This window comes from Motacilla alba, chromosome 4A, assembly GCF_015832195.1.
Source record: "Motacilla alba alba isolate MOTALB_02 chromosome 4A, Motacilla_alba_V1.0_pri, whole genome shotgun sequence".
Taxonomy (NCBI): Eukaryota; Metazoa; Chordata; class Aves; order Passeriformes; family Motacillidae; genus Motacilla; species Motacilla alba.
Genome location: NC_052045.1, coordinates 12,354,995 through 12,602,152, shown reverse-complemented (window position 1 = coordinate 12,602,152; position 247,158 = coordinate 12,354,995). Strand labels below are relative to the sequence as shown.

Here is a 247,158-nt window from a genome sequence, read left to right as displayed (position 1 = left end):
GGTAGGAAAGAACAGGAAAACTTTAGCAATGTTCAATAAATGCACAAATAGAATCTGGAGCTAAAATTGCCTCCATTTAACTGAGCCAGACACGGCCCCAGCTTCCTGGCGGAGATGTGTTGTTGCTGCTCTTTGTCCGAGGCACACCGTGGGCACTGAAAGCCTGAGGAAATCTCCTGGGGGGATTCCTTGATGGAGGGAGGGGTTTGGCAAGGACGTTCCTGTCCTGGAGTGGGTCCTTCTAGGAGCCTGTTCTCCAGAGCCAAGGGGCAGAAAACAGCTCCTGAAGTCAAAAATGAGAGGGGGCGGTCAGGGTTTAAAGCAGCCGGGCACATGCTCTGCTGCTCCTGCACAGGTGGGCAGGAGACCTCGCTGGCTACAGCCACTCCAGGCTTGTCAGAGATCCTTGTGGCTTCGAGGGGATGGACCCCTAACCAGCTTCATCTTGAGTTTGACATGTACTTGTATGAAACCAGGGTGAGGAAGAAAAAAAGCCAGTTTTTCCAGCAAAGGAAACCAAATAATTGCCAAAAATATGCTGTAGAAGTCAGCAAGTGTCTGGGTAAGGCAGAAATGCTGACTTGCCTCTGGACAGCAGAGAGGGAGAGAAATGCCCGTGAGTGAGTCTGTGGTGAGGACAAAGGTGAGTTTTTTTGGCTGTGAAAACTGGCACCATTTCAGCAGCTTTTCTGTCATGAGCTGTATCCTGCCAGGGCACAGGGAGCTTCAGGGAGTGGCAGGTCTGACATCGGTCTGGGATCCAGAGGCACTCAAGCCCTCCAGGCCAGCAGCACAGCAGCCACTGATGGCAGAGAAGGCTACTGCCTGCCTGCTCCTCTTTGGGATATTATTAAAAACAGCAAAAATGTCCCCTTTTCACTCTTCATTTTGTTTGTGTCAATACACACTTCATCTCTTCAGTTCTGCATGATTTGTCCAGGGCTGCAAACACTGTGGGGAGGATGTCTTCAAAAGCCAACTGTTTCCAAAAGAACTTTTGTAAAACAGTTTATCTTGTAGCTCTGTTATGTACGCACTTGTTTTCACTCCAGTTTTTTTGTCTGCCTTTTCAGCTGCTAGAGCTTTTCATCCCTCCATATCCCATCCCTCATGCCTCAAGAGGGAATGATGATCCTTCCTGGCCACAGAGGTGTTGTTGGAAGAAGAACCGGACTAAGTATAATTATTACTGTCTTGCTGGTTGTATTTGTAACTACTCTTTAGTAAACATGTCTTCTGGGGAGTTGGCACATAACCACAATGACCAATGCCCTGCTTGGGTTGCAGCCCGAGCACAGGGCTGCTGCCTCTCCCTGGGTCAGCTTGGGCTGGAGCACAGGCACAGGGAAGTGCAGGGCAAAGGCATGATGACCACAGACAAACATTCCAGCAGCTGGAGTACCAGCACTGCAGTCCTGGTTGGTGTCAGGCTGTAACAGTTTATGAAAATTAACTGCCTGTTTTTTTTCTTTAAAAACCCCTACCTTTGTCTGTACTTTGCCTTGCCTTTTCTCCCCTCTGTTTAAAGTGTGAAAATGCTCACAGTGTAATCCTGCCTTCCCTCTGACAGTCTGTGTCATGAAGGCAAATAGTTGCAGCTAGTAAGGGCTAGTGAATTGTAGGACTGAACATATCTGCACAGTTCTCCTGCTGCATTTGCTGGACCAGCAGATCACCCCACAAAATGTACATGGACTTACACTGTGAGCCAAATTCTGCCACCATGCAGTGTAAACACACAATAGATCTCCTGAAGGCAGTGGTACAGTACAGCATTTATGCAAACACAAATAAGAGCAGCATGTGGTGCTCTGGCAGTGCAAAGTGAAATTTGGATTTCTAAAACAGTTACAAGGAACGAAGTGTCTGACAGCATTCACTGTTGAATGCCATCATTTATTTTCCGTACAAGTTACGTCACCAGACTGGCCTCATAATTATGGCCATGAAAAAACAGAGGCAAGGCAGTAAGCTTTTCCTCTTGGATTCTAAAATAACATCAAATGCCTATAAAGTCCAGAATTTCCAAAGACCTCAGCTCACTGAAAGCCTCTCTCACTGAAAGATTAGTAGTATAGGTAAGTCAGACTTACTATGGAAAAATTCTCTTTGTGGATTGTAATAATCTAAAGCAGCCCATTTATAACAAAGGAAAAACAGAAAACCACACTCTTTCCTATTAGAGCAGTAGGCAGGGAGTGCCTAGGAATAGATGTCATGGGAGCCTGGATCAGACAATTTCCCTGGGAAGCATAGCCCTGACTTATGCAGAACCTGAGCCCTGCTGCTCAGTGGCTCTCCAGGATTGATTACATGTCTGTCTTAAGAAGCTTTCAACAAAGGAAGCTGCACTGATGTTGAAGTGTAAGGTCAAGCTCTCCTCTTGTGTAGGATGTTGTAAATCAGGAGCTATTCCACTGCCTGCTGCAGGGTAACCCCTGATTTACACCTCAGCAGAGTAAGCACCTGGCAAGAAGCTGGCACTTGTCTCATGGTCCTGACTGGATGGGAGAGGCACCATAGATGTGCAGAGTGGCCCCAAGGGAGGACTTGCTCCCTGCTGGTGCTGCAGGGCAGCAAGGACACAGGGAGGAATGGGGCAAGTGGCCACTGCACCAGCTCTGCCTCTCTTCTACTGCCATCTGCACTGACAGGCAGGTGGCACATGCTCCTGGGGGAACACTGGCCCTGGCACATCTGCCCTGACAGTTATTCAGGCTGAGCTCAGGTTTTGGTGCTAAACTCCAAATTAATGCCTGTTTCCTTCTATTCCCTGGTATAGATAGAGATATAGATAAATAGAGATACATAGATACAGGTATAGAGATAGATAGATGATAGAGATAGATGATAGATAGATAGATAGATAGATAGATAGATAGATAGATAGATAGATATAGCAAATTAAAAAAAAAAAAAAACTAGAAAAAAAGTGAGATGTTTTAAATACCAATAAGGTTCTCTCCTGGACAAGCTAAAACAGAAGTACTGGTTGGCAGATGCAGGAGTTCCTGAGAACTTAAGACTCTGCCTGGGCAAGAGGCCTCCTGTGTGCAATCCTGCATGAAACCAGGGACAGGCAGGTTATTAAAGCAGTCAGGCTGAGCCCACTGGAGCTGTAGTTAATCACAGCCATGGTTGTGTTATAGATGAGTAATGCGATGGTCAACTCTCACAATTAAAGGGAAAATATTATGTATATGTTAAGGGAAGTTTTGTGTGTGTATAGTTATGTTTCTCCCCCCTTGCACTGTTACCACTGGTGGCCGGGCTGCTCGGGGCACTTGGGAGGGTCGGCTTCTTACTGTGGCAGCACCTGGCCCCCAGTCAAGATGTAAGAAAGTGATCTCCACCACTGGCCAGCGAAGAAGGAGTTGATTGACAAGACTTTGGGAGGGGTTAAAGGTTTAAAGGGCAGGACATCCAGTGTGTGGATGAGCACATGGTGGTAGAATCTTTTGCTGCTGAGGCTGTCCTATCTTCTCTATTCAGTCTTCTGTTGTATTTTTTGAAAAGGCTATAATAAACCTTCTAAATTTTTTGAAAGTGAGTATCATTTCTCACAATGGCTTATGTGCTGATCAAAACAACCCCCTGCCACAGCAGTGATTTGTCCCCACAGCCCAAAGGGTCCATGGCTGAACCCTGCTGCCACTCTCAACGTGTGTCAAAGCCAAAAACCACTGAAAAGCTCCTGAGGTTTGTGCATCACATTGTTTTTGTCCTTATCAAGGTTTTTGATGCTGCAATTTAATGTCTTTAATCAACTTGGCTGGAGAAGAAAAAAGACATGCCCTTTTAAGCTTAAAGTTGGATTTGTATTAGAAAAGGACATTTTAATTGTTCTGATGTTGCCTTAATCCCTTTTCAAGGAGTGAAAAGACACGTGTGCTGACCCTGCTGGGTTCCCTGTCCTGGAGCTGTGCTGTGTTTGATGGATGACTGGGACAGACAAGACCTGGGGCAGTAGCAGGGGTGGTGAGACTGGCCTATTTTCACTCCCTGAGGGGAAACCAGCCCAAAGCTATAAAGTTGTGAAATCTCTTTTTTATTTTGCTGTTATAAAGCTGTGCTTGACTATCGAGCTGCAGAAACATGCTTTGTTTCAAGTTTACAGACTGCTTCTTGTCAACCCTGCTGGATTTGTATGGCAGCCAGAGAAAGAGAATTACCTGGCAGCCCCTTGTTCCTTTCCTCCTCTCAGCCCATAAATTACTATTCTCTTTCACCTATTAGCTGACTGCACTATTTGCCTAAGCAGTTCCCATTAACCCCCTGTTTGAGCCTTACAATCCTTAATAAATATATATGTTTTCCTGTGCTCTTTCAGGATAGTTGATGGTGTCCATTAGCAGTGGGGGACCATGAGGCACAAAAGGCTCAAGACTCAAATCCCAAAGATATTTAGGTGCCTAATGAGGCAGGCAGACACCAGTAGGATTTTTCAAGTGTAGTTAAGCAGGACTAGCAGCCACATCTCATGGGCAGTGGGTTGTGTGTTACCGCCAGTAGCTGTGCAGATCCAGGAGGATAAGCTGGTTGTTTCTGTGTGGCTTGTTGTGGGTAAAAAGGGGCTGTGAGTCAGGCCCCTTGGTGTCTTAATTTTCCAACCATAAGAGTCAGTTGGCTAATTCTGGTAGGGATAGCATGCAGCCTGGCAGGTAGGCAGTGGAGGATGAGCCATGGATTCCACCTCTCCTCTGTGCAAGTTCTTTGCTTTACTCAATACCTTGTTCCCACCTCTGTGATGTGGCACACCTGGCCCTGCCGTAGGGCTTGGGCTCACACAGAAAACATGAGCAGGTCACTCTTCTTGGCCAATATTCCGGCCAACAAACTCTTCAAAAGTGCCACCTGTGCATCTTGAAGGCAGATGGAGTCCTACTCCTGCTTCAAACCTGCAACTCAAACCTGACACCACTTGAGCTTCTAATGGATCATTAATGTACCCAGATACAGTGAGACACCATCTGCATCCATGCTTGTCCTGGCATGAAATCAGGCAGGGAGACTCTTTTCATCTTCTTGCACCTAGAAGTCTGGTCCCAGATTAATGTTTCCATTTTAACTGTCTGTCGGTAACAGTTGGTAATTTTATTCCTCTTGTCAGCATCCACAATAAGCATGAGAAGTTTTGCCTCTGGCTGTGGCAGTATTTATAGCTGTAATACCTCTTGTCCACATCCTGAAATCATCCTCAAACTTAAACTCTGAGCTATCCTAGAGAGCAAATATATTCTTTTATGTATTTTTGTGTATTTTATGCAGTGTCCAAACAATGAGGCCCTAGTCTCTAGATGCTACCATAAGTCTACTAATAAATAATAGCTCAACACCGAGATTAACACTGCTACACAGAGACCTTCTGATTTGGTACATTAACTTCTTATTTTTTTCATGCTGTGAATGTAAGCTGTAGCTGGAGATAAAAAGTGCTGTGAAGATTACTGTAAGTGCTCTGATCTTCTGAACCCTGAATGAGGGTCACTGTTGTATAATAAATTGCATTAAAATATAAATGAAAAGAAATCGTGTACAATTTTTCCAGCAAGAATTATTCACAAGAAGCTTCATGGAAGAAATGCCTGCATTAGCTCCAATAAAAGCCATTATTTCTTTCAGGTGGCTGCTTGAAGATTTGCTAATTGTCTGAAGAACCTATATCAGCACCTGATGGGATATTCAGGGCTGCTGAGACCCCACTTGTCTCAGTGATTTTGCGGAGCTGACAGAGGGTTTGTTCCACTCATTAGAGCAACCAAAGAAATTCTGCTTCATAACAAAATTATTTTCTCCTATTCACCAGAGTGTAAAGATGTGCCAGGCCAAATGATCCACAGCAGTATGGCTTTTTCAGTCCCACAGGAATGATCCTTGGTCCCACGGGACTTACGAGAAAGGTTTTCATTGATTGCTGCAGGGAAGGTTCCTGCTAACACCATGAATGCCAGCTGGTTTTAATCCTGCCTGTAAATGGCAATTTTCTCTAACAATGGGAAAGAAAACTGCATTTGAAACCCAGTTTCTCTTCTTCCCACTATGACATATTTAAGCAAACTGACTATGGTTGTGTGTTTTCTTTTTCATTATAAAGATTAACAGCCCACAGTAACAAGATTAGATCCATTTTGCCTACAAAACATGGTAAAGGAAAATTTGAATTAAACCAGAATCAATAAAGCATGAACTTTGGACAACTCAAAGCTCCTTTCAGTTCCTTGAGCTATGCACTGGCAGCCTCTGCTGACAGAGGCTTGAATCCAACAAGAAGGTCACCACTTACACCTGATAGTGAAGAATTTCTTCCAAATGATTAGATCACTAGGGTTCTAGAGAAACAGAAATCAGTAAAGCTCTGGTGAGCAGCACTGCCTGAAACAGCTTGCCCACTCACTGGTTGCCTATGGTGCACAAGCACTCACTGCTGTTGACAATATGACAGCAAATACTATCATGGAAATCAAACAAAAACACTATCTGATCTAAATAGATGCACTGTTCAAAAGAGAAAAGCCTTTCAAAATACTGGTCTTTCTGCAGGCTCTCTGGCTGGTCCATGACCTTGGGACTCTTTGCCATTCAGCAACTGCAATCTGCTGTCTGGAGCTTGTCTGAATTTTGAAGCTACCTCCTCTTTGTTGTGGGATGACAGGTGAAAGGAGCTGTGCTGTGTTTTCAAAATTCACAAATATTCCACTGCGAGTAGGAAATGCTGGCTTCCTGTCCTGCCCTATCAGCTGCTGTGACTCTTGAGCTCTAAAACAAAGAGTATTTCTGAATGGAGCATGTATTAACTCTGCTGTGACAGCCTGTCTCTGTCACACTCACTCACATACTAAAAATGATGTTTAAAATAATTCTTACATGCTGAATTGTGAGTGATTCAGACACTACTGTAAAAGTTTCACATGTTAAACCTTCACCTGTGTGGACCTTGACAATAGGAGGGGGGTGTTTGGGGGTCCATCTTGCACCGTTTTCTTTTCTCTGATAAACTGTTTGATGCCAAGATGCTTTGGCTTTTACAAGGTGTTTTGACTTCAGCCACTTCACTCCTGCAGTCTCAGCTGCCTGAGTTGTGTCACCCTTCACAGAACTACAGAGCACAGAGCAAAAGCAAAGCACTTATCAGGTATTAGTCTAAAGGGTCCTTCTCTTTTACAAGCTATATTTATACATTTAACACATAATTTTATATTGCAGTTTGCAATAGAAAGTGTACTGGAAGCCCTGGAAGCCTATGCTTTTGTCTGCTATTTGCTTTAAGAAGATTTTCTTCTATTTCTCTTAAGTTGTAGCATTGTTCTACTAGAATTAATGCCACTAACAGATCAGGTAATTCAGTGGATATTACTGACATCCGTTTGTTTGGTTCTTCTAATCCAAATACTCCAGTTCTCTTAAAACCTTTCTGTACTATGCAAAATAGGTATGATACATGTGAGAATGAGTTTGCCTTTCTGTGAAATGCAGCTATTTCTCAAATAAAACATACTAACTGCTTCTAATATTTGCATAGAGAATATAAGGGGGGGGTTCCTACATAAATATAGGATCAACACATACCTGATACTAATTTTCCTTGTCTTTGAAGACAAGGAATCGGTGTGTGTCTAGTATGTGCAGATGTGTGTATTTATGTACATTCACATAGACAGGTATATATTGTACGCATCAGTTGCCAAGTGCCAGGTTTTGGTGACAGCAGTGCTGTGTATGCAAACCCAGGTATCCAAAAGCGAGCTATCATCTGCCTGAAATCACGACAACAAGAATTCAGTCAGTGTTCCTGAAAGTGCTTCCCAAAATACAATTGCTATTTCCAGCCCTTGGGAGTCGCAGGATCCAGAAATACAAGAAATCTCTTATATAACTCACCTTATTGCTATTGTGAGTCAAGCAGAAAGGGGCAGGGTTTTTTTTAGGGTGCTATATGTGTTTTATTTGGTGACATGTTACTTGATAAAGAAACAATTAGGCTAATTGAGGGGAAAGCTAGGCAGAAATAGGTTAAAGAGGTCTTAAAGTACAGCTTAAAAGAATTAAATCTGGAGGTCTTTATTTAGCAGAGACAAAAATAAACAGCAGGTTAGCAAACAAAGAACAATGACAGGAAACAAAGGGTGTAAGTAGCACTGTGCTAGAAAAGCAAAAGAATCACTGATATACCATATCTTTTCTAATATCTAACTTGTAAAAGGAAAAAAAATGTACACATGTGAACATACAGACACGTCTATGGACTTGTGATGTTTAACACTGCATTGTCCTTTCCATTTTATCTGTCACGACAGCAACTGAAAACAGCAAGAGAAAATTATTGTGTTGTAAATGGACATAAATCATCTTTAACTTGACCTATGGGCTTGATTTAAAGATGCAGACTCCTCACCTCCACTTATTTTTTTTCTCCAGAATAGGAGGAAAATGAGTTAATGTTATTATCAGGTATTGTTGTGTTCTCAAACTGCACTTTGATGTCATCAGTCTCATAATACCTTAGTTCCCCCTGGCTTAGTTCCCTCAGTTCTACACGTGTATTTACTATCTGCATTACCATGGTGCTACAAGAGCCTGGTGTGTATCAAGGTCAATAGTTTTTATACTTTACAAAGTATGAAATTAGAGAACTGAGGAATACAGGCAGAAGAGGCAGCATAATGAACTGTGATTCTCTACTGCAGACACTACAGGAAAGAACAGTTTTAAGGAGAGGTGTTAAGAAAAACTGCCAGTAACTTGGGCCGTTTATCGGATCCTTGGAAATAAAAGGCAGCAAATGAGAATGCACAAAGGAATATGTTTAAATGTATTACCAGTGGGCTGTGAAAGCTGGCATCGTGAGCTGATTGGAGCGGCAGTTAGATGTCAGCAGGGAATGGAAATGGCTAGTAGGCAGGCTGCCAAGGCCTTCCAAAGCAAAGACAGGTAGGTAAGGATCCACATGATGGAGTAGGCTGAGCCAGCACAGGGATGAAAAGAGTGGAATGGCACGGTGAGAATGACAGACTCAGAAAAATGGTCACTGTAGTAGTGTTCTCAATAAATATGAGTAAGACAAGGTCATATTTTTCAAGGCCAAGGGAAAGGATGTTGCAGTAATTGAGATTTGAGACGATGGGAGTTTTAGCTATATGGACAGATTTAGACATAGTCTGACCATAAAGGGCTAGGGAAAGGTCTGAGTCAAAGATGATTACATACAGGCAGATAACAGCGCAATAGATAAAGTAGAGAGTACTTGTGGGAGAAGGCTTGACACTATTTTAACTGTACTGAGCTGAAAATGAAATTAGCATTGTCAATTAACCAGTTTTTCTCCAGATGGTCCAGGGATTGGAGGGTGGAGTATTTGTGTGCCGTCTGGGCTGATTACAGCAGAGGCACCGTATCCTGCAGCACAACAGCGTACCACAACAAGGACCAGGCTCAGAAACACAGAGAGAGCCTAAATATCCCCACACCCCACTCATGTCCCATGTTATTAACAAAATGTTAATAATGTTAATAATTTATGCTCTTGCAGATCCAAGGAGCTATTGGGTCAATCATCAGTCAGGGGACTAGGCACATTTCTTCCTGTTCACATCAGGGTGCCTGACCATGGATGTGTGGGAGTCACAGGACGATTGTGACTGAGTGCAGTGGAAGATGAAGTCACACAGAAGAGTCTAGGAAGGTACAAGCAATACAAGCTGAAGTTTTTTAGGAAAGCAAATCAATCTGCATTGAGGAGGCATAGCTGGGAAAAAAAAAGAGTGGAAAAGGTCATTTGAGCTGTGGTCATAGTACAAATTATCTGAGGGTAAAGCATGGAGTGGCTAGAGCAGGGACCCAAGGAGAAAGGCCTGGTTAATACTGACTGGAAGCCAGAAAGCATGTAAAAACAGTCCCTCAAAAATGTGCCAGTGGGTGTCTTAGAAATGTAGGAGGAAAAAAAGGGACAGGTCAGTCATCGAACAAGGGTGAGTATTTCACTTGACAGATTCAGGTGGAATAATAGCTGTGATCATAAAAGGTCATATGAGCAAGAGGCTGTTTGAGAATTTGTCTGAAAGAAGTGCAAAGGGCATAAGCCAGGTTGGAAGAAATCTAGGACAAAACTGATGGAAATAAATTTATGAGAACATTTGGGGAGAGTACTTTTAGTGATCTGAGTCATGATGTGTCAGAAATGAGTTCTAGTTCTCATGATGACAGAGAAAAACCTTAAAAACGTGATTTGAATGAAACCTTGAAAGAATGATCAAGTAAAGGATCCTCTGTGTGTACACACACATATGTACGTAGACCTGTGCATACATATATACACCACACTGGAACGCATCAAAGCAAGACTTCAAAATTGCATCAGTGGATTTTTTAGCTAATCTTTGCTGAGAGGATGTCAGAGGCAAAGGTATATCATACGGGCAGACAAGACTGCTTGTGTGAGGGAGGTGAACATTTAATCTCCTTCTTTTGCTCACTGCTTACTCCTGCTACTTATTAATATAAAACACAGAGTTCCATGCTTATTGAAGGAAAATATTTTTCCCTCCAGAAACATTTTTTTTTCTGTCATAAGAGGCAGCAGCCCAGTTCCCTTGTGTTTTTCTGGTTTTGATTTTCTAAAGTTTTTGGAATTCCAGATGTAAATTGTTGATAATAAAGGTGACATCTAAAAGTAATGCATAAAATTATTGTTAAAATTACTGTCTTGTGGCTTTTTCTGAAAGTACTTTTTGCCTTGTACAAATGCATGGTTCATCTCAAAGGGCCTTTAGGTCAGAGTCAGCTCTTCAGATGGTGTAACTGTTTGTTCATAGAGAAGAAATAATTAAATTGGATGTAGACTTTTCCAAGAAGACATGGAAAAGCAGAGGTGATATGGTATCTTTGATATAGTTGTTGGTGTGATGCTCATGAACTGGGAGGGGATGATCTTCCCCCAGAGGAGCCAGAGCCAGTGCCGGACCTGCACAGGTGTGAGGGGAGCACTGCTGGGTCTGTGAGAGCTGCTTAAACTGAGTATGGAACTCCTAATTGTTCACAAAGGAACCCAAGTTACTTTTTGTATTATGGTTTTTAATTTTTTTTTTCTTTGATCAGCTCTTCTGTGGTATCCAGTCCTGCAGGCAGGGAGGAATTGTCCTTCCACTGACAGGGGATCAAGTTAGGGTCAGTCACACCACTGGAGAAGCTGAACACTGCTGCTTTGTAGCTCAAAAATGTGCTTTATGACATCAAAGAGGCTTGACACTATCACAAACCTCCTTCCCCTGAGAGCAGAGACCATCAGACCACAGAGAGTGCCCCGATCTCCCCCCTGTCCTGCAGACACACACAGCTGCTCCCTGGACAGGGCCAACAGGCCATTTTATGGACAATCTTCATTTCATTTAAATTTTACATTAATGATACCCCTGCCATTTGCATTACCAATTCTTTTACTTCCTTTAGCATAGTGTTTATTCTTATAGTTTACTCCTTTTATTATAGTGTTCATTGGGGTCCAGAGGGCATCCAGAAGCCTTGCGGTGTCTCATCACTCCATCAGCTTGATCCGCTTCACACCGGCCGCACATCCCTTTACTTCCCTTCCCTTTTTTCCCCGGTGATTCTTTGGGGACCGCTCTGCGGGGCGGGATCGGCGGCGGCCGCGGCCCCAATCGCCTCAGGGCGCCATTGAGCCCCGCCCGCCTCACGGCCTGAGGGGCCGCTCCCGCCCCGCCCCTCGGCAAGCCCCGCCCCAGGGGGTGGCCCGGGCCCGCCCCTCCAGGGTGCCCCGCCCCGTCCCCGCAGCCCCGCCCCTCGGCCGCAGCTCCCGGCAGCCCCCGCGGTGTGGGAGGGGCGCGGGCCCGTCACGTGAGCGCCGTGTTCGGGCCCGCGGCGGCGGCACGGGAGGTGTCGGTGAGTGCCGGTGCGGGGCTGCTGGGTGTCACCGGGGCCCGGGAGCGCCGGTGCGGGGCTGCTGGGTGTCACCGGGGCCCGGGAGCGCCGGTGCGGGGCTGCTGGGTGTCACCGGGGCCCGGGAGCGCCGGTGCGGGGCTGCTGGGTGTCACCGGGGCCCGGGAGCGCCGGTGCGGGGCTGCTGGGTGTCACCGGGGCCCGGGAGCGCCGGTGCGGGGCTGCTGGGTGTCACCGGGGCCCGGGAGCGCCGGTGCGGGGCTGCTGGGTGTCACCGGGGCCCGGGAGCGCCGGTGCGGGGCTGCTGGGTGTCACCGGGGCCCGGCAGTGCCGGTGCGGGGCTGCTGGGTGTCACTGGGGCCCGGCAGTGCCGGTGCGGGGCCGGTGCGGGTTGCTGTGCGTCGTTGGGGCCCGGCAGTGCCGGTTCGGGGTCCCGGCGTTGCCGGTGTGTGCGGGGCCCGCAGTGTCCGTGGCTCTGGGGGGTGCCGCTGGGGCCAGCGGCTGGCGGGGCTCGGTTGCCCAGGCTGTTCGTGGCCGCTCGGCTCCGGCTTCTCCCGATTCCCACCCCGATGTGCCGCATGCATCTGGGAGCGAGACGTTGCCGAAGTGTGGCTCAGCAGAGACGCGTCTGAAGTATAATTTTTACCTTTCCTGTTCAGTCCTCTCCGTGATGGGAAAGTATCCCCAGTGCTCTTGATTCGCTTTCAGGCCTTTAAGCCGCTGTAGTGTTCATTTCTGACTGGCTTAAATTTTGTTCTGAGGCATGTGACTTCTTTCAGTGTTCAAACTAAAAAGATGAAATCTTGCATTTCAGAGGAAACTTTTTAGTTGATTTAAAGCAAGAAATTATTTTTGAAGATAACGTCTTCTTGCTGGTTTTTGTGTTGTGGCAGTCAAAAGGCATGTTTTCTGCTTTGTGTGGTTGGTGGATTTTGTTTTGTTGGTGTGGGCTTTTTTCAGATAAGAAGGGTATCTTCTTATCTTAGCTTTTTTCACAGAAAACCCCATTTTTCTTAGTGCTATAAAAGCAGCATAGGCAAGCTCAAGTGTTTTAACAAGTGTTAGAACACTTTAACAAGTGTTAAAACTGTGAGAATGTTTTGTCGTGGGTCTGTAGGTTGGCTTGCCACAATAGGCACTTACAAAAACTGGATATTTAAAAAGTAGCTTGGCTCTATGGCACAGCTCCTTTTCTGGGGCAGGAATTGTGCTCATTGCTTGCTAGTGGCCATACATCTGTTTATCATTAGCCATATTCAAAGGACCAGGTATCTGATAGTACAGGAACAGTATGATGTAAAACCAGAACCTCCTCCTTGCTACAGTTTTCTTTTTAAAGTTAATTTGTATTTAGGTAGTTAAAAAGGTTAGGCTGTAAAGTTATTAACAGAGTCTTAACACAAGGAATTTCTGGCGCTGTTTGTGACTTCATTGTGTGGCAAGTGTCCCAGGAGATGAGCTATAGAGCTGATTTCAATAAAATGTATAATTCTCCCTTTTTGCACTGTTTATAATTCTATGCTTGGTCAGAAGGAAACTTGCAGAAAACACTCTCACTGAAGACATGGGCATGTGGCATCCTCAAGGCTGATCAAACCCTGTGCTGTTGTATTCCTGTATGTGCAGTTACAGAGCTAGTTACCAATAGTTAGTTTAGACTGCGTAACTGATTTAATGAGAAGTAACTGTAAAACTGTAGGTATTGTGTGAGTTGTTTCAAAGGACACAAAATACTAATTTCTTTAACAACTTGAATCAGGTGGAAATAAGTTTTTTGTTTCATGGTCTATTGCTTCTGACTTTTCATAGCTTTTCATGTGAAAGTCATTCCTAAATATGTTTGGGAAAAGAAACCAATTAACAACATTTTAAAACCAGTTCTTAAGAATTTTAGAAGATAAAGTTCTCAATTCCACCCACTTGATGCCAAACCTCCTGCCATAAGGTAGAACATAAAAAGAACTAGTGCTGTTTGTTTCCTTTCTCCAGATTGTTTTTGGTAGCTAGGATAGGTGTTTTTGATATTCTGGGATTTTGCTTCCTTTCTGAAGTTTTCAAAAGTAACATCCATTGAAATTTTCTGGCACTGCTAACAATGTCTTCCTACCTGTTCCATTCCTGTTAGGGGCCAGCTGCAGCACAAAAATCAAATGTTTTTGTAAAGCTGAAGGAATGAACACAAGTTTCCTCACATCTGACACTGAAGTGGGCAACTGAAATGACTGGTTGAATCTGGAGCCTTCTGAGCAAGACAGAACAAAAGTAAGTGCCTTTTAGTAGACTCTAGTACAGTTTTGTGTAAGGTAGAATGTGTTTTTCCCAACCTTATCTAAGTAACTCATGTGCAACGTTACTGCATCTAGTGAGTGGAAGGGCTGTACAGCAGAGACTAGGATGTCACTGGACCCATCAGTGTGGAAAGTATCCAAGTTTCTATGTCCAGCAAAGACCCTGCCTGTTGCTTGAAAGAGAGCACCTCCAGAAGTGTGGTGCTGCCCTGTGAATGACTGAGGCAGGGTAGTCCCAGTGTCTTCTTTCTTAGGGATGGAATCCAGCAGTGATTTGTAAATGACTTTGTCATAGTCCATGAAATCATAGTCCACTTAGTCTACTTTTTAAAGTAGAGACCAGCTCAGAATGGTACTTTCTGCTTGGCATTATGTGTATTCATGTGGTGGAAGATGGAACTGAGCAGCAGATGGCAGAGGATGAGTCTGTTGGGTTGTACATGTTCTTAAAGGAAGGTTGGGAGGAAAGTCCGAGTAGGGGGATGTAGTTAACACTACGTGTTTAACTGTTACAGTGCCATTTTTTAATACAGTGTATCATTGCATAACAGATACAATTTCCATTTCTCTTGTGGAATCATCACTTAAATCTTTAGCAACAGACCTACAGTGGCCTAAGGGGATGTCTTTCAAGAAGAATGAGCAGAGAGCAGCTGAAGGCTTTCTTAATAGGAAACTGGGAAGCTGTGTTTGCTGTCCCATAGGCTTTCCTGTCAACTGCATCAGCTTCTGACAATGTGGGAGGTATGCATTCCCTGCAGGGGATGGGAAGCAGTGAAAATAGACTGGGTGGGTTTAGAAAGCCACGGATCAGCCTTCAGGCATAGTTTTCTTACAGATGTAATGTTGATTCTAGAGGTAATCTGACAAATGCTTCCTTAAAAAACCCACTCACTTCTGTCATGCCACCTAATCTAGGTAGATTTAGCTGTTAGAGAGAAAACTGCTTCCTTTGATCCACTCACAGGACTGAACTTCCACTTTAGAACTCAGCTGCCAGGATGAATATTAAGAAGCAGTCCAGGAAAAAAGATAATGATGGCAAGGGAAAGGTAGTACACCTAGGACAAATACAAGATTAGTAGTAAGTGAGTACAAGTGGACAGAAATGATTGTTAGCATAGATTGCAAGGAATAGAACAAGTGCTGGTATACAGGCCTTAGAAAATAATTATATGCATTACTATTAAAGAAGGTGCTGCTTTTATTTGTAATGGTGATACAAAGCACAAAAATTATGTAACCATCAGATCCATGATGGCATATGTTCTATCACCTCTCTTTGTGAGAGGACTTGTAATTCTCTTGAAAGAAAGCTTGCCAGGATAAAAGCTAGGATATCACCCTAAGCTGTATTTTGAATATAATATGAAAGGAGTAAGCAATTGGGTTGATAATTAGAAAAAGTACCATTATAGGCATTTATGTTAGGTCTTGTTGAAAGTTGTGATTTACTTTGAAAATAGGGTGGGAGTTAAATTCCACATTAAGACAGTAAAACAAAAAACTTCAAATGCAGACAAGAGAAATATCAATCAAGACCGAATTGGGATTTTTTTTTACTTCCTCCAGCTATTCTTTATTCAATACCTGCCTTCCATGTACAGGCTACAAGAGGTTTTTCTTTTTAAGAACTTATTCATAGAAGTTCGTAGGATCTGGTGGCGCTGAGAAATTTTCTGCTGAACGTTCTGCCAAGCTTTTTCTTTTGCTGCCATTTGTAGATTTCCGTTGTCAGGATACCAGTTATTGTTAGTATGAGGTCTTCCTTCTGATATCTTGAAAACTCCCTACTATAGTGAGCTTGTAAAATCTGAGTGGGCAGGCAGCTGACACAGTTGTAATTGGTTTGGTGAATTAGCAGTCACTTGACTGTTGTGAATTTTGTTTGTTTGTATTTGTTTGTGTTGAGTCCTTTGGGGACAATGACTTGACCTGTCAAATGCAGGGCTCATTAGGGAACAAGAGAATGCTTTTTCTGGGAGAGGGAGCGTTTCTGGCTCTTCACAAACAAATTCAGCAGTCTGTGTTGAGTTGTGCAGCTGCTGTACAGTCTAGCAGAGAATTGGCAACAATTCTGGAGTGCATTGTTCTTAGGGATGGGAAGCCTGGTGTAGAATTGGTGCTGAGCAAACAGCTTCAGATTGAGAGAGTTTTTGTGATACTGGTTTTGTAGGATACATATTTTTTAATACAGTGATTATTGATGAATTTGATTTAACTGACTTGGAAACCTCAGTGCAGAAGGGCAGATAGATTCTGCATGGACAGTATTCCATTGAGGCTTGCACTGCTGGCTTGCTTTGTGTGTTCTGGTTATATCTTGATTTGATAAGGCTTTCAGAGAGACTTGAAAGCTTATATGGCTTCCCTGGAAAATGTAGATTTAGTAAGTACATGTGAATAGCGAGTGTTATTTAGACATGAAGGGAGAGGACCCACTAGTGGCATAATCCAGTCTCAGATCAGTGGAATCACGAGGATCCATTTGAAGAAAGTGAGGGCTATGACCTGCATTACTAAGAGGTTATGCTTTGAAGGATTTTAGACCCTGTAGAGGTGATGGTAAAGCAGAAATAGGAGATTCTGTGATCTACCAATTGAGATAAGAGAGCACAAACAACATCATTATGGTTAATGATCTTGGACTGGAATATCTCTCCTGTGAAGACAGGCTGAGAGTTGGGGATGTTCAGCCTGGAGAAGAGAAGGCTCCAGGAAGACCTTATAACACTTTCCAGTACCTAAAGGGAGTCTGAATGAAAGATGGGCACAAGATATTTATCGAGGCCTATTTTAATAGGACAAGGGTGATGATTTAATGTAAAAGAGGGTCAATTTAGGCTAGTTAAAGGAAAAAGCTTTTCAGGAGGATGGTGAAACACTGTCACAGGTTGCTCAGAGAGGATGCTTCATCCCTGGAAACATTTGAGGTGAGGCTGGACAGGGCTCTGAGCAACGTGATCTACCTAAAGCCCCTGCTCATTGCAGGGGGATTGGACCAGATGACTTAGAGAGGTCCCTTCCAGCCCAAGTAGTTTTGCGTCTTAATCTCCCCTGCATTGGTATCTTTCACTATTGCAGGAAATTGTTGTTGGGTTTATATCCTTTGGAAATATATATCAGCAAGTATTTCTCTGGTGTGGGTTTCCTGTGGGGTTTTAGTTGTTTGCGTATTTTAACTTCTTTGAAATTGAAATGCTCTGCTTTATGCTACTTCTCTTTTTTGTAGCATTGTAACTTTGGAGACTTCTGCTACCTCATCTTTGTTTCTGAGTATAGTTCCTTTGTACTAAAATACAGCTGGTTTAATGAGCTTGAAAGAGATGCATTTGTTTCTGTGGACTTGTTTAGTTGGTTGTGGCACTGTTGTCTTACTGTGTTTCGTTTTGTTAGATTGGTGCTGTTTGGTTGGGGATAGCTGATGTCTGGAATTCATTGCCTTAGATCTTTCTTGTGTCTTGTTTTGTACCCCTGTATGTCTTTATATCTTATCCTAAAATTTTATTAAGCTTTAGTAAGATGAATGACTGCTCTTGACCTCATTGGATTAAATACCTATTTACTAGTGTTAAGATGCTGGTGCTTACTTTGGTGACTCTGATAACTTAGATGCTGCTGTTGGCTTGACACTTCAGGACTGCTGCTTTTCCATATATATTTTGTAAAGGATTTATGTTCTTTTCTGCTTAGTACTTAGAGTGAAATACTTTTTTTTTGCCTTTTTCCTTCGTGGTTATCCTAGCTTAACTTTGATATTGTCTTAGAAATTCCTGGAGTTCTGCGCTATTCTGTATGTTATTTCTGAAATCCTACTTATGGATTACCTCATCTGTGCAGTTATGTCTCTGACAGACATGCCTTTGGTTTTAGGACTTTGTATTTTATGCTTTTAATTTTGTATGGGAAACACAAGGCAGTATATTCATACTGGCTCTATATGTTGTTACCATAGCAAGGAAAACTCTACCAGCATACCTTTGAAACATTGCTGTGTGTCTCCATTCCCATGAATCCTAGGAAGCACAAGTATAAATATCATGTTTAATGAAAACACAGATTCCAAGTAGTTTGTTATTGTAGGATCATTGGAGCCTCCATTTCTTGGCAGTGTTACTATATTAAGTTCTGATAACTTTAACAAAGCTTTGTTTATCAGCTCAAGTTAAATCCAGTAAAATTGCTTTGTCACCTTGCTCTTCTAGATTGAGGAATGAATGCAGAATATTGCTAACTGCAGAATATCACAAAGTTGTCTGATTTGCTTTAAATTTGCAGAGTCATTCTCTTTCTGTTCAGCTGCTGACAAGTGTGAGTTTTGTATGGTTATCAATTTTTGTGCAAGTCTAGAGGTACACATGAGTGTTACTGGGAAACAAAATGTGCTTGCAGTGGAAAACTACTTGAAAGGTGTCTCCCTGTGCGGAAGGACTACTGCTGCTCCATGATAATGAGAAAGTTGTAGCTATTTTAAGACTGTGGTGGAGTATGTTTTTTTGAATTGTTCGTGGCAATATTACTTTGGGTGGCTGCCAGAAGCTGAATCTACAATTAGACAGATTAAGAAATAATATAAAAAAAAAGGAAATGTTTCATGTTGGATTTAAATGGTTTTGAAAACTTGTTTTTTCTTGTTATAGAGAAGTCCACTTCCTTAAGGGTATGTCCTTGTTTGATGGATACTTTTAATGAGAACTTAATCTTGTCTATTGTCTGAAGATCATAGAGGTGTAATCCAGGTTGGTAGGGACTTCAGGAGGCCTTCACTTCAACCCCTTGCTCAAAGCAGGATCAGAACAGCTCTATCCTGCTGGGTCTTAGAAACCTCTGGGGATGAAGACTGCAACTTCTTTGGGGCCTGTTTTCACAGCCTGACTGCCTCACAGCACAAAAGAAGGGCTTTGTTGTTTGTTTTTTTTTTTTTTTACGGAAATCAAGCTGGAATCTAGTTTGTTTTGATTTCTGTTGTATCTTGTCACTCACCACTTTGAAGCCCCTGGCTCTGCCTTCTCAGCAACAGTCTCAAAGGCAGCAGTGAGCGGCTGTGAGGTCCCACTGAAGCTGTCTCTTCTTCAGGCTGGACAATTCCCAGCTCCTTCAGCCTCTCACTGGAGGAGGGCAGGTGCTCGGTGTTCTGCTCCTCTTGGGGAACCTCAGCTGAACTCGTTGCAATTTATCAGTGCCTGTCTTGTACTGGGGTCCAAAACACTGTTATAAATGCTGTCTAATGAGTGCTCTGTAACTAATTACTAGGATTTAGTTTACTTATGGAAATGTGGGTGGTTATAAATATGCTTATTAGTTTTTGGGATTTTGAGGTATGACTAGATTTCAAAGCAAAATTTTTTAGCATTAGAAGTATTCTTCCACTTGCATACTGATGAAATTCCCTCACGTTAGTTTTAGTGAAAATGTTTGATGGATGTAAAAAATACTGTCACAGATAACACCTTCATTACATATTTATTCAACTTGATTAGCTCTGAATAAGTCTAATTTGCATCATTGAAGTGTTGGAAATGAAATGGAGTAGTTGGTTGTAATTCTAGAGAGAAGTTTTCTATAGAAATTGAAATCAGATAATGAATTTATTTTCACTGTAAAGCATGTTCAAAGAAATGGGTCTCGGGGAGAGTTGGGGGAATCTCACATAAAGTAAACTTGCATACACAGAAACATAAACATCTGCAGCAAGACCACACACATCTTGTTTGCTTGAAATGGCCTGGTGGGGTGGCAGCGTGGGGGGAAGGGAAGCTCTGTCCTGCTGTATTGTCAGGTTCCTCAAAGAGAATTTTTTCCTGAGAACCTGACAGGATCTCTGCCTATTTATTTTAACTTTTCCACATCTCACTGTGAATTATAGTCAGTGTTCTGGATAGTTTCAGAATCTTAACTCACCTCATGTAATGCTGCAGTTCAGCCCAAACTTAGTGAATGTCCAGTGAGGGAAGGAAATAACACAGAAAGCAAAGGAGCAAACAGAAGGCTTTTGAAACACTTGGTGCTGTTCCCCGTGTGAGCAGCAGGAGTACACTGTGATTGGAAGGCGTACGGAGTGTCCAAACAAGCTTTTGTTTTCCTGAGCTCTGGCAGTGGGCTGCCTCTGAGTGAGTGTCCAGGCTGGGCTCCTGTGGGCTCTGCTGAGCTCTCCCTGTGCCTTCGCTGCTGGAGTAGCTGTGGTTGCGAGATCAACAGCCAGCTTGGGTGTGCCGGTACCTGCTGCAGTCACAATTTCCATTTTGCAGTGCAGATCTACTCAGGGCTGTCACATCCTTTAAAAGTCACTTTTCTAGGGCTTGTTTGTGCTCGCTTGTCTCTTGTGGTTGGTGCAGCCTTAATTTAAATTTACGTGAGCTCCAGTTAAAAGCTGCAGTTACTTGGTCTCTGCTGACATGGGAAAACTGGGGCTGCTGTGACTTTGTCTCACCTGGCATTTCTCATTTAAAATATGAAAAAAGGGGCACTTCATACGGAAAATTTTTTTAAACAACCCTCTGAGTAAATATGCCTTTTACATTTATAAAATCTTAAACTTCTATAAATTGAAGAATCTTATTTGAGCAAGTATTGGATGTTGACAAGTTGGCATGGCAATATAGCAAAAGTTGAATCTACTTTAAGTTTATAGTATGTAAGATATTGCAAGGAAGGAAAAGCTGTGAAAATAATCTTCTCTTAATACCTATGTTCAAAATATTCGACTCTGGTGTTGCAACAGTATTTCTGTGTAGAGTAGTTTGAAAGGATAATGATTTAATTTTGATTGCTAATAGCTTTTCATTGAAATTTTTGGCATTGCACTAAAAGGAGTTCAGGGCCCCTGTTTCAGTGTTTGGAGGAAGCTAAGATAGCTGGACACCCACAAGGGAGGCAGTAACCTCTGTGTGCAGGGTCACACAGGCTCTGTGGCATTCAAAGCTTTTTTGTCTTCATTTCTTCAGCTAAATGTGTGTTCCTTTTAAATTTTTTTTTTTTTTTTGTGGAGGGATGTGATTTTTTTTTACTGATAAACTGTATCACTGAAAATTGCAGTTTTAAACAGAGTGTCATTTCCTGTGTTCTTAATGAGATAAGAAGGATTTGGGTAACAAGCCTGTAGAACTTCAGGATGTGGTGTTCCACTTTATTCCTGCACAGACACGTTTGTGTACTGTTAAAGTAATGTCAAAGCATTTTTCCTCTTGCAATTTAATGTGTCTCTGTCACAGGACTGTTGCAGTGTCGCTGTCAGCCCTCCTGTGACACAGGGGCATGGGCTGCTTTTTATGGTGCAGAGATCTGGCCAAACTTTCCAGTGTTGAGAGGGGAGAGACAGTGCTTTTTAAAGACTACAAATTTGTGCAGTAGAAACAAAGACTGTGTAGTCTGTAATCGTCTTCCCCCCCCAAAGAAACAAACAAACAGAATCTCTTCAAGGCTGCTGTGTGATGTCAGATCATCAGTTGATGAAGGGTGTGTGAGTAGCGAAAGGGAAGTGTTTTCCCAGTGTTGGTTCTAAAATTCCCTTGTGCAGTGTTGGGAAATTAAGATGATGAATCCTCTGTCACACAAGATTCTGTCTTTAATTAATACAATTTAAAAAATAAAGAACATCCTTTTCCTTTGAATACGTGAAGGTTGTTCAGACCAAGACTGGACCCTCATTTGTTTGGTGCACCAGCTGAAGCTTCAGTTAGGAAATGGGGGATTGTTTTTAAACTGTGGAAGTCCTTCTTGTGTTTCCTAAACTTGAACCACATGAATGTGTTGACATGCTTGTGACTTCAAGAGCTGTGCAATAGTACTCCAAGTAGGTAGCATTTCATAATATGTGTATACAGTGACTTAAAACAAGCACTCTAATGTCTGTTTACTGAACCAGTACTCGTCCTCCAACATCGGAATTCCATTAGAGAGCTTGAGTCAGAATATTCCTTATTATAAGACCCAATTGCAAAGTAGTAATGAATTTCTTGTTAGATTTGGATGTTTTTGCATAGTAACCGTCAATTACGAAGGATTGTGTAATTTTTTGAATTACTAGTAGCTTGCAAAACATTCTTTTAAGTTCTTCATTTCTACCTGTGGACCTCAAAAGTCTAAAATCTCTCCTGGAACTAGTCTTGTAGCTCAAAAGGTAGTTTAAGTCTTCAATTTGTGTTTACTTGTCAGATACCCGGCATGGCCTCATCATCAACACCGAAATATAATTCAAACTCCTTGGAGAACTCCTCAAGTAAACAGGTAAGTGTAACTTTTTTCAGTTTTGGTTTTCTACATTAGAGTTCCCAGACGGCATTGTCTTGCATATTTGTTTAGAAACATAAGTATTTAAATGGCTTCTTGAATGTATATACTTACTTTTATTGCTAAAATTCTAATGCAACTGAGATGATTTAAATATCTTTTGGAGTGGATGGGCAAAGTATTCACTATCATAGCTAACAAGAGGCTCCTTAAAATCAGTTTTAATGTACTTAGTCTTATCCTTGCTTTCTACCTTAAAATATTCTGTGGCATTCTTGAAAATTTTTGGCATTTTGTTGCCTTTAATTCTGTGTTTCAATTGCTAAGTTATACCTTGCTGTGTTTGTCTGGCTCATTTTTAAGATGTTCATCTATAGTGAAAAATACATTGAAACAATCCAAGTTTCATGTCCCTCTGCTTTCTGATGCTGTGCAGCTGAAGAAAATGTAACCAGGGTGCAAGAAAACAGTAGATTGTGATAGTTGTGAGTACATTGCTTAAGTAATTGCAGTTGATTTGTTCTTCCAAGCCAAACATACTTAGAAAAATAGATGCACAACTTCCAGAAAACTTAGAGTATAGAGGTTTAATTCCAATTGAATTCAAATGACTAACTGTTCTTTCAGGAGAAAAAATAAAACCTGCTTATATTTCAGATCTGTTCAACCTTTAAACATTTCATAGTTGGATTGTAAGATAGTGGTGTTCCTGATTTGGTTCAGTCTGTGAATTCCTACTTTGGCAAGACCTGTTCTTTCCCATGCAGGAATTACCTTTAAGTTTGGTTGCTTTTATTTTTAATATGGAACTTGAAATTGTAAATAAACTGTGATGTGCTGTTGTGCTTCTCTCTTTAGACTCTAAAAGATGGAACTAATTGGGAACAAAATGAAGAAATACCTCGTCTGCCAGGGGAGACCAGGGTTACAGGTATGAAACTCAATGGGTGCCTGGTGCAGTGGTGTTCAGCAGTCTGGCAAACACTTGCATCTAACTGAATTGTTTTGTAATTTGGGGGCTGGGGGCAGAGGTCAGTTGTGCTGAAGTGTCATGAGTTTTTCAAAGAAATTATGAAAGATTCTTTTTAAGTGTTTAAAATCTTGGTTTCTACACATGCCAGATGTTCCCATGGAAAGAAATTGCAAGTTGTGCCCTAATTGTATTTACAGATTAAACAGCACATGTGATGAAAGCTCCTCCAAGCTTTCTGAAGTTAAGGGAATTCTATGTTCCACCCACTATGCATTGATACCTTGTAGAGTGGTGTGGAATTTAAGCCTAAATATGAATTCTCAAAGTACCATCTTATGCTTCCTTGACAAAAGAGGGCATGAACAGAGCTTCTCTGCTCTTGTTGGCCTTTACATACACAAATGCTGTAGCATGAGGGAGATTAATGTACTGTGTAGTTTTCTTTTCTTGATGGAAGCTCTTCCTGAAGTGGAAGTCTCTGTTGGAGTCTGTCTTGTGCAGCTTCTCCTCCCCTATGCCCAGATTTGTTGGGCGCATTTGTAAACAAGATTGGCTTAGTTGAAAACAAAGTGGTGATTTCGGAGGAAGTAGTTTTGTTTTTAATGAAGAAGGTGTGAGGGAGAGGGTGTGGGACTAAGGTGGATGTATGATGTGATCCTTATGGAAATTGTCTGTGCTTTGGGGCTCTGTGTTGGAATAGGGCACTTTTTGTGGAAGGCAGATAAATAGATTGGGCTAAAGAAATAAGTGGACAGGAAGAAATAGATGGAAGTCTTTAATGTCATGATTTGACTCCATGATCTTGAGATATCTTTTCCAGCCTTAACAATTCTATGATTCTGCTTGCATTGCTTCACTTAAATCTTTTTGTGTGGTATGTGTTAGTATTTGTTCTGTTACTGTCCTTGCTGAAACACTACTGATGGCCCCACTCTGTTTGATTGCCTCAAATTGAAATGTAGTTTCTCTGCAGCGTGGTGAGTTCCCTAAACACTCTTCAACTTGAGCCACTGCTTCAGTAGAGAATTGTTTACAGAATGGTGTAATAGTATCAACAATGTATTTGTTCTGGGATGGTGAATAGACTTTGGTACAGTAATAACAGTACTCCCTGTTCTGTATCCTCCTGTGTAGTGCTGAGAAAGAAAACACAAACATAACTAGGGAAGGCTACTGAAATCTGTGCACTTAATTTGGACAAGTTTAGTATATGAGTCTTTCAGATTTTCTTAATAATTCAAGTAGATAAAACTGAGATGTATTACTTTCTAAATTAATTCATCTCTGAGTACAGCTCTTGTTTTATTTTACTGCTACTTAAGTAATACTGTCCTGAGCTCTCATTTTATCTTTTCACAATCTTTTAAGAAATACTACATTTCTTACAGACAAGGATGTTATTTATATGTGTCCATTTAATGGCCCTGTTAAAGGAAGAGTGTACATCACGAACTACAGGCTGTACCTAAGAAGTGTGGAAAATGTGAGTAACATGCCACAATTACTTCATGGGATGAGTTGGCTTTAAACTCCCTTTCGTTCACCCCCACTGCCTTTGATTTATTTTATGGCCAGTTCATTTGTTTTAGTTTTGGCACACGTGTGCTTGTGGGATTGCATGGGAGGCTTTTTGCTTGAAATGGTCTGTAATGTTTGTAATAACCATATCTTAATTCTCTAATGACTAAATAGTAATTGCTGTTCTGCCACTGAGATATCTGTATAAAAATATAAGTTCTTTAAAATTAATTGTGTTGTAAAAGTGTGATTTTTGCCTGGTAAAATTACAGTTTAATCACTTAGACTGAACTGATACCTTCATCTTTTGTCTGTCAGAGCTTTTTTGACAGCTGTTCCCTTTACACTTTAATCTGTGATAGATCAAGGGCAGTAACTAATGATGTGCAATATTTCTTAAAATGGCTGTCAGTAAACCAAGACTTTGATTGTCCTTGCTGTTAGAAAAGAAAAATACTTTGATCAGTAGACCCTTATATGGGTGGGGGAAGTGGTAATGTGTTTGATAAGCAGTGACATGGAAGAGAGTAAAATGTGCCTTATGATCTCTTTCATAATGTTTGGGGTTTTTTCTTAAATAAGGATTTGGGACTATTGAACTGAGGTCTTTCTGACTGTAGCTAACTGTCCTAGTGATGTCTTTTTTAATTTAGTTCTGCTTTATGCTGTATATCAATAAAGCAGTATTAACAAGCAGGGGCAATCAGTGTGTAGCAGAAGGCATCTCTTAGGGTGTTGCCACTGTTTTCTCTGCATACTGAACAAGGCGTGAAATGTTTTTGTAGCCTGTTAAACTGGATGATGCTCAAGGCTGTAGAGTGACTGTACAGACTTCGTAACATGCTGGGAGAGGAGACTCAAAGGCAGAAACATACTTTTGTTTCCTGTATGTATTTCATGTCTGCTTTCTATTCCGGACTGCATAAGAACATTTTGCTTCAGTCTTCTTTTCACATTAATCTTTTCCTTACTCAAACTTTTCTTGCAGGATCCAGTTGTGATATTGAATGTTCCACTGGGTGTAATTTCAAGGATTGAGAAAATGGGAGGAGCTTCAAGCAGAGGAGAGAACTCTTATGGATTAGATATAACCTGTAAAGTAAGACTTCCAATAATTCAGTAGGAAATGAAATCTAGAGATTTTTTTTTCTCACTGATTACCTATTTATAGGAAGGGAAAAGTACATGATTATGGATGAATTTAAAAAGAGCTTTTTGAAACTGGACAGGGAAATAACCTTTTGTGAGAAGGGCTGTTTAACTGTCCTACCTGCATGCAAGGAGAAAGATAGGGATTGGTCTTGCTTTCCAACTCACTAATTGACAAGGTTTTGCACATCAGTTGTATTTTAGGGCATTACTATTGCACTGCTTTGTTATTTCATTTGTTCTAAAATGAATATTTTATAATTATTCTGGTATTTTTGAAGAACATCTCAAACAAGGTCTTCGTAAACCATAAAGCCAGTGAAAAGTTTACATAAAAATATCTATAGTATTACAAAAAATTGTCATCATGGAAAGCTATGGTCATTGGGGAATTCCCAGTGGATAACTCGGGGTCCTTTACTGGATTGAGTGTGTGCATATTTGATTCTTAGCAGCTAATGCACAGATTGCTTATTTTTGACACCAGTGATGAGAACATAGGAACAATGTATTCTACACAGATTATTGGCAAATCTTTCTTTCAAAAATAGAATCATTCCCATCCTGCAAACTTTGAATAGCTCGTGAGAGTCTTTAGAGAATCAAATAGAGCCATTTCTGATGTCTTCATGCCAAAGTGCTGTTTGCAGCACGCAGAGTGTGGTGCTGCTTTATTTGTACAATTCTTACACTATTTTATGGGATAAGAAATAAAACTGAACATCCACAAGGGTTTGAGGTGTGTTACAAGCAGATTCTAAATCATGTGTAGTGTATAACATAGCACTTCTACAGAGAGAAGAATCTTACAGCTTTGCTTCACCTAACAGATAATGGCTTTGTTTCAGGATATGAGGAATTTACGGTTTGCATTAAAACAAGAAGGGCACAGTAGAAGAGATATATTTGAAGTCCTCACAAGATATGCTTTTCCCCAGTCACATAACTTGGTAAGTTACATCATTTCTGTTGCCGAGTTGTATTAATGCAGAGTTCTTGCCAATTAACTGCCTGTTTGACCAGGTAATCGCTACGTCATGGCTGCTTAAAAAGTATAACAACAGAATCTGGTGTTAGCATAAACCAAACAGCAGCTTTTATTTTGTATATTTACAACACTTAAATCTATATATTTTGTAAATTTATGGGTGTACTCCAGATACACTACAGAGAACCTCTGCTCCATCCATACAGATTTCATTGCTTAGAAACTGCAAGTTACCCTCCCTAATTTGGGAATATAGGGAATACATACCTTACTTGATTTCTTGAAAACATTAATTAATCAAGCAGTCTCCAAGGCAATGATAAGTATAAATCACCAAGAGTTTTACTTTAGAAGATATGGTAAGATAACACTTGGTTTATTGACGAAAAATATATCAGGAATGTATTTATGAATTTGCACAGATTTATTTCAGGTTAAAAAGCACCTTATGGAAGAAATTGAGCAACAACGATGCAAGCTAATCACTATCTTCCATTTTTTTTGAAATCTGTGCACTGTCCTTATTGTGAGTCATTTGACATCTCTTCAGTAAATGCTTTATTTTGTCCATTGTAATATTCAATTTACCCTTTATAGGTGTGCTTTAATTTGGGGTAATTGTATAAGAGCACTGTTCACAAAGTATTGGGAGCTTCTGCTCTGAATTTTAAGAACTTTATTCAAAGAATTGTTGAGTATACAAGGCTGCAGCAAGAATCTTACTTTTTTCCAGGAAAAGTTTGTGTCAGTCAATGGAGTGGGCTTTATAAACTTTTAATTCTTTAAAACTTTTCTGTAGATATTTTCATTCTATATGCAAACTGTGGAGTGAAAGCATAAGAGAAAATAAATGCTTTTACTTAGAATATTTGGTATTGTCAACAAATAGGCCTTCAGAAATGAAACAGATTTTTACATTTGGGTAGGTGTGAGGAGTTGTAATCACAAATAAGATAGTTGGTAAAGAAGTGAATATATTCTTCTGTTGCCATTTTATCCATTTTAAAATAGAGAATGATTGAAAGGATGACAGGATATGTGAACCATGAAAGTATGATGGAAAAGAAGAAGCTGTATGTGGAAATACCAAGTTATGGAGAGGTTCAGGTCAAAAGTGTCTTCTAGACATCACAGGGTTCTGGCTTCTGTTGCAAGAGGGTTGTGAATTGTGTTATCCAGGGCACAGTCAAGTGTATTGTTGAATATTTCCTGTATTGTAGATTCCATCATGCCCATGCAATCTCACCCACAATATCATGATGAAGTTTTTTTCTTTTGAGGCTTGTATGTAGTGAATATGGGCAAATCAAGTTGTAACTGATTTATAGAGTGTCTTGTGGGATAATCCAGCAGTGGGGCGTGAATACCTTGGTGATGAGATGTGGACTTGTATTAGGTACATCATCCAGAAAGACCCGGAGATCCTGTCTGGTGATGGCACTGAGGGATGTGTGGAGTTGGCCACTTCCTGCTTGATTTGCTGGACCTGTTGAACCTAATAAAGCTCATCATTGTATGGCCCGTGTGAAGGCCACTTGCCTACAGCAGTTAAGCTTAATAACAAAAGTCTTGGTTGAGGCAGTAGTAATTTGGACCTTGGATTCAGGAAAGCACAAAAGTTGGGGAGACAGTGACAATGTGGAGGGAGAGTGGCTGTGCTTTGTCTCATAACAATGTCTGAAGCAGGGTATGCCTGCTAGAAATCAGGATTACTTTGGAGGGAAATAAAGTGAGCCTGTGTTCCATCTGAAGTTGCAGCTGTCCTTATTTTCTAATGTCACAGTGTTGATGAGCCCTTAACTTTAACATGAGCTAAGCAAGTGTGTGATTTTTTTGGTGTGCTTTCATTGTATTTTGCAAGCAGTTTAAACTGATCCTGCCAAAGGTGAATGTTTCTGCCTGGTTTTCCATTCCTGTCTTGCTTTTTGCTGCATGAGCTTGAGGCTGCATGATGAACTAGATAGGGAACTGAAAGGAACTAAAGTTAACAAGGAGATAAAAATAAAAGCTTCACTCTGGGTTACTTCCTGTCTTGTTAGTCCAAAGTGAGAGTGGTGTCAAAGCATCTCTGGGTGTATGTGAATGAGGAGGGATGATGGCACTGCTCCTTTCAGTGGCTGGTTCAGATCAAGGTTTCGCTGTGTGAATGTGGCAGGGTGTTGGGTCTGTGCATGCCTGCCTTCCCCTTGGAGTGCTCTCTAACCCTCTGGCCGTGGAGCCAGCTCACTCAGGGGGGTGTTCTGCAAAGAATATGCTGTACTTCCCCATGACAGCTGAGTGGAGATGGAAACCCTCTGATTCTCAAATGCTGAGCTCTTGTTCTCTGATCTACCTTTCAGTTGTGTGGTTGATTATTCTTCTAATACCAGACTGATATTTGTATAATCACTAAGCCAGTATAACTCACTTATTCAGCACAATAAATATTCTGGTTATTCCTGTGCTGCTTTGAATAATTTGGGGAGACCATCAGAACCAGTGCAAGAGTGGACAAGTGAGTGGAGCAGGTAAAAGGCAGGAGAGAAAAGAGGAGGATGTCCTGTTTTTATCAATGATTAAATGTTAATTTAGCTTAGACCATCTTGTGGAGCTGCATCCTGGATTTAGCTGGTTTAGCACTGATGCTTGCACAGCTTTGCACTGGAAAGAAGATACCATCAGGACAATAAAGTTCTAATGCTTTACTGTCCTGATTTTTCTCTGTATTTTTATATTTTATATCAGATTTTTATGTGATTGATTTTCAGCTGTAGTGGAACTATATCCTAAGAGCTGATTCTGAACAGGAAGTGGTAGAGATGCCTTGCTTCTGTTTTCTTCATGCTGTTCCATTCTCATACAAATGGATGGTAAATAAAACCCAAAAGATGATTTCTGAGTGGAGTGTACTTATTGTTTTCAAGATTTGTCTCCAACTCAACTGCAATGTTTGTCACCATCTCAACAGCAGTGTTTGAGAGCCTGCAGTAAATCACAGGCCTGTTCACAGCTGTTCCTCTGTGCCTCAGCATTGTCCTTGGTGCCTACTTGCAGAAGCTAATTATTTCTTTGTCTCCAGTTTGAGCATAGGTTGGATTCAGATATCCTTGAATCAGTAACATAAAGTAAAATTTGAAAGCTCATCTGACTGACAGCATAGTTGATGGGGAAGCAAGCAGCTGCTGTTGCTGATCCTCTGCTGCATTTGCAAACTTGTGCTAATTGGAAGAAAATTGTTGTTGAAAGTGCTTCTTTTTTAACCTTTGAAAAAATAAAACCAAAATAGCCAACCTCCCCCCCAAATGAGATGTTTTAGTACACCACAAAAGACGAGATATATTTGGTCTCTGTAGTTTAGTTTCTACATAGCAGCTGCTTCACTTCCTGGTCTTACCATGAAAGTACACATCATCATTTTTATAAGATTGTTCAGCACCATGGTATCTGCACAGTCTGTGTTTATTCCTGACCCCAGTAGGTCTGTGGCAATGCCCATTTTGATGTGACTCTGGTGGCTGTGCTGGCTGACTGGAACTGCTCCTGATGTCACTGCTTCTCCTGGCCATGTAAAATGTCTGAGGGTTGGCTCACGCCAGTTTAGCTGCTGGATCTGCAAAGATGACTTCAGCTGGAGCAAGGCTGGCAAAGGGGCCTGCCTCACAGAGCACCTGAATTTGCAAAGAACCCCTTGGCTTGAGGCTTCATTCCCCATGACACATCGGAGGCAGGGCAGCAGTGTTGTGAGGTGACAGTGTTCACAAAGTTATACCAGCACTACAATGTCTGACCTTAGTTTTTAGATCAACAGGTAAGATGTAACTGGCTGCGTTGTAGTAATGGCATACTAAACACCATTAATAATGGCAAGGATAATTATATATATATTTTTTAAAATACACTGAGAAACTGTCAGTCTTTACAGTGAGTAAAAACATAGTAATTTATTATATGTAAAAAGCATACATCAGTGAGTTAGAAATAGAAAATGCAGCTGATTTTCTTCACAGGTGTGTGGCACGTTCTTATTCTAGTTTTGCTACTTTCTTCTTTTGCAATGCTTAAAGATTGGTCAAATATTTCCTAGATTGTGTCTACATTATATATTCATGTACAAGTGTAACATGTATTTATGTGCTGCGATTCCATAAAGAGTAAATATGTAGCTATTGTATTTATATTGATATTTATATATTTACATTAGATTTATACTGCTAAATACACTGCTTGCCACACTGTAATTGTCAGATTGCAGATGCTTTCTCCTTTACCTCACAGAACTATGTTGTGTTTTGAGCAACCAGTGTATTACATATTATTTTTGTGCGCTAAATGGGAAGGAGAAATTGAATGTTAAAGACAAGCACTCTGCCTATAGGAGGCTTAAAAATAGAGACTGTATTGAAATTGTGGGTTAACACCTGCAAGGAAGTAAACTATTATTTGCACAGTGAAGCATAAAAAGTAGCTTACCAAAAATGTGAAAAGATTTGAAAGATTTTTTTTTTAAGTGTAGTAGCCTTCTGGTTCAAGTGAAGCAGTAGTCATCTGTTTTTAGACTGTGGATCTGCAATGAAATCCCTACTTCCATTTTGTGCAGGGGCTTTAATTTGGTTTTGGAAAAAATCTTAGCTGATGCATGGTGAGTCTTGCCTGGTTTTGCCAACTATAGGTATTGAAAAGTCACAAACTTTGCACCCAAAAAGTGTTCTGAGTGTTCTTTCTTACTGATTTCTTACTTGCTTAATGTTTTCTTTGATTTCTTCTTTCTGTTTCCCATGGTAATTGAAAAGAATTTGAAATTTATTTTTAATTAGTTGATAGACTAATCAGAATTGATGGGCTTCCATCAGACATGTAGTATTAATCTCCATCAAACTTAGACATAATCAGTGCATTGGAAGTGACTGCAGATTATCCTACCTTGAACTCAAGTTGTGAGATAAATAATCTGTATAACTTGAGGGAAATCTGTGTTTATTTAAGTAGCTTTCAGCAAGCCAGTCTCAGTGCTGAAAGGAGGGATGCCAGCTCAGGCTTGCTGCCTGGAACATTGATGTGTTGAGTAGGTCGTCTGCCTGAAACTTGTGCTGCTGTTGTCCTTAGTACCCAACCAGCCTACTGCAGAGTTGTCTCAGGTGCACCTGTGCAAAACCATAGTTCTGCTTTTTGATTATATGTTCTTGATTTTGAAAAACCTCTTCATGGTCTCAGAAAATCCACAGTGAAACACATTTCCATTTTACTGCAATATTCTTCTAATCCTGAGTATCTCTTGTATGTAGATTTTACATTTTTTTCTGATTTCCACTCCAATCTGGATGCATCTGATGAAGCTGCAGTTGATTTAATTCCTGGAAAAATAGACTGTGTGCAGCAGGAGGTGTGGAGAAGAGCTGTTTGTTGGAGAGGCAGGATTAACAATGAGAGGAAGGGAATGGAATTTCCTGTGTGTGGAGGGAAGAAAAAATGAGGGGAGGTCAGGGTGGAGACTGAGTACCTCAAGTATTGTTTGAGGATCTAGGAGGGATGCACCATAGATTTGAAGGGCAGATGTGTGAAGAAGGCATAGAACTGACCAGCCTTTAATTACTGTGGTATTTGAAAGGCTTTCCTGTGTGGATGATGGTGCACTGAGAGGGGCTGGCAGGGTTTCTGCCTTGCAGGGCCAGGCGATCCCAAGCGCTGCTCACGTTGCTCTTCCCCGACCTTGCTCTGCCCTCTGCATCTGAAGGCTATAAATACCCACCCAGCTGGTCTGTCCTCAGTGCTGGGACCTCCCTGCTTCCCTCCCCACATGCAAGTGTGTGTGTGAGGGGCTCTAATGTGAAGGAGCCTGTATCCACAAAAAGCTAAGCTGTGTAATTTTACTAAGGTAGCACCTCTCAAATCTTACATCAGTTGATAAAGAGAATCTATGCACGTTATGTTGTGAATGGCATAATTTCTCATTCCTGTTTATTTCTGTTCCATTTGCCTGCTGCACTGTAGAACTGCACTCAGATTTCATGCACCGTGAGGTGAAAGCTTCAGCAATGTTGAGTTAATCAAGACATAAATATACAAACATACTGCATTTAATCTGTAATCTTGGATTATTCAGGACAAAAGTAGAAATGTGTGGGTCATCAGTGCAGAGGTGAAGCTAACCTGAACTGTAGCAAACTCTTCTGGGATCTGAATATGTATTTATCACCTTTACTTATTCACTTTAATTTGGTTAATCAGTTTGGTTGCATTAGAATAATAAAATACCCAGTTCAACAAAAAATGTTATTCAGTAGAAATTACTTCATATTGCTCATTATCACATTTTGTTTCAAACAAAAAGAAATAATGTCCAAACATGTGCTAAATAAGGTTTGTACTGACACAGGTCAGAAAATGCAACTGTATCCAAGCATTTATCTTATGTTAAGTTTATGATTCTTGTAATAAAATGGTTATAAATGTGGCTTGCTTGTTACGGTCAAGTAAGGTAAACTGTAGTTAGAAATCAAATAGATCTATAAGAATTCAGTAAAACTGTATGTGGAGTATTGCATCTCTGTATCTGCTACTCTGTTTTAATGACTACACAACACAGCAATAATTGTGTATTTTATTGGGAGAAGTGGGCCTAAGGTAGGGTGGGGACGTTACTGTATTTCAGACTCCAGCAGTTAGGCTGGACTAAAGCTCAGGCCATCTTCACAGAGTGTTTCATGTCTTATCTTAGAAGCTGTTGGTGTGGTGGGAATGGAATTCAGATCTTTGATCTTTTGTGAGTGAATAAGAATTTCAGTAGTCACCAGATTAACTGTGCAGTCTGTACACATTGATACACATTCAAAAGTGTGTGTGTGTGTGTCAACCTTTTGCTAAAATTTAGTCAGTGCTTGCAGAAGAAAAATAATTTTTAGTCGTCAGGATTTTAGAGATTGGTAATTTTTAAATACTATTCTTGTGTGGTGTAGTGGAGGAGTTTTCTCTGAATTGTTCACATAAAAATTTGAGTCCAAATTTTTCTTCATACACCTTTGCATTCATTGTAGTGTTCTATGATTTGTTAAGACTTCAGGGTTTTGCTGGTTGATCTATTCTACTAATGAATTTTTTTTTTAATTGAGCAACATAGGAAGAATTTGTACTACCTGAAATATCAACAAAACTGATGAAGAATACTTGTCCACCTGAATAGTTAAGGGCTGTATGACTGTAAGCTTTGGTAGCAGATGTGCTAAAGCTGCTGTAGTCAAGCATTTTAAATGAATCATGCTGTACATAGTAGGACACTGTTCTTTCAGAAAGGATTCAATCCATCCCCTCATGCATAATAAATTTAACCCTGGTTTTTAAAAGATGAAAACAAAATGCACTTTTCCCTCTGATATCTTGTGGATTTTTTTTGTGGGTGACATGAGCAGCATAGCTGCCATTTATTTTTAGTTCAGAACAACACCTTTTTTATTTTTATCAGTAAAACATGTTCTATGTACCAGCTATCACAGTGCACTGTAATAAACTCATTAGTTTTACTTACCAGGGCTTCAGATGGGTAATTTTTACTTTCTCATGAGGAAACTTGCAGTAAGTAGGAACTTAAATAAAAGATTTATTCCTGCCTTCAAGACATCTTAGGTGACCTGTTAGGATTCCAGTGTCTCTGTTTCATACTGTTCTAAGATCCTCCTTTGTCTCTGGGTCCTTTGTGAATTCTTAGCATAGTTGCTCTTTGGTGTATAGCAAATTCCTTTGGGAGGAGGGGATGGTTCTTGTGTATAGCTGTGAATTAAAAGTTCAGCAAATCAGTTGCATCTACTGCTTCAGATAGTGATATTCCCATTTTGCTGTATTCCTTGTTTGCAATTAAACAACCTTTTCCAGGTTTTTAAATAAATTTTGATACTTGCATCTACTTTTAATGAAATGGGTTTTTTTTCTGATAGAGTACATGTCCACCTCTTCATGTCTTCCCTCTGTACCACTTGACCACTTGAGGGCAGTTTACTTAGTAAAAATAATTTGTAATGTTTACTTGCACTGAAGGTCTGCCTCTTTAAAAATTGCAAAGACATTCAGAAAATAAAACTAGGCAATGCAGTGTTTACTTCTGCAAACTTGCCAATGAGTGCACTTGCTCTAAAGTAATGACTTAATTTAAAATTCTAGTGTGTAAAATTAGTGACATAAAGCATCTTGAGTAAGCAGTAACATCCTTTTAAAAGATTTGTTTACTTGAACTACATGAGGAAAAATCTTCTCCTTTTGAGGGGGATTCAGTTTTGTGTTTTGATATGAGCTGTTCAGTGTTTAAAGCAGTGTAACTTATTGGGCTGAGCAGAATTGCCCAGAGCCTTCCTAAGGTTCAAAGCCTCCTCCTGGGGGGGGCGAGGGGTGGTGCAGGTTTTAAGAATTGCCTTTTCTCTGGCCCTTAGTAGGTGGAATCACAACACCTTAGACCACAAGGTTTTTTCTTGCTTACTGGATTTTCTGCATGTGTGGGATCTTCAGTTTAGCAGTTTCCCCTTTTAAGGTTTTTGAATAGCTCAGGGACTTTCAGCTGTTTTGTGACAGATGAGCTGTGATGGGCTCTGGACTGTTTCTGCTCTGGATGCTATTGCTCAGCTCAGGACAACACATTCTCTTTTGTGGTTTTTTAGCTTTTTTTTTGTTTGTTTGTTTGTTTGTTTGAAACAACTTTGTTTCATGCTTCTTTTGGTATCTGAAGAGTTTGTAGGCCACCAAAATCAATTTTCTCAATATAAACATTACTTTTGCTTTCATCCTAAACTATAGAAACAAACCAAGTGAGGAGAAGGGGGTTAGTTAGGTAATACAGCCCACTTGGAATTTGTTGGAAGGAGAAGGAAGATAAAAGGTATGAGGAACTTGATGGTATGCTCAGTGGGGCTGCTCTGCTGTATAAATGAATTGTGAGAGCAAGCAATAAAGCAAGTAAAAAGTAAGTAATGTTAAGCAGCTAACAATTCCATTTTCAATGGCAACTTTTTCACTTTCATGGAGTTTTACAGTAATTGGGATTTCTCTTAGTAAGTATCAGTTGGGGAGGGGATGCAGAAAGGCAGCTGCTTCCTAATGGCAATGAATAGCAATTAAAACCTTTTTCCACTTTGAATTTAGCATCTAATGTTGTATGTTATTGAGGCTGTGCCTCTTGGAGAAATTTGGTGAGAAGGCAGTAGTTTATTTAGTGATAATGTCAAATATGGGAAATAAACCGTTCTAAAATTTTTCAGTCTCCTGACAGTAAAAAAGAAAAAATCCAACCAGCTAACCTTTATAATTTCTATTCTTTTTGTTACCTGGTAACTGTTGTCATGTTTTTATTATTTTCATTATCAGATCTGTATTTTTTGTTACTTGTTCTTTGCTTCATAGTCTCTCACATACCAGCTATAAATGGATAGAGTGGGGCTGCCATGGAGCAGTCAGCCCTATTTTGTAGTGAGCATTAGGGTATAACCAACGATGAGCCCTCATATTTGCCATTTGCAGTCAGAACTTGGTGTAATAAGCTTCTTTTATATCTTACAGCCTTTTTTTGCCTTTGTAAATGAAGAAAAGTTTCCTGAAAATGGGTGGATGGTGTACAACCCGATGTCTGAATACAGGAGACAGGTGAGTTATTACAGTTGCCACTGCCTGGTGCTTTCACACCTCCCAGCTTGCGTAGAAGAATTTCTGTTTGTACATTTCTCTTATCAGCTGTTGGGAGAGGATGGAATTGCAACTTGAAGAAAAGTAAAGGAAAGAAATAAAACACTTGAGCCTTTAAAAAAACCTAGAATGTCACAGGAAGGTAATCTTTGCTCTTTGAAGGAAGTTATTGATGCCTCTTAAAATGTGCCACTGCTAAGTGAGCACAGGTGGGCAGAATGTGCCAAATATGTAACTGTAGTGTCCTAAACATAGATTGGATTTGTTCTTCCCAAAATGAAGTGGGGGAAAAAAACCCCAGCTTGTTTTAGAAACAGCATTGCTTTACAGAAATTACAGGTGTCTGTCAGTATTCTTCCCAGCTATTTATGTGATCTTAGAAAAATATCAATGAAAGAGGATAATACTTCATATTTGTCTGTTAGATAATTAAAGTATGACATTAAAAAAATTGCATAGTAAACAGTAAGAGCTTCCTTAATTTTTTTTTACCCTCCATAATTTTTTGGTTCATGTTTTAAAAGCCTAAGGCCCAAAAAAGGTAAAATACAAACACCCACACAAACCCCACTGTGCGTGTGTGGAGGACTTAGCAGTATTTCTCCTGGAAATGCCTTACTGGTCAGAATGCAACTAGGAGCTGTTCTTTCCCTCCCTATAAGAAAGTTACCCTGAATCTTACTTTTAACATGATGGCAATACCAGGCTGCAGGGAAGAAAGGTTATAGTGAGACTTTCTCCTCCACAGTCTCTCTTCACCAGGGAAGGTGGAAAAGCAGAGCTTTAGGCAAGGAGAGAAGGTAATTTTCTTTCCTCAATACTGCAGTTAAAGAAATATATCTCCTAGTTTCAGTCATTGTTTGGAAGGTTACTGTAAGGCTAGAATTGTGTGCATAAGGGTATGAGAAGGCTCTGCAGCTGTTTAAGGCTGTGAATCCATCTGCAGTGAGCTGGTTTGTGTGCTCTTGTGATCTTTTTTGCTTCTATTGCTTTGAAATGGTACTTAGTTAAATTGTTGCCATGTGGCCATAATGTCATGTAAAATTCAGAAGCAGAATTATTACTTGTTCAGCCAAAAATACATAGAATAACTTGCTGTTGTGTTCTAGGGGCTGCCTAACGAGCGGTGGCGAGTGACTTTCATTAACGAGCATTACGGGCTGTGTGACACGTACCCATCGCTCTTGGTCGTGCCGTACAATGCCACAGATGATGATCTCAAGAAAGTTGCTGCCTTTAGGTCCCGAAATAGAATCCCGGTGAGTGTTGGCTGTTGGAACTTGCCTGGAAGTGTAGCTAGTTTTAAGTTACATCCAGACAACTTCTTGCTGAGCATGACGCAGAGGATGCTTTTCTTTGGAAATGGTTATGGCAAAATAGCTTTGACTGGCTGGTGGTTTTCACTGCTTGAAACTGTTGTCTTGGTCAAACCACATTTCTGTTTTTCCCCCATCACCCATGACAGCTTCATTGGTTTTAACTTGACTTGCCCCATAACAGTGGCCAGCAGTGCAGTTTCCCTTGATGAGGAATGAGCCTTACTGCCATATGCACTGTTACTGTTGCTGAATGCCCATAAAAAGTAATCGCAAATGTTGCTCTGCAAACAAACCACGTGGCATTTAAACATAGTTCCACTGGTCAGTCCTAAAACAAGACCTCATGCATAGTCTCTTTAATGAATTCTTAGGCTTTTTAATCTGTAGAATAAGAGAAACCTATTTGACTTCTTGAGTTTCTGTAATGAAAATTCTATGACGTAAGAGAATTTTTATGTATCAGCTCTTTACAGCACTCTAGGAAATACTAATTTCTATCCTAATACTTGTTTTAACTGGTATTTCCTTTTGGCAAACTTGGAAGATGTGCTGGATTCTTAGGATCAGAAAGCTGCTTCAAATCTGTTTCAAACAGATGCACAGCTCAATATGTCAGATATTTATTAGATATGGTATTTACTGACAGTATATGTCTATAATTATAAATTTACTATATATACACACACATATATTTGTATCGTATATAATGTGTATAGAATACATATGTGTAATGTATAGCCTGTGCATATAGTTCTAATAACCTAATGGTGTCATCCCTGTCACCTCAAAATTCATGACAGGCCTTTTGGGATGCCTGTACAGTGAGTAATTACCTTGGTAATAGTAATTTTATTAAAATACTAATTTTAAGTAGTAATTTCATTTTTGTCAATAAATAGTCACTTATCCTCACCCCTCCTCCCCCCTGGCAGATCTTTGTTCTGATCTACACTTCAGAAATGAACAGTTTCTGAGAACTGGATTTTGGGGAGTTTTTTGTTTGAACTCTGATCTTTTTTTACTCTGTAACCCACAGCCTATGGAGTGGGTGAGAATACTGTTTCTTAATATTTTTCAACAATGAAATTGCATTTTTTGCCTGCTTCTTGGGTTTCTTGCTTATCTTTAATCTCTGGCCCTGCATCTGTTCCCTGGGCAGCTCACTGTCTTTTGTGGCAAGTCCTGTCTGGCTCAGAACAACAAAGACAGTATATGCTTAGCTCCAGTGCCTTCTCTTTGTAAAGAGGGCTGGGGAACAAAATGTGCTTTAAACAGAAGAGAAAACATTCAAGATTCTGCAGGAAGGTTCAACTTCTCTTCCTTAAAAAAAAAAAAAAAAAAGGAAAAGTTGTTCTTGTAATATTGGAGCATCTTAGTCACCATTTCTACAATCAGTTCATTCTCCTGAGTTGATTTTAGTTTCAGCAGATTGCTGTGTTTGTTACTAGTTTACCTTTCAGGATATTTGTGGAACCTAAGACTTGTAGGAAAATATTAAAATACATTGGATTATATAGGTAAGTATGATTTCAGTAAGCATTAAATATGTAGGAGAACTCTTTTGAAGATTATTATTAAATCTTATGAGACTAGAAGCAGCCGAAATATCAAGGGATTTTATTTTGAAGAAATAAAAAGAAAGGTGTTAATTTTCATGTTGTGTATTTTAAAGAACATAGCTTTAAGTTATGATTTTTGTACTAAAATGAGTTTCCTCTGCTGCGTGTTTGCCATGTGGCCAGGTTCTCTCGTGGATTCACCCAGAGACCCAAGCTGTAATCATGCGCTGCAGTCAGCCCCTGGTTGGAATGAGCGGCAAGCGGAACAAAGATGATGAAAGATACCTTGATATCATCAGGGAGGCCAACGGGCAGATCTCCAAACTGACCATCTATGATGCAAGGCCCAGTGTCAATGCAGTTGCAAACAAGGTAAACAGATGCTTCTAAGTGTTTTAGTTTTGAAGAGAATCAGGAGGAGACTTACTTCAAAGTTTTTTGTGAGGAGGTTTTGGGGCATAGTAGTAACCTTAATATAGATAAATTTACATAATCAACTACTGAACCTGGAGGCCATGAAAGGACATGAGTGTCTAACATAGTTCCCTAAGCAGAGTTTTAGGACCATATGTGGATTTCTAGACACACTTTACTGTGTCTGTTCTCAGCCAAGCACAGATCTTAGCATGGGCCTGAAGTTGGGCATGACTCCACTCTGCACTGGGAGGTAGCTGTAGACTGGTCTGTAGAGCATGTGCCCTGTTGGAATGACAGGCCTCCTGCAGATGATCTGGGAAAATTCCTTCCTAGAAAGGATGTGTGCATTAAACTAAGCCCACTGACAGACATCCTTTGTTTGGGTCTTCCTAACTGTCACACGGTCTACTTCAGACCTATCCTGGCATCCATCAAATAAAGAGAAAGTGATAAATAAGTTAATTTGGGTGTTTGCAGTGTAAACAGCAGTATGGGTATGATCTTGGATACTTTGGTACCTGTTGTTCTTCCCCAGGTGCTTTCAGTTGGTAAGTACAGAAACAGTGTTTTCATTGAGTAAGGCAACTGTTTCTTTGTGATCAAAACCTAAATGGGATCAGAATCATACCAGCCCAGGCTGGAACAGATCTTGAAAAATCATCTCTAAACTGTCAGAAAGAAAAGGTATGCCTGTGATTGCTTTCTCCTCTGCTTCCCCTTCAGCTCTGTTGAGGATTAGATTATTTAGGCAAGGTCAGGTAATACCAGTACACTGTCAGTGTTGTTTTTGGCATGGTGCACAGTAGACATGGATGTGCTCCATCTTTATATGCAAAAACCATGCTAGGAAGTGGTGGTGAAGGAGACAAGTTTAATGCTTTTGTCATAAGAGAATGTGCCACGCTTGGGGATAGTCCCTTAGTCGTGGAGCTTCAAACACAAATGAAGGGGATGTGCTCTTCAGGACTTACTAGTGAAGGTGTGTGTCTGCAGAGCAAAGAGCATGAGAGCTGAGCTCAAGAGGGTTTGAGACCTGAGGGAAATGACAAGTGTGCTTATCTGGAGAGAAGGAATTCTAGCTTCCGAATAGTTTTGTGGAACAAAGCAAACACCAGTTGAGTGAGATGAGTCCTCTTCAGTGTTTGTGCTGAAAGGAATATGAAATGGTAAAACTTGTTTGCATCTAAGAGGCTTATGTGTAACAAATGCTGAGTTGCTTTCAAGAATAACAATAATAATTCAAGGGGGACAATAATACTGGCAGTTTGCTCTGTGCAAGTTAGGTGCACCTATTTGTACCTGTTCAGCCTTCTCTATAATATAGAATGTAGTTTGTTAAACTTTGTTATTATGTTTGTGTGTATAGCACGCATTCTTTCAGAGACTATCCTAGGGGCTGTTCTAACCTGATGGTTTGTATTTTGAGAGTCTGCCTCAATTTTTTCATTTGACTGTACAAATCTCATTATCCTCTGCACACTGAATTTTTATGGGTGAACAAAACATGTCATCTTTCCGTTCGCCTTGTGGAAAGATTGTCAGTTACATCTTTGAAACGAATGGGATAAAAAATTGAGTTTGTCCAAGAACTGCAGGAAAATTTAAGGTAATGTCTAATAGACAAACTTGATATATACATGTTTTAATCAATTCTTCCTATATCTAAATATGAAATGCTCAATCAGAGCAGTAGACACAGAAGAGTACATTTCTGGGTCTGAGGGAGAATGACATAACAAGTGCCAATCAATGTTGATCAGCTCTGAAAATATTTTATGAACAGCTATGAAGATTTGTCTAAGCAAAATTTTGGGCCATGCTATTCATGGACTGCTATGTTCCGTGTACCTAGGTCAAGACAGTCAAGAGCTGCAGCAGCCCTGATGCTGAAATTACAATCATTCCTCACAACGACTTCATAACATTCAAAGGAAAGAGAAAAATACACTCATTGCTTCTTTCAGTGCAGAGCCTGGTAGCTCTGATAATAACCCCACATCTGAGAAAAGAGATAGAATAGAATAGAGATCCTGTGCTGCTGTACAGCAGTATAGGTGGCACTCATGGGGAAAGGCTACACTGTGCTTTAGCTCTTGTCTGATGTATAGCTGGTGTCTGCAATGGCATATAAAGGCACAATTTATTTATCCAAATGTATGGCATGTTCTTGCTGTCTGCAGGAAATGCTGCAATTTTGCAGCACTCTGAGCTTGAGGGAGCTGGTGGTGTTTAGTCTGGAGAAAAGGAGGCTCAGGGGGGACCTTATCACTTTATACAACTGCCTGAAAGGAGGTTGCAGCCAGGAGGGAGTCAGGCTGTTCTGCTGAGTACCAAGTGATGGGGCAAGAGGAAATGGCCTCAAGTTGCACCAGGAGAGTTTAAATTGGGTATCAGGAAAATTTTATTTGTAGAAAGGCTGTGCAGGGAAGTGGTTGAATCACTGTCCCTGGAAGTATTTCAAAGATGTGGCACTTGGGCTGTGATTTAGTGGTGGGCTTGGCACTGCTGCATTAATGGTTGGACTCAGTGATCATAAAGGTCTTTTCCAGCCCAAACGATTTCATGTTTATCTTTGGAAAGTCTCATTGGTGGCTTTGTGCCCTAAAATATGTGTGGGTTTTCTGCTTCCTTTTGTGACCAGGCACATCCTCTGTGGTGGTGATGGTGAAATGTTTTGAAAGAGCAGCAGCAGAACAGACTTTTTACTTATGTGGCTCTTTAATATCTTAACAGTCTAAATATGTGTTTAGTCTTCAGCACTAAAATTTTGTTTTAGAAAAGTTAGTTTAAAGTAAGGTTTAATGTTGTTGCTAATTAACTTCTTAAAGACAGAATCTAAGATTCTTGAACATAATCTTTAAATTAAAGGTATCTTATTCTTAACTGAGCTCTTAAATTTAAATTTATTTGGCCAAACATTTTATCACTTTTGTCTATTTCCATGTCAAATGGCACTCATTCCTTTCTTGCTCTGTTGAAAAGAGTGTATATATGGCTAAAGGTCATTTCAGATCTCTTGTTTGTAGGCAACTGGGGGAGGATATGAAGGTGAAGATGCATATCCCAATGCAGAACTTTCCTTCTTGGACATTCATAATATTCATGTCATGCGAGAATCTTTGAAGAAGCTGAAGGACATTGTTTATCCTAATGTGGAAGAATCACACTGGTTGTCGAGTCTGGAATCAACCCATTGGTTAGAACATATAAAGGTAATTTTTTCTTGATTGTTTGAAAGAGGTTTGTCCAAATCTGTCATGTCATACTTGCTTTCTTTGCTAAGCTTTGAAATAGTCCTAGAACACATCAGGCTACTTGGACTACAAAAACAACATTCCTGAGTGTTGGCTTTATTTGCCAACTAATCTTAGAGTATGTTATGAGAGTCATAACTAAGCAACAGTAGGTGAAATTGCATGTTTGTTTCATGCCTCAAGAATCTTCAGTAGAAGAATGCATTCTTAGTCTGATAGGCTTTACTTGCATGAGAACTGATTTATTTTTGGTTTCTTGCAACACAGGCCTGCAGATGACTGTCATTGTGAGATGTCAGTAAATACTTTAGCTGTCAGTGTGTATGTGACTTTATTTTGTGAATTATGGTTTTGTAAATCAATCTTGTAAATTTATTTGTAAATTTTGTAATTTTCCTCTGGTAGTACAAATAAAATACTTAAGCTGGTAATTCACCAGTGTTCTTACTAGTTGACCTTTGGATCTTTTGCCTCAAGTACAGCTGTGCAAAAGTAATTAGAGTATTATATAATGAATCCTAGTTTAAAAAAATTTTCATCTTAATTTAATATTTGGAAAATAATTGTATTAGAGGGGTGCTAGCAGCTTTTTCCAACAAGTGAGATAATTCAGTCATTTAGTTCAAAGAAAGGAGTCAAATGATATAACACTGAATTTTTAGAGAGTATATCCTATGGTAAATCCCCTATTTCTTTGAAAAAGAAGCTTATGTTCTTTGGTTTATCAAGGTTATTGTTTTCTGCCCCATTTTTTAAGAGTTTGCTGTGAGAGGGATTTGATCTTACTAAGGGATTAGGAAACCAATCTGTTTCCCTATTTTTATGCAAGAAATTCACTTGATCTCCTAGAAAACTCTTTTCCAAGTAACTACACTGCTCTTTTCAGGTCTTTTAATGGGAACAGCATTATTTCAGATACAAAGAAATCAACGTAGTGTTATCATTTGAGCAGAAATAAGCTGTGTTGTTTGTTTGGTGTGTGTTGCTCCTGGCCAGCTCGTCCTGACAGGAGCCATTCAGGTGGCAGACAAGGTGTCGTCGGGCCGGAGCTCGGTGCTGGTTCACTGCAGCGACGGCTGGGACCGCACGGCTCAGCTCACCTCCCTGGCCATGCTCATGCTGGACAGCTACTACAGAACCATCGAAGGCTTTGAAGTGCTGGTGCAAAAAGAGTGGATAAGCTTTGGACACAAGTTTGCATCGGTAAGAATTAGAAGATAATTGCAAAGACTGTGCAGTATTAACTTTTTGAAAAGCTTCCAATGTTAAACTGCTCACTTTGCATCAGGGTTTGATAATTCCTTCCATTATTTTTCAGTTTAGATTTAAAGCATTTCCAGGTAAACTGAGCAGAACTTTTAGGTTTGGACGTGTTTGTTCAATATTTTTCTTGCTGTTCTTTCTCTGAGAACTCATATGTTGTCCTTGGCATCCTTTTAAAAGCATGGAATTGCTAGGGTCACTGTGGTTATTGAGAAAATACAGAGGCAGAAAGAAAATAAGGAGGTAGAAAAACCGTGTCCCCTCAAATTCTTCAGCTGAAGATCAGATAAAGCTGGGACATGAGGTTCTCCATCACCCTTTCTTTGGACTGGTTTGACTGTCACAAGGAGCGGATGAATGAGTCTGGCCAGTGTCTTCTAAGAGAGATTTTGCATGCTGATTCCTAAATATTCTAAACTTGTCGTAATAGCTCCCAAGAGGCTGTCATTGGTAATGCTGGCTCAGCTGCTGTTCAGTTATATTCTGGGCAGAAGGTTAGAAACTCAGAAGGTTCAAGTACTTGCTTCCATAGGAAGTCCTTAATATTTCACAGGTATGTGAATAATTTTCACTGAAAATTCACAGAATATTCTGAGTTGGAAGGGACCCTGTTCATTCTTTTTGGGTTAGAAAACTTTTCAAAGTCTTAGTGGAATTTTTTCTAAATGTGGCAGCTAACCATTTAACCAGGAAATCTGTATGAGGAACCTGGAGGAGCAGATTATGTTGCCAAGAAGACTGTGCTGTTACTTACTATAAACATTACAACAGTGTTGCTTGTTGGAGCTGAACCCTGTAATTCACCCTAAGAAGTTTCTACACCTTCAGTAGAAGTTACTTGCATGGATATTTTGTCCCTAGTGGAATATTCTAAAGATATTAATATTGCTAAAATTCAGAAAATAGGCAATCTGGAAAAAATCAAGAAATGGAAAACTATACCTACCTGTGTGTTTCATGCCCATTTTACAATTGCAAACATGAAAGAGTGTTGCAGTCATTTGGAAATCCATGTATAGCTACTCAGCATAAATCACCTCACTATTTGCATGTGCTTGTAGGCTGTGACAGTTTCTGATCTGCCATTCAAAAGGCACTTTGAGGCTTAGGAGGTTTGTGTTTTGGGCGTTGGGAGTGATAGCTGATGTAGTCTAGTTTTTTGTGTACTTACTTGTGGTCTTTTAGCAGTGATATGTTTTATAAACCTTTAAGTATTCTGTCTTGGTACAGGCACAGGAAAATGTGAAGCCAGTGGCTTGACTTTTTATTCTCATGTTTTATTTTGTACTTCAAAAAGTTAAGTCAAGATGCAGATAAAATTAGATGGTATAACTAGGGCACTTGTAGTCAAACACATGTGTTATGGTTTACCACAGAGCTTAATAAGAGATCTGTGTGTTCTTCATCATTATTAATAAATTCAAATAATCTATGTTTCTTTTTGTTAAACCATTCATTTTAGTTGGATAATCAAAGGATTTTGTTCTCCCTCAACAGATGTTTTTTTCCAAATAGTGAGGCAGGAGTTGGCATCCCTTCCAGATGATTTACTCAGTCCATTGGCTCATGTCTGACAATGTAGCAGCAATAAGAGTGATTTAAGTAGTTGCTTTTGCTTAAACTGCTATTTTCCCAACTTGCTCAGTCAAGTAGCAATCTTTGGAAACGGTCGAAGCCAATCTTTAGCCATCTGCTGTAATCTGAGAGTACTGTAAATTTTTATTTGATGGGTTATTTAGCTTATAGTGAAGGTCAGTCTTTTCTGGAGTGCTCTGTAGAAGTGATGGAGTCACTATCCCTGGAGAGATTTAAGACATGTGATGTGTTGCTTGGGGACATGGCTTGGTGGTTGACTTGTCAGTTCTGGGTTAACATTTGGACCCCATGATCTCAAAGATCTTTTCCAACCTTAAGTATTCTATGATAAAAAAATTACAATGCAAGAAGAAAATATTATGATAATTCATACTCCTTTTTAACTTGGTAATTATGTGATAGAATTGTGACTTTGAATAGTGAGAACTAGACACTTAGTGTAGTTAGAGCAGTTCCTGAACCTCATCCCTGAAACCATTGTTGTTTCATTTTCCCTTTAGTAGGGAGTTGAAGAGTAGAGCATTACTTACATTGTCTGGGTTGGTGCAAGCTTCATGTTTTTATGATATCAGGGTTGCAATTTCGATTATTTAATATCAAATAACCAAATAGTAGACTACTTAATAGTTCCTCACCATATTTTATAGCAAATGAGGTAAGCAATAGGTTTTTTTGTTGAAAAGGAATTCCCTACCCCAACTTTTGTATGTGTGCTGAATTTAGTGCACTCTCCAGATGATAAATTTGCTTATGTGGAATTTAATTCTAATTATGCATTCAAATATGAGACATAATTATAGATGGAAAATAGTCAGACATCCTGAAACTGCTAACTACAGTGGAAGTGGACAGACTTTCACTCCTTACTAAACACATATATGACTCTTAATGGATAATGAGTATGTCAAACCATGAAAACTGAGGAGCAAGGAAGCCAATTTGGTTTTCTTCTTTATAGCCCTTTTCTAGTCATTTGTTACTGTTGACTGAGTTCGGCTGCAATTCCTCATCTCCCTCTATTTCCTCCTATTCAATTCTATTATTTTAAACTGTCTTCCAAGCCATTGTACAGAGTAGTGTACTGCTCTTATGATTTTTCATGCCCTTGAGGCATTAAGCTTGCTATATTACAGGCAGATAGACAACATCTTAGGTCAACATACCTGCTTTTCTTTTCTCTCCTCCAGCAAGGACATTCAAACAGAATTATGGAATGAAAAGAAACTCTTTTTCCCTGAATCTCTTACCTATTCTCAGCTGTCAAATGCAAAAAGGAAGTAAAACAGCTTTTACCAAATCTACTTTTTGTCTGTGGGGCAAATTCCTTTGATTGTTACCTTGGGCACCTCCAAATAAGGGGCTCACCCAAACTTCAATGATCTGTTAATTTTGTGTCAAGAACATGAACGTTTTTTTGATCTTGTTCATGTTTACTTGCTATCTCAGGGTGAATGTTAAGGTTCAAGTATGGAGGAGAAAGAGAAGGTTATGTGAGGATAATTTGATGATCTAGGTCCTGCAGTGGTTTAAAATAAAAAGGAAGACAAAGTATGCAACTTGGCTTTTGACAGACTTACCATGTAAATATAGTTCAGAATGTGTCTTGATTAACTTTAATAATGCATGCTTCAGCAGTTCTGCTTGTCTAAAAATCAACAGGTTTTTATAACAGGACCAGTTATCAGTTTGGAATTTATTTCAGATATCTTTGGAACAGCTTTGCAATGTTTCTGTATCTGAATCTCTCCTCCTTGGTGCAGTAACTAATCCTGAAATTATAACAGTGGGTTGCTTTATTGCCAAAGAATTAATGCTCTCGTACAAAATAAGAAACCATGTCTGCTGCCATAAAATAGCACGTTTCAGTTAACAGGAGGCTGCTTTGCTTCATTTCAGAGAATAGGCCACGGTGATAAAAATCATGCTGATACAGACAGATCGCCCATCTTTCTCCAGTTTATTGATTGTGTGTGGCAGATGTCTAAACAGGTACGTGGTGTTGTTCTTCAGAAGGTAACACTGTGAAGAGATTACTGAACTAAAACCCTACATCTTTTTTTCCTTTTTTTGGAAAAAAGTATTTTAAGAAGACAGCATACCCCTCTTCTCTGACCTGTAGTAAAAAAAAGAGTGTATTTTGTGAAAGTGATATACAGGCTGTGGTTATGTTGCTGGACGTGGCACTGGCTGTGCAGGCCTGGCTGGTGCTCCTGGAAACGGGATTCTCAGGCACATTCTGAGGGATGTTTCATACCTGGCAGAAAGCTTTTACAGGAATTGCACCCAGCTGTCTTAATGGGGTCTGTTTTGTTTGACCATTTTGTGAAGCTGTCCCTTGAACTGCAAGGACACGTGTTGTTTTATCTATGCTTAAAAAAGAACCTAGGGAGCTTTTGAGTGCTGTCATTTAAACATTGTAATGTCAGTAAGTAATGAAACAAAGCAGTGAACTTAGTCCACTTAGGGCTAAGAATCAGGACCTTTATTTTCCTGTATGGTGCTGGACTGCAATCATGCACTGAAGAAATCTTATTCTGTCTTGCTAGTAAAAGTGTACGTGTAACCATTCTGTACTTTATTCTTTTTATAAATTAAAAGTAGGTAGAACATTTTGAGAAGAGATTTTTCAGTGGCTAGTTTGAGAAAGTTGAACACCTTGTGTCTTTGGAACTCTTGGTCTCCTATAAAGTACATGAAAGTATCACCTTAAAAATTACTTGTAGATGTATCCACACTTCTAAACTCTGCCTTCAGTCTTTCAGCCAGGGCACGTGCACATCCCCCTGCATTTTCCTTGTAAACAATGAGTTTGTCTTTCCTGGTTTTAGTTTCCTACGGCCTTTGAATTCAATGAGCAGTTCCTGATTACAATCCTGGATCACTTGTACAGCTGCCGGTTTGGCACTTTCTTGTACAACAGCGAGTTCCTCAGAGAAAAAGAGGTTAGTCAAAGCACTGACTGTGTCATTGCACTGCTGTCTTTACTCTAGGTCATTGCAAAACTTTTTGGTTTTATTGTGTTTGGTTATAGTCCTTGCAGACAGTGATTTTGAACTGGCTTTTTTTCTTATAGAATAGTGCCATGCAGTCACTAAAATACTGGTCAAGCACTGGGTTTGGAATCTTTATAATGCAGTAATGTATTATACTTCTAAGTAAACCAGAAGTGTACTAATTTTAGAATTTAACAATGGCTTCTATGATGGATTTCTTGATTTTATGCATATATTTACTGTTCTTATTTTGATTTCATTTTAGAAAGTGACTGAGAGAACGTTATCCTTATGGTCTTTGATAAACAGTGAAAAATCTAAATACACCAATGCTTTTTATAGTAAAGAGCTAAATCGAGCACTCTATCCAGTAGCCAGCATGCGGCATTTAGAGCTCTGGGTAAATTACTACATCAGGTGGAACCCCAGGATTCGGCAACAAGTAAGTAGATTCTCTCTAACATACAAAAAATGCTCTTAGACAATGGAAATAAGGATTTTGTGTCATAACTGACTTGTAGAGCAGTACCTGTAATCTGTTCAGGTTTTTAATGTTATATTTGTAAAGATGGAGAGAAATAGTGTAAGTAATTATGTAGCTGTCTCTTAGCTCATTGAACTTATTTCCCTGTTTAGTAGCAAGCCATCCTTGAGCTCTTTCTAGCCCTTTTTCTTGGACACATGTCTAAGGGCATTTGATGCTACTAAATCCTGAATACAGTGCTTAGAAATGGGGCTTGCTGATCCCTGAAGAGTTGGGGCATTAGCAACACAAACACAGTTGCATTTGCTTGATCTTTCTCCTTTTGCTGAGAGACGGTATGAAACAATTTACAATTGAAATGACCTGTTGAGTCCTTGCTCTTTCAAAGCTATATGTATTGATGGTGAGATTTAATTTTTTTTATGTAATATTGATGACCCAGCATTGTTTACACTGTGGATGAAAGCTGTTATTGTAAATTGTACAAGTAGATCAGATTGGAAGTCCAGAAGAGCTTTTGTCAAATGACACATAGTTCAGTTCTGTGGTTTTAATCCATATGGACACCCAGTGTTTGTTACAGTCTTGCTGGAAATCTCCACCGTGTGGCACATTAAGATTTTGTATCGAGATTTTTTTGTCCTTTTTAACAGCTTGTGGAGATTTGAGTAGAAGATAGAGGAGCAATTTGCTTGACAGAAGCAGTCTTCACAGTCCAGCCCTTGAGATGAGTCAGTAGTTTTCAAGCAATACACTTCCTTTTGCACAGCTGATCTCCTGTATTATTTACAGCACTTCAGAGGCTTCAGGAAAGCCTGGCAGTTTGCTATGGCTTTTTACACGTACATTACCTATTAGAATTGGAAGTCCTGATTTTAAAGCTTTTGTTGCTTGTTGTGAAAGATGAGGGTGTTTTGCAAAAGGTGAATATAAAGATTTATTTTAGAAAATAAAGGATTATAAGACATGCAAATTAGCCGTAGATCTACTGCCAAAAAGCTCTCCCATTAACATTTTTAAGGAGTTTCTCCTTGGAAATGCAAACCCAAGTGACAGTATTCCATGCTGCTACTACTGGTCCCTAATTTTCACCATTTTTGTATACAAAAGGCAGCTCTTTTTTCTGCACCTGAAATTTATGCTTCATCTTCAGTTAAGATACTGAATAATGAACATGTGGCCTGAACCTTATTTTTGATAACCTTTCTTAGTCCATTCCTTAGAATTATGTTCTGCTAGCACAACTATTATCCTACATCACCAGTCATCTTAGCACCTACAGTCAGCATTGATCCAGCTTCCACAGTTGCCTCAGCATTCATCACAATCCTCAGATGTGTGCATAGTGAGTGGTGCATCTCAGAGTGCTGGTTGAACTGGTTTTGAACTGGTGAGGTGTTCAGCCATTTGCTGCTGAAACTCCACTGCTGATAGCTTTGGGTTACAGGCAGTTAACTGTGAAACAGCAACAACTTCTAAACAGGTATATTCAGATGAAGGTAACTTTAGGCTCTCTCTGGCTTTGGACATTTGTAATAGTTCTTTTCCATTTGTTTCATTAGTCTGCAAAGGAAGTTAAGCTCAAAGTGGAAACAGTTAAAAGGCTCCTTCTGAGTAATCTCCTGAAAGCCAGAGCAGTTGATTTTGAACACGTGCAAGTTTACTTAGAGAATTCACTAATAAAGTTTTTTATTTCACTTGTTTATTTACACTAAGTTGCAAATTAACTGTTAAAAACTCAAGTAAATTTAATCTGTGAGAGAAGTTGTTTAAGCTGAAGACATGGATCTTAATCTGATCAGTGTAGCTAAAGTAATCCAGCTAAACACTGTGCTTTAGGGAAGATGTTGAGACATTTGGCTTCTGGACTCTAATACCTTTTAGTAAGTCAAGAAAAAAGCTTTGGTCAAGGTATATGAGTAACTATCTGTCACACAATATTAGATAACAAGAAAATAAAATCTGTTCCAGGAAGCAGTGGCTGATTTTACTGAGTTAGGACAAACGATTTTGTGCAAAGATGGACTTTGGGGGAGACAGCTGGAAGGCAGAGGGCTCTCAGGTTACAGCAGTGAGTGTTTCTGTTTAGCTCTGACTTGCTGCACCTGAGGAAGGCCCAGATACTCGAGCAGCCTGTGTGCAAGGAGTTGGAGTGAAGTGCTAAGACTAACATGGATCTCTTCCTAGCAGCCAAACCCCGTGGAGCAGCGTTACCTGGAGCTCCTTGCGTTGCGTGATGATTATATCAGGAGACTTGAAGAGCTTCAGATCACAAATAATTCTAAGATATCCAATTCATCAGCCTCATCAACATCTCCCTCACAAATGGTGTCCCACGTACAAACACATTTTTGAAGAAAATGTTGGCTTCTTTCTATACTGTAATAGCAAGTGGTGCTTAACATAGATCTATCGAGAGGAATATTCTAATGCCTTACACTAGACTGTCCTAACACAAATTACTTTAGACTGTCTTCATTTGAGGAGGACTTCAAAACGAACAAACCCAACTCTTCGATTACGTGCCTTTCAGAACCTGTGGACTGGGAACATTATTAATAAACTCATAGCTATGGAGGGCTTTAAGAGTTATTTTGGTAGGTCTGGTACAATTGAAATTAAAGTGATTTATTGTTTTCATAAGAATGCTTTAATTTATTACATTTTAGGTCATGTTTCTGTAAGGAAATTCATGCTCAGTCTTACCTGTCGTGAATAAACACAATAATGGCAATAGGAATATTGACATTGTATATAAGTAGCTATGTCTGTATTCCTGTTAGGAATACATTCATGGAGTTCATGAGAGAAAAATAAATTATATTGCAGGATGTCAGAGAGAAGTGTTGAAACTTTCTGATTACCCAAAAATTCCAAATTTTCCTTTTTTTAAATAAACAGAAATATGGAAGGCATTTCACTGATATGCTTCTAAATAAAAAATTCAAATAGTTCAGTAAGATATCAAAATAAAAGCAACTTTTTTATTGTAAATTTATTTTTTTTAAAAAACAAATGAAAGTTGTACTGGTTTTTGAGAAGTTCTGTTTGGGCTAGCTGTTCAGCACTGAAGTACAGTACAAATTATCACTGTGGGCAGTATTGGTTCTTTGAATTAATACAGAATTAAATGTTTCCAAAAGAAGGTTTATAAAATGAAAAACAGAACCACAGAGACACTGCTTAAATATCCAGCAATAGCCATAGTATTAAAGCTTCTGTTTGTCTTTTAAAAATAAATGTGCCTGTTTAAAGGAGCTTTTATACCAAAGTAGACACAAATTCTCAGTTATAAATAATTTTTAAAACTTGTACATTTATACTTTACGGTTTAATTTAACTCGTGTTCAGCAAATTTATTCTAAAGTATTTAAGGGGCTTCAGTATCCAAGATTTGCATATAGTGTGTGCACTTACACTGAACATTCAAGTGAGCTCTAGTTTCAAGCCTACCTTTCAGAGGCTTTTTGTAACTCTTTAATTTGTTCCTTTCAGGTAATTTTTAAATAGTTGCAAGCATTTCTTATGACAGTATAAACTTTGCTCTTGATATTTAATTAAAATTTTGCATATTCTCATCAGTTGAATGATATTCAAGCAATCCAGGAAATACTGCAAATCAGAATCTGTAAAGGACTCTAATATTGTTATTTTAAAGGAGATATTTTGATGCTTGAGGCTTCTGTCATTGTAAATTATTGTACATGTGGTGAGTTTTGATCTGCAAGATATAATAGGATTATATATAAATTAAGTTTTGTGTAAGTGTATATAATATAGTTTATTAGAAATTCTGCAAGTTTATAAAGTGTAAATATTTTGCATATGAAAACTAAATTTAAAGGTATAGTTCCATAAAATAAGTCAAAGTTTAGAGGACGTTGAATATTTAAAACAGTATTTTTTCAAAGGAATAAAAATATACCGCCTCTGGATTTAATTCAATATATGCACTGAGTTGCACTATGTTTTCAGGGAAGTTCGGAGCATGCAGCATGTGTGCTCTAAATATGCAGAATTATATGACTTTTGTCCTCTAAATTTCATTCTCCCATCCATGCTCTCCAGTATGTGTATCCAAAATACCAATGTTGTCCCCCCATCTTGACTTGTTAAGATTCATTACATCAGATAAATGAAGAAGGATACTCAGTTGTTCATGTAATGTATTTTACATTTTGAAAGCTATGCATACTCTGGTATATTTGCCTTCTACTTACTTGTGGTTTATTTAAAGAAAAAAGTGCTATTTTTATTAGAATATTTAAAATTTCTGTATTTGAGTTTAACATTGTTTATTGGTGACATCTCTGAGCGGTGTGAAAAAGTTCTGAAAATCTAATACTTTTTACTGTGTAAACACTACATGATAACCTGTTACATTTGGAAAAGTGTAATGTAATGGAAAGGATCTTTTTGCACTTAGTTCATTACATATTACTTTGTATTACTCTTCAGCTGAATTTGTCCTTGAAGCTCTCTAACATGACTGTGTGGGCTTGGAATTTTTCAAGTCAGCAGATAGGATATGTGTTTTAATTGTTTTTACATATGAGACCAACGTAAAGGTGATTCTAATCCAGTATGTTCTGGAAAATACTACTTGTGAATGTAGGCATACAGATTTATCAGTGCTAGCAGAACATCTCTCTCCTTCCCCCATAACTGGGTGCTCTGGGCTGTTGTTGTGCACAGACCTCCTGTCCTCTGTGCACACTGTTCCCTGCCAGGAGCACACCTGGGGAAGCTTCTGAGGTCGTGAAGATGAGACTGGCAGGTGCTGAGTGCCTTTTCTAGGAGGGGGGAAAAAGCAGAGCTGGGGTGTCAGTATCACCAGCAATGAACGCCCAGTATCCCATAAGAAATGTCAGTCTTGGAATGCTAGTTTAGGTTTTTTGTATTCTTCCTTCCATGGCCATGAGAATAAGCTAGGTTTTGCGCTGGGCTTCTGTTACTTATTTAGAAAGATTATTTGTTGAATGCCTTCTTTATTTGCTCATGCCTTATCCTTCCCCCAGCATCAGTTATGGCTGTACCTAAGACATGACTTGTGTGCTACCTCCTTTTGATGTATTGTTAACCTCTGCCTTGAGTTCAAGTGTTGTGTCGCAGCGAGCATTCTGTCATGCATGAGAAAACATGATCAGTAACAGCGCAGGATCTCCTCAGTACTGCCGCTTCCTCACTAACCATGTCGGCCGCTCTCCTTGGATGCCGCGGGACTGCGCTGGAGCCGGGCCCTACGTGTCAGGCCTTGGGTCCGAGGAGAGCAGTGAACATCATCCGTCTGCCGTGTATGTGCGGGGAGGGGAAAATAAAGATGTCAGTGCTGACCTCTCTGTCTCCAGCGGCCCTTTTCCTGCCGCGTCTCCGCGCTGGGGCCGGAACGGGCGGCGGGCGGGAGTTGCCGTCCTTCGGCCCGGCCCGCCCTCAGCCCGGCCTGGCCCCGCCGCCCGCCCACCCTCGCGGCGCGGGGGCCTCTGGGAAGGCGCCGCCGCCAGGTGACAGCCCTCGGCGCTGCCGGGGCCCCAGCGGGCTGGGCAGTGGCGGCCGGGCCGGGCGCCGCGGAGAGGCGGGAGTCCGCCCGCCATCCCGGCGGCGCGGCCGGAACCATGGAGCGAGCGGCGGCGGCCGCGGGGCCGGCGGTAGAGGGCGGCGGCGTGAGCCGACGAGCCGTGCGGGCGGGGGGCGCCGCGGCGGCGGGCGCGGGGTCGCGGCAGCCCAGCACCGAGACCCTGGACAGGTGAGCGGGGCCGGCGGCCGGAGACGGCCCCGGGAGAAGCGGGTGGCGGGAGAAGGGGCGCCGCGGCCTGCGGGGCCGGGCGGGGGAGGCGGCGGGCGCCCCTCGGCCCGAGCCGCGGCCGAGCGCGGTCCCCCGGCCTCGGGGCGGCCTCCCCGGACCCCTCCGGCCCGAGAAGGTGCAGGCTGAGGGCGGCTGCTGTGCTGCGGCGGATGGTCCGCGGCGGGAACCGGCTGTTGTCAAAGTTCCCTGCTGCGCTTGCCGTGTGCCGGCTGTGCCGCTGCCTGCTTGGCCGAGGCTGAGGCGGCCCGGGGCTTGGGGCAGCGTCCTGCAAACCTGAGCTGAGGCTATTCGCGGGCTTTGAGACTCTCCCCGATTGGTTTGGGTTTTTTTCTGTGCGTGTGTTTAATCTGCAGAGGTGGGACTGTCCCCAGGCCGCGCTGGGGTGTGCGGTGTGTCCCTGGTGTGTGTCTGTAAGGGTGTGCGGTGGGTCCGCAGGCTCTCACCGCAGCGGTGCCAGGTGGGACCGCATCTCCTCTGGCAGCCGCTGGCAGAGACATTGCTTCACTCAGAAGTTTCCACCTGAAGGTGGACTTCAGAACTGAACTTAAAAATCCTTAAGCAAGGAGTAGAAATGAACGGAAATTTCACCCTGATGAAAACGAAATAAAAAAGAATATTTAAAATCAGTGCTAGGTTCCAGTCTCTGTATTCTTTTTTCTCTTAGTAGAAACCTGGGGGTTTCCATCATTCTAGTGAAGATGGAAATCACATGTCCATTTTCTGTCATCAAAATGCACACCTTTGTGTTCCTTATTAGCTTTCCTTTTTCCTTTTCCTATTATCACTTTCTTCTCCTAATTTTCATCTTCCCTTCTTCTGATCTTGCTGTTTCCTGGGCCAGTTCTGTGTCCATTTGTCATACAGTTCACTTGTTTGCCAGTAGGGTTGTACCAGGCCGGGCTAATGTGTGTGACTGCAGCTGAGATAGAATGCAAAGGCAGGCAGTTCTGCTGTGTGCCCCACCGGTGCACGGGGAGAAGGCACATCGGTGTGATCAGTGTTCTCTGGAACACTGTCACATCCCCTACACTGCTCTCAGGGGATGGTCCTGCATTCATACTCGTTTTCCTGCTGTTATTAGCTGGCTCTGTTGATGTAGCGATTCCTCATGAAGATAAGCCTTAGAAAAATAAATCCTTTTCTTATTTAACAAGTGAGTGCTTATTTGAAAACAAACTTAGGCAAGCCCTGAAGAGCTATACTGGAAATTAAAGAGATGTGAGAGAAGGAGAAAGAAATGAGGTAAGAAAAGGATTTCTGTAGGATTTAGGTGTTGGGCTCTTTTGCAGAACTTAAGTGGGGAGTTCTCTAAGTAAATCTGGGTTTAAGTTCAGCACTAACCTGAGAGTTGTCTTTGTTCTTCAGGCAGGACTATCATAGATGTGTTTTAGTTGCAGAACAAGGTTGTGAGATCTAGTCTTGTGTAGAATGTGCAGGTGGGGAGAAAGCTATTAAAATTTATCGGAAAATTTTTGAAAGATCTTCCATTTCGGGTATGATGTGTCTGTGCATTGTACTTAGCTATAGTGGCAGAGTTAATTTAAAGAAAGACCTCTTTTTCAGTGGGAATTGGTCATCTAAGGCTGTTACCTCACCCTCTTTAGATCTGAGGTGTGGTGCACCTGTTGGGTGCTGGGTATATGTTAGTATATTCACCTCAATGTCACAGAGCATTCATAGAATCCAAAGCTAGTTAATGAATTAACTAAAAAAAAAAAATATGTTTTCTTTCTGTATTTGACTTCTGAATAAGCATTCAATCTGCAGACAAGCACAGCTGAATGGGTTGAAGAAAAGTGGCAGTTATCTAAGATAGCATCTGAGGCTGCGGTAACAGGGAGCAGTTCCCTCTGGCATTCCCAGTTTTTCCTTGGATACCCGTGTGTGTTGAGCAGACCTAGTGCACTTAAGACTGTCATTGCTTCTCCCTGTCAGTAGTGCATTACTTGTGAGCAGCACTAGTTCAGGGGACTGTCCTGAAATTGCATCACTTGGGCTTTAGTGCAGTTCAGATGCTTTAGGGTTCTTGTAAGCACCCTGTGCTGTACAGTTCAGTGATGTGGCATGTGAAAGCCCAGCCTGAAGATTATACAGGCTTTATTGCATTAATTGGGAAAAGCTGCAGCTAACTAGAAGTTACCCTTTAGACAACATGTATTTTCCACATTTAATATAGGATACATCATTAGCATAGTTTAAATTTTTAATACTAGCACAAAGTAATTTAATTTGAGGATTTACAGAATAATCAGGACATATTAATAAGGACAGTATATAAGGAGTTTCCTATTATTTGGCCAAACTCATTCCATGGATGGCTTTAAGAAAAAAGCATGTGAATGGTAAAAATTGCACTGGATAAGGAGCAGAACATTTTTTAAGTTCCTAGGACCCTAACCTCACTTTTAACTTCCTGACAGCTCTGTGTCTCTGACATGATCTTGTAAAATTCTTTTATGTAATTTGGTCAATAAAATAGTTGCATTCTGCCCACAAAGAAAACTAAGTTTTGTGATGTTAGTGTGATCATTTCCAGTGCTGCTTTCTGGATCTGTGCTGTTCAAAATACACATATTGAATTACTGCTAAATAATTTGAAATTTCTGGTTTTGTAGCCCGACTGGATCGCACGTGGAATGGTGTAAACAGCTGATAGCTGCAACCATTTCGAGTCAGATTTCAGGGTCTGTCCCATCAGAGGGTGTGTCCAGAGACTACAGGGTAAGTGACTTGAGGAATGCATTCATTTATCTTAAGATACAAGAGTGGAAGATGGGGAAGGTCCTTGCTATCTTGGTTACCAGTGGTAAGTACTTGAGTGATCACTGAGTGTTTCAGAACTAGGAACATCTCATTATCCATAGGAGTCTCTTGCTTCCTGTTTCCCTCCATATTTAGAATAGTTCCATTGAAGTCTACAGAATAAAAATTAACAGAGAAGTGAAAGGAAATTTTAAAAGTCAATGTTTTGAATAAAACATCAAAAGTGAGTTGTCTTTTCTTTTGATTACTATATAAAATAATTAGCAAAGTAGATTATAGTTATAGGTTGAAACGGTTTCTGGTGTGTGTTATTCAGAGTACAGAATTGAGCTCCTCAGATTCCACAAAAAATAAATTAATGTCTTTGTTACTGTGTAGGGAACATAATTGAGTATAATTTTTGATGGAGTTTCTCCAGAGACACAGAATTTAACATCAAACAAACAAACAAGTCACCTTTTTCATTCCCTCTCAGCAACATTTTTGTCACTAAGGTAATGACTGCTCAGTATGGTTTCTCTGAGTTCCACTGTGCTTTTGTGCCCCTGTTCTTTCATGCTCACTGACTGTTCCCATCATGCAGCCAGTCAGCTCAGCTGTCAAGAACAGAGCGTGGTCAGTTTTTCTCTGACAACGTGACAAAAGTTACCCGTGTTTCAATTCCCCTTTAAGAAGCCCAACTTGCTGCTGTCTAGATCCCTTTTTCTTCCTAGATTTGTAGCAGGTTTATTGTTTTCATAGAGAATGGCCACTGGAAAGTTTTTATGTCTTTTTCTTGTTTTGTTTTAACTAGATTTTAATTCACATATGCTCTGTGATTACTAAGTATGTTGTCTGGAAACAGTGCATTTTAGACTGAGTGACAGCCAGTCAGATTTAGGCTGAGTCTGAGATGAATCCACAGAGTGTTTTTGACTGTAGTCAAAACTACAGTCTATGAACTATTTAAAAGTTCAACCTCAACAGAGTTTCACACAGTTGGTACAGTCAGCAGTTTGTAAAGAGTAGCTCTCCTGTACTGCAGAAGCTGAATTGCAAATGCTTGCTCCCCAATCAAGGCCATCATTTTTGGTAAAACACTGTGGGAAACCTTGCATTGCATCTGTTGATGTTGTATTTGCCAAGGATTTCATTTTAGTAAAATCCACGTGTGTAAGCTTGGTGTTCAGTTTATCTCTGAGTAGAGTGCATTCCTCTGGAATGAAGAGCACTGTTTAATTTTGAATAACTTCCATCTCTATACCAAACTCTTCTCAGATATTATTTAACAGGAATAAATCTTTTAAGGCCTAATTAAAATTCTACTTCATTCTCTGTCTCTGAGAAATGAAAGAAAAGGATTTAAGCCTGATGGTTTAAATTAAGAATTTTTGTCGATTAATTGTGTTCGGCATCATTGCATTGCTGTGATTTGCAATCCCGTATTTGTAAATAATGTGATGGAATTTTTGATAGTTGCTTACTCAGTACCACTAACAGGTTGTGTTTGTTCATTATTACTGTGGAATCCACTCATGAAAAGACAGTGCCCATATTACAACTCAGTTTTCCTTTGAGAGGTCTTTCTCTTTTGATGACTTTCCTGGGTCTTCATTACCTTTGATTACCTCGAATTGCTGCATTTAGAGACTACCTTAACTCAGAGCCTTCAGGTCAGGTCAGATGTGTGTGTTTGGATCTGGACCTGATCAGGCAGTTCTGTTAGTTTGTGCTGGATTTACCAGGAACTCATTGCTTTATTCTTTCTTTTTTATTGTTTAAATTCATATGTTTGCCAAACCAGGTAAATACATTGATTCTTGTCTCTAACAGCGTTACTCACCTTACTCTTATGTGACTTAGCTTACCAGGGAGGAGGGAAGCAAGGGGCAGCTAATGGAATGGTCAGAGCTGGAGAGCACTGGGGGAGCTCTTGCTTGCTAAGCCCTACAGCAGCAGGGATCTCAGTCTGAGTTGAGCTCTGCTCTGTGTGTCTTCTGTGACACATGCTCTGCCTGCAGAGTGTTCCTGAATGAAGGGCTCATATAAATGAAAATGGCTCAGACTGTAGTTGCTGGCTACAAACACCTTTAGAAGTTGAGAAGAGTTGTCTTTTTCTGAAAGGTCGGGTGCCTCTCCTTCACGGTTGTTAGTGCAGGCTTATTGTCTTCCACCTAGAAGGATTACCAGGCTCTTTCTTCTCTTTTAACAATAGCACAGTGTAGCAGGATAAAAGGGTGATTAGGAATGAATGTTTCCAAAGAGCTTGGAATTTGTTACATCAATAAAATGAAGTGGCTGAGATTATTTTTTTAAACCAAAACAATTCTGCAAATGAGAGTTACTAGTTCTGCATAGTTTTGTTTTGTTCTTTCAAAATCCAGCTATAATTAAAATGTTTGGGAGTAGAGTTCTTTTGAAAATCTGGTGAAATAAGATATAGCATGTTTAACAAATCCAATCTACATGTTTCATTGGATAATATTTTATATTTTAACTAACAGGTGTACAGGAGGCCAGTTATTCGGGTAAGATTACCTTTGGCTAGCAGTGAACAGCCTCCTACCTGTATGTCTCTTGTGCTGTGTGAGATCTTGGTGTGTCAAGCGTTCTTTACCTCATTAATGGGTTTTATGAACCAGTCAGGCCATTTTGCTATGCAGTGCAACAGCTTCTTTGCCACAAAAATGCTTTATATACATTACAATGTTTTCGTGAGCAATGAAAGTCAATATGTAAGAGAGCAATATTTTAAAATTATGTTATGAATGTGCAATACTAACTTCAGTTTTATTACATTAATTTTGACAAAATGGATGCTTGCAATTCAGGTTTACGTGCTTCAGACTGCAGAGTACTGTGTTAGCAGCTCTAACATGTCTGTGCTAAAAAATACCAGTGGTAAAAGCATTTCGTCTGTGTCTGTCCTATTTAAGTGAGTTCCAAATTCATGCTTGCCTTTGTACTTGTTTTAAAGTTGTTACCAAGCTGTAACAGGATTGAAAGTTAGGTTTGAAGTTAGGCACTAGTGCAATGACCTGCATCTTTTTAATGATAATTTTGAGACCAGGGCTTGCCCATTGTCCATTGAAGATTAAAAAGGGCATGCCTTGTTTTCTTGCCCCTCTCTCTTAGTAACATTTATGGAGTGAGAAATGATCTGGATAGTGTTCTGACATTGTTCATGAAATGTGTCCAACACTTTTATTCAAACAAAGACCTCTTGTTCAGTCTGAAACCAAGAGATGAAGTCTGAATGGTTTCTTTTTCTCATCTGTGTTTACCTATTTAAAAATGATGTGTTTAGTCCAATCATACAAATCTGCAAATTGTTTTTTTTTCTTTTGAATAGATAGCACTTCAAATAATTGGTCTGAGTTGAGTAACAAAAAGTGATTTTGTTCAGTTGTTCCCAGTTCTGTGTAAAGGCTTTGATATTTGAATGGTCTGTTCTACTTCTTTGTCTTTCATATATTTAATTTTTTTTGATGTATTTGCTCATTGTCCTGCTGGTTTTCTTCCAGATTTCACAATGACTACTTTTCTTTGATTTCAGAAACAACTTAATTATGATCTGAAATTTAAGTAATTTCTGTATGACAGAATTCTACCCATACCTAAATGTTAGTAACATTACAACTTTATAACTTGAAAAGGTTTTTTAATTACTTACAACTTTTTAAACTCATGTAGAGTTCAAATTATCTGAAGATATCTGAAGTCCTTCCTCTAAGTTTGTTCTTGAGGGTTTCTTGTAGAAATACTGTAAAAAGAAAATTTGACTCCTAACCAACACTTGCAGATTTACAGAGGCTGATTTTACAGTCTGACCAAGTGAGTTCTTTGCATTTGAACTGGGAGTAATCGACTGTCACGAGCACAACTTCTCTCCAGTCGTTAAAGAAAGAAGACGGAAGAACATTTTTGGCTGAACATGTTAAAATAATTCCTTCAGCTGACCCAGTGACATTTGTGCTTCTCTCTGGTGTGCAAAAGGACCTTATGTTTATTAAAGAAATTGAACTAATGTTCAGGATTTGCTGCCAATGATGCAAAAATAAATTACCATGAAAATGAATTGTTTGCATATTTTGCTATGAGTAGTAATTTCAGATTCTGTAAAGTTACTGGCAAAGTTTCAAACAACAACATAGAAGTTGCTAGAAAGATATGTAAAACTATAAGATTGAGAGTTCAATTACAACATGTTTTACACAGCAAAGCTTTTTTTAAGTGTCTAGGTATTTCTATTTGATGTTGATGTATTTTTTCTGTGAAAGATTGCATGAGTTTTCCCATAATGCTGCCATTGCAAGTTGTACTCAATTTCTTCTATTGATAAGCATGTGGCATACTGAAATTCATTTTCTTCACTGTAAACTTATTTGTCTTAAAAAGACAGTACATACTTTTATGTTCTTATCTACCAGAACTGACTCTTTTGTGAAAAGGGGAGTAAATTTTTAATTTTGTGTTGTGCCGAGTAACATTCAAAGGATGCTGCTGATAGCTTGGATTTCCTTCTGTGGAAAGTAGTGTGTGCCAGGAGCGGAAGATTTTGGAAGGCTAAACTGGAGTTAAAGTATATGCTGTCTTTTTAAGGAAATTTTAAAAAGGGAAACAAAAAAAAAAAAAAGATAAGATTCTGTCCTTTCACCTGTTGTCTGCAATTTTTTTGCTGTTACTTCTCTCTTGCCCTACTGCTGCCTCATGCAAAGCAGGAGATTCAGGATGGACACAATGGCTATCATTCTGAAGCAGAACCTGATCAGGTGGCAAGTTTTACTCCTCTTTCATTCATTAACTATGTAGCAAGGTACTATAAAGTAGTACTCATACAGTGCATAGGAATCTTACTTTTCTCACTCAAGAGAAGCCCTAGAGAGGATTTAGTTGTAACTGGTTATGTGCCAGACAGAGTTGTCTTGTAAGATCATGTAGTCTAAAATATAGTACTGGGCATAAGCCCCAGCTTACAGAGCACATCCATCCTCAGTCTGTAAGCACTGACTGTTTCTCTGCACATTATTTTTTGTGATTGAGTGCTGAATGTAAAATTCCAAAATTTTCCAAGGAAATCTGAAGCCAGAGATCAGCTGAAGTATTTTTAGAAATTATTTATTAGTGAGAGCTTGGGGTAGTCTGTGTGGAAGCAGAGACACCCTGCCAGTTACTTCTGTGTGGGTCAGAGCTGCAATGCAAGGGGAGGGTTATTTGTTTGTTGTAACAAGTTACCCCATTGTATTTATTCAGGATGTAAAAAAATTGAGACCCTAATATATCATCATTTTGACCTGAGCCAGATCACTTTCTTACATGGTCCTTAACAGTCCCACAAATTGTTTTATGCTTTATTACAATCTTTAGTACATTTTAAATCTGAGCTGCCAACAAAGGACCCTAAGAATCCATCATGTATCATTCAGCAATGAAGCCATTTACCACAATGAAAATTTATTAAACTAACTCTTATTTTAAAATTGCTAATTGTTCTTCTATATTTTGTTATTACTTCATTCTTAATCTGACCATCTGGATCAAAATTCCTATAGTGAACCTATTCCATAACCTGTGGCACTGTTAGTAAGGTATTGATTGAAGTGTAGAGCATTGTGGGGTGCTTTTTGCTATCAAAATCACAAAGTTAAAATGTTAAATAAATAAAGTTTCTGCCATATAATTCTCTCAGATGAAAATACTCAAACATTAAATAAGCAGCATTGGAATTTTTAAAAAAGCAAAAGAGCTTTAAAATGTTCTCAAGTAGATAAAATACCCCAAATAATACCTGCATTCAGCAAAACACTAACAAATTATTAATTACTAATTTGAGCTGATCTTATTGTTCATATTTTTGTATGCTATTTATAGCTAGCATGTGAAACTAATTGTTGCATGAATGCTTCGTTACTAATATGTTACTAACATATATGTCTGTGTTAAATTTATACTACTTAGTTTTGTGTTTGGTTGTTTTTTGTTTTTCTCTTTTACTGTGGTACTGTTTAGTACAGTTGTGTGATTTTAAAAAAGACACACTTCTTGTGTTCCAGTAATCTGGTAGTAAAAGCACTTTGCATCAAAATATATCGATGTGGTACAGATGGAGAGTGAGATTTACTCATGATTTTGGATTTTTGCCAGGCACTGCGGGATGGAAACAAACTGGCACAGATGGAAGAGGCTCCACTTTTTCCTGGAGAATCAATCAAAGTTATCGGTAAGTGTACCACTGAGTACTGCACTGAATACTATTAAATTGCTGGTTTATTTAAAAACAGAATACTACTTCCTTTTGACTTTTGGTATTTCATTTAATGCCACTTAAAATTAGATGTGAATTTCTCTTCTTTGTCTTGTAAATCCTGATGTAGGAAGGAGAAATCAGATACAGAGGATGACTTGCTCTGTATAGATAGTATTTCTTTTCCTAAGGATTTTTTGTTCCATAGAGGTTTATATATTGTATTTCTGCTTGGAGGTGCTGAGGATATGTCATAGATTCAAAATTCTTACAGCAAAAAAGATGAAGTTATGGTGAACTTAGTTTCCAGTTCTTAGTGGGATTTATTTCACTTTGGCATGTGACAGCAAGCTCTGTGTTAGCAGAGCAGTACTTGGCTAGGAAAGAATACCAGTGAAAAAAAAGGGAAAACAAAGATATGGGCATAGAACTGAATTACCTGGAGATTGGGTGCATGTGGATCAGGAATTGCCACTCTGGTTGCTCTGTCTTTGGGGTGAGTGAGGGTGCTCTGCACCTGGGGTACCTGCAGATGCTGGGGACCTGCCTGCCCTTGCTGCAGCCCTGCCCCAAGTGCTCAGGAGCTGCTGAGGAGCAGTGGAGGAATTTGATTGCTTTCATTGTTGAGATAAAGACAACTCTCCAAGAATAGACTTTCCTAAAGAGGTCAAGCATCAAAATCTTATGGAGCTGCCAAAATCTTGTGAGTTTCAAGTGAAAATAGATTGTTATGCAACAAATGTCTGGAATAGTAAAACAAAGCTTTAACTGATTTGTTTTCCAGCTAAGGATGTTATGTATATCTGCCCATTTATGGGAGCAGTCAGCGGTACGCTCACAGTGACGGACTTCAGAATGTTTATCAAGAGTGTCGAGAGGGTAAGGCTGCACTATCTGCCTGTTGTTTCAGGTGGGAATGTTGCTGAAGTAGATTTCAGAAAGTGACAAATTCAGAGAAATGTGATGTTTCACAGCAGTTTACTAAACTAGAATTACTGTTGGCTCTAATGAAACACACATCAGTAATAGCAATTTGTATTTCTTCTATTGTAATAAAATCTATTTGTTTTATATACAAATTTCAGGATCCACCTTTTGTTGTTGATGTTCCCCTTGGAGTTATAAGTAGGGTTGAAAAAATTGGAGTACAGAGCCATGGAGACAATTCATGTGGTATAGAAATAGTTTGCAAGGTAAGGCATGGTAGAGATTTATTAATAGTAAATTATTTTAATTTCATTTTTCTGTAAGAAGAATCTGCCATCCCATGTGCTGTTTTTCTGTCTGATCAGTTCCCTGTATTTGAATTGTGCTTCATTTATTTCAATTCCTCTATGACACTTGCAGTCTTAAACACTTCTGCCTTTTGTCTGAAGAGTGAATTCAAAGGAAAAGTGGCAATTTTTATATCAAGCATCTCCAGTGACAGTCCTAGTTCTCTCATGAATGCTTACACAACTCTGTTCTGTTGGGGGTTCGATGATGTCAGTGACTAAATGTTCCATATATGCCTTCATTCAATCAAATGTCTTGTAACTGCTTTTTCTTTTTTTTTAATTTATTATAGAGTTAGACTGTAACTTTTTTTTGGCAGGATATGAGAAATTTGCGGCTGGCCTATAAACAGGAAGAGCAGAACAGACTGGAGATCTTTGAAAACCTTGTAACACGTGCATTTCCTGTTTCTAATGGGCTGGTAAGTCTTGAGATGGAGAGAGTCTGTCACTCCTCTTTTGGGAAAGTGTAGGAGAGGAAATACAAGGGCTGTATAGCAAACTTTGAAGTGTTGATTCATAAAATCTGTTGCAGAACAGGCAGGCCACTCTGACCCTGTGTGCATTTTGCATTAATTCATCAAACACGGCTGTGTCCTGCTATTGGTGAAGTTAATTTGTGCATAACCCTTGAGATCTAGGTTTGCTAAATGTTGCTGATTAAAAATATGTATGCATTGACTCTTATTTTCTGCAGTAGATAATTTAATCTAGAAGTTCTATCTAATACAACAACTAGGTACAATTAGTCTTGTTATTAGTTAGCTGCAGAATTCTATTTCATTTGCTTGTGTGAGTAAGGAGCTGGTCGGGAGGTAGGAAACCAATTTTCTCATCTTGGCATTGCTGTTGATGTGTTGTGTGATCAGAAGCAAGTAACTTCTATTTTCTGTTTCCTATCTTAGTTTTTTGAACTTTAAACTAATACTCCTACTTAATGGAACTCATACTTAATGGAAAAAACTATCTTCTTTTAGCTCAGTGTTTTCCAGTCTTGACTGAAGGTGTTATGTTTGTTTTCTTTAGATTAGAAATACTGGAGTGTTGACTGTTTTGGGGTTACTGTCCTTACAAGCTGTCAGGCAGTAATTTATGATTTTGTTTTGTTGGTTTTAGCCTCTTTTTGCCTTCAGCTATAAAGAAAAGTTTGCTGTTAATGGCTGGAAAGTGTATGATCCAATGGCAGAATATAAGAGGCAGGTAAGTTATAGAATAATTGGTGTATTTTTTTTCTCCATCTCCCTCAGAGCCATTTAAACAAAGAAAAAATATTACAGAAAAACTCATCATTTTCAGTCTGTGTAGCTCTTGCTACCTAGACTGACTTTCTGCATCTCATGTGTAGATAATAAAATGCAAGTGGCCTGGGTTTGAGTGTGTTCAGCACCTGCTAAAGTTGGTGGAGATACAGATGCTGAGTACTTGAGTGAATTGATCTAACTTGACATGGTTCTGAAATCCACATTTTTCAAGTGCTGTTTCTGCAAAACATGGGCATTATAAAAAATTGGATTTGAATAAGCATCACTAAACAGAAAAGGAACCATAGTTTATCATTTTAAATCTGCATTTTCCATATGGTTATTTTAGTTATCAGTTTAGTATAAAGACTTCCACTGGTTTATGATTCAGCATGAAGACCTAAGTTTATAGCTTATTTAAAAAAAAAAGTGGGCATGCCTTTTTTTTTAAGTATGCAGCACATAAAATTTTTCATTGCCCCTAGCTGAGATATGTAAAGGTCTAACCTGAAAAATGCAAAATTTTTTTGTTTCCATACAGGGCTTGCCCAATGAGAGTTGGAAAATATCCAAAATTAACAACACCTATGAGCTTTGTGATACATACCCTGCTGTTCTTGTTGTGCCAACCAGTGTAAAGGATGATGACCTCTCAAAAGTGGCAGCATTTAGAGCAAAAGGGAGAGTTCCTGTAAGTGAAATTTGTACAATAGAATAGAATAGAAGTGTTTTAGAAATTTGTAGCTTTTAAAAAATTGTTGGTACTCTTTTAGGTTTTATTTTTAAATAACGGTGGGATGGCTTCCTTCCTGAGTTGGGGTGGAGGGAAAAGAAAGAAGAATTAGACTCAATGGGTTTAGAACTGAAGGGAGCAACTCGAGTGTGGGTTTGATTGCACAATTATTGTGCTATGTAGTGAGTTTTTTGTTTGGATTAGCACTTGTAGGCCACAATGGTACCTCATGCTCTGGCATGTATTAGCTTGTGTTCTGATTTGGAGTAGAATGTGTCATAGCCATAGTGCTTTGCTTGAGAATAGACAAGGTAGCATTAGAACCCCTTTAAATATGTTAGATTTTGTTGGTTTTCATGCTTAGCAAGGTAGTATATAGATCCGTACTCTTCCACATGAAAGCAGTTTTTTATTCTTCCATTGCCCTTTTTTTTCCCCAGTTAGAATAATACAGGCTTAGTTGCTGTTAGAAATAAAAGCTAAGATGCTTAGAATCACTCTGTATTTCAGGCTCAGATTTGGGATGAGCAGTCAGTGCTAGTGTGCTGTGCTATCAATATGTTTTTGCATCAGCCTGTCCTTAAACTTGCATTTGTTGATTTGCCAGGAAATAATGTCAGATAGGCAGTGTGATTGTCTGGTTGTTCTCTGGCCTGATGCTTTTACAATAACATAGTAAATTAAATAGTTTTCTCTTGTTCCAGGTGTTATCCTGGATTCATCCTGAGAGTCAAGCAACGATAACACGATGCAGCCAGCCATCAGTTGGCCCAAACGATAAGCGTTGCAAGGAAGATGAAAAATATTTGCAGACAATTATGGATGCCAATGCTCAGTCACATAAACTTATCATCTTTGATGCCAGGCAGAATAGTGTTGCAGATACGAACAAGGTAGGTTTCTGTCATAACTGGCATTAGTTCATCAGCCTCATTACAAGGCTGAAGCTTGAGCCAGATATCAGAACGTGGAGAATCTGATGTTGAGAAGAGTTAAGAAAGGGTGCCTGAAGAGGGCAGGGGAAGGAAGGTAAGTTGCTTGTACCATTTTAGAAAGGTGGCAGGAATCAAAGGCAGCATGAAGATATAGCTGAGAAATTATGCAGTAAAACTAAGAAGGCCAAATCTTTCATTACTAAAATGGTGAAGGTATATGGATTTATTATCAAATGTAGCCTGTTGCAATTAAAATTTCTTTCACCTAAAAAAACCTCCCATTTTTTTTAGAAAAACAGAAGCCAAAAATGTTTTTATCAGCACTAGAATAATCCCTTCTCTCAGAAAATGCTAAAACTTGAGTAAAATAACTCTCTCTGCCTTATACTGAAGTCCTATACATGTTCTTCTCATTGTCTGTTTTTACCTTTTGAATGACAGGCTAAAGGTGGAGGATATGAAAGTGAAAGTGCCTACCCAAATGCAGAGCTGGTCTTTCTGGAGATTCATAATATACATGTCATGAGAGAATCCCTGAGGAAACTTAAAGAAATTGTTTATCCTACTATTGATGAGACTCGGTGGCTGTCGAACGTGGACTCCACCCACTGGCTGGAATATATAAGGGTAAAATGCTTTTGGCGTGAAAAGTCAATTACTTTTTTAAACCATGTTTTAAACTTGCACTTCTGAAAATATTGCTAAAATAATGCTGGAACTCCAGCATGTTGCTTTCATCAGAATAATCTTGTGGAAAAGCGTAATATTTAAATAATCACTTGGAATGCAGCATTTTAAGCATTCCATAATAACATAGTATTTCTAGTTAATTCCCAATAATACAGTATCATATTTACTGCTGTGTTTTATTTTCTTGAGAAGGAATGTTTGTGGGCAGTCCAGGGTTATCCCTCTTGTTTGGAAGAATGCACTGAGAACTTCAGAGTATATTTGAGCCACTGCCAAAAGAACTTGACTCTGAATTCCGCAGTCGTTCTCATCCTTCCCTCCTTCAGTGCAATGTTACAGTTCTTGTGATGGGCGCCTACATTTTCATGAGCTGTTTGTGACCAGTGATCTATCAGGCTATCATCTGCCCTATTATTTAACATAATATTAAAATCAATCACTACCACACTCAGTTTTACAGTCAGTTTCACTAACCTTTGCAATTATTGTAGAGTAGTTCTTTTCATTACCACGTTAAATCTTCTGTTTATGAATAATATGGATGGAGTGTAATTTGTTTGATTAGAGGCTGGTTCAAATGTCACTCATGCAAAACATGTTTGGGATCATTCATTCGTTTGACACTCTGTTAAGCAGTGCCTGCTGACAACTGCAGCAGAGCCAGTAGAGGGAGCAAACACGAATTAAGAGCCAAATCTAATGATGTTTTGTAAACACTTTAATTTTCTTGTTCTCTTGAATTTGAACTATTTGAAATAGCATTGGGAATCTAAACATCTGGAAAGCTTTTCTTATCAGCCTGGCCTTTTACAATTGTCTGTTTTGTGTTTGTGGTCACCTTTCATTGCCACTGACTCTGGTGGGGTTCTTGGATCAGGCAGTGTCAGGAGTGAACTTTGATACCACTGTCAGACAGGTGACAGTAGCATAGCAATTGGAAATGTCATTTAAATTATTTTGAAGAGTTGATGCATGTGTGACATTCCTCGTGGATCTGTCCCTTACCTGCTACTTCACTTTAATGGTACTGACAGCAGGAGCTGCGGGCTGATTCCTTAAAGGCTGCCATTATTGTATTGATAGTATCTCTCTGAGATTTCTTCCACGAGTTCTTTGCCTTTTGATTTGGCTTGCAATAGCACTGACAATCCACAGCTTTACTCTAAACACATCTGCTGTTTTCTGGGCAGCCACAGTGTGGCTGTGTGCCAGTTGAATGCAATGCATTACTGGAAACTCACCTTCCACCCCCTGGCACCCACAGTGCTCCAGAGATGGTCTCGGGGTGAAGGCACCAGTAACCCTCAGTATGTGCAGACAGTAATAACAACATGAGTAGAGGCACTTGGAGCTTATTGCATACCGGGAATATTTTCTGTCTGAGGGTAAAACTTATGCTATTAAGTGTTTTTCAATTCTCATTTTGTAAACCAGTCCAGAGCCAGTTATTTGTTAGGAGCCCTAACTGAAATACTGTGCTAGTTACCAAGGTTCGAGAAATCTGTAAAGAATAATAAATTTGTATAGGAAGCTGTTTTCTAAAGGCTCTTGTCCGAGGTGGAATGAAGTGCTTCACATACTCCTCAGATATATGCTGAATTAATAGTAAATGTGTTTTCTGTCTCCCATTCCCTGCTCATTTCCTGTACCTGTTCTATTTAGTTCCAGCTGTTTTCCTTCAGAGGCATCTGTGTTCTCTTTAAAGCAAGCTATTGCATACGTGTATGCTAAATAGATTTGTTTTCTGCTTTTATTGAAGACCAAACTGGGTTAATATTAATGCAATAGAGCTTTCCAACTGAGATAATTGGCAGTTAACTAGTTCATACCAAAAACCCTGCTCTCTCACAGACACTTCTGTATTGTTGCTTGGTATTTCCCCTCTGGCATCCTTCAGTTCTATCATAATACCAAATCCAGGCTGTTGATGGTCAGCTCAGAAGCTGCACGTCATGTATACTTCATGCAACAACAAATCAGAACTGTCTCCCAGCCAGAGGGTTCTGGGTTTGTTTGGGTTGTGTTTTGGTACAGACTAGCTGGATGCTTTGTCCTATTCTCTAAACTCAGTAGTTTCAGTTGAACTTGAAAATGGAGGAAGATAGAGTGATTGGTTAATGTGAAATGAACTTCTGAAAACCTCAAAACGTCTGCCTTTGGAATAGATTACAGTATTTGGTGTCTTTTCATCATTATACAGAATATCAATTAATTTAGAGAAGGTATAACCAGGCTCATCTGTTATGTGCTGCTAGTAATGGAGAGCTGGTAAGCTCTCTGTCTGAGCAAGAGAGTGCACACTGTGTTTGTACCTCTAGGGACATGCACACCACTGTTTGTAAACCTCCAACTGAAAGCATCAGGATGATTATGTAGTTAATCTGAAATTTTAAAACATAATGACTTAAAGAGTATAAAATCTTAATTTGTTTTTAGTAAAGTTTTGGTAGTATTTAATACACTTGTTTCTTTGTTTTTGTTTTAAGATGCTTCTTGCTGGAGCAGTTAGAATTGCGGATAAAATTGAGTCTGGTAAGACCTCTGTAGTGGTGCACTGCAGTGATGGCTGGGATCGAACTGCACAGCTCACTGCACTGGCCATGCTCATGCTGGACAGCTATTACAGAACCATCAAGGGCTTTGAAGTTCTTGTAGAGAAAGAATGGATAAGTTTTGGACATCGATTTGCAATGGTAAGGTGGAAAATTTAATGTACAGTTTGTCACCTTCAGGGCTTTTACTTTGAATAGCAGTTTTTTCACAGTACTCTGATGCATTTTAGTTATTGTCTGTGGTGTCCTTTTAATGATCTGAGTGTGTCAGAGAACTGTGATCCGTTCATTTTTAACAAGAAACCTCTATGTGACGTATAATATAAAGTACATAAAAATGAAGTGGTTTGAATGCAATGGTGAGAAAAAGTCATGGGGCTTTTTTATGAGAATGAGGGATTGTAACTTATGTTATGGAGAACCAAGGAAAACAATTAAGGTTTCTAAAGTGTAAAATGGCTGGAGTTATTACTCTGATTTAAGGTTGAAGTGTTTATTTAACACATGAGCTAGTGGGGAATTAGAATAAATTGTTATGACATTCTGTGGGCTCTGACTCTTAGGATTATTTAGTAGAAATGGCATGTAGTTATGACAGGTGGATATGGAATAACCATTTTTTCAGTTCAGTCTTAATAAATTCCTGCCAGTTTCACTCACTGGTAGAAATCAGTGGCTGGCAGTAGAAGATGGGGAAGCAACTGGTAGAGCTTTCCAGCTCTGCTCAACGCTGAAGGCATGTCTGTAAGTTAATATTGGGATGCATTTTTAGTAGTTGAAAAATACAGGTTAACATTATGGAAGACTTGCTTGTCTTGTTCACTCCTGGAGCATATTTAATAGTTCCTGAGCTTTGCAGTGTTGGGATGGTACTGCAGACACACCAGGCTGAAATCCTTGTGCTCTGATTCCAGCGAGTGGGACATGGAGATGATGATCACGCAGATGCTGACAGATCCCCCATCTTCCTGCAGTTCATTGACTGTGTTTGGCAAATGACAAGACAGGTAAGATGCTGAAGAGTGTATTTATATGAGTCTTTATCTTGGAAACATAATTTGTGTAGGAGAACACATTCCTTTACAGAGTAGTAGCATGTTTACCTGACGTTGGTGGCTCTGTAGCTGCAGAAGGAAATTTCTGTTGAAAGTGAGGTACAGGGAGCTAGAGTAGAGATTTTGTCTTGAAACCAAAATACCAGCATTTTTTTTCTGTTTAAAACAGGATTACAAAGGGTTTGCTGTTTATATAAAGAGTTGTTGATGAAATAAATTATTTGCTTGCATGTTCACTGGTGGAGTAAATGTTTGTATGAATTTGTATTGTCCTTAAGAAACAGCAAAAATCTGGGCTGATTATGAACTGAGGGTAGTAGAGAGTTCATTTATATATGTCTCAAATGTGAACATTTTCATTCTTATGTATACAGGACAGCATTTATACCACACAAGCCTGTTCTCTGATAAGTTTTCTTACTTCCATCACTGCTCTTACCTCTAGATCAGGGGAGATGTCTGAAATTAGTGATTCTTAAGATACCAAAATACTCAGATTCCCATTTTTGTTCTGAATTGTTAAGTTATCAAATGTATTTAGTCTTTGTTTTTTTTATTTGTGCCTCCGTGGGCAAAAACCTAAGCTTTTTTTGTGGTTTTGTATTACCATTCTTCAATGGGGTTATTGAAATAGGTTGTCCACCTGAAGGCTTTATTTCCAAATGATTTAGAAGTTCTCACTGATTGACTCCTTTGGTTTTTACCTTCCCCTCTATCTTTTCTTTCTTCTTCTTTCCTTTTTTTTTACCTCCTTGAAGCCTAACAGGGGTCTGTGCTTTTATGGTAAAAGCTTTTACACTGAAATCTCTATGGTATGTGATTTGTTTTGAAGGGAGGAGGGTAACAGTCTGGTTCCATATGATCCTAGCACTCCCAGATCTCTTACCTTAGTCTTCTTGTTCTGAGCATGGTTCTTAAAACTTACATCATAGTTTCCAAAACTTGTATTCAAAACAGTCATCTTTGGTGCTTTATGAAAGTTCCCTGCTGTTACACTGGGCCCTTGTCCAGGGGGTCTTGTAGACTTTCTGTTTATCTGTGTTTCAGCATTAATGTGCTGTTTAGTGGGGCTGGAGAAAATAAATGAAAAATTCTGTCCCTCTTTCAGAGGAAAGCTAATAACAATAGCAAAGAGGAGCAGTTCTAAACACCTGGTAGGAACAAAAGTCCTCTGGGGAGATCCTTAATTGAGAGCAGCCTCTTCTGTTTTTGTGATCTCCCTTGCTGCCTCCTATTTCTTGCTATAAACAGTTTAGTTGCCTCTCGTTTAAAAAAGGGAAAGGGATGGGGGCAGAGGGGGAAATCTATGAAACATTTTGCTGATACCACATCTGTTCAAAACCTGGATCCAGAAATTGTTCTGAAATTCATGAACAGCCGTGACATTGAAAAATCATTAATTTTGCACAGCAAAAAAAAAAAAAATAGAAAAAGTTATTCTTGAACAATTCTTTCCCACTTACTTTAATTTTTCAGTTGACTTGAACACTTAAGGGAATAGATGTGAAGACTGTGATTACCTTGACACAGACCTTTGAAAAACAGGATTCTGTTTTATCATTGTGTAGATCATTTGCTCATAAAACAGAGATAGTTTTGTGCTTTAGAATTCATGGTAAACATATGTGAAATGTTCCAAAGCTTAAGTAAGTGTTAATTACTGGGGGGTATAAGGGCACTGGTTTGGGCGTGGGCTAAAAGGAAGCAAATAGTCTCTTTTGGGGTCTAAGAGTTACATTCTTATAACAGTCACCTTAAAACAGTGAGAGAATCTCTAACTTCCCACTAAGATACAAATATCCAGATAGCTTCAGACAATGAAATTTAGGCCTTGACAGCCTTATATTTCCCCTTGGATTTATGGTCTTCATGACACACAAAATAACAGAGAACTTGAGAGCAAGTACATTGACATCAGATTTTAATAAAAAACCTCATGGTGAAGTGATTTCCCTCCTCTGTTAGTAAATTGTGGTGATACTGAGTAGCAGATGTCCAACTGGAAAGGCCACATGTGAGCTGATGAAATACTGCTGCCTGGTTAAAAATGGAACAGAACTGTAAAATTTGCATGTAGCACTGCAGTTTAACTTCCTACCTTTCATGCACAGAACCCTCACAGGAGGAAGGTCTGCAGAAAGTTTCATCCTGTTTGTTACTGAGTGTCAGCTGTGGCTGTAGATGCATTTTTCACTGGATTCAGCAGTGCACTGTTCCTCTGTCCAGTGTTCAGTTAACCATTATTGTCCATTGCACAGTTGTTCTGCCAAGTGTTTTAATGTTACTGTAGTACAGAACAAGTTAATTGATGAAAAAGCAAGTGTGTTTTGCATGTCTCTGAATCAAATGCCACTTCTCATCATCAGACTTAAACAAGATAATTTATTTTTTTAAATGCCACTTTACAAAAGCCTCCAACAACTCCCGCAGCAACAAGTGGGAGATTTTAATGACCCGCGTGTTTTCTCATAATTAGTGGATTTGAGAAGAAGTAAATTTCCATTTGGGGAATTTTTCCACCTGAATCTTCAAGCAGACGCTAATAGGCTTGGAACTACAGAGAAAGGCATTTTTAGGTCAGTGATTTTTCAGCAGCAGTAATAGAAGCTCTACAGTCTTGATACATCAGCTCCAACAGTACAACTCTTGTATCCAAAGACCAGGCTTCAATAAAGTGCTATCACTTATTAATAAACTAGTTGGAGAGCAAGCACTGATGTATGGAATTTTGAATATGCTTCACTGGATTGGAATAGTGGCCATGTCGGCCTCCTTCTGATTAGTATGGACCTGTCACAACACAGAACCCTGATGTGACAAGGCTCATTAAATGCTTTCAGTTAAAGAGAGTCCCTTTAGGAGACACTTTGTCTTCAAAGTTTTTTCCAAATATCATTTTGATGCTTTGCAAATTATTTTTGCTCTCTGTGTCTGATTGCTGCTTTGAGTTGGACACAGCAGGCTGAGATCTGAGACCCAGTGAATTTTCTCCTGACTTGGTTCAGCACACCTGCTTGTCAAGTTCTGTTGGTACTTCCGTAAAGTAATAGCTGTGTTTTTAACATCATTGTTTTGTAATTAAGTTTTGGCATGATTTCCTAGAGAGAAGGAAGTTCAAAAGTAGTTAACTTATGAACATGACTGAAAAAGGGATTTTGATAATCTTAGTTTCCTCTATGCTTTATGAAAACAAATGGTGAGGAGGTTGAAAACAACCCATGATTTGCAAGAGAAGCCCCAGTGTGAGCACACTGTGCTGGTGAACAGTGCACAATCTCTAGCAGAGTCATAGAAGAGAAGGCTCCCATTCATTTTCTGTGTCATGGTGCTGATGATCTCCTTACTTAAAATTTTCAGTCGAAAGGTGGTATGTGTTAGCTGGAGAAGTCTTGGAAAGAGAATGCTTTTACAATGTTTGTCTTAGATCAATCTTCTTTTTTTATGAAACATTGTTTAAAACTTAGCTCTTTCTGGGTTTAATACAAGCACACCCATAGTGTGTTATTCAGCTCTTTACTTTCAACATGAATAAACATTTGCCCTTCATAAATCACAGCTGACACTGAAGAGGAATTTCTGGATCAGCTAGTTCCCCCGCAGTCCCAATTGCTGTTATTCCTCCTAACTATAGGAGTCATCTTCAGTTTAAGTAGCTCTTGAGGCACTTGCCAAGGTATTCAGTGTTCTTTAGTGGCACAAAACAGAAACCAGTCCTCTGCTTCCTGCACATCTGAAATATTGACTTAAGATTTCTCCATGTAGCAGGAAATTCTGCCTTATGAATCTAAAACTTTCTCTCTAACACTTCTCTGAAGATGTGCTCTTTTAGAAGGAATGCACAAAGTTTGTTTCATTTGTCCTGAACATTATTCTCTTATTACATGCTCTTTATTGTAAATGAGAGAAATGCTACCTCTTAAGTTTTCCTCAAGTCTTCTCAATTTGTTATTGTTCTAAATGCCTACCATTCCATGTCACACTGGACACAAAGTTATTTTGGCACATCAAGCAGTTGCCACAGGTAGTCTTACCATAAAATTTGATTGAAGAAGGACTTTTTCCATCTGAATGGGCAGCAGCCCATGCATTTTGCAGTAATTTCTTCCTTTATTAATTTTTTGAGCTCTACAGATTAGGAGAACCATTTTCAGATTTCTGACTGTTTGTCTTAGAATATATCAGGTAACGTCTGCTTGTGAATAAAATAGCAAATGGTGCTCAGGGGAGTAAGAATTCTTTCATTTCAGATGTACAAGATTTACTTTCCCATACAGAAAAAAAGGGATTAAAGGGTTATTGTATATAGCTGATGGTAAACTCAGGGTGAAATGGAGAAACGTAACTTACTTGAATAGAAAGTGAAAGAAAAGTTTTAATTAAATGTTAAGCACAATGTATGTGTAGTAGTCTTCATTATTCAATTCATTGCATGTTGAAATAGGAAATAAAACTCTTAAATGCCATTATCTTCTTTTTTTCTTCTTTTTTTTTCCCCAAAATGTTTTCTTGTTCTGTAATAAGAGATATGAACCATATGTTTAGGAGGGCTTGGGGTAGAACAGAACACTGTTAAAACTTCTTAAAATGGATTGCTTTATATCACCAGTTTCACATCAGCTAATGTTTGTATTCTGGTATACTTGGATAATGAATGTAAAGTGTAGCTCTGAGAAGTATTTGTAGAGAAGTATGTAGGTGAAATGAATTATTGAAGTGGGAGTTACTGAAACTGCTGAGTTTTCCTGCAAATAATCCCTAAATAGGACAAAAATCTTAACTGGATGATTTGGTTACTTCTTTTGTCTGATTTTCTTCCTTTCTACACTGCTTAAAATAACACTTAAAGTAATTTTACCCTTTTTCTAATATCAGTTTCCTGCAGCCTTTGAATTCAATGAGTTATTTTTGATCACCATTCTGGATCACCTTTATAGTTGTCTCTTCGGGACTTTCTTATGCAACTGTGAAAAAGAGAGATTAAAAGAGGTAAATAATTAGTATAATGCACATTCTTGATTTTCTGATTTTTATATTAAAATGCTTAGAAAATGACCTAAGAATGTCTGAGCTGTGTTTTTAAATATATTTGTCTCAGTCTTAAAAAACAATGCAGACATTAAATTTCATGGTATGACAAATACATACTGAACGCCCTGCTGTTAAGTGAGGTGACACTTAGGTGTCTTTAGTTATCATCTCTTTGGGGGGTTGAGGGTTTTAGTATGTCCTCTTGCATGTATTTTTAGCCAAAACACAAAATTTTAAATAATAGTAATAATCAGATTATATTTGCATTTCTTTCATTATTTCCAAAGGAACTCCTCTGGATGACCTGGCAGGTTACTATAGGACATAACTGGATGGAACTTGTGGTTGAGGACTACAGAAATTAAAATTATCTAAATGATTGAAGTTAGGATTCAATTAAATATTATGTGTTTGTGAAGAAAAAAATAGAAGTTCATTGCTATTCCAAGTGCACTTTTGCTTACTTGTGGCTTTGTTGTTTTTACTCTCATTTTTTTGAGCAAGTTACAATTCCTTGTTATATTTAGTTCTGCCTTTTTTTTTTTTTTTAATTTGTCTCCACTGCTTCTGTAGGGGAAAAGTTGCATGTGAATACCACAAGATGGAGCTGAATAACGTTCTCAGCAAATGCAGGGTTTCCACACAGCTTTCTTTAATAAATAAATAGTCAGATGCAATTTTCAATAGAGAAATGCAATTTAAGACACAGCAGTAGTAGAAACACATGCTTTACAATACTGAAGGAGTTTAAATTTGCAAGATGAATCTGATGTAAGTTCAGATTCCCAGTCTTTGATCTAACCATTATTATGCTGATTAAATTTAGAATAGTACAACTTTCAGAAGTGCAAATAAAGGTACAAGTAGTCAGTTTAAAGCATAATATCAATTATTTGTTAGGAGCAAATAGTATGAGGGGGAAGATTGAAAAATTATTTTTCACAGACACTGTTTTGGATCTTCCAAACTCCCTGTCTCTTCACTGATATTCTTGTTAGAGCTAATCTTTTTAGTTTAGTTGGTCAGTGTGTAACCATGTATTTAAGTAGCTGTACATATTGCTGTAAATTATGAGCAGTGCAGGTTGCTTTTGCTCAACTAGCCTTAGTGTCTCTGAAGATAATACATCTAAATCTCCTTTCTCTATTAGCCTTGGACCAAAATAAGTGTTCAGATGTTTTGCTAAAGTTTTAAGGCTGTTCAGTGATCAGCTACTGGAAGTATTCTCAGACTGCACGTAATTTTCTAGTAGATAAGGTTAAATTCTGAAAGAATTACTGATATATAGATAGTAACATCATATTTTAAAATTTTGCAATCCATCTTATGATTTTTTTTTTTTTTTTACTTTTTTCAATCAGGAAGTGAGCACAAAGACTGTATCTCTGTGGTCCTATATAAACAGCCAGCTAGAGGAATTCACAAATCCCTTCTATGTAAACTATGAAAACCATGTCCTGTATCCTGTTGCCAGTCTGAACCATTTGGAGCTGTGGGTGAACTACTACATCAGGTGGAACCCCAGGATGCGGCCTCAGGTATGAGCTCTCACATGTCTTCATGTTTTACTGAAGGTCACAAAGATTAAGAGAAATTATTATTTTTCCTAGTGTCAAATGCAGCATTTAATGCAAAAGTGCTCATCTGTTGCACATATTTCAGCTGATAGGGAAGAAGGTGTTCGTCATGACAATAATGCAGGAGGTGGTCAAACTTGGGAAAAGGATGTTTTCCTTCTTCTACAGTCACCCACAAACTAGGCAGCTACAGTATCACTGTATTGGCTTGTAATGATTAACAGTCTTTTTTTTTTGTCAGAAGATTACTTTTATAATACTTTTATAATGCTTTTATAATACTTTGTAACACTTTTTAATACTTCTATTGCCTTAACCTTGTCCTAGTTTTTGTGTCCCTTTGTTTTTAATCATGTTTTGCCCTTTCCCCAGCACTGACATAAATTACAGCAGCAGTTTCTGAAAGAACTGGACTATACCAGCTCATTTTGCAGGCTGTCTAAACTAAGCATCCCGTGGATGCTTGTTTTCAATTGACTTTTATACTTTTAAGCTGGCATACTAAAGATTAAACACTCCCCATACATGCTCCTTGATTCATCCAGTATTTGTTCTTATAAGTAATGTCTGCTATTCAGATAAATCTCTAAATCTCATCAGACAAATGCTCCATATGTTCTCATGCTTAGAAGTCTGAAGGAAGAACATTCAGATTGTGTCACAACCATAATATATCTGAGTGTGCTACACCATCTCTTTATTAAGGTAACATTCCAAGGTACCTCCAATATATTATGATAAATTACCTGTATTAAGTGATTGCTCAAAAGGTGCTTTCATCTTCTAGCAGTTAGAATGAGATGTGAGTTTCAGATTTATTAGACATCCACAAGTCAGAGGCTGTTGTAAAAGATGGTTTTCCAAGGTAAGTTTCAAGGCCACTACACTGGTAGAAGTCCAGGTTTCTGAGAAATACCTTTTAAGGTCTTGGAAAAGTCTGGATTGCTTGCTTTTCTCACTGAGGTGTTTCCTCCGAGCTGCTTTGTTTCTCTTACTTGTTAAAACTTTGAAAGATGGTGTATTTTAGGCTATATAATTTTCAAGTGGAACTGTCAGCTGCTTTTTAGTAAAATACCATCTTTCTTTCAGCCTGTTTGCTGAGTACCATTTGGGTGGTGTTTGCACTAGCTGCAGTCGTGTTGGTTTATGACTTGTATGTGATTAAGATCTCCAGGCCCTGAGAGCAAGCAGGCTTTGTGAACCACATGAAAGCCAGTCCTGGTCCAAAAGAGGGAGGCTGGGGAAGAGATAACATAATGAGGAAATACCAGAGCTGTCATGTCTTAGTGAAAGCTCTGCTCACTGCTGAGTGCTCTGCCTGCTTCTCTGGGAGATGCTCCTCAGTCACTCTGGCACACGAGACTCATTCACTTCTAGAGCAGGTCCCTCCATCAACAGCTGAAGGGAACAAAATGTGCTGGTCCTGGTAACTGCCTTAACTTTCCTGCCACCTGCTTTTCTTGAAGAACTCAAAAAAGTGTTTCAGCTTTTTAATTCTGCCATGTAAATTTTGTCTTGATACATCATCCCTTTCTTCTTGTCTCTGGCCTGAATTTATGTTTATGACCAACATTTGGGAGTGTTTGACATCTACTTGGACAAATTAGCAGCAGAAATTACAATTTTTTTTTTCAGAATTGCATTCACCAGTCTAATTATGAAAGCACAAAGTCATACAAGCAAGTAAATAAACACTTTCTGCAATCACAATATACTAAGTTTGCTTTCCTCTGTGCTTGCATTGTCTGGTGTCACTCCCTGTTAACCAATTCAGTAGCATTCGGATGCATTCAGTCACAGAAAAAAGGCAATGACCCTTGTGACACCCAGCAGGTCTTCACTTATCTTCAGTGGAAAAATTTCTTAATCAGTGGATTTATTAAAATAATGGGCATCCCTGCCTACTGATAAAAGGTGATTTTGTTGAATACCTTTTAATGTCTTCTCTTGATTTTCAACTAAATATAGAGAAAAATAAATATTTAACATGAATAAGTTCTCTGATTATTAGTTCAAGGCAACCTTGTGCTGTTTTATCAGGTGCAAAAAATCTTTAGAAAACTAAACCATGTTTATTGTTTTTGAGGAGCTCACCAAAAAGGAGAAAAATCCCAGTAGATGAATTTAAGGGAAGATGAGTAATAGTACTTTGAATATAATCAGAATGGATCTTTGATACCTGTTTTGAACCAACTTGGTGCTATGAGAGAGAAATCTCACAGAAGCTGAAGGGCAGGTTCTGGTTGGAGGCAGTATTTTAGGTTTTCTTATTTCCACTTGATTAGTGAACTTGATTTTCAAATGGATTGAGAGAGGTTTCATTGCACTTCATTGCCTTTTCTATTGGAAATGAGTATATATGACCTGTAATTTTTTTTTTAATTTGAAAATTACTGAACACTAACTTGATATAACCTTTTTTTTTTTTTTTTTGTATTATTGTACTCTGTCTTCAAATATCTGTGTCTCAACCTTTACCAGTGTGGCACAGTCTGAGTATATTCTTCATTGCTCTGGGACATACAGAGTTTACCATCATTTTTATGTTCTATAAAGATTGCTTAGAATGATGTACTTCAGTTCTGTCTAAGCTTTGTGGAGGCCTGAGATGGTGGTGTTGATCATGTTTATTTGCATCAAGAGCCCTGTTTATTTTGTATTGCAATAGATCTTGTGCACTTAAGGACACACAGCCTCTTTCCACGGGGTTCAAAGCTCAGGAGTCTGAGAAGTGAATACTGTGGAAAATTCTAGGCTGAATGTGGATATCTCTTGTTGCTAAATTGTGCTTCAGCAAGGTCATTCTAATTCTTAAGTGAAATAAAATTTTCTTTGATTTGAGTTTGGAGGCGTTAGGTCATTATTGGCTTCTTGTTCTAAGAAAATTAGATAGATCTAAGTTCTGTCTTGTTTGAGTTCATTGACTGAGACCTTTTTCAGATTTGCCCTTTCTTTGAGATGCATAAATGTGTATTTGTATTTGTGGCATGGGGAAGAGAAGCTTTTCCATGCTCTCTTACAGAGGTGTGGGATCTGTGGGTATGGCCTTACAGATGACCCTGCTAGTCTGGAATACAATATGATATATTTTCAGTTGATATATATTTTTCCCTTTTCTGTGTAGTCATTTCATCCTCTTCTTGACACTGATTTGAGGAGTTGTGGCTGCCAGATGTCACTGGGTGTCTCCTTGGGCATCTCTGGAAGGTGGGAGGACACAGCCATGAATGTGATCTCTGCAGGGGCAGTGTTTTTGAGCTAACATACCCCATCATTCATATATGCAGAGCAAGAGTGAAAGTTGCAGTCCTTTCAAGTCAAGCTGTGAGAGGCAAGGAAAAGAATGCATTTTAGTCACCAAATTTTGCAAGTCCATTAGGGTATGTTTAGTTCTTTTTATGCTTTCTTGGAAATTATGTTTTAACCCTTGGAGGACAGGGCTTAGTTTAATTTTGGTTTTTTTTTTTTATTTTTATATGCCTGGTTATTTTTCTTCAAGCTCTGTTCTGTAAATTTGGCCGCAGTGTTCATGTTGAAACCATAGAAATCCCTGTAATTTTTTTCAAATTAATTCTTTTCTTCATGTGTGTGGACTGTCATCCAGAGTAAAAGGCTAGCACCATCTATCACCTAGAAGTTCAATTCAGCTACTGTGATGGGATCATCTGATAAAGGCAATCTCAAAACTTCTGTGCAAGAGTCAGGGAAATTCTGTTGGCTGGTTAGCAGCTCACTTAAAGACATGAAAGGGAAAGGTAGGAATAAGTAAAGCTGTTTGTTCAGTATACACAGAAATGACTGTAAAGTATATAAATAGCTTACAATTGCTGCTTTTATTTGATGCTATTGCCAAAGGATTTGATGTGTTGAACAGTTGAGCAATCAGATGTTAGCTGTGCTTCAGTGTCAATAAACACAGAATATTGTATAGTGAAAACAACAAATAAGATCCTGAGTGTCACTGGGAAAATTGCTGACAATAAACTGGAAAACATAATTATTGAAATGCTTTATCCTGCATGTAACAGGATAACGTGTAACTTACTGCATATAACTTACTGTCTGGCACATGGAGTGTTCATGTATTTATCCCTGCCTTAAGTTACACTGCCTGGGATGTTCCCCTCCCAGCAAGTTGACATTGGGATATTTTTGAAAGTCCACACATTTGATCTCCCACCATTTTGTGGCAGGACAGAGCTGTCATACAGCTTTGGAACTGCTTGGCATTGCTGGTCCTGAGTCCCTCTTTTTAAATGAAAGAGTGAGGCAGGAGATGTCAGGAGAAGGAATTGCCTTGTGGCTTAGACAGCTGGGTGTTACCTTAGCAAAGCAGATTTCGTCCCTGCAATTAACAAAGAGTTTCTTCTGAGATGAGGCAGCTTTTGGCCAGTACTTGGTAGTTTCTTTCTAGCTGAGTATCAAGTCAAGATTTCCAGTCTAATTTACTGCAAATAATTTTTATCTACAGATAAAAGTCTTAGTATTCAATCAGTGTGGAATAAAATAGAGACTACCTGCTTATCCTGGATGCTGAAAGAAACTGTAGTTACCTAAGAAAAAGAAATTGGTATCCTATAGTGAGCATCAGAATGTGCACAGAATGGGAGAAGCTAGTACTGTGCAAATAATCTTCATTTTTGGGAGTTTCTAACACATTTTGAAGGGCAAGCGCTCCATTTCTCTCGTGTCTCAGATGTCTAAATCTAAGTGGGCTGTAGGTTTTAACAAGCAATGGCATCAGCTTGTTGCACGTACAGTTTCCTGAGTCTGGAAATGTATCAGTTTTTCCAGTTCCCACCTGGTAGCTGTAGGGAAATTATGTATGTTGCTATCCAAAATTCATAATTTCTGTCCTTGGTTTTCCAGGGGCCAGGGCTTTTTGCTTGATCTCTCAGGAGCACACCTCTACAAGAAGTGTGAAAATATTGAGTATTATTGAAAATTGCTGTCTTCATCATTTGAGATTGCCTTTTGCTACGAGTGTCCTGTTCACTAGGCTGTCAGAGTTCCAGTTCTTCACAGAGAGGAACAGAAAGCTCAAGTGAAAGATATTGTTGTCTTTCCAAAGCACGGAGTAGGTTTTTGGAAAACTGACAGTCTTAAGTTGAGCAATGAATTTAAAATAACCATTTTCTTCTGCAGCTTTTCTTCCCTGTTGGTAAAATAGATAAAATGTGCTCACTGAACAAGGCAAAATGCATTCACTGTTGAACAATTTTCATGTGAATGGCTGTCCTTGAGCTAGTAGAGTAACACACAGTAGATATCCATCCAATTAAGACTTGATGGTACTATAAGTGAGTAACTATTATAATTTCTCTTTTATCCATCCTTGTGTTGACAAATTTCGCTATCCAAAAGCCCTTCAGGATCCTGAAGGATTCCTTGGGAATGAAAACATGAAAATAAGTACTGAAAGTGAACTGTAGTAATTCTGTGAAGAGGAGGGCTTGAATTTCTGAGGAAATGAAGCTGTCTTATGTCTAGATGGTTTTTATGTGGGATGTAGTATGTATATGGTATAGCATAACTATAGTTTCTCTAGTGGGCATAGTTTAAAAAAAAACAAACAAAAAAACCAAAAAAACCACTTTATTTTTCCTCAAATCCTTCCCCAGCAGGAATAATTCATCATAACTGTGGAGTGGCATGTGCTCAGCATTACACTGCACCAAGTCCTGCTTTTGATATATGTGGATAATTCAGTTTAAAAAATGGTTCCATATCAACGGTATTTTTAGCAATAAAGAATGTTTTTAGCAGTGTTGTAAATATTTTTCTGCTCAGTGTAGGCAGTAGGTACCCTACCGTTAAGGTGGAGGAAAAATTCCTGCTTTTGAATGAAACAGGCAGCAAAGGAAGCTAAAGGAGGAAAACAACCACCCATTTGAACTGGCTGCTTTGCAGAAACCTACAATCACTTCTCCCTTAGTGAAGAGTGTGACTTGGCTCACTCAATTTTGGCAGCATTTTGCTGCTTTTTCCTGGTTGGGAATGGGGTTTCAGATATTGCAGGTATCATTAGCAGTGTGAGAATCATGTCATGGCTTACAGGGCAAAGAGACTGCACGTACCAGACAGGAGAGACTCTTTGGGGTGATGGGGCAATATCCTGGGAAGGGAAGGGAAGGGACAAGAAGCAAGTAGCAGGGAAGAATTGCAGAAGTTGAAGGTAGCTACAGGTGAATGAATAGGATGTATGAGGAGGGAATCAGGTCCTATGTTGAATTGGGGCTTGGTGGAGAGAAGTTGAACTCAAAACTTAGAGAAATGTTGAAATGGGAAAAAAACGGGAAAAAAATGTGAGCTTCCCTAAATAAAATCTTCCTAGTGAGTTGAATATTCTTTTTACTTTCTGTTTACAAAAAAAAAAAAAAAAAAAAAAAAAAAAAAAAAAAAAAAAAGTTAGTTTCTTAAGATAATTCAGTGACAGAGAGGTAGTGGAATAAAACTAGGGATTTGAATGTGATGGTACAAAATTTGGTTAGAGCTTAAAGCCAAACAGAAAGATGCCAGAATCATGGACAACAGGGAGAAGTCTATAAAACTTATATTTAATGCTGAGGGTATTGCTCCAGTAAAGGACTTGGGGCACAGGGTTTGGGTAAGTGGTGGGAAAAATTAGTTATGAGGTAGGGGAGCAGCATGTAGTCTGAATTCCTGAGTCAATATTACAGTAACAATTTAAAAAAAAAAAAAAACACACCAAAAAAAAAAAAAAAAAAAAAAAAAAAAAGAGGGAGGGAACAAAACAAAAAAGCCCCAACAGTGAAAAGTCTATCTAAAGCGTTGTGGGTAGATTCTTGTGCAGCTTTTACTGGGCCAGCTTTTTGGCTAATGCCTGGAGTGAGGTCAGACTTCCCAAGGATCCAGGCCCTTTTCCCCACTACTTAATGCTGCTGGAAAGCTCCACATTCTTGTCCATATTCTTGTTTGGTTCTGTTGCTAGCTATATTAGATGCAAGTGCCAGTTTGTTTTGGGGTGATCAGCTTCTAACTGTTCATAGTAAATTTTATGTGGCTAGAGAAATCCATTTCTATTTCTTGTAAATGGTACATAGCAGATTTTGTTTTTATGAAGTTCACCCTCCAAAAACCATTAAAAGGTATGTAGTACATTCACCTTTATGCTTCTACTTAATTTTTACTGGACTGGTGTGTTAAATCACAGAATTGAAATGTACTGTTTTTCAGCACATTGGGATTATAGTTTAAATAGCACATGAAAAACATCCTGAAGAGCAATGGCCCAGGAAATTTTCCAAGCTGTAGGTGCACTGCTGGGTAGAGTTTCATCTGTGTAGGCTCCTCTCATGCAGCAGAAATAGTTCTGTACTTTTAGCTGGGTTATGGACAGAAATGATGGCTGTAGAAGCTGAGTGTTGCCTGGCAGCATCACTGTGGGGACACTGGTGTGACAAAGGAAAGGATGCATACTCTGCTGAAAATCTGTGGACTAGAGCAGCAAAAATAAGTTGAATGCAGCTGGGTGATAGGTCCAGAGTCATCTTTTGAGCTTCCACTCCTAATTGAGAGGCAGAATGAGAGAGTAGAACAGTACAGCTGCTGTCAGCTTCCCAACAAATTCATTTCAAGCAAACCAATTACATGATTTCTTAACAAGACAGTAATAAAAGCTTGCCTACTTGTGCTGTGCAAGTACACAGTTCTAGGGTTAAGGTGGTAACAAGATCTTGTAATAAACAATCTTCTTCAAACTTGTTGTTCCTTACAGAGTCTGTCACTCTTCCACTTCCTTTCATTCTAAACAGTGGCAGAGTGAAGGAGAGCCTCGTTCACAGCAAGCCATTACAGGTGTTATTGTGAAGGTTGTTGGACCCATTTCCTTCTGAAGAAGGTTTAATTGAGAGAGGAATCTCGTGATGAAATAGAACAGGGTGAAGTGACAAAAATGGAGATGGTTATCTGTAAGAATTTGTACTGGATGGTTTGAGGATACACTGACAGCAACAGGTCTCCCTGGGAATAAGTCTTTAGAAAGCGTGGAAATGAACTGACTTTTTAATTTTAATGTTTTTCATGACAGAGTTTAATTCATGATGCTTTATCTTTTTACTCTTCCTCCTCCATCCTCGTGCCAGGCTGCTTTTCAGGTCTTTTTGTAGGAACTTCTGTGATACTTCAGCTGCCTATACCACCTTTTCCTTACCCCATGATAATGTAATTTGAACAGGAGCCTCTATTACTAAAAAATCAGCTATTGTCAGCTGCTTGAGATTTTTCTAGACTGAATTTGGCATGTTATTTCATGAAATTGATGTGCGTATTGGAAGTTTGATATTTGAAACCTGTTTCTGGAATTTTGTTGCTTATTGTGTGCATCTACACGATGCTGTGTTAATGGCAATCAAAAAGAATCTTTTCCTGGGAAAGGAATTATATGAAAAAACCCTTGGTGTTTACACCAGATGAAATGGTGTGATGATATTCATGTGGAACTGTCCTGCAGTGTTTAAATCTAACATGTCCTTACTGAAAGATGGCAAATATTTTGAAGGTGACCTCTTTTTTCCCCACTGTAAGACCCTACTCTGCCTTGCTTACAGCTTAGCTGGGCTCTAATGGTTTGCATCGAGGCCCCAAGTTTGTGTGTCTGACTGAATTGTTTTGTAAAACTTAATCCAAGAAGGCTCAGTTCCGTATGGGAATGTGACTAAGAAAAATGTTTTCCCATATGAAAATATTGGGAAACTTACAGGACTTCTGTTGGGGCAAGGGGCTGTTTTTCTATAAATGCTCCATCTCTAGGGAAAACATGAGGTTTTAGTGAAATTATATTTCAGAAACTGTCCCACTCATATCCTAGAAGAAATTCCTCCAATTTGGAGGTCTGAGGCTGCAATAATCTCAGTGAATTCTCAAGAACTGTGAATAAATCAAAGGACTGAGAGATGGATTTTATACAGTCTCAGGGAATAGAAGCTAGGAGTGAATAATGCTCCGGGTGCTGGAGGTGTTTCTTTCTGTTCAACCCATGGAACAGAGTCTGGGAAGGTAGGCTGGAGGGGACATGGCTGCAGGCAGAGAAAGAGTTGTCCCCTGAGAGAAGTAAAGTTTCTCCCTGCCTTTCCTGCAGGATTCCTCTGTTGTTAAGGGAGCTTACCTGGAACAGAATGATCCCTCTATTTGTCCTTCTGATTTACTGGGTGTCCTGCTTGATACCCACATGCCCCAGCTGCAAAATTCCCAAGTTCTCTGTTAAATTAGGAGGTGCTGGCTTCAGATTCTTGTTTGTAAAAGTAGAGTGTTAATACTCCCATACCTCATTAGGGTGCTGCAGAAATAAATTTGTTTCTTGACATGAGATGAAAGTACAGAAAAGGAAACTAGCATTTTAAATTCAGAACAATAAATAAAAGATGAGGTCAGACACTGCAAAGAAAACTAAATATTGAATAACTTCTCATTAATTAAGTAGCATCAGCCTGTGCACCGAGTAAATGAGGAATGCAAGGGGGAAGCTAGTATTTTAATATTTATTTGACCAATGATTTTATACAGATGTACAGGAAGGCTGAGTTGAGATTGGAGAAGTAATCTTCATTCTGACACCTCCTAATTCTTTGAGACCGTAATTTTGCAATCTTAATGTTGAAGAGTTTTGTGTGTGACTTGAATATACGCAGGCTTTTAAAATGTCATTATTGTTATTCAGCTAATTTATTGAAAGGCAGCTCTGCTCTTCAGGATGGACCTGTGGGGAGAACAGCACTTGCGTCAAAGCTGGAGCCTGCTGAATGAGGCTCTGGGCATGCAGGGGGACTGAGAGGTGCAGCCACACTTTCCTTCCTCAAAGCACTTTACAGAGTGTGCCAAGTCCTGCAGCAGCTTTTGTGTGGTGTTGTGGTAGGTTCCCCGAAAGCCAGTTTTGTGGAGCTGCTTTTTGAGAGTGTTTGAGCTCTGCAGTGGAACCCAGCAGATGATGCCCATGTGAAATCTGGCTGAGAGAAATTGGCCTGGTTTACTGAGTCATGGTTCAGCTGTGCAGAAATCAAGTGTACAGATCTCCCATGACCCAGGGAGCCACTGTGTGACTGATGATTCCAATGGTAAATCATTCTCTTAGGAACCTAAATGTTTCAGGAAAATGTCTTCCTAAAGAAATCTGAAGTAGGAGTCTATTGCCGTGGGTCTTCTGGGCAGTTAAGACTTGGTAAAGGGAAGGAGAGATTTTTGACTCCATTTCAGAAGGCTGGTTTATTATATTATGATATATATTATATTAAAAAAGACCACACTATAACTATACTACAAAGAACAGAGAGAAAGATTCATCAGAAGGCGAGACAGGTATAGAAAGGAATCAACAACAAAGTTTTGTGACTCCCAGAGAGTCCGAGAGCTGCTGCCTCCTCGATTGGTCACCAAGTAGAAACATCCCACACTGACCAATCGAGGAAGCACCTGCTGCATTCCACAGTAGCAGATAACAAAATTGTTTACACTTGAAGCTGAGGCCCTTCAGCTTCTCAGGAGAAGAAAATCCTAGCAAAGGGATTTTCATAAAATATCAGAACCACAGGAGTCTGTGAGAAAGTGGTCTTTTATTGAGGGGGAAAAATAAATACAGGGGATGCCAATTCCAGAAATCTCAATCTTTACTAAAATTTGAAGTTTCCACAGTGTGTATTACAGCATCTTGGACAACCTTCATCAGCAGGCTCAGTTTTGCCATGTTTGTACGTGTTCTACTTTCTGTAGTCTACCTCAGAAAAAATGAGATTGGCTTTCTGGAGGATGTGCTTTGTGTTTGATTAGTGAAGATCTGTAGATTTGTGGCCTCACTTGCTGAAGATTTTGTATAGAGGATGGAGGGTGAAAGTGCAAGAGAGGGAATTCATTGCACAGTGAGGGCAGGGCTCCAGGGTCATTGGGAGCTGGTGGTGTGCCGCAATTGTTCTGCTGAAGACTCCAAAAGTTACACTTTTACAATATCTGTAGATGACATGCTGGATGAATTGATGACTCCCAGGGTACTCGGAGCAGCGCTGTCTCAATACACTGAAGTTCTGTTTATGGGCTAAGCCACAAACAAGAAAAAGTTATATGGCAAAAAAAATGTAGACCTAAAAAGACCTTTGGTACTATTTCATCTTTTTAAGTTAGAACAAGAGTTAAAAATTAAATGGTATTTTTCTGTGTTAGATTTTGAAAATAATCAATATCAAATGCATGGATTTTGGATGTATGTTCTTTAAAAAGCAAGAATTCACAAAAATGTAAGTTGTGACTCGGTTGTGTATTGATGGCAAGAAAAACCCTTTCTGGTTTTTGCTATTTCCTTCACGTGGCACCATGTGCAGGTGTGCATCCCAGCCTTAACAATCACTGCTAAGCAGCAGGAACTGATGGTGGGTGAATGCAATTCCCTGGATTCCAGAAGCCCAGGGTATAAATTACTCATCTAGCAATCCATAGTGCTGCATTTCCCCATGGTGGTTGTGTCAGTGCAATTAAATTCTGTTCCCCTCTTGCTCTTTCCAAAAGCTATAAACAATTAGAGTTTGTACAGGATAAAATAAATTAAAAGCAACTTACAATAAAACTTTTTGGCCTTGTTGTGGAATGTGGAAGAGGGGGAGGGTTCTCTCTGCTTGCCTGAGATAACAAATCCAGCTGTAAAATCCAGTATGGCTCGAATCTTCCTTTGGCCACAGTATAGTTGAATGTTTCAGATAAATATGAAAGGGCTCTGATGCAGAGTGGTGCATCTCTGATGTTTGTAGGGTAATGTCAGAAGCAGACACTGGTACAATGCACTTCTGTGAAAGATTTACTGGAGTAAGATTCTGGGAGGTCCAGGCACCATTCACTTGGCTGCTGCGCTTTTCTCACTGGAAGGGGTCAGACTCCTGGAAGGATGCCTGGTTAGAAGAGTAACAAGATGCTCTATATGGAACCAGCTTTTTTAACTCTTTGTATAAAGTCCTGTCCCAACAGGCCAGAGAAATCATTCCCAAGAAAGGCATTTTGAGTTCAGCTGACAGTGGTATTGATAAGGGATACAGGTACACTTATTGGAGTATATTTGGTATATTTCCTATCAAAGCCATTTGCAAACACTTTTAATAGGTTCCCTGCCAGTTATGTTGTTAGAAAGGGACAGTTTCCTGCAATGTTTCATTTCAAATGACTAAAGAAACACCTTCCCTAAATACTGACATACTGAAATTCACAAGTTTTGAATTCCTTGTTGTTGAAAGCAACAGCCGACACATTGCTGGAAAAGGTAACTCACTATGAGTCAAAGTAAGCCTTCTGTTTCTTTACCTGGCAGGTTCCAATCCACCAAAATCTTAAAGAACTGCTGGCCATCAGGACAGAGCTTCAGAAGAAGGTTGAGGATTTGCAGCGGGAAGCTGCCACGCGTTCCATTTCCTCCTCCTCTGACAGAGGCTCATCTCCTTCCCATTCTGCCACACCAGTGCACACCTCTGTGTGATGTGGAATGAAAGCCATGTGAAAAATCAGTGTCAGGTAACACAGAGGAGGGTGAAATGCTTTTCCCATCACAAAAGGATTGCGAGTGACTTGTGATTGCTGTGATCTTCATGCCTTACTCTGTGTCTGATACTATCACGATGAGGCCAAAAAGAGCTTCAGTAGATGTGATGTATTTTCTTGTTGGCAGTTCCCACATGTGTTTTGACACTCTAGCTAAGTCACCAATCATGAAATTAAACTTTGTTTTGAGCAACTAACAATTTAACCATTCTAAAAAGGAATCCATCTGCCAAGCAGACAGAAAAATGCCTCACACATTGTCTAGAGTACTATGCCTGGTTGAGAGAATCAGATTAAATGCCACATGATGCTTACACAGAACACAAAATGTTTTTCTGAATGGGAGCTCCTTATTTCACTCAGTAATAGATATATATATTTCTATTTTTTTTTTTTTTTTGCTAGAGCAATTTATTTTTTTTAGGTAATGCACTTGGAAATTGATTTTAAAATAAATGTTTTCCAGTGTAGTCAGTTTTACATTTCGAACTAAATATGCCATTAAAAGTGGATGAAGTTGAGCTGGGTTTATCAAGTACACCACACTGACTTGTATGATGTAATATATTTGGTAAAGCATGTATTTTAGGTTTTTTAATGCCTTTTGTACAAGTTGAAATAAAGTCTTTTGACTGTTTAGCTTATTGTTCAGTTTCAGCCTCCTGAGCGAGGGGTAAACTTGCTCATGTCAAGGTCTTGTACAAAGTAAAAGTTTGTTTTCTAGGAAATGGTAATATTTGGGGTTGGAATGACACCCAGCAGTGTAAATTGTATAGTCTGTATAGCTCCACATTGTGAAGTGTGTTTTGTTTCTAAGTGTACACACAAAATGCAAAGTGTTTATACCCATGTGTATGTGATGTTGAACATATGCATCCTCCCGTGGGTTTAAGCTGTACGTTCAGAAAATGGATCCTGCCTGTCCAAACCCTTCTGAGGACCTTAACTTGCAAAGACTTTGTTTGACAAAGTTTTTTGAATAATATGATATTAATTGTTTTTCTTGAAATAAAGCCTCTTGGCTTTTTGTTTTTTAAATTCCTACTAGCATTTTTTCTGTAATAATTTAACTGTGTTGTCATGTTAAATATACATTCCCAACTTTCTTGCATCTCCCCCCAGAAATACTCATATTGGACAGATTTGATTACTGTAACATTCCTCCTTTTAAAAACTACTCACTGGCATTCTTGGAAGGCCTAGAAATGGTGCATGCTGCAAATTTTCCCTGGATTGTTTTCCTGCTGTGTTTCATGAAAATCTGGTTCTTCTCCTTAGGAAACTTAAATATTGCAGCTCTGCTTTTTGACTCGTGCTTGTATTGCTCTAGGTTCTGCTGGTGAGAATTAAGCCCATTTTTAAGAGCCAGTTGATTCTGTGTGGTGATTGTGGGTTTTACTGGCTGTGAGTGTTCATCTGTTGCTGCACATTTGTTCCCGGTACACGACGGCGCTTTTCAGTGTCTCTGCATTAACTCTACCCAGCACATAGTTAACGAGTCAAGTGAGCTGCTGAGCACCTTCCTGACTTCAGCTGGAGAGGCTGAAGTGCTGTATCCAGTCGTACATGTTTACTGTGCAGTGCAGGGTATTTCAGTATGTCCTTTTTACTGTAGTGAATGCTTTTTATAATAAATATTCACCTACACAAACACAGTTTGGGAAGCCTTGCAATGTTGCATCTCTTAATCAACCCCAGGCTTTTTATAAATAGATGAAATATGTTTTCCTGTAAAAATTATTCTGCTGAACAGTGTGCCAGCAGTGAATTTTACATTGCCAAAATATGTTGAGCTGGTGTTCAATTAAACTCTTCCATACTTCAGATTTCCTTGACATTTCTACTGTATATTAAAGTAAAGCACATTATCTCCAAAATGCAGTGCTGAAGAAAACCTTTTGAAGTTTTTCTCTGTATTTCTGCTAATAATCACAACATTTTCTCTATAATTATTGCAAAAGCGATGACTGGACTAGTTTGGGCATCCTGAGATTTTTAAAGCTTGGATTTCTAAAGCTGAACTGTGAGAGTTTGGCTTTGCATAGAAGAATATCAGTTGTTTCAGCTGACTGGCTGTGTATCCACCAGTTTCAACACAGCTCAGTGAGTCTCTGATGTGCAGGGAGAGCTCTGGGGGAGGGTCCTGCTGTCCCATGTGTCAGCACAATGGATGTGTTTGTACATACTTAGCATAGAAATATTCAGAGGTATTCCATAGCTCAGACAGGCTAGCTGGAGCATAGCTTTACACTGAAGAGATGATTGTTGTTGTATTCAGTCTGCTTCCTGATAATCAGATTTTTTCCTATTGATTTAACAACTAATTCTGTCTCTTTTTTTTTTTTCTTTTTCAATAAGGCAGTATTGAACTAGCTAAGAGACAAGCAGAATCCTGTTCCCTGTCTGCACCTTGGACAGAGCTATTAACCTCTGGTTCAAACACTAGATCTTTTGCTTTGGTTTTTGGTTTTGACTGCTCAGTATAAAAGGAATGTGCAAAGACAGCTAGCAGTTACATTTGGCTTGCAGGCTTTTCCTGTTCTCAGTGGCATATGAGAGGGGGTTCAACCTGAATCCAGTGTCCCAGAAGGGGACGAAGCCCTTGGTAACCAGCTGACACATTTTTTGCTTGTAAAGTTAAGTGAATCATCAGCATCAGAGGTTATGCCATTTTAAGTCCTGTTTCAGAGCTGAATTTACACTTCTTTCCCCTGTATAGTTGAGTATTTTTTTAGCTGTTTCCTTGAAATGGAAGAAGGCTTTTAAAGCCCGTAAACACTCCTAACTGCCTGGTTCTGTTCCCTGCAGAGGCAGCCTTCTCAAGGAGTTAGAGCTTTAAACAAGAAGTGTTTCATTGCTTTCATTTTCCAGGAGAAGCTGTACTAATTCATGGGATGTATGTAGTAACACCAAGAACATCTGGTTCTCTAAAAGCTGAAAACAAGGAATCAAGAGCTCTCATTCATGTGCACTAAGCCTCACAACAGAGGACACAGTAAAATGGGCAAGTCAGACTATTCCCCAGGTGAAACATTTATGGTAAAAAGCAAAAAGGAATGTCCATTTGCTGAGACCGTATCTGCTGAACTAAGAGGGTATTGATAGCTTTTAACTGCCAGATCTTGGGCAGCTGGGAGGAAAGAGTTAAGAAACATGAGTCAGAAGTAGTTATTTTGAAATATAAACCACCTTTTTTAACTGTGGTCAAAAATCACATCATGATACAAAGCTTAGTTTGCACTGCATGGGAGATTTATCCTACTGGGTGTGAACATGTAAAGAAAACTGCAGGAAACCTAGGGCACTGCCTTGAGTTTAGCTGCTGATGACTTGAGGAGAGAGTGAATGTGTGAGAGTGAGTGAGTATGTGTGTGTGTGTGCGTGCAAATACTCCATTTTTACCATTAAAGTTTTCATAGTGGTATTTGTTTTCTCACAGTCCAGTTTGGTTTGGTTTTTTAAATGAAGTCTTCGGTAGAGTTAGAGAAGAGGTAATGTACCAAAAGGATAGAGCCAAACACTTGCAGCTTATTTCCAATGTAAAAAAAAAAACCAAACAAACCCACACACACAAAAAAAAAATCAAGTCTAAAATGTCTTTCTAGTCAACTTGGTTTATTTGGTGTTTTCAAAGGTAGTTAAATTCTGGTTTTTAGCCCCGTGACCCTTACACTCACATTAACAAAATGTGTTTTGTTACAGCGTAACATTCAGCCTTCATTTGGTACAGGTCACTTCTTCAGCAGCAAGGAATCTGTCTTGCTTCTAAGTTAGAACTTCACTCAAAGAGTTCTCTAATTTCACAACTCTGTTGTTTCTGAACTTCATTTGTTCCTCAGCCTCATCTGTTAGAGAAGCAATTTTTAAAGCCCCAGCCTACCAACTCATCCTTCTTTTTCAGAATCCGAAACAGTATTATGGACTAATTCCACTTTTATCACAACAAATGAGTAGTTAAGGATGACAGTGGAGCACTTGTAAGGGTTCATTAGTGGGGTTGCTTGAAAATGCCTGAGTTTATGGTGCCAGAAAGATCTGAAATTTGTGTCAGAGCATTCTCAGCTGAGGAATCTGAAATGAAGTACTGCCAAAGGAAAATGCAAGTAATTGAAAGAATAAACACGAAAAGAGCCAGCTGAGTTCTTTCAGTTCTCTCTTTTCTCTGTCAAACCTTTGACAAACCTTTTCTGAATCATTTTATTGCCATTTAAAATAGCTTTAGAAGTGAGGTGTCATAAGAAAAAGAGCTCACAGCATACATAGTACAAAAACTCTCAGGACATCAGGTTTTGGACTCATGAAAAAAAAAAAAGCAAACCAATTTTCTAGTGGTTTATTGCCTTCTTTAATAAAGGACAAGAAAGTTCATGCCATGTATACAGAGCTTAAATGCAGGATTTTTAAAAAATCCATATCCCAATTTAAAGTGAATAAATAGTAATTAAATGAAAGTAGAGGTCAGTGCTGGGTCAGCTGTTCCAGGACTTGGATCATTACTAGGAAAATACACAGGAAACCTCTCAGTTGCTATAATGCCTAAAATACAGATGATATAAACTCCCTGTTTTTCAGAGACTGATGGCAGTTCACATGGAAGAGGGGACAAACAGCAGTAAAAAACCATTTGAGCCTTTGCTGACATTTATCACCAAGACTCTGACATTTGTTCAGTTTTGAAGAGAAGGCAAAGCCTAATTTCTCTACTGCAGGATTTGCAAGTATTTTCTTATTTGAAATCCTAGAGAAAGAAATCTTGAATTCTGTCACTATTCACTTGGGAACACTTCTTTCACTGTGCATTTATGGATTTCCACATACCTACACACTACGCTAAATTTTAAGTAGTCACCAACTACTTAAATTACTTCTAGAGGAGCCTTGAGCAAAGCAGCAGCTTCTGAGTCCCAAAACCTGGGGTGGGTGTTCCAGTGAAACAGCTTGCTGCCTTTCCTTGTTAAATTTGTGACCTGTAGTGTTTTGAATTAGACTTGTGCTCCCTCTGTGCCCTAGTGGAAGAGTTCCCCAAAGGAGGGGTGGGTGCTGTACTCTTTAAAGCACACTGACTATTGACACGGTCACTGGCAAAGTGAGAGGAGGAATTACGGGCACTAGATCTAAGCTGGGAGAACAGCTTCTAGTGATCATCAATGCCCTGTTGTAACACTTCATCTACAATAATTTACAGAAAACACAGTTCATGCTGTAGCTTTCAAACGTGTTTGGCAAAGAGCAAAAACAAGTGCTGGTGCTTGGGGCTGGAGATACACAAACTCAGCTTTGTGGCTTAGATGGCACCTGAGCTACTGTTGCAAATTCTGCAGAGCACTCTTCCTCCATGAAAGCCCTTCTCTGGGAGTAAGCAAACAGTGCATCCCATCTCCTTCCTATGCTTCCACTATCTGAACCAATAATTGACATTTCTTTCCTATTCCAGACATTCATCAAACAAAGCAGCAGTAGTTCAGAGTAGTATCATTGTAGCCTAAGCATTCTGAATAGTTGTGAGACACCTTATAAACCACTGTAGCTGTTCTGCCAGAGCTGGTATAAGGCTTTAAAAATGCAAGTGTTAAAAAGAGCATAAAGAATTGTGCAGCTATTGCAAAATACTTAACCAAGTTACTAGGCAATTTCATTCCAAATGGAGCTGTTAGACAGAGATGTTCCTGGGCTCATTCACCTCCTGGCAAGGCCTTCTGGAAGTCATGTCTACCTGAAAGCTGTGGATTTGTACATCTTACTGAAAGGTTTGGTTTTCTTGATACACGTTCATCAAACACGGAATTTGCGAACCCGTGCAAAATGCTCACGTTTCAGGTTTGTATATAAATAGTGAGTACCTCTTCCACCATGTGAAGTGAAATTTCCTTCACTTGAGAGCATGCTTTTTAAGCAATCACTGATTTGGAAAAATGCACTGGAAAGTGGCAGTTATCCACATTTTAGCAGCAGTCAGAAAAGGTTGCTGGGGAGGGATTAGAAATCTAAACAGAAATTCTTGCAAGACAGTGAAGGTCAGGTCTAGGCAGCAGTTCAGCAGCGTGGCAGGGGCTGCGTGTGCACTGTCCCAGTGCAGCCCAGTGTCCTGCTGAGCACCACTCACAGCCCAGTGCTTCCAGGCAGCTGCAGGAACCTCATGCAGGACAGTGATGGAGGATTTAACCTCTCAGGAGGTACTGCCTATTTTAAAGGTTAGCCAGTGACACAAAGAGTGAAGCTTAAATCCTTTTTCTGCCTCTGGGTGTCTGGGAGCAATCCTGATAGTTGCTGATAAGGAGGGGACTGCATCTTGTTAAGCTTGAGTTCTGTTGTACTGAGCATTACAGGTCCTAACAGCTGCTTTGTTTATTTTCTTTTGGGTTAAATCAGTCTCTTCTTGTAGCGTGACTGAGATCTGAACCTGTCCTTGAAAGCATCCATATGCATACAACTTTAATTGTGGTGACAATTATGTAGGTATCTCAAGCCACAGAGACAGAATCACAGAATGGACTAGGTTGGAGAAGACCTTTGAGATCATCAAGTCCAACCTATGGCCTAACCTAACACCTCCTCATCAACTAAACCACAGCACTGAGTGCCATGCCCAGTCTTTTTTAAACAAGTCCAGGGACAGTGACTCCACCACCTCCCTGGGCAGACAATTCCAGTGCCCAATCACTCTTTCAGTGAAGAATTTTTTCCTGATGTCTTAACCTAAACTTCCCCCGGCGCAGCTTAAAACAAACTGTATCACTCCAGTTCCATTCTGCTCTGCAGCACAGAGGAGCATTCAGATGGCATTTGCTAGAAGTGGACACTGCACACACGACTATCAACTCTATCTGGGACTCGGTGTGAAAATCAGGTCCTTTGGTCAGCAGCCGAGCGCTGGGTGGTGGTGGTGAAGCATCCTCAACTCCTGGCTTGGGAGCAGGGAGTCACCTGGCTCAACCCAAGGCCCCACACAAGGACCCACCTTAGGCACTTCATTTTTAGGTGTAGCTACACAAAGGACTGCGATCCACCCTCAGGAAACGTGCAGCTTTGTCCCCACCGCTGGAAGTGACACTGCCCGGAGCTGAAGGCAGAAGGTGGCTGAGGCGCTTTGCAGGGTTTGGCTTTGGATTGCTATTTACAGGCACTTCACTGTCCTCATACCTGTGAGCTCTTGAAAACTGACCACAGCTGAAGTACCTTCCGTGGATTTCCATCCAACCGCGCACCAATCCTACACTACTACTTCAATGTAAACATAAACCTCGTCACAAAAAATAAACACGTGCTACCAGTCTAACCCTAGAGCAATAAAAAGCCAGTTCAAGCCTAAATACACATTAAATAGCTTTGGAGTCAAATTAAATTAAAAGCTAAATTACAAGCACGTAAGATCTCTGTTGCTGCTGACTGATTATTTTCTAGCCCTGGGTCACGCTTTATATCTTCGCACTGTCTTGTTTTGGTGGTTCTGCTGACTGCGTTTCCAGGACTGAATATTTAACTGGGGAGAAAGAAAAAAACCCGTGAGTACAATAACACATGATGGAACCAGGGAGCAAGCTACGGGTGCCCAGCGCTGGCTGATTGTGTGTGACACTGGAAAAGCCTCTGCAGCAGCTCTGATTGTCTGTCACTGAAAGAAGGATCGTGCTTCTCTTGTGCAAGACTCTCAGTGGCTGATTACATGAAAGCTAAATGTTAACTGCCATCGTTTGCAGCACCAGCTCCTTGGGCTTGTACCAGGCTTTCCTTTGTGTGCAGTAAAGGGGTAAAAGCACAGTGGTGGGTGTTTCACAAAAGCTGCAGCATCACCTAAGCGGTGCCATCATCAAAGGGACACAGCAGCTCGGTGCAGCAGCCGGGACTTTAAGGGAGTCCCTCGGTAAAGCTGTTTTTGTGGAGGGAGGCAGGCAGGGGTAAGGGATACAAGGCTCTCACCCTGGGGTTCCTCGCTTACGACGGCTTCCATGTTTTCTCCTTTCACATACTCCGCGTTCAGTCCCTCTGAGAAGTACAATAAACACAGTTAGATGGGAAGGGTAGAAAGTAAAATTACTTGCTTTGATGCATTAAAAACTCTGGTAATGGGCGCAGAGCTGTAAGAGCCAAGACGCCTTTTTGAAACCTCCTCTGCAGTGACAGCAGCACAGAAGCCTCCATAACCTACAGCCAGTGCTGAGACTTGCTGGGTTTCAAAGTGCCCATGGAGCTCCTGGCAGGCACAGCTCCAGCAGCAGCTCTTTTGTCTGAGGCTCCTGCTTCATCTTTATCACGAGAGACAGCCCAGCTAATTCCTGTCTAAGGCGCTGAGCTCTGAGGAGTGCGGGAGGGGAAGGGAGGAAGGCTTCCTGGACAGGACTGCTGCGAGCGGGGCTGCGCTGCGCACAGAGATGTGCCACAGCCTCATTAAAAGCTCACTTATGCAGAGCTTCGAGCAGCAGTTCAGAGCAGGGCTGTGGTGATGAAGCGGGATCCCAGTGGGGTGTCAAATCCCGAATAAGTCCCTTATTGAAATGCAAAGAAGTTCCTAACGTTATCAACAAGTGGAGCCTAGGCCGAGGAGCCAGGCTGGGCACTGGTGGGCAGGGGTGGCTGCAGGAGGGTGGGCAGGACAAAGGGGGTGGTCCAGCTCAGAGCTGGAGGTGAATTAAGACAGGCTGGGGTGTGCCATGGACCTCAGGCATCCTCAGCAGCTCCTCAAAAGGACAACTGTGGGGAAAGGCAGAGGTGGGAGCGCTGTGCTAGCTGTTGCATCCATTGGAGAAGGGCCAGGGAAGGGGATTCGGGTGCTGGTCTGCAAATGAAGCCTGAGGCAATCAGGCCATGCAGCACACACTTTATAGGCATCTATAACTTGTTTGCACATCTAAATATAGCTTGGGGTGTGGCAGGTACTGGCTGTGCCTCACCACCCGGTCTGGACAGGGCTCACTGGTATCTCCCACTGAAGGAGGAAGGCAGGGCATGGTGCCAGGGCCAAGCCAAAGGAGCGTGGTGGCAGCCTTAGGCAGCAATGGGGCAGCTGCTGCCTCCAAGACACAGGAGAAAAGGGTTCTGCAACTGGCTAGAAAACCCCATAAAGCCCTCATGCCAGCAGGGACACTGCAGCCAGCAGCTGGCCAAGCTGTGGAGGCAGGAGAGGTACAGCTGCCACCCTGCCCAGGCACACCAAGAGGCTGAGCCACAGCCCAGGGCATGGCTGGAGAGTACGAGGTGAGGTGTAAGAAAAGAAAGTGGGATGGAGAGTTCTGGGCAGCACTGTGCATCTCCTTTAGAGGAATCATCATCAGCAAATGCTCCTCGGAAGAGACTCAAAGCTGAAGGACAGAGAAAGAAGCGAGCCTGTTCCTCCGTGCGTCGAGTGAGTGGTCAGACGTGTTTTGCTGGAATAACAGCAAATGCAATTCATGTTTTTCAATAAAAAGCAGCAGCTGACGACTCTTAGATTTCTGTCATGCATTGCAATGCATCTAAGGCCTGACATTAGCCCAGCATGCCATGTCTGATGGCTTAAATTAATCCTCCTTTATAATTAACTTTAATTTCCTGCTGCCTTTCTGGGGCTTTGTGTCTCTCAGCTTCCTCCTCATCAAAGCCTTTACTCCATTTTTTTTATTATTTATTCTTGCCAAAATATCATTTAAGTGGGGGGAATATACAAGAGTGTTTCATTCCATCACATTCATTTGACTTTTCCTGCTGATCTAATTTACCAAAATGCTGTTTGTTTCAGGCACAACTGGGAAAATAGCACGATCCCGACAGAAATTTCCAACCCCAAACACCCTTTCCCCACAGCAAATGGGACTCACAGGAGATTTCAATTGATTAATTTAAAAAAAGAGCTTGTAACTCAGCTGCTTGTAACTTCCCTCTCATAAAGAGCTGCAGGAGCCCACCACGGTCAGGTGAGTGCTGTGGGCTGAGGCTGGGAGGACTCTCCTGCAATGCTTGCACCAAGCAGCTTTAAGGGGCAGCTGATGCAAAAAGTGTTTTATGGTAAGTTTTGCTGCTTAATTTGCAGTTTACTGCAATGACTGTCAGATACCTGCTCAGGGTGCAGTGGACTGAAGCCCCAGATGCAGACACTGCTCCCTTCCCTGCATCCTGGTGAGTTTTTACTGCTTGCTGAGATTTGGGGGGGTTTGGTTTGTTTATTTTGGGGTGGGATTTTTTTTTCTTATTTCCTGTGTTTGGCATTGATGGTTTGGTCTTGGGCTGTGTTTGTGTGGGGTGTGAGGGGCAGTGTGAGCCCCGGGGGTGGCAGTGGGTCCTGGGGCTGCCGCTGCTGGTGGGTTCCTGTCTGTGCAAAGCCTGACGTGGGGGGCTCAGTGACCTGTGGCTGGGCTTTGTTCTGCCAGCTGGGGGGCACTGGGTGGAGAATGGCAGGGGGTTCAGGTGGAACAGGTGTGTGCTGGCTGTGTGCCCTGGGCTGCTGGGGAAGGACTTACGCTGGATGCTGAAGCAGAACTTCTTCTGCTGGTAGGAGATGTAGCTGGTGACAGCCCCGATGAGCGCCATGGCCAGGCCGCTGGCGATGCCGGCGATTGTCCCCGTCTCTGCCACTGTGGGGCACAGGGACAGCTCTGTGATGGGCACTCACTCCCAGCACCCCTCCCGCCTCACCATCCCCTGGGACACCCACCTCCGCTGTAGTCGTTGTCGGTGTTGCCGCTGGCACCTGCAGAGACACAATCCCATCAGTGCCCCTGCTCCTCTCTGCCCTCTGCTCCCCCACTGCTGGGCTGGGAGGGAGGAGACACACAGGAGAGGGTGGCAGGGCGGCTCTGGCCCGGGGGTGGGCAGCTGCCTCCACGGGCTGCAGCATTTCTGCTGCCCCACACTCCACCGGGCTGCTCATTTTTGCTTCCGAGGGCTCTGAAGCTGCTCCTGTCCCTCTGTGTGTGCATGGGGGGAGTTTTGTGGGATCCTCTGCATGGACACCTCTGCCTGTGTCTGATAACCTCCGCTGTTCAGTGTCAAGGGAGCACCTGAAGGGCTGTCAGAGTGTTGCACAGCACATGGGTGCCACCACAGGGAGGTGACTTGCTGAGCTCCATCACGTCAGGGAACCCTCAGTTGGATTGAAGTCTATTTTGATATCACCTTCCCTGGAGAAACTGGGTGGGAGGAGAAGCTGCTCCCCCCTGGAAACTGCAGTCCTTGCCGAGTCACTTACATCCTGAATTTATGGAAGCAGGTCAGCATTGTATTAATGCCTCTGATGCGTCTTGTCCTTGGCACAGGGATTTATTAAATGTTGATTAGGCTCATGGTGTTCAGCTCTTTATGTGACTGCTTTTAATATTTAATGCTGTGGATCCTTGTGAACGGCTTATCCAGTTGTTGTTGGATTTCCCCCTTGTTCCAGACATTGGTGGTCATGAGGTGAAAAGCAAACTGAGGCACGTAGCCACGCATGGCACCAGGGTGCCCTCAAGGGGACAGGGAGACACAAGTCCTGTCTGCCCTGGTGGCAGCTGGAGCTGCAGAGCCTCCATGGAATCAAAACCAAGCATCTCAAATGGCTGGCACCAGGCATGACCACAGAAGCCAAGAAGTCTTCCCTTGGCTCCATGGCTGAGAGCCCTTTTGCCCCCAGCATGGAGGTCAGCACAGCTCTGCACAGGGCTCTTTCCAGGAGCTGGGGGTAGCCCTGAGCCATGACTGCTAAAGAAAACAGCCACACCTAGGTCAGCACTTACCCTTCTTCTTGTCTGGGCTGTAGCCACCGTCCACAATGCTGGCCAGGTCATCATCTGAAAATCCTTTAAAAGGAACAGCAACAAACAGTGGTTGGCATCTGAGGAAGCCACAGCTGTGCCAGAGGTTGGGATCACAGGCTGCTCCATCCCACCTTGGGAACTGGGACTGGTCAAAAAGCAGTACTGCTTCACTCACAGTTACCTGATGTTAACCCTGAATTACTTTAAGGTCATAGAAGAGGTAATAACTGACTAGTTTAAATGCTACTGTATTATTTTTTTACTGAAATGAGTGATTTTTAGGAGTGAGGATGACTGATAATCACAAATAACTGATAATTTAGCAGTTCATTAAATGTTTTGGCGGTCAGCCTTGGCTGAGAGTGGGGGAGGCAGGAAGAAGTGGTTTGTATGTGCTGTGGCTGTGCTGCTGTGGATCAGTGAGCCTCTGGCTGCACCAGCTGGGCCTGGGGTCCTGCAGGCAGGAGTTGACCCTTATCCTTCCCAGAGGGACAGAACAGTCCAGAGGAAAAACTGAGCACCAGCATGTTTTGGTACACATGACAAAGTTATCTTGTAGTGGGCACGTCAAATTAAGGCAGGGTAAGTACAGAGAAGCAGGGTCTGTGACTGCAGCTGAATGAGTGGTGCTGTGGAACGTCTCAGTGCAGACCCAGAGGGAGCCCTGGGGTGCAGCAAGGTGAGCGATGGGAGCAGAGACCCGACACGAGACAGCACAAGGCTCCTCCTCTGATGCTGTGCACTGGGAAGGATTTCCTTTGCCTTAACTGGAAGAGACTGCCTTATTCATCAGCTTACCACAAAAGGCAGATTTATGGGCTCAGTAATGAGTGTGAAAAGAATGAAAGCCCTGACTATGCCAGGGCCTGGAGAGGTCCCGGGCAGTCCAGGGAGCAGCGATGCTGGGGCTGTGTGTGCTGGTTTGTGGCCAGTGCCACGTTCCAGCAGTTCAACACCTCCACCTTTCCTGCAGGAGCCTGAAAACTCAGCAAGCCCAGAATAGCAAAGTGCAGACAAGTCACCTAGTTAATACAATGTAATAAAATACCTGCCTGTTAATTAGGCATGTGAGCAGGGTGTACAGCCATCCCAACATCAATAAACCAGCCGTGCAAAGTCTGTTTCCCAGCTCAAGTGCTCAGGGGAACAATCCTCACAGACAAATGATTCATTCACTGGAGCGCTCCAGAGATGGAAAAAGAACCCTCCCACCCTCCCAGGCAACAGGGTGTGTTAGGCCAGGTGTTGAGCCTGCTCTAGCTTTACACCTTGGCAGTGAGGGTGAACCCCAGCAGCCCATGCCCTCGGTTAAAGAGCTCTTGGGTTTGGGATGGGGGAACTCAACACAGCCACTGCAACTTAGCGGATCAGAAGAGACCCTGGGGAAAAAACCTGCACACAGACACGGAGCAGGTTGTTAGGAAGAGCCCCCCTCTGCCAGGGACCATTGAGGAAGAGGCTCCTTCCCTCCCCAGGATCAAGCTGCCTGTGGAAATGCCCCACTCTGAGCAGGCAGACAGGGGCAGTGGGCAGGACATTGGAGCAGGCAGCACCTGTTTCTCTTTCTCCCATCTCTCGGGGGGAATGGTGTCAGGCTGGGAAGGATCTCCTGTAGGCCTCAGGGAACAGCAGGGCTGGGAGCAAGCAGGACAGAGAGGAGAGAGAGGTCAGCCTACCTTCACCTGGCCTTACGTCCGGCCTCCCAGGATCTTTCCTATCGTTCTTATCATCAAGGGCATCAGCCAAGTCAAAATCCATAGGATCCTTTTCTAGAAAACAAGACCAGGGTTACCAATGTGGTGATAGGCTGAGGAACTCTGCAATTAATTAATTAATCAGGGAAAAACACTGTTGAAAGAGATGAAGCTCTAGACACAAGCATTTCCCAATTCTGCTATGTAGCCTTGTGGCACATCTTCCAAACCCATCCTGTTCCATGCTCCCACACTGCTGTGCTGGGGAATACCTTGTCCTTCCTGCAGGAACAGGGTCCCCATGGCTGGAGTGCCAGGCAATCAGATAAATGAGGCCAGTAGGAAAAGTCACAGCCAAACTGGTGCCCAAGGGCCCAGCCAGGGGGAGGGAGGGAGGTGGCTGGACCATGCTCACGTGCTGCCTGGAATGGCCTGTGATGTGATTCCTCTGAGTTATTTTCCTCTCTGAATGCTCAGCTGGTCCCCCGAGCTGCCTGGCTGACAGAGGATATTGTCTCTGACAAACAGCAGCTAAAAGCCCAGCACAGAGCCAACCGAGCTCCTCAGCCCTCCCATCAGTGCTCTCCTGAGTTTATTCTGATTCAAACCAAAACCCTGCCTGGGCAGGCAGCAAAATGCCCAGCTGACAGGGTGCCCTGAGCCGGTGGGTGTCTGCCGGTGGAGCCCAACACAGCTGTGCCATGACAGGGAGCAGAACCAGCTCACAGCCCTCCAGCAAGCATGGGAATGAAGCACGGTCCAGAAACCACCAAGGTCCCCTGGGCAATGCAGGGTAATGCTCAGATGTCCTGTCCTCTCTGTGGCTTTTGATATTTGTTTTTGTCTCAGGTGTCTCAGGTGAGCAAATAGACCAGAGGTTGGAAATACCAGGACGAGGGCAGTGCCACCATCCTGGCACACCCCAAATCCTGCCCCTGTGCCAGCAGCAGAGCTGGAGTGAAGCAGCAGGGGCTGTGGAGATGATGCTCACCTGGGTTACGCTTAGGAGGGGCTCTTGTAGTTTTTGGCTGCTTGGTCGTGGTGGTGCGAATGACATCCCAAAAGCTGTTGTCTGAAGGGAGGGGAAAAAAAAGACCAAAATGGTGTTACCCTCTGAAAGATGGGTTCAGATGAGTGCTGTGTGGGGAAACCCCCACCCTGCTGGGAGACTGGGGCTGCACTGGGCTCAGTGCTCTGGTCTTTACACAATTCCAGCTGATACGGGGGCTCCCCTCCCTCTGGGTGCCCTGGGGAGCCTGCAGGGAGCTCTGCATTACCTGGCTTCCCTGGCCTGGGGAAGGGTTTGGGAGTCGGCCTGGCTGGCTTGATGGTCGTCTCGGGCGTGTCAAAGAAATCAGCCAAATCCAAGTCTGCGGGAGAGAAGGGATTGTTACACTCCTGTCTGTGGGACAGCACAAGGCTGCTGGCACACGCCCCGCTCTGTGGGTGTTGTGCAATGGTGCTGCACCATTGCCAGGGCCTCCCACGTCAGGCTGGAGCTGCAAAGGGCGTCCAGCCGCTTTGCTGCTCAATCGTGACCTTTCAGAAAAGCTTGGCCACCATTTCAGTGTCCCCATCTAAGCCGTGGCTGCTGCCCAGCCCCAGCAATCCCAAAGTAATTCACTTTTGAATGCTGCTGGTACCTGCAGCATCTCCTGAGAGCTGGGGAGATGAGACGGGGCAGTGGAACCGAGCCAGTGGCTGGGACACTGCTCCCTGTGCAGCTGCCCAGGAGGGACCTTGAGCTGAGCAGGGCATGCACAGAGAGGGGCCAGGGCACAGCAATCTACTGCAGGAGCCTCTCAGTGCTATCATTCATCCAAAAAATACTCCCTGGGGAAGAAGCAACTGGCTGAGACAAAGCCTCAGCCTCCCCATGTGTCCATTTCCCAGGGGAGTTCACTGGATGGAACAACCTCTTGCTCAGGCTGTCATCCAAGCACTGAAGCCCTGCGTGTGCCTCTGGCACTTGGCTTTTCTTGTTCCTACCAAAGACCATGGTGGCCAAGGAGCCAGACAAATGAATTTGCTTAAATTTGTGCCAAGGCCCTCATGCAGGGGTGAGTGGATTTACTTAGCACTCCTCTGATGCAGTTTATTGCAGGCTCCTCCAGTGGGACTGAGCAACCCTCCAGCTCCTGTGACTGTGCTATATTTAACAGGGACTCTTTGGCCAAAACTGAGCCAGAGGAGCTGCTGGCAACAAAACTAGTGTGAATTTAAGGGAGCTTCCTCAGCTGTGGCACTGCTGGGAGCTGGCCAGGCAGCACATTTGATGTGCACCAACAGTGAGAGACCCATTCTCCCCTGGATGGGAAAGTGTCACCAAGATGGCACTTTCCATGGAGGCTAGGGATATCTTGGAATAATAAAAGGAAGGAAAATATCCTCTGGATTTCCTCCTGGAAGGAAAGCTAGCAGGTGCCATGCAGACAGGAACAAAAGCTCTTATGTAGCTGAGCAGTGATTTGTGTCTTCTCCACTGGGATACTGCAAAGTGTGCAAAATTCTGCCTTGGTTGTAAATGCTCCGCTGCCACTCACCCTCAGCAAGGACAGAAATATCAATATTGCACTTCTCTGGCCACACAGGAACAGGGCAGGTGCACACAGCAGCTTCCCCACGGGCAAGTGAAGGGGTCCCAAAGCAGCTGCTGAGGCAGCAGCACTCAGCCACACCCGGGCAGCCCATGGGGCTCACACAGCTCAGTCCCATGGGAAGTGCACCCCACACTGAGCTGAGATGATGTGCATGCAAGAAGGTCTCACCTGTCCCACCTGCCGGCTTTCTGGGGCCCTTGGGAGTGGCTGTGACAAAAAAGATGGGGAGGAAAACTGTTAGTCATAGGCATCACCAAAAATGTCACCTCTGGATTGAGAATGAATGGCAAAGATTTCACCACAGCTTTCTGACATCTGCATTTCTAAACTCAGGGCACAGGGTCATGAACACCCTGCACACCACGTGTGGCCACAGGGATCAGGACAGCCCATGGGTGAAAATGGAGCCCAGTGCTCCACAGGGCACTGCTGCCCTGAGCTGAGCCAGCATCCCAGCCCAGCTGGCGGAGAGCAGGGAGCTGCAACAATCTGCTCCGAGGCTCTGGGATCCAGCAGCAGACAGAGAAGGGCAGACACTGTACAGAGTGTGGAAACCAGCAGTGAGGTGCCAATGCTTCTGTGTCCCTGGCCGGTCAGGCAGTCCAGTGACATAAATTCAGTGGCTGTGTTGTGCACAGGAGGTTCCCTGTCAGCTGCAGGGCTGTCACCTGCTTTCAGTGACACCCTGATACTCATATCCCAGCCCCCCTGGGTGCTCCTGGGCTAAAACAAGCTACAGCCAGCCACTGAGGGGGGAGGGAGGAAGCAATATGGAAACCACTGCCTATTAATAGTGGCTGGCATTACCAAGTATATGAATAAATTATGAGCAAGAGCTGTGGCTGCTCCATTCCCATTAATTTCCACTAGACTGGAGTGGTGCTGCTGGGCTTCAATTCCAGTGTGCTGGTATGGTTTGATGTGACCCAACTCCAGACCCTTGGTTTGCTTTTTTTGGGGCTGACACAAATCCAGAGTGGGATGCAATACTTGGAGAGGCCATGGGGACAGTGCTGCCTCTTCCCTTCCCTCACTGCAGGGACTCCAGCTGGGAGAACTCCACTTGCCCTCCACTGGAGGTGGCCATTAGTCATTTCTAACCAGCTCTCTTCACATGCTGCATTAAAGGGCTTTAGCAAAACCCTAGATGAGCTGCATCCGCCCTGTGACCAAGTCTGATACCCCATGGCCTATCCTATGCAGGAGAGCTGCAGGGAGCACCCTCTATTCCACATAAACTCCAAAGTAACACACAACAAGTGTCCCTCTGTTGTTAGACCACAGCACAAGAGGCTGCAAACACTGTTACAGCTTTCCCTTCCATACCCGTGGGTACATTGTGCCTGATCCCAGAGCGTGGCATCGCTCGCGGAGCAATCCCTGCTGCTGCCCTGCCAGGCGCTGGGTCTGGGGACAGCCACCATGAACTGTGTGGGGAGTGCTGGGCAGTGAGGGGTCCTGGGTGCTGGCATTGCAGCTCTGCCACAGCATCTCCATGGCTGGGTAGCACATGGAGCCAAGATGTGTGTGGGTACACAGCGGTCTTGGGCTCAGCCCTTGGCACTGGGGTAAGGCAAGTGACATTTCCCAGGGAGGGAGATGAGCCTCCTCCCATCCCTCAGCTGCTGGGCTGGCACTCAGGTTTTGTCCTTGGGGTGTAAAACACCAAAATGCTGCATGCCAGCAGCGGGGCACCCCTGAGGAAGTGAGTTTCCTTTGGCTGATGGGCTGCACTGGAACCCAGCGAGGCAGAGCAGTGGCCTCGGGCACCGTGCGCTTTCCTGGGCACCACAGTGGCCTCGGGCACCGTGCGCTTTCCTGGGCACCACGCCGCAATGGCAGCAGGGCAGGACCTGGCGCTGCCCCTGCCTGGCTGGGCACAGCGAGCTGCCCTCCCCAGCCCGGGGAGGGACTGCAGGATGGCTCCAGGCCAACAGGGCCAGGCCAGCTGGAAGGCATTACTGAGGCAGGCAAGGAAGCCAGAAGGGCAAGCTCAGTGCCACTGCTACCTCAGAGCACGGGGGTGCTGTGCCTCTGTGGCTCCTCGCAGGAGCCAGCCAGCAAAGGGCACCGGGTCAGCAGGCAGCTTCTCCAGGACTGTCCCAGCTCCTCCTGTGTGCAACCCAGACCCCGTGTCTCCCAGGCAGAGGATGAGGCAGGTGAATCCTCTACCACCCTCCCACCAGCATCAGATCCCAAAGAACAAATTGCATCTATTAACACCTATTTGTTTTCTCCTCTTTAAAACAATGCATAAATGTGACTTACGTCGCTTGGTGACGGGGTCCAACAGGGCATCCTCTAGGCTGAAGTCATCTGTGTCATCCCCATGACCTGGAGACAAAGAATCAGCACTGGCTGTACTCACTCCACACAGAGTAAACTGCCTTTAAATAAGGCATGGCTAGACTTGTTTGCTCAAATTGCTTTGTTTTTTGCTGTTTTTTTCCAAGCCTGACCCAACACTGGTGACAAGGAAGACCTCAGCCCTTTCCAAATGCTGTGACCGTTCAATGCAGAGCAGCCATCTCCGGATTTTCCATTAGTCTGCCCTAATGGACGTGGTATAAAGACACATGTTATGCTTAGATTTGTCAAGGAGAACCTACCAATTCATCTCTTGAGCTGCCACTCATCTCTGGCTGTGCTCACGATTATATGATTGCTACACACCATGAAAACACTGGGACAGTGCAGACAAATTCGGTGGCAAACAAAAAAGCCCTATGCCCCTCTTCTTCTCAAGTGCCTTCCAACATCAAAGGCTCTGCATAAAAAAGCTGTTGCTGGCTGCCAAGCACGACTTAGCATTTCAGAGGCTGCCTGCATCATTCTGCCTTGGAAATGTGAACCAGGATGAAACCCCCATCCCAGGGATATACGTGACAGGCACAGGCAGATTTTTTTGTTAGAAATGCCTCACCACAACTCCAGTCCCATAGCCCAGGGATAACTCAGGGCTGCATCATGTTCTCCGGCAACAGGGCCAGCTAATCCTTCCTTTCTCCGTCTCTTTTTTGCATGGCATTAATTACTGTTGACTTACCCTAGTTCTGAATGTATTTGTCTTGATAAATTCATGCTTTTACATCTCGGAGCATGCTGAGTAATTAATATCCTTTGGGTTTGCTAAGTACTGCAGCACTGCAAGAGAACATTAAAATGGCTTTCCTCTTATTCCTACTGCTAAATGGATTTAGCTATTGCCACCTGAGCTCCAGTGTGCTTCATGAATAAATTTAAAGCTTTACTGACAAGGACAATAACAATGGGAAGGCACCAGTCCATCAGAAAGCAGGTATTAGCATTTCAGTGAAAAACTTCACTGGAGTGGTCACCAAGTACTGCAACAGCTGCAGTTCAGGTTCCACTCACTCACACATCACCTCTCGTCTCTTCTGCTGCCTGTGGAACACACTCAGCAGCCCTGGGGGGATGGATGTGATCTGTGTGCAGGGGCAGGGGCTGGGAAGTCGCTGTGGGTTCTCCCCCTGGCAAAGGCTCTACGTTAGGTGCTGCTGGAGGGGGTGTGTAAGGAATGAGTGTCTCAGCCCACGCTGTGTTTCTCATCCAGCTGAATGATGCCAACACCTCCCCGTGAGCCTGGAGGAACGGCCAGCAGCAGGCGAGGCAGGGAACACCCCATGAAACCCACAGGGAGAAGAGGCATGTGGAAGAGCCTCCTGCTCAGCACAGCAGGGCTGTGTCTGCCACCCTCAGCCTCCCTCCATGCCTCTTTCCTCCCTTCCTAAAATCTTTCCCTCTTGGGCCTTATTGCTTGTGAAATATTGGCGCTGTGAGACAGGCATTGCTCTCCTGCTCTGACAGCCTGGGTGAAGCTGCAGGGTTAACAAGTGGTCTGTCAGTGCAAAGGAGCAAAGTCAAAAATGTGCAAGACCATCCACAGTGTTGAAAAACACCTGCCCAGCTTGCAAGGGGGGCTGCCAAACCACCAACATCCCTGCTGAGACTCAACACACTCATCACTGTGCTGGCCAACTCCCCAGCCTTGTCAGTCTGACAATTTTGTGCAGTCTTCCTTTCCCAAAATGGCTTTTCCCCCAATCTTTACTGGGTTTCCAGGAACTAACAGGAGTCCATCATTTTTGTCTTTCTACATAAAAGCATGCTTAAAAATAGGCAGAAGGGGAAACCCACGTTGCCTCTCTGGTGGGATGAGAAGTGTTACCAGCCCGAGCGAGGAAAATGTTCTGTCACCATGTGAGCTGGCAGGAGGGACGTGGTGGCAGCACCAACTCGCAGCAATATGCCAGGAGCCCTCCCTTCTCTCTCTCTGCTCTCCATGACTAAGCCAATATTAAGGCACTGACTTGCTGCATGCTGAGCCCTGCGTTAGTGTACCCTGCCCCTGCTCTGCCTTCAGGGCAGGAGCCCAAATACCGAGGGCAGCAGTGGACAGCTGCGGGGTGTGTGCAGCTCACACTTCCCAATGACAGGCTGTGGGGGTTGTGGGGCTGCACAGAGATGTCCCCTCAGTGGGGACATGGGCCTGGCAGGGAACACAGTGTCCCAGAAAAATGGGCTCCCTCCGCCTGGCTTTGGGGGGCTCACTGGACCTGCCAGCTGAGAAGCAACCCCCCTGGGTGTGGTGACAGCTCCTTTGGCAACTTTCCCTGTGGGATGAGAGGAGAGTGCCCCTTCCAAAACCCCTCTCCAAAGAGCCAGCTGGCACATGAGGGGGCCAAGGGGGGCAAAAGGTGCTCAGGGCCTTCCATCCTCATGGGGCTGAGATAAACAACTGCTGAAGAGTCCCGGGCTAGAGCTGCATCCTGGGGGTCCTGGGGGCTTTCCCTGCCCTGGTGGGAGAGGTGGCAATGCAGCCCAAGTGAGGGTTGGGAAAACTGTGGATGCACTGAAGTGCCCAGCACAAGCTTCCCACGGAGCAGCAGGGCATGGCACAGCCCGCTACCCAGGGCTTTCCCAACGCTGCCCAAGGCAAACCAACATCCTTTTCCAGATTCCCCTAGGTGTTAGCAAGGATTAGTAATAGATTGCCAGTTAATTGAAGCTGACAACATCTGTATTGCATGCAAAGGGTGTTACAGAGATGTATTAGACCTTTTATAGATCAATAACCGAGCGCTGCTGTCACAGCCACACAAACTCCCCTGCTTGCTTCAACAGATAAGACTGGAATGCTCTCCTCATTCTTTTACTCTGTTATTAAATGGTAACAAATCTGGTACTTCATGGGCAGACACTGAAAACCCCACCAGCTGTTGGTATGTGTGTTTACTGGGCACATGCAGATTTCTGGAGGCAGCACTGCCACTCCCTGCACTGTCCTGTGAAATCCCTTTTGGGGCCCTGACACTGCCCCACAGTCACTGCAGGAGTGGAGCTCCCAAAGCCCGCTGATGGGAACTCAGGCACAGCACAGAGTATCTTTACAGTAAGGGTTTATACTTTCTGGGAGAGCCTGGGGCCCATTCCTACACATCAGTACTCACAAGCTGCTGAGCTGCAGCAGAGTTTTGTCTCTGATGCCCATGAAGCCGAGACAGGGTTGTGCATGCCCTGTCACGCCACCTTCCCCGCAGGACACCCCCACCTACAACCTGTTACAGGGCCACAAGAGCAGTGATCCACAAACCCCCCTCTGCTGGCTGCTCAGTGCTGGGCAGCAGTAAGGGATCCTTGTCAGGGCTGATGACTGGGCTAGTGTGGGTCACTTTTTTCCCTACCCTTGCACAGTTTGGAAGAACCCTGCTCTTTGGCTGCTGGGAGAAAATGCACATCCCCTGGGGCTACTGGGGGCAATTCCAGCCCTGAGTGCCACCAGCCAAGGGCAGTGGAGCACCCATGGGACTGCAGCTCTATGGTGAGGGGGGAATAGGCAAAGAGATATGTTTTCCATATTTTTCTTTAATCTGGCAATCCACAGAGACCAAGCTGGGACATCACATGGCACCCAATATGAATCCCCCAAAGCCAGAATGGGGAGGGGTGGGAGCCCAAGGCTGCAGCTGTGTCCAGCAGAAGCTGTGTAACAGGGGTGAGAGTTACAGCCGAGCCAGCACTGCAGACTGCCCCACCTCTTGCTGAGTCCCCTCGCCTTGCCGGGGTATTTTTAATCAGAGCTAGCTGCTCTTTGAAGGTAGAAGGGTTTTGTGCCTTAATGTATTCTCTCCTCATTATTTTCTGTAGCAGGCAGCTCAAACACACAATTGTACTCGTCAGCTTTTTAGTTTTTACAATTATATATATATTCTAATTAAGCCCCTCTGTTTGACAAAGCTTGAATTACAGTATCATAATTCACACCCAGTATATTGCCAGGCCGTCTGCAGCACTCAGAGCGAGGTGTATTCCATTTTTAGCAGCAGCCCACGGATCTCTTTGTGCAATATATATGTGTTTAGCTTCCCTGGGAATAGAGAGCCTGCGACGGCACGAGATTGACAGCCCGGGAGATTACCCGAGAATGCAAAGCAGGTACAAGGGCAGCAGAAAGTAATTCCAACTGCCTGACTTCCACGGTGCAGGCTGGGTGGGCACTGCATCCACCTTAGGAGCAATGCAGTGGGAGGAGGAGCAGGAGGAAAGCAGGAGAGCAAGTACTGTGGCAGCCAGAAGGGTGTCCCCAGTGACCAAGCTCACCTTTTTGGCTCCAAGTTAAGATGTTGGCACCCGTGGGTGTGTGGGTGGGTGGGCCTGAGGCTGGGCACCCACAGCTGTGCTGGGAGCTCTGGGCAGGGTGCTGGGGAAGGAGGGGTTTGGGAGCAGAGCTGTGTTGCTGGACTCTGCGCTGCATCCTCGCAGTGGGGTTTCTGCCATCTCAGCAGAGACACACCCCAAAAGTCTGTGGGGAGTAAAGGGCTGCTCCCCCATGGGCATGGTCTGCCCTGCTGCAGCTGGGGTGCCCGGGGCAGCACTGAGTGTCCCCAAGGACCTCTCCTGGTGCAGGTGACACCACAACACCACCGGCCAGAGCAGAGCTTTGGAATCACCAATGCCTCCACCACTGCTGTCTGGGCACTGGCCCCAGCCACTGCCAAATGGGTGGGGAATTTACTTGTGAATCCCAAATTCTTGCTGGCTGCTAAGGCCGAAGCACAGCTCCACGTGTGCAGGGAGAGCAGTGCTCCTCGGAGCTGGGCTGTCACAGACAGTCTCTGGTAGCAGTGCTGGTGGAGCAGGTGGCTAAAGGCAGCTTCTGTGCAGCTGCACCGCTCCCTGCAGAGAGGCCAGGCTGCCTCCTCAGCACAGACCTCCTCCTCAAGGTAGCTCTGCCTTGAAAAGCAGACTTTGAACTTCCAATTTATCTCCTCAGCTGCTGCCGGGGAAGACTGGCTGCCCTGCACAAACAAGCTGTCAGCAGCCTGCCAGGGCAAGGGGTGGAAGGGCTCTGCTGGGAATAAACAGCCCCTTGCACTCACCCCAGCAGTGGGACCAACAGCTGATGCTGGGGACACAGCAATCCAGCCCAGGGCACGAGCAGTACAGAGCAGTGGGACACATTCCCCCAGCTGGGATGACCCCTGCTCCTTGCAGGGGATGAGGGAATGCTGCTGCCCTTGCTCTCTATTCTCAGTGAAACATTTTGATTTTCAGAAGTACTAATCAAAAATCACTCTTGATTATGACAAAAACAACCTCTGCTGAATTTCTTTTTTTTAATGCAATTAAAAAGGGTGTATGGTAATTCCAAGCAATCTCGCTCTTGAGATTAAAGGAAAGCCTGCCAGGAAGCACATGAATAAAGCTTTAAGATGAGAATTTGCATAATGAAGACTGTCTCTTTGTGGAGGGACTGATGGTGGTTGTGTTTGAAACCTATTAAGGGAAATGCCTAAAAGGCTCCACTGCAGCCAGGGCACTGCTGTCCTGGCCCGTGCAGCACCCACGCTGCCCTCAGCCCCACCAGAACCCCAGCTCTGCCCCCTCCTCCAGCCAGTGCCCCAGGACAGGCCAGGAGAGGCAGCACAGCCCCCGTGCAAGCTCTGAAGTCTGCAGCTCAGGACAACACACCTCACCTGGGCTCTAAGCCACAGCAGAACACCACGGTTCTGTGGGGCAGCTGCATGAGAAGCAGGTGTCTGGGGCAACTCGATTTCAAAGCTTACTAGGAATAATGTAAATTATTTGGCAGTGGTATACCAAATAAGCTCTACACCCAGGAGCTGGTGAGCAAAACCAGCCTGTGTCAGGCTCCTTCCCAGCAGACATCACTGGCACCACAACACAGGGCAGGGCCAAAAGGGCATCCTGGGTGAGCAGAAGGGAGCCCTCACTGGGACCTGCCTGGCCACACACTGGATGCTCGAGGGATGCAGTGCCCATCTAGCCTGCGCCACGCTGAGGGCTGCATAAAGGTCTGAAGGCATCTTCTCCCCACCTGCTGTGGAAGGACAGACCTCCAGCTTGCCTCCAAAGCACCTGAAGAAGCAGCACCAGCCTGCACACCCTGCCATGTCCCACAGCCCCGGGGAGCAGCTGGGGGCTCAGTGTGTGCTGCCAGAGCCATTCAGAGAGCTGCCAGCAGGTCCCTCTGCAGACACCAGACAAAAAACACAGCAGGGAGGAGTTTTTCATCTGCTGCCCTCTTGCTCAGCCTTTCCACCCCTCCAGAGCAAGATTTAAAACCCCAGAGGGAAGCGCCCTTGACTTGTCTTTGCCAACAGCTGCATCTGGTAACTGGCTGGCACAGAGCCTGCCCTATCTGCCAGCACAGAGGCTGCAAGGAACCCTTGAAAGCTGAGGGTCCCTGCCACAGACAGACAAACACCTCCCCGTGCCAGCAGCAACCCTGAACAGCTCTGAGGGAAAGCAGAGCCCCATCAAGGTCGGCAGGACCAAAGCCAGGAAAGGCTCTGCATGGGGGTTTCCCACGGAATGCCTTGGGCTGGCAGCTGATGGCCAGGTCTGCCCCATCTCTGGCTCCACAGCAGCATCCTCGCTCTGACCCCACGGGAAACCCATGTTTCAGCAGCTCTTCCATCACAGGATGGTCCCAGACCAGGTAGGCCTGCTCTGGCAACACAAGATAACAAAACAGTTTTCTTCAGTATGAGTACTTAAAGCTTTCCAGGTTTCCAGGGCTCTCTGCCATCCCAGTGCATGGAGCAGGTGATGTTTTCTAAGCAACTTTAATATGATAGCTGTTCCTTGAGGCTTGTGTCAGAGAGGACTCTGCCACAGCACTGCCAAAACCTGCTTTCAATTAGTCCCAGATCAATTGCACCCGGAGCAAAAGGCTGAAAGGTCTAGAGCAGATATATTTAAGGTTCCTCCACTTCTGGGGCATGCCTGAGCCCAGCTCTGCACTTGTGCTGAGGATGGGGTGATGGCCAGCTTTCTGTGCCTGGAGTGGGTACCAGGACATTGCAGCCAAGGACTAGGGAGGGCAGGAAGAGTTCAGCCTGTCCCAGACCTCACAGGAGCTCTGCAAATCTCTGACCCTCCCCCTGACTGTGGGAAAATGCCCCAAGTGTAACCCTCAGTAACTTAAAGGTGTATAAGAAAGGGAGCTGGTTTTCCTTTCCACTTTCTTGCTGTTTGGGGATTTTTAAAGGAAGAACAAGGTATATCCCTAAAGGGGAAAGGATGTGGACAGCATCATTATTTTATTCCCACACCCCAACCACTTTGCAAGAGGCTAAGGGGAAATTAGCACTGAACCAACTGCACAGGATGGAGAATAGTTAAAGATGACTTTTCAGTGATGAAAAAAAAAACCAAGAGTGTCACCCTGGGCTTGGGTTTGTCCCCACCAGATGCTGTGTGCAGGTGTCTGCTGGAGAACTGGATTACTGCCCTGGCAGCAAGGGAAGGGTGAACGTGGGGGTGCCATGATCACTGCCCAGCAGGCACCAGCCTGGTTTCCCCCGACAGACACAGTCTGGGGCAGCACTGCTGAGAGCCAGCCCTGGCAGGGGCAGGCAGCTGGGGACAGGAGCAGGATCTGAGCAGAAACCACTCTAGGGGCAACCTTGGCACTCCCTGTGCCCAAGTGTCCCACCCTCAGCCCTCACCCAGCCTTACCAGGCAGAGAGTGGGACACGTGGACCCTAGCTCACTTGGTTTGTGACTCCTAGTGAAGGTCCAAAAGCACAGCAAGTTCCTTTTCCTCCTATAACTGTGGCTACAGGGCTGAAAATTGGGGGATGTGGTGGTAGAGTCAGTCTTCTTTACAGAAGCTGGTGTGGGGCTGTGGTTTGGGTTTGTGCTGGAACAGTGCTGATAATTCAGGGCTGTTTTCATTCTCACCTGAGCAGCATTAGCAGAGCCAAGGTCTTTCCTGCTCCTCACCCACCCCACCAGCAAGAGGCTCCACAAGGAGCTGGGAGGGGACACAGCCAGGACAGCTGACCCCACTGACCCAGGGGATATCCCATAATATGGCACCGTGTTCAGCATAGAAATTTGGGGAGGAGGAGGAAGGGGGGACGTTTGGAGTGACAGCGTTTGCCTTCCCAAGTCACTGTTCCAGGTGATGGAGCCCTGCTGTCCTGGGCATGGCCGAGCACCTGCCTGCCATGGGAAGTGGGCAATGAGTCCCTTGGTTTGCTTTACCTGCCTTTTAAAGCTGCCTTGATCCCAACCCATGAGTTTTCTCACTTTTACCCTTCCTGTTCTCTTCCCCATCCACACGTGGGGGGAGCTGCAATGGCTGTGTGGGGCAGAGCTGCCAGCTGGGATCACACCACCACAGCTGCTTCCATGCCTGCTGTCCACCCAGAAAGATTACAATGTACATTCACATTAGCCATATGATTTCTACTTACACATTAAGTAACGGCTATGAATTTGTCTATTGCCAAAGATGCCTGGTCATCAACCAGACAACAAATTGTGGCACGAAAGCATTTTGTTCATGACCCAGTGCAGGAACAACTGATGACAAAGTCAGTGATGCAGGAGCCCAAAGGAAACTGAAGCAGGAGATTAAATGCTTATCACCTGATTCCCGGTGGAAAAAAAGATTCCTCTCATCAGATAAAGATCAAGAGGTGCTGTAGTTAAAAGTAGGTAAATAGGGAATCACACAGTAAAAATGCTGGTTCATCACTTGGGATGTGATGCTCCTGTCACAACGTGCTATTTAAAATCAGCAGCAGAGCAGAGTGGGAAGGAAGACGGGGGTAATGCTGACAGATGGAGCAGGGCTCCGGGAGAGCATGGGGGCCCAGCCCGCTCCCGCGGCTGAGAGCAGCCGTCTGCCCCGGGCACCGCGGGGCTCCGCTGCTGTCCCGCCTCCCGCGGCCCCTCCCCGCGCAAAGCTGCGCTACTCGGGCCGGGAGGGGAGAGGCTGCGAGCCCAGCGGGGCTGCCCACCGCCGCACCCTCCCGCCGTGCCCCGGGTCCTGCGGCTCTGCTGCTCCGGAGCATCCCCGATCCAGGCAGGGCTGCCACGGGAAGGAACCAGCATGGAGAGACAGCAGGGCGGGGGGCTGCACCCTCCAAGTAGGAAGCAGTAACAGAGATCTGCTGGAGATAATTCTGAGCAGGTGGTGCAGGAACTGGTGCTGATTTTTAACCACCCAGCCGGCAGCTGTGAGACCTCCCCTCCCGGCTCGCCCACAGCGAGGGAAGCTGTGCCGCATCCCTCGGCCTTTTCCAACAGCTTGTTTTCAATAAGGTGAATTTGGCTCCTTGCTTTCACAGAGGAGTCTGGAGAAGTCTCTAAAAAGGTGAGTTTGGGGTGTGTATCCAGCTTCTGCTTCCTATGCCCAGCACACGCTGCATCCCCATCACTGGGGGACCAGGTGCTGTCTAAACAGAGCACTCTGTGCTATTAATGTGGTATGAAATAATTAAAACATAAAACCATGCTCAGTGCGTTCAAAGAGAAGTCCAGCAACAGGTCTCTCGCTCTCTCTAACCCTACTTGGAGAGGAAATAGCACCAACACTTGCAAACCCGACTGTCTGCAAGCTGTTGTGGTTCTGAGATTTTCTCTGTGAAAGCATAAATAATTCACTCAGTTAAGACCATCATTACAAAAAAGAAAGAAGGAATACACTGACTTTTTAAATATATATTTAACATCACTTAAAAATGCTCTATTTTCTGCATGAGGTGAAAAACATGTTTGGGATCTGTGGGTGTTTTTAAAAGCATAATGAGCTCAAGGCTCAGTGCTGTCCTGAGGCGGGGGGGTGGCAGTTGGAAATAACACATTACAGTTTCCTCAAATAATCACACAGAACTGCATGGCATGGGCTCAGTGTCTCTGGACAGTGCAAGGGACAGGCTGGCACCAGCAGCAGTAGCTGGGGCCTGGCAAGTGGGGCAGGCTGAATACCCACCCCAGGGGAAGCAGCTGGGGCAGAACCCAGCCTGTGGCTGAGTCACAAAGCAGGGGCTCAGAGCAGGCTTGCAGCAGCTGGCAGCAGCACGCTGGATGGGATGGGATGGTTTGATTTTGGGGGGATGCAACCTCTTCTGCCTAGTGCTGCATCGGCATAAGGTGGCATGGTGATTGTAGGTGGCACTTTAGGAGGAATTTCTTCACTGAAAGGGTAATGAAACATTGGAATGGACTGCCCAAGGAGATGGTGGAGGCACTGTCCCTGGAGATGTGTAAGAGACTGGACGAGGCACTCTGTGCCACTGTGTGGTTGATGTGGTGGTCTTTGGTCACAGGTTGGACTCAGTGACCTCACAGGGTCTTTTCTGACCTAATTGATTCTGTGATTCTCTGGCCAAAAGAACTTCCAGGGTGAGAAAATGTGCCAGGGATAAGTTGCAGCAATTCTGGGCCATTCCACCTCTTCAGGCTCTGGAGTGGAAACTAAGCAAAGCTCCAAGAGGAAGGCTGTGTACCAGATGGCAGGATGGGACCTGGGGAGGTTTTTATTCTAAATGAGTCTACATTTGCCTGGCATTATTTTCACTCAGGTTTTACTGTCTGGAAAGATGACCCAAGCCCTGCAGTAGCAGGAACACCTGAATGGAGGTGTCTGGTCACCACAGAGACATCCCACCAAGCTGCTCAAGTTCACCCCACAGAGAGACACTAGATAGAGACATTCCTCAAGCTCCTACACCTAAAAGGACACTTTTGCCAGCAGACAAAGCTTTAGGGACACAGACTAATGTGCTGTTCAAAATTTTATCAGCTATCTAACATCTGTTCTGCAGCACAAGCACTTCTTTTGCCATCCACAGCTGGGGCTGGAAACCTCTTCTGCTTGTTTAACTTTTGCCTTCTACTCTCCCAGAGCCAGAACTGCAGTTACCCCTAAACACCCAACCTAGAGCATGTCCTTCTGAAGCAGGATTTCAGTAAGATAATTCCAACTTTGACAAGTTCTTTTTACCCAGACTTCTTTGTGCACAGGCAAAGAGAGCATTTCAAAGGGCAAGCAAAATTCTGTGCAGCTGTCCTTCCCCAGCACTTTGTTTGCTGGAGACAACTCTGTACCAGCCTGCAGAGCCTTCTAACAGCAGAATGATGCTGCTCTCAGTGTCCCTCCTCCCTGTCCGAGCCACCATCTCCAAAATCTTGCCAATGCCTCTGGTTTCACTTGCTTTGGTTTTTTTTACACATGTACATGGTGAGCACACCAGATCTCTACAGCAACCTGGCCATCTCCTTCCCTGGAGATGCTGCTCATGTGGCTGGGAAACAGAGCTCACACTCAGCATCAGCTTTCTGCCTGTGGCCCCAGTTCTCCTCCCACTGTAAGTTTCTGGGTTTCCTAGAAAAGGCTGAAAAGCAAAGGAAAAGGATTTTGGAGTGACTGCAAGGCAGTTTCATAAATATGTATTAGCATTAACTTCACCCCCATCACACCAGCAGGCTGAGCTCACAGAAGATCAAACCCAAAGCTGACCCTGAGCAGCTCCACTGAAATCCCTGAGAGTGCAGAGGCAGCACTCACCTCTCTCTCTTTGCCATGGCTTGTATCAGGACTTTGTTTCCTTCTCAAAAGCGCTGTTCCCTCAGCAGTCACGTTCCTGTGCTCGCATCCTAAATCACAGCTAGTGACTCCAGCATCTGGATCCCCAACTTTGAAGTTTCCCTTTCAAAGTCCTTTCATGTTCTACATTTTGATGTGCCGCGTTCATCTTCTCCCGCTTTCCTCTACTTGAGCACTTCCACTGATTGTGAATTGTATCAATCAGCTTACAAAGGAATTATTGCAAAGCTTTTCTCTCTGCCATCAGTGTTATGTAGTTTATTAAGCGTGTGTTTTGTTATTAGAGTGGCTTCAGAAGCAATGTCTAATAAAACCCCAGTTGTTCCTTTAGCTAATTGTGAAGTTAATGCCTTAAACCTCCAGGAGATATTCTTCCAAGAAGAAAACAAATTTGGGTTTAAACCAAGTAGTTTTAAAGGTTTATTCCAGTCAACTCGGGAGATCAATAGACACTTCTGTTTTATGTGCTTTAAGGGCTGAAACGTTTGCAACCGATGTAAGAAAAAAAAATCACATTTTTGTAGAGGGGGAAAAAAAACTCAAGAGTTAAACAGTGATTTCCAAACATGTTTATCACTAGGCTGTTAGAAGAAAAAATTCTAAATACAAGTAGAACCATGGAAATTAATTATTTCCACAGCTATGTACATAAATATCTGAGCATGGCACATTTAATTAATGCATATGTGTTCAAAGATCAGAGATAATTTGTAAGAAAACCAATTTGGCTTCTCCTGCTTTGTCATACATACTAAAGACATTATCTAAGTAAAAATTATGCTTTAAATGTATTACTTTGACTCGCCACTGATACCTGGTAATTATAACTTTAATATCACAATAATGTATTATAAGAAATATTTTCAGCAGCTTTATACAATGCTGTTATCTCCTTTAGTTTCGACAACAATGCCAAACCCAGCCTTTCTCTTCTATTGCAAATAATTCCTCCCTGCTCTCTGGAACATCCACGGCGAGTGACCCTGGCAAGTGACGGGGCACAGAGACACAGGGTCACCGTCCACTGGCAGCCCCGTTTCTGCCAGCAGCAACCACAGCTGCCCAGTGCAACACTGGAATAGATGAGGAAAACCTAATCTAGTCAAGAGTCCAGACAGCTGAAAAAATCATCTGGAAGAGATGGCTCCTTTCTGCTTTGCCGTGCCCTCCGTTGGGCACGCTGGTGCGGAGCCGGCGCAGGGACTGCAGCCATCTGTGCAACAGCTACAAGAGCCAACTGCACCGGCCGACACTGCCTTCACATTTTAGCAATTATTGTAATTGCTGGTAGTCACACTCGCGAGGAGAGGTGATTTGTGAGATGCTGCCTATGAAGACACGGGTGACAAGGCAGCTTGTCAGCGCTGAGACGGCAACTTTGGGGAACACGCCCAACTGCTCTTAGCCGCTTGCAGAGTGAAGGTGTTCTTCAACCTTTTCTGACGAAACTGCCCGTGCCCCTTCTGCCTGGCCTGCGAGAGGAAACCTTGCGCTCCCTCCAACAAGCCCTCAGATGTCAAATTTGCCAGCTTTCAAAGAAAACACATCAATGCGTTTCTGTACACGCCTATGAGACTGAGGACAGGAGAGGGGAAAACAACAAGACCGGTAAGTTTCTTGCTCGACTCTTACTGTTTTCCACAAGCATGGGGTTAACCCTGGATGACTTAAAAACATGAAACATAACTACATTCTGGAAAAGTCACGGATCTGTGAATTTAAAACACCATGCAATGTGCTGGCACGGGGAATGCTTGCCTCTGGCTACAGCCAGTAGGCTTTGCAGGGTGTTGGGTTTTCTCCACCGTCTCAAAATACTTTAATGCTTCAGCCCCCCAGCACACCGGGAACAGGCAGAGTTTAGCAGCACTGGCCAGGGGGCTGGTGTCTGTTTCCAGCACTGCTGGTGTCTGTTTCCAGCACTGCAGCCACAGGCAGGCAAGGCTGTGGGCAGAGGCAGCTGGGAGGCACAGACAGATGTGGCACAGCTGTGTCTGACAGCCCAGACAGGGCACTGAAGCACACAGCCATGAATGAAGGGAAATGCACTAGAATGTGATCAGAGAGAAACCCAAACCCTTTCTTTCCCATTAAAAAGTGAAGTTTGCTCCTGCTTTACTGGGCAGTCAGACAACGCACACATCAGTCTTGTGTCAGTAGTGCAGGTGGACCACAGTTGCAGGAATCATGCTAGGTACTGACTTTGTTGTTTGATATTCTTAGTTCTTGGTAATATGTAAATCTCTGAGCTTCCAAGAGACTGGGCTGCCCACAGCCTGCCTTCAGCACTACTGGAGCAACTGTTTCAGATCAAGAAGCCAAAACAAACAAACAAAAAAAAAAACAAAAACAAAAACCCGCTGGGGAATAGAGGGCAATGAAGAAGTGTGATTTCTATTGCTGCTGTTCTGAAGAAATGGCAGAGAACGCCCTGCCAGGGAAACCCACTGCCTTGCCACTACCTGTTATCCTCCCGTGGGTACAGGATGATGGCAGGGAGGCTGTGCTGGTACCCAAAAAGGCCAGGTCAGTGCTCAGGTGGGGAAGGGCTCCCAAGGCTCTGTCAGGCTGCTGCAAAGCCATTCCAACACACGTGGCAGAGAGAGAGGGAGGGAGGAGCAGGCACCCACCCACGGGCTGGGAGAGCCCTTGCCGGAGCGCACCGGGGGAGGAAGCAGGGGCCAGGTGGAAAGGCTGTGCCGCACACCAGCACCCCGCTTCGGCGTGTCCCGTGCCAAGGCTCTGCACCGGACGGGAGGCAAGAGCAGAGCCCGCTCCCCCTTGCACAGGGATTGCCACCGAGAGGCAATTTACAAACTCTATGTTGTTCAATTACTTGTGAAGCCTCACGCTGGCAAGAATAATTTATGAATGTTTCAGTGAAATTCATTTTGATACAAACACAGCCAAGGATATTTAAGAGTTGGACTCTGCAGCCCAAGAGCTCAAAACCAGCATTTTTGTTTACACACGTTGCAAAAAACACAAAATGCAAATAGCTTTAGTACTGACTAATCAGATTTTTTTTTTAACCAAAAATCAAGATTCTATGCACTGTCTCAGCTCAGCCTGTCAAACTGATATCCATCAATTAAAAATGCAGCCGCTACCCTGGTCAGCATAAGCAGCTCCGTACCACACTGTTACCATTCCAGGTGCACAAACAGGTAGGTGCCAAATGCAAACAAACTAATTCCAGGCTGACTCATGGAAAACCGAATCTATTCCAACAGCAAGAGCTGCCTGGGTTTCAGTTCGCTATCTGCTTTGATGCTGATACCTTCTAACCCGTCTGTGCTTGCCGGGTGCCTCCTGGTTAATAGCAGATTTTGTTTAGAAAAACTTTCCTGAGGCTTTTTACATGTCTACATGTTGTCTATTTCCTCTGCATAGCCTTTAGAAGGACGTTTCTTTTCAATTCAAACATACAGCTTTTTAGAAGTACCCTTGGGTTTTTTTTAAGGAGACAAAGAGTTGTGGTGAACTTTGCATTGATTTTAATTTCTTCCTCCCCACCCTCCTAAAAACAGCTTTTTTTTTTTTTTTTTTCCCTTCCTAGTTGCTGCTTAGCTGGGAACGATTTCTGGGTTAGACTGTTCTGATCTGCAGAAATAACAGTGGGACAAAAAAAGAGTGAGAATACAACCAGCAGCCCGACAAATTTGGGTCACACAGAGAATCCGCTAATCCAACAGCTAGCGAGCAGACAGACAGACCCAAACTCCTCTCGCGGTGACTGCATGGCTACCTCTGCTCAGGATTAACTGAGCCCCAGGCTGCTCCAGAGCTCTACAGCTGCAGCATCGCGCTCCTTAGGCACCGCTGGAACACTGTCACCCGAAGGCAGCGGCTGCGCTCCGCGGCGCGTCGGTCGGCAGCGCTGTCACCGAGCGCGGTCGGAGCCGCCCTACCTGAGGGCAGCGCTGCGGCCCCGGCCCCGCGGCCAGCGGGGAGCAGGGCCAGGGGGCCGCAGGCGGGCACAGCCCGGGCTGGGGGTCGGGATAAGGAGGGGGACAAGGATGGTCTGCGGCCCCGGTGCACAGGCTGGCACCCCGCCATCCGCTGCGGACTCGGGGCGCTCTGCGCAGGGTGGGGCCCGAAGGGGGCAGCCCCCTCCCCGAGGCGATCCCCGGGGGTGCACCCTCCCAGCTGGGGCCTCTCCTAGGCGCGCATCTCTCCGGCCCCGTGAGACCCCCGGGACAGGCTCCGCGCTACCGGGGGGAATATCCAGCCCGAGAAGCCCCCACGGCGAGGGGGCCGCAACGCCCGCATCCCTGGCGGGGAGCATCCCTCGGGGGGAGCATCCCGCGGGGTGACCCCGGCCGGGGGCGGGGGTCCGCCGCTCCTGGGCCGAGCCCGGCGCCGCGATCATGCGCGCAGCACACCGCGCCCCCCGGGCCCCTCTGCCCCGGGCCGCCCCTCCCGCCGCGCCCGCCCGGCCCGGGCCGCCCTACCTGCGCCCAGCAGCGCGGCGAAGGCCAGCAGCAGCCCCAGGAGGCGGCGGCCGGCCATGGCGCGGCACGGCTGCGTCTGCCGCGGGCTCCGCTCCCCTCTCCGCCGGGGCGGGACGCGGCCGTGAGGGGCGGGCGCTCCGCGCCACCGCCCCCCGCCCCCCCCGCCGGGCCGCGCCCCCCGCCCGGCCCCGCGCAGCGGAGCGGCGGCTGCGGGGAGAGCCGCGGGCCCCGGAGCGCGGCCGGGCCCCGGCACCCGCCGAGAACGCGGCCCCGGCGCGCATCCTTCCGCCGCACCGGCGTCAGGCCCGCATCTGCTCGCCCGAGCGGGGACATGCGGGCGGCAAACAGCGATGGGGACGCGCAGGGAACGAGGGAGGGCTTGGGACCGCTGCTGCCGGGCCCCGCCGTCCGTCACCCCCGGCGCCGGGGGAGCCCCGTGTGCCCGCAGCCCCGGGGCAGGGACGGCCGCGCGTTCCCGCTGGGATGTGGCGGTGGCGCGGCCTGGCAGCTGTGCCCTGCTCCAGGAACAGTACAGAAGTACAGGGGAAGGAGTTGCTGCAGTTTCACCCTTTAATGCCAAATATTTACGTGGAGGTTATGCAGCTATGGAACTGTTGGCTGGAAGCGACCTCTGGAGGTCTCCAGCCCAAAGGCCCCATCGGAGCGGGACCCATGGACACCAGGTCACATCAGTCCCAGCCACGTCTGAAAACCTGCAGGGCTGAAAGCTCCTCTGCCTCCCCAGAGATGACCAATGGCCGTGCTGTTCACTACCTTGGCAAGAAGATTCTCCTGGGTTCAGTCTGCCCCTCCCGCTGACCCTTTAGCCATCACCCCCAGCTGTGCTGGCTCTGTCGCGTTAATAACTGCGCTTGAGTAGCTGTAAACTGCCGTTAGATTTGCCTCAGCCGCCTTCTCGCCAAAGCAAACAAGTTACTCCTTGCTCACCGGCTGCTGGACCCTCTTCTCAATGGCTCTTTTGAACAGGGGTAGGAATTTGTTTATAACAGGGTAAACATCTTCTTTTTATATTTATAGGTTGTTCTGCTACAGAAAAGGGAATGAGGGTGCAGCCTCTTTTTAGGAGGTGTTCCTGAAGCTTTACTGGGGACTGAGAGGCTGAAGAAGTGTCTGGGTCATCGTAGTCCCATGTCATCCTACAGCAGCTGGTACACGCTGAGTATCAGGACTGCCTTGGGTCCAGAAAGTCCTTTTTTGTCCTCAGTGGAAACATCACCTGAAAAGATAGCAGGCAAACAGACCATAATGGGGCGGGGGCAGGGAGGGGGTCCTGTCCTCTGTAGAAGCGCCTGGGCTGAAGGATGCGGTGGGATAACAGGTTTTCTGACTTCCATCCGTGGCCACAGAGCAAACTGCAGGCTCCGCAGTGCCTTGCCTTGTGGGGACAAGATCTTTCAAACCCACACTGCGCGCGTTCCTGTGAGTTTGTGTAGTTGGGCACGCTCGTATTATCGGAGCTACAGGCACTTCTGTGCTGTGCAGTTCTCTGCTACTGCAGCAGCTGAGGGGCGTAACAGGGGCCCCAGATACCGAGAAGCCGTGCTGGAGAAGATGTACTTCGGCTTCTACACTTGGCCGTCTGTACATCCACGATATTGCCTCTCTCCCTGTTTATACAAATTCAGGGCTACAGTCCCGTTCGTGTCAAACTAAAGGAAACTAGCAGGACAGCATTTGTACCTTCCCAGCCTGGTTCCCAATAACCTCTCCTTGTGCTATTTGCATTTCAATGGCTTTCCAAGCCTCCGGTAATTGTCGGGGGAGGAGGCGGGTAAAAAGGCTATTATTATATTAGCGTTGGATCAGCTTTAGCAAGCCTGAAGGCATGAGAGAGCATCGTGCAGCTGATGCAACCCGTGACAGTATATTGTTTGCCGTTCTGTGTGAGCCTGGGGTGTGCACCGATGCCTGGGAGTTGATTCATAATTACAAAGAGATGTATGAATGTGGCTTTGAATGGGCAGGAAGGCAGCAGCAGCGCTGCGCTCCGAAGCTGGAGGGAAACAGGGCGGTACGAAGCAGGATTTCGTATTGGAATCAAGCATCTGGCCAAACCCCCGGCATCCAAGGCTGCCATCCCTGGCTGGTCGTGCCCAGCTGGAGCTGGGGCTGTGTGCGGCAGGCACAAGTTGGGTCTTTAAGGAGCCGAGCCCAAGGCAGCTGGAAAGCCTGGGCCCCGGCCAGCAAGTGACTCAGCATCGCCTGACCTGTGCCCGGGAGCCGAGGCTATTCTTGGTTCGGGCTGTGTTTAAGGCAGCTGAGCTTAAATGGTTCCAAATTGCAGCACAGAGGATGTGTTGTGAGGCTGCAGCCTCGAAGGCAGCGTGCTGCTTGGGGCTGCAGGGCCGTCTGCCCGGCGGATCGCTCCTGTGACCTTTCCGTTTTCTTCTCTTGAGCGAGAGGAAAGCTGTAATCTTTAAATAGCGGAATAAACAGTCATCAGAGAAACTCTCAGAGGAAAAATATACTCGCTTCCTATTATATTTTAACAGGTGTCATGCTCAACTCTTCTTGCTCCCTGGGCTTAGCACACTTGTTTTGTAACTGAGCAAAAATATGGGAAGGGGAGATGCTGATTGGGAAAGGTAATACTGGATCACACAAAATTCTGAATCTTTTTCTTCCTAAATACGTTCAAATAATTTAGCAGGCTCAGAACATGTAATCTGTTAGATCTCAGAGCCCCTCACAGGCGCTAATCAATTGCCCTCGGGAAGTGATGGACCCATAAAAGGCATCAATTTAGCTACTACTGAAGGACTGCTGTTTTAAAAGCAGAACGAGCTGTCATGTAGCACTGCACAGCCTTTGCCACACAGTTACCTGAGATGGAAAATGAAGATGCACAATTTAAAGCGAGTAATTTCAGGGGCTGAACTGTGTTTCGACCTTTGTCTCCTGTCTGAGGTATTGTTTTATGGCAGTATTTTCAAAAACAACAACTCTTTTCTTGAAGTAAAAAAAATTTGCTAATTTGGGGGGAACTTTTAAATTCTTGAATGAGGCTGGAATGCATTTGGCCAAATTTTCTAAATGCCTTGACTTCTAAAGTCTTGGTTAAAGTTATGATCCAAGTGGTTCCTTTAATTAAAAAAAAAAAAAAAAAAAAGAAAGAGGAAAAAAAGAAAAGGCAAGCAGTAGTAAGAGAGGAGAGCTACAAGCCGCCGTCAGCCTGCAGCACGCAGCGGCCCGCGGCTGCAGGACTGGAGGATATTCCCGGGCTCCTCAGCCACAGCTGCATCCCCGTGCCGAAGGAAGGAGCAGGTTTTCAGTAGGTTTTCCTGAGCAATGGGCTGCCTGGTGGCCACGCTGCCGGCGCTGGTGCTGCGCCAGAGCTGCCATCCAGCAGACTTTGCTCTCCGGTGCCGCCCCTCGGGGCTCGGGGACCCGGCTGGCTCCTCCCGCGGCTCGGGGCTCGGGGACCCGGCTGGCTCCGCTTGGGGCTCGGGGGCTTGGGGACCCGGCTGGCTCCGCTTGGGGCTCGGGGCTTGGGGACCCGGCTGGCTCCCCCTGCGGCTCGGGGCTCGGGGACCCGGCTGGCTCCGCTTGGGGCTCGGGGACCCGGCTGGCTCCTCCCGCGGCTCGGGGCTTGGGGACCCGGCTGGCTCCGCTTGGGGCTCGGGGACCCGGCTGGCTCCGCCCGCGGTTGTGTGCCGGCGCGGGGAGCCGCTGCTGAAGTCACGGCTGAGTAGCGCTCGCTGTAAACAGCCTTACCTGCTCCTCACTGCTGCCAAGTGCTGCTCGGTATAACCCTCTTCCCAGAGAGCCTTCGGTCTGTTTCCTTGCATAACCGATGCATTGGGGAATATTTGTACGAGGTAATTTTAAGTCTGTCAGTTCTCTGCCAACACTGGCTGTCTAGACTACTGCTATAATCAAAGGTGAGAGGTAGGTTCCTAATTACGGTTAATCACACCCTAAAAGATGCCTTGTCTGTATGGAGAGCGCGGGCACCTTACATAGGTGATAAAAATGGGTTTAACTGTTCCCTGTTGTGTGTTGGGTCTGCGGGTGACTGCAAACAAATGCCTCACCTTGTGTAAATCAAACGCTTCAGCCGCGCTCTTAAAGGAGAAATGTTAGTAGTACTCCGATGGACATTAACTAGAGAGTGCAGTTATTTTTGGCCAGTCCCCTGGGAGCACCTGCCAAGCATTTCCTCTCATTTCAAACCTGGTTGTTCCTGCCGAGAAAGTCTGGGTCAAGGTGAGTGCCTGGCTCTTCACCGGCTGTCTGTGCCATTTAAAAGGGAAAGAGGAGAGGAAGCCGAGCGGCAGACTGGGTGTGAGGAGTGGCGTACTCCTGCCGGAGCACGCAGGGATGAGAACAGCACTGCTTGGTATGGTTTATGTACCAATGAAATGCACCTGCTGGTACCCAAGCATCCATGTACAGTTCTAGAATGAAAACGTTGAAACATAAATTAAACAGAGAAAATGAACTGTGGCCTCATTTACTGCAGGATGACAGCCAGGCGGTTAAACCAAGGGGATTGTGCACCTGTCCGAAACTGAAGGGAGCAGCAGGAGCCGAGGTCCCTGTGCGAAAGGTTCCTGAGAGTCATTAAAGCTGTTGCATGGACAGGATCAAGCATCAGTGTGGGGACTTCAGCATCAGGTGGACCAGGCTGTCCCCTTCTGTGGGAGCACAACTGCATGACTGGAGTGTGCCCAGGGATGTGGCTCACAGGGTGCCACAGGGGAGCTGGCATGGCCAGGCTGCTCCTCTCCCACTTCCCAGCACTGTGTGGCTGGGAGCACTCTGCTCTGGAGCCAGGCACTGCTGGCTTTTATCAGAATAGTTGTGATCTTCATGGAAGGCTGCTGGGGCTTTGGGGTCAATTCACATCTCTTGCAAATGCCTTAGGAACTTATATTTGTTCTCTGGATTCCTAAAAAGCAGACTAACCTAGTGTGTTCTGTGGGTGGTTTTTGTTTTGTTTTGGTGGTGGATTGTGGGGTTTTGTTTGTTTTATTTGGGTGTTTTGTTTTGTTGGTTTTTTGGTTCGGTTTGGGGGGGTTGGGGGTTTTTTTTGTTTGTTTCCTTTTTTTGGGGTTTTGTTTTGTTTTTTTTTTTTTTTTTTTTTTAATTTCCACCAGGGACAGAAATTGCTGGCTGAGAATCTGAGGCCTGAACCCAAAAAAAAAAAACAAACCCATGTCTCAAGAAGCAATGTAACTGCTCTGGCAAAGATTTTTGTTTTTTCTTAGCCTACTCCAGAAGTCTGCAGAATCCAAAAGGGCTATAGAGTGTAAGGTGACGTTCAGTGCATCAACGAACAGCTGTAAAAAAGCTTTTCTGCCTTTCCCAGCAGCTAATAACTTCATTGCACAGAACTTAGTTTTTCAGAAAGACCTCATGTGATTTTTGGCTGGCTGAGGTGAGGACTGTTGAGGAATGTTCATAGTTACAAGTGGGGAGAATTTTTTTTTTTTACGGTAAAAACCCCAAAACCCTCAGACAAACAAGCTTGCTTTCACCAAAGTCTTTGTTCCTCTGGCTGAGAGTGTGCAGTATTACCTGCAGTAATAAAACAGTGCATAAAGCAGCCTTATTTGGACTGAGAAGTGTGGAAATTGGAGTGCAGAACAGGTAGTGTCAGGGCAGCCAAGGGGTCTGTGTGGGATTTTTCCCTCAGACTGGATGGGTGATTTATGTGCCTGGGTTGGTATAATGGCAAAGAGCAGGTACAGCTCAGGGCTGACACTGCCTGGGAGCCAAGTGTGTTTGTTGCCAAATTCTGGATGCTGGCTCTTGCAGAAGAGAGATGAGCCTGTCTTCTTGGCTTCTAAATCTAAGGGAGACTTATCACAGCTAAATTATATGTGTCCCTTGGGAAGGCTTTTGAGGCCAAAACCACTAAAACCCAGATTCTTTCATCTAAATACAGTCCTAGGAAATTATCATAGTCTGAATCTAATAGGCACTCTCCCTTGGAGAATGTTACCCCTCTTATGTAAATAAGGGTTTGCTTGTTTACTCATCCTTCTACCTGTCATGGAAAAGTTCCAATGAGTATAATAAAAGTCATGCACAAAAAGGGAAACTAACATTTTATTCTGAAGTTATTGCATGTGGGTTGTTAGGGTTTTCTTGAACCACACCACAAAATTTTATAATTGGGCAGTAATTTTATATCAAATATTGTGACAGGTGCAAAGTCCTGTTGAAAAGCACTCATCTGTCAGGTTCTTCCTCTGTGAATCTTCTGTAAATGAGGGAGTTAAGAACCCCATATGCTGGACAGGGGGTTCTTCCCAGACCCCAAATTCTTTCCAGAATGCACAGATGTTCCTTTGCTGGGACCATTCCTCACCACAGGCTGGTGACCTCTACCACCTTAGCTGGATAGACATGAATTTGATGCTTTTAATTTAGTATTATGGGGATTATTTTCTTTTTATCAAACTCTGGGGACAAATACAAAGTGTTGTTACATGTGACTTAAAACTAGGAAAAAATATTAAAATTAAGGCCATTTTCCCACAGCTTCTGTTGTGCTTGGGCTGCTCTCCACCACATGGAGTCTGTGACCTGACCCCTGCTCGTGGCCCTCGTGGTGACACGAGTGGAAGGGGTTACTCAGCCTACTCATGAATGAGGTTATCTGCTGACAAACCCAGTTGTTTCTACTGCTGATGTCATGGAGAGGTTCTCCAGGTGCAGCAAAACTCCAGGGCTAGCAAAAAGCAGAGCTGGTGGGTGTTTAACTGTTGACTTAATGAACAGAGAAAAATCTGACACTATTTTGACATATGCCTGAAGTGATGCTGTCTTACACTCGTGCGCCTTTGAATTTTGTTCCTGTCTTCGTTTTAACTCTTTTCCCTCTTCCTGTTGCTGCATCATAACACTTTCCTTCTCCCCTTCCCTCCCCCCGTATTCCTTAACATCTTCATGATTTTGGGAGACATTAGCAGCCCAGTCCTGGACAGCATCCGAGCAGTAACAAGCCAGCTGAGATGCAAAAAGCCAATGCTCTGCAGCAGAGCAGGCTGACACATCAGGCAGCCCTCCAGCTGCTGGGAGGTGATTGCAAAGTATAAATAAACCCTGCCTGTAGTGGAGAACAGAATCAGCTCCTCACCAGCACAAGCCTTGGCAGAAAGCACGTGAGTGCACAGATGTATTCGAGTTTTGTCCTCAGCTTGTCAGTCCAGGTGCTCTGGGCAGGCGTAGAAGGGAATAGTGCTAAACATCTGACAATCAAAACAGACTGTTACTGCTGGATCACAGTATAACAACCAGCTTTCGTGCCCAGACAGAATTCCCACTGGTGTCAAAGGTTTTATTTCCACTGAGGAATTGGTAAGCGCTGTGGATTTTGGAATATTATCAACATTAAAACAACAGTCTGGACTGTATTTTCCCTGCTGTTGTCATGTGAAACACTTAGGGGTGACTCTAAGTGTAAGTCTCTGGTACTGTTTAATTTTGTTCATTTGATGGCAGAATAGCTGTCTGCTCTGTTAATTAATTTCTCCTGCTGTGCTTGGGTCTTTCACACAACACTGGGGGAAAAAAGGTCTTCGGGAGTGAGGCTATGTAGCACAAAGCCACAAAAGTTGTTAGAGGGACCCGGGGGAGGCCAGAGGTTTGGAAAGCTGGATTTATTGTTTAAAACTGGTTTTCCCGTAGAACACAAGTGTGTGTGTGTCACTGCAGAGTCAGCGGGCAGAGCACGGAATGGCAGGAGCCTGCCTGACCTGCCAACTGGAAACCCATTACGAAATTCTGTGATAATTCACTCTAAACAAGTTCATAAGGGACGGGGAAGCTGTTTCTCTCCCATTCAAAGCTGCCACACCTTTTTACCACTGGGATGAGATTTTGCAGTCTCCTGCAGCTCCACTCTGGGCTCCTCGGGCTCCACTCATTCCTGCTGTGGTCAGGCTGGGAGCTGTTCCTCACAGGTGAATAGCACTGATGATAATTAAATTTTCATTCCACATCTTGAGCCAACTGCAGAAGTGTAAATATTGTTACTGCTGTTTTACAGGTGAGGAGAAGACGTGTGGGGAGGAATGTGATTAGTCTGGAGAGCTCAGCCCCGTGCTCTCACTGTGAACTCGGCGCAGCTTGCACTGAGGGAGAGACCTGAGAGAGGCTGAAGAAAAAGACCCCCTGTGTTATTGCTGCTCTGTGAGAGGCTGAGGGCCCCAAAATCATAGACTAATTTGGGTTGGAAGGTACCTTTTAAAGGTCATCCAGTTCAGGCCAAACATCGGGTTGTTCACAGCCCCATCCAACCTGACCTTGCATGTTTCCAGGGATGGGGCATTTACCACCTCTCTGGGCAACCTGTGCCGGTGTTTCTCCACCCTCATTGTAAAAACCCTTTCTTTGCATCTAGCTAAAGTCAACTCTTCTAGTTAAAACCATTACCCCTTGTCCTATCACAACAGCCCCTGGTAAAATGTTTGTCTCCATTTTTCTTTTAGCCCCTTTAGGTACTGGAAGGTGTTTTAAAGTCTGCCTGGACCTTTTCCCTCTGGTCACCCTCACGGCCCTCCTCTGGTCCTGTTCCAGCAGGTCCATGTCCTTGCTGTGCTGAGGACCCCAGAGCTGGACAGAGTGCTTCAGGTGCTGCTTTCTTGGCTCCATGCAGAACACCACCAGCTTGGATTCGTGTGGCTGAGCTGTTGCATGTCTGGTGTCGTAGGCAGGGCACCAGAGCCCAGGCTGGTGGGGCTGTCACGATGCTCTTTCCAGCTGTTAGGCCCAACACTCACCACAATTCTTTCCTTCTCAGCATCTCTCCATGGCCTGGCTCAGTGCTTGGCCCCTTGCTGCTGGTTGCATGAAGGCTCTGGGATGGTCTGTGTGTCTGGCATGTTTGTGTGTGTTGTGACTCTTCCAAAGAGCTCCGTGCTTTGAGCCTACTGTCTTCCAGATGCAGTGTCTGCCCTGCCTCTCCCTCCTGGTCCTGTCCCTGGTGGAGTGTTTGCTGCATCAAAGCCCAGTTTGTGCTGCGAGCCCATGATTTCTCTGGTATATTTACACTTGTAAAGGAAGATTATTTTTTTTCCCCTTGTAAATATCACGGCACTTCTGTTGCTTCTGTGCTGGTCCATCTGTGCACCATTTTCACTTGTACTGACTCATGTTCACAGAGTAGTAAGAACTGTCTAAAAGTGTTTTAATTTCTTAGTTAGAGTGGGGCCATTTTGCTTTCCCAGTTAGCTTGGAGGCAGATGTGTGCTGGGGTTTCTTTTTCCTAATGTCATCTTTGGACTCTATTGCACTGGTAAAAAATTTAATTAAGTAATTTTCACTTTTCCATTCAGATTTTTCAAGACTTCCTCTGTTTATAGGGTTTGTTCTCTGTAGCCAGATATGTTTTCTGCATGGCCAGAAATCACTGGGTGTGCACCCCCTCTGAAAGTGGGTACAACATCTTTAGCCTGTCACAAGGTTTCAACTTCAGATATTCCTGAAGAAGGAAACTTTACGTTGTTCATGCATGTTGCATTCATCCCCCTTGCATGGTGCTGTGCTCTTTATCATGAGTGATCACACGCTCATTTTCTCCACTTCTGTCTCATTGTAGAACAGACCTCTGTCAAGACACCTCTGGCTGTTCTCAGGGTAGACAGAAGCCATTTACTGAACTGCTTTGGAACATTTTGACTTGTCTTTGCTGCTCCATGTGCACCCAGGGTTATCTTCCCTGCCTGCAGGCCAGACCTTGCTCTGTGGCCAGGCTCATCACAGGCTCTTTTCAGTAGCTGCTTCTCCTGTGTTCATGGAGATGCAGTGTCTGTGTCCTGCTCAGCTTGACCTGCCCCCAGCTCTCTTCTGGCCTGCAACCACAGGGCACATTTGCAGTGAAAGCTCTGCAGGCCCTGTAGCTGCAGGAGTGTCCTTGGTCTCTGCTGGATTCTGTGCGTGTCCCCTCACTGGTGTGCCTGGCACTGTGGGGCACCAGGCTTGCTCAGCACTGAGGGTACTCAGACTGAAATATGTGTGTGTGTGTGTGTAGGTATATACATACCTATACATGTTTATATATATTTAAGTCTGAGGCTGAAAACGGCCAAATTGTGATCCTTCTCTCCCCCTGACAATATGAAGAGACGTGTTTCACAACAGCCAAGTCTGCCAGTATTTCAAAGTGCTGCTTTTAGAAGCATGGAGTTGTGAGAACATTTCAGTAAATTACAAAAAGACCCTTTTAACAGGGGCAAAAGTGAGTCTTTTTCCTTAAATATATTCTTGGGAGAGACACAAGCCATTTCAGCCAAAATGAGAGTTTAGCCTGAGGCTGAATCCAGCTGGAGAAATTTTCAGCCTAAACAATTAATTATAGATGAAGTTATGAGCAACCAAAACTGGAGTTTGTACAACAGTGTAATTACAGCAGCGCTTTCAGCTCTGGAACACTGGCACTGGTGTCAGTGCAGGTTCTTGGGTGACTCTCTCAGGAAGGACTTGCAGAGCTGTCCTTCAAACCAGATAAACTCTGGCTTGCCTTGTTGAGGGAATAGGAGCAAACATTTCACATCAGAAATAATCTGCTGCTGAAAGATGAATTAACTGGTGACCTTCAGAGCACTGTCTTGTCTGTATTTGGAGTTTGCCCAGGTCAGGTTTAACCAGGCTATTATGTTCCTCTTGCACGTGGGAGGTTGTGATGAAGAGGGAGCCTCCTATGACAGGGAACAGCTCAGGCAGAAGGAATTGGGATGGCAGAGATTAATGGGGCTGCATCCTGCTAGCAATATCTCCATCTGAGCAAGGCTTTCCTGGGAAACTGGAGGGCAACCTCCTGATGGTGGAGGTTGTCTGTTGTAAAAGAAGCTCCTTGCTTAGCAGGGAGAACGCATCGAGACTGCAAGTGTGTCCTGAATGAGTGATTCCTCATGGAGATGCTCATGCCACACACAAACACGTTTTAGAAGCTTGCACATGGGGAAATATTCTTGACTCTGGCTGCTAAATTGAGCTGCTTGTGAACCCTTTTCAGCAGTAGAGATAGTGCTGACAAATAGTCATCTTTGGTGATGAAAGGAGTGCAGGTGAGAGGAAATTTTGTGGGAGGAGATCCTGCTCTGAATTTCTTGTGGAAACCATAATTATGTGATTCAGTGTAGAAAGGTATGAGAGTTTCCAGTGAAAGCTATGAAAAACACTTAGGGAAGCAGCCTACAGATGAGGCTGCTCATTCAGACCTTATCTATTCATGTGGGAGCGTGGAAACCTTAGCACTCTGCCTTATCTCCTCTCCCCCGGGAGATCAGTGCTGAGAGAGTCTGACCTCTCCCTCAGCGTTTCAAATCAAACCTGCTGTAATAGTGGCTTTGGTCATGCACTGCCTCAGTCACTTCATGAAATAATCTTTTTCCCTGCCCCTCCGGGCAGAAATATGTCTTGCCCAAATTCCACTTAAGTGATACCTGGAGGATAGCTGTAACGGAGCAGAGCAGTGGCAGAAACATCCTCCCTCGCTCCCTGCAGGCTTTCCCTGCAGGTGCTTGGCATGTTCAAGGCAGTGGAAGTTTGTCTCTCTCACTGGGGCGGTTCCTGTGTTTATGAAGAGGATCCCTGTTTTCCCTTGCTCCTGGGCTTCTGCAGTTCCCTGCAGGTTTAAATTAACTTTGATTCAATGTTTATTAAAAGCAGTCAGTGCAAGGAGAGTCTCAGATCTGGAATGGATGTTCTCCAAAAACAAGGGCACCTCGGTGCCAGCACAGGGGTATCCATACAAACAGCTCTCAGCCAGAGCTGGCCAGAATCTGTTTTGCTTTCTCACACTTGGAGCTGGTACATTTTAAAGGATATCAAGCAGTAAATGCGGCAAAGGGGAAAAATTGTTACAGACTGTATTTGGCAGAAACCCAGCAAAGATAAAATACCATACGTTCTGTGCAATGAGCTCCTACATAAATGATTCATTCACCAGAACACAGCTGGGGTCAATGTCTTCTGTTTGAATAGCCCAAAGTTATGCAAATATTTTATGTGGATTTTCTAAAAAAGGAAAAAAAATACAATATCTAATGTTCCAATAAAAAGGCTCTTTATCTAAGTAACTTTTAAGAATCAAAATCCCACAAGAACAGTGTCACCATGTTATACTCATATATACAGCAGCAAATGACAAGATATGCCCTAGAGATGCAAACTATGAAAAGATTGCTTGTTTTCCTTTGCTTTGCCAGCCAAGTCTGTGTTACAAATTGTGTGTTGTGGAGATCACACTATTTCAAAATATCAAACTGCTAATTAAAGAAACTACTCAAGGAAACTTTCCAGTAGAACAATATATGCTGTGGGATAATAGTAGTCACTATTTCTTTAATGAGTTCCTTGCCTAACCAGAATTTCTTACAATACATTCAGTGCAGCCATTCAGTTAGGTTATTATGAATCACATGTGTATTATTTCTGATTTGATATTAACATAAAAACTTCTGATGAACCATAGTATTACAAAAACAGGTCTAGTGTATAGAATGGCAATATTATTCCTGCTGATAAAAGGCTGGAAATGAAGGTCCTTATGCAGCAATACAATTTAATGTTTTAGTTTCTAGACTTAATTTGCAAAGGTGCTGGGAAACTACAGGTCCAGCTGAAGTCAGGAAGGGCAGGGTGTCCCTGGATGGTCAGGTATGTCAATGCACAGCTGGAGCATTGCTCTGCAGTGCAGCATTGCTTTCTGTGGGATCTGAATCAGCAAAAGGTCATGGGAGGGAGAAACCTTTCTTGGTGTTGTTCTCGTAACATGGCTGGTGGAGAGAGCAACTTGAGATTTTCTTAAACACTTAGATTTTGCTATAGTGAAGGAATTTAGCAATGTCATCCAAGGAGACAGCGTATACAAGACTTGTGAAGTGATGCAGGTAGATCAAGTCAAGGAAAGAACAGTTTAGTTGTGTAGCAGAGATGTGAGTGGAGAACATAAGATATCTCTTAAAGCCCCTCTTCCCCATTCTGTGAGAGTATGGTGGTGAAGATACTCCTTTCAGGTTCTGAATACAAGTTGACATAATGAGGTGATTTTCCAAAAATATTCCAAGAAGGTGTATAGCTTTTTCAGTGGCTTGGTGGTGGTATCTAGGTGCCTCATTTGGTATTCTTGAAAATCCTTCCTTTCTTCTAAAGAGCTTCTCTAGTGTCTATTTTATTTTCTCTGGTGAACAAGAATGACTCCCTGATCTTGGGTTTTGCATTTGCAAATAGCTATTCTTTGTATTCCCCTCAGATGAAGAGAGCAAACAACTATTTAAAGCAAAGAATGCAAGAGCTTGTGAAGTATAAAAGTGAGCTTTTCCTCCTCATATGTTTGGAGAGGTTACCAGGCATTGGATAAGTAGTCCTTGATGAGTCCTTGGTTTGAATTGCAGCATCTGACCACACAGCCACATTCCACCTGGGGAAGGATTGTTCCCCATCTGCTTAAAAAATCTCTCTTGTAGCCTCTGAATGATTTAGGCTTTCCTTTATCATCAGATGAAATGATAATGGTCGTGTTGGGATAATGGCTTTGGGTGGTTCAGCCACAGCAGGTCCTCACCCTCAGGCTGGTTACCATGACTTTCACTCATTGGAGCCAGGCTTGGCTCTAGTGTTTAATGGGCAAGCCAAAATCTCAGTCCAGTCACTCTGCCCTGAACACTTCCAAAATGTGGGTTGGATGTAGATTCTCTCTGCTGAGCAGATCATTAGTCAGTGTATTAAGAAGCAAATAAATGTTAATGGTGGGACTCCTCCATCACAGAAGACAAATCAGGGAAGAAAAATGGAAAGGGTCAAAGACCAGTATACCTGTGTGCCCTCACTGGAGCCATCTTTAGGGGGCTTCGCTCCTCTCAGTCTGGAAGGCAAAGCTTTGGATCTGAGAGTTACTGGTCTGGGAAGCTGTTGACATCTGGATGGTGGAAAGTGTAGAGAAGTTGGTGAAGGGCAGCAAGGGACCACAGAGTCCCTCACCACTGACCATAGACTCCCTTGTTTTCCTTTGTATATTGATGGTCATTCCTGCACCTCCTCAGATGCACTCCCCTCTCCTGCCTTCCACAGCATTGCTCTTTGCATCTCAGTGGATTTATTCTCCTCCTTATCTAATTTTAATTAAAGCTCCTGTCTCCCCCCACCACATAATCAACTGAAGAAAAATGAGCTGGTAAGTCATTGTTTTTACCACTTTGGCAGCAAACAAATGTTATGTCTGGCATGCTCGGCACCAAGTCAGAAAATGAATCAGCAGCTGTTGTGACAGAAGCTTTTTCCTGAATGGGGAAACAGAAAGAAAGAAAACAGGCCAGGGGGAGGTTTGTGCAGTGGGCACTGCCAGTCCCCATCACCATGAGGAATGTCTTTGCCCTCCCCTGGGGAAGGTGACCCTGCTGCTGGAGAGGCCCCTCTCCCCCAGCATGGGGCCAGGAGGAGCTGCTTTGTGACTGGGGCTGGATGGGCTCTGATGCCCCTGGCTGTGCCTGGGAGGGGAGCATGGGATGGGATGATTTAGGGAAAGCAAGAGTGACCCAAATCTTTGCAGGCCTTCCTGAAAGCCCCACTTCAGCCAGGCAGGCAGTGTGAGTCACACAGATGCATTGAACAAGAAACACCTATTTGTCCTTGGATGGCACTATGGCATGGCTTGTTTTGTGCCCATCCATGGGAAAAGGATGAATTATTTCTTTGTGTCTGGATGGACTTGGATCATATTGAATTGTTCTCAGCAATAACCTTGACTGCATTATACACAGCAAGCTGGGAGCTGCAGGGTCTTGGAGGAGAGAGTGGTTTATGGTGCCCCTGATCACCCTCATCCTTTTGTTTTACCTCTTGGTTAACTTGTCTTCTTTGGCATCTGCTGATTCTTTTACACCAAACATTTGGGGGCACGTGAAAAATGCTTTTGACTAATACTAGGGCCTTGTTAATATATTGCAAACTATTTCTACAGGAGCAGCATTAAAGTTTTATCTGCTAAATAAATATTGCCAGGCTAAGCTAATATACAGAGGAGGTCTGGAAAAATTACAACCATGAAGCAGGCACAGGGTCCAGCTGGAGAATTCTACTGTTTGACTGGATGATGATCAACACTGGAGCTACAGCAGGTTTGTCTGAGGCAGAGAACCAGCCTCTGTCTCTCCTTGGAAAAGGCAGCTTTTTCTAGGGCACTTTTAAAAGCAATAACAGACAACAACTGAGCCAGCTGAGCTGGTGACTGCAACCTGCATGGCTTCAGTAAAGTCCAAAGGGACAGTGTGTGGTTGCTAGTCAGGGCAGAGGTTGTCCTGGGTTTCTGGAGACAATTGTCCCACTATTTATAGCTTCCTTCATGCCAAACAGACGAGCAATATGTTTGTGCTTTCCCTGTACCTATAAATTCCCTCCTCACCTCTGAAAAATATGCCCACCCTGTCACATGCCACATGGGTCAGAGCAGGGATTTCTTCCATGACACAGCTGGAGGAGCTCTCTCTACCTCTGGCTTCCTCTTGCTGCATGTGCAGTGTTGTTTGCAGTGCAGGACAAGGCCATGCCAGAAACCCCTCCTGGTTTTGGTTGGGTTGGTTCAGGGTGGGATGGGCTGTTTTATGTTAGTATGACAGAGTACAGTGATTATGAGAAGAATAAAACCGTGGGCCAGGTCTGTCTGACATTTTGTGTATCAACTGACAGGGTTTTTGGTGAAGCTCCAAATTTCCCTTTCTGCTCCCTTTACACCAGTACATCTGATCCAGTGAAGCACTGGTTTGTCTGAGTCATAATAAACCTGAAGTCCTGTGAAAATGCCAGGCACAAAGCACCCACAGCTCCTCCTGGTCACCCAGACAGAGGAGCAGAATGTGGTACTGAGAGCCTGTCCCACCACAGTCACAGAAAGATGTTTTTATAGAGATTTGTTACTCACTGATGGAAGCACTGAAGCGACAGTCACAGCCTCACACATGCCAGTACTGAGTCCTCAATTGCCCAGTTTATGTAGGAAAAAAACTTGAGGAAGATTGCTCTAATAGGCATGTGGTTACTTTTTCTTTAACTTTGGTTTTGTCTTATGACAGGTATGGCTGCTGGATTTATAATCCACCAGGAGGAACCCATTAGACCTCACTTTCTAGGAACACTGCTTTTTATTATCTTACTATATCATTTATTTTCTCATCCTGATCCTGCAAAAGTTTTACATCCATTACTGTGGTGCTCTTGTTGCTTGTGTGGCAGCAGCTCGAAGGACCCCAGCCCTGCTGGAGGAGGACAGGACCCAGTGACAACCTGACATTGCCCCAGAGGCTTCTTAACTCCTGGGAACTTCATCCTCAGCTGCTGAAGGTAATGGGAGGTGGATCAGTCCTTCAAAGTAATTTCACCTGAATCATTCCTGGGTGGGCTTTAAGGTAGTTGATTCTGTTTGCAAAGGTGAAAAGGAGGGAAAGGTGTACTGTTGGTGAGCATGTGCTGTGCCTGCAGAGGTGGTGTGGAGACACCTTTTCCAACCTGTACTTAAGATATGTTCTGCCTGATGCTGAAGGTGTACATGCAGCTTGCTTTACAGGATTTACTGAAGTCACTCCTGATTTGCTCCAGGCTGTGATTATGTGAGAGGAAAATTAACTTCATGGCTTGTCCTAAGAATCAAAATCAAAGCTAAGGGCAGGAAAGGTGCAGTGAGGTTTTGGCACTGACTGTCTGCAAGCCCCAGCTCTCTCCTGACCAAAGGCAGAGTCCATCTCCTCCAAACACATCCCAGTGGCTGTGCTGGCAGCCCTGGGCTCTCTCACAGCAGCACCCCGGGCATGGCTCTGCCATTTTTAAGGGATTCAGGATCAGGCTGGGGCTCCTGCACAGCTGCAGTGCCTTGCCCCTATTTTATGTTCACTGAACGATTTTTGAATGGACTTCAGAAGCCATTAGGAACCCAAATGTCGACTTACACTTGCAAAATGTCTCTGGTTAATGTTTTCCTACTGACGCTCTGCTTTGCTCCCCGCCTGCCAGAGTTTCCTGTGACCTATTTGAAATATCACTCTCCTAAGTGAAAATGTGCCTCTCTTTTTCAAACTTGCAAAACTCACAAAAATAAATAGCCTAATTTGGCCAGTTAATAGCCCTCTCCTGGGGCTCCTCTCAGCAACTAAGAGGCCTTTTAAATACAACATTTGTGACTGCGTCATTAAAGCTCTGCATGATCCAAGCAGACTAAACCAAAAAGAAAGAAATGCCTTATTTGATCTAAGTTTTCTTTTCTTTTAAATAGTGACACTAGAGACCCATTTATTTTTAATTACACAATTGCTTTATTAAAAGCCTAAATCCTGCAGTCCCTAGTCATTGCTCAGGCAAAACTGTTATCATTGAAGGAAGGACCTGTAGGAGTCAATCCTAAAAATAGGGCAGCTGACAAAGTGCCTTTCAAAATGAGCTTGCTTTATTTTTGAAGTATTTCCCAAGTCAAAGAGAACTTGCCTTTGCTTTGCTTTTCAGCTCTGCAGCAATTTGAAAACTGAATCTAGAAAAACATTCGCTCCAGAAAGCAAAATCAATCCCAGTTTTCCTTTCAGACTGGCTCTGCTGCCCTTTTTACCCTGAAACACCACCCTCTACAGAGCCACGGTAGTATTTACTGGCACAAGATATGCATGGGAGTTCATACAATCTCCTGCACTGGAAGAGACCCACAAGGATCATCAAGTCCAACCCCGGACCCTGCACAGGACAGCCCCAGCATCACAGCATGTTCTTGAGAGCATTATTCAAATGCTTCTTGAACTTTGTCAGGCTTGGTGCTGTGACCATTTCCCTGGGGAGCCTGTTCCAGTGCCCAACTCCCCTCTGGGTTTGGGCAGCCCACTTTGAGTCCTGCAGTACCTGCAGGGAGTAAATCCAGCTGCTGGGAGTCTGGCAGAGGGCAAGACTGATCCTGTCACTGATCCTGTGCTACACAAATGCATTTGTGTGCTTGGACTGAAGGACAGCTCTCCTTGCTGGGTTAAGACAGTGCTGCCAGCAGCAGGAGAGTGAGCAGGCTAGCCAGCCACATATACTGGGTTATATTTCTGGGCTAAACTCCAGAGCCTTCAATTTTATTATCTAATTACCTAACCAAACTCATTCATCTTTATTTTTCAGCCTTTCCCACAGACACCAGTTAAAATGCAGCTTTGCTATCTGAAGTGCTGCCCAGGCACTCTCTGCTTGGAAAAATTCATGGTTTCTCAGCTTTATTCACTCAGTCTGTGTTTTCTTAGTGTAAAGGATGAATGGCAGAAATCCCAGCCCTGATCAGCAGCAGAGGTCTACATCAGGCTGTGCTGAGAGGAAGGTGGCTGCATTGTCATGGGCAGCTGTACCAGGGGAAGCAAGAGAAAGAAAATAAGCCTCTGCTTAAATGCAGGCTTCATCCCCAGTGTGACATGTCATTAGATTGCACTCAGGGCTTTGTGGCATGGCTCACTGCAATGTCTTTATTGCAAAGGATAAACCCCAAGAGTTAGTAAATAAAAACAACAGGGGGGAAAACTGCCCCCCCCCCCCCCCAGAAGTTAATGAGACATCAGGAATGCATCCCTGGACAATGGAGTCCAAGGGGGAAAAATACTGGTGTCCCATCCTTTTTCTCTGCAGGACATGAGCCCTCCTCTCCATATGTTACTGTCGTGTAGATGTAATCCATGTCCCATGCTGGGGCAGAGGCTCCTGCTTAGCATAACCCTGCCCCTGGGCGGGGCTTATCGTGTAAATATACTGTCTTTTCTGTGCCCCTTGCCTGTATTTCCTAAGGGAATGCACATGCTGGCAGGTTCAGTGGGCATTCAGATGTAGTAAATTGCTACAAAGCAGAAAAGCTTCCCCCAGACCTGACAGTATTGCTGTTTGCTCTCCAGGTGGCCAGGACTGGGCAGGGGGAGAGAGGGGAGAGGTGGCAGATGCTGTGGAGCACGAGGCTGCTGTCTTGCCAGCTTGCTTTGGTCTGAGGGAGCAGACATGGGAGGGAAGCCCTCCTGCAGCCTTCCTCCCTCTGAGGCCCCTTGCAGACAGAGTCCTCCTGGTGCTGCCTCCCAGCCCCAGCACAAAACCCACTGGATTTGGGGGCTGTGCCTCGCAGAGGGCCGGGGCAGAGGCATAGATGCTTTGTGTTCAGTCTGCCCTCCTGGCCATCAACAGGCAGCAGAGCCAGGGTGAGCACAGCAGGATCACCAGGAAGATGTTGGTACTGTGCTGTGCCAAGCAAAGAGAGCAGGAGCTGCTCAGCAGGGCAGTGAAGGTGTGTTGCAACCCAGGCAGGTGTGGGATGGGAAGGACAAGCCTAAATTCATGCTGAAGGCAGGATCCTTCTGGAGCAGAGCATAGCAAGACACTGGACGCAGAGCAGAAGGGTAAATGGAGATGAGTTTGGTCAGGAGAAGGGAATGAGCATTGTCAGGAAGAGCTACTGCCTGTGGTGATGGAGTGCTGAACCCTCAGTGTGCCTGGTAAAACCCACCAAGCTCCCAGGGTGTGCTGTGCTCTTGCAGGATTCACTCAGGGACTCTCTCACATGTGGCCACAATTCCACTCGTCCTGCACCTCTGGTGGCAGTGGTACTTCTCACTTTAGCTCCACCTGCTAGGCTGTCTCCAACCACACACCAGCTGACTTTATCTTCCCAGATGTTCCTTATGATCTCTCCCATTCTAGCTTTTACCCTTGACCACAAGCAGCACTTGGAACAATTAACACCTTGTGCTCCTACCATCTTATGGTTTACAAGGCAGCTGGTTACTAGGGCAACAACTGCACTTTCTTCTTTCAGTGTATTGACTGAAAATCAACATTTTATATTAAAGGAAAAGAAAAATAATATTCTCTCAAGCCACAGTGAGTTACAACATCATCTCTCCTGTAATCAAGATATTGCTGAATTATGGTGCTATAAACAAACACTTCTGATATAACCACAAACACTGTGGGACATGTAACACATTGGCAGTATATTTCAAGTGACAAACTCATTTATTGTGGGGAGTGGAGGGAGAAAAACACCTTTCCAGAAGCCACAGCAAGGAATTACAGCAAAGAATGACCAGAGCTTAAGGGTACAGGCACAAAGTAATTCTAACAACCTGCCTGGAATAAAGCCCTTCGAAGTATGAACAAGATTAGAGCAGTACCAGTGGTACAGGAGGTGAGGATACCGGTTATTCTCTCCTTTCAACTGGCATAAATCATGATTAATTCCATAGCACTTAATAGAATTACCGTGCTGTGAGACTGGTGTAAGGAAGTAGCTCCTAGGAGGGGCTGGGGAGGTGAGCCCACAGCTATCCCATAACCTTTGGAGGCCGGTGTGGAGGCGTCCCTGCTTGCAGGTGGGACTCATGTTCAATCATGAATCATTAAAGGCACATAACTATCTGGGAGATCAAAGAGATCAGGGGCTTGAGGTGAAAGCAGCTCGTGCCAGATGCTGTGGAGGCAGAGAACAGGCTGGGAGCTGCTCGCCAGAGATTTCATCTCTTGCTGTGTTCCAGGTGGCTGCTGGGTCACTTTGGTCAGTGGGATTGGAAGAGAGCCATCACCTGCCTCCTGGACGGTCTGCCAGCCCTGCTGTGTGGTGAGTTTCAGCTCCGGAGACTTTTTTGCCCAAACAGGATGATTTTTGTGTTCTGTTTTACTACGCCACAGTGTGCAGGGCTGTTTTGGTAGTCACCTGCTGCCCTAGTTGTTAAATACATGGGATCTGTCAGTAGTGCCTCTCTCAGCTGTGAGTGGGACCACGGATGGAGTGGGGGAAGCAGGATGGGCTGGGCAGCTGCTCAGTGTCTCCCCAGACACATACAAAAGGACATCTGTGCTGTGCAGTGGCAATGGGAGAGGGAAACAGGAGTATTGTCTCCCTTAGCAAACCTGGCCCTGGAAAAGATAATGTATATAGCCATCTCTGGATGTGGTGCACATGTGGATCTGATCATGACAGAGACTTGTGAGCAGGAGCTGTCAGTGCTTAAAGCTCATTGTCTGTCTTGTAACTTCTGCATTTACACCAACATGCAGGGTATTAACAGGTTATCCAAAGCTTGCCTGGGGTTTGCAGGCCTGACTTTGAAGTACAAAAATCAGCTAGACTGTGACGTTTTAAGTGACCTGGCTGACAATATGGGCGTCACTATAGCCTTCTGTAAGGCTGGTTTCCAAACGTGCCTTTACAAGAACACTGGGGTTCCCTGGCTGTAGTTTTAAGAGAGTTTCAAGTTGAGGGGAATAAAGCTTCAAGCAATTCCACTGCAGAGTTTGTAAATGAGCACAAAAATGCATTGAATGGGAGCTGTACAGACTTCTGATGGGTTTGACAGCACAGCTCAAAAGTTCCTTAAATAAAAAGTCTGTGATTTCTGGCAGCTTGCAAGTGCTGAACTTCTTTGGATTTCAAAGCAAATAGATACATCTTAACAAAGACCACCCCTTGTCAGCTATCCTAAAAATTATAGCAGAGAGATTGAAATAAAATGTGTGTATTTGTCTCTCCTGGGACATGACGGAAGGGGAAAGCATTATCAGAATTCTTTAAACTCCTCTTAACAGTATTGAACCAATTATTTTGTTAAATCTGGGTTTGTTTTCTGCCTCTCAATGAGAACATTTGAAGTCTATCTTCTCCACCATTTACGAGTTACCAGTCTGCAAGTGTAAAATTTCCAACTGGAACATATGGTATCAGAGGGAACAAGGGGGAAATATCTGATTGCTCATGCTCCCCAAACTCCAAATCTACTCCATTTAGTATTTTGCTCACAGTTCCTGTAGGGGAAAATAAAAGAAATCATCTCTGATCTGAGACCAAGCACTGAACATTTCACCCTGAATAGGAATCTGTTTGAAAAACTTATAAGCAGCTGAAAAGGGAATAGAATAGAAACTACATTTCTGTTTCTTCACAATGGGCAGAACTGAGCGATGCTGATAAAACCTCTCTGAACCTTCTTCTCCGAGTTTTGACCCCTGTTTTGGGGCCTTGCCTCCAGCCAGCACATGGGGACAGAGCCAGTAGCAGGGCAGAAACCACTTGTTCTCTTTCCTTTGGGTGTCAGTGAGGCTGGGCAGTCCAAGGCTGCCAGCAGAGCTGGGCGTGCAGGCAGTGGGGCTGCTGTGGCCTCTGCACAGGCTGGGAGATGTGCTCTGCCTCTGAGCCCCGTGGCATGGGAGGCTGTGCAGGACACCTTGCTGGCCATGCTGCCTGGGTTAACCCCGCTTGGAGTTTGGAACTGGCCTGAGACTCACCTGCAATGACATTTGACCTTTGAAATCACCAGGCAGCACCAGCTATTGGGCACTGGGTAGCCACAGTGCTCCTGTAATTTGTCAGTTCCTTGCTGGCCTCTTGGTGCTCCCCTGGGCTGAGCCATTCTAAAGGGGCATCCCTTTAGCTGTCAGTGATCCTGCAACCTTCCCTCTGTGCAGGGCAGCAAGGATCCCCTTCCTTTGCTTTCCTGCAGAGCAGAGGCTGAGCCCTGAGTAACCAGGCTGTAAGGTGTTAGAAACAGGCTTCTCACTCTTCATCCTGGCAGAATAAGGAGGTCCTAAGCCTGTAGCCCAGGGAACTGATGTGACCAAATCACAGAAGAGGAACCTTTCACTTGGCAGCATGATGGTCGTGTAGTGCCACATGTACAACCAAATCTATCCTCCCTGCCATTCAGACAGAAAGCAGCTTGTTTTGGAGCAACTTCCCTGGGAGGGGGAGGAACAGATGTTTGAACCAGAAGCGTGTGTGACAGTTGGGAGAGACAGCGTGGAAACGCACAGTTGAAAGGAGAAGTCTGATGGGAGTGTGATGACAGCAGCAGGACTTCAGTGACAAGGAGTGGGAAGGAGAACAAGCAGGGAGGAGTGTTACTTCAAAAGCTGAGCAAAGTGCACAAGAAGATATGTCAGGAAAGCGTCAGAGAAAGGAAGAGAGGAAATGTGAGAGTAGAGACAGGCTTTGGGATCTGTCTGCAAGCATGTGTGACCTGTTGCCTGACAAACAGAGAAAGGAAGGCCTTTTATTCCTCTGCCTCCTTCCACCAAGTTAACTCTTCTTGCAGGCGAGCTGGCTGCCAGCTCTGCTGGAGCTCTTCACTGAGTGCTCCTGGAAGGTAAAGCTGCCTCTGCTGCTCCAAAGCACGGTGACTGGGGGTACTGTGTGAAGGTCCTCTGTCAGGGATGCCCAAGCCCTTCCTCTGCCTTTATAGGGTGGCACAGTAGCCACAAGCCTTGGGACTTCTGGCCACTGCAAGAGTCTGAGGAGAAGAGGTGACAATCTCGTAGCAGGCTTCACCTGTAATTGTGCTGCGATCACAGGGGCAGGATGTGTGAGCAGGGAGAGGGAAGTGTGCTTGAGTATTTCTCCTGCAGCAGGGAGGGACCTCTCCAGCAGTGCCTTACCCTGGTGACATCAATCACAGCTCTGCAGTGTCTGCTTTTACCCTAGTTCAGCAGATGTGCGAGGCAGACCGGGAATACGCTGCTGGAGTGTGAAGCCTTGGAGCTGGGGGAGGGGGCACAGTCACTTCTCCTCCTGAGGGGTTTGCTGAGGCAGTTTTGCACAGCCCTGCCTTCACCCAGGGTGCCTTGAGAAACACAAACTGGTCCGTTCTGCTTTGTGACCTCTTGTAGGGAGGGGAGAATTTCCTTAAGTATAGGGTGAGCCTTGGGATAGAATAATGAAGGGATTGCAAGGTAGATGCCAGCCACAGCCAGCTGGGCCAGGAGCTGCAGTCTGACGATGGATGTTGCACGACTGGCGACTTTCAGCCTTCATACAAACATTGGCATTCATTTCTTGGTATGAAATCCCAGCAAATTAGAGGCAGACAATATCCCTTAAGCAACGGGGAAGGCTGAACCAGGGTGATGGAGACAGGTCAGGGTGTGCTGTGTCCAGCAGCTCTGGGGGAGAGGAGTCTCACAGCAGGGACCTGTCAGTAGTATGGGCTGTGCAGGGTTGAGGCTCAGCCAGCAATGCCTTCTTTCATTTATTTATTTTAAGGATGAAATGGATGGAGAGGAACGTGAGGGAAAAACAGTGTCAGGACACTGCACTAGTGCCAGGGTGTTGAGCACTGTTGTAGAAACAGCTTGATGAAGGGGTGGAAGCCTGAAGGATCTGCCCCTCCTCACCAGGAGAAGCAATGCAGGCTCGTGGTAAGGAAGTTAGTTTTGGGCTCCATGGAATCAATGCACAGGTGATGTTGGGAGTGTAAAGATGATGAAAGCCTCTCTGGTGCCTGCTGTACTGGTTGACTGGGCTGCAGGACCCTTCTTGGGGCTGGTCTGAGGAGAGCAGCCGTGGGCAGCTCTCTGTGTGGCTGTACTGGCTGCTCTTACTCCAAAGCTGGGGTGTGGGTCTGGTGCTGAGGGGCAGAGGGGACCTGCAGGCTGCCAGGGTGGCCTCAGACAGAAGGAGCACAGAGGAGCAGGGACCTTGGTGTTTTCACCCAGAAGTGATGTACTTTGTAGCAGGATAGGGTTGAGTATAGATGCTTGGCTTTATGGAGCAGAATTACACCTTTCTTCTAATTAACTTGCACAGGATCTTTTGCAAGTTAATTGTAAGAGTCAGGGTCAGACCCAAGTTGCATTTTCTAAAGGTACTGGTGAAGGTACTGAAATTAAATTCTCGTGAGTGGAAGGGTGGAAGGGTGACCTGTTCTCCCTGCAGTTGAAGCTCAGAGCAACAGAGCAGTCTTTAGTCTCTGGAGGAGGTTTAAAAATCTTCCAGGTCTGTGTTCCTTGTAAAAAAAAATTTAGTCAGCACTTGACACATCTGACAGTTGTCAGCCCTTGTTCAATGTGATCAGGGCACTGTGTACTGAATAAATCAGGGAACTCCATTCTGCCTCGTGGCTGGGAAATGCTCCATCACCAAACCCTGGAGAGATGCCGGGGTGCCTTTGGAAAGCAGCTCACTGGACAGCACAGGTGTTCTGCCTTTGCCCTCCCAGCCTAGGCTTGCAGAGAAGGTTTCCTTAGGACCAGCAGCCTGACTTGCTCAGGCTGGTGCTGCAGCCACACTCCTGGGGGAGCAGAGCCGTACATCACCCAGCATTTTATGTGTGCCTGGGAAAGGGAGCCTGAATCCCCTTCCTGCACGGAGAGCTGCCAGGCTGGATGCCAACACACAACCCTCAGCATTTTTTTATTTACTATAAACCTCTTAAATGAAGGCTGGGGGATGTTTTTCATTTACCATGTTACTGTATGGAACCAATCACTATAAATTTAAATGGAGAGCTGGTGGGAGCACACTTACCTTTTATATCATAATTGTGCGAGTGCTGCTGCCTAACTGCTATTAGGATTATTCAGAGCTTCTCAGGTTTCATTGTAAAACATTAGGCTGTGAGAGGTACTGTAAGGGTGTGATTATTCAAAGAGGGTAAGAAGTAGTGGGGGTTGTTGGCCAGAATTGCTACAAGAGGGAAGAAATGCTTAGTAGCTGGAAGTAGAGGAACTTGAGGAACATAATCTGCCATTCAGAAATACAGAGTGCTCTGTGCGTGGAGAAATCCCACCTGATTTCTGTCTGGATCTGCACTGGCTTGACGAGCGTGACTTAAATTGTCACCAGGCGTGATTCAAATCCTCGGCTGAGCGTAGGTGCCACCCCGTGCTCCCCTGAAGAAACCCTAACACAGCATAGGAGTCCATGCTGCACAATCCTGCTGGTGTGGCCACGCTGGCTCGGGGCATCGGAAAGTCCCCTGTTCCTTAGGTGTGCTCCAGGGGCCTGGCCGTGCTGGCAGAGCTCTCAGCTGGGGCTGGAAGGGTGACCTACCCCTGCTGTGGGCACAGCCTCCCCTCCTGAGCAATGCCAGGAGCTGGGAGAGGGGCAGAGGGTCAGATGGAGATGGCTTGGCTGGAGAGGAGCAGGACCCAGGCTGGGGGAGCTCGGGGCACTGAAGCTGCCTGCTGACTGGGGAGTCAGTGCCCTGAGCAGAGCCAGGGAAGGACACGGTGCTGGGAGGGTGCTTCTCTACCCTGCAGTGGGCATTGGGCATCTCCAGCATCGCCTCTGCAGGGACAAGGCACTGCCAGCTTTTCCTAGGAGGCAGGGAGAAGAGAGCAGTTCTGTGTATGCACTCCTCTACTGCCTTGATACTTCACCTGTGACTGAGAGTTTAATTTTGCATCCCACATGATTTTCCTGTTGTAACACACTTGTCATTGTAACAGTGCCTTTTCTTGGTGGAAGGCAAATCTGAAAGGAAGCCCTTGAGCACTCTGCTGTGTGAGTTTCTCAAATGATGGCTGTGTTTCTCTCTTCCGGCCATTTTCAAATAATTTTCATGCTGGGAGTAAGTCTGAGTGCAAAGCAATCATGTTCAGCATATGATAACCAGACACGATTGTAAGTACACAAGCAGCCACATGGAAAACAAGTGAGCTGATGGAAGGACAGAAAGAATACAGGACAACCCAGACACCACAGTTACCATGTTCACAGTAAGATCAAATAACTCTGCTATTTACATGTAATTACATTTTTCTTTTTCCTTAGGAAAGTAGGATTCTGGAAAACATTTTTAGTTACTAAATTTTTATCCTCCCAGTTTGTGTAGTGGTGGGGAAAAAACATCTCCCGACAGCAAACTTACTGTGGGCAAATTAAACTCAAGCAGCTCAAAGCTGAATTCTGTCCTGAACTTCATCTGTGAAATGCTAGTGAATTCAGTGGGGTTTTGGATCTGGAGGTCAGGATTTGGACACTAGCTTACAAATCAAAGAGCAGCAGGGGCTGTGCAGGGTCTAAGCTATTTGGATATTCTTCAATGCAACACTAGGCTGCTGCGGATATCCTGAAAGTGTGTTGTCACTGATGATACTGGCAAGGAAGTTTGGCAGATTTTTATTCTGCTTTAATATTTTCAATATGTTTGTCTTTCTTTTGTCATTGAAGCTCTTTTTCTTTGAAAAGCATCTACTTTTAGTTGGGGAAAAGCAGACAGCTGAGATATTTGGCGGAATTTTATCGAACACTTGTCTTGATATGAGAAGTTGTATTTAATAGAAAAGTTAATTATAGATATACAACACACTCCCCAATCTCAACAGACAATGTCTTTTAAACCTAAAATGGGTTAACAAACCTAAAAGAAAATTTAAATAGCACAATTTTTTGGGGGGGAAGTTCATCTTCCTTTAAAGCTATTCTTAATGGACTTTCTATACATATGTATCTCTCTAAAAGGAATGTGCATAAATGAAAAAAATTTAAAAACATTTTCAATATATTTTTCAAAACATTTTCAATATATATTTCAAATGTATTTTTTTTTCATTCACTGTGATGTTCCTACACTCCAAAGCAAAACAAGAATCAAATATGGTAACAAAACATGACATCCAATGAATGTAAAGCTAGAAGAATTAAGGAGCACTTGGCAGAAATCTACCCTTTATTATTAAATTTCTCCCCCCCAAAAAAATTGCTCCTTCAACATCATCAAGGATCAATGTAAGCACTTGTTGGTGGCAACCTGAGTTTGGTACCTTGTCACAGTTTGTGACTTTCCTGGGCTTTTCAGTGATATAAAGATATTCATGTAAGTCCCAACTGTGCCTTGCAAAACTTCCCTTCCTCTCCTTCATCATCCTGTTGACCTCTTTATTTTCCTGCTGATCTGTCAAAACACCTGCATGGTCCAGTATCAAGAGTGAGCCTTGTGTGCTTCAGTTTTTGCTCCAGTGCCTCAGCTCAGATCCCTTCTCACCGCTGGGCACTGCTTGGGAGCCACCTGGACTTTTGATCTTTCACAAAACCTCAGCCCAGGCTCAGGTAGCTCAGGCCTTGCTGGCACGTGGCCTGTGCCAGCACAGAGGTGTATGCAGGGGAGCTGCCCAGGATGGACCCGGCTGCCCTCAGGGGTTTGTGGCCCCTGTCTGTCTCCAGAATTTGAGGTAGTCACTCTAAAATCAGCCTGGTGTGCTGCAGTAACAGTGTAGCTGTAGACCAGTGCAGTACTGAAAATATCCCTGCCTTAATGATGGTTTAATTGGTGGCATTTAGTTAACTGTGTGTGTTCTCTTCTAGTGGAAATAAACCAGGAATTATGCAACTAGTTGTTCTTCCAGAAGCAGGGAGTCACTCGCAGCTGCTGCAGCAGGAGAGCCTACCTGAGTAAGCCGGCAACTTCAGTTGTTGGAACTGCTGTTTGCTGTCTGTTGCTATGGTGAAGTGATGGCACAAAACTGATACCAAAAAGGAAACAATATTTTCCGAACAGATTTATAAGAAGAGGAAAAAAAAAAGTATGGGGGACAGAGAGGTCATGGGGAAGAGTGGGGAAAGCTTAAGGGGCATTGAGCACTTTCCTGAGCCAGTTTTTCACCTTCCTTTTTTAACTGAAGGTCCACTTGACTCTTTGAAGGCAAGACTCATCCTGTGCAGTGTCAGACCAATGGGGTTTTTTACAACCAATTAAATATTCCCTAAACTGTAAACACTTATAACTTCAATTCACTTTTTTTCCTTAGCTTCTCTTGCACCTACACGCATATGGGCAATGTATTCTTTTCCTAGCTTTACAGTCAGTTTTGGAGATCTTTAGTCCCAGCAGTGTAGTGCAGGTGATAGATCAAGAAAAGCTGCTTTCCCCTCCACCTTTGCAGCACCTTTGCTGTATATGTCTTTTCTGAGAATTAGATTTTCAACCCCTCCTAAAGGCCTGATGTGCTAGCAGTGTGTTTCCCCACCTGGCTGGAATCACTCAGTGCTCTCCGTGTTTTCCCACACCCAGACCTTCAGCCTACTTCAGATGCCAGCTGGAGAAGCTGGACTGTGCAAAGCAGCCCTGCTGCTGATTGCTGGGCAGCCTGACTGGGTGGGGAAGAGGCCAAGCACTCAGCTCACAGTTCCCGAGGAGAACACTCATCTTTCCTTCTCTGTAGCCAAGGATTTTGTATGTCACTCCCTGTCTCACAGTGACATTGGAGACAGGAGCCTATCTTCATAAGCTGCAAACCATGGCCAGACTCAAAGCTTCATTCAGACATGTGTTGTGAGATAGAGTAGCACCAAGATTATGCTTATTGGGAAACATTCTCCTCTTTCATTCATCTGAATGCGAGTGGTTTTGGAGCATCATTTTGTCAGTATGCTGTGTGTGCCATGGTCCTGTTTGGAACTGTGGCAGTGGCAGCATGGCCAAAGAGGGAAGGATGCACACTGGAGTGCAGATACTGCTGGGTGTGGGGTGGGAGCAGGTATTCCTGGCTTTGGGAACAGTTACTTAGTGATCTGAAAGCAACTCTCCTTCCAGCAACATTTCAGGAGTGTGAAATAAGTATCCAGTGCAGCTTTCTTGTTCCAGTGCCAGACATTCTGATTGCTTCGTTCAGTGTCACATCGATGGTGTCTGAACTACACCTCAGCTGTATCATCACCGGCTTCTTTCTAATGTGGGGTCATGCCTCCCTTTGTATCCAGCCCTTTGCTGGACTGCTGTTGGGTTGTAATTGCATTGGATTCTTAATAGAGTTTCTTGGTCTGCTGTCACAGCGTGATTGCAAGAACTTGTGTTGCATTGAATGTGGTCTTGATTACTTGCCAATTAAAGTGCAAGGGAAACACTTACAATCTTCTCCTTTAAAATTGCATCTTGATTCCACCTTCTCTGAAGGCTATGGGAAACTTGCAGAGGTTGTTTCCAGTTGTCCTGTCTTTCTACTTTTGGGTTTTGGCTTGGTGGGGTAGGTGGATAAATGTGCTTTTATTATTTTTTTTTAATTTGTTGCACTCATTAAATGCCCTTTTTTGTTTGTTTGTTTGGTTGGTTTTTTGATTGTTTTTTTGGTGTAGTTCTGTGCATGTGAAGCAGAAGCAGAAAGACCCCTCTGAAGCTGAGTGTTGCTCATTGCTCTCACGCCAGGTCGCTTAGGGTTTACAAGGCTTGGGATAGTGCATCTTTAAAAAGAAAATACATGAAAGCAGATGGCCCTGTGGTAGCTGAGCATGGAAGGAGACGCCTGAAGAAAGAGTGTTGTGGCAGGAGGGATGTGTTAGATGAGGGAGCAGAGACGAGCCAGGAATGTGAAGAGGCAGTATGCAGGGGGCACCCCACTTCCAGGAGTCTGGGAGCGTAGGAGGTGCTGTGCTGCGGTGGCAAACCTCGTGGAGCAGCTGCTGTGTGCAGGGGCAAATTGCCTGCCTGCCACCCCCTGGGCATCCTGGCAGCATGTGCTGGGAAAGAGCCAGGGCCAAGGTGTGAAGAGAAAAAAAAACCAGGGAGAGCAGAAAGAAAAGGAAGGAAAAAACCCCAAGAGGAACGTGGACAATATGACAAGACACAGGGGGAGCCACCTGTGAAGGTAACCGTGAGTTTCTGTTTATCTTGCCTGTGGTTAGACTGCAAGGAGGTTTTGAACTGCTGCCTAGTATGACTGTCAATTATTTTAACTTGTATTTCTCACCTCAGTCCCCATGAAGTGCATTTGACAATAATTAATTTTGTGTGTGCAACTGAGAGTGTATCCTATTCCTGCAGAGGTGTCAGCTTAATGGGATATGGCTACAGGGGATAACAGGCTGTGCCACCCCATTAGGGAATTTGGGGGGTCACCTGGTCATTTAGACTAATATTTTAATTGTTGGAACATAAGGTTTCTCATAGTTGAATTGGGAACAGATTAACCTCTGTCTCTCTGAACTTGCATGCTGCCAAGCTCCTTAAACACCATTGCTAATTTTATTTTCTACTTTCAGCGTGTATTTAAGATAATTCTTTTTGTTTCATAGGTTAAAGAGGAAATATTCTAACTGGCTGAGATCCCAGTGAGCAATTACAAATATTTTATTATAGTTACAGGACTTGGAATTCAGCCTCAGGCTGTGGGCATCAGAAAATCCATGTGTAGAAATCCCAAGTGTTGCAAGACTGGGAGGGTTTTGTATGGAGGGATTCCTTCTCATTTTACTAAAGTTAAACTCTTGATTTAAAAATAAAATAAAAAACTTGGACTTGTAAATGAAACCTCTTCAATCAGCTTTTGACTATAGCAGTTAGAGAAGGGTTAATTGAGCCTCTTCATCTCCATTGCATGTTAGCACAGAAGGTCAGTGGTAGGAGAAGCCAGGTCCACGCTGAAGGCTTTTGAAATAGCCCCCTAACTAGCCTAATGAATATGCTGGTGAGATAAACAGGTCATTTAACACTTTTCATGTCGCTATTGTCCATCCAACCTTAAATGTCAACTCTGTCACTCTGATAGGCTGGTTCTGCTTAAAAAGGTTTCCTGGCTTTGTTAGATTCCTAGGAGGGATTTTTCCCTCATCCTTTCTCTTAATTGCTGGCAGAACCCTACGGATGTATTTATATCAGCCTTTTCATTCGGGTCAAGACTCCACTAGAGGATTTTTGCCCGAGTGTTGAAGAGATGCAATGAAGATAGAAGTGGAAGCGCCAAGTGCAGTTCTAATTACCCTGCTGGAACTGCAGCTCAGTGACCACAACGGAACGACTGGCTGAGGGCAGGATGCTTTCATAGCTCTGCTGATGTGCTGGGATTGCTGTGCCCAGGCCAGGACAGTTTCACAGGGCTGCTGAGAGGGAGCTCAGCTGTCTGTGACCATCCGAGCGCGCTGCGGTCCCAGCCCCGGGAAGGGCCAGTGGAGGGTGTGCTGGCCCCTGCCTGGTGGCTAAACCCTTGTGACAGAGGGATGTCCCTGATGGGGTGTTTCTGCCAGGGCTGTGAGCTCACCTTTGGTGTGCTGACGTTGGATGTCCAGGTTGCTTGAAGCAACATCTCATGGGAACCAAGCTGCATGCCTGAGAGAGCTGAGCATTTTTCACAAATGTTTTCCCCAGAACTTCCTCACCCTGCGAGCAGCAAGCGTGTTTCTTCTTGGGACACTTCTATTTTTTTTCTGTGACCCATGGCATTCTGTGGCCTACCAGGCCTCAGAAAATTACTTTTTATCTCAGGAGGACTGCAGACAGCTTTCCTGTGAGATTTCTTGGAGGCTCCTCTACCCCTTGCCTTGAATAAGCTCCCCAGTGTCATGGTCAGGAGCACAACAGCATAGGTGCTTCTGATTTAACACCACGATCACGGGCTCGACATATTCCAAAAGTGGGCAAAGAGCAAATGGACTGATGCTGTGTTGCAGCATGCCTCATTGCAGCTATTTGCCCCTGCAAACTTTCTTGGCTTTCTGATACCTGCATCAGCTGATACATAAAAAAGGAGGAAATTCAGGTAACAGCAGTGAAAATGGAAGGCTGATGGGCTGAAATAGCACATATCCAGTCAATGTATGCTACAGACCAGAGGAGCTTATGTTGCTATTCCCAGAAATGCTGCCAAATCTGAGCCCAAGAAGCCCCTCAGTAAGGGAACTGCTTTGACAGTGTGCTGTGTATTTGAGCTGCCCCTCCAAAACAGGAACCAGGCAAATTTTATTCCTCCTGGAAATTATGGTGTGTGTTTGGGAAGCTTTTCAGCACAATAGCTCATTTTGGGGATATCAGTGTATTGAAGGCACAAATATTTTTTCTGTGACTGGTGTACTTCAATGCACGGAGATGCTTTACAATTTCAATGTGAGAAGTCACACCAGCCTCTTCCTAGCTGCTAGTAGGTGATACTGCCCGTGAGGAAGATGTCCAACACAGCAAGCACAACATGCTCTGACCAATACTGGACAAGCTCAGTAAAGACATCACATCAACTCTTTGGCTGAAATCATCCCAGGTGGGGCACAGTGCAATTAGCAAAAGCTTGAGCACAGGTTAATGTCAGCCTAATGTCCTACATCAAGACAATCTGGATTCATACTGGGAAGCTTAAAGGTCTTGGGGATTAATCTTTAACATACAGTTGTTGTTCTCAGTGATCCTTCCAAGGCATTCATGGTCTCACCAATGGGAATGAGAGGGTGGAGGAACATGGTGAGAATGGCTGGATGAGCCGTGGAGCTGATCCATAGCGATCAGTGTTCCACGAAGCTCACTTACAGCTCTGGTCCTTTCCAGCACTTTTATTTCTGAATAGCTTAAGCACACGATGGGCCTTCATTTGCTGCCCTCTGGCACAACAGAAGACGGACGGAGCTGTCAGAGGGCCAATCCCACCAAGCTGTCACTGGTGTTCAGAAGAGATGTGGCTGTTGGCTGGGTAATAGGTGAACTTACTCTAGACTTCAGGCAATTCCGTGGAACAGAAGAAGGCAATTTCATTTGTGGATGACTTTACTGAATTTAAAGTATGTTTATGTAGTCTGTTGATGTGTTGGAGGGGTCCTCGGTGGCTCCAGATTTTTTCACAGCTGTCTCCTTGTTCCATCATCTCCAGTGGAAGAGAAGATACTGCTTCATCTTGGCAGGTAAGAGCATGGACTCAGCTGCTTGTACCTCTCCTGTTTCTTGGACAGCACCAACATGATGTACGTGGCCAGAAGCCTTCAGTGTTTGGTGACTGCCTGGGACAGGTCTTTGCCGTCCATCTTCTCAGCACAAGCTGCTGCAAGTATGGGGAGCTGTCTGCTTGCTTTGAGGCCTTGGCCAACACTTAGGCCTCAGTCCTTATATTCAAGGTACTGACTGACCTGGATCCCTGCTGTGGGATGTAGGGTAAGGCTGACAGTTGCTTAAAAATGTAGTATGTGTTTGCAAAAGAAATCCTGCCTGGTGGGGATCAGCTCAGGACTTTCTGAAGGGAAGGTACAGAGCTATGTATTGAGCTCTCCTAGCATCAGTGCAAACATTGCTGCCTGCTGTGCCAAAAGCCAGGCATCCTAAAGTTTCTTTAAGTTGTGTTTTTTCCCTCACACTTCCTATAGTTAAATACATGGTAATATGTAATATTAAAAAAAAAAACAACAAAAAAAAAAAAACAACACAAAACCAACCCCAAAATTCCCTAAAATTTACCAAACCCACACTTGGGAGTGTCTCTGCTGGTGGCTGTATCCTTCTTCACACTCCTTTCTTTGCCTTGGCTCCGGTAGTCATCTCACTCCTTGGTACACTGTTTCAGTCCACTAATCCAGCAGAAAGCTAACCCAGCATAAAAGGAGGTAGAATTTTGGGCTTTGTTTACTTTTTGCTGGGTTAGTGAGCTGCCTTGTCTCCAGAAGGGGCCAGGAGAGAAGTGAGCTGCATGAGGAAGGGGGACTGCATGGACTGGAAGAGGTGGCAGTAAAGGGTTGGATTTGTTCAGCCAATTTTCTGTGTGGTTTTCTTGGTGCACGGCAGGAAAGGGCCCAGACACAGGGGCCGGGTGCAATGTGTGGAGCTGAGGGCACTGCACGAGAATTGCAGCAGTGGTAGTTCTGGGGGTGAGTAGAAGCTTTCCCTCTGGGGGTTATGTTCGCCCATTTGCTACTCAGCCCTCCTCTGCTTTCAAAAGCACAAGTGCTAGCTGCAAGTGCTAGGATAAAACCTCCAACCCAGCTGTCTCTCAGCTACCAAAATATCTCCTTTGCCCCTTGGCCAGCTGTCAAAACTTTCCTGGCTTTCCTAGAACAAGTGTCTTAGGGGGTGTTTCCTTTGGCTGATGAGAACTTGGGGGGATGCCCTGGAGATGGCTGTGGGATAGCATGTTCAATGCCAGGTGCCTCTCCTAAGCTAGCTCCATCCCCTGAACTGCCCGTCCATCCCCTTAGTAATGCTCTCTGCTCGGTGTGCTCTGGAGGGTGAGATCATGGTTTGAGGAAGAAAGTGCTCCAGAATGAAAAATTGTGCAACTCAAGAGCCAAGAAAAAAGCCTTAATTATTCAACTAGTTTGGAACACTTGAAAGTATCCCTAAAAATAGGTGAAAGGGATGTTTGTCAGCTACAAAGAGATTTTCCTGCAGTAGTATTGCTTGTCTTATTTTATGATGATGCTACAGAATACAGTCCCTCAGGTAACCTCATTAATGTTTATGAATGAGCCCCTTGTTTCATACTTCTGGTTTGAGAAGGCAGAAATAGGGCAAGAGGCTAGCAAGACTGATTTTATCATGTATGCTTTGAAAAGCCCAAGGACATGGCTGTAAGGTCTCTAAGCATGTAATGTACATAGGCCAACAATTGGATTGGGTGCTTGCTAGAGATTTACCCTACGGGAGAAATCTAGGCAGGACTTTGGCTAATACCCTGGGTGAAATTCTGCATGCTTCCCAGTGGATCTGTCAGCAGGAGGCTGGCACTCTTCTGTGTCTCATCAGCCGTGTTGTTTTGATCTCTTCCGGCAAAGGCAACCTGTGACCATATGTTGTTATAGCCACAAGCGCTTCCACAGGGCGGTATCTGGTAAACCCTGCTGCCTGACAGCGCCTCAGCCCAGGGTGGAGGCTTCTTTTCACTATCTGTTCCTTAAAGAGGGCAACTGTTTCTTCTGGCTATCATAACAGGGCGGCAGTTACGAACAGCCCATAACAGTATGGGGCGGTTTCTGAGTCTTACCGCTCCATCCTTAAAAATAACAGCTCTTTTTTCTGAGCCAACCAACAATTGTGGTCAGCCACGAATACCAGTTTAACCATTTGGCAGCTGCCCTATAGGAAACAGCTCTTTCCAGAGAGCCAAAGGAGCCCTGGAGTCACACCGGGCTGCTTTCAGTCACCAGGGCACACTTAACAGATTTCCTTGTATGTGCAACCAACCTCTTTAACAACAAGCAAATCCTGGAAAGTTAATACCAAATAAACTGTAAAAGTGTGCGAGAACTAGTAATTCAAACTGATTCTTTATTTGATGAACGAGTGGTTAAAACTCTGTTCCTCCCCACACAAACGCGGCTTCTTGCTCTGTAGTTCCTTCTCCACCCGTTGTGTGTTGGGACTGTCAGCAGAGTTTATTTTGGGCTCGGTTCCACTACGCGCAGTAGTAGCCGGCTTCGCAAACAGTGCGCTGCAACTGGAACCGCCCCTTACGGCTTTAGGGCAGACAGCAGCGATAACGGGCTGCTGCCGGCCGGGGGGTCCCGCCCGCCCCCCGGGAATGCTCCGGGGCTGCCCCTGCTCCCGTGGCGCTGGGGCCGGCCGGGGTCCCGCGGGGGTCCCGCTCGGTGCCCGCCCGGTGCCGGGGTCCCGCGGGGGTCCCGCTCGGTGCCCGCCCGGTGCCGGGGTCGTGCCGGGGTCCCGCCCGGTCCCGCGGGGGTCCCGCTCTGCCGCACGTGGCGGGGGCTCGGCGGGGCGCGCTCCCCGGTCCCCCCGGCGGGCGCTCTTTTTGAATGAATGACCTCACCCGCGCCGGCCAACCGCCGCGCGGCCGCGCTTAATATTCATGAGGCGCCGCGCCAATGAGCGGGCGAGGAGGTTGTTTTAAACGGCAGAGCCCCGCAGCCAATCAGGCCGCTCTCGTAGGCAGCCAACGCGAGGCTGAGCCGCGCCGAGCCCCGCGTCGTGCCCTGCGCTCCGCTCCTGTCCACACTACCGCGAACAATACAGGTACGTGCAGCCCCGCCGCAACTTTTCGGGGGGCGGCTGCCCCCTCCCCGCCCTGCCCCCGCGCCTTCGTCCCTCTGCCCTGCCTGCCCTAGCATGCTTTTTTTTTCTCTCCTTTTTTTTTTTTTTTTAATGTTGCGTTCCGTTTCTTCCTTCCTCCGAGTTTTTGATTTTTTTTTTTTTTAATTAGAAAAAAATCGGGAAATTCACCCAAAACTTTGTTTCGCCCCTCTCGCGGGGATCGGCGGTGCCGGGGCAGATGCTGCGCGCAGCTGGCGGGGCGGTGGGCAGCGGGCGAGGCGCAGCGTTTGTCCCCCGCCGTCCTGCCCTGCCCCGCCGGGAGCTCCCCCCGCCGCCGAGGGGCCACCTGCCCCCGGTGCAGCCCCGTAGCTCCGCGCTGGGCTCCCGTGCCGCCGAGAGTAATATGGCTGGTGCAGCAACTACACCGGGACTAACTCCTCTTCTCCCCCGCATGGGCAGGGATTTTTCTCTGCCGCCTCCTAATGTCGCACGGCAAAACGCGCGGCGCCCTCGGCTTTTATGTGCCCCTTTCCCAGGGTGGGCTCGGTGGGGCTGGTGGCGGTGGGAAAGTTGTCGGCCGTGCGCAGTGCCGTGCCCGCTGTTTATTCTGCATTAATATGGCTGTCGCTTTAGCATCTGACAGGGATAAACCCTGCGCGCTGCGCCCGGCGGTCCCGGCCAAGCAGTTTTTTTCTCGCCGCCGCCACCTCCAAACTCCCCCGATCCATTCGCTTCTGCCTCCGCCGCTCTTCCCCTGCCCGAGAAGGTGTCTCTGGTGGGGCTGCGCCCGCGGCGGAGCCCCGCATCGCCTTTTCCCCGCGCCGCGCCGCCCGTGCTGTGGGCATTAATATGGCTGGCGCTGGAGAGCCCCGGCGAAGGGAAGAAAGACGTGTGAGCGGCACAGGGATGGGGAGGGGGGTCGCGGCGAGGAAAATCTCCTTCCCGGTGCCCCGCCAGGGGCTCAAACCTTTCGCTTTCGCCCCGGCTCCTCTCCCCCCACCTTCCCGTGTCCTCGGACGGGCGCTGGGGGGCCGCCCCGGGGCTCCCCGCACTCTTTTTCTGGCAGCGCGGAGGAGCGTAGCGGCGGCGGTAATGGCTGCACGGGAGCCTTTGTTAGAGAGCGCTGCGCTAGGCAGGGGCCGGGGGGGGGGCTCCCGCCCGCGCCCCGGCCCCGACGCCCCCGCCGCCCGCCGGGGGGCCAGCGGGGAGCCCCTCGGCGGCGGGGGCGGCGTTTTGGCGGGGCCGGCTGCCGGGGGCGGCGGGCGCGGGGGCCGAGCGCGGCGGAGGGGGAACGCGGCTTTGTTCGGCGGCGCGGCGGCGGCGGCGCCGGGAGAAGCCATCTTAGCGAGCGGGGCCGGCCCTGGGCGCGGAGCGCGGCCGCCGCCGCTCCCGCTGCCGCCTGCCCCGGCCGCCCGGGGCCGGCCCGGCGCCCCGCGCCCCCGGCCGCCGCCCGGCCCCCCGGCGCCCCCCGCCCGCCGCCCCACCGCATTTCAGGGGCACTTTCTTTCATCAGGAGGCGTTTCACAAAATGGAAGATGAATTATTGGCGTCTGGCGGAGCCGCCGCTGCCCCCGCCGGCCCCGGCCCCGCCGCAGGTGCCCGCGCCGCGGAGCGCGGCCGCCGCCGTGACCTTGGGGGGGCGCAGGTGCGGGAGGGGCGCGGAGCGGGCCCGGGCCGGGCTGGACCGGACCGGACCGGACCGGCCGCCGCGGGCCGCTCGCCCCCAACTTCGGAGCGGGGCCGGCTCCGCGCCCCGGGCCCCGGCACCGCGCGTTTTCCGCCCCCGCGGGGGCAGCGGTGTCCCGGCAGCGGCCGGAGCGGGCAGGGCGGCTCACGGCCGCTTTTGCTGCACCTGGCGGGTTAATGGGCGCAATTAAATATTAACGCTCTGCTAATAAAAATTAAATTTTCAAGGGACTTAGAAACTGTAAATAGAAAATACTGTTGCGGGCTTATGATATTTTTTATTAAGCGGGGAAAATTTAATACGGAAGCAGGAAAAGAAATGGAGCCCAAAAGTTAGCACCGTCGTTTCGGTAACTTGCCGATTGCATCTTTGCGCTGACCACTATGCCTCAAACATGTGTCACTTGGTGGAGCAAGAGCAAGCACAACTCACCTCGCAGAGCTCCACGGGTCCTATTGTGGTTAAAGTCAGCCTGTATTTGTGCCCTTTTTATATGTAAAAGGTTATTGCACTTTCCCGGGGCAACTAATTTGTACTGCCTGCTTACCTGGGCATCAGCTGCTAAGACATACACTCCAGCTCCTGAAAGGATAAGTCACTGCCTGGCACTGTGCATGCCACTCCAGCCCCAGTGTGGCAGCCAACTAAAACAGATACTTTATATTAGTTCATATATAAGGCTTAATAGGCAGAAGTATGTATATTTAATAGTCTGTCTCCAGTCTTTGGACATGATGTAAATATATATTAATGTAACACTTAAATCCACTGACTGGTTTCTCTTGGCTGGTCTGCAACCCAAGTATCAAGGGAGAATAATTTAACTCTCTGTATTGGGGATGGTAAGGGGTGTGTTTCTGATGAGGGGGTGTGTGTGTATATAAATATATGCACACCATATGTGTATGCATACACTGGTGTGTGCATTCATCTAAATATCATTTATTTGTTATTTTTTCCTCTGTCCCTACAGAGTCAAGATGGCTAAAGGTGATCCGAAGAAGCCCAAGGGCAAGATGTCTGCCTATGCCTTCTTTGTGCAGACGTGCCGTGAGGAACATAAGAAAAAGAACCCAGAGGTTCCAGTCAACTTTGCAGAGTTTTCCAAGAAGTGCTCAGAGAGGTGGAAGGTACCTTAATTTGTGACTTCCTGAAGGAACCTCTTATAGTATATGCTAGGGTGATGTGTGTGTGTCTGAACATGAAGGGAGCTGGTGCTGTTTTGGTCTGTGTGCTGTTCTTGGCAAGCTGACCTGGCCATTGGTCAGGTGCTGCTGGGGCCTGTAGCAATACTGAACATTTTAGCCTTGTGTATCTGCTTCTGGTGGAGTCTGGCATTTTTTACAATTCCCAAGCAATGCCCTTCAGCAGCTACTTCCTTCCAGGTGTGTGTCCATATGAGGACTCCGACTGTGCTGGTCTCATTTCTGTTGCTTCCTTGTTGCTGAGTGTGTCTGTGGTGGCTGTGATTTCCCGTACAGGACAGTCCAGTTAAAAAACAAACAAGTTCTGAAGCTCCCGTATTGAGTTGATATGTGTCTGCTTGTTTACATAAAGTTTGCCAGCTATTGAACAGTTGGGTAATCACAAGTTTGGCATCTCGTGTTTTGGTTTTTTAGACCATGTCAAGCAAGGAAAAGGCTAAATTTGATGAAATGGCAAAGGCTGATAAGGTACGATATGATAGAGAAATGAAGGACTATGGACCAGCTAAGGGTGGCAAGAAGAAGAAGGACCCCAATGCCCCAAAACGACCACCGTAAGTAACTTGGGGACGTTAAATGCATACGTGTTTTGGTTCATTTTCACACCCTGTATGTAACATGGCTTTCCAGGAAGTAGGTAGATGGGGGACACAGTGTCAGTATGGCAGGACTGGTAGTCATAACTGTCTTGTAAACCTTCTAGGCAGCTTGTGGTCTTGAGCTTGTAGGGCACTGACACAAACTGTCAATACTTGGTACTCTTAAACTCAGTGGTAGGAGTATCTCATAGGAGGATACTCTGTGTGTCTCATAGGAAGACACAGGTGGCTGAGTGAGCCTCTCTCACAGTGAGACTTGTGTATCTAAATGAAATTGGGTGAGGGGATACAAAACACTTACTTAGTAAGGAGCGTTGAGTAAAGGAGGCTGCAGGTCTGGGCTGCAGTAAAATCAAAACACGTTTACGCTTGTGTTTGATTTTTCTAAGTTAAAGAAAAGTTTCTACTCTGTGTGCTCATGCATGTGTCAGTGTTATGGGGGAGGGATGGAGGAAGGGGTGCTCCCTGGGCGTGCTGCTGTAAATGCTGACTGTCCTCTGGTGTTTCTTCCCAAGGTCTGGCTTCTTCCTCTTCTGTTCAGAGTTTCGCCCCAAGATCAAGTCCACAAACCCTGGCATATCTATTGGGGACGTAGCGAAGAAACTGGGCGAAATGTGGAACAACCTCAGTGATAGTGAAAAGCAGCCTTACAATAATAAGGCAGCTAAACTGAAGGAGAAGTACGAGAAGGTAAGGAGAGTTGTCACTTGTGCCTCCTCTGTACCAGCTCTTTTGTTGATGTGCTTTTGTAACATAGGCCTAGCTCAGCTGGCCCCAGCGTAGTTACAGCCGAGCTTTGCACAGGTTGGGGCAGAGCAGGATAGGGACCCACAGGCAGATTTCAGCAAGGAGAGAGAACTTTCCCCAGCGATGTGCAGCAGGGGCTGCTCGCGTTGCTTCAAAAAGCGTCTGCTGTGCTGTTACCGGAGCTTTGTCCCATTATCAGGAAACTTCGAGAGGCTGGCTTCTATTCTCCTCCTGAAAGAAATAGCCATGATGCAGGGCTCCAGGCCTCCATGGTTCATGAGCATGCTGAGGTGTCTGCATAGCTGTGTACTCCCGTGCTGGCTGTGCCTGCCTGGGGGTGCAGCGGGGGAGGCCAGCCCCTTACCTTAACGCCCGCTGCTGTACAAATGCTGTGTGTGTTTGCTGCTTAGAGCAAATTAAGACGTCCCCTTGACTTTGCAGGATGTTGCAGACTACAAGTCTAAAGGAAAGTTTGATGGCGCAAAGGGAGCAGCAACCAAAGCTGCTCGGAAAAAGGTAGAGGAAGAAGACGAAGAGGAGGAGGAGGATGAAGAAGAGGAGGATGAAGATGATGATGATGAATAAAACTGTACAATACTTGTCTCCATGTGAATACCATAGAGTAGGGGAAACACCATAAATGAAGCACCTCTTATTTGAGATGGTGTCTCTTGCCCTTATTAGGCTTAATTAAAAAAAAATTGGATTCCGATCGCGTTGTAGTTTCTAAAAGTGCTCTAGAAATTGTAACTGGTTTACATGAAGTGGCCATGGGTGTAGTGAGCACCCTGAAACTGTATCAAAGTTGTACATATTTCCAAACATTTTTAAAATGAAAAGGCGCTCTAGTGTTCTCCTAACTCTGTGCACTTTGCTGTTGGTGTAACAAAGCATTTAAAAATGTTTCAAGCATTTTTTTAATTTGTAAGGTGGTGTTACTATATGGTTATTGGCTAGAAAATCCTGGGTTATAAACTGTACATATCTATAGTTTGTAAAAACTAGACAGATTCTTGTGGTACATGCTTAGAGTGATGATGCCTTAGAGGAGCAGTGATTACTTGGAAAGGCTGTACGTTCCCCGGGGTGCCATGGCCCAAAGCATGCACTGTGAGGGTAGATCTATTTACACTACAGTGGGCGTCCATTTAGCTTAAAGTTGTCTTTCTGTATATAGTGAAATAGCATTCTGCTGCCATTCTTAGTTGTGGAAGGGGGTTCAGCTGGCATGAGAAGTGTATGGGTTTTTTTAGTTAAGTGCGGTAGTTTTTAAACTGAAACTGTAGACATCTCTTCATCGTCAACTAAGTGAAGAGCCAGTGCAGCAACTGAAGTTCAAAAACACTCTGTACTTAAACAAATTTGCAACGTTCTGTTTTTTTTGTATGTTTAGAATGCTGAAATGTTTTTGAAGCAAAATAAACAGTATTACATTTTTAAAACTGTTCTTGACAACACTCTAAATTTCTGGTTTAAGAGGATCTTAACAACAGCAAGAGGTTCATTTTGAAGTCTGTGGCATCCCTCAGGGCTGGTGACTTAGGAAACATTCTGACTCAAGGATTAAAAAAAAAAAAAATTTAAAAAATGGTGGCCAGCCAAAACTGGCTTAATTGAAAGAGATGGCTGCTCCAGCTAATATGCAATCGTAACTGTTTATGGCTGAGTGGCATAAGATGCTATGCAAGTTTGAACTTTATTACTTGAACTTGGGAGCCTAAATGAACATTCATGACGTAATTGTTTGTTTGTGTGTGTATATAGCAGCATTCAGAGATGCAGAGAAAGGTAGGTGGCTAGGAATGAGGCTGACACCATGGAATAAGTATAAAAGCATAGTTTGGATTTTTTTCAGTTGTGTTGGGTAAATTTATAGCCCAAATGCATTGCTGTACATATTAAAATGTGCCTTTTTTGTCCTGTGTTAAACTGTTTCAGACTTGTGGTTTTTTCTAGCCTCTTGTTTCGTGGCAGGAGCCAGGTGCCTACGTCTAACTCCCTGCTGCAGTAGGAGCGTGGCGCAGGTACTTGGTCTGTGTCCTTTCTCTGATGACACAAGGTTCAGTAGGAACTGGGGGCTGTGAGGTGGGGTGGGGGAGCAACAGGTCTCTTTCCCCTCTGGTCGCCAGCTGGCTGTGTCAAAGTCTTGCCTTTTTTCCAAATCCAAGCTGGGGGTGTTTTGTGGCACTTTAAAGGTAATTCCTGGTCTCTAACTGGTGACTGTCACCTTGTTTTTCTTTAGCACGGGAACAGCACGAGTTGGGAAAACTATAGCACCTCACAGTACCCCTGAATTCCTTCCTGTGCTGGCTCTAGCAGTCGGTGCTTGCCTGGTGGGGAGTAGATGAGAGTGTGAGGGCACTTGCATTAACAGCAAGGCAAGGCTGTGGGCTGTTGTGTCCAGCTGGTTTCAGAAGATGCAGTAACTCACAGGTGCAAACACTGGGTATGGGCTGCTGCCACCTCTGCTTTTGAGCCAAGTTTGATAAAGGGGTCCAGGCTTACAGGCAGTAACATTAGAATGTGGTTAAAACTACTTAGTTGCCTAACTGGGTAGCACTTCTGGCTTCCTCTGTCTTCTCAACAGCGTGACAACTTCTCACCAACAACAGCTTGGCAAAAGAGGGTGACCTAGTGTTGAGGTGGACTAAAACCTGAAAGGAAAATTTTCAGAATGGAGCAAGCTAAAAAACTGTCATGAAACATAGCAGCATGTAGCAACTTTTGTTTTTAAGGCTAAGCGACAGTTGAATCACTCAGAAGTACTTTTATAGTTGCTTAATTACAGTAATTTTTAGTATCTTTATTGCACAAAAAGGTGGTACTTGCCCCTATTTTATGGGCAGCTGCATTTTAAAAGCCTCAATAAAGCTGCATCTGGAAAAGAAATAGGTACTTCTGTATTTGCTACCCTTTCTGCATGTCTTCTGATGCAAGGGAGTAGGCAGCTGGAGATCCCAGCCTGTGGAAATTTGATGGGGAAGAGGTGGAGCAGAAAAAAAAAAGTGATGGCATCAGTTCAGGAGCTCTAATGCTGTTTCTATTGTCTAGTTGGCAAAATCTCCCCTTAGCCACATATGGGACTTGGTGTAGATCACTGTTGTGCAAATCGAGCTTGGCTTTGAATTAACTGCTAGTGAGCTGAGCCCCTATTGATAGTATCAGCAAATGAGGACTAGAGCTGACACCTCTTTGTCTTCATTGTATTGGAAATCTATTTTAGTTGCAGAGCTTGATCAAGGTCTCATACCTTACAGTGCACTCCCTGTTGCTGCTCTGCACACACCTAAAATATGGCATTCCTGGGGGATGCTGTTCAATGCAGCCCTAGTGCAGGCTTCCAGGGACTCACATTTGGATATTGCAGATGTAGTGGTGATGTTTCTTCCCTGAATGCTCTGCTGTTGATGAATGCCATAGTGTGAATGCATATAAACAACACCTAATTTCCCCCCCGCTGTTTTGTGTTCTGACATGTCATCTCAAATATTGGGAGCTGCTTAATTTCACCCAGCTCCATTATTTTCATAGAACACCCTCTAAATGCTCTTTTTTTTCTCTGCTTTGAAATGCTTGTGGTGTTTCAGAGAGGACATTTCTGCTTTGTGCTGCTGCACAACTCAAACTTCTAGTTCAACTTTAGTCCCAAGCCAGGCAAAGTAAATACATCTCTTATTAACTCCATGATATGTAGAAAAGGGTAAGGATAAAATAGGTTGGACAAAGGGGGGCATGGATGAAGAGACTTTTCCTTGCATGAATTTGACAGAACTGACTGTGAGACTGCTTATGTTTCCAAAATGTGATATGTTTGTGCCTCTCTCCCTGCTGAAGTTGGGCTGAGGTACCAGGGCTCAGCTAAGAAAAAGGGATGGTGCTGGTTCTGCAGCTGTTAAAACCCACTTACTGCTGGGGGGAGGCAGAGGAAGGCTTGGCTGTGTGGGATGCTCCCTCTGGATGCCTAAAGGAGTGTCAGAGGTCTGAGAACTTTTTCTCTAGAGGAAGTATCTGATGGTGATGTGGGGCAGAGACAGCACTGACCCATGTCATGCCGGTCATTTCCCGTGGTTAGTGCTGCTTGGTTTGCACTCAGGATTGTCCAGACTCTTGAGAACACAGTTGCTCCTAAGGTGCATCGCCTTGCTCTGGAATCAAACCATCTGGGATGCAGTGGGATGAACGAGGCTGCTGCGCTGCCCTGTGCAGGGCAGAATCTGCCTCTCCTGAAAATGAGCCTGGGAGTCTTAGCATGACCCAGAGTCAGAGGGTACAGACCCACTGCTCTGTAGCCTGCATATTCCAAAATCCAGTTGAGATATGGTAAATACTGGGTGTGAGCCAAATCTCAGCACTCATTCTGGGAGGAAGGGGCTGCAGCAGGGGAGTCCTAGCATGGGTGTGGCGGTCACTCCTCACAAGCAGTCACTGCAGGAGGGTTTCCTGCTGCTGGGTCAGGCCCCTAACACATCTGTGGGGAAGGAGTGTGTTAATTTTCTATAGTAAAATTAATTATAAATCCTAGTACAAATGCATATCTCCCTAGGACAGGGAGGGGTTGGGACTGAGGATACAAGCACAAAGCATCTCTCACACCTTCTCCCTTTGAACAGCTCTTGTTTAGGTAGTTTTACTCACTCTTAATAAACCCTGCAGGAGCAGCAGCAAGGTGCAGGGGCTTCTCTTGGTCCTGGCTCAGCAGGTGAATGGCTTTTTACTTCCAGCCTCCAGCCCAATTCTGGCAGCCCTCTTGAGTTTATGTTTTCCCTCTCCTCGCTCAGGCTCTTGTTCCACAAGCAGAGGGACATCTCCCGAGTAAGCTGTCTTCTGCTGCAGATTTTGGGGAGCTTGGATGAGGAGATAGGATGTTTCCAGTGGGGTGAAAGCAGGATGCTGTATTCCTGGCAGTGCTTTCTGACAAGCCCTAGACTCCCCTCTATGAATCTTCACCCAAGCTCACTCTCCTCTAAAAGATAATGGGAGGAACTGTGACAAGTGGCATGTTTATTTCTTTCTAGGGCTACGGCTGCACTATTTTAATGCAATAAACTGAATTGCGAATCACAGCAGTGCTGCAAACAAAGTGTGCTGGGGACCCTGTTACCAAGCAGTCGCTCTCTAAATGTGTCAGCTTGCAGTGGGGAAGGGTCTGAATAACCAGCATGCCTGACGGGGGGTTTTGTCCCCTATGAAGTGTCGTCATCCCCTTTTGCAGGCTGGGTTCTGGTGTGTGCCCTGCTTGGGCAGCATTTGATAACCCGTGTTCAAAGCACTCTGCAAACATCTCACCCTTCCAGTAGATCTGATCTCTGTATGCTAAAGCAATGTGTGGATGGGGGGATGTCTCCTTGCATGTGCTAATGCTCTTGATTGGAGTTGTCTGCTGCTAAGAGCTCTTCCCTGCATGTCCTCCTGCACCTGGATCCCTAAATTAGGCGGGAGGAAGCAGCACAGCCTTACTGGAGCTGACAGCTCTGTATCCTGGGTGGAAACTCCTCCTCTTGCTCCTGGATGTGGCACAGCCTCACAGAAACCCCTGTGAGGTGGCTGAGCCAGGGCTGCATGGTAAGCTAGAGCAGGGCTGGCAGGTGCCTTCCCCAGGAGTGGGGAAGCCTGAAGGTTGTGTGGAGGAGCAAACTGGTGCTGGGGTGGGGCTATGACCCGTGGGGGTTGGGATGCATAAAAGCAGACATTTGTTTTGTTGAGATGAAAATGCATTTACTGTGTTAAGGGAATGCCTGTCCTGTAGCTGTGTCCCCTGACACAGTTGACTTCAGTCTCTGGCTGAATTCAGCATCCAGGCAAACCACAGCTGGGAGCCCGTGTGGGGCTGGGTGTTCAGATGTGTTTGTGGTTGATTTTGGGCCTGTGAGTGCCGAGTGGTGCTGCTCTGCCTCCTCATACCTGCCACCTGCTCTGGCTCAGGGCTCCCTGTGGGACACCTGGGCAGCAAGAATAGCCCCTCTGCACTAGTGTCACAGACCACTGGAGCCAAGCCTGTGTGTGGAGGGGGGCAGCTAGGATGCTGTGAGTGATAGAGTTGCTTTTTCTTCTCAGCCCTTCCACTTGTAAAGCTCCCTCAGGTATTTCAAGTCAGAAGAATGATCTTTTTAAAAAATATTAATCAAACATGGCCTGGCTTTGTTGTTGTAAGAGCTTATAGCTTGTAAGTTTTTAACTGCTTCTTTGTGAAGCTTAAAATTTGCTTTATTTAGTTTAGAAAATTAATACCCATAGCAGGATGAAGTGATTTGAGGGATTGCTTGAGACAAATGCCTCTTTTCTGCTGCTAATGACTGTGTGATTGTTCTTTTACTGTGTGTTACCTGGCTGTGCCAGCAGTAACACATGGTCCTGCAAGACAAGCTTGAGAAAGGTGCAAGCAGGGTCAGTTTGGTCTCCCACTTTCTTAAAAGATATGTTGGTTGAGTTTTGTTCTTTTTAGCTTTAGAGCTCAGCCTGGGCATCTTCCCTGGCCTTGGCTTCTGCAGTTGTTTAAGGCATTACTACCTGTAGGTCCTGGCTAGGATTTCTCCCCAGTAGCAGGGAGAGCACCAGGAAACATGCTGGGTCTTCTGTTGCTTTATTTGTCGCTTCATATAGTAACTAAAATTTTGCAAGCTGCTGGGCGGTTTTTCAGACCAAGCTCAAAGATCAAGATGTCAGTAAAACTCTTTTTAAAGAGAACCCTTTCTTCAAAGGATGTGTCTGAAAGTGGAATAGAACCTGACCAAATAGAATCATAGAATCTTTGAATTGTTTGGGTAGCAAGGGACCTTAAAGATCATCTTGTTCAAACCCTCTGCCATAGGCAGGGGCACCTTCCCCTAGACAATGTTAGTGTTAGACTGTCTAATTACTTGCTGTCACTTGTGTTCCATTTGTTGGTGATCCCCACCAGAGCTGTCTAGCAAAAAAATCCTCTAGACCACATATTTTGAGCCATGAGGGTGACTCGCAGAAGGCTTTCAGTGGCTTTGAACTAGAAGGACTTAGCCCAGTTTGTTTTCTACTCTTCCCTCTGCATCTCTGCTAAGAGGGAGCAAATGGGTCTGTCCCCTTTTAGTGCTCTGCTGGGGAGAATGTAAAGCTCAGCCCTTTGACTTTTCCATTATCCATGCTTAAAGGGGGCTTATGAAAAAGAGGGAGAGTGACATTTGACACCGGCAGATAGTGATAGGACAAGGAGGAAATGATTTTAAACTGAAGGGAGTAGTTTAGATTAGAAGTTGGGAAGAAGTGGTGAGGCACTGGCACAGTTGCCCGTGAGAAGCTGCGGATGCCCCACCCTCTCCTCCTGTTCTGTGCCCAGCTCTCTCTCAGTCCAGCACAGCAGCTGTGCTCAGCACATCTGACCCAAAGGCTTACTTGAGATGGTGTGGTTTGCATTTAAGTTTTGGGAGCAGCCTGGAATGTGTTTTCCCAGCAGTCAGGTGCTTTAGGGAAGGCCTTCCAGTGTCATGGGCTGTTGCTCTGTGCCAGCTCTGTTGCTATTCCCCCGAGATTTCTGTGCCCACAGCAGCATCAGGATGGAAGGATGGAAGTCACGGGGCTGCAGGAGCTGCTGCTGACTGGGAGCGTGCTCTCGAGCCGACCCGTGTGGGGAGAGCACTTGTGATGGAGGTGGGAAACAGGAGCAGGAGGCAGCTGAGGGATGCAGGTCTCCAGGTCCTGAGCAGACGGCGTGCAGCCCACAGGGTCCCTGCCTGTGCCGGGGACCATATGGTGCTGTATTTCACAGCCGGCCTGAGCCACCAGGTTCAGCACTGACTGTGGCTCAAAGGGAAGGGCTGCTCTCAGAAATGTTTGCTGCTGTTTGTGCTCAGGTGTCTCATGGAGGTGGTTATTGCCAATGTTAGGCTGTGCTGGGCACACCTTCTCGTGGCAGGGACACAAACAGGCTGCTGAATGTGTAGGTGGGAAGCACTTTCATATATATTCTCGTCCTGCCAAACACAAGGTTCCTGCCCATCAGAAGTGCTCTGCTAGGGTCTCTTTTCCATGTACCCCCTTCCAGACCATGCTTTGTTGGTGGGGCTGTGCCAGAGCAGGTGGCAGAACCCTGTAGCAAGAGCCCCAGAGCAGAGCTGCAGATCCCTGTGATCTGGAGCAGGATTGCCTCCGGCCCCGTAGCCCCAGGGGAGCGAGAACCACTCTCTTGCCATGAGTGCTTGGGCAGCCCACCCTGACAAGGGCTCAGGGTGCCCATGGTGGGAGAGGGGATCCTGCCAGAGGAGCTGCTGGGTTGCTAGAAGCCTTCTCCTAAATATGGACATGATTATTTTTAATTTTTTATTTGCTCGCTCTGGAATCGTTTGCATTTTTCCCTTAATCCTGGAGAAGAATCAGCGGTGTCCTGTGTGCATGTGACATGGCTGCGCACAAACTCCCTTTGTGACTTCTTTCTTTCACGGGAGAGAAACACATTCAGGAAAAGCAGGGCCCTGACAACAGGAATCAAGTGTTTCTAAATATGGACATCCTTTTTTGGACTAAAAAGTCTTTTTGTACCATGCATATTTCCCCTGTTAATCATTTCCTTTTGTTCCTTGCAAACTTGGGTCCTCCAATGTTATAGAAGGAATTATAGCTGCTCTGTTTGTAAACTTTTCCTTATGATCCATGAACTGCCTTGTACGTGTCACTGATTTGCTGGGTTTTCTTTTTAATGTGCTTGGAAAGGCCAGCACTCTGGTTTACTCACCCTAGGCTTTCCCTTTTTTTTTTTAAAATAGTCATAACTGGCCGAAGCCCATCTCGAAATATTGGGGATTTTACAGGCCATTGAGCTTTGCCTGGTCCTATTCACTGCTTTTGTGTTGCACTAATTGGCTTGATAAAGAAGGGCCTGGGCTCTGTGGAGTGCTTCTCCTCCAAGGTGAAATGTGAGATGGAGGGGGAAATATTCAGATGTTCACTAGCAGTTATGCTCGCTGGATAATCTGAATGCATCAGAAATGAGCTAGAGCTCAGACAAAGTAGGGGATTAGGAGTCTGAGATGGGCGAGCGGGTGGACATCTGGAAGCCTGCTGTTGAGCTCGTCTGCTGGGGTGGGTTGTGTCTTCATAATGTGGGTTATAGGCGCCGAAAATGAACAGCACGCTGGGATCACGGTGGCTCTCTGTGGTTATATTCCAAAATAACAATCACTGCTGTTTATTTGCAGAGGACCCCACCTCCCCAGCAGAGCTCTGTGCGTTCAAGCTCCCCCTCTGACGCTGGAGGGACATGCTCTGGTCTGATGGCACTGTTTGCATGCCCCACCTCTGCCTGCTGCTCCGAGGTTTTGGGGGAAACCTCATGCATCCCCGTGGCTGGTGACACTCAGCAGATGCTCAGGGCCTTGCTTGCACAGTGCCCCCTGTGATTTTGGGCAGGGGCAGCTGTGCAGAGCTCACCAGAAAAGCCAGATGCTTGGGAGGGGAGGAGAAAACCCAGCTCGGGGCTTCTGAACTCTTCCCATGTGCAGAGCCCAGTTCTCCCGAAGTTGAGCCCATTGTTACAGTGCAGGGCTGCCTCTGCCACCGGCAGCATCTGCTCTGTAGCACTGTCTGCCTGGGGCCAGCTCCACTTGCTCCATCCCTCTTTCATTCCCAGCCCCTCACCCTCATCCCTGCGGGCACAAGGTTTGTGGTCATCATTGTGGATGGATCAGGATCTTCTTCATTTGATGATGAAAAAGGACTTGAAAAGTCCTTCTGCTTTTTTAAAAACAGTATTGGAGAAGGAATTACAACTATGTTGTGAACAGAAATAACTGAATAGTGGTTTGGTTTGTTTTTTCCCAAAAAGTAATTTCTTTCCCAGCCTCTCTGCATGTGCTCCCTTTCTGCTCCTCCATCTCCAGCACCTTGCTCATGTTTCCATCCTTTTCCTGCATACCCTGCCTTGGCAGCTTCAGTTTTGGCCACAGCTGTGACGTACCCAAACGTGGCTGTACACAGCTGGAGCCCTGCAGCGCTCCCAGCACACATCCCCTGCTGCTGGAGCAGCATTGTGCCTGCCACAGGTGGGAGGCATCACACTGAGCCAGCCAGCACTGAGAGGTTTCTTGTTCAGGGAGCAGTGTAATTCCCTCCCTGCTCTGTTTCTGGCACTGCCATCGCTGCTGGACTCCGTGTCCCAGGGAATTAAAGCAGGACTGAGGAGTGAGCTGGGTGCAGCCGTGTGGCAGTGTCACTGAAAGTTCTGACTCGGCAATATGTGGCCAGGTTGTGTGAAAGCCCTGCAAAATTCATAATTTGTGGGGGATGGCCTTGTTTTACCTGTCAGCTACACACACACAGTAATCTGACCCATGAGGCTCTGGGTACAGCACCCCTGGCCGGTGGCTCCTGCTGTGCTGCCTTGTTTTCTTGTCCTTTTCTGGCAAAACTGCTTTTTTTTCTTTTTTTTTTTTTTTTTTTTTTTTTTTTTTTTTTTTTTTTTTTTTTTTTTTTTTTGCTTGGGGAAGCAGAGCTGAGTCCCAGTAAGCACTGGCAGCATTCTTACTTTTTGAGTACTTCTGTGTCCTACTGGGTTGAAATGTTGTCATATATTTTTTGGAGTAAAAGCTTAGGGAGCTTCTGCCAAGGGTGGTTTCTTGGCACCAGGTGGAGTGTGAGCACACGGGTAAAACAGCTCCTTTGCTAGGGCCAGTGTACCAGGGATCCTGCCTCTTGGTCTGTGCCAGCAGCACCTTTTGGCTGGGGGAATGCAGGTCTGAAGTAGAGCAACACTGCTGTGGTCGCCCGTGGGCACCCTGGAAGCCAAACCTCTGGAAAGCTGGATTCAAAATACTCCTTTTTTGTCCCAGGGTAGGAGGAGGCATGTGTTTTGCCTGAAAAGCAGGGTCAGAAATGTTTTTTGTGTGCTGGGGGTGCTTTAGGTTAGGAGACCTGCCTGATTTTACACACGCTAAATGCAGTTAAGCATCGCAGTCCCAATTCTTCCTCCACCATAATGTAACTTTTCAGAAGTGCTGGCAGCACAAAACATTGGAACTGCTCTGTACCAGGGGGAGAGCCTGAGGGGCTGCCCAGGGGCTTTGGGATCCCCAGGGCAGGGACTGGACACCCTGCAGCTCCCTGATACTCTTCTGGGCTGTCACAGGCTTTGCTGTGAGGTGGAGGAATCCAGGTTTGGAGGAGGCAGCCCTGAGCCCCGTGTCGGTTCCCTGGGTTCAGTGGGGGATGCTCCTGCAAACAGGAGTGCTGGGAGTTTGCATTTCCCTCGGCCTCAGCCCTGAAGGAAGCCTAAAGCCTGGGTCAATAATAAGCTTATAAGACAGTAAATCTTGGTAATGAGAAAAACAGAAGACGGCATCTGCTCAACACAATGGCGCTGTGTATGGTCTGGTAAACAGCTATTGAAAGGAGATGCCTGTTTTCGAAGGGGTTACAGCTGAACAGCCCAATTTCCATGCAGGATTGGTGGGTTTCACTGCCCCCAGCCCTTCAGAGTGGCTGCTGGCATCCTGTTGGGGCTGAGCACAGGCAGAGGTGACCTGTTGCCCATGAGGCTGCGACAGGTGCAGCAGCCTGTGCCACGAAACCAGAGCCAAGCTGCCATTGTCCTGCACGTGTGGAACTGGAGCTGGGCATGAGATGGGAGTGCCACAGTGCTTGTCTGCTCCTCCTCCTGTGCCCCCTCCAATGCCTCCTTGCAATGGCTGCCCTGGGAGATGTACATACTTCGGAGGGGATTCTGCTGCAAATAGGGCTTGGAGTGAAAATGGGAAACAGCTTCTTCTCATGTCTTTGGAGGTGCCCAGATGAGATGAGCTGATGGGCAACAGGCACCTAGGGATGAATGAGTTGTGCAGGGGGCAGCAGGAAAAAGAAGAAGCTAGGTCTTCACCTGACACTCACTTCACCTGACAAGCCTGGTGCCCATGGGGTGGGAGCTGGCAGTGGTCCCCTCCTGCTCCAGCTGTGTGCATCCAGGTCTGCAAAATGGGGAGGAGGAGGAGAAGGGGGGAGTTAAGGGGAAGAAATCTGCATATGGTGTGTAATGCGTTTATGAATTGGGTCTTTAATAATTTACATTACCAGTTTAATACTTTGAATACAAATTATCTTGCCCATATGCTGTGCTGACAAACATAAAAATGAAGTAATCAAAGCTGTAATAGCACTACAGCAAAAAGACATAAAATGCCACTAGAAGGCTTAGGATAAATTATTGCATGCACACACCAGCTCTATGGCTCCCTGGTGCCAAAGGATGCATTGCAATTTCTTCCTCAGACTTTGCATTTGGGCTTGAGGACTGATGCAGTACCAGGAGTACTGCTCGAAATTCTGCAAGACGGGCAGCATTTAACAAAGAAAAGAAAAGAAAAAAAGGCTCTGACTTGTTTGATAAACACCACAATTTAAATTCTGCTCTGGCACTCCATGGGCTGCCAAGAAAATATAGCCCTCTTATTTGTAGGGAGCCCCTTTCTCCCTCCAGCAGGGTTATTTGCATGTATTATAAACTGCAGTGCTGGCTTGCCATCTTCAGGCAGCTGCCACACACTGCACAGCATCCCTGTGCGTCCTTGTCCATCCCTGTGCTGCTTGGAGGTGCTGGGTGCAGCCTGGGTCCACAAGGGATACCCAAGGGAAGATGCACCATGTGACCCAGGCAAAGGGCAGCATCAGTCCAGGCTAAACACAAGTTTCACCTTATTCCCCTTCCCACCTGAACGTGTTCCCCTCTGATGCCTGAGCTCTGAGGGGCTGCAGGAGGTGGGAAAGGATGAAACAGCCCTGGGCCCTTGGTGCTGCCTCTTGGCCACTCTTGGGCTGCAGTTTAGGTCCAAGGGAATAGCATGGGAGACCTTGGGAGCTCATGGATGCTGCAGATGACTTAGTGTTTGTTTTTAGCAGTCTTTTATTGCACGTGTGCGTGTGTACTGGGCACAGGGTTCTGCAGCAAAGGGAGAAGGTTTGCAAAACAGAGATGCAAGTTGTGCTCACAGGGAGCAGCTGCATTTGTAAATGTCAGCAGACCTTGTGTTGTACCTTGTGGCAGAACCTCTGCTTTTAAATACCAGCCTATTCATTGGTGCCACATCTCCAACACAGCCCAGCTACAGGCAATCTTTCACAGAAAGAGCCGTTTAAGGCTCACATTTGCATACACTGAATTTCTCAGCTATCAGGGCTACTCCATGCTGTAATCCATTCTGTGCTTCTAATACGATCAGTGAAAAATGAGGCTTCTTCCCAAATAAATCATCACCAATGAAGGAAATGGTGGTTTTTCCACAAGGCCCGAGGCTCCTGCAGTAGCAATGTCTTTTTCCAAAAGGCAGAGAACTCTGGGCAGGCTCGTTCTGTGCTGCATGAGCTCACTGCCAGTCTCCCCAAGATCTAAACCCTTTGCATATGAATGAGTTTTTCCTGCCTTTGCCTCTCCCAGGATCTGCTGCTGTCTGTCTCCCTGGAATGTGGTGCCAGCAGCTCAGGAACAGTGCACCCACGGAGTGGGGTTGCTCCTCTTTGTGTCATCCATTATTCCATGCACTGGTGCACCTCCCTCTCACATGCTAAGGGAAGAGGAGTGAATGCCAGTGTTTGGCATCCTGGCAATCTGGGCTGCAAGAAGTCAGAGAGAGAGAAAGAGGGCACCCTCCTGCTGCATAGCCTGCTGGTCCCTGTGTTCCACCTTGCTCTGCTCCTTGTCTTCCTCCAAAGCCGGATTTTGCCTGTGAACAGGGGGTTTTGGAGGAGCCCCGCTCCATCCCCTGGCCCTGGGGAGCAACCACATGACAGAGCAGACCTGTTATTGCAGCCAGAAACACTCAGTGCAAAGAGGCAACCGGAGCTTTTCCTGCCAGGGGCGAAGGGACCTCTCTGGGTGGGGAAAGGCACCTGTGTGAGTCGGGATGGGGAGAAATAGGTGGGCATCCAGCCCCCACTGAAAGAACTTTTCCCATTGCCAGATCTTCTGCAGAATAAGGCCCTCACTTATCCTTTTGATCCACAAATAAATTGGATGGATCAAGATCACAATGAGAAATATCCCCATTCTCATCCAGAAGGGATTTTCAGCATAGAAAGGCTTTATGTGACTCATAAAGTTTAACATTTATTTCTGCACGTGAGGTAAATATTTCCCCCTCTGAGCATCTAAGCAATGCAATTTTGTTTGAAGCCTCCATTTGTTTAAGTCTGAAGGTGACAATAATTCAGCTGTTTTCCCTTCCTGTATTTCCCCAAGCAGTGGCATACGCCAAAATAGAGCAAACTCAGCTCTGGCCGTTTGTCACCTGTCAGCTCCGTCCCTCAAACGTGCTCACACAGGCTTTGTCCTGAGTTTACATTTGGGCACCTTCTGACCTCTAGCTGCTGGTAAATGGCCCCACGTTCTCCTGTTTAGAGGAAGAAATACAGCATACCTGCAGCCACTGCCAGGGCAGGCAGGAAAGAGAGACATAACTTAATCTAACTCCAGATAAATCATGATTTCACAGCGATCTGCCTGCCACAGGCAGTTGGGAGTCCCATCTCCTTGGCACTGTAGCAACACTTGTCACATCCAATGTCCCAAAGAGACCCACTCACGGCCAGAGATCACAGAATACTGAGAGGATGCCTGGAGTTGTAAACACCATTAATCTGGAGAAAACAAACACTCCCAGGAGCTGATGTCAGATGGGGATGTTCGAAGTCAGCTCTTATCTCTGCAGAGCACAGGATGTGCACATTGGCTGCTGGATCCCCACCTCACACCTCCCCAGGTCTGGTACCTCCTGAAGCTCCAGCAAATCCAGGGAGACAAAGTGCTGTCTGTCCTCTTCCCTGGGAAAGCTTGGGTCTCCAGATGTTGGAGGCTGTAGCCCCCCCTGCAGCCCCCAGCCCCTCGCAGAAGGGGACCAAGGTAGGAGTGAGCTGCTGTGGGGCAGAGGCGTTGGGGGTGGCCTGGAGGCTGGCCATGTGCCTGTGTGCAGCTGCTGGGGGCAGCCCCATGCCTGCCAGGTGCCCTTTGCCACCCTCCAACCTGCTCCTACCAGAGAGGGAGGCTGGTCTGGGAGAGGTGTTAAAGTTTTATGTTTAGTTCCCCACTTACAGGCAGAGAGCCCCTTGTCCCACTCCAGCTTTTGAAGAAGCTCCCCATCTCATCACAGGCAGTGTGTTTGCAGCACAGGTACCTCACTTGGGTTTTATCCTTTTTGGTATTCCTTTGGTGCCTTTCCTGGCTTTGGTGGAGTCACTTCTGATTTATAGCTGGTGTCACGTGAAATCTGAAGCAGGTGCTCTCCTTCTGCCCTGCTCCCACCCAGGACTCCCCTGCTCCCCCTGCAGCTCCCAGTGTCTCTCTGGGTCTCTGCCTGTCCTCAAGGACATGTTCATGTCCCACCTAAATTCAATACTAACATGCACAGGCTGTTTCTTTATCTGTCTGCCCCTTTTTTTCCTCTTTTTCCCTTTTTTTAAAGGAAACTGAATCCAAGGCTGCCATGTAATGATGACATTATTGTTAGTAGATATTTCTATTTCCACAGTTCCAAGAGGTAGAGAACAGAGTCCCACTGGGTTAAATGCAGCACATGTTATAACAAAAAGACAGTCTGAGTGCCAAACAACTTGCAATCTTCTTTTTAATGTAAGGAATGTAAAATTAAGATTACTATAGCAACATCTTGCCCACGTTGAACACAGATAGGATTTGTTGGTCTTTATAAATATATATGAGCGTGTGTGTGTGTGTATATATATATGTAATGTACACATACAAATCCTAAATATCTCTGGCAACCTTTCCTGTAGTTGAATTTATATTTAATTTCAAGCTCTCTGTATTACAGATCTAATTTGCATCTAGCTTTCTTTTTTCATAACTTCAGCAGCCTTGCCTTTTCCTTCAGGCTCTTTTGTGCACACTGCATGCCAGGCTGGAGTGCCCACTGCCCAGGGAGAGTGCTTAGTCCCTGCCTGGGAGCAGGGACAAAGTCTGACTGGGGGAGGTAATCCCATCTACTGGGGGTTTCATTTTAACTGTCTACAACCCTGTTAAACCTTATAACTGACTTAACATCTCCAAATTTGCTTTCTTCAATCAGATTTTAGGAACGTGCGGTGAACTTGAGACATGCAAATCCTTCCTTTTTGTTCCCATTTCTCTTCTCTGAAGTTATTCATTCAACTTTCAATCAATTTCCTATGAGGTATGAACCGAAGCTCTCATTTCTTCCCCATGACTGAGTAAAACCTGGGCCTGGTTTTATTAGGAAATACCTGCAGGAAGGGCAGAGCACAACCAGGAATGAGGAGCTGAGGGAAAGGCAGCAGGAGGATGGATGCTCCTACAGCTCAGTGTCACTTAAATTCTCTAGGAAAGAAGCAGAACTTCAAGCACTGTTTTCACCTTGTTGCAGAGGTAAGTGGAGTTACTGATAAAGAAGAGCTTGAACATCATGAGATCTGAAGAGAGCTGCCTTTGCTTATGAGCATACAAATGGGGAGGAGGGGAAAACCAGGCACCAAACTGTGCTAAGGAGAGCTGAAGGATATCACTCTCTGCCAAAGAAAGACACACTGGAGGGATCCCCTCTTCTCTCGAGGAGCAGGAGGAACTTGCAGCTCATTTGTAGCAGCTTTGAGGCTGTGGAGTTGAACGTGCACAGTTGGAGGGTTGGTGGATCCACTGTTTTGAGACCAGACTGTAATGGAGATCTGAGAACCAAAACTGAAAACGTCTGCTGGCAGGTCTGGATGGAGAAGCTGGAAAGCAGCCTGGAGTTGCCAGCTGCAGATTTCTGGTGCCTATGACTTAGCAGAATTAAATATAAGGAAATAAATCACAGGCAGCTCTGCCTGTAGGGTCTAAAAGGAAAGCAAAGGGACTGGAGTGATGAGGGTGACCAACCCCAGTGGGTCTGTGGGGACGGCAGGAGTGGAAAGGTGAAGAATGGATCTGCAGGGCACAGAGAGGCTCACTTTCAAAGCCCACCCAGGCAAACACAAAGCTTTTTTTCAGACAGAACTGCTCTATGAGCAGTAATCAGTGCCCTCCTGCAGAGCCTGCAAAAACACTGACAGGTGTAAGTGTGCAGAGCTGATGCCCAGAGGAGGTTTCTGGATGCAGTTACTGCAGAGATGGGTGGAACAGAGCAAACATGAGGGGTACTTCACACGTGCATTGGGTGTTGGTGTGGACCTTACAGTGGCAGGTTGAAAATCAGACCAGGCAATGGGGGGTGGGTTGAAGACCAGTGGAAGTTCATGAGCGATGATGTATTATGGGGCAGAGCAAAGTGATTTTTGTAAGATGGGCACTCAGTTGTTTGCTGCAGGAAAGTTGTTCCTCTGCTTATTTGTCCCTGACCCTGGGCCAACCTGTAGGCAGAAGAGACACTGCCACCTCCTTGCCCAAAGGAAGTAGTAAAGGCAGGCTCCAGGGGTCCAGCGGGGCAGTGGGGCTGTGAAACAGGTCAGCAAGGTCTGTAGGGCTGAACAAACCATCTTCAAGACCATTGGTTAAAATCCACACACACTTTCTCATCCTCTTCTCTGGAATGGGCACCCAGTAGGACAAGAGTCTGTTTATGATGGAAGTTAACCCTGGGGTCTCTCAGGTAAGAGCAGCTGCTGTGGGCAATGTGAGCACCAGTGCTGTGCACTGGGTAAAAGTTTGTGCGCAACCTCAGCCCAGAGACCTCGTTGCTCACCTCTTGGAAATGCTGCAGAGCTTTGCAGGTCTGCTGGATGGTCCAGTGAAATCAGAGCTTTTAGTGGGAGTACAGCAAGAGAAGAGAATAATTTCCCATCTATGGGCTGCGCATTGCTGATACGTACCAAATTGATAGCTTGAGGGAAGGTAATCTCTTCACTGCAGAAAAAACTTTGGTTGTGGAGTTAACTGGCTGCAGCCCCTCTCTTAACTCCCAGCACACTGCCACTGTAGATGGCTGCACTTCTGCAGGGGCAGGTAGGTACCACACATCCCCCTTGGCTCCACAGCACTGCTGTGCCAGCCACCATCACCATCACCTCTCTGCTTTTTATTACTCTTGACCCACCTGTTCCCATCAGGTGTTTTTAAGCAAGCCTGCCACCAAGGCTGTAATCGGTTCTCATGTCCTCCTATTTATGCTCTCACCCAGCAATTTGCACAGGGCTGTCGAGCTCTCTGCTCATAATTGACAGGGGAAGGCAATCTGCTTCATGAGAGGAAACATCTCCACGGCTGCTGGATCTGAGCAGGCTATTTCCCATAATGAGGATGAAGTAAAACAGGATCTCGCTAACAGCCGTGGATGTAGCTGAGCCCTCATTACTGCAGGCACAGAGGTGCTGCTTGGGACATAATTAAGAGCTCGAAAGTGTCACACTGTCCTTCCTACACTGCTGCCTCATAGCAAGATGCTTAGTGCCAAGTGCTCCTGAAGTTTGCTCAAGTCACAATCCAGGCTGCAGGAGGGGCTGCTCCAGGAAAGGGAAAGCTCCTTGTCTTCTTTCTTAAGGCAGTTTTTTTCTCTCCTTGCAGAGGACAACAATGGGAATTTCAGCCTTAGCATTGGAAAGCAACTGCCAATGGCAATGGCTTGTGCCATCCCCAGCTGGAGAAGCAGCTTGGATGTGGTGTGGGCAGAATGTTTGCATCCAAATGCACATGGGGGCTGGGGAGGCAGGGAATGTGAAGGGGAGAGTCCCCAGAGCATCTCAGCAGCTTCCATCTCACACTGTTGCCCCTGAACAGTCAGAGGATAAACTTAGGTCCCTTCTCCACATACAGGTGGTGGAGAACTGGGTAATATCCTGATGTTTCCAAAAGCTCGGCCTGATTCCTCCAGATGATCTCTAACTGAGATAAACCCCAGGATGGAGGAGGGGGAAGTAAGGGGAGAGAACGTGAGGTGAGAGAGGCTATGAGAGCTGCACTAGGAAAACTGAGAGCAGCTCAGCCAGCATCCCTGTAGGTGCTGATGTGGGAAACTGTGAGAACAGCATGATTTTTGTGTGCACAGCATGTTGGGGCAAAAGGGATGGGCTGGAAAGGGAATGGTGAAAGGAGACCTGTAAGGAGCAGGAATGGGTTTGGTTTCTAATGGTAGGAAAAGGGACTGGGTGAGGAATCTCAATGAGAAAAAGTATGAAGTGCTCCTTTTTTCCTTCCTCTTTTTCTTCTACCATCCCAAGAGGTTTCTATGGAAGGGAAAAGTCTGCCACAACCTCACTTGAGCACACACGTTGGGGGATGGTGTGAGGAGAATGAATGGTCCTTCTTCTGCTTGAGTCAAAGGTAGATCTTGAACACAAATGGGGTAGAGGGACTGGTCTGTCATGAACAAGCTTTCCTCACTTTGCATTATATTGATTTGCAGAAGTTTCTTACTTGGATACTAAAACAAATAATTTTTAGGTTTTGTTAGCTATTAAATATATCAATTAAATCCTTCCCTAAGGGTTTTTCCCCCAACAAACTGCACCAGCTGGACCATTTCCATATCTTTCCTTCAGCCATGATTGTTACCTGGGAGAGTCCCATGCTACCTCTCAATTGTCATCTGAACATCCTCCCTGAGCAGCCTACACAGCAACCAGGCTGTCTTTGCTGGGAGCCGGCCTTCTAATTTGGCATTGTTTGGGGCAGGATTAAGTAAAGTCACTGAAAAATCCCACATTCTGTCCTAGCATCTTGAGACCTGCAGCAAGACTGGTTCCAGCCATGGGATGCTGCCTGATGTAGCTGGTGGTGAGAGCTACCACAAAACCCAGCACATGTGTCCCCAGGGATGCAGAGCTGGGTTCAAGGCACTGATGATGCTGCAGGAAGAAGCCTGAGTTTCTTCACACATATTTATTTTCCAGCGGAGACTGTACAAATCCCATGCATAATTCAGCTGCTGCCATACAAATCATCCCACCAGTAAAAGCCTTTTCAGAAAGCCCGATTTGATTGCAACAAACTTTGACCTAAATGTGCTGCAGCCCTGTATGACAGGTTTTAAACTTTTGCCGTCACTTCCTTCCGAGAAGCAGAGTGAATCTAGGTCAGCCTCCCCCTTGCTTGTTTGTAATGAGGCTAATTCTGATTTCATTCATGCTGCATCCTCGAGTTGGAGATGGGGGGGAAAAATGAGATATTTGAAAAGGCAAGTCAGCCTCAAAGTCATTCTTCTTAAATCTCATCTCGGAGCAAAGGAAGTGGTTTGATGTTGCATCCCAAGGCAACATTGATGGTGTCATTTATTATTCAGGGTGCAAAAGGAAGACAGAGTTTTCCTTCTTTCCCTTTTTATTTAGACTGCAGCGTTAAGCAGTTGGGCTGAATGAACGGGCCTGTGTCCTCACGGTGATTAACAACCAGGCCTGTTGTGGGCCAGCGGGCTGCGCGCGCTGCGTCACTGCTGCTGCTCGGGGACAAAGGGGGGAAGTGGCTGAACACGAGGTTACTCGTTTGTCTGGAGCTCCTAGGCAAGCACGACAGCATAAATAGAGCCGCTTGTTTGTTGATCTCCTCTGTGATGGCAGCTCAGGGCAAGCTGCTGCATTCATCTGTTTACTGCTGAAGCAGCCAGTGATGTTTTTCCCAGGACTGGGATTCTCTTACGCCATGCACAGTACAGCTGTGCTGCCTCTCTGTGTTTCTCTCTGGACGAGAGAAAAGTTTGGGAGAGAGCAACGACTGCTGTATCTGTTTGGCTAGGGAACTGCAGGTGGGCAATAGTGATTCCCCTGCAGGTAATGGTTTGGAAATAACTCTGCCTCCTGGCCACGTGCTGGATTTAAGGGCAGAATTGAGATAAGGGGTGTGGGGGGAAGGTGTTTGTCCTTATTTTTATGCTAATAGTCATGATGCATGGCAGGACCAAATGACTTATTTTAGTTATGTTTTTGGGCTCAGTGAGTCCCAGACTGCGCCAAGGAATGAGCCTCCACTGTCTGGGCTCTAGATCAGAATCTTAAACAAATAAACCAGACTGTACTGGAAAGGCACGTGCTGCAGCTCTCCGCCGGCTGAGCACTGCATCCTTGTGGCACTCAACACCTGTAGGCTGCTGGTATCAATATGGGAGGCAGCAGAGACCTCTACACACACACCCAGTCTGTTCAGGGGTGGAGGAAACCTGCTCTGCCCATCCCCAGGAGCAGCCTAAAGAGTGCAGGGGCTAAAGAGTCTGGAAGTAGTCCATGTGGCAAAGGATTTATCAGCCTCATTTCTGCTTCTGCTGAGTGTGTCTCCCAAAGGCCACTGTTTGAGTCAAAATGCCCATGTGTTGAGAAACTACAACTTTCATTCCTGCTGTTTTTGTTAGAAATAAATACAAGTACTTGGCTAGGCTGGTGCAGTGGGAGAAGAGAGGTTCAGCTTCATTCAGCATCTTTGCCCTGTGTCTGTATCTGGGGAACAGAGCAGGTGTTTGGTGAGACACGGGCAAGGGAGACAACTGAGTGTTACTGCCTGGGGTCCTCAGTGTCAGGAGTGATTACAAAACTGCCCTTGCAGCTCACTGGGAGTTATTTTCAGTGAGGAAACCACTAACCTGCCCCGTGGTCCTGGTGGTCCCTGAGGTCCTGGTGGTCCTTGTGGTCCCGGTGCCTACTTTTGCAAGGAGGAAGTTACAGATCAAAGATGGCTTGCCTGCAGCGTGTCTGCAACTGAGACCGGCAGCATAGAAGTTGAGGCTGTGATTTTGTATCTCTCTCCTTTCTTTTCATGTCTCCTCCTTCCTTTGAAGTGGGACACCAAGATACCTTTGAATGAGCTCATGTTGGAATTCTGAAATTTCCAACCTGGTGTTCCTGATTCAGTGCTAACCTACCTGTTCCAGTGGATGCCCAGGGGGTCACTAATTATTTTGCTAAGCATGAGGAGTTCCCCAGGTCTGGCTAAAGAGAATGGGGATGTCACTGTCACTAAGCATGCTTAGTCAAAACAGCAAGAAAAATTGGTCTTAAATATGCCAAATTCAGTATTGTAGTATTTGCAGAGAACAGCTATTATCTTTGTATATTTGACAAAAGTTAATTGTCTCTGTGACAATCAAGGTAGTAGTCAGCCTGTCCCTGTATAGGAGGGGAAAAAATTCTTCATTTATAAGCGATTCATTAAGTAGCATTAAAGCTGTCTCTGAAGACAAAATAATCTTTTTAAAGAGGACTCAAGGTAGCGAGAAGGAAGATTAATGCCTCAGCTATTTTTCAATTATGTAAGCTTCCATTTATTACAGTATACCTGGATTAACTCTTACTAGGCTGTGTGCCCTGGTAGGTAGGGTTGTGAAACGGGGGTGTTTTGTGCCACTGGACATGCTCAGCGAGGGATGAGAGATGCTCTGCACAGGGCTGCTGTGATGGGCATCGCATGAGGGTGCCAGGCACTGCCCCTCCCAGCCTCCCTGTTAGCAAAGCTGTGACAATTTTGCACAAGGAGTGTGCATTTATGGTGCTTGAATATTTTGCACTGATTACATTCTACTTGGTCCTCCTGTTTGCATGCACGTACCTACTCTCACTGATGTAGTTCAGGTACTGAAGGGTTCTGGTTTCTGACCCTAATTCAGGTGCCTTCTCCTGCAATCACATTCATGATCCTTGCACAATCAAATGTTCCTAAATGCTTCTAACACACTGGGGATACTCTTATTTCAGCGTGATTTATGTCAGCAGTTCTGGTAAAGTGTAATTAAAAAGGTCTCATTGATACTTCTACCTTAATTCTTTTTCCCTTGCCACTGCTTCCTAGAGTGCTTGCCTTGTCTTAATTGAAGCAGTGAAGAGTCCATTTAGCTGGAAGGTGGGAGGAAACACCCTGAAGATCATTCATCTAAATCACTCCAGTGATGAAAACAGTTGCTCACTACATCTATCATAATTTCTTCTAAGTTTCTTACGGAAGATTAGTTGCTGCAGCTATGCAGATGCACACATGCCTGGGAGAGCTCTGCAGACCTGCCTGTCTAGGGCAGTCACTCCAGGCTGTGGAAAAAGAACAGCTTTTTGCAGGTATAAATTACACACCAAAAAAGTGGCCAGATAAAAAGCCCTTTTTATGTTTTTCCAGTTGCATTTGTTTAATTAAACGTTACACCCCCTTTACCTCGCACTGCTCTGTGAGCAAGGTTTTTTTAAGTGTAAGGCCAAAATCTTTTTTGGGTAGCTTTGGTGCTCTTGCCAAGACACTTTTATGTAAAGTTCATGTCCTTTGAAGTCACATCCTCGTTCTCCACATCTGAAAAACTCCTGAGAGCATCTTATAAATGGTGCAAAACTGACAGAGAAGAGCAGAGTGAAGGTGAAAGGTGATGAAAGGATATGTCCATGAGAGTTCACCTCACTCCTGTCTGCAGGTATGTCCTGAGCAGAGCAGCTGAAAGTCCATGAACAAAATGATTTGGTTTACACAGAGAAAATATTTTCAAAACTATGCAGAATTCAGTGCAGAATGTCAAAAGGAAGCCAAAAGAAGCTACATATCAAGCGAAAATGTTGTCTTTAACAATTCAAGGATTTGATAATTTTGTTTAAAACCCTCATCTTTTTTTTTTCTTTTTTTTCTTTTATTTTTTTTTTTTTTTTAATTGAGCACTCTTCAGTCATGGGGGAAAGGTAAGAAGACATTTCAAGCGGGCTGGCTCAGCAAGGTTCTGAACACAGATGTGGGGCTGGCTCTGACTCTGGGCCACCAGGCCAGGGCAGACCCTGTTTGCTGCTGGTCTCTGCTGTGCCTTGCTGCTGCTTGTACTCTGCTGGCAGGGAATGAGCTACCAAAGGCTTTGCTTTTTGCTTTGCTATTGACTCACTCAACCAGGCAGCAGTAAAACCTCCATGGATGGGTTGTGACATAACCTTAATGTTTGCTTGGACACTTTGACCCACACACAGAGGGGTGGCTTTGGGCAGGAGCCAGAGGAGGGGGTGCTGGACAGCCTAAGCATGGATCTGCCCTCTGTCCTGCCCATGGCTGATGCTGAGCACCTCTGCTATGAACACAGGCTGAGAAAGCTGGGCTTGTTCAACCTGGAGAAGAGAAAGTTTCAAGGACACCTTATACTACCATCCAGTCCCTAAAGGGGCTACAAGAGAGCTGGAGAGGGACTTTAGACAAGGGCATGGAGTGATAGAACAAGAAGGAATGGCTTTAAACTGACAGAGGTTGGGTTTAGATTAGATATAAGGAAGAAATTTTTGACTGTTGAGGATGATGAGGCACAGATTGCCCAGAGCAGCTGTGAATGCCCCATAACTCGATATGTTCCAGGCCAAGCTGGATGGGGCTCTGAGCACCCTGTGTTCCTGAAGGTGTCCCTGCCCACAGCAGGGGGAAGTGGAACTGAATGATCTTTAAGGTCCTTTCCAACCCAAACCATTCCATGGTTCTATACTATCCCTATTTTCTCTTTTCTGATTTTTGTTTTCTCAACAAAGCTGAGAGCTCATGTGGTTGTGGTATTGCAGCCACAGCCTGACCACAGTGGTTTGGTGTCTTCTTGCTCACGGTGGTGTGGAATAAAGCACAGAAGGTGCCTGGAAGCCCCAGCCATGGGGCTGGGCTGTGGGAGCTGGGTATTCTGGCTACGGGAGCAGGGCATCCCGACTGAGGGAGCTGGGTATCCCGGCTACGGGAGCGGGGCATCCCGACTGAAGGAGCTGGGTATCCCGGCTACGGGAGCTGGGTGTCCCGATTGAGGGTCCTGGGTATCCCGACTGAGGGAGCTGGGTATCCCGATATTGTGGGACCTGCGTATCCCGGCTACGGGAGCTGGGTATCCCGATTCCGGCTATGGGAGCTGGGTATCCAGGCTACGGGAGCTGGGTATCCCGATTGAGGGTCCTGCGTATCCCGGCTACGGGAGCTGGGTATCCCGACTGAGGGAGCTGGGTATCCCGGCTACGGGAGCTGGGTATCCCGACTGAGGGTCCTGCGTATCCCGGCTACGGGAGCTGGGTATCCCGACTGAGGGAGCTGGGTATCCCGGCTACGGGAGCTGGGTATCCCGACTGAGGGAGCTGGGTATCCCGGCTACGGGAGCTGAGTATCCCGACTGAGGGTCCTGCGTATCCCGGCTACGGGAGCTGGGTATCCCGGCTGAATGCTGTTTTCCTGCGGCTGAGGAGCCGCTGAGTGAGTGGGCTGCTGAGCTTACATTATTGCTGGGGATTCTGCAGTGCACACGTTACAATCGGTAAAAAGTATTAAATCGAAAGTGAATGGTCTTATTCTGGCGTAATTGGTGGAAAAAGTCCCTGTGGGGATGGGTTTGCCTGAGGGGCGGCTGGCTGGGAGCGGAGCTGCGAGGCGGTGGGAAGCAAGGCACCGGGAAAGGCTTCAGCGACTCGAGGTGCGAAATTTGGCCTGGTAATCACTCCCTGCCGGCGCCCGTGCCCGAGGGCGGGAGGCCGGCGAGAGTCCCGGCGGCAGCGGCGGCGGGCGGGGCTGCGGGCCCGGCGGCTCCGAGCGGGGACCCCCGCCCGCCCCCGCCCCGCGCCGCCCGCCGCCGCCGCGCGGTGGCGCCATCGGCCCGGAGAGCGCCTCAGTGCCCCCGGCGCGCACCGGGCACCCCCGCCCGGCCCCCCCGCTCCGCCCCGGGCAGGGCGGCGGCACCGCCGGGGAGGGGGCGGCGGGCTCGCCCCGGGACGGGCCGGGCCGGGCCGGGCCCGGGGGTGAGAGCTGCCGTCGGGGCGAGAGGAGGAGGAGGGGCCCCGGCGGCGGCGGGCAGAGGCGCGCATGGAGCGGCCGGGGAGCAACGGGAGCTGCCCAGGCTGCCGGCTGGAGGGGGGCCCGGCGGCGGGAGCCGCCACCGGCCTGGCGGCTGTGCTTATCTTCACCATCGTGGTGGACGTGCTGGGCAACGCGCTGGTCATCCTCTCTGTGCTGCGGAACAAGAAGCTCCGCAACGCCGGTGAGCGCGAGGCGGGCGCGGGGCGGGCGCGAGGGGCGGGCGGAGCGGAGCGGCCCCAGCGGAGCGGCCCCTCACCGCACCGCACGGCCCCTCACCGCACGGCCCCTCACCGCACCGCTCCGCAGCGCGCCCCGGGCTCCGCCGCACGGCTCCGCACGGCCCCGCTGCTGGCGGGGCAGGAGCCCGCGGCGGGCGGCGAGAGCAGAACGGCAGTCCCGCAGCGGGGCGGTGAGGGCACCTCCGCTGGGGAGCCCCGGCTCCGATCTGCCCCGGCCAAGGGCTCCGAGCTGCCGGTGAACCGCAGGAGTGCCCGCCCGTCGCTTCTCTCCGGTGACCGGGTTGCCGCCAGGTTCCCGGCTCACTCTCTGCCCGTCCCGCTGCTGCTGCTCCTCCGACTTTTCGAAACTTTTGTCCCCCAGAGGCAGCTGCAGACGGAGGAGCCAACTCAGGTAAACCCACGTCCCTTCAGCGACCCGCGCTGGGAGGAGCGGGGCAGAGGTGCAGGTGAGGACGACTCCGAGTGCCGCGTCAGGACCTGAGCAACAGTGCTCGGGTTTTTAAGACAAGTCCATTACAACGTTGTACACTTGCTTTTGCGTTCCAGCCTTTCAGTGTTTTAGTATTTTCATTATAAACTTGCTATGCTGAAAGCAGAGTGAAGAATTTACATGTTTTTTCCACGGGTAACTTGGAAGTCTGCTTTGTAGCCTTATGTATTGACCTCCCTAATAAATTCATCTAGGAAAATTGTAAAACTGATATTATTCAGTATTTTTAAGAAGGCTGTATTATTTGAGGGTGTAAACTTCTTTCCTTCGAAGTCTTGTTACTTTAGCAAAGAAATACTGGATATCAGTATTAACAGAGAACTTATCCTCGATGTAAGTTCTCTGTAAGGAGTTTCAAGTAGGCTGTGTAGTGCCGCTTAAATTGAACTATAGAATATGTTTTACTGAGGACTATATCACTGTCTGCTTTTATAGAGAGAGACATAAAATGACCTTCAGTTTTATAGCTTGTAAAATGGCTTTAATGAAATATCTGTAGTGTTTATGATGTGCAAGTGTTTTGAGATGCTGATGTCTCACTGTCTCTCTCAGTCTCCTGTAAATAAGCAGTAACTCAACAAGGTTCAGTAAAAGTACCGGATGGATAAGGCTGACAGGACAATTTCACTCCAGTGCCTCTAACATTTGATTGATTTATTAATGATAGAAAGCGCAGAAATGGCCATTGGCTTGGGCAGCCATTGGATGCAGTGACCTCGAATAGTGAGTTGCTTTTTAACTGGTGCATAAAACGCTGTCCATAGCACCCATAGTACACAGGCTGTACTGGGTTATGAGAAACTGCGGTATAGCTGGAAAAACTCTTCTCTTCAGATTTGCTTTAAATGTGGGTGCTGCAAGCCTGTAATCAGTGGTTCTGAGGAAGAAAAACACCCTTCCCTTCTCCCAAGATAACTATGTTTGTGTTATCTGGCTGCAAGCAGATTTGAAGCTATTAACGGTTTTTATTACCTTTCAAATCGTTGATCACTTGAATGCATTTCATGTTTTAAGACTGCCTCCCTGTGAGTTGAGTTAAAGCTCCCGTGAAAGTGAAAAAGAACAGCTTTGTGTTGAAGTGATCACAGAGATATTTTCCAGATCTTAGTCCTTGTCAGTAGCCTGTTGTCTGCTCTCTGTACAAGCTGTCGGCGTGTACGAATAAAGTCAACACAAGTGCAAACAGTGCTAACCTTCCTGATTTGAGGGGACGTGGCTCTTGTTGCACACGGAACTTGAGTGTGACTAGTGGGGAATTCAGTGTGATAGACTTTGGAGCAGGGATAAGTCCCAGCACCCATCCTGTTTTGTTCACCTGAGCATTGTTCCTCCTTCAGTCACAGCCTAAACTGGGAATGCCTGTGCTAAATCACGAAGGGGTTGAGCAGCAGGAGGATGAGCTGGTCAGGCCAGTGGTGGTGGTCTGATTCAGTAAAGTAAAATGAATCAGACCACCACTAAGTGTTGTCATCTTGTTTGCTAAAAAAATCACATGTGCTTAGGGTGTTCAGACAATACTGCATCTCTCTGTGTTGGGAAGTAAGCAGTCTGTCAGCCTCCCTGGATGCAGGACAAAAAGTCAGGGATCTCAGCTCAGTTCATGCTCCTCCTGACATGTGAGCAGCCACGTGAATGACAGGGGCTCATCTGGAACCCAGCAGCCAGATTGAAGTCCTTTGGACAAAGAGTTTATCTACTCATGTGCAAATATAGCCTAAGCTGGTTCAATAAATGAAAAGGGCACCTGTGATGGCTGTGTCAGCTCCTGCCAAATCCTGGAAGGACCAAATCTTCGGTTTCTGGAGCAAGCTCACGCAAGGTCATCCAGCTGGAGCTAAAACTGTATTGTCAGGATAAGCTGGATTCAGGCTGGGATGTGTAACTGGCACTGCTTCAGCAGCTGTGCTGGGTGATCTCTCTGATGAGGTGGGGTTTTTGGTCTCTTACCCTGGATGTTTTTGAAGAACTTGTCACTTCAGCACTGCCCACAGCTGTAACGGCACATAGCCACAAGAGTGTGACTGTTGGGCAGCATCTCGCATCAGCATTTGCCTGGAACTGAACAAAGAGAGGGAGGTGAGTGATGCCTGTGGGCAGAGGAAACTGGGATTCACTGAAAGCCCCAGGTGTCCTCTGTGGTATACAGTTCACATCCACAGCTGACTGTTCAACCAGTCATGCTGGAGAATGTCTGGTGTTAGGCTTTCCTACATCCAGCTACCTGGACACTTGGAGATATTTGTGTGGTCAGAGAGGTTCAAAAAAAGCTCCAGGCTTTGGTCTGTATGTCCACAGTGCAGGGCAGTGACATGATTGAGTGTGAAGGGTGTGAGAAATTATCCTGCTCCTCTCACAGGAAAGATGTCTATATGTCTTTATGGAAGGGGTGAAGTTTTTTGGCAGCTGACAACTTTGACAAACCTGACCATCCTTCTATTGCACTGCACACAGGGGAGTTGGGAAGAACTTGGTCTTTCAAGAGAAATCACAGTGCTTCTCTTTCCAGCTGGGAAGGTGTAATGTAAGTTGATGTGTCCAGTGTTGTTACTGGGAGGTGCTCAGAGTGCTGAGCACAGATTAGGACCCAAGTAAGAAACAGTGCTAGTGAGCTGTGTATAATGGGGCACGTGTGGGATCAGGACCAGAAGAGGGCTGCTGGCATGGTTGAGTTTACAGCTTTCCATTCTGCCTCTGGCCAGCTTTACAAGTGTGAAAATCAGCTCTAAAACCAGCCAATATTTTTCAACGAGTTAGCCTGCTTCCTAGGCAGAGGCTCTGGCAATACCTTTCTCTAGTTCTTCTGAACTCACTGCAAACTCAGGCACAAAACCCAAACATGCACTCTCTGGAAACCCATGTCTCCCAGCAGTGCTGCCCGGAGCTTTGTGTGCAGAGAGCAGTTTCTGCTGCTTCATAGGCCCTTTTCGCTCTTGGGAATGTCATCTCTGGGGATCCAAAACCTCTCTAGGGGCAGGCAGTGCAGGTACAACTCTAATGAGGTCATTGGGCTCAACTGGCTTTTAATCCTTTGGGTATACACTATACATGGCTGTTTGCATAGCGAGGGAGATTTTGTTCTTGAACTGTCACCCCAGCCAAAGTCGGGCATCACACAGAAGTCTGTATGTATTATGTCAACACAGTTACCTTTGTCAGCCAAATGCAAACTCTAAGAAGAAATACTAGATCCATTTGACAAGCCCTCCAGCCAGAAAACTGTGTTGACTAACAGGAGTTGTGTTTCCATCCCTGAGCTGGCCGCTCCCTGCCCTGCTGAGAGCACGGGCAGGGTGAGCAGCCTGCACTGCCCGGGTCAGCCGTTTGCCCTCTGGAAATGCTGGCACTGTGCTAAGTTTTTGTTTGCTTGAGCAGGGCTTTTTATTTATTATCCCAAGACTTCTGGAACTTCCTGGCTGGCCTGGGACAGGCTTCTGGTTTGTTTTTTTTTTAAAGTCAATGTTAGGAATTTGGGTAAGCTCCTTCATAGGCTCTGAGTTCAGGTTTTCTCATTACAGATGTGAAGGATGGTTAGCAGATGGTGTTGGGGATCTTCCCAACTCACTTCTCAGAGAATTTTGCTATAGCTGAGATTTAGGTCATCCATATTTGCAAAGATAAAAGTAATGCTTATACTTTCTGCATCATCTATATCAGGATACTTTCACTGTACTTTTTTAGCACCAATCCTAATGTATTGATAGACTGTTGCTTTTTTCCTGACAGACCTATTGCCTCTAGGTTTTTAAATATCTTTTAACTTTCTTCATAAAATGTATTGAAATCTATAAAATTGGCTCTAATTTCATAGTAGATTTATTTTTTACCTTTTTAAAAAAAAAATGGCTCTTGTCTTAAAAATATCTATTTTAAACCAAATAATTTCTAAAAAATATACTGTTGCTTTTCTTGGTGGGAAAGAGGGCTCTACTAAAGCATCTTTAAACATCCTCCAATAAGCATTGTCACACTTACTTATATTTAGATGTTTTCTCTCAGTTATTTTTGTGTCTGGTTCTTTCTAGTTTTGTGAAACTGACCTTTAGGAGATGTTTTGGACCATGTTCTGTTTCCTTACCTCAGATGTAGCTGGGAATTGTGATTGGTTTTCTTCCAGCTACTGCAGGATTTCCTAGTCCTAGAAAGCTATCTATTATATGTAGGTGTTGAGATTTATTTTTTTAAATGTTTTTTTAGCACCACAAACCCTTCAGCATCTGCCATAAGCCTGAAATTACATCTCTTCTTGCTGTACGTTGTGGGTAGATGCTTCAGGAGCTGCTCATCTGTTCCACTGATTCACTTGTCTACAGCAAACTCCTACCAGTGCCGCTGATGCACCCAGCCCATGGCCCCTGAAATGAGGGGGGCCCTGCCGCAGGTGGCTGGGCTTTGTGGGGGGCTCTGCTGGGGGGAGCAGGCTGTGTGTTGGGTAAACAGTAAGAAGGTTGCCAGCACCCCAGGGTCTCCCCTTCCCCACGTGCTGGGTTCTGCGATGTGGAAGGGTGGCACCCAGCACCCCCTTGCCCTTCAGCAGGAATGGGCACCTGTGACATCAGAGGGGTGAGCTGCTGACAGATGTCTCTGCTCTTGAGGGGGGGCTGTCCACGTTGCTTCTAGCTTTGTTACTGATGCAGCAACTGCTGGGTGATGAATTTGCCATATCAAGCTGGCCCCCTGTGCCCCGACCATGGGAATGGTACCTGCAGCGTTAGGGCTGCAGAGAAGCCTGGCTGGGGCTGGGGCCCAGCACAGTGAGGGCATGGGCTGTAGGGCTGGTGCAGAGAAGTTGAGAGTGATCTCTTGGAGGGTGTGGTGGGCTCTGGGAGCAGGGGGGGTGGATCTGTCCCTCTGCTGCAGCCCCCTGCTCCTGTGGCTCTGCAGGTGGGTGCTGGAGTGGGGCTGCTGGCTGCGGGAGGTGGGAGAAGTGGGAGTGACAGTGGGATGAAACCTGTGAGAAAATCAATTTGGATTAAGGTGAAGTGCGAACTTTGAGTGCAGTAGGAGCATAAAGTGGAGAACAGTCATGACCAGTCTTTTCCTAGAAGATGCCTTGCACAGTGAGACACAGAGTCAGGGCATTTGTTTGGGCTGTGTTGGAGCCACAGGCACAGCCCCATGGCCAAACTGATCTGGAGAGGTCTCTGATGGCATCACCTTCACATTGACCTGCTCCTGCACTGGTGAGGGTTCAGGCTGGATTCCCATCCAGGTCCTGGCACATCCCTCCTTCCAGCAGTGCTGCTCTGGGCTCCTGGGCTGTGTCCAGAGTGCCAAGGGGGAGGCTCAGCCACTGTCTTGTCTTGCTCCAAGTGGCATTTGTGGTCCCATGCTGTGCTGCTCCCATGCTGTGCTCCCAGAGCTCCGGAGGAAGCGGCAGCTCGCTCAGGCATGAGCAGCTCCTAAGTTGCTTTGTAGCACAGTAGCTTCAGAAATATTTCTAAATTGGTCCTTCGTGCAGCTCCATTGGGGTTCCCAAGGGAATTCCATCCCATCAACTCTGTGAGGTCAAAGCTTCCAATATTTGGGTTTGGGTTTGTTTGGTTTTTTTATTTTCTATTTTTTTTCCAGGGAAAAAAGTCTTTATGTAGATGTGAGTATTTTTAGGAACGCTGGATCTCAGGAGCCCCTTTGTGAAACTGTGTAACTCCCTGCAGAAATTTCTGCTCCTCCCACTCATTTGCTCCTCCCCCTCCCACTCCCAAACCCCGGGTTGGAGCAGGACTTGAACACAGCGCTGTAAGTCATGGATGTGTGGCTGGGGAATGGAGTTGAAACACTGTTAGTCACTCAGTAAGTCAGCGGTGCTCAGCATGCACTTCAGGTGTACCAGTGGTTTGGGAGCCAGATGGTTTGTGGTCAAGTGATAAATCCGTGATTTGAGAGGATTTGTCGTGGTTTGATGCTGGCCCAATGCCAGGCACCCACGAGAGTCTTTTCCTCACCCTCCCCTGCTACAGCTGGGCAGTGGAGAGGGGAAAAAAAAAGAAATTGACAAATGTCTCATGAGTGAGATAAAGACCGGGAAAAACACTTAAAGGACAAAACAGGCTCAATTTATGGTTGCAAAGTGAATTTATCACTAACAGAATCAGAGGAGGATAATGAGAAGTAAAATAAGCCCCTAAAACACTGCTTCCCCCAGCCCCTCATTCCTTCCAACCAACAGTGCAGGGAGACAGGGCATGGGGGTTTTGGTCAGCTCATCATCAAGATGATCTTCTGCTGCTCAGGGAGAGGAATCCTTCCTCTGTGAGACTGTGAGGTTGCTCGCACAGGCGACAGTTCTCCATGAACTTCTCTGGCGTGGGTCCACTTTCATGAGCAGCAGCCCTACCACACCTGCTGCAACGTGAACTCCCCCTTTGGGCAGACAGTGCTCCCAAAACTGCTGTGGCATGGCTCTCTCTTTCCATGAGGTGCTGTCCTCCAAGGACAGGCTGCTCCAACCTGGAAGCAGGGCCCTCTTTCTCCACCAGGTCTCCCACTGGATCACAGCCTCCTCCAGGCATCCACCTGCTCTGGCATGGGCACCTTCCTCCAGGGGCTGCAGGTGGATCTTTGCATCCCCCAGGGATCCCCCTGGGCTGTGAGTGGATGTCTGCATCCCCCAGGGATCCCCCTGGGCTGTGGGTGGATCTCTGCATCCCCCAGGGATCCCCCTGGGCTGTGGGTGGATCTCTGCATCCCCCAGGGATCCCCCTGGGCTGGATCCCCCCCATCTTCACTGATCTTCACCATGGTCTTTACCACGGCCTTCAGAGGAATCTGGGCTCTGGCGCCTGGAGCACCTCCTCCCTCTCTGTCTCCATGTTGTTTTCCCTCGCATGTTCTCACCTTCTCCTCTGACTAGAAGCAAAACCTGTGACTTTGTTTTGATTTCCTTCTTGATTATGTCATCCCAGAGGCATTACCAACCTCTCTTATTGGCCCAGCCTTGGCCAGTAGCATCTTCAAAGCCATCAGAGATTGGCTCTGCTGGACATGGTGGAAGCTTCCAGGAGCTTTTCACAGGAGCCATCTTTGTGGCTCCCCTGCTACCAAAAACCAGGCCGTGCAAAACCAGTACACCAATGAATCAGGTTTCCACTAGCAACAGTAATTCTGTCATTTCTGAACTCAAGATTATTTGTATTTGCTGTGTTTGACAAAAGTTCTGTTACACACGTAGGTCTCTATACAGTTGAAATTAGTTGAAACAAAACTCCTGTTATTAGGCAGATTTGTGTCTTGTATCATGTAAAATAACACCTTGCCTCCCCAGATGGCCACCCTGTGGACAAGAGAGCAAGCCATGTTCAGCACAGTGCTGAGCTCCCATTCTCCCCTTCTCAATCCCTCCTAGCCCTGTGCCCTTCCCTGTCACTAGCAAAGGCTCTTCTTTTCTTTTCAGCCCCAAAGAGCATTGCTGCCCAAGGACTTGATGTTCCTAAAAAATCTGGAGAGCCAAGTACTGGCGTAGATAATGGTAAATAATTAATTACCTTGCAGACAGATCTTCAATACAAGCTGGAACATCTTTCAGGAAAAGGGAAGGTGGGCATATGCGCTCAAAGTAACTGTTCCCCGTGATTAATTAAAAGGCTTAGAAAGACAACTGTCATGTCATGGCCTATAAATAAAATGGAAATTAATTCAGAGATGGGTTTTGTATGCTTTTCTCTTTTTTTCCATTTTGTTTGCATTTTGTTTGCTTTTGTCTCTCTGTGCAGGATGTTTAATTCCTTCCAAGTGTGTCCCACAGCAGAGAGCAGGGGTGGAGGAGGACAGGACAGTCCTTAGGAGAAGGCTGTGCCACAATCCCGGGACAGTCATTTCTGCAACAGCCCCAGTCTGATGGGACTGCTTTTGCTGGAAGATGTAAAAGGAAACCTGTGGTGTAGCTTTCTCATGTGCAACTCTCATCATTTCTGAAAATTGGAATGAGGACCAGTGAGTCTATTCTGAGAGAAGAGATGCCTTGTGTTGAGAGACCTCAGATCTTGCTTTGTTGAACAATCCCCAGCATCACCTTCAGATGTGATGGTGACAAATGCTGTGGTGTCTGTAGGGGACTGAGGTCCAGCAAGCCAGGGTCCCACCTGCCCTGAATCCCTGCTTGTCCTTTGGCATGGATGCAATGCTTCTGAGCCTGGGAGAGGAGGGGGATAAGTGGGAATGCTAATGGACTGGTGAGAATCTGGCCCCAGCAGGAGTTGTGATGGGATGTACCAAGCACAGCAAAAGCTGTGCCCAGGGTGGGCAGTGGAATACTCAGACTGAGCTGCACCTCTTCCCCATGCCCAGAGGAAAGGTGGGGAGGGCTGGCAGCTCTGCCTGTTGCAGACATTCATGCTTTGCAGTAAGGGTAGATGGGCTTGAGAGACCCTGGTGTTTCTAGGAGCAAACCCCAGCCTTGTGGTGCTCAGCAGGTACACAGCCTGCAGTTCCCGTGGGCTCTATGAGCTGTAACTTAAATGGAGTTTAACATATTTCATCCTAATCTTAGCCCATTGTATGGCCTTCAGATCTCAGCTGTGAGTTTTATTTCTGCAGATACTGCAGTAAAAAATAGATCAAATTGAATCTTAATGGGATGGGTGGAATCCACAGCAGAGTTGCATTTGGATGCATTAGGAAATGGAGCCCTGGCCTATGCTGCCCCAGGAAATGCTGCCTGACAACCTGGTGGGAGGGAGCAGCCTCCCCAGTGTGCCCACAGCATGAGCCAGGATGGGGGCACAGGGCTCCTCTGGTGGCTTTAGCACTGTCCTGCTTGTGAGGAGATTCAGAAGGAGCAATTTAGGAAAGTGAGATATTCTCCAGGTGGTCCAGGATTTTCCAATGGCTTGTGCAGAGTAACTAACTTTCTTTCCTATGTTCCTAAGGTGAGGAGACTCTTCCTTTAGGTGATCACTGCAGCTTAGGTTATCCCTGGACTTGCATACAAACATGGCATAGGAGGGTTTGTGGAATTAACAGCACATAGAAGGTACGACGGAGTAGAAGGCTGGAGTCCTGGTGCCTGGGTATGGATTTGGGCTCTGCTTTTAGGGTAGAACTACTGGCGACTGGGAGATGATGATCTGTGCTCAGGGGTGGTTCTTCTGCACCCACCCAATCCACCTGCTTGTCTCCTGCTTTCATCTGCTGGCCAGTTGCAATGGCAAGAGCCATTCAGATCTCACGGTGTCAGTTCTTTGGCCCTCAGTCCCACCTGCAGGTTGCTGAAATACCCCTGCCCAGTCTTTTTAGTGGCTTGCATTGGCCCTCCCATTCTTTTATCAGCACTTGTCTTTGGGGCTTCCGTGGGCCGATGGAGGGTCTCTGGCTCCAGGGGAGCAAGAAGGATCAGCAGGAAGGATCCAGGCTTGCCTGGTGAGGGAAGAGCTGATGGGAGCTGTGTTTTTAAGGCATACTGATGGAGGAGAGAGGTGTGTGAGGCTCCTTCTTGTGTCCCTGAGGGAGCAGTGAGACAGGGATGGCAGCATGGTGGCACTTCCCTTGTGCTGCTGTAAGTTTTTCTTGGCTGGTTTCTAGGAAAATGGATTATACCACATTCAAAATATTCACTACTGGATTTAATAATATTTCAAAAATAACTTAAATGTATTTCTTTCAGAAGTGGTATTCCATGGAAATCCTTTCTGTTTATCTGCTGGCATTGCCAAGCACGTACTGCAAAGCCAACATCCATGCCAGTCATTGCTTTTTTAAACAGAATGGGAGAACAATAGCCTGTGTCATTAGCCTGGCCCCAAGCTGTCTGAGGACAAGGGCTGTGCGTTGTGTCCCTGAAGTTGTCTGGGTCATATCTCTGTGCTGGCTCTGCCAGAGGTGCCTCAGGGAGCAGAGCCAGGGCTGAATGGCTGGGCAGTCTCCCCCTGCTGCTACACCTTTGCCAGCTGAGTTTGTTCTTCAGCCTCAGTACCTCTAGAGAGAGTTCTGCAGTTTCTACATGTCAAGGTCCCCCCTCCTCATCTTTGAGATGCTCTGGAACTTGCTGAAGTGTCTCAGTTGTGGAGCTGGGAAGGTGGTGGAGAAGGTTGCAGAGCTGACAGGAGCCAGCCCAAATAACAGCAAACCCCAGGCCCTGTGATTGATTGCCCAGCCTTACAGCACCCCCAGGACACTCCTGTGGCTTCTCTGTGTGTTAAGGGAGGAGGTCAGAGCTGAAACTCAGAAAGAGTTTGGCCAGTGGTGCCATGAAGATGTGGGCATGAGGAGCATTAGCTTTACCTCAAGTGTAGTAAACACCCTTTCCAATTCCTGGTACAGAGATTGAAAGCAAGTCATGACAACATAGAGTATTCCTGAAAGAGTTTCCAGTAGCATTTGGAGAAGTCTGGAGTTGCCAAAGTTAGTATTCCTTCTGTTCTCTCAAGCTCCTTTTTCACCTCTGCTCTTCTGACTCCTGGTGGAAGGCAGATCGTGCTCACACTGGCAGTATCTGTTAATATCTGACTGAAAATATCTGTCTCCTCTGAGTTTGGCACCATTAGCTTATTTACAAATGGTCAGTATGATCTCAGCACCTCAATAAACAGCAGTTGCAACAATAACAGAATTCACAGATCGGTTTAGATTGAAAGGGACATTTAAAGGTCATCTGGTCCAACCCTCCTTCATGGAGCAAGGACATCTTCAACCAGATCAGGTCACTCAGAGCTCTGTCCAACCTGGCCTTGAATATTACAGGAATGGGGTACCTACCACCTCTCTGGGCAGCCCGTACCAGTGCTCACCATCCTCATTACAAAAAACTTTTCCCTAATATTTAATCTAAATCTACGCTCTTTTAATTTAAACCCATTATCCCTTGGTCCTAGTGCAACAACCCTTGGTAAAATTTCTATCCCCATCTTTCTTACAGACCTCTTTAGGTACTAGGAGATGCTGTAAAGTCTCCCTGGAACCTTCTCCAGACTGAACACCTCCAAGAATCTCAACCTTTCCTTCATAGGAGGGGTGTTCCAAAATGAAGATGAGTTGAAGAGTTAGCTGTCCTCTGCTTTCCATCACTAGTTCTGCCTGTTTTCTTTCTGGCCTTTCCAAAAATATTGGCAGCATCTCTAGAGTTTTCAGTGCTCTGCTTTGCAGGGAGAAATTAAGCTAGAATGAAGTATACTGCTGCCTTTATGTAGAAGTACGTGTTGTCAAGACAGAGATTATATCTTGGCTTTTTCAAGGGAAGACTAGAAAGAAAAAAAAAATTTTCTACTGTTCCTATGATATGAGCATTAAGTCAGTAGTGAGCTCTGCCATTATGGCTTGTGTCTTAAAGAGTCTTCTAACCAAAAGTGATTAGTCAAAATTAATTGGACTGAGTGGAGAGCTTGCTGACAAAACACTTCAAGAGTAGGTGTAGCTGATAGGCAGCAAAACGGTCAGACACTACAATGTGGATTGCAAACTCTGCCTCTGCTGTGCTCATCCGTGGGAGTTTCTGTAGGGAAGACAGAAGTGTGGTATGAGGATTGCAGAAAAATACAGGTGTGATGGGAGAAGGAGGGGCATGTGTGATGGGAACAGGAGGGATACTTGCGGTGGGAGGCTGTTGAGCAAATCCCTGCCTCGGAAGAGGCAGTCCTGTCTGCTGAGAGTTAATACCATGACCAGCAGTCAGAGCAAGGAGGAGCAGCAGGAGTCACCGCTCTGCTGTCTCTGGCAAGGCACAAGTGTGCAGCTCCTGCAGAGGATCCACCTGAATTCCTTGCTGAGATACATTTGGGTGCAGAGCAGTTCAACAAACACAGCCTGCTGGAAGGTGCCCACCCTCAGGTCACTTCCCACCTAGGTTAGGAGGATTGAACATCTCAGCACATGTACTGGTCTTCTGGTCCTTCAGGGATAGAATTAGAGAATGCTTTGTTTTGGAAGGGATTTTAAAGATCATCTCCTTCCAACCCCACTGGCGCTGGTGTTATCCTCTTAGGAAAACAGAATTTGTAAGACAATGCACTCTTGTTCCTGACAGATGCTGATGAGCCAGTTCCTCATGACCCAAGACCTTGCTGGGGACTTGAGAGGGCCCTGTTTTCAGAACAGCTGCAGTGAACAAAACATTCCCTGCCTGCTCTAGACTCATGGAAAGGTGAGGCAATGCTGTCTGCCAGCACCTTGCTCGAAGTCCTTCCAAAAAGCAAGTGAGGACAGAGAAGCCAGGAACTGACTTGAGGGAAAACCTGGATGGGAAAACCAGGGTTTCCCATGCAAGGCAATGAGGAAGTAAAACTGACTTGCCTAATTAAGACAATAGACTAATTAGCCAATGAGAGAAGTCTTTCCACTGTGGATGTACCATTGGAAGCCATTAATTAAAAGTCTTGCTAAATCCCAGACTAGGCAAAGCCTTTGATAATAGGGAAGAGGGAGAAGTACTTAGACCTGTGTCCCCTAGCACACACAAAGCCTTCTCCATGGAATCTTTAAAATAATAAATTTGCTTTGGAATAAACTATACAGATAGGGAAACAGAGGAGCGGGGAAGCAACAAGCAGGGCTTACAAGGAGCTAGACTGTTTCTGTCTTGCTGTGGCAGCATCTGTTCTTCCTTACTGGTATTTTGACTCCAGTTCTCTCATTTGTTATTTCCTTTTTGAGACAAATTTTTCCCAGGAGAGATTGGATTTCTTCTGATTGATCGTTAGCACTACAAAGCCAGTTGCTGCTGCTGGGCTGTTCCCATTGCTTTGGCAGACCAGTCTTCTACAGTTTCCTCTTACCTTTAAAAGTGATTCTTTTAATCATTTGTAACAAATGTGTAAAGATACCAATTTTTCCTCCCATGTGGAATGAAGACAAATGACCAAACTCTAACACCTTTTTCCTGGAATATGATCGTGGTTTGTAATCAATTCTTCTATTTTTCTCTTCCATGTTTTTAAATGAGTTTCAGTTCCTGGTAGTCAACAAAACTGTCTATGGCCTGGCCTGCAAGAGAACTCTAGAGGGACTTTTTACAGGGGCTGTAGGGACAGGAGAAGGCAGAAGGACTTCATGCTGACAGAAGGCTGGTTTAGATGAGATATTAAGACAAAATTCTTCAGTATGAGGATGGTGAGACACTGGCACAGGTTACCCAGAGAAGCTGTGGATGCCCTCTCCCTGGGATTGTTCAAGGCCAGTTTGGACTTGGGTTGGAGCAACCTGGAATAGTGGAAGATGTCCCTGCCTGGGGAGTTGTTGTGTCAAGCCCTTGGCCACAAGCTTTCCTTAGCTGGGCTAAAATTGTCCCCAAACTGGAATGGGAGGATACAGCATGTCAATGAAGAGGAAGTGCTGAGCAGCCCTTTGTTGAGTTTAACCTTCTGCCATGAACATGTAAGACAAATGCGTTCTAAAATAGAAAGCTGAACAGTTATTCTGCACTGTGTTGTTCTAGAAAAGCACTTCTTTTTTTACAGAACAGACAGAGAAGCCAATTCCTGCTAAGCATTCATTTTGTATTTGTCCTTTCACTCACCCTTGCTTCTCTAATTCTGCTGAGACTGATCTTTCACCAGGAAATGAGGAAGGTGCGGGAAATGTGCTCTGTGGGGGGGCATATAAAAGCGCTTGGTTGCTGACTGCAGGGTGGATGAGGATGCCAGCACAGGTGAGCACATGGCACTGGCTTGCACTTCTTCAGAAACCAGTGGCCCTTTTTGTTCTGAAGGATCTGTTTTAACTCCTGGACTTTCTTAAAAGCAGGATTCTCAGTGTGTGCTGAATCCTTTTTAAAGGAACTGGGTTGGATTTGAATTGAGAGCCCTCTAAATACTGTAGGTAGCTGGTGGTACAGCTGTATTTGTAGTGGCACCCTGGCTGCAATGCCATAGCTCTGAGCTGCCACACCAACAGGGACTGCAGGGCTTGGGAACTCCCTGTTGGGAACTAAGGCATTGGACACAGTGTGTGTTGTGTCTCTGTAGGGTATTGAGTGTCCGTCCTGTTCTCCCACTGTGCTGAGTGGTCCTTGGTGGCAGGAGAGTGCGGGAAAACAGAGTGGAATCAGGAGAGAGAATGACTCCAGTCATCCTAGAGCTCAAAGTAGAATTGGAAAATCTTCAAGATCCTTGAGTCCTACATTGACCATAACACTGCCAGGTCCATCATTAATCCTGTCCTTAAGTGTCACATCTACACATTTTTTTAACATTTCCATCAGCCTCCTTGTCCTTCTTTGGACACAAATCACTTGAACATTACTTGAACAAATACTTGAACAGCTCTGCTCTAATCAGAAGATATATTTTGCAGTCATGCTAAAACAAGACTGTATAAAGGTCTTCTGATTCTGGACCTTTTGGCCTGGCTAGTGCCGACTTTAAAGGTGAGGTATCTGCTGAAGTGGCATTGAAGTGGCACAGGAATAGAACAGGGGAAGCTGTTGTGGAAGTTCCCTGCAGTGTTGGTAAAAGGAGAGTCTGAAGCTGAAGTGTCCTTCAGTGGCAAAAAAGAAGAAAGTAGCTTTGGCTTGTATACAGCCCCTTTCATATGGCTCTGCCTGTGATCTCTGTGGCTGTGTGCTTGTCAAGAACAGTTTTCAGTTTCCTTTTGTGGTGGGTGTGAGTGGTTAGAAAGCTCTTGTGCTGGCTTTCTGGGCAGCTGTGAACAAACCCCAATGCTATTGATATCCCTTCCACAAAACTGGGCCTGGTAATGTTTGTCTTTCACCCTTGTGAAAGGAAGACAGAAGATGTGATTTCTTTAGGATGATGGCGAGCTGTGGACTGTAAAAAGAGCCTCCTTTCCAGGGAACTGCTGCCAGACTAATACACTTCTGACAGACTATGTGCTGCTTTCTCTGTCCTAGACAAGGAGATTTTTAGAGCTGGGGTGCCTGAAAGAAGCTAAGATGTGTTTGTGTCCATGTTTGTGTCCTGGTTTCAGCTGGGGTGGGGTTAATTGGAACCCAGTGCTGGGGTTTGGATTTAGGATCTTGATAACACGCTGATGTTTTAGTTGTTGCTAAGCTTGAGTTAGTGTTTACACTAACTCAAGGACTTTTCAGCTTCTCATGCTGCCCTGCCAGCAAGGGGAGCATAAGAAGCTAGATGGGGCATAGCCAGGACAGCTGACCCCAGCTGACCAAAGGGATATTCCAGACTCTCTGGTGTCATGCTCAGCCTATAAATTATGGGCAAAGCTGGCCAGGGGCTGCTGCTCAGGGACTGGCTGGGCATCACTTGTCAGGTGGTGAGCAATTGCATTGTGCATCACTTACTTTGCATATTCTAATTCTATTATTTTTATCACTTCCATTTCTGTGCTATTAAACTGTCTTTTTCTCAACACACAATTTTTACCTCTCCCTCATTCACTCTCCCATTCCCCTGGAAGGAGATGAGTGAGCAGCTGCGTGGTGTTCAGTTACTTGCTGAGGTAAAGCATGACACTATCCCATCATCTGGTTTACTTTATTTCTGTCAGAAGTGCCCAGTTTGCATTTTAAGAGCTGCATCAGGGACAATGCTTCTTCCTTGTGAGAAGTGCTGGTGGTAGGATGTGAGACCTACAGATCACCTGTCTGTGGAGCTTTAGTTTCCCCTCACATCATATTAGTTTCTTTGTCTCATTCTTTCTCCCTTCATCTAAAATTATTTTAGCTTTTAAGTGCATTTCTAAGCTGTGGAAAGCTGCTGACATTCAGAAACTTCCAATCTCCACCACCAAGAGCACAATTCTTCTGCATTTTCTATCAAAAAGTGTATTGTAACTCATCAGTCCAGTAACACTTAAGTTTGCAAATGTTTATGGCTTGTTTAAATATATTAAGTGTATGAATCCAAAAGGTAGATATCTGCTAATGCATCAGATCTGTTCCTTATGCCTCTTGTACTTCCCTGCCTTCCTCACAATCCTGCTGTATTAATTTTTTCAGGGACTAACAGTGTCTGCCTGTAATTGGGTTGTGAGCGTCTTGAGAAGCAAGAAGCCAGATAAAATTCAAAGCAGGACAAGGCAATCTTCATACAGATTTTGAAAATGCTGCAAGATTGTGCAGTAAAGAGATCAAGCACCTCTACTTTTGCCCTTCGTCTGGGTAGTAAATGACCTACATTAAAACAGTTTAGCAGAGCAACAAAACACAGCTAGTTTTAAGCAGCAAAAAGGCAGAAATAGAGCAAGAAGAGTCCAAAATTAATTTGTGAAGCAGCATGTTGCCTTCTGACTTAAGATCTGTGTTCTGAATCATTGTTCAGAAACATAAGCTGTTGTCCATATGAATGGATTTATATAGGGTTTAAAAGGAAAGGGTGAGATCAAGTCTGGTGCTTAGGTTTGCCTGCCATGAGTCTTCATCTCAGTTTCCCTCTCCTGTGACACTCCCATGGAAGTAGGCCAAGATGGTTTCACTCTGGGAAGCAATGTAAAGCCAATGAGCTGGGTTTCACAGCATGGAAAATATTTGCTCTCTTCTGCCAGTCTTTGTTAATCTCTGAATATCTCCATGCACAATCTCATCTGTCATTACAGCTGCATTGGAACCTGAGAGTGTGATACCTATTAATTACTAACTTAATATTTATTTATTTATATAACTTTTATTGTCTTTTATCTATGTTGAAAAACAGATTTTTGTTTTCTATTGTTCAAAGTCAAGTGTTTCAAAAACACACAAAACCAGCCCTGTTGGGCCAGGCACTCATACACCAACACAAGTGTATCATGTGCCTTGTCATCTTACCAAAAGTTGCAACTTCTAAAAAACAGTAAATTGTTTTATCAGTGATTCTGGCAGCTCAGGCAGGGGTTTATACGAACAGATGCTTTAAAGGCTAAAGGGATCACATAAGGATGCATGTTTCAGTGTTGTTCTGAGACGATGGAGATACAGCCAGCCAAGTTGTTTGAGCTAAACAATGGACTTTTTGCATACTAATTGATAGCCTGATGTTTTCTTGAAATGTACTGGTTAATAATGATTGCATCACTAGGATACCAATATATCAGAGAGTCATATAATCGTTTAGGTTGGAAGAGACCTCCAAGATTCTACCATTAACCCAGCACTGCCATCTTCATCACTTAACCACATCCTAAATGCCACATCTACATGTCTTCTAAATCCCTGACAGGATAATGACTTTACTATGTCCCTGGGCAGTGTGTTCCAAAGGTTGGCCACCCTTTTGGTAAAGAAATTTTTCATAATATTCAATCTAAACCTACCCTGGAGCAACTTGAGGCCATTTCCTCTTGTCCGTTGCTTCTTACCTGGGAAAAGAGCCTGACCCCCACCTGGGTACAACCTCTTTTCAGGCAGTTGTAGAGAGTGATAAGGTCCCCACTAAGCCTCTTTTTCTCTGGGATAAACATCCTCAGCTCCCTCAGCTGCTCCTCATCAGACTTGTGCTCCAGACCCTTCCCCAGCTCCATTGTCCTTCTCTGGACACACTTCAGCCCCTCAATGTCCTTGTGAGCGGCCCAAAACTGAACTCAGCATTCCAGGTGTGTGCCTGACCAGTGCCCAGCATTGGGACAATCGCTGTCCCATGACTCCAGCTTATGGCTTTATCTAATTCATGTTTGATTTAGATTCTAATTTTTCACACCATTCAGAAAAAAAGGTTTCAAACAAGCAAATGCTCTTAACATACATGTAACTTCATCTCTTGCTCTGAGTAGAGGAAAGGAGTATAATAGGGAGCAGGTGTTGCTTCTCCCAGCATTATACATACTTGACTGTGATGCTTCTTTTAGAAATGTTTCCTTCTTCAAAGAGCCAAGTAAAAACTGTCATCTTGAAAACGATGACCAATTAAGAAACTGCAGCATGGAAATTTCAGGAGAGGGAATGGCATATGACCCTTATAAAGTGCTGTAGGCAGTGTGGAGAGCAAACATCTGTATTTGGTTCCTGGCAATATCTTTAAAAATTAAAATATGAAGTAGCCCAAGAGGAGCTGGTTATAGAGCTCTGTACATCATCAGTGCTGTAGTCTGGTTTTTCTCCAACACCTTCAAGCCTGAACTTTGGAAGAACATCAGTTTAAAAAGTACATTTTAATTTCACAGTGGTTAAAAAGGTATTATTTCTTGACAAAAGTGTATCTGGCCAAATTTTAAAGACTTTTTTCTCTTCTTCCGTAGCTAATTTTGGTTAAGATCTGCTTTGCAACAAGGCCAGTAAAGCCAAAGCTTTTTTACTTCTGAACATGGAGAAAGGTACTGCAGATTTATTGGCGAGGCTGGATGTATTTTATTAACACCACGATGGGGAAGTCTGATTCTGATTTATTTGCAGAAATTTCACAATTTGGCAGTGCCGTCTGGCAGACTTCCTCTTGATCTTTAATTGACTGAATATTAGGATTGGCCTGAATAAAAGTCTTATTTGAATGGGAACTTCAGCTAGAACCTGTGAACATTTTTGAGAACCTGAGGCACACAGGTAAATGTTAAAGCCTTTAGAGGAAACCAGTAGTTCCCGATCAATGCAGTTAGTGTTCTAATTCACGTATCTGTTAGAAATAGAACTTTTCCAAAAGCTTCTCTCTAAATTTAAATGGACTGTTTATAGCAACCAGCCAGTAATACAATATACTGAGCAAAATGTGCTGAGCATCTGAAGCAAACAGGCTTATTAAGCCATGAATAAATCATTGGTTCAAATCAACTTGCACTAACGATGGTGCCCATTTAAAGAAGACGTACCTCGTAATTCATAGCGTTTCAGAATTTATAATAATAATTACAGTATTAATCACCAGGAGGCAATGTTTCTTTCCCTTGGTGGCAGAGGAAACCTTAGTAATGTAGGGCTTCTCCTTCTCTAGATATAAGACTCTAATTTCCCCATGAAAATCCTATCAGACATGTGCTATTGTATGGGATTATTCCCCTCTACCAAATGGGGAAAGCAGAGAAAGATGACAAATTTGGCCTTGTATATTTTTTTAGGAAGTGAATGTCTTCGACTCTTAATTTCTGGACTATGGGGAATTGTCATGTCCAGATTTGGGTTTTGATGTTTAAAATTGGAACAAAAAGGCAAAATTCACTTCAGACTGGAGGTCGATTGCAGCTTGTCAAAACACTATTACAGCTGAAAAATGTAAATGTGCATATAAGGTAAAATGGAACTTTTCCATGAGGCAGCTCCTTCTGGCAGTGGTGGTACGGGGCACGGCACCAGATGACCCTCAGGTCTGCTTTGATGTGGCTGTTCTTGGGCTCAGAGCATTCATCAACCCTTTGGTCTCCATGAGGTGTGAGAAAACACTACCTTAACTGACCTCTGTGCATTTATTCAGTGTGGCAAATACTGACCTTATTTACCTGGCTTTCTGAAAACTTTGCTTCTAGCAGCATTCAGAAAGCCCAAGGCATTTTTTATAGAGAGACCTGAAAATTCAGGGTACTGAACCAAAATGAAAACAGTCAAAATGGAAGCTTTCTACAGCTCCGTGTATTGCAGCCTCTTGCATTAGTGCTCCATATGATTTCTGGGGAAACTTTTTATTTATTATATCAGACATAACTATGTGAATTCAGACACTTCAGATGTATACAAGTATATTCCCAATCAAGAGGAAGAATTTTAAGTTACTTTATGAGTGGGTACTTTCTGCAGGTTTGTTTTCTTTTTTTTTTTTTTTGTGGTGCTTGATGCTCTTTATCCTCCTAAAACTTGAAAACAGGACAGTTAATGCTGTGGGATGGGATGAGATGGAGTTTGAAGAATGGAAAAGCACCAGAAACAATTTCTTATAAGGTTACCTATAATCCCCTGCTAAATCCATCCTTCAGAAGCATTTTGAAAGGAATGGTGCTGATGTTGTTGCCACAGAAGCAGTGTGAGTGTTCATGCTTCCTTCAGTACACCAGGATCAGCCCTGTTGGGAATGTCCCTTCCCATAAAAGGGGAAGGAGGGAATTTACCCTTGAGACTTGTCAGTAGTGGGAAGGGAAGTACCAAGTGGGTTAGTTTTCCCACCACATCAGGTTTCCCACTGCACTCACTTTTCCTATTTTTCATTGAAAAATAGAAGAAAGCATCAAGGGAGAGGGGTAGAAATGAGAAAGAGAGGAATGGTAAGGATTCCCTTGTCTGTGGGATGTGGATTTATGAGTCTCATAAAATGCTTTTCTGCTTTTCCTAGTGAGAAATAATCATCCAATTCTGTTATCTTTAAGAGCATGATGATTTATGCTCTCGGAATGAGTCCTCTTTCAAGTTTTCCACATCTTTTCAGTGCCTCAACAATGTCTTGGGGAGATTTCTTTTTCCCAAGAAAGGATGGACCAGATGATCCTTAGGGCCCCTTTCCAGCCTGGTTTTCTATGATTCTGTGATAAAGTATGCTTGATTTTTGTTATTTTTTTTCCACATGGAGTTGTGTGGTGTTCTGCATTAAGGCCTCTGCAATTGTGTCTCTGGGAAATGTGTGTAGATAGATGATCATTCACATGATACTCTGTGCCAGAGTCAAAATCTGTGTAATTATCTAAACAACTGCATACCCTAAGTGCTACAGAGTTGAAGAAATTCGTGGCTTCCAACCTGGGCTTTATGAAATACCTAGTTTTGTGTTTGATATTATGTGGGTAATTCACATTATGTCATTCAAGTTTGCAAAATACATCTCCAGAGTATTGGTTCTGGGATGGTTAGTAATGAACATTAATCATAATTAAAAGAATGTCATTATTTGAACTTTTGAATTTGTGTCCTTTCAATGTTTATGTGACTGTTGCAGCAGCTGCAAATATTGTTGTAAACATATGACCACATCCATGGAAAGAAATCTGTAAATGATCAGAAGACTACTAAAGTAGGGCTTTCTTTTCCTGGACTTTAAATGGTGTCAGCAGCATAGTAACCTTCCCAATGTGTTTTCCCTTTTCTTCCTAATACAGAGAGGAGCCAGCTTTGCCTTCCTTTACAAACCCCTCTCCATGGATAACAATCCAAATTAATCCTGATGCCATCTTTATACACCATTTGTGCATTGCAGGAGAATGTGTAAGTGAGGGAGGATAAATATTTAGAGCAGGTACTGTTATAGCCTGTAGCTAGTGGGTGTGGGCTGTGGACACGTCACCCCAAAACGTGTTGTAGGATGCACTGTGGTGAGGTAAGGCACAAAGCATCTTTCTCATCGTGTGCCCAAAGAGGCTGGACCCAACATCCAGGAAATAGCAAAGTTGGGTTTCTTTCCAGAGGACTTGTTCCCATGCAGTCTCCAGCATGCTCACCCTGGCTCAGGCTGCGTGCACTGGACAGAGCATTTCAATTTCCAGCCCTGCCTGTAGGGAAATGAAGGAGCATTTTAGGACCTACTGCTTCTCCTTGCAGAGGTCACACTAGTTCAGTGAGAACAGGGTTTGGCTTCCCATGACACAGCAATCTGAGGGGAAAAAATATGTGAATCCTGGCTTAAATGGATAATGTGAAATGCAGATGTGTCATTATGTCTTGCTCTGCTGTCTGCAGGGGCAGGGCTGAGCCTTGTGCTTCTGCTGACAGGGGTCTTGCTTGGTTCCCAAAGTGTCAAAAGTTGAAGACAGCTGTACTTTTTGGGTCTCTAGAGAGAGTGTGCAGTGCCCCCGCCCTCTGACTTCCCCAGCATTCCATCCATCCTGGTCCCCTTCCTCCCTCACAACCTGTCTCCTGGGCTTTGCCTTCAGCCCAATCCTGTATGAAAACAACAGAGGGAATTGGGAGGGGCTGTCATTTTCCTTCTGCTGTCACATCCACCCCAGAATGAATCTGAGGGGGACTTATGAGTTTAAAGTGAACAAACAGCAGTTTTAAGTATTATCCTGCACATTCTGCTCTTACTCCTGGTTTTTCTCTACTCATTGAATGCAGCCTCACGTTAGAGAGGGAACTGTCCTGCTGACTGCAGCAAGCAGGCGCTGCAGAAGGAGGGGACACTACTCATCAGCTCCCATTGCTTTCATTGGTGATGCCAGGCCTTGCAGTCACATCTGTGAGTTCTGCAGGAGGGTGGGAATTCCATTCAGTTGTATTGATGTAGGCATGTAGTCCAACCTTTGTGTTTTCATCAGCCTTTTTCTCACTTAAAACCCTTTTAATTGAACCCTTTTTGTTATTCTTGAGCATGTTTCCTCCTGCCCTCCTTCATGTCCCAAGTTAAAAATCACCATTAAAAGTTTAAAAGATAATTGCATATTTTTATTGCATGCTGCAGGCAGAGCTCAAAGGTTGAGAGGAAAGATGTGCCAAACTGGGGTTTCTCTGAGAGGATTTCCTTTATGATGGAGCATTCTGAATCCAGCCAATTCTTCAGCCAAATTTTCTTTGTTAGCCTTCATTATAGAATGTGACCAGTTAATTCGTGAAGAAAATGTGGCCTTTAATTTTTACTCTTAGGTTTTTCCCTGTTGGCTTTCAAACCAATGATGTTTCTGAAATGTTGAGATGCAGATGTGTTTCTGTGTTTTCTTCCAGGGCATGAGCAATGGCAGCACTGCAGGTCCTCAAATGAGTGCAAGATGATAATGTTTTACAGAAAAACCTTTGTTGGTGAACAATTATGTAATCAATTTCCTAGATTCCTTTTTGCAGAAAACAATATTTTTCTTTGTGTTTTGAGGAAGAACAAAATAGTGGTTTTGACATCTTCAGAAATTAAGGTTTTCATGTAAAACTTTCTTGAAAAAAGCCCCAACCCAACACTTTAGTTTTATAATGAAAGTAAAAGAGCTTGAAGTCACAGTGAAATATTCTGCTCCCAAATTTCTTCTTGTTTGATGCACTGGAAATTACATTTTCTGAGGTAATGAAGAACAAATTGTGTTGTAGCAGGAGCCAAACACTCTTGTTCCAAACAGAAGGTTATTTGTACAACCTGTGTGCTGGAGTGTGCCAGGAAGTGTGTGAGGAAAGAGCAGTGACACTCCAGATGCCACACTTTACCAATCCTTCAATTTTCAGGTTTTTTGAATTGCAAAGTTTATCTTGTGTTTTGGATGGCATAATACAGATCCAGATCCAACAAGCAGTCTGTCTTCAGTGGCTTGATAAATTGTTCTTAATTTTCTGGAATAGGTTAATTTCATTTAGGTAAGGAAAGGCAAAAAAGCAGGCTTTTCAGGGTGCTGCCAAAAAGAAGATTAAGTCAGCATCAAGTCCATTAGTCAACCGATTTATCTGTGTTGGCTAACACCATTTCAACCTCTTTGTCTTTATTTTTTTTTTTTTCCCTTAGATGACAATTTAGGTAACTCAGAATTTAACTGTATTGCTGTATTGCATGGTGGTTGCTCTGCATAAAACTATGTTTACTGCCCTCTTAATATTTTTTAAATCAGATTTTGTTTAGTTTTATTTTTTCATGGCAACTTTTTCTTCTTCTGTGAATGTACCATTTCTTTGTAAACTAATTTCTGGGACTAATCATTGTTGTAGGCTACTGCAGAACATGCCTGTAGTAGAAGTTGCCTCTATCAATTGCGCATTTTTATGTGTCCATCATTATTCAGTGCCAGCTCTTGAGTTTCCTTTCAGGATACCTGCTCCAGGCTCCATGGTGTGCTTGCTTGGAGTTGTCTTGGCAGCCTTTGTTTTCCTCATTTTAGTTTCCTTTGACAGAGGATTGGAGATTCCTCATAGACAGAGGTTCTGGTGTCACTTGAAGTCCAACCAGTGATGGAGACTTTTTTCACCTTTGGAATATTTCTAACATGTCCATCTTTTGAGGATTCCTTGCTAATTCCCTGGTGTTATATTTTTCAAATTCTTCCAAGAAACATGTATGCCAGCTATTGTCCCTGCCTTTGCTGGTGTCGCTGAAGCCATTAGGGATTTAGAGGAAGATATGGGTTTAGAGGAGACTTCTGCTAATAACTTCTTGCCCATAATGAGTTTTCATCTTCTAACCTGAGACATTGAAGGTGAGTTAGTTTTACTTGAAGTCAGCAGCAACCTCTCAACAGGAAATGTTCCTCTGGTACCATGGTGGGGGAATGACTCCACAGAGCTGGTGGGAAGAGTGTTGCCTATGGAATTTAAAGTTGCATGTGCTGCATTCAGCATTTCTCATCTAAACTACTCTGGGTGTGGGGGATTGTGGGGAACTCCAGGACTGATAAACAGGGATGTGCTTCTGCCAGTTATATCCCACTTCTTTGGTTGTCCTTGCGTGTCGCAGGCCCCTGAGCCCGCTCTGCACAGCGCTGTATGGAGCGAAGTGCTCAGTGTGGGAGGACTCCCGAGAGCAGAAGGTGAGCTTGTTGGAAATGTTTCAATTTCTATTCTGCTTTCCAGTCAATGACATCCTGGTACTTGTAGGTATCAGTGAATCCACTGGAGGCAGATCTTTTGCTGGCAGAGCAGGAAGCTGAAACATGCAGAGGCAGCGGTTTGCTCATGCTGCCTGGCGATTAACTGGAAAAGTCCTTGCTTGGAACAAGAATGTGTCTCTTGTTTGTCCTTACATTCAGTTCTCCAATATAAGACTAGTTCTTACTAATTAAATGCAGAATTACACAGTGCAATCACCTTCTGTCCTCTAAAGAAATAGAGAACAAAACCTGTCAGCACTGCACTCTCCTGCTGTGGGATAATCTGGAACTGGCTGTTGGTTATGTACTTAATTTGTTTGGTTTGCCAGTGTTTATTAGGAGCCTGATTGAAGCAAAATCATCCTGTCCCCTCTAGAAATCAGCATCCTTCTTGCAAAATGTACAGCTTGGCTTGCAGGATACTTTTTAGCCCCAAGTATTCCCTGTGGTTTCTGTGGTACCTCTACCAAAACAACTCCAGGTGTGACTAGTGTAGTTCTTAATACAATCCTGTTCCCCCACAATCCCAGCTGCTTTCACGGTGTAGTCACCAGTGCCATGTCATCAGTGCCTGGTGGCATAGAGAATTTGGGAGTGCTGATAGGTGGTGACAGGTATGGCTTTGACCTCTCTGGTAGTCTGTTCCAGGATGGCACTGCTGCTACAGGCCCATCAGCATCCTCCATGTTGAATGCTTGCATGTTATAATGGAATATTGTAACACCAAGTGAACAGCAGTAAAATTCAGTCTGGTAAGATTTATTACTTTAATATTGAGGGTTTAAGCTGATACCAGATTAACATATTCATAGGGTTTTAGGAACTGCTTGGGTATTAACTGCTTCCTTTTAAACTGAAAACTTTGCAAGGGTGTCGCATCTCTTCTGCGCTAATGACTCAGTCTGTCTTTGTAAGAGGTTGAATTTCTTTACATGATGTTTTGAGACTAAATATGAAAGAGGGGAAATGGCCCTTAATTTTAACAAGTTCCCATTTGGTTTAACAGCTGCTGTGAGATCTCTCTTGTCTTTTTGGCTGTGTTTGCCACTTTGGCAGTGTGTTTCTGGTTGTCAGAGTCATACAGAGTTCTAATGAAGTGCAACACTTTTTTCTTTTCCCTACAGCTGTTATTTGTCATTTGATATAACTCTGCCTTGTGAGAGTTTCATTCCTGAATAGATGATAAAAGGACAGCTAGTATCAGAAGGCAGTGCTGGCATGAGAGTTTCTGCTTTGTTGCTAACATAGAAGAAGCCATTGCTCTCCTTTTAAAGGATGTGTTATGTGGCTGAATTTGGGAAAACCTTTCAACTCCTGAGGGAGCCAAAGCCAGCCTCTTCCCCTGTTCTCCCCCTGCTGCTGTCCTGTCCTAATTAGCAGTTAAACTCCACGCCCTGTGCTCCCAGTGCCAAGACACTGACTTCTGGCAATCACGGGAGGTTTGTTTTTCACTGCAGTGCAGTGAACACTGTGTGTTTCTGCACTGTGCTCCCAGTTGAGGGCTGTGAGCCCTGCTGAGTCAGCAGACATGGCCCATGCTCCTTGGGGCTCATCCTCCTCTGCCCCAGAGCGGGGAGACGTGGCAGCCAGGGCTGGGTGATGTGATGGCCTGGGCACGGTGTGACCCTGGGGAGGCTCTTGGGTGGTCCAGACTGGAGAGTTTGCTGCAAGAGCTGGGCTCTGTTATTTTGGGTAAATCTGTTATTGAAGCTGCAAATCCTGGTTCTGCTAACTCTGATGTTACAAATGACCCCCCGATTCCTTAGAGTACATACAGAACTCATCTGAGCTATTTCAGTGTTAGACGTTTCATGTGTCTGTTGTACAAGGATGGTCCTGATGGGTTGATGGTGACTCCCATACTCTCAGGATCTTTCTTGAGCTACCTAAATGAATGTGCAACCAACACTGCTGTGCTCCCATGCCTGACAGGGAAATACACACCATATCATTGCATGCTGCCAGCTCTGCTTGGGAAGCAGAGACTGTTTGCTGGACTCTGCTCATTAATGTGCAAAGCTCTCATCCATTGCCCGCAACGTGCCAAGCAAATTTTTGGACATAATTTCTGCAAAGCTCTTCATAATGCACACTAACCTTGCCTTATGTCTCCCTGTCCTCTCTGTGTTTCTGTGCTTTTGGGGTTCCCTTTGAAGGAGGAGGTGGGAAACATGCTATGAGTTTTCGTTCCGTATCGGATATGTCTGTGTTACACTGCTGCTGAGGACTAGAAACCCTCATCCTTTCTAACCCTGCCAAATCAACCCCCTCTTAGTAAAGTATCTTTAATGATACATGATATTCCCACTGCCCTGAAGATTTCATGCTGAATGTATGGCATTGGTATTTGTTACAAATACTTCTCCCTAGAAGACTCTGTATTAAGCCCACGCTTCATTTAATCCTTAAAACTTCTCTTACTTTGGAGTTAGTTCATAAACAAAATTACTTTACTGGGGACAGATAACAACATGGGGTTTCAGCAATTAAATGAAAAGTAGCAGGGAATCCTAAGGAGAGGAAATGGAGGGTCATAAATGGCTCTGAAGAGACTTGAAGGCAGGAATTAATATCTTATGCTTAATGAATGACAGCTCTTCAAAAAATGCTGTTAGATAAAGCAATATAGGAGGGGAGAAGAGGACTTTTCAGAAATTGCAGAGACTGATAGATGGTTTTCCTTTTAGAAATTTAGCAAACTTGACCATTTCTCTTGTCTTTGGAGAGGGTGGCAAATGAAAGCATGACCTCTAAAACTGACAGAAATTCCAACACTTCAGGAGCAAAAGGCAGTGTGAAAAGCTATAGCTTTTCCCTCTATTTTGCCCCTGCCGGAGGAGAGATCTCACTGACTGAAGGAGCTGAGTTATTTCTTTGTTTCTGAGTTTACTCAACCAGCACATGCATAAAGCTTTTTTTTTTTTTTTTTTTAATGGTAGCCAGTAGGGTGGAAGGTAGCTTGGATTTGAGTTAGGGCAATGTACTTATAGAAATCATAGATTCATTAAGGTTGGGAAAGAACTCTAAGGTCATCAAGTCCAACCATTAGCCCAGCACTGCCATGTTCTCCACTGAGCTATATACCCCCCTGTGCCACATCCTCACACTTTTGGAACACTTGAAGGGATGGAGATTCCACCATTTACCTAGACAGCCTGTTCCAAGTGAAGAAAGGCTCCTCCTTGTCATTAGTTTTTAAGACCTGTGGCTGAGGGGGATGATCATTAGACCTCCCAGGGTCCCTCCAACTCTGTTATTGCTGATTGGTTTTATAGTCACACCCTTGGCTATACAAACATGGAGGTAGAGAACAAATTCTCCTTTACCAACCTCCAACTGGCTTGAAAGGTCCACTCAGGATTAGCATTAAAGGGCTGCATGCAGCCCTCATCTCCTGGGTTCCTGATGGGAATCGTGAGGCTCAAGTGAACACATTACCACTTTGAAGTTTGGAAGTGTGGATGTGGATGTTAAGTAGTTTCAGAGAAAAGAAATGTCTGTGATTTATTTCTTGCTGAGAAATTTCATTAGGGAGAAAAAGGGAAAGGAGGGGAAAATTTTTAAGGGGACGCTGAAAGCATCATCAATTGATGGTGGTTATACAACTCTAAAAGTAGGCCTGCCCTTATCACTACAGATTAGAAAGTAGGACTCAGGGGTATTCCAGGATTACGCAATTTAGCTAAATACGTCAGAGTTTCTTTGGCTTATGTGGATGGCCTTTTTTACAGCATCTTTTATTCTTTCTGGAGCTTTATTTTTCCTTTTTTCCTGAGGGCAAAACATAGTTTATAAGAGCAGAATCCAGCAATGCTCTTCTCCTGGAAGCTGTTGATAGCAAAGTGTCTGCCAGCCTCTTCAAGTATTGTCCACAAGTGTGAGATCTGCCCTTGAATGTGTGTATTGCTGCCTGTAAGTCTGACTACTTACTTCCTTTCAGTAATTTAGGTGTCACTGTCCCATGGAGTCTTATTTGCCTTCAAGCCACTTGGATATTATCCACCACTGGACTCCCACTGAGATCAGTGTTAGAGCACCGCCACTTGAACCATTTGTTCACGCAGGCTCATGCTGGAACACATTTACTCTGGACTTTACTGCAAGAACATCTTTTCTCCTTTTATAGACCCACACATTGCACCTCAATGTTTTGTAAGTCATTAGGAAAAGAACAGTAGCAGATGCCATCCAGCAATACATTTGGGACTCCCTAGTCCAAGTTTCTCATATCATTGATCGTTTCTTGTTGTTCATCCTGTACCCAGGCTTGACATGAGGTCTGTAAACCCTGTGGAATATCTGGAGTGAAACTTTTGCTGGTGTTCTGGGAAACAATGTTTTTGGACTCCTTTCTTGGAAAATGAGGACATGAGAGTTTTTTTTTATTTTCCAGTATCTTTATATTCTGACTGAACCAACTTTAACTGTTTGCATTGGACTTTTGCCTATGTAATTGTATCAGAGTCCTAAAGTGTTTCCAGGTGAAAGTAACTCTCAGTTTCCAGTGGGATTAGTAAATAGTTATGAATGAACCAGGAGGTCCAGAATAGATTTTCTTTTACTTTCTTTTCTCCTACTTGCATGCACTATGTCTCTCACAGTTCACACAGTCTTGATGAAACCATGACATCTTGGGACTCTTGCTTTGCCTGTCTATTTTGTAAAGAGTATTACTCCTCTTCCTAGCAGATTGTGAAAGCTGGATGAACAGTACTTCAGGTGTCTCAGCCTTTTTCATTGCCCTTAGTCATGCTGCTTTGCTGTCCCTCATGGCACCATTTCTCTTCCCAGCCTCATCTCCACTGCTTCTGCATACTGTAGCTGTACCTGCTTCGTGCCAAGTTCAGCATGAGGCCACAGGAGAAAAAAATGTGGGCTCTAGGGAATTCTATGATCTAAATCTAGTCAATGGGTTTTTGTTGTTTGAAAAAATATGTTAAGATCTTCAGAAGAAAAGACAATCAGTTGGGGCACAGCACTCCCTGTAAGGCATACCAGGACTGTGCTGTAGCCTACAACTAGGCTATCACCTTGGACATAATTTGGATTCAAATTATGTTTCTTTTTCCTAAGTCTAGTGGCAAATGCTGTGCAGAAGCACAGGTGATTATCACCTTGCTACTGCCCTAACACCCAAGCCTTCATTTAGGTGACCTAGAATTGGTTCTGAATGAGTTAAACACTAAATGGCCTTCATCAACGGAAACATTTTTGTGTGATGATTATTTCTTAGTAGCTTCATCATTTCCATATGCAATTCAAAAAAATAGTAAGGGAAAAAAACCACCTCCCATTCTCCTCAGCTAAGCAGGAAGAGCTGGGACTGGAGAGAGACTCATGCTTGGTATGTCAAGGCTGGGAGACCAAGACAAGTTGTTAATTGTGGCAGGGTCGCATCTGCTCCTTTGCAGTGGATGTCCGTGGTTGTAGTGACTGGTGCTGGCACTCGGTTTAGTCAACAGACTGTACTGGTGAGGCACAAGGAGGAGCAGGAGCACCTCCCAGGCTCAGCTGTGGTGGTTCAACAGGGCTCTCCCAGGGCAGTCAGACAAGATTTTTAACACTGAAATGGGCTGTGTGTTCATATCTGACTGTATGCTCTGCCTGACAGCTGCCTAGGAATTGGTTGCTTGCACACAGCTCCTTTCCGGGAGCACGCTTTGACCAACACCAATAGCAAAAGAACATTACTAAATCTATTAAGCCTGAGTTGACAGATTTTTTTTTTCTAGAATAGTAACAGATGGCAAATGGTGGTGGTACAGCTGCTAGGACTGGGAGAGGATGGATGTTGGTTTGTCATTTCAGTGGATGCTGGCAATAATTCATATTTATATTTATACAGGGTCTTTCCTCTTTGAGAACACTTTACAAACAAGGTGATAAATAATGGGCCTGGAGTTAACGTGGGCTGGTAGAGCTCATCCCTGTGCCTATGTGGCCGGTGTGGGAGGGTAAGGGCATTGGCCTGTGCTTCCTACACAGCCTGGATGTGGATGAGGCAGCTGCTTTACATAACGTAGTGCCACTCAGCAGGGGTTTCAGGCAGAAAAGGAGGGTAGACAGCTGGAATTCAGGGGGCAACACTGGCATCCAGGGTGTCAGGTGCTACTTTGGGTACGTGGACTGACCTCTGGCTGTGTGGAGTTTTGTGTAGACTCTTCCCAAAGACATCTGTGTCCCACAAGAAGCTGCCTTAGGGAGTAGGTAGCCACCAGCTGTGCTGTCCTTGCGGAGTCAGACATGGCAGCCGGGGCTCTGCACATCACCTGGCACTGGCAGAGGTGCTGAGGCTCCCTCTCACTCTGGGCAAGTTGTGGGGTGGCCCCGAGGCCCTCTTGACTCTGACACTTGCTCTCCATCAGCCTTGCTGGGATGTGCTGTGAAGGCAGGCAGTATTTCCAGGCCCATCTTTAGTCCAAGAATTTGGAGTTCATACAAGAAGGAATCAAGATTTTGTGTGCGTTGGCTCACTATCTCACAGTGATGAGTTTGGTGGATATAACAGTGAAATGACCGAAATCTGGGGCTCATAAGCAAAAAGGGCTTTTTAGCACTTCTTTTGTATTTATTAGGAGCTGGATCAAGACCACCACTTACTCCTCCATTACTAGCAGATTCAGTTGCCATAATTGCATTCATGAAAAACATCCCACTAACAAGAGCTAAGTATAGAAATCCATAAGAATTACAGCACTGTGGTTTTCTCTAATTTGAAGGGTCAGAACTTCCAGGAAAACACAGGAAGAAATCATTAAAAGGCACTTAAATGAACATTAAATGGCATTTTAGAAACTTGAAAAATGTTGAAGGTAGGTAAAATGTCAACTTTATATCATTTTTCCTTTCTTTATATTATATTCAGATCACCTTTTCAGGAAGGAGTGCCTAAGGTGAGCAGGATGTGTGAGGATTAATGGGTAATAACATTTGGAAACTTGCCAAATACTGTTTCCCTAGGATGGTGTAAAAACTTCTTTTTCTTAATAAAGTATTTGAAATTCTGAAGATAGGGAACCATTGCTCTGCATTGGTACTGAAAGATGGCTGACCACTTTTTAAGTGTTCAGGAGAAGACATAATTAAATTATTTTTATTAATTTGAGAGTGAATGTCCAGCTACCATTTGTGTAACAGCAAGAGAAAAATCCTCCCCTTTACATTGCTTCCAGTGTAATGGTAAGTGATATAAGGAAAGATATGAAATCATGCTAACAGGGCTGCTCTCTAATTTCTACCTCATTTCCACAGATTTCTGAGCTCAGCTAAGGCTGTGAATCTGGCTGATCTTAGCCAAATGAAACTTATTAATCTCTGGGGTGTGAACACTGCCAACTATTGCCCTTTTCTGCATTCACTTAGAGTGGCTGAAGGCATGGCTCAAGTACGGTTTTGGCAGCAAGACAATTAGAAAGTCATGACTTAAAAGTCTAAAATCCGGTAAATCCAGTCCTTCACCTGGCAATGTTTGCAATTCTTTAGCCATCAGCCAAGATAATATACGGTGCATAACAAATGTAATTGAAGCCCTACAGTGCTGGTCCTTTCTCCAGTAAATACTCTGAGGTTTTTCTCCTCCTCCCACAAGCCTTTCTCAGAGGTCCAGAGGGAAGGGCGGCTTTCCCAGCTGTAGTGATGTACTGATGAGAGGGCTCATGGAGTCAGTGATGCCAAAGCTATGCCAAAGTGCCTAGTCACAGCAAGGCAGAGGAGGAGGAGGAGGAGAATTTGCTTTGTGGACTGCCTTGGCCTTGCTCTGTGCATCTGCAGGGCTGGCACAAGGCAGGGAGCAGCTCTAAGTGCCTACAGTTTTCCCATAGGGAATGATGCCAGCAAACCAGATAATAGTTGGTAGCCCATAGCATACTGCTGTTTTCTGGCTTTGTGGTTGTGCTGAGAGATCTCAAAGGACTGTTTTCAGGAGTTAAATTATTCTGGAGTTTAATGCATTTTTTAGGACTTTCATAATGTCCTTAAATTGGATATTTCCACATTGTTCAATCTTATATCCTAAGAATGCTGTGGGTTGGCAATACCTCCTGCCCTTTTTGTTATTATCCTGTATATCGTTTTATGCAGCACAGTCAGGATTTGAGAGCAGCTGACAACCCAACTGCGCTGTCTGTTTAACTGCAGGAAACCACACTTTATCCCCATCTGAATGCTAATGGAGTAATGATAACAGATAATTAATTGAATGCCTTTTCCTTTCTTTTGTTTATTCCTCTCTTTGAACATACTCCCTAAATACACAAATAAAATCCTCAATTAAAATTCATGGATTAATGAATTGAACAACAAATATTTTCCTTTTTTTTTCTGGTTTTTTTTTTCTTTTTACCTGGATCTCAGTGAGAATTTTGCTGATTTTCACTTGTGCTCCCCTGTCAAACATTTTCAGTTGTCAGAATGGGTAAGTATACACTGGGCTGTCATGTGGGTACATCAGTGCTTATCAGAATGGTGGAAATAGATGACAACAGTCTGGGATTCCTCCTGTGTCATTGTGTGTGGTGTTCACACTGCCCTGGAAGCCAGGAGCTTGAAAGGATCAGTGCAATGGGTCACACTCCCCTACAGAAGGATTGTTCTTAATGCGCTTTGACGGGGTAACTATTGTCTACCCAGGAATGACCCTTTAGAGTTTGTGATGTAAGAAATGTTTGTCAGAGTGAGGGCTGCAGGCTCAGCATCTCCCAACACCACAGCATGGTCATCCACTTAATTACAGCAGTAGATGATCAGTATGATTGCACATGCTCAATGGTATCTTTATGCCATAAAAAGAAGAAAATTGATCTGAAAGCATTTCCTATGAACTGCCACTTAGCAGAGCCGAGCACGCACTTTACATCTGCAGGCTGGATGTTAGAGACATACAAGCAATCACACAGCAAGTGGCAGGTAAAAACAAACAGGAAAAATAGGCTATCACAGCTAATAAAGAGTCTTGTTGCATGCTGAATAAAGATTTTTATGACTTTATTTTTTTGCTTGAAGCAAACAGTACATTTTGTTTCTGTTTTGCAGTGAGCATAAGCTTTGGAAGGTTAAACAGAGAGTATTAGATTATGGTAAGTGGTCATCAGAGGCTTGCTTTACAGTCATGGCCTGTTAAATTGTTTACTGAACCTCATTATATATATGTCTCTGAGGCTGATGTATGTCTTAAGTCTCATTTATCTAGAAGACCTGAGTCTGTTGATTTTTTCATGAAACCTGAATGAACAAACATAAAATTTAAGATTCTCTTCATTATAAGCTGTAGTTTATAGTATAATTATAGTAGTAAGAAGTCACTGCAGACATACCAGTTGCATCAATAAACTTTCAGCATTTTGTTTAATATCTTCATTGATGATCTGGATGAGGGGATTGAGTCCACCATCTGTAAATTTGTAGATTACACCAAGCTGGGAGCATGTGTCGATCTGCTGGAGGGTAGGAGGGCTCTGCAAAGGGACCTGGACAGGCTGGATGGATGGGCCAAGTCCAAACATGAAGTTTAACAAGTCCAAGTGCCGAATCCTGCACTTTGGCTGCAACAACCCCCTGCAGTGCTACAGGCTGGGGACAGAGTGGCTGGACAGGGCCCAGGTAAAAAGGGACCTGGGGGTACTGGACAACTGATTGAACATGAGCCAGCAGTGTGCCCAGGTGGCCAACAAGGCCAGTGACATCCTGGCTGGTATCAGGAAGAGTGTGGCCAGCAGGAGCAGGGAGGTCATTCTCCCCTGTGCTCGGCACTGGTGAGGCTGCACCCTGAGTGCTGTGTCCAGTTCTGGCCCCTCAGTTTGAGAAGGACCTTGGGACGCTCGAGCGCATCCAGAGGAGGGCAACAAGGCTGGTGAGGGGCTTGGAACACAAACCCTGTGAGGAAAAACTGAGGGAGCTGGGGGTGCTCAGCCTGGAGAAAAGGAGACTCGGAGGTGACCTTATCACTCTCTACAACTTCCTGAAAGGTGGCTGTAGTCAGGTGGGTTTGGTCTCTTCTTCCAGGCAGCAACTGACAGAATGAGAGGACACAGCCTTAAGCTGTGTCAGGAGAAGTTTAGGTTGGATGTTAGAAAGAAATTCTTCACTGAAAGAGTGATTGCGTGCTGGAATTGTGTGCTCAAGGAGGTGGTGGAGTCACTGTCCCTGGAGGTGTTTAAAAAAAGACTGGACGTGGCACTCAGTGCCTCCTAACACCAGGAGGTATTAGGTCATAGGTTGGAATAGAGGATCTTAAACGTCTTTTCCAACCTAGTTCATTCTGTGATTCTGTAATTCTGGTTTTGTGCATCTTAGCACATTTTTATCAATATAGGTTTTTAGACCTGCTTTTCTACAGCTGTCAGTTAATCTGGCAGAAGCTGGACAGACACCAGGGTCTGATCTCACTGCTGGGAAGAGGTTGGAACAGCAAGGTGACTAGTCATGCAGTGAGCCCCATGGCACTCATCCATTGTGCTCATGGGTCAGCTTCTCTCTTGCTGCCTTTGAAGCTGTTGTGTGTGGTTTTGTTTGCCCCAAAATGCTGTGCTGGGCACTTTCTATTTGGGAGCAACTCAAATCCCTGAACAGAGTTGGGGGGGAGCAGCAGCCTGGACAGCAGGCTTACTTGGAGTTAGACTGTTCCAGGTGAGCAGAAGTTAATCCACACAACTGTGTTTCTGCTTTGGTGCAAATCCTGTCCCTCAGGACAGTTCAGTTTCAGCATTGGATGGACAGGTAACAGTGCTAACTTCAGGTTGCATTGAGCATCTCTGTCTTGTTCACCTGAAGGAAAGAGTTTTGTAATTCTGTAATACTTCAGCAAGGAATGTAAAAGAAGTTCATATGAATAACAAAGGAACAAGAGGTTTGGGTGTTTGGACATCTTGAGATGTACCAAAAATGAAAACTTTCAGAAAAATATTTTATGTCGTTCTCCCCCCCTCAGCTTTTAACTCTGGTTCTCGGTTCAGGATATGTAAAACCACAGCCTGTAAAGGACAGCCTACAGCTGCTGTGTGGGAAAAATAGGGAGAGGCTGGATCTGTGCAACAGGAGCTTGGGCACCAGGGGATTTCCAATAGCCTCTTGAGGCAGGCAGTGCCAGTGACCCTGGTGTTTGTACAGTGATGCTCAGTTAATCTCTGTAGAACGATACCTGTTTGGATGAAAGTCAGGTGCTGTTGGGGCAGCCTGCCAGTACAGACTTTTACGTATGTGGTTTATTGATTTGCAGAATTCATTGAGGTATTTCCACATTTCCTAGAACCAGGGCTTGACAATATGTCCTCAGATAACCTGTGTTGTTGGATAATCCAGGCAGAATGAGAGGTAGGGCCAGGGAACTGCTGGAGTACAGGAGCAGACTGCTGGAGTGGGCAGAAATAGGTTTATGGGAGCAGAGGGGGAACTCAAAGAAGTGCTAGGGCACGCGATGTTCTGGGATAAATTCCCTTTTGCTTTACTTGCACATGCCTATAATCTGCTCTGCAGCTGGGCTTCAAGTTGCTTGGTTGTTTTTTTTTCCCTAAACAATTGTGGATTACACTGTGAACAGTGTAATCCACAGTGTGTTGTACCTCTATAATATGTAGCTTTGTGTTGGACTTCTGTAATGTAAAATAATTTATAATTTCTCTGAAAATGTGGAGAAGTCTGTATAACAAGTGTTACACTTGCCTTTCTCCACCATTCCTGCCTCTTCATGTATGACTCTGTAACTGGGGGATGGAGCACAGTGGAACATGAGGCACTCGTTTATACTAAGTAGAAATTAAAAAAGGGATGGAAAATGTGAAAGCTAATAAGGAAATATAGTCACATGCCAACAAAGAGAAAAAGATACATCTGAAAATATTGTTGCAGAAGCAGATAAATTTAAATTGGAGATAAAACCCTTCTGCTATTATTTATGGGCCAGACTCCTTTGTTTTGTAGTGGGAAAATGTAAAAAAAAAGCAGTAATGAAGATCATTGGCAGGAGACTGCTCTTTACCTTTTCTAAAAGCCACATATTAGATGGCTTCCCATTCTGCAGTGTCTTTGAGAAGGGGCGTCCATCCTCATCCTACAGAGGGAAGGACACAAGTTGTTGGTGCAGGGCTCAGCACACAGTGGTCTCATAGGAAATCAGGGACTGCAAGGCTAAAGCAATGTTTAACTCAGATTACTCCTATTTTAATAATTAGCCAATAGCCAGTTCCCATACTTTGAAGGGCATGTTCTGCTTTGGTGGCATGCAATGTACCCCCTCTTTTCAGTATTCAGCCATTAAAAATGCACTGATTTCCAGGACTGACCTGCAAAGTGTCTATTTTATGGGTCTGACTTGCCCCTTCATCTCACCAGAAGAAAAGGATGAAGTTGAGCACATTCCCACATAAACTAGGAGATGGGCTTGTTCTGTGAAATAGTACTGAGTGAACCCTTCTGGCTGTATTTCCAGGCACCCAGCACCCTGCCTGGGCCATAGGTCTGGTGGGTAGGAGAGGTGAGACTGCACCATTGAAGGTACAGAGCAGAGGAGGGCAGGTTTGCTCCCTGAGTGGAGGAGGAGATGATTCTTTTCTTGATAAAACCATCTCATTTTCTCCCTGCAATGAAGTTGTGTCAAAATAATACATACAATACTGTGCTCTTGAATTGAATCCAAACTACTATTCATCCTGTGAATATTATTTCTATAGATTTTTTTTCTTATATTTTTACTTCCTTTCAAATATTCAAGTTGGTTAAGAAAGACCAACAGAAACGGTTTATTTCTTCCAGCAGCTGGCTGTGAAGAAAGACTAGTAATTTTCTCTATGATTTCTCTAAGCTTTGGGTTAAATCCATGGATGTGGCGTTTTAAGTAGGGAATATTCAGCTTTGTTCTGCTCTGCCTGGTTCAGAACTGGACATTGAATGTGTCTCTTTCGTGCCAAGCAAAGGCAGAGACTTGCTTGCTAGCTGCTTGTATAAATGTGCATCCAAGTTGGACAGGTCTGTTGAAGAGGGAGAGCTGTGGTCCAGTTAGTGGAGTCTGTCTCCAGTATCCTCTGGACATCTCCCAGATTGGATTGCTGATACCTCTCTGTCTCTGTTTCACTCTCTTGAAAATTGTTTAAGAAAAGGTTTCCGAAAGGAAATTCTGGTGCTGGGGGCACATTTTCTTTTTGTTGAAGTGCATGTTTTTGATCGGGTGAATAAAAGTTTTGCTGCAGAACAGCATTCCCTCTCTGGGGTGCCTGCAGCCTCACTAAGCTTGGCCACAGTTGGTTCTGCCCTTGAAAATGGGCATAAATGGAATTAATTATATGGGGGACCAGGTTCTGTAACTGCATTTTAAAAGGCTCTCAGTAAGTTATTAAATCAGCAAGAAAGCAGCACTGAGGCCCAGCAGACGCAGAAGCTGTGTGCTGTGGTAAACTGTGTATGTAAAATTTCTCTCTAAAAAGATTTTAGCACTTCACATGACCTCTGCTAATACTTATTTTGAAATGACAGTCTGTGTCAGCTGCCTCAGCTGCACACTGCCGGGGGCTGTTCTCCAGTCTGGACTGCTTTCCGGTCAGCATGAAGTGGCCTGATATGAGCTGTTGACTTGTCCTGATAGTTTTTGTTGGCACAAACATAGCCATGACCCAACTGCAATGGCAATGCAGCCATGCTTTCCAACAGCCCTTGCATGTTTTTTTCCAAATGCTAAAGCCTGTTACCTGGTTGAATTGAGATGTAAGAGACTCCTTTCAGAGATACCACACAAAAATACCTCTTTTTAGTAATTTTTAAAATATATATCTACTCCACTAGACAGTGGGATATGAGGGTTCTAAGAGGAGGTGTAGGTGTGATCAGTTGAATGGGATGTTGCCTGTATCACACAGGGGCACTGGTCTTCACACCTCAAATGTGTTACATACAAGTGTATTCTCTATATATTCTCTCTATGTGTATATATATCTGCTGTCTAGTAATATTTTCCTTCCCACTGCTGCAAATATACCTGAAAGTTGCGGAGTTAGGAAAACCAACTGCTTCTTCTAGTGTGCTGTGCTCTAACTGAAGTGTTGAGCTCCTGCTGAAATGACACTCTCTGTCAAAATGGTCATCAAAATGAGTATTGACAGATGTTCTTTTCAACATTATAGCTAGTCCTGTAGTTACATGAGTTCCCACGAGACCTTGGGGTCCTTTTCTTGCTACAATCCTCTATGCTAACTGGCAAACTGAACAGAAAGGCTTTTTGCCTCCCTGAAAATATACCAGACTCATGAAATGAGCAGCAGGTGCTGTTAGAAAGTCACTGGTCACCCGGGCCATTGGGAGCTGCTAGAAAGTCACTGGTCACCCGGGCCATTGGGAGCTGCTCCTCACAGTGGAGCTGTCAGGTGTTGTCCCACACAATACAGCATTTTCAATTCAATAAGGAATTAAATTATTTTATACTTGCAGAGACTCTCAACTCTCTGTTGTAGAGCCTAAATGAACAAGCTGCTGTACATACTCTGCAGAGATGGCTGACTGCAGCTTATTAATCACATTCTCTGCCCAGGACCAGACAGTGAAGAAGTGACTGACCTTCCATATTGAGCTGGACAACTTTAACATTAAAAAGACAGGAAAATATACCAAATAAGATAAGCACATCAAGGCTGCCTGCACACGGTTCCTTGAAGAGCACACAATCGTTAGCATGAACAGTGCAGAAATTCTGGTGAATGCGTACCTGCTTACATGCAAAAGAACAAAACAGACTTTTTCTGTGCAACTGCTGTCAGTGCAATGAATAAACCACTGAAAACATAACCTGCCTACCATACTCCTTTGGCCCATGATGGTCAGAGAGAGTCAAGCTGGCTGGTTAACAAGGAGAACAAAATCCTTCTCTCTTACACTACTTAGAGGACCACAGGTACCTGACTCCCAGCTGTAGCCAAGTTACAGGTAACACTTCTAGTGTAGACTGTTCCTAAGAAGGAACATGCAAGTCAATCATGCCTAGTTACTCTCCCTTGCTGTCACTAGTAGAGCAAAGTCTTATTTTCTAGGGTTTCAAATTCCAAGTGGAGAGTAGAGTGAAGCCCATCAGAGGACTTAGGCCTAAAGAGGAGTTTTGAGTTGCAAGTTGTCCATCTGGACCTACACTAACCTTTCATGGTCTCTTCTTTTTTGTAGGCAATATCTTTGTGGTCAGCTTGTCTGTTGCAGACCTCGTGGTTGCAGTTTATCCGTACCCTCTGATCTTAAGTGCCATCTTCCACAATGGATGGACCATGGGAAACCTGCACTGCCAGATAAGTGGGTTCCTGATGGGCTTAAGTGTCATCGGGTCCATTTTCAACATCACGGCGATCGCAATCAACCGCTACTGCTACATCTGCCACAGCCTTCGGTACGATAAGCTCTTCAACCTGAAGAACACCTGCTGCTATCTCTGCCTGACCTGGATACTCACGGTGGTGGCAATTGTGCCAAACTTCTTTGTTGGCTCCTTGCAGTATGACCCCCGGATTTACTCCTGCACCTTTGCCCAGACAGTGAGCACGTCGTACACCATCACAGTGGTGGTGGTTCACTTCATCGTCCCGCTCTCCGTTGTGACGTTTTGCTACCTACGGATCTGGATTTTGGTGATTCAAGTCAAACACCGGGTGAGACAAGACTGCAAGCAGAAACTCAGGGCAGCTGACATCCGAAACTTCTTGACTATGTTTGTGGTTTTTGTCCTTTTTGCTGTGTGCTGGGGACCATTAAACTTTATTGGCCTTGCTGTTTCAATTAATCCTTCAAAAGTGCAGCCACACATTCCAGAATGGCTTTTTGTCCTGAGCTATTTTATGGCCTATTTTAACAGCTGCCTCAATGCTGTGATATATGGGCTTCTTAACCAGAATTTTCGGAAGGAATACAAAAGGATATTGCTGACACTGTGGACTCCCAGGCTGCTGTTCATTGATGTGTCCAAGGGCGGGACAGAAGGGATGAAAAGCAAGCATTCTCCAGCCATAACAACCAACAACAACCACGCTGAAATACACCTATGAGTCAGGACAGTACTATTTATTCTGGATTACAGTTGTATATATAATATATAAGAGCCTTTCTAGCTGTGTGCATTGCACAGCTAGTGTTGCCCTCATGCAAGGAAGGAGTCTGCAAACTTTCATGCTTAGCTTATCGCTGTGACATCAAGGCTTTGAATAAGGATTTTCAGAACAGAAATGACTGATCTTTTTTTTTTTATATGTCATCTTTCACTGTGTGCCTAATTAATCGGTTTGGTTGCTTTTGCCACAAGCATGCCAATACCCGAAAAGGGAAGCGTTCAGAGTGCATGGAGAAATGCAGTTATGCTTGAAATGCAACCTTCAAGAGACAGCAAAATTGCTATTTATTACACACAAACCTTTTCCCCTCCCTCTGAATTCTATTTTTCTAGCATTAACTTAACCTGAACTGTATCAAACAAAGTGTAAACTGCATGGCTTTTTACATTATAGATAGGTAACCGTATTAGCCAGCAGGTGTATGTATGGGCATGGTGTGCGTTTTCCTTTTTCTTTTCTCTTAAGGTTTAGGAGCTAGCCTGGACTAGATGTGAGGCAGGCAGAAGCCAGACCAGTGTGTGTCTGATGCACTCATTTTAATTGAGTATCGACAGACATTAAGTACCCTTGCACTCTCCCTCCCAGGCCATGAGTAAGTATATGACATATGATAAAATCTAATTGCAGAAAGATACTTGGAGCCTGATTCTAATTTAGGCAGTATCCTGTCATGGCCAGCAGTCATTCCAAACATCTTTCAAAAGTCACTGCTACATGAACATCACAATAAAAAAGATGAACATAGCAGAGTCCCATCTGTGTAACGCAGATTGCGACTTTTAAGTTTCAGTAACATTTACACGTGCAGACAAAGGCAGAAGGGGAAGGCAGTGTTTTTACAAAAATCCCTTCTTTTGCCCATCACAGAACATGAATTTGCTGATGGGAGAAAAAGCGGAGATTTTTTCTCCGTTTTATTCACGTACAGAACTGTAATTAACTCACGGAGAGGGGAGACGAAAGCTACTTAAGCATAATTATGCATCACTTCTCATCAAGCCTGGACTGTGCTATCTGTGTCATTGGAAACAATGTCATGAAGTTCTGGGGAGGCCAGTATCGCATTAGACATAAGCACATGGGCAAAGATAAGGCTGTTTCTTTAATGGAGTATGAAAGGGGGGTGTGTGTGTGTGATGGCATCTGTCTGTAGATATGACTTCGTTTCCTTAGCTTGATTGTGAATTCATCTCTTTATGGCTTTAAATGTGGATCCTGCTTTGAAAAATTCCCATAAAATGAACAGTTAAGATTCCCCTGGTGCAGCTCCACCTTCAGGTTAGCCCCCCTGCCGGTGTGCTGAGGGGCACAGCAGGGAGAGGGGCAGGTCTTAGCCCTGGGGGTCTAACAAGGACAGCAGGCAGCCATGCCCCTGGTCAAGGACTGCAGTCTTCTCTCTTTGGTTCTAGTCAAGGCAGGACTAGTTCCCAGCACTGAGCCCTGAAAGACCGAGACCAGACTTCTAGGTGCCTGGAGATGGAGGTATGTAGGATTTCCCCAAAGCCTGAGCAGGCAGTGTGCCTAATCCTTAGTGACAATAGTAAGTCATTCATGTACTGCTCTCTGAAACCAACTTGCTGCTGAATGTCCCTTCTGCTGATTTTTTTTTGGGGAAGAGGAATTGAGAGAAATTAAGGCTCTTTCTGAAGTGGGCCAAAGAACTTTGCGTGCTGCGTTGCCTCCATGAGGACTGAGTGTCTCTTCTGCTGCTGCTGCCATGTGGTGAAGGTCACTGTAGTAACAGGGGGGCCTGCCTTTATAGGGTGCCCTGGCACTTAGGAAGTTTCAAACTTGAACATCTCAGCCACTTCAGATGAATGTTGTTTTAAAATGCACTGCAGCCAGCCTCCCATAATAGGAATCAAACTCAGTTCTGTTTTGGCCTCTTAATCTGTCTCAGCATGGCCAAATAAAGGTATTTTGACCCTCAGAAATAACTGTTGTCTGTTCGCCTTCCAGAAAAACCACCCTGGATGAATTCACACCATTCCATGCAAGCAAAATCATTTTGAGTTAAACTCGGATAAGAAAAACACTGAGGGCACATAACTGCAGGGAGTGTTTGTCCCATCACGCCTGGGAGATGTCCCGTGTTCCATGACTAGTCTTCAAAGTCATTTGCAATTAGCCACAACAGTGTAAGTTAGAATCACATTAGCAAATAATTTGAAGCATCTAGTGCCAAGTGAAATAATACTGCTTTAAGACAATTGTGAAGAATCTTGTGCAAGTTTGCCAAATATCTCAAATACTCCAAAGCTGGGGTTTCATCTTAGGGATTCTTGTCTTTTTAATGGAATGTTCAGTGGAGGTAATGTTGGGGGGTTTTTAATTATTATTTTATTCTTTAAGCTTGTATTTGCACTATTTCTTATTCAGGCTCCAAAGTTAACAGCCAGCAAGTATTTGAACCAAACCAAGTCCAAAGAGGTCCTGAACAGGCAAGCTATGAGAGTCCCTTCTCCACCTGGCAGGAATGGGAGCAGCAGGAGCACAATAGGGTGTCCCCCCAGGACTCACAGAGTCACCACTCAACCAAACTATGCAAAATGATCTGCTCGTCTTCTGCCACAGGGTCTGAGCCCGGCTGCTGCCCAGATCTCTGCAGGGGACAGGCAAAGTACCTTCTGTGCTGGGGTGGGTCTGAGCAGCTCCCTGCAGCGCAGACCCCGCAGGCTGGGGGTGGCTCTGGCAGCACAGGGTGCACAGCCCTGGCACGACCTGTTCAGCAGGGCTCTAGGTGTCCCAGGGAGGTGCCAGGGCTGGGCTGATTCAGCCACCATGGTTGGAGGCTTGAGCTAAATCCTGCTGGAGCTAAGGTTTGCGATATGAACCGTGGAAAGCAGGGAATGTAGCCTCAAACAGGAAACACTGTGCTGTTTGTTAGCACTTTGAGAGAGGCAGCGCTTAGGATAGGATGGAATTTTATATTGACTTATTAAACTACCTGAGCAGCTCCTTCTTTTTATGTTAGGAAATGGTTAACAGGGTACAGAGAGTTTATTTTTGTTAGCATTTGTTTACAGAAAAAGGGAAGTGTGTTTTAGCTGAGAATTCTGAGCAGTGTCACAGTTTCCCTATGGGAATCTAGCTGTAGTCCAAATTTGAGATTTCAGTGAGATCCTACAATTTTAATCACATTTTGCCAGTTCCACCTGTTGCATATCTGGCCTTAAGTCTCATTGAGATCTCATACAAACTAGTTTCAAATCACTTGCTCTGGGTTTGATATGGTGTGTCAAATACCTATTCTAGTCCCAAGCTCTAAAATTGTTGTAGTGGAAACTTGTGGAGAGGCAGTATTGCTGTGAAGAAAGATGAATCTCTTGCCACAAAGAAATATTTTTGGATGTTGCTAATGAATGTTGTTTCATCAATTTAAGAAGAATGTAACCAATATATTTATATATAAATGTGTATTGCATATGCTGTTTCCATTTTAATGTTTAATTGAGAATCCTTCAGTATACTTTCCTATTGCCATTTTTGTTCATAAAGTAGATTAATTCCCTTTACCTGTTAAAAATATAATAAATTTGCCATTGGACTACTTACTGGGTTTTTTTTTTCCTCCACTAGCAGTTACTTTTTAATAAATATTTGGAACATCAGCTTGAGTTTTGTTGAGTCCCAGAAAGCAGATTGAATTGACAAACATGCTTGAGTTCACGCATATCTCAGCAGCCCAGCTTGGACCTGGATGTGAATGACCCAGGCCATCTGAGACATCTCCTTGGATCCACATGTTTTCTTCCACTTGCTTGTGAGGCAGCTGCCTGAGGAACTCCGGCCTTCCTCATCAGGGCAGAAACTTTGTCCATACAGCCATTGATCTTCTCACTGTGTGCCCCTTCAGTGTCCTTTGCCTTTCTTGTCCCTATCCGTGCCGATCCATGTGTCTGTCCAGGGGGTGCTGTGGAAGCAGAGTTTGTCATATCTGTTCTCTTGCTCTTTCTGGGAAGGACAGCACAGCTGAACAGGAGGGTGTGCGAGCCAGGGTGGTTGCAAGTCAGGGCACAAGGTGGTGTTGGGTTGTAGGGAAGGGATGGGACAGAGAGGGTCACCCTGGGCTGGGGGCACAGTGGGGGCTGACACACGCTTGGTTTCCATCACGGAGCTTTGTGAGGATGCTGTATCCAAGATGTTCTTTTCGTGCTCTTTTCCCCACCTCTGTTTCGGGGCAGGTTTTGCTGTATTCATTCAGTTCTTCAGCCAATGGGTTCTGTCCACAGGTTGCACTGATTATATTCCCGTGCTGACTTGACTGGAGCTGTTCTGGGGGAGTCTCTGTGCTGGCTGTGAAGCAAGGAATATGGAGGGGTCCAATTGTAACTGCAACTTGAGCTCCTGTTTCCTAACCAGATGTCACATATAGCCATGGTGTTAAGGCAATAGAGGCTGAGATTATCCAGTAAAACAAAGAACATCTGTTAAACCAAAGAATTGCTGAAAAGCCATGGAGCAGACATGTTGAATGAACAAGGACTATTCATTCAATTACATCCCCAAGTAGTATTGTTACTTTTTTCCCTAATCTTTTCCAACAGGCACTGGACTTCACCTGCTGCTTCTACAGTGAAGCCTGCAATGCTTGGTGATGTGACACACTGTAGAAGATTGAAAGCAGTAGTTATGATAGTGGCAAATCTCAAAATGTCTCTCTGTGCAGAGCTGCCAGAAAACCCTTTCATGGACTTGTACCTGCTGTTTCTACCGTGTGGAACAGAATGAATTGAACTGTCAGAAGTAAGGCAGTGTTATTTATTTACTTACTTGTCACAAAGTGTAGTAACTGGGAGATAAGACAGAGATATAAAATGCAAGAGGTGTGGTAATTTAATACCAGGATAAAATCTGACTCATAGTGATTAGTTAGAAACCAATATTTGTTCTAATGTATTTACCTCCAAGCTTATAATTTATAACATGAAACCAGTCAGTAAAGATCTACTGCATATGTATTTAGAAATTTATTGAAAAAATGTAAATCACTGGACTTAATGCGATACTTCTTACCACAAAACCCCTGAGATAAGAAATGCAGAATAGGTTCTCGTAAGAACTCTGTGATGGGATATGCAAATTTTTTTCATTGGTGATAAGAACCATAAAATCCATATCACTCATGAACTACACTTGTGAATGGAAGCTCCGTAATATTGTTAACTGAATTTTCATTTTCAAGTGCTTGTTTATAATATCCATTATTCATGGGCTATAAGTACTGTACAGCAGAGATAGAATTTACAGTACAGGGTCAGTTTCCAGAGCAAACAAGGTGGGTCCAAACCATTAACTGAAATATGTTTCTATATTTTCTTCCAAGCATGGTCTCCTGATAAGGTTTTTAACTCAAATGATTGCTTCTAAGTGATCAGGGAAACTTTAATGTCTTTTAGATTAGGTGCAATGTCTGTACAGTCACGGCTTGCTTAGATTACCTTTTAAATAGACTTGAGCCATCAAACCATTTTATGTCTGTCCAGTTGAAGCACATAATTTATTTTGTATGTGGAATATTTTATAGATAGCACATTTAATAAACAGTTATGTCTTTCCTACATGATTGTGCTTCTCCTGCAAGCAAAATTTCTGAATTTCCCTGGAAATAGGATGCAAAATTGTTTTCTCAACTGTAAGCAGGTTGCTTTGCCTCAAGGTATGTTTCCACTGGTTTTGATAAATGTGTAGGATAGAGGTTTAATGTGGCATCAAAATACAACCATCTTCTGGCTGAAAAGTGACAGCTGTTTTGCAATTTTTAAAAAAAGGGCATGGAAAAAGCTCCAAAAGAATTTGCAGGAATTGTAATAGACATTTCTGGTTGAAATAAGAGAAATATTTGAATGGATTGTACTAAACTGGGACCTGGCCAGGACAATGAAATTAGGAAACCCCATAATGTAAAAAAACAACCCAAGGATTTTTATGGCACAGGGACATGCAGGTGGCAGGGAATGGGTGTCTGGCTGCAGAGAAACAATCAATACAGTAAGGAGAACTCAAGAAACCTAGAGAAAACCAGAGCACACTTTGGAAACAAATGAACACATGTATTTGTAGTTAAGCAAGATTTTGCTTTTAGTCTTTCTTCTCCTTCCCTCCCCAGCTATGATTTTGTTGTAAATAAAATGAAGTGGTTACTGTCAAGTGCTCCCAAAAGACAATTTTCTTTTGGTGTGTGTCTGGCTCTAGGGAGCCCTGAGCTGTAGGAATGGCAACCTGGGCACAGCGTGGCCAGGCAGGGAGAGGATGGGGCTAATGAGCTGGCCCTGGGCAGAGTGGAGCCCTCAAGGGCTTAAGTGCCCCTGGGGAGAGGCTCTGCTTTCCCAGGCAGTGTATGGCTGGAAGAGGAGGATGCTGTTGTGCTGTGGTTGCTGTGGGAGGATGGATTGGAGAAGAATAAGAGATAGTGCAGAAGGCAGGCTCACCCCTGAGGGGTTGTACTAATTACCAAGGATTAGGAACAGGCCTGCCCTTAATAGGCCACAGGTATCTCCAATGAGGCTGAGTGTTACAAAAGGATGGGCTAGCTAGTTAGGAGAGAGTGTTGGAGTCAGTTGGCAGTGCTGTGGTGAGGAGGAAGGAGTTGGCTAGCTGTAAGGAGCTACCCATGAGAGCTTACAAAGAGGGTATTCAAGTTTTACAGTAAGACAACAATGACAGGTTGCTGGGGCAGCCCCAGGGACACTACAGCGCTCCAGCACCTCGAGGTGGTGCAAAACTGGGACCACATCCAGTGCAGTGGGGCCTGGTGAGACTAAACCAGGAGAGACACCGCCCTGAGGTAGGAGGGGGCAGTTCTGCTGAGGGTGGGAGGGAGGGAGCATTGCTTCTGTGGCACAATGCTCTTTATGGGAAAGTCAAAAGAGGTTCCAGAAAGCAGATATCTCCTGTGGGAAACAGAGCTGCTCTGTGCTTATAGTCTGTGGCTTTCTCTGCCCTGCTGCTGGTGATGGAGGAATTAAAGTGGTGACAAGGAGTGTTTTTCACACACAGGACCTGTCTTTCTTGGTGCCCTGCCCTGGCTGTGCCCCTCCCAGCCCCCCTGTCCTCACAGAGCTGCTGTGCTCCTGACTGAGCTGATGACACCAAGCCCCAGTACACCTAACCCTGCCTAGGGGGTGTGAGAAACCTTTAAATATTTAGGCAATGACACAGGTTACACCCTGCTTGGGTTAGTCATAACCAAGCCATGCATGAAAGTGGTAGCAGGGCCTTTGTTTGCAAACCTTGAGGGCAATTGATTCCCTGTGAGACTCTTCTGATGTCTCCTAGATGAGAAATTCCCCTCCTTTCTAGGCTCATCCCTTCCTTGTAGGCCACCAGTGAAAGAGAGGAATAGACAGGTGAAGGAAAAAGAACTGTGCTTTGACTTGAAGCCCTTTGGATTCTAGAGTAGATCTTATACTGCTTTCCTCATTGTATAAAAAAGTGTATCTGTATGATTATTTATTTATTGACGCAGCCTGGGTTTTCCTAGAGGAATCAAGACCAGTCATACATTTCAAATTATTTGCTACACAAAAATTCTGGGATTTTTCCTCCTGGGTACTTCAGAACAGATGGAAAATGCAGCAGGTGCTGCTAATGCTTTTCTGCCTTCGGGAAAACTTGTCAGTTACCTGTTTATCTTGTTTATTTTGATATTTTGCTGCCTGAAACTCCTCTGTAACATAAAGGCACATGCAGGACAGTTAGAGGTGAAGTCTTACAGATTCACATATTCTTGAACAATTGAAAATCAATAACTTACAAGCAACAAAGAAAAATGTGGGGTTTTGTGCATGTGCAAGATGGCTGGTATTTTTATTTTTACTGAAATTATTGGAATTATCTGTGTTGGAAGGGGCTATAAAGCTCATTTAATCCCAACTCCCCTGCCATGGGCAGGGACACCTTCCACTGGACCAGGTTACCCAAAGCCCCATCCAGCCTGTCCTTGAATACTTCCAGGGATGGGGCAACCACAGCTTCTCTGGATAACCTGTGCCAGAGCCTCACCACCCTCAAAGGGAAGAATTTCTTCCTTATATCTAATCTAAGCCTGTCCTCTATCAGTTTGGAGCCATTATTTCTTGTCCTGTCATTCTGTGTCCTTGTAAAAATCCCTCTCCAGGTTTCTTCTGGCTCCTGAGGGTACTGGGAAGTGCTATAAGGTCACCCTGGAGACTCTGTATTTCCGTCAGGGAATGCAAGAGTTTGCACTTTGTGTATCAGTGGCTGAAAAGTGTAAAACGAGCTTTGCTTTGGTTGCCATGCACAAGATTTTCCTTTGCTTTTTTCAAGAGGCAATGGAAGCCTCAGTTTATTTTTGCCATGTTCTTAGGACTGTGCAGAAAAAGAATGAGGAGGTTGGTAATACAGACACTGAAGGGTTCCCTGTGCTCAGCATGTTTAGAAAGTGAGGTTTGTAGATGGAAAGCAAGGCCAGTAGTTCTGGCTGGCTGCTGAGTCCTGCTCAGTGGGACCGGTGCTCAGTGCCTTTGTAAGAGCTCAGAAGTGGGGTGCCTCTACCCTGCTGATCCATCTGAGGGCTGCAGAGATTTGGCCAGGTTTTACTCCAAGAAGGAAATAAAGACTTTGTTTTAAATTGTGGGTCCTTGGGCTGACAGAATGTGTCATTTCAGATGCCAGACCTTTTCCTTGCTCTTTTTCTGATGCTGAAATTTTGGAAAAAAATGGATAGTCTTTACTGCTCCCACCCCAAGGGGCAGCATCTTGTGAATGCCTGGAGCTGGTTGCTTGCCTTAGAGTGTGTTTGTGGATATTGTTGTTTGAGGAATTGCTGTTACATGTAAGTGACCTCTTTGAAGGGGCACGGAGCTGGGCTAGAGCAGCACAGCTGGTGATAATAGCTGGCATGGCAGTTGCACAATCTCTCCATCTTCATGCTTTGTGGAGTATGGTAATCAGGCTTTTGGGTAAGGAACAAATTGCACCTCTCTAACTTCACTGTCCCCTGGAGCTCCAGTAGAGAGTACTTATTACATCCTGAGATGGAGGTGGGATGGCCACTTTGGAGCAATTTCTGTAGGTCTTCTCAATTCTGAGTGTTGGTCTCTTGATTTGCTCGTAACTCAGACTTCTTATTTGTGCAGTTGCATCTGAAATTTACATTTGAAGCAAAATGAATCCTGAACAACTGTCTGAATTCAGAGCTTTCAGCTGAGAGTTATGTCTCAGTGTTTAACAGAAATTAATACTGGCTGTTAAACCTCTCAGCTGCTAATTAAATGGACTATATGTTATGTGTAAATCCATCCATATCTTCACTTTGCAGCCAAATAGAATTTCATTTCATAAGGCACTTCAGTAACTGTAAAGGGACTGAAACAGCATTTTGGGGTATTTTGTGTTTAGTGAATTATGTCACTGTCTTGTAGTGATTACTAAATACCTTAATGATATGTCTGATGGAATTTATTCTAGTTTTGGCAGGGCCATTAGGATGATAAAGAGCTCAGCGAGGAAGAGTGAATTACAGCGGAGTTCAGAAATGGTGCTTGAATCTTTAAAGTCCGTAGTTGCCGTAAGTTTTTACAAGGATGTGTAAAAAGAGCTCGATAGCTTTGTATACAAGTCTATTTGTCAGACATACTGCACATCAAACACTGCCTTAAGCTGCAGTTCCTTTATATGACCAATGTGGAAAGGCTCCTTTTCCCAGCCTCTGTTCTCATATTTTTAGTTGGCAGCTAGCACTGACTTTGGTTTCCTGGGTTTTGTGTCAGCTTGAAGAGTGGATGCTACCTAGTGGCTGAAGCAGGGGACTGAGTGGAGGTGACAAGTCAGGACATCTTGCCTCTGTTCTTGCCTCTTTCTACTTGTTTTGTGACCTTGAACTGAAGTGTGTTTTACCTTTGGTTCTGAGATGGAGTTAATTACACTGCAAAACACTGACAATGAGACAATTAAGTTATCTAAGGGAATTGCACAATGATTAATCCTTAATTTGCTTTGTGATTTCTTTGTTTCTCATTAAGCCTGCTGAAGCAGGACCTTTCAAGTGAAAATCAAAGGTGAGTATTGGTTTTAGAAGTGTAGAGGACTGAATAAGTCAGCTGTGACAAAGCTTTGCAGAGCCCATGGTTTTATATTGGCCTGGGGCAAAACCCCAGGGCCTGGATCGTGTGTAACAGGTTGTCACCTGCTGCAGTCCCCTGATTTTTTTTTTTCCCCTGTATCAGAACAACCATTGTGAGAACAGTCAAAAGCAGTGGGGGAAAGATCAGATCTGCAGGCTATGCTTGCTTTGCTTAGATGTGCAATCTGTGACACATTAGAGTCCAGTCAAGCTCATTTATCATTTCCCTCATGGGATTTGTGGAGTTGCTTCAATGCAGATGTAGGACTGATTTTATTTTGGTTTATTGGGTGTTCATACTAATATCCACTGTCTAATTCCAGTCTCTGCAGGTGTTGTGATGGCTGAAATGAGCCAGTTTTCTTGGTGAAAATACTTAGTGACAATGAAACATCAGATTTGCTGCAATATTCTTGGGCCATACTGAATAATTCTCCCTCCAGCATTGGGTCATGCATATGTATTTGTGGACTAAACTCCTCCTGTAAGTGTATGAGGGAGGGAACAGTAGGACTGATTCTTTTTCTTTGTTTCCCAGCAAAGTGAACAAGACTAATTTCACTGAAGGCTGTAGTTATGCTAATGTAACATTAGTGTAGGAGGAGAACTGTGCCCAATCCAGAATAATTTGGTTTTATCAGTTAGAAATTAGGACTGTTGGAGGTAAAAGTGGCAAGAAAAAATGAAAGTGAGAAGTGATTTAAAGATAGAAGTGTAAATAGATATTTTTAAAAAATTGGAGATTGCTCCAGCAGTTCACGTGTAGGCAAATTAACAATATCCATGATGTTTGCAAGGGGGCAAAATGTACCATGTTCAGCTGACATAGGACTAGGGATTTAGTGGGAGTTGGCAGGCAAAAGCCCTTTCAAAAAGCAATGTAGGAGTTGTAGTCTGTGAGGCTGGGGGTCACTGTCTCACTAGACCATTAAAAATGGTATATATACATATATAAATGGTGTGTATATATATATATAAGGTATTAAAATTATTCCTATGCTACAAAACTACCTTGTGTCTGTATTGAATATTCTTAAATGCAATGAAAGACTGTATTTGGAGAGAGAAACTAGAGATATTACATTAACTATATATATATACATGCAGATAAACTCGCATAGGTAGTATTGTTACTGCTAGAGTCTCTCAATTTGAGGAAAAATACCAGTGGCTGTGTGAACTACTGAGAGATATATTCATGTAGAAAATGTGTATTTTAAGCTGCAGTGAAAGCCTGTCAAAACCGAGGCATAAGAGCTTGTGTTCTCAACAAAAATATCTGATCACTTAGATCAGAACCATTTAGCTTGGAAAAGACCAAATCCAACCAAGCGCTGCCAAGTCCAGCACTAATCCATGCCCCCAGGTGCCACATCTGTGTGTCTTTTAAATCCCTCCAGGAATGGTTGTGTTGGAGGCTTTCACAAAGAGGAGGGAACTGCTGGGATACATTCTTTAATTTTTATTGTGGTATCAGTCTCATTACATGGTTGAGACAATTGAAAGATGGCAACAGCTCACGTCTTGCTAAAGATATCTTTGTTATAGAGTACTTAAACTTTCTAGCCAATAGCACATTGTTAAAGGTTACAGATGATTGTTCTAGCTAATCACTAAAAGCACATGTGCACTTGCTTCAAACAATGCTTGCTTGTCTGCTTTTCTATTAACAATACACAATACTCTATTATTAAATTTAAAATCTTCTATCTTGTTTGGCATATTTTTTTACAGTCTTAAGGTCTACCTTAGCTAAACCTAAAACTCAAACGATTGTTTTGTGCCCTTGCTTGCTATACTGTTGTAACTTTTCTACTTTCAGACTTTGCAGCTCTATATTCTCTGCTCTTTCTGTTTCTGAGGCCTACTTTTACAGCTTCCTGAAAATCTTCTTACATTTACTGTTTCCCACAATGGTGACTCCACCACTTCCCTGTTCCAGTGCTTGACAGCCCTTCCAGTGAAGGAATTTCTCCTAATATCCGATCTAAACATCCCCTGGAGCATCTTGAGGCCATTTTCTCTTCTGTTGCTTGTTACTTGGGAAAAGAGACTGACTCCCACCTGCCTACAACCTCCTTTCATGCAGTTGTACAGAGTGATAAGGTCCCCCTTGAGCTTCTTTTTCTCCAGGCCAAGCACCCTCAGCTGCTCCTCATCAGCCTTGTGCTCCAGACCCCTCCCCAGCTCCATTCCCTTCTCCGGACAGGCTCCAGCCCCTTCTTGTCCTGAGGGGCCCAGAGCTGAGCACAGGACCAGAGGTGTGCCCTGAGCAGTGCCCAGCACGGGTGGCTGGTCACTGCCCCGGTCCTGCTGCCACTATTGCTGGTTCAGGCCAGGTGCCACTGGCCTTCTTGGCCACCTGTGCACATCTGGCTCCTGATCAGCTGCCCTCTACCAGCACCCCCAGTCCTTTCCCTCTGGGCACCTTCCAGCCCCTCTGCCCTGACCCTGGAGCACTGCAGGGGGTTGTTGTGTGTTTAGGATTCAACCCTTTTCCTTGTTGAGCCTTACACAATTGCTCTTGGCCCATCAATCCAGCCTGCCCAGATGCCTCTGCAGAGCCTTCCTGCCCTCCCAGCCAGCTCGGTGTCATATGCAAACTGTGTGCTCTTGATCCCCTCATCTAGATAACTGATAAAGATAATAAACAGGACTGGCCCAAACAGAATTTGTCACAATTAGCTGTAAAATTGCATCCACTGCTTTGGTTTGTCAGCTGGACTGAGTTTCTGCTACTTCGAAGTCACTTGGGTTGGATTTTATGTAGATGGGATGAGACACATGAGGGGTAAATGTTTTGCAGACGATTTCACAGCTGCTGTGAAATTAGATATTCAATTATATTATCTGCTGGGTTTCATTATTCAGAAAGATATCCAGAGCTTTTGTAACCATCCTTTTCTAAATAATTTAACTTATTTTAGGACTGCTGTTGGCTGTGTGAAATTCCACCTAAATGCTCATCCCTGGGCCAGCTTTGGGTGAGCAGCTTGTGCCATGACATCTTGACTGTTTGCCAGTGCCTTAGATAGCTGTTTCCTGCCCTGTCACTGGGGCATGGGTGGCTTTAGTGCTCAAATACAGCCCTAAAATGATATATGGAGTTAGGCAGGAAGCCTGAATTAAGAGTGCCTCAGCACTGGACGAGGCTGGGCATGGGGATCTTTGAGCACCTGCCTGGCCCCACTGCACTGCCTTTGGCTCTAGGTGAAATATCATGTTATGATGTCAGTAAAGAATAATCACTGTGGTGGCATTTCTTTTTGTAAAGAGAAATGCAATCACTTCATTTGACTTATTTCTAAATAGCTGGTTAAATCAGGTGAAATGAGGATATTGTGTTTTAGGCCCCCTATTCTGTTAACAGTATGGAAGGTATGATCAAAAGGAGAAGGTAACACCAGTAAATTCTGCAATGAGGATAGTTCACAGTGATTGCTCTGAGGACTCCCTGGTCACAGGATTCATGTGCTCAGTCAGAGCTCTGCAGTCACTTGT

At 44.5% G+C, this 247,158-nt stretch overlaps 5 protein-coding genes and 1 long non-coding RNA gene across 25 annotated transcripts; 5 read left to right on the top strand and 1 right to left on the bottom strand.

Annotated features, from left to right (window-relative positions):
• The first annotated feature begins 11,742 nt into the window (after positions 1–11,742).
• On the top strand, positions 11,743–54,898 carry MTM1 (myotubularin 1). Of its 4 annotated transcripts, none has more exons than XM_038123120.1 (16): positions 11,743–11,892; positions 14,015–14,151; positions 22,332–22,403; positions 23,265–23,337; positions 24,768–24,862; positions 25,886–25,996; positions 26,895–26,996; positions 36,548–36,631; positions 37,780–37,929; positions 39,732–39,920; positions 42,992–43,177; positions 44,216–44,422; positions 47,975–48,067; positions 48,907–49,020; positions 49,337–49,513; positions 51,746–54,898. In XM_038123120.1, exons 3-16 carry the CDS (start codon positions 22,341–22,343, stop codon positions 51,908–51,910), a joined length of 1,809 nt encoding a protein of 602 aa, XP_037979048.1. In that variant the 5' UTR covers positions 11,743–11,892; positions 14,015–14,151; positions 22,332–22,340; the 3' UTR covers positions 51,911–54,898. The 4 variants fall into 4 exon arrangements, with proteins under 4 accessions (XP_037979048.1, XP_037979047.1, XP_037979049.1 ...); XM_038123119.1 differs by having other exon boundaries at positions 51,743–54,898; XM_038123122.1 differs by lacking the exons at positions 11,743–11,892; positions 14,015–14,151; positions 22,332–22,403 and adding an exon at positions 25,683–25,783 and having other exon boundaries at positions 23,314–23,337; positions 51,743–54,898.
• Positions 54,899–55,023: 125 nt separating this feature from the next.
• MTMR1 (myotubularin related protein 1) lies at positions 55,024–92,995 on the top strand. 11 transcript variants are annotated; one of them, XM_038123110.1, is made up of 17 exons: positions 55,024–55,298; positions 57,974–58,079; positions 60,605–60,628; positions 62,822–62,872; positions 64,245–64,320; positions 65,129–65,223; positions 65,430–65,537; positions 65,939–66,040; positions 66,735–66,818; positions 67,401–67,550; positions 68,297–68,485; positions 68,969–69,154; positions 71,704–71,910; positions 72,684–72,776; positions 77,697–77,810; positions 79,214–79,390; positions 91,731–92,995. In XM_038123110.1, exons 1-17 carry the CDS (start codon positions 55,168–55,170, stop codon positions 91,893–91,895), a joined length of 2,058 nt encoding a protein of 685 aa, XP_037979038.1. In that variant the 5' UTR covers positions 55,024–55,167; the 3' UTR covers positions 91,896–92,995. The 11 variants fall into 11 exon arrangements, with proteins under 11 accessions (XP_037979038.1, XP_037979037.1, XP_037979036.1 ...); XM_038123109.1 differs by having other exon boundaries at positions 62,822–62,875; XM_038123108.1 differs by having other exon boundaries at positions 62,819–62,872.
• Positions 92,996–95,551: 2,556 nt separating this feature from the next.
• CD99L2 (CD99 molecule like 2) lies at positions 95,552–126,453 on the bottom strand. 2 transcript variants are annotated; one of them, XM_038123123.1, is made up of 11 exons: positions 126,299–126,453; positions 110,225–110,290; positions 108,125–108,163; positions 106,634–106,726; positions 106,348–106,428; positions 105,339–105,431; positions 103,642–103,704; positions 102,582–102,617; positions 102,388–102,501; positions 99,875–99,940; positions 95,552–99,437 (listed from the first exon to the last, which is right to left on the bottom strand). In XM_038123123.1, exons 1-11 carry the CDS (start codon positions 126,354–126,356, stop codon positions 99,373–99,375), a joined length of 774 nt encoding a protein of 257 aa, XP_037979051.1. In that variant the 5' UTR covers positions 126,357–126,453; the 3' UTR covers positions 95,552–99,372. The 2 variants fall into 2 exon arrangements, with proteins under 2 accessions (XP_037979051.1, XP_037979053.1); XM_038123125.1 differs by having other exon boundaries at positions 95,552–97,677.
• A 94-nt stretch (positions 126,454–126,547) lies between these two features.
• Positions 126,548–151,506, top strand: LOC119695163. Its single transcript, XR_005255064.1, has 3 exons — positions 126,548–127,309; positions 142,342–142,609; positions 146,788–151,506. It is a non-coding gene; the product is annotated as an uncharacterized LOC119695163 (long non-coding RNA).
• An 11,024-nt stretch (positions 151,507–162,530) lies between these two features.
• Positions 162,531–168,854, top strand: HMGB3 (high mobility group box 3). The gene is made up of 5 exons (XM_038123003.1): positions 162,531–162,669; positions 165,348–165,504; positions 165,994–166,133; positions 166,694–166,868; positions 167,367–168,854. Exons 2-5 carry the CDS (start codon positions 165,355–165,357, stop codon positions 167,508–167,510), a joined length of 609 nt encoding a protein of 202 aa, XP_037978931.1. The 5' UTR covers positions 162,531–162,669; positions 165,348–165,354; the 3' UTR covers positions 167,511–168,854.
• Positions 168,855–192,493: 23,639 nt separating this feature from the next.
• Positions 192,494–237,166, top strand: GPR50 (G protein-coupled receptor 50). Of its 6 annotated transcripts, XM_038122705.1 has the most exons (5): positions 192,494–192,742; positions 193,162–193,246; positions 225,859–225,919; positions 226,537–226,580; positions 232,639–237,161. In XM_038122705.1, the coding sequence occupies exon 5, from the start codon at positions 232,737–232,739 to the stop codon at positions 233,505–233,507; it is 771 nt and encodes a 256-aa protein (XP_037978633.1). In that variant the 5' UTR covers positions 192,494–192,742; positions 193,162–193,246; positions 225,859–225,919; positions 226,537–226,580; positions 232,639–232,736; the 3' UTR covers positions 233,508–237,161. The 6 variants fall into 6 exon arrangements, with proteins under 6 accessions (XP_037978633.1, XP_037978628.1, XP_037978629.1 ...); XM_038122700.1 differs by having other exon boundaries at positions 192,494–193,246; positions 232,639–237,166; XM_038122701.1 differs by lacking the exons at positions 225,859–225,919; positions 226,537–226,580 and having other exon boundaries at positions 192,494–193,246; positions 232,639–237,165.
• The last annotated feature ends 9,992 nt before the right edge of the window (positions 237,167–247,158 follow it).

Excerpts from the sequence above, each read along its gene's own strand:
- MTM1 (XM_038123119.1), top strand. The coding sequence starts at position 22,341 with ATGGCCTCATCATCAACACCGAAATATAATTCAAACTCCTTGGAGAAC. Across the intron at positions 22,404-23,264 it reads AGAACTCCTCAAGTAAACAG|ACTCTAAAAGATGGAACTAA; the intron begins GTAAGTGTAACT and ends TTCTCTCTTTAG. Across the intron at positions 44,423-47,974 it reads TTGGACACAAGTTTGCATCG|AGAATAGGCCACGGTGATAA; the intron begins GTAAGAATTAGA and ends GCTTCATTTCAG.
- MTMR1 (XM_038123107.1), top strand. The coding sequence starts at position 55,168 with ATGGAGCGAGCGGCGGCGGCCGCGGGGCCGGCGGTAGAGGGCGGCGGC. Across the intron at positions 60,629-62,818 it reads ACAGGAGGCCAGTTATTCGG|CAGGAGATTCAGGATGGACA; the intron begins GTAAGATTACCT and ends CCTCATGCAAAG. Across the intron at positions 62,876-64,244 it reads AAGCAGAACCTGATCAGGTG|GCACTGCGGGATGGAAACAA; the intron begins GCAAGTTTTACT and ends GATTTTTGCCAG.
- CD99L2 (XM_038123123.1), bottom strand. The coding sequence starts at position 126,356 with ATGGCCGGCCGCCGCCTCCTGGGGCTGCTGCTGGCCTTCGCCGCGCTG. Across the intron at positions 108,164-110,224 it reads GGACCCCGTCACCAAGCGAC|CCACTCCCAAGGGCCCCAGA; the intron begins GTAAGTCACATT and ends TTTTTGTCACAG. Across the intron at positions 102,502-102,581 it reads CGACAACGACTACAGCGGAG|TGGCAGAGACGGGGACAATC; the intron begins GTGGGTGTCCCA and ends TGTGCCCCACAG.
- HMGB3 (XM_038123003.1), top strand. The coding sequence starts at position 165,355 with ATGGCTAAAGGTGATCCGAAGAAGCCCAAGGGCAAGATGTCTGCCTAT. Across the intron at positions 165,505-165,993 it reads AGTGCTCAGAGAGGTGGAAG|ACCATGTCAAGCAAGGAAAA; the intron begins GTACCTTAATTT and ends TTGGTTTTTTAG. Across the intron at positions 166,134-166,693 it reads AATGCCCCAAAACGACCACC|GTCTGGCTTCTTCCTCTTCT; the intron begins GTAAGTAACTTG and ends TTTCTTCCCAAG.
- GPR50 (XM_038122700.1), top strand. The coding sequence starts at position 192,568 with ATGGAGCGGCCGGGGAGCAACGGGAGCTGCCCAGGCTGCCGGCTGGAG. Across the intron at positions 225,920-226,536 it reads ATTTTCAGTTGTCAGAATGG|TGAGCATAAGCTTTGGAAGG; the intron begins GTAAGTATACAC and ends TCTGTTTTGCAG. Across the intron at positions 226,581-232,638 it reads ACAGAGAGTATTAGATTATG|GCAATATCTTTGTGGTCAGC; the intron begins GTAAGTGGTCAT and ends TCTTTTTTGTAG.